Below are 288,358 nucleotides of genomic sequence, written 5' to 3'. Positions count from 1 at the left end.
TTTATTTATTTATTTGACAGAGAGAGACAGCAAAAGAGGGAACACAAGCAGGGGAAGTGGGAGAGGGAGAAGCAGGCTTCCCGCTGAGCAGGGAGCCCGATGCGGGGCTCGATCCCAGGACCCTGGGATCATGACCTGAGCCGAAGGCAGACGCTTAACAACTGAGCCACCCAGGTGCCCCTGATTACGATCTTTAAATATTAGTTTCCTAGGGCTGCGATAACAAATCGCCACTGATTTAGTGGCTTGAGATAACACAAATTTATTATCCTACACTTCTGAAGATTAGAAACCTGACGTTCTCACGGGGCTAAACTCAAGGTGTCGACAGGGCTGTGTTTCTTTCTGGAGGCTCTAGACGAGAATCTATTTCTTTGCCTTTTCCAGCTTCTGGAGACTGCCTATATTCCTTGGCTCAGGGCCACTTCCTCCCCTTCAAAGACAGCAACAGTGGGTCAAGTTCTTTACATCCCTCTGACCTTCTCTTCTGCCTCTTCTCCCGTGTTTAAGTGTCCTTCTGACGACACTTGGACCCACACAGATAATTCAGGATAATTTCCCTATTTTAAGGCAGTTGATTTATACCCTTAATTCCACCTGTCATCTTAATTCCCCTTTGCCATTTTCCCACCCCGAGGTCCTTAACCATAATCAACCACAAAGTCCATTCAGACATAAAAGGTAACATATTCACAGATTCCTGGGATCAGGGTATGGGCATCTTGGGGGGGAGGGCATTATCCTGCCTACCACAAATATATTATTTCATTAAATTCCCACCACCTTATTATTATGAATATTTCCATTTAACAGAGCTTCAGGACTCTAGGACTAGGTTGTAGATAATTAAAGTAAAGCTTAGGGAAGCTGAATTCAGTGAACCCAAGGGGATATTTTGAGCTTGAGGCTTTCTCAGCACTTCTGGGGCATTGATATTCGTCTATTTTGCTTACTGTAAGGAGAGCTTGGGTCCCAGGCAAGGCTTGGAGGACAGGGGTGACCAGATTTTGAGAGTGCTGCTATCTCAGAGTAAAGTGGGATGGTGCCATGCTGCACTTGTCCTGGGAGCCGTCCGCTTACAGTATCAAAAGACAACTGACCACATCCACTCAAAATGAGCTCCCACTCAATACAACATTAAGTTTATTTTTAAAATGAAGAGAAAAGCTAAAATGCTAGTATAAACTGTATACCGAATACGTGCACGGAGATCAGATGGGCTCATTTTGGAAATTCAGGAGTATCAGGCATATTCAGTGGGAGCTTGTTTTTGAAAAGCTATGGTCTTTTTTAATTTTAATTAATTAATTAATTAATTTATTTATCTTTTTGAGAGAGAGAGAGAGCATGAGCTGGGGGAAGGGGCACAGGGAGAAACAGACTCCCCACTGAGCAGGAGCCCGATGCGGGGCTCCATCCCAGGACCCTGAGATCATGACCCAAGACGAAGGCAGACAGTTAACCGACTGAGACACCCAGGCACCCCAATTGTATACCAAATACATGCACGGAGATCAGATATGCTCATTTTGGAAGTTCAGGAATATCAGGCACAGTCAGTGGGAGCTCGTTTTTGAAAAGCTATGATATTATTTTAAAGCTACAAAATGTGTTATTCTATAGTCCATCTGTTTGTTTTCTTGCCCTGGCCTCCTTCATCCACTAAAGTGCAATAAATCCAGCTGAGGATCTTCTGGGTACTGTTTGATTCTTGGTTTGGGTCCTGGTTGTATAGATGTGTTCACCTGGTGAAAATTCATTGAGCTGCGCACTTATAATTTGTGTGCTTTCGGTATGTACGCTACACTAACAAATTTAAAAAGACACCACATACAGAGAGTAAGTGTGAGGGAATGGTCTCGATGGAGGAAGCAGGATTGCTGGGTAACAGAGGGCAACTTATTCTGAAGCTGATGCTCTAGGGCCCCTCACCCCTGGGTTCCAATGAGTGTGAGAAGCTGCTAAGGAGCAGCTGAGTGTTCTAGGAGGGGAAGGGAAGCCAGTCTCCAATCAGGAATTGCCTACAGAGAAAAAGGAGAGAAGGAACTGATTTCGGAAGGACTCAGTGATTCCATTTCTTATTCAAGATACCTATTCAATTTTTGGTTTTAAAAAGCAAATAAACAAAAACAAATGAGCCATGAACTTAGCCTTGCAGAAGTCACAGCACTAGGGTGGATGCAGCCCTGCCCAGAGGAACAGGAAAGACCTCACCCAAATCACCACCGAGTAGGAGAGATGGACGCTTTGAAATGCTGCTGTATTGATTTCCAAACAGAAAAGTTTCACAAAGTCCTGGGGGGTTCTTGTGCCTCTTAATGTCTTTTGAATCCCTGCCTTCACGGAACTTACTTTCTAAAGTGGGGGTGGACAGAGACTGACAGAAACAAAAACAAGCCCCACATAGAGTAATTAGAAGGGGACAAGTGCTATGGAGAAGAATAAACCAGGGAACAGGGAAGTGGTGATGAGGATAAGGTGTGATGTTTAAATAAAGTAAACAGGGACGTCCTCACTGAAAGATGGCATTGAAGCAAACATCTGAAAAATCAGAATCCTGGGGTCACCTGTGGAAATGCATCAAGGTAAGAGGAGCAGCACGTGCAAAGGCCCAGAGGTGACAGACTGCAAAGGGTCAGTGTGGCTGGGGCAGAGCTGGAGTGAGGGGTGAGTGGCAGGACAAGTGTTCATGGGGAGGGGCAGAACTTGCAGGTGTCCTAAGCCACTGCACGGAGTTTGACTTTAACTCTTAGTGATTTGAGGAGGATTTGATCACAGGAGTGATACAATCTGAGTTAGACTGTAACTGGATCATTATGGTACTGTACTGAGAAGAGACAATTTGAGGGTTGGTGTAGAAGCAAGGCAAAGAGCTAGGACCCTAAGAAATGTTCCAGGTAAAGACAGGAGCGCTGCTGGAGGTAAGAATGGATATGGTGAGAAGGGGTCAGATTCTGTTCACATTTCCAAGGCAGAGCAATAGGACTTCCTTACAGATTGGATGTAGGTTAAAAGAGCAGAAGAGTCAAGAATGATTCTAAATTTTTTGGACTGAACAGTGAAAACATATAGTAGCCTCTAACAGACACAGGAACACTCCAAAGGACCCATAAGGAAAGTGAAAACACAGACCACAGAATGGAAGAGAATATTCACAACTTAGATCTAGTAATGGTCTAGTACCTAGAATACATACAGAACTCTATAATTCATCAGTAAAAAGATAAGTAGCACAATTAAAAAATGGACAAAGGATTTGAATAGACATTTTTCAGAGAAGTTATACAAATGGCCAACAAGTGCATGGAAATGTGCTCATCATTAATCATTAGAAACATGGAAATCAAAACCAAATGAGGTAATATTTCACACTCAGTACAATGGCTACAATCAAAAAGATTGACAGTAAACAAGAATGTGGAGAAAATGGAACCCCCATACACTGCTGACAGGGATGTAAAATTGTGCATCTACTTTGGGAAACAGTTTGGGAGTTCCTCAAAAAGTTACACACAGAGTTGCCATATGACCCAGGAATTTGACTCCATGGTATACATCCAAGGGAGTTGAAAACTATGTTCACTCAAAAACATGTACATGAATGTTCATAGCAGCATGATTTATGATAGTAAAAAGTGGAAAGAACTCAAATATCCATCACCTGTGAATGGATAAACAAAATGTGGTATATCCACACAGTGGAATATTACTCGGCCATAAAAATACTCAGTACTACTGATACATACTAGATGGATGAACCTTGAAAATGTTATGCAAAGTGAGAGAAGCTAGTCACAAAAGATCACGTATTGTACAATTCCATTTAAGTAAAATGTTCAGAATAGGGAAATCCATAGAGATGGAAGGTAGGTTACAAGTTACCAGGGGCTTGGGGAAAGGGAAATGCAGTCACTGTTAGTGGGTATAAAGTTTCTTTTTAGGGTGAGAAAAAGGTTCTGATTAGAGTATAGTGATGGTTACAAACACACTAAAAACCACTGGATTGTACACCTTAAAAGGGTACATTTTACCATAGGTGAATTATATCTCAATTTAAAAAAGAAAAAAAAAAGAATGAAGGTCTTTGAGAGTTAAGTTACTCTTAAAAGAAAATCTATGAGTAAGACATGTATCAATTATTAAGACTTACTATAGTCACGGTAATAAAAACGGTATAGTCTGGCACCAAAGTAGACCAATAAAACAGAAAACAGATGTCAGAGGCAGATCCACGTGTATAGGGGAATTTAATAGTCAAGTGGCATCACAAATCAATGGAGAAAGAATAGATTATTTGGTAGCTAGTGTTAGGAAAATGGACTACTATCAGATGCAAATAAACCTGAGTTACTAGCTAGCACCAGGCAGATGGACTCCAAATGGATTGAAGACCTAAAGTTAGTTGAAAATGTAGAGGAATAATTTTGTGACTTTCAATGGGGAAAATTCTTTTTTTTTAATTTAAATTCAATTAGCCAACATAGAGTACATCATTAGTTTGAGATGTAGAGTTCAATAATTCATCAGTTGCATATAACACCCAGTGCTCGTCACATCATGTGCCCTCCTTAATGCCCATCACCCAGTTACCCCGCCCCCCCCCACCCATCCCTTTCCCCTCCAGCAACCCTCAGTTTGTTCCCTCTAGTTAAGAGTCTCTCATGGTTTGTCTCCCTCTCTGATTTCTTCTCGTTCAGTTTTCCTTCCAATGGGGAAAATTCTTAAATGAAACCTCAAACAATAAAAGCTCAAACTTGACGAGTTCAATTACATGGAACTTAAAAATGTCTGTTCAGTGAAGAACATTGTGGATAAAATTATAGACTCACAGAATGGAAAAGTGATCTGTAATGGCTAAAATCAACAAAAGATTAATATCTGAGAATACAAGAGACATTTTCATATCAACAAAGAAAAAAGTAACAATTCCAATAAACAAGTCAACAAAGGCTATAAAGAGGCAATCTATAGCAGAGGAAAGTCACATACTTCTAAGGCTGTTGTGATAGGTGATCAGAGGCATGACATACCACCTAATAAGGCAGAATTAGAAAGCTAGAAATGACAAAGGTTGACAGGGATGTGGGGATATCTGAATCCTCAGGCACTGCTGGGGGGAAATGTAGACTGGTGCTGTCATTCCGGAGAGTGACCAAGCACTTATGCCTACCCTATAATAATCCAGAAATCCTGTTGCAGGTGTACTGTCAAAGAAATCCTCACATGGGTCCATAAGGAGAAGTATTTGAGTCCAATTGCAATATTGTTTTTGGCAACAGGAAGCTACAGGGAATCTTGCTATGTATCACTTGGGAGAGTGGATAAATAAAATGTATATACTTTCTAAAATTCATACGCCCCTATGTGCGCACACATACATGCATGCCACATATAAACGCTCAGTAGCCTTAGGAATAATGGCTTTGTTTCTGCAAATCTGATTTGCCTGAGCTTATTCCTAGTTCTCACCATAGAGAACCTCTTACTTTTCTTGAGTCCCCACTTACCTACCCCACACAAAACTCATCATACCAGGTTGGGATAATGTGATTTCTAAAACCTACACTCTCCTAACACACTCGGGCCAAATACCTATGCTTTTGCTTTTTTCCACATTCTGAATTCCCAGTGCAGGCCTAAACTGGTTCTCTTTGTTTCTGCAAATCTGATTTGCCTGAGCTTATTCCTAGTTCTCACCATAGAGAACCTCTTACTTTTCTTGAGTCCCCACTTACCTACCCCACACAAAACTCATCATACCAGGTTGGGATAATGTGATTTCTAAAACCTACACTCTCCTAACACACTCGGGCCAAATATCTATGCTTTTGCTTTTTTCCACATTCTGAATTCCCAGTGCAGGCCTAAACTGGTTCTCCTGGTTCTCCTGCAAACCCTGAAGACACACTTGATTCTTGTCTGTTTTCCTTCCAAGAGACTAGATCTTCTTTTAAATCTGAGCCTAAGCAGGATCTCTGGTGCTACTAACAGATTCCCCTCGATGGCTGTCCACTTAAATTTTGGAGCATCAGCCATCTGGAACCCTGCCTCCTTTCTTTCCATGTGAACCCTTTGTAATTCAGCTAAGACCTCATGTGAGCTCTTGACTTTGATCAGGATAAGAGCTTGTTGAGTTCTGTTAGACCTTGAATTTCCCCTCGTACACTGAAGCCTCACTGGCACCTGGGCACATTCTTTAGTGTCCTGCCATAGGTAAGTCACCTGTTGTCAGGTCCTGGCCACCCCTATCTGCCTTTTATTCTTACTTGAAGAGTAGACCACAACGCCCAATGCAGGAGGCTGAATAATGGTCCCAGAGCTGAGTCCTCCTCCTCCTCCCTGGGACCTGTGAATGTTGCTTTCTATGGCAAAAGGGCCTTCAAAGATGTGATTAGTTGGAAGATCTTTAAAAGAGGGAGATTATCCCGGATTACCCAATGGGCCCAATGTAATCACAACAGTCCTTAAAGAGCAATGATGAGGAGTTAGAGTAAGTGGAGAACGTGAGCTGAAGTGGAAACAGAGACTGGAGTGATCTGCTCCGATGTTCAGGAAGGGGCCACAAGCCAAGGAATGTAGGTGGCCGCTAGAAGCTGGAAAATGCAAGAAAACATCAGAGCCTTCGGAAGGGACCAGCCCTGTTGACACCTTGACTTTAACCCAGTGACATTCATTCTGGAGTTCTGACCTCCAGAACTGTAAGAGAATAAATTTGCCTTAATTTAAGGCACCACATTTGTGGTAACTTGTAACAAAGCCATAGGAAACAAATAAACACTTTGGACCTGTTATATGGGAAGACCTCCTATTCATAAAACCCAGTGGTCTTTTCCTTTCCCCCTTCCTTCTTAGCTTCCCTTGGGAGGCTGCCAGATGTAGCCACAGGAAAAATATGGGTTTTGAGGGGGAAAATCCAGATCTGCTTCTAATTAGTGTTTCTATGCAAGAATTCTTTTTTGTCATTTCTCAGAAAATTTATGTTTTTCTACATCCTGACAAAAAATCCATTGAGAAATTGGGGAAAGGGGAAAACGTAATTCTCTAGCAAAAATGAAAGCTTAGCAATCAACAGAGAAGGGGAATATTTATGATCTAATCAGTCAGTCTTACTTGTAGCTGTTTGTAAGTGTGCTTCTGGCTCTACCTTCTGCTAATCGTGAGTCATTCTGGCACATAAAATAAATATTAATAAGTTTATACACACTGTATACTTTATTTAAATCCTGTGGATGATGTTTTAAGAAATAACAAGACTTAGAGGCAAAGAAATCCTTAAATTGGCAATTTCTACACAAGATGTTTTTGTAGTTCTATTAATCTTGTTAAGAGCTCTAAATATTACATTATTTGAATACTATTCAACTCCGCTGGCTTTTTCCAATGTTTGAACATTTGCCATACTTTATAAATACTACTAAACTTAATATTTCATATTTACTAAACACAACATTTTAGATATCCATAATAATGAGTAAAGTCATAAAGAATGCTGGAAGTATTCTGAAGAATAACTTACAATTTGGGGGAATTCCTGAGAAATTTTGTAAGGGATGATATCTCATTCCTGAACCCCCTAATTAGTATCTATTAGGAATTTAGAAACACTTTTCAAATGCCTGCTCTATCATTTTACTAGTTGCACGATCTTGGGCAAATTATTATTTTAAGCTTAAATGTCTTCATCAGTCAAAAGGGGACAATAATACCATGTAGGTTTGCTATAAGGATTAAATAAGATTTTATATGAAAGGTACCTGAGACATAATAAGTCTTCAAAAAAGTTCAAGACTACATGGGGTACATTTTCATAATTTTGGATTTGGCTATAGACTCTGAGATATGACACCAAAAACACAATCAACTAAAGATGAAGTAGATCAATTGGACTTCAGCAAAATTAAAAACTTTTGTGCATCAAAGGACATTATCAAGAAAGTGAAAAGACAACTGACAGATGGGAGAAAATATTTGCAAAGTATATATCTGGTAGATACCTGATTATATTTCCAGAATATATAAAGAGATCCAAAATCTCAACAACAAAAACACAATGCAATTTTGAAAAGGCAAAAGACTCGAATAGATATTTCTACAAAGAAGATAACAAATAACCAATAAGTACAATGAAAAGATGCTCAGCATCTTTAGGCATTAGGGAAATGCGAATGAAAACCACAATGAGATTTACATCCTCTAAGATGGCAATAATAATAATAATAATAATGATAATAATAATAATAATAATAATTAAAAAATGGAAAATGGTAAGTGTTGGCCAGGATGTGGAGAAACTAAAACCCTCACATTGCTGGTGGGAATGTAAAATGGTACAACTACTGTGGAAAACAGTTTGATGGTTCTTCAAAAAAGGTAAACATAGAATTCCCAAATGACCCAGCAATTCCACTCCTAGGCGTATACCCCAAACAACTGAAGGTAGGAACTTGAACAGGCACTTGTATGATAATATTCATTGCAACATCATATTCAATAGGTAAAATGTGGAAGGAACCTAAGTGTCCATCAGCAGGTGAGTGGATAAAAAAAGTACGGCATAGGGGCGCCTGGGTGGCTCAGTTAGTTAGGCGACTGCCTTCGGCTCAGGTCATGATCCTGGAGTCCCTGGATCAACTCCAGCATCGGGCTCCCTGCTCGGCGGGGAGTCTGCTTCTCCCTCTGACCCTTCCCCCTCTCATGTGCTCTCTCTCTCAAAATAAATAAATAAAATCTTTAAAAAAAAAAAAAGTATGGCATATCCATACAATGGAATATTATTTCATCATAAAAAGAAATAGATGAAGGGGACAAAAGAGATCAAGGGGATCCAGAGCACACTTATGATGAGCACTGAGAAATGCAGAGTCATTGAATCATGATACTGTACACCCGAAATTAATATCACTCGGTATATTAATTATATTTCAATAAAAAAAAAGGACTGAAGTTCTTACACCTGCTACAACTTGGATGAACCTTGAAAACATATGCTGAGTGAAATAAGCCAGAGACAAAAAGACACATATCGTATAATGATATGAAGTATCTAGAATGGGCAAGTCAACAAGACAGAAGGAGGACTGGAGGTTGCCCAGGCTGTGGCAGGCATGGAGAGGCATCGCGTGATGGCCGTGGAGTTTCTGGTGGTAGAAGAAGTGTGAGGAGGAAGTGAGGACAGCAGCACATACCGTGAATGTCATTATGCCTCTGCATCGGTCGCCTAAAAATGGTGAAAATGGCAAATTTTATATTAAATATATTTCACCCCACACCCCAAATGCTCATCCTCATGGGGCTTCCTCATGAGATTGTGCTTGAGGAAACGTTTCATTGGCTGGGAGACTGAGAAGCCACTCCCCCGCCCCTGGGGTGCTGTCCCTGGAGGACTGAGTGTCCCCTGTCTTCACCAAGACCACGAGCCCCAGGTGCGGAGCCTGGCGAGGGGATGTGTGGCCCCCTGAATGGCTGACTGTCCTCTTAGCTTTTCCTCACACTGGATTCATTGCAACAGGAGACCCTGTGCCAGTCTATCTGTCACCATAAAACATGAACACGAGGCAGGGCCTACTGCAGAGTTAACCTTATCTAAAAGGCATTATGTGATCAAGGGAGATTTGGCAAGCTTTCAAGTGCTCGGCTCCACAGAGGAGGCTGAAGGGCTGATTTTCGCTTCTCCAGCTCATTTTGACTCAGCTAAATGAAGGAATAGCAAACACAGCGTCAGTGCGATGACTGAAAGGACACAAACCAGACACAGGCTTGCTAAGTTAAGTACATTCAAAGGAGAAATATTTATATTTTACATTTTAAATAGTCCCCGAGGGAAGCGCAATATGTTTTTCATCTCACTTGTGTTTAAGAACTTATCGTACTTGAAAAGCAAAGGAGGTCCCCCGCAAGCTATGGATTCAAATGACAGTGATTGTCTTATCGTGCAGATCAAAATAGCAGACTTGGAATACAAACGAGGCTTTCTGTGCGAACAAATGCAATATAGGTTATGCAGGAGAAAAGGTAAAAATGATTGGACGAACAAGGAGCATACATTCCGCCACACTAGACCCAGGCAGCTAGGAGGTAACATGTCCCCACACTTCTCCTGGAACACAAGTGCACATTTTTATGAATGTGTTTCCTGAGACTTTGGGCAAAGGATATAGAGATTCGTGTGAAAGGGGAATTGGGAACATTCTAGAAAAACTCAGAGAAGGGGACAAAAAGGCATATGGATTTCTGATCTGGCTTGACTTACAAGATACGGTGTGGATAGAAAAGGTGCTGTTTTAAAACTGTAAGTCTCTTGAGAGAGGGGTGACTTTTCATGGTCACTATGTGAGCAGAAAGAGTAAAAGAATCGTTATGGTTGAGTTGTTTTCTGAGAGACAAAGGACCACCCAAGCAGATGAAGATAGAGAGAGAACTGGATGTTAGGGGGTTGGAAGGAATCATTATCTAAGGAAACGAGGGAAAGAGGCAACATGGAAGACAACTCCACCAGTTTATGGAAGATAACCCTCATGTCCACCATGGGGCACAAACTTCTACTCTGTGGGAAATACCAGTACTCTTTGCTGTGACACTTCACTGTGAGGGATGCAGAAACTGGCTTGCCAGGATTTGGGTCCCAGCTTCACCTCCTGCTAGTTGTGTGACTTGGGCCAAGTCACACACACTGTGAGTCAATATCCCTAACTGGTAAATGAGGCAAATAATAGTATTTATCTTTTTTTGTGTTAATAAACACACAGCTCATTAGATGCCAGTTACGACGCTAACTACTTCCAGTATTTACTCCTTGATTTTCATAATGAACGTTAGGTAGTAAAGGTCGTCGTGAAGGTTAAATGAGATAATACAGGTCATTATTTATAAAACAGTGCCCAAAATATAGAAAGTGCTTGGCAAGTTATGCTAATGTTAATATTCCTATTGCTTTTGAATGAACTCAATTTAATCTTTACTCATTTTCTTATAACTGGGCTGATCAAAATATTCCTAACAGAAGTAACAATACAATGATAGCTATCATTTATGGACTGCTTATTATATGCTGGGAACTATGTTATGTTGCTTACACATCTCATAGCAGCACTGCAAGGCAGAGAGTGTTGCATCTGCCTCAGATGGGAATGGAGGTTCAGAGTGGTTAAGGAATTTGCTCAAGTTAACACAACAAATAGTGTCAGAGACAGGCTTCAGAGCCCATGCTCTTTCAATATGTCAGGCTATGGAAGCCAGAACTAATAAACAAATTTCATGATCACTGAACAGACCATAGAAAGAAGTAAATTCATTTGAACTGTCGAATGATACCCATATGTGGCATGTATATTCTCTAAACATCAGTGAACTCACGTAGGAATAACTATCTCCGAGTAGTAGATATCCTCACTGTGCCTGGTACACGTTGGTGCCTCACAATGAAGGTGGTGGTCCTAGGGCTGGCAGTGGTACAGGGCGGGTGGGGGGAGGGACAGCTATTCCCATTATGTGATAGGATGCAGATGTAGAATGATTCCCCCAAACCTCTCATTCTTTCAGTTAGAGGGTGACATCAATAATATTGTTAATCCTTTTGCAAGGAAAGTTCTTGGTGAAGAAAGAGACAATGGAGGTCCCAGAAAGAAGACCATAGAAGAACACAGCTTCAAATCAGACAGGCAGTGTGGAGGACAGAGGACGAGTCAGGGGAGCTGGGTTCTGAGCTCAGCTCTGCAACACCTTGGCCAGGATCCATGTGACTCCCCAACCTCCATTTTCTGGATTTCTGAATCCTCTGATGAGCCAACAGTAGAGTGAGACTTGGGGGTGGTGTTGAAATTCAAACACGCTGGTCTAACCCTGAGATGCAATGACCCATCCATCATCCTGGTCAGAGCCTCCAACCCCAGCCCACCCGACTCTGCTGTCTTGATTCTTTGATTCTTTGATGCTAAATGGAAAGAAGTCTTCTGGAATTAGGATTGAGGCTGTGGCACCCCTTCCAACATTGTGTCTGGACAGCTTTCTCTCCCTCTCCCACTCCTTGTCCCCAACACTAAACACTAAATCAGTTTCTCCAAACCTCTTCCCATAGCTCTCTTTCCTTTGCTGCCAACCCTTTGTCACCCAGAACCTATGTTTCCCCAACATAGTTCTGATCACACCACATTGTACTAGCCTCCTGGTATTTTAAGTTCCACCTTTGTAAAATAAAGGATTGAGCTGGAAGCCGTTAAAGTTTCCTTCCAGGCCAACCATTCTCTGATTCTGTACATGAAGTTGTATATATTCATATCGCATGTCTATTTCAGAGAAGAATTCTATTTAACTTTTAAGGTACTGACTTATCAGATCAACAGTAGTCTTGATTCAGGACATAATTAGACAATCAGACAAATATTATGACATGAGCTCAAATCTGAGTGTGTCTCTTCTTTAAGTAAATTGTCCAGAATGAAATAATCTACTATTTGTTTAGATATTTACTGTTTGCAAATACTCTCAAGTGTGCTTTCTCCTGTACTTCTTACACTAACCGTAAAGATAGATGTTAACCCCTCACCAATTTCTTAAACATCAGTGTACTCACGTAAGAATAACTATCTCAGGGTTGTACTAAGGGTTAAAGGAGGTGATACTTACAGTACCTAGAACAGTGCCTTGTACACAGTCAGTGCTTAACCAGTGAAGATGGTGATCATGGGATGGCAGTGGTGTGAGGGGTGTTTTCATTATGGCATATGATAGAGATGTGCAATGCTCCCCCAACCCTCATCTCTAGAATCACTATCTTCAAAAAAAAAAAAAAAGATACCTAAACAGAGATCCTGTCACATGTTTTACCTATCTTTTCCCATATTAGTCAGAAAGGAAACTTCTGAACGGTGGTATGCCAACTGTTGAGTTCCAGAGCTGGCTGTAGCCTCTGAGTTTGACAAAAGAATCTAACATCACCTTTCTTGAAAACCAAAGTGTCTTAGTCTGCTTGGGCTGCTATAACAAAATACCTTCAACTGGGTAGCTCATACATACCAGAATTTTATTTCTCACAGTTCTGGAAGCTGTGAAATCTTAAATCAAGTCCCAGGCAGATTTAGTGTTTGGTGAAGGCCTGCTTCCTGGTTCATAGATGGCTGTCTTCCTACTGTGTACTGACAGGGTGGAGGTGAGGGGAGCTCTCTGGGCTCCATTTTATAAGGACACTAATCCCATTCATGAGAGTGTAATCACCTTCCAATGGCCACATCTACAAATACTAACCTTGGGGGTTAGAATTTCAACATATGAATTTTGGGGGGACACAAACAATATTTACTCAATAGCACAAGGCAGTTTTATCTACCTTATGACACTATTAGAATAATAACTAATAGATTTTTTAAAAAATAATTTACAAAAATAAAACAAATAAAGGGGCACCTGGGTGGTATAGTCGGTTAAGTGCCCAACTCTTGTTTTCTGCTCAGGTCGTGATCTCAGGGTCATGAGGTCAAGCCCGACAACAGGCTCCATGATCAGCGCAGAGTCTGCTTGGGAGTCTCTCTCCTTCTCCCTCTGCCCCTCTCACTCATGCTTTCTCTCTCTCTCTCTCATAAATAAATAAATCTTTAAAAAATAATAATAATTTACAAAAACACCAGACTAATACTTGTACAACTATGGGTAAATACTTTGAATATCCTAACTTGTGACCCCATCCAAAAGATTAGGCTGGCATTTCATTAGATTGGTGTCATCTTTTCTACTTATCAGGTTTCAGTTACGGAGGGTGATTTATAAATTTTATCCCAGGAGAAGAATTTAAGAGATAATCATAATCTCTTGATAATCAAAGCTTCCTAAAAGCCTTTCATTAAAACAACACTGAGAAAAGAATTATATACCATTATAAAAAAATAAAAAACTCATACAAAGTAATTCTTTGTAGCCTAAAGATTTGCACAACTCCACCAGGGATTAACATTTGTCACCATAAATAGCTACGTAAAACAAAGTAATGCCATATTTCTAGACACATCTCAGCTAACTTATGAATCTATGAAGTAACCAGATAATCAGCTCATATGAAGCAAATGGGGATGGTTTCTTCCTTTCAGTGCCTTTAGGTAAATTAGATCTGCTTCTTATTTGTGAAGACAAAGCAATTTGGCATCTCTGTGAGGTTTTCTGTTTGTTTTCAAATAGACTTTGAAAACATTTTAAAAACTGAAATATTGGTTGAATTTTCAATTCAGTTGCCAAAGCACTTTAATTGAGTTATTCAGTTATTCATCAAATAGTTACTAAATGCCTTCTATGGGTCAGGTAAACATGATGGTTCTGTAAATATCAGGATAAACAAAATGTAGTATCTGTTCTGAAGAAGATTGCCTTCTGGTGGGAAAGAGTATTGTCTAAACAGTGAAATACCAAAGCCATGATTACCATGATAGAGATTCAATGGAAGGAGAAAAGATGGTGATAGAATCCCACTGTTTGGTGAGACCTAGGAGGAAGAATGAGGGAAGAACTTCTGAAGGAAGTCATGCCCAAGGCATGCCAGATAGAGGGGACCACGTTGCAAACTCATGGAGGTGAGAAACAACAATACTACGAGGAAAATATACAAGTAGTCTGATTTTGTTGGAACGTAAAACACAAAGAAGGAGGGACTGAAAACCCAACAGGAGAAGTACAAAGAGGACAAATCATGGATTTGTTAAGTTATTCCACGTTAAGTAACTTGGACATTTTCCTGAAAGCAATAGGGAGAAACAAAATATTTTGAATAAGGGAATGACGTGCTCTGATTGGTTTTTCAACAGTTCACTTTAACGAATTTTTATTTAGCACCTTTGGGGTAGTATGCTAGGTTCTCAGAGTATAAACATGAATAAGAGGGATCATTTTACCCTGGAAGAACTAAAAGTCTAGTGGAAAACACAGACAAGGAAAGAGTTAACTTCAAAATTTTTGGTGAGTGTTACGATAGTGACCTGGATATTTGAAAAAAGAACCCTCAGATATAGTTGGCAAACCTAAAATAGCTCCAAAAATAGCTGAGAAAGTGATTTTCTTCCCTGAGTTCTACACAGTATGAAGTTTGAGTCTTTGTAACACAAATATGTTGTCAATTTCCATTCCTTCCAACAAAATGCCTTTGCATGGCTGTCAGCTCCTAGTCTTGGTGGTGGTGGTGGTGGTTGGGGGTGCTTAGAGGTCATCTAGCTCCACATCTCCTTAATAATAGCCTTTCCCAACTGGGGAACGCCCTTCATTCCAAAGCAGCTTGTTCACTGTTGGAAGTAGATGTGTAAGAAAGGGGATTCCCACACAGCACTTCGGAATGACCTCTTCTAGTGCTGTCTTTTGAGTTCCTTGTCTGAGGCAGTGTGTGTAATGGGGAAGACCCAAGACCATGGAATCACAGTAGCTCTGCCATTTATGAGCTGTGTGGTCTTCATTAAGCTACTTAAACTTTCTGACTCAAGTCCCTCATCTCCAAAATGGTTTAACATGGGACTTAAATGATGAGAGAAATATTATAGGTAAAGCAATAAGCAAGTGCCTTGTATAAAGAAGTTCAATAAATAATAGCTATTACTATTATTATTAAAGTATAATTCTGTTTATGCCCCTCTGTCCTCACTTCATTTAAAAAAAAAAAGGCAAAACTTACTTCCATGAACTCTCTCTAAGTGTTGGTCTCAGTATTGTACTCATTACCTGGGTTCATCACACATAACACTATCACAGAATACTCTCTCTCTTGAGCAGAAAAAATATGTAGACAATTTCTGACATCTATTCCTATCTATTCATTTATTGTAACTGCTGATCTGGGTAACTTAGTATCCAAAGAGCATCTATCCTTTCCAAGTTGACCTGAGAGACAGGTATTTCCCTCTGCATTTTTTTTAAAGGACAATGCATTTAAAACTTAGAGTTTTTAAATCCATAGTAAACACATTAGGTGACCTTGCACATCTAACATTTTGCAATTGCTTATTCTATTGCTCCAAATCACAAGATAAATAAACACCTTCTGACTCAAGATGTGGATATAGAAGGATCCTCTTCCCACCGACAAACCTACAACTACATAAGGAATAATTTCTTCTGAAAAGAAAGCCCTAAAACTAGCTGGGAGGGAACTCAAAATCCTAACCTTTTTCCTGAGGAACGAAGGTTTTGAACCTCACATCTGGCATCTCAACTTTAAGAGCTCTCCCTGAGAGATGAGCCCCCAAAACACCTATTTTTGAAAGTTAATGGGACTTGCCCCCCCAGCCCACAAGACTACAGTGAGCTAAGAAACAGTTCTTAAATAGCTTACACAGAGCCTCAACCCATGCCAGGGCCCAGGGCAGAGGAAGCTGAATGAAAAGTGCCCAGACTTTTTGTGAAAGAGACTTATTTGCTTATTTTAAAGCATCAGCCTGAGGGGCAGGCATCCAATTTAACACACAGCTAGGGGCCTAGTGAAATATTCTTCAAAGACAGAGGTTGGCAGGCACCATCTTAGCGCTCTCCCTCTGCCTCATTCCAGCACCATTATCTCCCAGAAAGGAGCTTCTATATTTATCTGGTGCCCTGATTTTTACAGCCGCTGCCCAGGACAAACCTCTAGATTGCCTGGCTCCGGGAGCCAGTGTGGCTTCTGCTGGTGGGTCCCCCAGGACTGAAACAGAGAGAGAAAGAGTTCTTAACCAGCTCCAATGCGCAGAGCACAGCAGAGAGGCAACAGGCTGAGGCCACCAGTCTTGCTGTTCAAGAAACCCATTAGCTTGTCTTTGTAGCCGTGGCCTGAAGGCAGGCTTCCAATTAAACACACACAGAAAGATTGACACTAATCCTCTTCAGGGACTTCAGAGTGTGAGTGATATCATTGTGCTCTCCGTCTGCTGTGCTCCAGAGCACCTGCATGTCCCACAAGGGAGCTTGTGCACACATCTGGTGCCCCAGCTTTTGTGTCTGCTACACAGAGCACACAGCCTTTGATAGCCTAACTGTGATGGCCAGTGTGGCTTGTGTCCATACGTTCAATGGGTTGGTGGCAAAAAAACAGACGGTTCTCACATCTAGTTTCAGTGTGGAGGGAGCAGACAGAAACACCTGCCTTCCAGTCTTCCTTTGAAAGAGACAAATTTGCATATTTTAGAAGTTGCTACCTGAGGATCTGGCTTCTAATCAGCCTGAATCTAGGTGTTGACTGAGATCCTCCCCTTTGGGACAGTGACAGGTGTAGCACACCCTCAACTATTGGGAGCCACTAAAGTAGAAAGAAGGCTGCTTGGACAATCACGAAAGTCTGAGAGACAACCAAGAGCCAGGGCGGGGTTGAACAATAAGTTTCATCTCCTGCATGGGTATACTCCTTCAGGACTGGGAGAGATGACTGTTTTATCTAATGCACAGAAACCAACATAATGAGTCAAGGAAAATGAAGAAATAGAAGAAATATGTTCCAAATGAAAGAACAAGATAAAACCTCAGGAAAAGGCTTTAATGAAACAGAGATAAGTGATTTACCTGAAAAAGAGTTCAAAATAATGGTCATAAAGATGTTCACTGAGCTTGGGAGAAGAATGGCTGAACAAACTGAGAATTTAACGAAGATAGAGAAAATATAAGAAAGTACCAAATAGAAGTCACAGAGCTGAAGAATACCATAATTGAACTGAAAAATACAAGAAAGGTTCAACATCAGATGAAGCAGAAGAAAGGATCAGCGAACTCAAATACAGGACAGTGGAACTAACTCACTCAAAGCATCAAAAGAAAAGAGAATGAATATAGCTTAACAGACTTATGGGACACCATTAAGCAAACCAACAAACCAACATTTGCACTATAAGGGTCCAAGAAAGAAAGGAGAAAGTAAAATGATCAGAAAATTTATTTGAAGAAATCATGACTGAAAACTTTCCTAACCTGGGGAAGGACACATACATACAGATTCAGGAATCCCAAAGGGATCCAAATAAGAGAAACCGAAAGAAACCCACACCAAGAGACACATTATAATTAAAGCGTCAAATTCAAAGACAGGGAAAAGAATCTTCAAAGCAGCAAGAGAAAAATAAGTTGTCAAAACCCAGGGAATCCCCGTAAGATGATCAGCAGATTTTTTAGCAGAAACTTTGCAGGCCAGAAGGCCGTGGCACCATATATTCAAAGTGCTGGAAAAAACCCTGCCAATCAAAAATACTCTACTGGGCAAAATCTTCTTTCAGAATTGAAGGACAGGTAAAGAGTTCTAGACAAATAAAAACTAAAGAAGATTATTATCACCCAACAGGCCTACAAGAAATGTTCAAGGGACTTCTTTAAGCTGAAACAAAATGGTAATAATTAGTGAAGGGAAAACATGTGCAAGTATAAATTTCACCGGTAAAGGTAAATAATCTAATGTAAAGGTGATGGACTAATCACTTATAAAGGCATATGAAAGTCAAAGACAAATGTAAGTAAAAAAATACTAAAACTGCAATAATTTGTTAATGGATGCATGAGATGAAAAGATGTAAGTTTTGATATCAAAAATAAAATGTTGGGAGGGAATGTAAAAATGTAGAGATTTAGATGCATTCACACTTAAGTTGTTACTAACTTAAAATAAATTGTTATAAGTGTGTATATATATATATTTATATATATTTATATACATCTATCTCATGGTAATGGAAAGCAAAAACCTATAGTAGATCCAAAAAAGAGAAAGAAAGGAATCAAAAGCCTCTACAGAAAATCATCAAATCACCAAGAAAAAGAGCAAGAGAAGAAAGAAAAAATGAATTACAAAACAGCCAGAAAACAATTAACAAAATGGCAATAAGTATGTACCTATCAATAATTATTTTAAATGTAAATAGTCTAAATGCTCCAATCAGTGGACATAGGATGGCTGAATGGGTAAAAAAAAAATTCCATTTATATATTGCCTATAAGAGACTCAATTCAGAAGGAAGGACACACACAGACTGAAAGTAAAGTGATGGAACAAGATATTCCATGCAGATGGAAATCAAAAGAAAGCTGAGGTAGCTATACTTACAACAGACAAAACAGACTTTAAGACAAAAATGGTAACAAGAGACAAAGAAGGTCATTGCATAAGGAGAAAGGGGTCAGTCCAAGAAAAGGACCTAACACTTGTAAATATTTAGCCACACAACATAGCAGCACATAAATATGTAAAGCAAATATTAACAGACCTAAACAGGGAAATGTACAGCAACACAATATACAAAAATCTGTTGCATTTCTATATACTAGTAATGAACTATCAGAAAGATAAACTAAGAAAACAATACATTTCCAATTGTATCAAAAAGAATAAAATACTTAGGAATGAATTTAACCAAGGATGTGAAAGGCCTGTACACTCAAAACTCTAAGACACTGATGAAAGAAATTGAAGAAGACACAAATAAGTTGAAAGATATTCCATGCTCATGGATTGGAAGAATGAATATTGTTAAAATGTCCATGTTACTCAAAGCAATCTACAGATTCAATGCTATCCCCATGAAAATTCCAACAGAAATAGAACAAATAATCCTAAAATTTGTATGAAACCACAAAGACCCCAAATAACCAAAGCCATGCTGAGGAAGAAGAACAAAGCTGGAGGCATCCTGCTCCCTGATTTCAAAGTCTTTACAAAGGTAGAGTAATCAAAACAGTATAATACTGGCATAAAAACAGATAAATAGATCAAAAGAACAGAACTGAAGGCCAGAAATATACCTATGCATGTATGGTCAATTAGTTTATGACAAAGGAGGCAAGAATACATAATGGGGAAAAGACAGTCTCTTCAATAAAGTCTTGAGAAAACGAGAGCTACATGCAGAAGAATGAAACTGGACCACTGTCTCATACCATACACAGAAACCAACTCGAAATGGATTAAAGACTTGAAAATAAGACCTGAAATCTTAAAACTTTTAGAAGAAAACATAGGTGGGAAGCTCCCTGATATCAATCTTGGTGAGGACTTTTTAGATTTGACACCAAAAGCCCAGATAAAAATGAATAAGCGGGACTTCATAAAACTAAGCAGCTCTGCACAGCAAAGGAAACCATCAGCAAAACAGAAAGGGAGCTACCAAATGGGACAAAGTACTTGCAAATCAGGTATCTATTAAGAGGTTAATATCCAAAGTAGAGGAAGAACTCATACAGCTCAATGGTAAAACAATCAACTCCCCCCAACAAAAAAATCCAATTAAATAATGGGCAGAGGACCTGAATAGACATTTTTCAAGTAAGACTTCCAAATGGCCAATAGGTGTATGAAAAGATGCTCAACATCACTAATCATCAAGGAAATACAAATCAAAACTGCAATGAGCTATCACCTCATATATGTCAGAATGGCTAGTATCAAAAAGACAAGAAATAACAAGGGTTGGTGAGGATGTGGAGAAAAAAGGAACCCTCATGCTCTACTGGTGGGAATGTAATTGGTGTAGCCACTATGGAAAACAGTATGGAGATTCCCCAGAAAGACACTTCTTATGATCTTATGATCCAGCAATTCACTTCTGGGTATTTATCTGAAGAAATGAAAACACTAACTCAAAAAGATATCTGCATCCCCATTTTTGTCACAGCATTATTTATAATAGACATGATATGGAAACCTAAGTGTCCATCAATGGATGAATGGATAAAGAAAATTTGAGATTTATATTTATACCTGTATATGGTGATATATATGTGGTGATATATATATACCTCCATATATATATGTATATATATATACATATAATATGTATTAGACATGAACTGTATATATAAAGGGATATCGATATATATGTAGTAATGTGAGGTGTATACATCACCATATATATATCAGTATTCCTTTATATATATAATATATATACTCCACATATATATTAATATTCCATATAATATTCCATTATACACACACACAAATGGAATATTATACAGCCATAAATAGAAGGAAATCTGGCCATTGTAAAAAAAGATTTTATTTATTGATTTGACAGAGAGAGATAGAGCACATAAGCAGACAGAGCACCAGGCAGAGGGAGAGGGAGAAGCAGGCTCCCTGCTGAGCAGAAAGCCCAACACAGGGCTCGATCCCAGTACCCTGGGATCATGACCTGAGCCAAAGGCAGACGCTTAACGGACTGAACCACCCAAGCACCCCAGATCCTGCCATTTTTGACAACATGGATGGAAGTTGAGGACAGACATTAAGCTAAGTGAAAGAAGTCAGAGAAAGATACTGTATATTCTCACTGATAAGTGGAATCTTAAAAACAAACAAGAAAAAACCCCAAAACAAATATATAGGTCCAGAGAACGGATTGGTGGTTGCCAGAGGCAGGAGGATAGGGGTGGGAGATACACATGGAGGTGTCAAAAAGTATAAACTTCGAGTTATGAAATCAGTAAGTCATGGGATGTTAACACACAGCATGGTGACTATAGTCAATAATACTGTGTTGTCTATCTGAAAGCTGCTGAGAGTAGATCTTAAAAGTTCTCCTCACAAGAAAAGAAATTTGTAACTATGTGTGGTGATGGATATTGTGAACTAGACTCACTGTGGTAAACATTTCATGATATATACAAATATCAAGTCATTTTGTTGTACTTCTGAAATATAATGTTATATGTCAGCTATATCTCAATTAAAAAAAAAAACCTTGCAGCTTAGACTCTAAATCCTCATGGGGAGAAATGAACATGAATTAGGTAGTAAAAGCAACCTCAAATGACTAAGGTCTTGCAGGTGAAGAGTTTGACTGGGCAGGACCAGGGAGGGCTGGAGATTGTTAAGGTGGCTGGACTAGATTCACAGATCTGAATTAAGTCCTACGTCAACTCCTTTACAGAGAGATAAGAGCTCAGGCAATCATTCAGACTCTCCAAACCTCAGTTTCCCCTCTGTAGAGGCCATGTGATGTAGGGATTAAGATCACAGATTCTGGAGCCAGGCTACCTTAGATCTGTAAGCATGGGCAAGTTAACTGACCTCTCTGGGCCTCAGTTTGTTCATCTGTAAAAGGGGGCATGAAAATAGTATTAGGCCTATATTCTCAGGGTTCTTAAGAGAATTCAATGACTCTCATAAAGCACTTTTAACAGTGTCTGTGCTATACATATACACAGTGCTATAAATACGTTTGTCATTATAACACTCCTATAAAATCAAAGAGTTGAATTAAATGTTTGACTTTGGTTCCGGCACCAGCATTATGTGATCCTGTAGGCTGAGTCTATGGGCACTCTTCATTGCTTGATATTTAAGGGAATGCTGAGTCAATGAGACAAGCTAACCCAGAAAACAGAAGTCCTACATACTTTCCAAAATTTTGAGTGAAGCCAAGGGTACAGATGGGAATCGGTGGGAGCCCAGGTGGGTTACAGCTGGACAAAGCATCTTTCTCTGTGGGCAGAGGAAGAGGGAAATTTTTTGTTCCAAGAAGTTATAAGGCTATTAAATGGCAGCACTGGGATTTGAACCAAGATTCCAGTGTAAAGCCTGATTTTTTAATGATCACACAGGAGTCTCAACCTGATTAGTCCAGTCTACCCTACTGATGAGCAGCCTCGTGATACAACCCTTCCCCTCCAGCTTTGAAGGAGAAAGGAAAGGGTAAATGTACAGTGTCCTGACAGGTGTGTCTTACAGAAAAAGGCACAGTCTCACTCCCGAAGTGTGGGTTCTGGGAGGAATGGTATTGGCCACAATTTATAGGCACATACATAGAACACGCTCATCCTGGTAAGTACGCAGCCCTGGACCCATCTTCCCTGGCCCCACACTTAGCATCACAGTGACATGGTGCCAATTCCCCTTCCCCTAAAGATGGCTGTCACTGGGTGATGGCTGTCCAAGTAAGATTTCTGTGTGATTGGCTCTTTGATTTTGCTCGTGGACCATTTCTAGCTCAGTGACTACAAAACAAATCAGTCACCAAGGAGAAATACAGTGGAATCCTAAATTTAGGCCTGGCAAACAGAAATACTCTAACATTATTGAGAAATTTGGCTTCAAGGAAAACACCAATTACGACAAATCTTGTAACACATGGTTTAGATGACTTACCCGGATGACGAAGTTCAGCCACTCTAAATTTAGGCTCTGTCCATATTTAGAAGGCAAATAATTGTCATAATAGTTTTATCATTACCACTCAACTTTGAGGAAAAAGAATTTCTAGCAATTCTAAGATTGTTTGTAGCTGGAGGTCCATCTCAGGCTGTTGGGTTACTCAGTGGATTAGCAAAGAGCCAGCTAAGGTAGCAGAAGGAAGGAGTGGTGAGCCTAGTAAGGTGCCCTCAGAAGCCATTACATCACACCATTCTTAGGGTTACCCTATAGGTGACCTCTGATGGCCAGGACTGATGGCTTACAATCAGGGCACTAGTTGTAGGCTTACAAAATGCTTACTGGGGATGTCCCTCCACTCATTCCAACATGTGGCTCCCTTCAATCCCCTCCACCCCATGCCGACGACCTCATCCTAGAGGTCAGATGAAACTCACTCTAACTTGAAGGTTATGGAGTAGCTCACATCGAACATTTTAATTTAGTTCGCCCCAAACCACTCTAAACATGAACTTCGAATAAAGTCATCCATCAGAGCTTTCCTAATTAAATTGGCATAAATTAAGGCTTAATGTCAACATCAGAACTTGGTCATAGAAACCAAAACACAGATGGTGCCAGGTGCTTTTTGTATGCAACCTCCACGCCGTGGTGACCTGTACAAAGGCGTTTTTGTTCAGCTCCAAATTACTAGGTTCTTTAACAAAAAAAGGGCAAAACTTGATGTCAGGTCTGCTTACCTTTAAGGCAAATCTAAATAAAAGTGCCTCCCTGTGGACTCCTCATCCGGTAACTGATCCGATGCTCCCAGGCAAGGACGCAAAGGGAAAGAAAGGAGTTTCAACCTAGGAACGCTGGTCTGGCATGAGGTTTGCAGTGTTCATCAACTTAATTAGAATCACACAGCATTTGGGCAACAGGGTCGTGCACCTGCTCTTTCTTGAAGCCAGGTGTGCCTGACTTCTACCACACCAGTGGGGCTCGAAGGGCCCCACCCCCCCGACCAGCAGCCTCGGTATCGCCTGGAGGTCGTTCAAAATCAAAGTCTCAAACCCTGCCCAGACCTTCAGAATCAGAAACTCTCCGTACGGAGACGAACATTCTGTGTTTGAGTAAATCCTCCAGTTGATCTTAATGTAGGCCAACGTCTGTGAACTACTGCACTTTATCATGAGGCCCCCTTAAATCAAGCTCTAAAGACCACTGAAGAAGAAACCAGCCTCATTTTGAAATCAAATAAAGGTGGTTGAAAAAGATGGTGCTTGGGTGGGACATGGCAAAGAGTATCTGTGTACCGGTAAGAAAGAAGCAGAAGAGACGTATTTGATTGAGTGCCATGAGTCATTTTGGCAGTAAAATGGGCTTTTTCCCTTGTCAAGATATATCATTAAGAAAATAAGAAAAATATTAGGCCTCTGTTTTCCAAGAAAAATAACTAAAGCCAGGGATATTTTCTATATTAATAATTTTGCTGGGTTATCAGTAATGCAGCTTGCACATTTCATGAACTTACCTACTGAAATAACATTTAGGTTTACTCAAGAAAATATAAACTATATCACATCATCACTAATATTGTATCCATAGGCGCAGTCTGTGGAATTTGTGAGAGTTTTTGCATTGATCTACTGCCTGACTCTAGCTTTATGAATTTAAAAAAATTCTTAACTTCCCTTTTTGTTTCCATTTCTCCTTACCTAGAACAGATTTTATTTGGTGATTAGAAAGAATGCCGATCTATTATCCTTTAGGCTTCCTGAATTTGCTGATTTATAAGCATTTATGAGCCAGTGGGTAATGCTTCCAGGTGAACTATGTTATATTGGTTTTCCAAGAATTGACTCAGAATCTGACACCCAGTAAGAGAAGGTCATACAAATCATCACATTAACACAAGACTTTATTACATTTATTTGTAATTTATTTTGCTTATGGTTTCTCGTCTTACAAGAAGAAAAAATATTACTGACATCAAAGAAGTTGCCGCCAATTTGATCCCAGCAGGCGTCTGTCCACTTCAAACGCTACAAACATTCTTTGTTAGCAAAACAATATTGTTTGAAAGTTTACCAGCATTAATTTAGAATTTGCTAATTACTCAAAAAGATAGGAGTTCCATCATGGTGCTGGGTACTGATACCAAAATTTTAATTGAGGACAACCTGACATTTATATCCTAAAACGAAAGTGCATCATAAAATTAATAAGTTAATGAACTAAATGACACACACCCTTCCTCGAAGATAAAAATGCTTAATTTACCAGCCACTCTAGAGTACAACAAAAGAAACAAAATTAAGCCGTATAAATTCGCTTTTGAAGGATTTTGATACTCTTTGACTCATATTTTAATATTTTGTTCATATATAGCCAACAGTAAGAGAGAAAGCCAACCTAGGGTCAATCCAAAGTTCTGCAGGAGAAACATCAACCAGGGTCGCCGTGTTTGAACATGAGTCATTTCAGGAAGCTAAAAAAAGAATAAAAAACCAGAATAAGATCCAGATATACTCACTGCTGGGAAAAGTTTGGTGGGAAAACATGAGAGACTCTGTTATTCAGAACTTAATAACCTTTCAAATTCCCAAAACAGTTACAAAATGCTTAATACCTACTCTTGACCAAAATTTAAAAATATAAGATAAATTAAATCATTCGACTGTGGTTAGAAGGATCCTAGTGTTGCCAGAAGTCTTAAAATGACAGTTATTAGCTGAAAGCCAACCCAACCCTTCTTACTTTTGTTTTCAGAGAGTGCTTAAATGTAAATAGATAGTAGATATAAAGTATTATTTTTGACTGTTCTGTTAGGTTTACGAAGCCGCTAAATATACTTGTTGTTACCAGGCATATATTTGTTTCCTTTCAAAGAGATCACCAAAGAGGTCACCAAGGTCTTCCTGACCTTTAGAACAATAAAGACATCACGCGCTAGGGCTGTGTTTTACTCTTGGAGAGGCAAGAGGCAGCTGTATAGTTAGTGGAATGGCTTTAATACCCTGTAGAAAAAAATGTTCTTGTGAGCGTCCGGGGGAAAAGCACCTCAACATGTTCCTTTTTAAAAATCTCTTTGTACTTATTTTTTTTTAGTTGAAGTATAGTTGACATTGTTACCTTAGTTTTGAGTGTACAACATAGTGATTTCACATCTCTATACGTTGTGCGCTCACCACAGATGTAGCGACAGTCGGTCACCTTACAAGGCTAGAATACCATGGACGGTATTCCCTATGCTGTAGCTTTCATCCTCGGGGTGTTTCCGTCCCATGTTCCTTTGAATCCCTCATCCTAAGAAGGTGAGAGTGACTATATTTCTTGCATGACATAGTCATTTCTATTGGAAAACCGGCTTAGGTCAACATGGAGGCAAGACTTCACCGGACCATGACATTATTGACATTTTGGGTTGGATAATTCTTTGTTATGGGGCTCTTGTGTGTATTAAAGGATGTTCAGCAGCATGCCTGGCTTCTACCTGACAGTTGTCAGCTGTTACCTCTGACCCCAGTTGTGACAACCGCAAATGTCTTCAGATGTTGTCACATGTCCCCTGGGGGGATAAAAAAAAATCACCTCTGGTTGAGAACTCCTGGGTTATTTACAGCAAGAAAAAGGTAACACCTATAAAATATGCCAGGGTTTTAGATTTATGGCAGTCAAAAGGTTGATGTATTCTTTTTCTAGGTTGACTTGTTTTTTTTTTAATGTCTGTACAAGAGCATCCTGAATGTTCTCTTTGGGTATGCTTGAGATAGATATTTCTCCCTTTTGATTAGAGAAATTGACAAGATGAAGATTAGGATTATTGTGACCTGCTATCTCACACCCTAACACTGAGCAGTGGGCCAAAAGGCAAAGTAGGATCCAGAAATGCTGTCCTGGGTAGATAACCTTAAACAAATTATGTGTCCTTTTGATGTTTTTCTGCCATGTTTAAACATAAGCTTAGCCATACTACTTTAGAGTAATCCTGTATGGTTCATTATCTATTATAAATTTACAATGACATTTTGAAAATCCATAGACTATTCCCAAAGAGCTAGCAATCGATGGTACTCTTGAGGGAATAACAAGATACATGCATTGGAGGTACCCAATACATCTGAGTCTCAACAGTTTGTAAGCAATTTCCTTCAAGCATTTACTTCAAGGCCAGACAACATAGGTGACCAGTTTCCTTCTGTCTCAATTATTTGTCTATCAGACCATCTGTGAGACATAATTATGCCATCTCTGGTCACATAAAGGCTCAAACTTTGATTAACCTTATCTCCAAATACACTAAGACATTGTGTAGTTCCCTCTCCTTGTTTTGCAAGCAAGGTAATTAATATTCATCCTCAAGATGTGGATGAATTAACATCTCGTCTTATGTCTATTGTGTCTAGTGCCACCTGGGTGTTCATCTCTGATGAAGTAGAAGTAATTTCTAAAAAGATTTCTTTTGGGCAAATACTCCTAAAATAGGAATAACTGACTGAACCATCGTGATTGTTTTTAGTGAATTGTTGAGAAAAATACTTCAGCCAAGATACAATGCATGGTGGTGAAAACGGTTCTAGTTCAACAGATAGAACTTGAAATACATTTTCAAACCATCAATTTCTTAACCTACATTTTAGAAAGCTCATTTTCTAAGTTCCATCTTTGCCTCAAACGTCTACTCAGGGTCTTTGGTTGGAAAGAAGTAGGTCTTGATTAGGTAGATTTAATAGCCAAAATGTTTAAGATACAAAACTGCAAAGATTAAGTTAGTGTCTTTGGACTTCCTTCATAATCTCAAACAAGTTTCTGTCCCGACTAAATCAAAAAAATGCCACAATTTTTAAAAAGCAAGTGTTTGATCTATTGTTTTTCTCACCAGCCTAAGTTTATAGACCAGCTGTTGGCTTATAGTAACACATGATAAAATTGAATAAATGTGTTTAGAAGAGTTTCCAGGCTCTATCAGTGGCCCCACTCCCAGTAAGAAAACCAAGAATCTTTGATTCTGAGTATGTAGATGACATTATCCACAAGAAAACACCATGAATATTTTACAGCTCCAGGAGCCACCATTCACATGAATGCAATATCTTCTGGGAAGTTTTGCAGCAGGATCCCTGCTTTTCACTTTTTAATCAAAATAACTGGCTGTACAATATCTTGCCATCCATGTAGGTGTGCCTCCTAGCAGCTCATCTTTTCCTTGAGGTCCTTCAGGATGCTCGAGCTGAAGGTCTTATGCAGTGCTTACTTTCATTTTCATCTGTTTTATCATGCCCTTTCTTATATCCCGCACCCCTATTTACTCCTCATAATCCTGCAAGAGACAAAATTATTAACTCCTTTTAGTTAGGAGGAAACAATGGCTCAAGGAGGGTAATGACTTACTCAAAGTCACATGGATGTGACTCAGAACTAGGACAAGAAGCCAGCTCATCTCATTACTGTAGAGGACTGTAGGAATGCAGAAAATACAGACTCCATCTTTGGCCCTCCATTGTGTTCATGTTTGTTCAGTGAGCTCTCTTAGGGCTATGTGTTCTGGCCCCCTTGGAGATTAATATACATACCTTAGAAATGCCCACTGAGGCTGGGATTAGGGGAAGCTTATTTTGACCTCCCATGAATCTGTTAGAGATAACATAGTCTTTCCCCTTCCTGATGCACAGGTGATGCCCAAGATCTAATTAAAAGTTAGCTGTCAGTTAGGGGCATGCAAGCCCTTGGAGGTGCATGTGAATCTCATGACAATGACCTTCTGTGTGTCCCCTCTATATAATCTGTGCACTAAGGTCTGGATTTTGCAGAGAATAACTATACCGCTGCCATGGATCACTGCCTGCCCTATCCCCCCATCAATAAATTACCCTGAATAAAACTTTGTGTGAACTATATGGAGTGGTCTCCTTCATTTTCTGTTTTCACCATGCTTTCTCAGTTTGGGGGATACTTTACTGTCTCTCCTCCACCTTCTAACAAGGACATATAAAGGCCTGTAAAGACCAGCTCTCTACCTGAAATTCATCTCTATAATGACCGACACATTTCTACCTAATCAGAAAAAAGTGTAAATATCAATGCTAACAATGTTCAACTAGACATAAAAGTCATTGCATGTGATGAAAACATAATGAAAATATATTATGCAACATATAGATATCATGCTGCTTTTGTTATAAAAGTTATGTTATTGGTTCTGTTTTTAAGGCAGACAACATGTACTTGAAAAAAGGTATTAAAAAAAAGACTAACTTTGTAAGCCTATAAAAATGGACAATGAAAATTAACATTTCAGAAAAAAGTTTGAGAGTCTCATTCTGATATGGATCATCTTAATTTGGATGGTCTATCTGAACTTTTCATGTCTGTACATAAATGGGCTTGGGAAGAAAATCCAGCTAAGCTTACTTTTGAGACAATACTTGGCTCCTTTTTGAATGATTATGGATGAACATATAAATCATAATATCTCTTGGATATACACCAAAATACCAGAGAGTCTTACAAGAAGTCTTTCCAAAAGATACAAATATAAAATGCCAAATCTCAACCATGTCTGATTACAGCATTTCACTTACTTTGAATCTGCTCATATTTTCTTTTATCATTTTGGCCAGTAAATTTTGAAGGAAAATAAAGATCCATATGAATTAATTTTTAAGGGTATATATTTTGTTTTTTCTTTTTAAAATATTCCTGACATCAGCTTTATTACGTCCCATTTCCCCCTGGATTTCAAGAAAGAAAAGTCCCCTTTTCCTCTAGGGCAATTAAATTCTCTTGTTGAACAATTTTATAGATCTTGATTTATACCCTAAGACTAGAGGGGGTGAAATGATGGATAGAGTATGTTAACAATGAAGAAAATGGTCAGGAAAAAAGAGAAGAAATGTTAGCAAAACACCTTTGCCCAGAGATAGAGCCAAGAGATATATTTTTTAGATTTCAGCCAGAAACTTGGAAACCTTGAGGTAGAAAGTAATTTTCTTTTTTACCTGCAATGTTTAGCAAGTTCCCCAACTCAAATCAGTGGATGCCAAAACATGACAGTCAAGGAATTGTAATTTTCTGGCAAGAAAAATTTTTAAAAAAAGGAAAAGAAATAAGAAAATCTTTACCTAAAAGATAGTCTTTTATCATGCCATTGTTTTGTTTTGTTTTCAAATTTGAATCAGACACAGGAGAGAAATTCCCCGAGATGCACCAAGTCTACACAGCGACTGACTTGTCTGCAGATAATGACCCCTATAATTCTAACGAACTGAGATGTAGGTATGATGGCCAACTGCTAATTAGAATTTCTGAACATTTTAGAAAGTTATATTAAGTAAATGATTTACACTTGAGTCAGTGTCCATAACTGTATTCATAGTCAAGCTAAAGTTTTAAAAGGAATACTCACAGAGAACGTTAGAACCCATCAGGAAAGAAACTAGAAAAATTCTAATATCATGTGCTATGTAATAATTACATACCAGGGAAGACGTATCACACAGGAGGATGATCTATAAAACATTCTCTAGAACTAAGATTTTTGGTCTCTCCTTACACATCTAAGCTTCAGAGTCTTGCCATGCAAAGCCTTCTCTGTTTACTTCCATCTGTAATCTGAAACTGGTTTCTTGTTGGCGTTAAAGATCTCTCATTAGATATTTCAACATTTGCTTTCAGTATGAATCATAAATGTACATACTGAAAAAGAAAGTTCAGCATCCAATGCTTCTAAAAAACACTAAAAAAACTAAGTCCTTTCATTATGAAAAACTTACAATTTAAATATAAATATTCAACATTCACTTGCTGAAGACATTCCGCGATGTCTCTTTTGAAGGTTAAGATTGTAATTCAAATATTTTTCCTCTCTCAGGAATGCATAGTTTTTGGCATTATCAACTTTCAAGAGAAATGATTTGCTTCTCCATTCATGAACCTCCCTTGATAACTGACTTATACCATCTTCTTTTCAGAAGATCCCTTAAACCCTTTGTGCACACTGAGTTGGGTATATACATTTACATTTGCTAAAAGGAACCACTCTTGTTCCTAAGAAATATGATGAGAGAGAAAACCTCAGAAACTTATTTTATAGGCTGTCCTAATAATGCTTAATCTCTCTAGGGGCACATATTCCATGCACTGCTCTTACTGTCACATTTGTAACAAGCTTAATTGTGTCCTTGCAGAAGACCCACATCGAGAACAAGATGGAAATTTATGAGTGAAAGTCATGATTTGGCTTGCAAATCTGCAATTATCTGTTTGCATATGCAAACTATACACTTAAAAATTTAATATCAAGACTTCTGGTTTCTGGTATGTCATACAAGATTAGAAGTCACTAATTCACCCAAGAGCAAGTAAAAAGATGAAGAAACTGAAAAACAACAACTCTTCTCAGAAATGACAGAAAAGTGAGATCAAACGGCTGGCCCAAACATTGGAGAGAAAGACAAGTGTATATAGAGAATCAGACTTACCTGAGCAGAAACCTACAAGCAGAAACTTTTGTGGAAACCAGTGCCAGGGTAGAGAAATAAACTGTAATTGCCAAATTACTAGAGATTTAGTGTAGGTAAGTCTAAAAGTTAAAAAAATCTAAGGGGACCCAGTCTTAAGTCTTAATCCACACTTTTGTGGATTTTTCTGCCAGGAGCTCTACTGAATTTTCACAGTGAGTATTGGGGGGAAATCCCCTCATGCTTTCATCTGGAGGAAGATAAAGGAGCCATTTTGAAATATGCCAGAGGATTCTGATCTTAACAAGGACTTCCCTTAGGAGAAACTATTTTATCAGAGCCTAACCTGCTGGGGTTTTATTAGGTTTTATTCCCTTCCCTTTATCCTGCCTAGGGAAGGGAAATACTCAAATTCACCCCCCTCTAGCCATTCTCTTCCACCTAAAAGGGGAGGAGACAATAAGTTCACCATCTGGGAGCACCAGCTCACCAAAAGACCAAGACCCAATCAAAGAACTATATAGTGCTTCCCCTTTCCCCATACCTTATTACTATATTATTAAAGGACTATTTACCATGGTTCCTTTTACCCAGTACATCATGTCATCCTTTCAACAAAAATAACATGAATTACATGAAGGCAAAAAACACAGTTTGAAGAGACTGAACAACCATGACAACCAGAGTCAGATACAGCAGGAAAGTTGGCATTATCAGACCAGGAACTTAAAACAAAACAAAACTATGATTGATATGGTAAAGGCTTTAATGGGAAAAGTAGACAACATAAGCAATCAAAGATAATATAAATGGAGAGATGGAAATTCTAAGAAAGAATAAAAAAAAGATGTTAGAGATCAAAAATACTGCAAGAGAAATGAAGAATGAAGGGCTTGTTAGTAGATTAGACATGGCTGAGGAAAAACTCTTGAGTTTGAAGTTATGACAGTAGGAACTTTCAAAATTGAAAATCAGAGAGAAAAATGACTAAAAAGACCCCCCTAAAACACAATATCCAAACCATGGGAGGAAAGGTGTAATATAATACCAGAAAAAAGAAAGAGAGAAAAAAACTGAAGCAATATCAGAAGCAATAATGGCTGTGAATTTCTCCCAAATTAATGTCAGGTACCATATCACAGATGCAAGGAGCTCAAGGAATAGCAAGCAGGATAAAATTGAATCAATAATTAATAACCTGCAAAAAGGTTATTCACCAGTGAATTCAACCAAACAGGAAGAAATCATACTAATTCTCTACAATCTTTTCCAGAAGATAGAAGCAGAGGGAATACTTCCCAACTCATTCTATGAGGCCAGCAATGTCTTAATATAGAAACTAAAGGCATTATATAAAAACCACAGAGCAATATTTCTTATGAACAGAGATGCAAAACTTCTCAACAAAATATTAGCAAATCGAATCCAACAATACATTAAAAGAATTATACACCATAATCAAGTGGGATATATCCAATTATATAAGGCTGGTTCAACATTCCACAATCAATTACTGTGATCTACATTGCAATATCAACAGGCTAAAGAAGATATCAATAGATGCATAAAAAGCATTGGCAAAATTCAACACCCATTTATGATAAAAACTCCCAGCAAACTAAGAAAAGAGAGAAACTTCCTCAAAATCATCATGATCATCTGTAACAAAAAAAACCTACAGGTAACATCATGCCCAATGGTGAGAAACTAGAAAATTTACTGCTAAGATCAGGAACAAGGCGAGGATGTCCCCTCCCACAACTGTTTTTCAACATCAAATTGGAAGTCCTAGTGAGTGCAGTAAGAGAATAAAAGGAAATGAAAAGAATACCAAAAAAGGCCATCTATGTATAAAATCCAAAAGAATCATAAAAACAAACCCTCCTAGAACTAATAAGTGCTTATAGCAAGGTCGCAAGATACAAAGTTAATATACAAAAGTCAATTCTTACATATGAGGAAAATGAATAAGTGGAATTTGAATTAAAAACACATTACCATTTATATTAGCCCCCAAAACAGTGCTATACCCAAGTATAAATCTATATGAGGAAAAGTATAAAATTCTAGTAAAAGACATCAAGGAAAAACTAAATAAATCTAGAGATATTCCATGTTCATGGGCAGGAAAACTCAATATTGTCAAGATGTCAGTTCTTCTATAGATTCAACACAACCCCATTCAAAATCTCAACAAGTTATTTCATGGATATTGGCAAATTGATTCCAGAGTTTATATGAAGAGGCAAGAGACCCAGAATGGCCACCATAATATTGAAGGAGAAGAATGAAGTTGGAGAGTTGACACTATCAGTCTTCAAGAATTACTATAAAATTATCACAACAGTGTGGAAATGGTGAAAGAACAGAGAAACAGATCAATGGAATGGAATAAAGAGGCCAGAAATAGAACCACATAAATATAGTCAACTGGTCTTTGACAAAGGAGCAAAAATAATAAAATGGAACAAAGATAGTCTTTTGAATAAATGGTGCTGGAATTATCAGACATCCACATGTTAAAAAAAAACAAAAAACAAAAAACAACCCTATAATGAATCTTTACACAGAACTTCTACCCTTCACAAAAATTAAGTCAAGATGAATCATAGGTCTAAATGGAAAACACAAAACCATGAAAATCCTAGAAGATAACAAAGGAGAAAACAGATGATCTTGGGTACAGGGATGCCTTTTTAAATATAATACCAGAGACATGATTCATGAAAGAAATAATTGATAAACTGATCTCTTTAAAATTAAATTTTCTTCTCTGTGAAAGACAATGTCAAGAAAATGAAAAGATAAACCAGAGACTGGAAAAAAATTTTGCAAAAGACACATTGATAAAAGACTGCTATCCAAAACATACAAAGAACTCTTAAAACACATAAATAAGAAACAACCCAGTTTTTATTTTTATTTTATTTTATTTTTTTAAAAGATTTTTATTTATTCATTTGCGAGAGAGACAGAGAGAGAACAAGCAGAGGGAGAGGCAGAGGGAGAGGGAGAAGCAGGCTCCCTGCTGAGCAAGGAGCCTGATGCGGGACTCGATCCCAGGACCCTGGGATCATGACCTGAGCCGAAGGCAGACGCTTAACCATCTGAGCCACCCAGGCGCCCAACCCAGTTTTTAAAAAAATGGTTAAAAGACCTGAATAGACACACCTCTCCAAGGAAGGTACATAGATGGCAAATAAGCATATTAAAAGGTGTTCAACATGATATGTCACTAGCAAATTTCAAGTGAAAACAGCAATGAGATATCTCTACACAACTACTAGCATGGCCAAAATCCAAACATTGACAACACTAAATGCTGACAAGGATCTGGAGCAATAGGAACTCTCATTTATTGCTGGTGGGAATGCAAAATGGTACAATCACTTTGGAAGACATTTGGAAATCTTTTATAAAACTAGCCATATTCTTATCATATGATTCAGTGATTACACTCCTTGGTATTCTCCTAAATATATAAAAAACTTAGGTTCATACAAAAACCTGCACACAGATATTTATAGCAGCTTTATTCATAATTGCCCAAACCTGGAAGCAACCAAGATGTTCTTCAGTAAGAGAATGGATAAATGCACTGTGGTACATCCAGACAATATTATTTAGTGCTAAAAAGAAATGACCTATCAAGCCACAGAACAATGTGGAGGAAACTTAAAGCATATTACTAAGTGAAAGAAGCCAATTTCAAAAGGTATATATTGTATGATTCCAACTACATTACATCTGGAAAAGGCAAAACTACAGAGATAAAAAAAAGATTAGTGGTTTCTAGGGGTTAACAGAAAAGGAGGGATGAAGAGGCAGAATACAGAGGATTTTTAGGGCAGGGGAAATATTCTATATGATATCACAAGTGTGGTATATGTCATTTGTCAAAACGCATAGAATGTACACCACCACACATGAATCCAAACGTAAACTACAGACTTTGGCTGATAATAATGTCAATATAGTTTCATCAGTTATAATAAATGTACCTCTGTGGTGTGGGATGTTGAGAGTGGGGGAGGCATGCATATATAGGTCAGATGTTATTTGGGAATTCTCTGTACTTTCTATTCAATTTTGTCATTAACCTCAAACTGCTCTAAAAAAATATTTTTTTAATTAATTTTTAATTAAAAAAATTCCATTTCCCAGTTATACTAACCACATTTCAAGGGCTTGATGGGATAGCCATACATGGGCAGTGGCCACCACTGCAGATAGTATAGACCAAAAAAAAGCTGATTATCTAAGTCACTAGATAAATTTTTTTAAAGGTTTTATTTATTTGAGAGAGAGAGAGTGAGAGAGAGAGAGAGAGAGAGAGAGCACGATGGGGGGAGGGGTAGAGTGAGAAGCATACTCCCTGCTGAGCAGGGAGCCCGAAGCAGAGCTCAATCCCAGGACCCTGAGATCATGATCGGAGCCAAAGTCAGATGCTTAACCGACTGAGCCACCCAGGCACCCCTGTCACTAGATAAATTAAAGAAACACTCTTAGCAGGAAGTATAGGCCCACTGGGAGAAGAATTATAATGGTTATGGATCATTTTGTATTTCTTCTGTTCCACTCACACATTCCTATTATTCTAAAAATAGAAAAAAAAAAAAAAAGGAAAGGAAGAAGGAAAAACTAAAGCATATTTTGAGTTACTGAACTGTTTAGTGGCATAGGTCAAACTAGATAGTGCCATTTCAAAGTCTTCTATTTATACTCAGGACAGAGGATTTTTTTCCAAATATTTTCCACAGTCTTATACCAGTAATATATCTAGATTTTTTGCAAATGATCATCATTGCTAGAAAGAGGCACTGGAACATCTGTATATTGTCAAATGCATGAGAAAAAAATTAGCTTTGAATATTCACTCGTCCACATATTCACGACAATGTTAATAAGGCAATCAATTAATTTTTCTTTGGATCTTTTGAAGGGTTATTTGATAATTATTCACAAATAACATGTTATCTACAAAATGATTACAAAGAGACATGTAGGAGTTTTTCCATTAAATAGGTAGGTAGATAGGTTTATTATGGTTCTTAATGACACCCACAAGTTCACACAGTGTTTGCAAAATCGAACACTCAGTCTATATGATCCTTTATACATATGCTGTCTCCAAGAAAATTTTCTGAGGAAGTCATCCATGAGATCACAACTTGCTGAAAAATTATAAATTAGAAAGACTGTTGGCCTTAATACATCCAATAAAAAGATAGCCTGATTTTTGTTTGTCTTTCTTCTCTCATCTGTCAGCTGACCAACTTACTTGTTTTAGTAAGTATTTAACCACAGAAACAATCACAGGACATTTTTGCTTTTCTCCCAGACTGTTGACAACATGAAGCCATACATAGGTTGTTTCTTCATAGAAGTGATCATCTCATGCTTTCAATAAACTTTAGATGAACTGAATTTCAAACAACCTATGTTAGTCCTAATGAGTAAACAAGATTGTATCTGGCATTCACTGTCACAGACTTCATAAATTTAACAAGGAAGTTGCTCTGCTAAAGAAAAAATCACACAAGGATCAAATTTGTCATACAGTCTTCATCCCTTCTAACTTTTGGAAAAAGTAAAGATTTCTTTTCTTTACATATTCTCATCAATGCATGTTTATCTATTCATACAACTATAATTGAGGAAGAAGAGAAAAAAATGGATAACATTGAGGCAGATTTCTGTTTCTAGTGAGTTAAAAAACAAAATGAGAGAAATGAGCTCATGTGATTAATGATGGGATTCTTCTGACTTGTAAATGTCTTTAACTTAAACAACTGTATTCACTATAATATTACATTTAAAAATTACTGCTTATGAAACATATCCTTCTGATAAATAAAAATTTGTTGCCCAGTGCCAATACCTTTTCTACTTCTGAGATGTTAAAATGCAATTAAAAATTCAGCAGTTGTATGATACAAAATCAACACAAAAATCTGCTGTGTTTCTATACACAAATAATGAACACTTTGAAAAGGAAGGATATTAAGAAAATTATTTCATCTGCAATAGCATCAAAAAGAATAAAATACTTAGGAACAAACTTAACGAAGAAGGTACAAATAAAGGGAAAGACATCCCATGTTCATGGATTGGAAGACTTAATATTGCTTGGATATCAATAGTAGGTAAAGTGATCTACAGATTTAATGCAACTCCTATCAAATTCTTAATGATTTTTTTTACAGAAATAGAAAAACCCATCTTAAAATTAATTTAAAAAAATCTCAAGAGACCCTGAATAACCAAAACAATCTTGAAAAAGAACGAAGTTCAAGGTCTCACACTTTCTGGTTTCAAACTTAACCACAAAGCTACGATAATTAAGAGTGTGGTCCTGGCATAAAGCAGACATATAGACCAATAGAATACAATAAAGAGTCCAGAAATGAATTCTTGCAAACACAGGCAATTGATTTTGACAAGAGTGCCGAGAGACAATTCAGTAAGGAAAGAACAGCCCTTTCAACATGTGGAATTGGGAAAACTGGATATCCACATGCAAGAGAATGAAATTGGACTCTTACCTTACACCATATACAAAAATTCACTCACAATGGATCAGAGACCTAAATGTAAGACCTAAAACTATAAAACCTTTACAAGAAAACGTAGGCAGAAATCTTCATAACATTGGATTTGGCAATGATTTCTTGGATATGTCATTAGAAGATCAGGGAAGAAAACATTAGAAAAAATAGCTTAAATATGATTTTACCAACATGAAAAACTTTTATGCATGAAAGGATATTATAAACAGAGTGAAAAGGGAACACATGGAATAGGAGGAAGTATCTGTAAATCACATATCTGATAAGAGGTTAACATCTAGAATATGTAAAGAACTCCTACAACTCACTCACACAAAAATCTAAACAAAATTATCAAAGGACTTGAATACACATTTTTTCCCAAAGAAAATATACAAATGGTCAATAAGCACATGAAATGATGCTAAAGAACATCACTAATCATTCAGGAAATGCAAATGAAAGCAACAATGAGATACCACTTCACATCCATTAGGATTGTTATTTTCAAAATGACAGACTATAACAAGTGTTGGTGAAGATGCAGAGATACTGGGAGGGTAAGATGATGCAGCCACTGTGAAAAACAAATAATTAAAATTAGAATTACTATGTGATTCAGCAACTCCACTTCTGGATATACACATAAAAGAATTGAAAGCAGGGACTTCAAGATCTATTTGTACACCCATGTTCATAGCAACATTAGTCACAGTAGCCAAGAGGTGAAAGCAACTCCGTGTCCATTGATGGATAAATGCATAAGCAAAATGTTGTGTGTACACACAATGGAATATTACTCAGCATTAAAAAGGAAAGAAATTCTGACACATGGTGACATTGATCAACCTTGAAGATCACATGCTAAGTAAAATGAACCAGTCACAAAAAGACCAATACTCTATGATTCCACTTAAATGAGGTACCTAGAGTAGTCAAATTCATAGAGACAGAAAGCAAACAGGTGGATGCCAGAGAGTAGGGGCAGGGATAATGGGGAGTTAGTGTTTAATGAGTATGGAGTTTCAATTTGGGAAGGTGAAAAAAGTTTTTAAATGATGGTTGTACAACAATGTGAATATACTTAATGTCATTAAATTATACACTTCAAATGGTTAAAATAGATTTCTTTTAAAGATTTTATTCATTTATTTGTCAGAGAGAGAGAGAGATCAAGCACAAGGAGGGGGAGGAACAGGCAGAGGGAGAAGCAGGTTCCCCGATGAGCAAGAAGCCTGATGTGGGACTCGATCCCAGGACTCTGGGATCATGACCTGATCCAAAGGCAGACGCTTAACCAACTGAGCCACCCAGGTGTCCCTAAAATGGTAAATTTCATGTTATGTGTATCTTACCATAATAAACACCACACACACACATACACACACACACACACACTCTCTCTCCAAGGTTTCACAATTGCTTTAACTCTTTAGCTTATTATAATATTACAATAAGCAGTATTTAATTATATCCAAGAAACTATGTGATAGGAAGAGGTGTCATTCATTGCCTGGTAAGGATTCATTATTATCACTTTGCAGTGAGAAACGTGTTACGTTTAGATCTCAAAGTCCTGGAGCATAGATATTATGGACTGAATGTTTTCTTTCCCTCAAAATTTGCATGTTGAAACCCTATGCCCCAGTGTGATGGTATTAGGAAGTGGGGCTTTCGATGAGGTCATGAGAACGAAGCCCTCCTGAATGGGATGAGTGCCCTTATCAGAGTCCTGAGAGACCTTGCTTTTCCCTGCACTCCACCACGTGAGGACACAGCAGAACAGCCATCTGCAAACCAGGAAGCAGGTCCTCACCAGATACCAAATCTGCCAGCACCTGGATCTTGGATTTCCCAGCCTCCAGAATTGTGAGAAGAAATGTTTGTTCAAGCCACCCAGTCTACGTTTTTTTAATTATAGCAGCCCAAAGGGATTAAGAAATTAACCCATAACATAGTCCATTTCTAGAGAGTTAGAATCCCTTTTTTCATAGTCTGCAGTGTGGACTACTTCAAATTTCTTTGTGATTGTCGGCTATTACATGATGGAGGGAAGTCTATGTCTCCTTTCCTTGAAGGAACCTGGCTGACTCCCTGGCTGCAATTGGTTGGGGAAGGTTGGCTATCCACAGAATGAGGTTTTAGCAGCTACAAAATCTCAGAAGGGCCCTGCTGGATTTCTCTTTCTACAATATTCTGGAAGATGAAAATTTTCTTTGGAATATTTGCTGAAAAATATTCTATCAATTCTTGCCTCTAACAATCTCCTAAGACTTTAATTCAGTTAAAGTTTGGGTGTGGTTTCAACCTAATCTATCCTTTTGTTATATATTTTCTCTTTTGTTTTATTGAATTCATTCTCTTAGTCATTTCTTTTGACAGCAATGTAAAGGAGGTTAGAAGTATGTTCTATTTCATGGGCAGAAGATATGAACAGACATTTTTCCAAAGAAGACATCCAGATGGCCAACAGACACATGAAAAGATGCTCAACATCACTAATTACCAGGGAAAAGCAAATCAAAACCACAGTGAGATATCACTTCACACCTGTCAGAATGGCTAAAATAAAAAACATAAGAAACAACAAGTGTGGTAAGGATGTGAAGAAAAAGGATCACTTGTGCGCCATTGGTGGGAATGTAAACTAGTATAGCCACTGTGGAAAACAGTATGGAATCCCTCAAAAAATTAAAAATAAGATTACCATATGATCAGTAATTCCACTACTGGGTATTTACCCAAAGAATATGAAAACACTAATTTGAAAAGATATATGCACCTCTATGTTTATTGCAGCATTATTTACAATAGTCAGATTATGGAAGCAACTCATCCATCCAAAGATGAATGGATGAAGACGATGTGGTCTATACATACAATGGAATATCACTCAGCTATAAAAGAGGATGAAATCTTGCCATTTGCAACACCATGGATGGATTCTCGAGGATATAATGCTGACTGAAATAAGTCAGTCAGAGAAAAATACCATATGATTTCACTCATATGTGACATTTAAGAAACAAAATGAATGAACAAAAAAAAAAAGAGAGAGAGAGAGACAAACAAAAAACCAGACTCTTAAACAGAGAGAACAAACTGACAGTTACCGGAGGGGAAGAGAGTGGGGGATGGGTGAACTAGGTGAGAGGGATTAAAGAGCACACTTATCAAGGTGAGCACTGGATGATATATAGAATTGTTAAATCACTATATTGTACATCGGAAACTGATAGAACACTGTATGTTAATTGTAACGGAATTAAAAATTCCATGGGGGTAAAAGCAGTTGCCGGAATAATAATACTGTCTTGAAGTAAAATTCACAGATTCTATATGACAAAAAAAAAGTGCATTCTATTTTAGCATCATATTTGATTACTAATAATAACACCCTCAACACAGATCACTATGTTGACTCAACAATATCCTAAAATTGGGAGATTTGTTCCCATTGACACAAGTCCTGTTTTGAATTCAAGTCTTTTTAAATTAGTAGCTCTCTTCACAAAACAACTTAATACAGCAGTTTTAATTTTCCTTTGCAAGGAAAGAAAGCAAGGACTACAGCTTTCAGTGTACCTGGGATCACCAAGGTGAAGGTACCAAAGAGGAGGCTTATCTTAAGGTTATTTTTTAAAATTCAGCATTCGATATTTTATTTAAAAATTCAAACACAGCAGGGGCACCTGAGTGGCTCAGTTGGTTAAGCATCTGCCTTCGGCTCAGGTCATGATCCCAGGGTCCTGGGATCGAGTCCTGCATTGGGCTCCTTGCTCCACAGGGAGCCTGCTTCTCCCTCTGCCTCTCTTTGACTCTCATGAATAAATAAAATCTTTTAAAAAAAATTCAAACACAGGATACTATAGACTTCTAATTTCCCGATCTTATCTTCCCAAGGGAATTTATGAAGCAGTTTACATCAGAAAATAAATGAAAATCTCTTTTGAAAACTGAGTTGTAAGACAAAGACCAAACACAATTCCGAGAGACAAGGATATTACCTGCTTTTAACTTGTATTTAATAGTTCACTTCTCCATTTTTTCCTTAGGGGAAGTGATTCAGTTAGACAAATTCTTAATTGTATAGCTCAGGAAAGAGAGTCATTAGTCATCTTTAGTATTTTCCTAAGAAATGGATAACTTTGGAAGATGTGTGTGCATGGTTTAAGAGACTGGCTAGAAGGAAAAAAGAAATACAAGGAACAAAAATACAAACGTTTCTGGTATTCAATTTTTTAAAATCACAGGGCACAACATTTATCAAAATTGGGTCTATTAGTCATTTTCTCAGTAGAAAATACCTAAGCATAGAGTTTGACTGATTTACAGAGAAAGAGAATAAAAATCTTTCAAAATTGTTGGTAAGAATGATTCATACTTCTTGCTTTTGTGAAGAAGTAATTTTGCATGTTAAATTATATTACTTTTGCTGCCTGAAATGGTTTTTAAATGCTTGTCATTTTTTTCCACAGAAAAAGAGTATTTTAAATGATGTGAGTTGCACTCCTTGATTTCAAGTACAATATTTGTTGAAAGAAAATATGTATATCAAGGTTATTTTATATGTCTTTCAAATAAAATATCTCCTTTTATGGAAGCATATTGTTTAAAGGGTATCACACCTAGGTATTGTCAAACTTCAAAGAAAAGATAGCTTACTAGTTTTTTGGAGGGAAAAAGGACTCTTTTACTAGGACCAACTTGGTGATTGTAGATTATTGACTAAATTGCATTGGATATAACTAGCTTTCTCTGAGAAAGCACGATTCCATCAAAATCAATAAATTGGAAGATAAAGAATAATGGGGAAGTGGGAATAGGATCAATATCCTAAAAGCATAGGAGTCTATTTTAGTTTAATTTTGTAGTCATGTGATTAAGAAAAGCTGAGAAGCCTTGCTAGAAAGTTGGCTGTTTTGTCAGTCAGTTTATGTTCTTTTCACCCAATTCACTATCTTGAAGCTATTAAATTCGCTGAATTAAAATAAACATAGAGAAGCCAATGGATGCTCTTCATCTGACTACTGATAATCCTATTTATTGACTGGGTTTAACACATAGATCTTACTTTTGTGTGTGTGGATTTATTTTCAAAGCAGAGGATCTTAAGTTTGGAATCAAAATATTCTTATCCTGCCTTTCACTCAAGGAAAATTATCTGGAAATTGGAGAAGCCTCCAGGCAAAATCTGGTTATGATATTACGTCAAGAAGACACTTCTTAGAGGGGACAGATACACAAGGTACTCTATGCGACTGCTCTTCAATCTTGCAGTTTCAAGATTGAATGAAATCAAGATTGAAGGAGCATTAGTAATAATCTGGAAGAGGAAGAAATGTTTTAAAAGAGCATCCCTTCAAACAAACAAACAAGCACAGAGGGAAGGGAGAAAGATCCAGAGAACTACATAGTTAGGGAGATTGGTTGAGGAGGGGGCTGGAAAGAAGGTCTATTCTCAACTAGATGGCCATGATGTACATGGAGGGGGCACCCGAGTTTCATCTCATTTTGTTTTGACGTAAACTGGTGAGCTCAACTCTTTCTTCTCTACCACCTACCTCTCAGAGTTACAACTTCTCCACTATCAGCTTGGGTGCTATCCATGTACTGGGGTCCTGGGCAGTTGTCCAGTTTTGCCAATTCTAGGGACTTCTGTAGTTCTATCTGTGGTGATAGCCTCTTGAAGTTTCTATGGGCTCGTTGTTATGGAAACAGTTTTGCAGGATATAAAACCTTAGGAAAAATGCCTAAAGGTCTGAAACTTGTTTCAGATCCAAAATAAGCCTTTCCTTGCCATAATCTCTTATATTCTTTAAAATGAGTTAATTTATTCTTTAAATAATAAATCGTATTTATCAAAAATAAAGTCTCTCTTACCCAAACTCCTGAAAAATTATACTTCCAAGGCTTGTCCTTTCCTTCTAGTTGAGAAAGTCTGTAGACTTTAGAGAAGGTGAATATGAGAAATCCTCTGGACTTTTTTAGTTCTGAGAATTTTCTTAGAAGGAACTCTCGGTTCTCCAGTAGAATGGGACCGTCCTACATAGCGGCCTTTCTTCCCAAGCACATCTACCCCAGGGTTAGTAGTTAGGGAGTAGTAGTAGGGATATGTTAGTTTTCTCTGGTTGCGGTTAACAAATGACCACTAATCTAGGGGCTTAAAACAAGACAAGTTTGTTATCTAACAGTTCTATAGGTCAGAAATCTGGCAAGGGTCTCACGGGGCTAAAATCAACGTGTCAGCAGGGCTGTGTTCCTTTTGGAGGCTCCTGGGCAGAATCTGTTTCCTTGCCTTTTCCAGCTTCTAGAGGTGGCTGGCATTCCTTGGCAACTGGCCCTCCTCCTCCATTGTCAGTCACAGTGCCACATCTTTCTGACCTTCCTTCCACCGTCACATCTCTCTCTGACTGCAGCTGGGGAAGGTTTCCCATTTTTAAGGACTCACGTGATTAGAACGTGACCACTCAGAAAATCCAGGCTAATCTCCCCATCTCAAAGTCCTAAACCTTAATCACATCTGCAAAGTCTCTTTTGATATGTAAGATAACATATTCACAGGTCCCCAAGAAGAGGACAGGGGTATCTTGGCGAAGGGAGCATCTATAGAACACATCTGCATGAAATCTTTGTAGCAAACATGGGAACACAAAAAAGATACCAAACCGATAGATCTGGTTATAAATACAATTGGGAGAAAGTGGATAGACAAGATGAATGGATTCTAACCTATTAATCCCTGGGATTATTGATTGTATCAGACACTTCTGTTCCATTACACTTCAAATACTCTATCAAGACGTCACGCCTTACCTTCTATAGACAGGGGAAGACGAAAGGATGGCCAAGATATTCTGTGCCAACAGTAAGCAGAAAAGCAGATGTGACTCTACGAACATCAGACAAAGGAAGCTTCAAGACATAGAGTTTTCTCAGAGGTAAAGAGGGATCTTCCCGCATGATATAAGTATCGATTCAATCAAGAGGACAGGCCAATCCTAAATAGGCATGCATGAAATAACAGAGCTTCAACTGTGTGAAGCAAAATTGATAAAACCAAGAAAGAAATAGGGAAACCCACAAACATAGGTGTATATTGTAGCATCACTCCTAATTAACAGAACAAGTGGAGAAAAAAATCAGTATGGAATTTGAGAATATGAATAAAGCCATCAACCAGTCTGACTTAACTGACATTCACAGAACTCTACACCCAAAAATGCTGCACTCATGGACTTTCCAAACGCATATGAGGGAGGGCATTTACCAGGATGGACCATACACTGGGCCATAGAACATGCCTCAAAATATTTCAAAGGACTAAAATAATACAGAGTATATTCTCTGACAGTGGAGAAATTAAAATAACTAAGAGCTACTTATAAAAGTTACAAACATTGAGCAATTAGGCACCATATTTCCATAAGAAAAAAGTTACATGAGACATTTAAAGACATTTCAAAGGGATCCGTACTGAACACACAACAGATTAAAAGACATGGGATCCAGCAAAGCAGTGCTTAGAGGGAAATTTATAGCTTTCAATGCTTGGATTAGAAAAGAAGAAAAGATTTAAAATCAATGAGATGTCATTCCACGTCACAAAGGAAGAAAAGAAGCAGAAAATTAATGCAAGGTGAACAGAAGGAAGGGAATCATAAAAATAGCAGAAATGAGAGAAAATCCTGAAACAATGATACACCATCATTGCCAACTCTTACATTGATAGAATCTGTGCTTCCTATTCCTGCAAAGTTTAGCACTGTCAGATCACAGATCTTTGTTTTTGAGAATACACCAGGGAGCATTTCCACTGAACTTGAACCTGTGAGTACGCTTGCGCTCTTTCTGCCAATAGATCTACCAGCAGAGACAAATGTTATGAAACTGGTGGGAGTCATTGCCACTGGCTACCATGAGGAGGTAGTGTTATGGCTACACAATGGAGGAAGGAACGTATCTAGAAACCAGGGGTTCCCTGAAGCATCTCTTGGTGCTTCCATGTCTGATGACAATGGGGAACAGGCAACCACAGGACACATGGCCCGACCAGGACAAAGCAGACCCCTCAGGGAACAGCTGGGCTGCCCTTCTAGGAAAGAAATCTGGGTCAGTCAGAGTGCTGCCTGAAAAGTGAGGAGAATCAAAGTTGGGTGCTGGAGGACAGAGATGGTTGAATATCAAATATTACCTTAAGACCACTGGGTTTGGAGCGTGTTCTGCTAACTATCACGTATTGAGTCTTTCCTGAGTTTTTGGCTGGCTCCTGCCCTGAAGGGGCTCCTTGTATTCTCTCATCTCTGACACTCAGCCACTGCTGCAGACACCATTTCCAAGGGGGTGTTGATTAGTTTTGCACAGAACTTTGCTTCAGCCCACCCTGCATTCCTCCTTCTCTTGCCCTGGGCTTCTCCAATGTGATGGCTTGGGACTGCGGTGGGAATTCCCTTGGTGCTCAAGCATGCATAACCTGAAAAGGGCATGTGTGGGGGGTATGTTTGTGGGGCTAGCTTTGAACAATGGGAGTAGGAGCCTCCCCACACCCAGAAGGCCTTGTGTGGCGGATCGCCCATAGTGGTGGTCGACTTAACAAAAATACATCGTTTTCTTGACTTTCTGTCATTTTCTGCTCCACTCCACCTGCCCTCCATTCCTGCCCCTGGGATCACCTCCAGGGCGAACTGCCTGCCCAAATGCCTTTGTCTTAGCCTCTGCTTGGGACAAACCCATCCTAGGACACTGATCGTTATAACAGAATGAGTTTCCTCTGGCCACCCGGGCCTGCATTCATTCTTAACTTTCTTTAGAAACCATTCAGTGCCTCTGAGAGTTAGTGTGCTTGGATAAGGCAATACCACTTTGGAGAATTTAGGCTGGCAGATTTCCCTAGTGAAGCCTTTCTGCCTTGCTGACTTCATTACTAATGGCCCCATTTTTGCTCCTAGTTCTTTTTCTTCTGGGAGTTTGAAATAACATGCCCAATTTCTTTGAGATAAACAAACAAGGCAAAAATGTAGCTAATCTTTTCACATTAGCCCTGCTCAGAAGGTGCCTGGTAAATTTCCAGCATTTAGTAAATAACCAGTGCATGAAAGTATTTCTCCCCCGCCCTTACCCTTTAGTTACTGTTATTTATTTTCTTTGCTGTTTTACAGAGTCTTGAAACCTTGTTTTCTTCCCTTTAAATGACAAAAGACTATTTTCTCTGGCACAGCCCCAGAGCCCAGCAACAGTTAAAGTTGCTGTTATGTGAAAGAGTCCTATTTGTTTAGAAGTTACTCAAAAGGCCGTGAGAGCAGGCGACCTGGATTATACGAAGTAGCCCCAGGAAACTCGAGAGTATTTTCTTTCCTGTCTTTTTGCCAGGATGCCGGCTTTTCCTTGGCCAGTAGGAATTTGCAACAAGGTCAAGATTCATTCTAGTTGGAATCTCATAGGATATCTGCCACATTTCTTACAAGTGATTGCTTACGCTAACGAAGCCGGGGGGGAAACACTGAGGGGAAAATGACGTATTTAGCTTAGGGTTCTCCACGACAAACGGTTCTTGATAATGTTCTCAGGTCCATTTTGGGAGATCAGACTCTCTAACAAAGAAAAAGCATTAACTAGATAAATATACATCCATCATAATTGAAGAGAGATCCAGACTTAAAACAAAACACAAAACAAAACAAAACAAAACAACAGAATAAACTTCCAAAGAATACAGCAACTGCCCCCAACTGAGTCATAAAGAGAAAGGAATTTAGAAGCAGAAAAATGAAAATCAGGAGACTCACGAGTGAATTTGAGGACTGACATACAGACATTTTAGACAAAAGGTAGTTTGCAACATTCAGTGATGAGTGACAAGTGTTCCTTTGGAAACCACCATGCAAGGCTAGCTATCTAGATTTCTCAAACTGGAAGTCTCATAGGATCCTGTGATACTGACCTTGGCTTGAGGATTGGAGTTCAGAAGAGGTGGGCTGACCTTGCTCCCCTAGTATCATCTTTACTATCAAGATCAGGAAATTCCCTGAGTATCGTAAATAATATCTAAGAACATTTCTAAACAGGGAAGTACCTTTTGGTGTTTACCTCATCTATCTTAATCTCATGAGAATTAAGAAAAACCACCAAAAAGTCAGAAGTATGTAGACTGGGGTTTAAAATGGTTGTGTTATATTTGAAGAGTCCCCTTATTGAATTCTACCTCCAGAATTCACTGTTACCTGGTTGTTTCAGTAAAGGCTCCTGCCTTTCAGATTTTTTTCCTCATGAAACATTTTTCTTCACTTAGTTCTGGGACAATAGCGAGATTCTGCCAGATCATGAGTCAATCCCAAGGGTCCTGTTCCACATATGACCTTCAAGATTGCTTATTTTACTTTTCCAATCTAACATTCATGTAATCACATATTTTACTCCATTTGGATGGGCTTTCTATTGATTTTCACTCTTCAGTATTTCTTTCATTCATTTATATCATTTTAATATGCATGATTCCAACATATGAGAAAAGATAGTTTTTGGACTTCTACCTCAACACATTCCAAATCGTACCAAGTCTAATAGAAGGTGACTTCAAAAAGACTGGTTTATTTTGCAGATTCCAGAATTTAAGAGGCAAAAAAAAAAAAAAAAAAAAAAAAAGTAAAATTTCCCAGCTTTAATTCCTTCATCAGATTGGAGAGGATGAAAAGTGGTAACTGAGTTTCCATTCATGTCAGCGAGGACCTCTTTAGGAAATATATGTTGTAATGTGAGAGGCTCCATACTATCATCTTTCTCTTTTCACCAGCATGATAGAGTAAAACTTAAGTAAAACTTAAAGTAAAAAATAAGGATGAAATCATTTCTTTAAAAAATACAGCTGGTTAATTAAGTCAAACAGCTGATTAATGGCAAGTTCGGATGAACTATTTTCCAATGCGTAAACAAAATAGGTGGCTATGTTACAGCACTTTCCATTTTTCAGCTAGAAGGCTAGGCACCATATAGAGATGCAAAGCTGGAGCAGAGTGAACTGATGATCATTTTTTGGCAATTCGACAGGCTTCATTCATTCCACTGAAATTCACTGAAAGGATGTCAATATTTTCTGTATCTCAAATTATGTTTCTTCTGCCTACAACTTACTTTCTTGGATTACACAGAATATTTCCTTAGTCTTTAATATTATTAAATATATTCCTCTCTTCTCATCTATCCTTCCATTTTATGGCTTTTTCTCTGTTTTACATTTTCAGAGTTTAGAAAAACAACATGGAAAAGCCACAAAGCTTACCATTTCCACCAAGGATAAATACAAGAACATTCCCGCAGTAACTGTTAAGATCCAGTTTTGAACACACGGATCAGCTGATACTGAGAGGCCAACGTATAGTCCTATGAAGGCAGTGAGAGCACTTATAAAATTCATAAGGATGGCAATCTTAATAGGAAGTCCAGAGCTTAAGAGCACGGCAAAATCTCCTGAAATTTAAGGGAAAAAGAAAATATAATCATTGTATAAATGATGATGACTTTGCTAGAGTAATGTGCTATTAGGATGCTTCAAATTTCAGCGACTGGGACCAATTTTACAAGTTGACTGACCCGTTGATAAAACATTTTCTTTTATCTCTCTAGGATTCCCATTATACCGTTAGGAAGTTACATTTCAAGAGCTGTCTTCCTTTTACTAGTCCTGAATCTAGCATATGCGGGGAGAACTGTGACATATTCTTCAGGTCCTGACACCCTGTGACATTTTCAACCTAGATAAACGCAGAATAAAGCACTTGCTGTTCTAGAGTTTTTAAACCGTTTTGCCTGGAAACTTGCCAGGCGAAATCACGTTACGTTGGCTTTTATCCTTTACTTCTGAGAGAACTCCTGTGGGGAAACAGAGAACTACTTAATATGAGATTTTAAAATCATTGCAAAAGTTGGTTAGGAAAACAAATTTTTCCTTTAGAAAACGTTTTTACTGCCTTGATGATTATAGAAAAAGATTCTCTCCACACCTTTCCTCCTAAAGAAGAATGACCTTTTGCTCTGAGAGTCTCTTTTTGGGAGATAGGGAAGGGCTGAAATTCAATAAAGAGACAGTCTGGCGACTCAGTTTCTTAGTTCTGTGGCATAACTGGTCCTAGGAATAGGTCTTTTTTTTTTTTAATATTTTATTTATTTATTTGAGAGAGACAGAGATAGTGAGAGAGAGCTCAAGCAGGAAGGAGGGGGAGAAGCAGACACCCCGTGGAGCAGGGAGCCCCATGCAGGGCTCGATCCCAGGACCCCGGGATCATGACCTGAGCCGAAGGCAGAGGCTTAACCATCTGAGCCACCCAGGCGCCCCCTAGGAATAGGTCTTAAAACATCTTTGCTGGTTTGCCACAGCCTGTCACACTCCTCTGTGGTTTTAGTATAATAGCTAAAGGCAAGGCCACAGTATACGGCACCCAGACCAGGTCCTTGGATAAACTGCTCTAAGAAGGATGCGTGATGGGTTGGTAACAGGATTTCCAGCAGGAGACACTGAACACCGGAGGCCGGGGTGGCCCAAAGGGGCAATGTAGACCTGGCTGTGGGGGGCAATGAGATTGTCCAGAGCTCCCTCTCTAGGGCACGCGTGTGCCTGGAGCCAGTCCTTGCTGTTTCTGGGCCTCTTTTGGAAATGTCTATTTTGTCTTGTCTTGTTTCCTAGGAGGCAGAATGTGAATTACAGGGCTATTAAGATTATCCAGAAAAAAGAGCCTGATGCGCATCTGCTACCAGACGCCTGTCATTTCAATTTTATGCTTGGCCTTAGACATTTTATATAAATCAAGTTGATGAAACCATGGTTTGGCTTTAATTTAAATGTTATTTTATCTCATTGGCCTGTTTGCTGACCTAATGGGGAAAGTTCCCCTCTTAATGTTTTTCCCACATTTAATATGCAGATTTTAAAGTCTTTGCCAAAGATCTTTAAAACAAGGTTTCTCTAGATGACTTTCTTCCATATAGAACTCTCCAGAGTCCAAAACGAGTAACTTCTGGCCCTGGGGAAACATCATAAAGAGTCTAAATGAATTTTATCCCAAGGTACAGAATTTTTTTTTCTAGTTGTCTTCTTCTTGCCATTTAAATAGATTATGAATGTAAAGTATTCACCTTTCAATTGTGTGTCGGAAAAAGACGCCTACAGACCATAGCTAGAAATACACTCTGGCTTTCTCAACAAGCGGGAGACAGCCACACTACTCTGTGACTTACCCATTTCATGTGGAATTTCGTGACACAAGATTGCAAGTGTGGTGGTCGCTCCTGACTCGGATGAAGATGAGAAGGCCGCTCCTATCACGAGGCCGTCTGCAAAATTATGCAGGCTGTCCCCAACCAGTATCATTATTGCTAACAAGCTAATGGTTTTGCCTAAAGAACCAAATAAAGGTGTGAGAAGAATTAACAGGGCACCAGACATTTCATGGAACCCTTCACACACAACCAACTTCCCCATCCACCCTTGACATTCTTAAATCGCATCAAATTAAGCAACCCCGCTTTGTTTCAGCTTTTCAAATAAGTCAGGACTGGAGACCCAAATATAGTAATCGACACATTTGGCTGCAGGTCATTGTTTTCGTAATGGATCTGAATAGTAACGAGATAAATTACGCATGGCATTCACTATTCTGTCACCTTGTTCAGCTATCCCAAAAGAAAAAAAAATAAACATAATATTGTTAGAACCTTCCAAAATACCACCAGTGACCTCTGCATGTGCATCTTTTGTAAAGCACTTTAAAATAATTTAAGACCGTCCCCGTAGCATGTCATTAAAATGAGGCTATTTTCCAAAACTGTCTCCTCTGGGTCAGACTATCCCTGGCATTAGTCTGCCATTTTCTGCTCATTGAGTTTCCCTTTCTGGTTGGCGCTCATGGCCCTCCCCAAATATCTTGTTCACTCCCCAGCTGTGACCAGCACAGAACCATGGTCAACTCCGCCGGCCCCCAAATTAGCTTTGGTACAATTAGTTAGTGTCTTTGTCTTTCCGAAAAATAACCTTCAGTACTAGGCCAGCAGGACATTGAACAAAACAAAGAGAAGTTGTTTTCATGGGATTCCATTACATAATATACATTATCTGATTAGTGGAGACTCACTGAAATAATTAGTATCATATTTTCAATCATAATTGGGTCCAAGGTTTTAATGGACAGAATTTCTGTTTTCAAAAACCTAAAACTGTAATATTAGCATAACCCCCTTATGGAATTGGACAACTAATACATTCAAAAAGTACTCCTGGGATAACACTTATTAAGACAGTAAACCACCTAGAGATGCCATTTGATAGGAATAGCTATTCAAATCAATTTCCACTGTCTAAGACTTCATTAATTACTCACCCCTTATGCACTGTGTGCCTGGTGTAAGTAGTTGTTGCTGTTAGAACTGAACCCAATATTCTAATAATTATACACTCAGTAAAAATAGAAAAAGGTTACCTCCTGGTTTCTGTTATGTGGTCCAATATGACAGGGGCACTGTACTACAATACGGTTTTCTATTTTGTCCGGGGAATACAGTTTGACTCATTTCACATCTGACACCATAAAATACAGAGAAAGACATGTATCATATGACCTCACTGATATGAGGAATTCTTAATCTCAGGAAACAAACTGAGGGTTGCTGGAGTGGTGGGGGGGGTGGGAGGGATGGGGTGGCTGGGTGATAGACATTGGGGAGGGTATGTGCTATGGTGAGCGCTGTGAATTGTGTAAGACTGTTGAATCACAGACCTGTACCTCTGAAACAAATAATACATTATATGTTGAAAAAAAAAAAGAAAGAAGAAGAAGAAGAAGATAGCAGGAAGGGAAAAAATGAAGGGGGGGAATCGGAGGAGGAGACAAACCATGAGAGACTATGGACTCCGAGAAACAAACTGAGGGTTCTAGAGGGGAGGGGGGTGGGGGGAATGGGTTAGCCTGGTGATGGGTATTAAAGAGGGCACGTTCTGCATGGAGCACTGGGTGTTATACGCAAACAATGAATCATGGAACACTGCATCAAAAACTAATGATGTAATGTATGTTGATTAACATAACATAATAAAAAAAAATCACTACATCGTACACCTGAAACTAATATCACACTGTATGTTAACTGGAATTAAAATTCAAAATTTAAAAAAGAAAAAAAAAAAAGAATTTTACTAAAAAAAAAATAAATAAATAAGTAACTTCAGTCAAGTAAATGGCAGATAGAGCCCCAACTATCAGCCACGAGATTGACTACAGTGCAAACATGTCCCATGCATTTCATTTCTAAAATTCATGGTTTACTTAGACCTATCACTATAAGACTAACTTTTTAGTTAGTCTTTTTTTAGTTAGTCTAGGCTTACTAATTCATTTTATTCTTTATTAAAAGTGAGAAAATTTCAGGCAATGGTCATATAAACACAGAATAAATATCAAATGATCGAATTCAGGGAGTTCTTACTGGCATGGCCTGGAACCTCTCAGAATCTAATAATCCTACCAGGTCGCTTTGCCATTCCTGCCAATTTGCAGAAAGAAAGCTCTTCTTTGTGGAATTAAAACAATTTAAAGTAATACATTTGGCAACATTGCAGCATGCAAATGTATTGTGATTTCCATGTACTTTAGTGTAGTTTTGATACAAGTAGCATATATTCAAATGGAAAGTTTTTATTCAATTCATACTCTGCTAAGAAATAGTGTGGCCGATTTTCGTTGTCTATTATTTTATTACCTCTGATTATGGGTTTCTAAATGTCAGATCAGGGACATGTAACAAGCCACAGGCAAATATACATATTTGTAATGTAAACCTCATAAGCACACTGTATATAATGTTTAAGATAATGTACACATTATTCAGTGGAAGATAAGACCAGCATTCATTGGTAATCTAATGTACTTATTACAGAATTATCAATAATATTTTATCTTTGCTTATGTCCCTGGCAGTCATATTCATTTCCACATTTCTAACTTATCTGAGGTTTTCCATGGTGAAACAGGGGCTGGACCTTGTCTCATGTTGCTTTTTGTTTATTTAAATCAGACTGTGGGTAGGATGTTCACATCCTGTCTTTTGAAATACAAGCTGAGTTCCACCAATGAGGTAATGTGAAACAAGTAATCAAATATTTGAAGCTAATTCAATATGTCCCTGGCAAAAGGGCAGTTGAGTAATCAAATTTGGATTTGTTCACTGTGCATTCTGTATGCCAAGCTTGATATCTGAAGTGGAAAGATTTGAGGCCTCCAAAATCCTTCAATAAGACCATCCTTACTCCCTGATCTAGCATCTACCACCGCACTCCTAATGTGATGGGGCGTATCCTTCTCCCCTCTTCCCTTCTTGCAAAAACAATAGTGAAGAAACGACCACTGCAGACCTACTAGGTGCCAGGCATTCTAGAATCTCTTCTGGAACTAAAGATTTAGAAGGAAAATATTCCTAGCCATGTCCTGAGAGCAGAATTAGACAGACTACATAATCACATATTTTGAATCAAATAAATAAGTTACCGAGGTTAATATATATAACACATTTAAAATAGTGATTGTTACAATCATGTTTGATCTATATCCCCAGCCACATTGCAAACTAGGGATAAAGACCATTCTTATTTTATTCTCCGGTGCATGCATCAGTGCCTGAAACACAGCACATCTTCAAAAATTTCTTGAATGAATGAAAGAATGTGAGAGAAGACATGGATGCATGAATGAATGAATGACCATCACGAAATTGTTGGTCCATTAGCATTCGTTAGTTCCACTGGAGCTTACTAGCTATGTAATCCTGGGCAGTAACTTACCCTCTCTCACAACTGGTTTCTATGCTTGTTTAACTGGGATAATAATTGTTCTTACTTTGTTCAGTCATAGGAGTATTAAATAAGATAATCCATGATGTGTTGAACGCTATGCCTGGCATATAATGTTAGCTAGTTTTATTACAAGGTAACTAATCTATTATGGTAGAATGGGAGTAACTAATCATGACTGTTTAACGTTAAAACACTGACAAGATTGTGTCACAAAAGGGTACTATCAGTAAGAAACACTGGGCAGAGATTTGGAAGCAATGGATGAAAACTGAAGGAGACCAAAAGAATTCAGAAAATTATTCAAAAACATAAGCCAAAAGGAATAAAGTCATATACAAAATTGGTACATTAAATTCAGAAAGAGGGAAAAATCACAGAAAGAAAAAGGTTGGTTGAAATTTATATGAACAAGTGAGTTATAGAATAAGATATGAATGATGAGTTATCTCCGATTTGACCTCCACCGTCCCAGGGACAACATCACACACGAGAGAGACGTTTGTGCTAAATTTCAGTAGACTGTGACAGAAGTCTCCAGACTTCATAGAGAAAGAAGTAAAAGGTTCAATCATCATGTAAGCATGAATTTTTTTTTTTTAATTGATATTTAGTTGACACACATTACATTAGTTTCAGGTGCACGACAGAGTGATTCCGCAAGTCTACACTGTATGCTGCACTCACGATTTTACAGGAGCCTTGACAACTACATATGGATTTACACTAACTGCAGTTCTCAGAGGATCCGTTTTAAACAATTTAGGAAAACATCGTTTTTAAAGAACGGAGTACAACTGATGTTAATGAGCAGTGTGTGTGGAAGACCGATGGGAATGAGTATTAAACATTTTCTCATAAAGGCTGTAATAATGAGATACAAACCCAGGAAGAAATCTATATGATTTCCACACATTGTTTTCAAACAGACATAATCCTTGTTCTGTGGTACTTTCTATATTTAAAGTATAGCTCTTGAAAATTGGTACTCACATTTTCTTTCGGAGGCTGTCATACTGCCTACAGGAATTTCAGCTGCCTGTGAATCTTCTGGGCCTTTCTATTTTAAATTAAAAAAAAATAATAACTGATGCAAGATTAGCAATGCTCATCATTTTGGTGTAAAAATGAAACATCTGGAGAGTTATGTTGATTTTTAAACATTTGAATACTCTAGGCTATATGAGCACTTAGAAATTTCATAGGCAAGCATAGAAGGTAAAGCAGAAGGGTTAGAGGCAAACTTTTGGCCCTGTGTACCTTTAGACGAAAATAGCTCTCTTACGTAGATCAGAACCTTCCACACGGAGTTAGAGGCTAACGAGACAGTCTGTAATTCAGGCTCTTAAATTATATAAGCCTTTATGAAACCCAAAAGCTGTAGAAAAAACGATTCTTGATTCTTGACCTAATTTGACACTTCTGTATGGTGGACTGTGGGTCTAGGATTCATTCTCTGATCTTAAAGCACATCGTGTATTGTGGATAGAGAACAAACTTATGCAATGCCTCCCATTATTCCTGAGAGTATAATATTCTGCGTTGCCCACGAGCAGAAGAATCTCGCTGATGAAGAAAGTACATCAACAGACTTACAAAAGATAAATATATATTTTAAGCTTTTCTTATACTTTCATAGGACAGAGAAGTAGGATTTTGCAGTTGACTTCTGTGAGTTAAGATTACGTGATTTTATTTCAGAGACTGACTCACGGATCAATTTCGGGAAAGTCACTTCCCTTCCCGGGGCCCCGGATTCTCATTCCATGATGTGAATACTTTTCATAAGTAGCCCCTGCTTTTCTTAAGCTCATGTCACACCCCGTTTGCTTTTACGAAAAACCTACACTAGGACCTGTTTTCACCAACTGAAAGAAATCCGGAGAGGATCTTTGCTTTTATGAAAAAAAGCCAAAAGCACCAACAGCATTCAGCGTCCGTTTTGTAGCAAGGCTAAAGGGGCAGCGCGCACCCCAGCCTTGAGTGGCGCCACCAAGCGCTTTCCCCGGGAACTGCACTCAGCGTCTCAGCATCAAGCCACCCGAGCTTCGACCTGTATCTGTGAGCATCTGTGCTTTATCTCGATTTATTGTGTGCACCTGTTAGCAAAATGTGTCCTAAGATATCAAACGGTCCTAAGAGAGGCTATGTTTTGTGTCTGGGAATGCTCACACATTTTTCCATGTAAATTATTGGTAATTGCTTCTTCACTTTATACCATTTTGCTTACAAAAGGTTTCATAGGAATGCTCTATTTTCAGATAGTGAGGGAAACCTGTATCTGCCTATTGAACATGTCCTTTTAAAGGCACATTCACAAGGGTGCCTGGCTGGCTCAGTTGGAAGAGTGTGCGACTCTTGATCTTGGGGTCGTGAATTCAAGCTCCACGTTGAGGGTAGAGATTACTTAAATAAATAAACTTCCAAAAAACTTTGAGACAAATTTAATGTGAGGCATAAGCATCTTTTTAAAAAATGTGAAATAGAGAAAGTAAACTTGTATCTCACATATTTGAACAGCAGCATCTACTCAAAAGATACAATAATGGGCTATTTTTGGATAAGTGGCTGAGAATTAAGGTAGGACCCGAAGGATACAGGGTAAGAGTGAACAAGAAAACAATGTGATTTTTTTTGGTTACATTACATCGAAAGCCTGATTAAAATCAAAAGGTTCTATAGTTCTATTAAAAGACAGAAGTTCAAATAATTATTCTAGCATTTTTTTCCCCAAAAAACTATATACTACATAAAGGAATTTAGAGGCAAGCATCCAGGACTCCTTGATTGGTGAGAATTATGAGGTCTGTTCCTTCCTGAAAAACCAGGAAATTGAACCAAACAATCTTAAAAGTTCATATTATTTTTATTCACTTTAAGGGTGATCCCGCAGCTAAAATAACAAAAGGAATAGTGAGTATATTCTTAGTAAGGTAGCATATGCAAAGAGTTCAAAACTCACTAAGTTAGCATCAAAGATTTGCTTAAATGCATCTTGGGATTCTGAAACCCTTCACTGAAACAGAAGGAATAAAGTAAAATCAGCCTGAAAGTGATTTTAAAACTAATCTCAGCCTGAAATTATCTTCTTCCAAGCCACATGTGAAGTAACTAAGCAATAAACATAATAAGGCTTTTAAAATGACTTGTTTAAAGGATTGGTTTTGTTCATATTTGAGTTAGCCCTAGATCCGCAATCTCCCAGCAGACTTCTCTTTGCTGTGTCAATGTCTCAGGCTCAGCTTACTTATCTCTAGGTTAGGAATCTATCCTTGAACTGTAAACACCTCCCCCAAGGCCATGGTTAGAGGTGGCAAGTTTTCTATTATTTGTTACTTTCATATTTTTTCCGTCCCTTTACTTGTTACTTTGAGAATTAGAGTGGGGACATTGTTTTAAACTTGATTGGAGGTTGTATTTTGCAACTTCAAGTGGAATATTTGTCCTGGAAACCTCAATGTAACAGAATCCACTTACTAAAAGACACCTTGTGGGACAGAATCCATTCTTTTCTGCAGTATAAAATGATCACCCCACTCCTAGATGCACGAATTCCTTGCTCAACATTTATTTGGCCCCATCTAGCCATGGCTAAGGATTATTCAGGATGGAAAACCTAAAGGTCAACTGCTTTATGAAAACTTGTTAACAAAATGATTGAGATATACATTATGTCGAGCTGATCGTATGTGTTTCAAAGTGGTGTAGATAGCAAGGATTTGAATTTGTGGAAAGGCTTTTTGCTCTTTAAAACAGCTTTTGGGTGCTTGGCAAAGATCTCCAAACTACTTATCGTGGTTAAGAAAGGCAAATCAGGAGTGGATTTATCTATCCTACTGATTTTCACCTATTCATCAAAGAATAAAGGAAAGAAGGTAATCAAATCAGTAGAATACCTCAGATCATTAACCTACCAACTGGATAGTTGAAGCAGATTTGCCTCTGCCTGACTGGTCACTTAATTCAGAGTTGAGTGCAAGATGGTGGGAATGGCCCACATGCCCATTAATCAAGGACACGCCCTGCTGGATGAGGATGGTTTAAAATTAGTGCTGAAGCCAGAAGAACACAGGTGTAGCCTCTGTCAATTCCATGGTTCCATTTAACACTTTGCTTATTGGCCAAAGTGGTGGGTGGTACAGAAAAAAACACGGGGTGGGGGGCTCCTGGATGGCTCAGTCGGTTAAGCGTCTGCCTTCAGCTCGGGTCATGATCCCATGGTCCTGCGTTCTAGCCCCGCATCGGGCTCTCTGCTCAGCTGGGAGCCGGCTTCTCCCTCTCCCTCTGCCTGCCACTCCCCTTGCTTGTGCTCTCTCTCTGATAAATAAATAAAATCCTTAAAAAAAAAAGCACTGAGAGAATTTCATCGTGATAAATACTTGCTAAAATGTCTCACCCTGGAGAAGCACAGGACTGCTCTGAAACATCGTTCATATTCCAAGGGACTTAAGAATGAAACTTTAAATGTCTAGTCATGATTTTAAAAGACTTGAACAGTGGCAGTTTTTATATTGTCTTTTTACTGAAAAATTATATTTACTACAAAATTAAATTTTGCAGTCTTTCTGATGGGGATGCCAAAGGGATGATAACTGAAACTATATTACACCCTGTAACTATGAAATTAATATCTTCGGAAATGTATTCATCCACTAAAGCACTTGTACCTTCTAAAATATTTGCCTTCCTTTTATTTTACTCAATATAATGAGTCTTGAAATTCTGCTCTTAAAACTTGTTTTAAGGGCGCCTGGGTGGCTCAGTTGGTTAAGCGACTGCCTTTGGCTCAGGTCATGATCCTGGAGTCCCTGGATTGAGTCCCGCATCAGGCTCCCTGCTCAGCAGGGAGTCTGCTTCTCCCTCTGATCCTCCCCTGTCTCATGTGCTCTCTCTCTCAAATAAATAAATAAAATCTTAAAAAAAAAACAAAACTCGTTTTAAGTTCCCTGACAAGTCCAAGGACAATCTGAATAAGCTCCGCACATTTTTGGATGGCCAGAATTTATTTCACTCATTTCTATCCTGGTTAAATTTCTAATTACTACACACAGGTTGATATGTTGACTTTGTCGTTTAATTTTCCCAGGCCAAGAACGCTAATCTGTTGTGGACAAAGAGATCTATTATTATCTTTTGTGTTTATTGAGATGAGAACCCCTTCTGTGGAGGTGAAGTTGTTGAATGTGCAAGCGTAGGGGCTGTGATCAAAGCAAGCATTCCTAATTTCTGAATTACTATAGTATCCTGGCTTTGGCTCCAGGACAAAGAAAAACCCTTGTTCATTAAAAAAGAAAATTTCAACAGCATTTATTTACCGTGAAAAGTTTCAAATAGAAAAGAACTGTAATGTTATCACTCAGATCCTCACTCCCAAGATCCTACCATTAACATCTGACTACCACCGTTTTACCACCTCTCCATCTGTCATCCCTCTGTCCATCCATAAAACCATCTTATTTTCTGATGTGCAGAATTTGAATCTCGGATAAATTTGGGAATAATAATAGACAAGTGCTGGATATTTTAAAAGACTGTGAAAGTTTTCCCTGAGCGCAGACATTATAAATTATGTGAACAAGGAGAAAGCCAGAAAATAAGTGGAAAACTACGGAGGACTAGAGAGCCCCAGGACTTTGTGAGGAGAATTTGCTTTATTTTGGTCTCCTAGAGCTGTTTGCAAGCATTTACCTTTTTAACCATCCCACCAGTTAATCTATTGTCTGATAGGATAATGTGTAAGAGCAAAACAAATCCATTAAAAAAAAACATACTGCATTTTACGTTTCATCACAGACGTAGAAACTGATCAAATACAGGCACAATGGATACAATTATTCAGCTGAAAAAAAAAAAAAAGATCTGCCACAAGTCCCATTTCTGAGCTCCTTGTTTTTATAATTTTAAATGTTCTTAGGATAGAAAATGATGGGTAATTTTGTGAATTTTCAAAGTTTTTGTCTGCATGTTTATTTGTTTTTGGTTAGGAAACACATCCAAAACGCTGATTAGTAGCTAGGCCTTTGGGCCCCTTCATTCCCAGACATGAAATAGTCTCCTGTTTCTAAACTAGCCACAAAGGTCAAATAGCGGGTTTTAACAAGTACCTTAATAGGCCAGCAACAGATGTTTAAAAAATTAATAACCACACTTATAGGGAAGCTGCCAGTCATTATGATCTGTATATTCTGGAACTCAGAGCCCCATCCCTTACCTGGAGAACTTTATGAAGATGTCAATTACTTTTCAACAAGGACTTCTGAAATAAAAGATGAATATTATGAAGCTCTAAAGCAAAAGATAAATAAAATTTAAAATATACCTCAGTAGTTGGTGATACCAGAAGAATAAAGCATTTTTCTATCAAGAAAAATCCATGGATGCCTGCAATTAATCCTAACAGTTTCCAAATATGGCCTTTGCTTTCATGGAAATGTCCAAACTCTGAGCCTTCCTGCTTATGTAAACCAAGGACCTTTATAAAAAAAGGGGGGGGGGGAGAGACACAAAGAAATAACTTTTGATGACTTAAATATTGATTAATAGGTCCAGTATTGAATATATTCACCTTTCCTTCTGGGGAACCCCATAACAACTGCTGGAATCATGCAAAGCCCAGTTTGCTCTTAGTTGTAGGACTACCTCCACTATATGATCTGATCAGGGTCAAACAAAATGTGTACAAGAGAAAAGAAAGGAGAACCAAATTTTCATATATTCTCAGTCCTTTTTTTCCCCCCAAGAGTTCAATCCGTATCTGTTTGCACAGCAAGTCTTCATAACAGATCAATGTATTTTATATCCAGAAGAAAGACAAAGATACATTTCCTCCAAGGTTCATTTCCCCCATGCCTCACTGCAATTACAGAAAACTTTTAATAAATGTTCAGGTAAGTGAGAAATCTGCCTGAAAGCCTTCTTCCATGGAGTGTATACTATATAGCCAGCAATACTGTCAGCTCTCTGGGAAACAAAGGGATACAAGAAATGTATGAGGAATTTTCCTCTACTTGACTCATCCCATTGGTTGACCTCATGATTTCTTGTGAGCTAGTAAATCAGTATGTATCATATTCCCTCCCCAGGAGAAGGCAGTTTGGGAAACAGCTCAGTGGTTTCTACATTTAGGATGTTACTGACCACCAAAGTAAAAAGAGGAAAAAGAAATCCTATGCATACATACTGTACTTGTATGTGTTCATACATACACGCGTATATGTAGGTACATACACACATAGGCACATGAGTACACGTGTGAGTGTACATATGCATCCGAGTATATACATTGAGTTTATGAATGTAACTAAAAACCAATACACGTTAGTCAACTTTTCCTTTTGGTAAAGACATTAAAGGATACCCATCTAGTATTTGTAATTACTGTTATTTCACAAAATAATGGACATGACAAGGATACAAAACAAAACAGAAGAAAACCCTACAATCTCAGAATAAAATGTAGACCTTTAAGTTGAATACATGTTGCTAGTTGAGAAAAGGAAATCATGACAGTCGTGTTTTTCTTGTTTCTGTGCAGCCCTTTGACCACCAGCCACGGATCACAGTCAGGAGCCACTGATTTTTCTAGCTTTCCAAACACTTGTACTGTACTTTCTTCCTTTCCCCACATCTCTTCCCTCAAGTAAAACAGTTGCCTTCCAATTTTCAGGAAACCTAGCTAATCTTTTAAACTCCTCTCTGGAACATGTCTCTGCAGAGCCAGCGGATGGCCTCCCCCTCCCGCCCCCACCCCCAAGTCCATGCCTCCTGCGTAGAGCCACATGCCCCCATTGGGGGGAGGCACAGGAAGCTTTTGCTGTTTTGCAGAATCCCAGGCAGTGAGCAGCTCTGCAACCACTAAAGGGACCTAGGAAAAGGCCTCGGCCCCTGCCTCAAGCCAATAAGCCCTGAAATATTTCCAGAAAATTAGATTACAAGGGAAATTAAAACAAATAATGGTTTATTTCATTTTCCAATGCTCACTTTGTGATTTTCAGAACATCTAATAATTATTGAGCCTCTGAGCAACAAGAGTGACCCTGTAGGAAATTGCCAGAGGCTTGTGGAAATTTTTAACATCTCCGGCTTTGCAAGAGGGGGGCTCATTTGCCCATCATTCTCTACCCCAAGAGATTTCAGAGGGAAGAAATAACCTCCTCTGGAGTCCCTTCTGCCTGAACTCTTGCATCTCAGGTCTTTGTCCTTTCATTTCTGACAAATAAAGAGCCTCAGAAGAATTCAGCAAAGAGCCAGCTTCCTGGTGCTTATATTTTTCTTACGGAAAATCTAGACGTTATGAGGCAAAAAAAGAAATTCATTTTGATGGTTCCAATGAAGAGAGCTTACTGATGGTGTGATGACAGAGGTGTGGGCAGCAAGGGGAGGAGCAAGGGCTAATGAGATGCCCAGAAGCTAGCAACTCCAGGAAACCATTTTCACTCTTAGGGCAGAAAGGGCAAAGGTTGGAAGTAATATTTCTGCAGCTCAGTGGGAGGTGGCGTGGGGGAGGAGTCCTCCCACGGGAGCTGTAGTACTGTAGGTAATCAGCGGCTTCTAGAACAAGTGTAGGGCCAGGAGGGCGTGGGGAAGAAATACCCTTGCCCCTCTCTCCTCCCACCCGGCTTTTCTGTTGCGCCTCCCATTGGCAAACAACAATTCAGCCCGTGAGGAAGCTGAGGAGGTGCAATCTTCTGGGGCAGAAAAAAAAAAAAAGAGCAGAAGAGGACAGAGAAAGGGTCTGAGGAGCATTGGGGACCATCTGGAGAAAATGCAGCACAACATCTTGCAGCCCATTCTTTTTTATTTAACAGATAATTAGTGGCTACTTCCTGAATTTCTCTTAATAGGAATCTGTATCTGATTACCTTTTTTGGTTTATTTAAAAAATAAGAATAACATGTGGTGAACCTAAGGACTGGTTCTCTCTTTTCCCCTTTAAGTGCTTTGGGGAAATGATACTTATTTTCAAGGAAGACACACTGGCCGAGTCACTGTGTCATTGTGTATCGACATGACCAGTGACTCAATGGAAATGGAAACTAGAAACGCTCCATGGAAAACAGAACAGTGTTACCTGAGGGATAAGGTGGAGCAGAGCATCCCCAGAAAGTGTCCCGACGGCCAGCCCCACAAAGAGCTGTAAAATCAGCTTGTAGTTCTCCTCACAGCTGTGGAACAGAATCAGCGTCGTCCCGAGCATGGAGCCCAGTGTGAGCAAGGCCACGGCCGCCGTGCTGTAGCCATATTCTAAGCCAAACGGAGAGTGCGAAGCAGTCAGAGCTCCTCATCCACTAGTGGTACCCCAGCCCGTGAAAATGCCAGAAAAACCCATCTTACAATACAGCTGATGGGGATATGGAATTGTTATATGAGTGGCCGAGTGTGTAAAAGGTCTTCATTTTTAAGGAAAAGAATGAAAAGACTTTCATCATTAACCTTGTTGCTTTGAAGTGATCCCAACTACCCCTTACTAAAATCACCATGGCAAGAAAGGACCTAGCTTACCACCCACTGCCAAAGAAATGAACTTCTCTCGCTTTAAACCACAACATCGGCTGCCATACACCGGTAATGATTTCCTTCTAATCCCATTTAAACCTTCTGAAGTCAAGGAAGCAGAGTATAGAGGGGGCACATGGTGTGGGGCCATCGAAGACCTATGCTTCTGTAGAAGGTGAGTACTTTCTTCCAAAAGTTCTCAAAATTATTCGTAACTCATCAGTGCCTAAGATGAGTGCTTATATTAGTAAGAACTGATCCATGAATGTGTAACGGTTGATAATATGAATTTGGACAGCCTACGTTTTAAATTATCACAATCATTTTTTAGAACCCCTAAATTTATTCCATGTTTCTAGGTTTCTAAATTTTCAAAAAATATTCAGGAAGTGCAATTTTTAAGATTATTCAAACAAAAGCAAATATGCATGAGGGAAGAAGAAGCAAAGAAGGAAAGAGAAAAGATGAAAAAGGAGGGGCAAAAATGGCTTTCAGGGTCAAGTAGAGTTGACCCTTGAACAAGATTAAGCTAGAGGAAAGAAAATGTCATTAAGAAAATCATAAGAGGGGTGCCTGGCTGGCTCAGGTGGTTGAGCATGCAACTCTTGATCTTAGGGTCATGAGTTCAAGCCCCATGTGGGGCATGGAGCCTACTTAAAATAAAAATTTAAAAGGAAAGAAAAGAAAATCATAAGAGAATACATTTACAGTACGGTATATTAAAAAATCTGCATATAAGTGGACTTGTGCTGTTCAAACCTGTATTGTTCAAGGGTCAACTGTATAAATGATTTGGGGATAAAGAGTTTTCCAGGCCACCATTTTCTTTTGGTTGCAAATATTCAGAGCAAATACTCTGTCTTCTACTTATTTAGAAATTACTAATAAGCCATAGCAAATTGGTTTGTAAACAATGAAGGAAGGTAACTACAAAATTAAACCATCATTTCCTTTAGTGACTACAGATAATAAGTTAAATCAAACAACCCAGTTATCATACTAATTAAAGCCCATGGTAGATTTTAAGAAACTGCCATCTTAAAATTAGTTAAAATAGAAAATATCCTGTTCTTATCATTCTTGTACTTTTCTGGAAGGTTCACACCTACATTAGATTGTATTAATGATACTAGCTGGTAACATGGTAATAGTCTTGTTTTTAAGAGGACTTTTATTGAATTATAAGTTCTAAATTATACAGGAGTCTAATATTAAAATAGAGTTGGCAGTGTACTCAAAAGAAGCAAAAAACTTTCCAATTTTAATTTTCCCACTCTTACCCCCACCCCTTCACTTCTAGGGAATCTCTATAAGACAGTTGTTTAATGGATATAGAGATACAGTTTTGCAAGATGAAAAAGTTCTAGAAATTTATTGCATAATAATGTGAAAGTACTGCTGAACTAGACACTTAAGAATGGTTAAATTTCATCTCAATTTCAATTTTTTACAATTAAAAAATTTTTTAAATAATAAAAATGGTTTGGAATGGACATACACTCAGAGGTTTTATTTTGTTCCGACTTAATAAAAATACCTATGTTATAAATACATCCCTGGAGATACTAAACCAAGGTTCATATCCCACTCTTCCAAAAATAGACTCTATGTGGGAATGTCATTCTTCTCATTGAATACATAAATTAAAGACATTCAGAGGACGTCTAATGAAGTTCAAAGTTGCCACATTTTTATGATAGCTACAAAAGATCAGAAAATGTTGAGAATTCACAAGGATAAATTAGGGTGTGGCATTTCCCAGGCAAAAGGAAAATTTGCGGCCCTTTGATTCTTCTAACTCCTCTCCCCTCTGTCCTGAGGGCAACTACAGTACGGTATTGGAGGGGAAAGGACCCTTCCTAAATTGAGAGCTTAGAAATCTGTTCAGGTCCTCTGTGAATCAGATTTCACCTGATCGTGAGGCAAAGACAGCCCGAAAACCATAAAATCTGACATTGGTGGCCACAGGACTCTGCTAAGCCCCCCAGGTCCTCACAGAAGTGTCATGGCGTCTTGACTGGAGTCAGGCAGCTTGCAGACTGGTTCTATATAAATGTTTCCCATCATTACAATAGAACTTGACCTAGTCATTAAATTCCTAGCCATTCTTTTTTTTTTTTTTTTTTTTTTAAGGTTTTATTTATTTGACAGAGAGAAAGACAGCCAGAGAGGGAACACAAGCAGGGGGAGTGGGAGAGGGAGAAGCAGGCTTCCCGCCGAGCAGGGAGCCCGATGCGGGGCTTGATCCCAGGACCCTGGGATCATGACCTGAGCCGAAGGCAGACACTTAACAACTGAGCCACCCAGGCGCCCCTGATTCCTAGCCATTCTTGAGCAGCTCCCTTGAACAAGTCTGAAATCTAATTTATACGGGGCCGTAACACTCTTCCCTGGAAACCCATGTGCAGGTGGTGCTTAAGGGTCAGGTTCCAGCACACAAAACACTTTCTCTTCCTAACAACTCCCCAGCCTCTGCCTTCATCCCACATTTTCTGTTATTTATGCCTTTCCCCTTAAGTTACATAATGCAACATTTTAAATTGAGCACAGTAATGGGTTCTATGGTAAGTGTGATTTCTCTGAATTGTTCTCAGGAAGACCATTCCCCAGGGGAGGTCTAGCTGTTCATTAGAAAGATAAGCATTTCTCACAGATTTTCAGTTCATAAAGCTATTTTGCAGTGGTCCGTAAGTAGCAGATACGGCACCCGGTGGTGGGCATGTAAATATGCTCATGGACGCTCCTAGGTGCCATGGTCTGTCCCCCTTCTCCATTTCTGAGCCAACGCTGACCACCAGGTACTGAATTGTTTCATTGTTCAGGTTTAATGAAGCTTTTTTCCTTTCAGTGAATATGGAGTCTTAGATATTTGGGTCTGGCAGGGTTTTGTTCGCATAAAATCTTCAAATGAGCCACCTGATGCTGCAGAATTCACGGTGTGTTAGAAGTGCTGGACGGTTCATCCCTGATGGGCACTGCAAGACTATCTCAGAGAGAAAGAAAAATGCTCTGAAAAAGCCTACATAAGGCCCTCCAATCACTGGCAATATTTAAAGTGTGCATGTGTTAACTGTCACATTTTTGCTATTCATCATGGATGTTTTTGGCCACGATTTCTTTTTCTTTTAAATATACAGTGCTTTAAGTGACAGAACACATTTTTGTACACATTATCCCGTTTGAAACTTACAGCTACCCTGTGAAGCCTTATAGTGGAGCTCACCTACTGTGGTGATTCCGTGGGTTATAGGGGAGTGCAAATATCCAGCCTTCACTTCCTGGGGGGTCAGCCTGGTCGGGAGGCTGACAACTCCCCCCCACGGCCACTTCTACCCCAGAGGAGCTCTTTGGTTTACCCCAGCGTGCCTTTGCTTTTTTACGTGTGTCATGATGTGTGAAAGGATGGGGAGCTGTGTGATATCACTGCTTTCCTACCGTGCAGGAAAAAAATAAAAAATAAAAGACAGCCTTGGGGAAATAAAGAGAGGGCTTAAGATGACCGAGTTGGCTGGGGCTAGAAGGCACGACTCAACTTGGCATCTCTGATTCCATCGCTCATCTTCTTTCTCTTATGCCCTGCCACTTCTCAACTAGGAACTTTGAAGTTGGTCCATGACTGAGTCATATAGAGAGGATAAAATCAATTTCTGTGACTTACATGCAAAATAGGAAATATTCAATGAAAGATAATGTAGCATAGCGGCTGACAACAAGGACGCTGGGGCCCACTTGCCGGAGTTTACATCCCAACTCCGTCACTTACCAGCTGTGGGTCCTTGGGCAAGTCACTTAACTTCTAGGTGCCTGTTCCTGTATCTGTAAAATGGGGATAATAATAGTGTCTAGCTCATAGCGTTGTTGTGAGGACTGAACGAGTTGAGAAATGTAAGATGCTGAGAACAGTGCCTGGTGTATAGAGTACGTATCCTACAGTCACTATTGTTATTACACTGTGTGCACTAACTTTCTCAAGGAAGCACCAGCACTTACTCTCCAGAGTGGTTGGTAGCAGCTTTGCTTGTTGGTCCTCAGGCAGCTGACAAGAGCAGCTGAGTAATTGCTGGACGATTCCGGGACTCATTCGTTTGAAGTCTTCCTTGGAAATGGGTGAAAGGCTGTTCTGTAGAAATATCTCCACCAGCTGCCCCGCAGAGAAGCAAGACTGCGTGGCGAAAACATCGTTAGTAATCCCGACAAACAGATTTTCCTTCAATTGCTGTTCCTGAGAAGTCAGAGCCAAACCGAAGGGCTAAAAAGGACACAAGAAGCCACTCGTGCCTGTTTTCCCCTGCAACCATAATTTCTAAGGATTATTTTAAACCTCTGATCAAAGTCAGCTGCACCTCACTTTTGCTTTCAGTATGATGTAGAATGAGTTTGGCACCCTTTTTTTTTCTTTCCTGAAAACATGCACTGTATTTGACAATGTGTCGAATGGTTTTCTAACCAGCAGTCTAAGGCAACCGTGATGCTTTTTGTTTTGCTTTTCAGTGGGGATGCTTTTGTCTCAACAGAGTCAAGATTTCATATGATAAACAGGAGCTCTGAGGTAATGAGATCGTTCTCTTTAATATTCTCTGATTGAATAAGCCTGTGTGGGCAACATGTATTTCCAAAAGCAATAAACGTTAATGTTTTTAAAAAGTGAATGCTGTGTCAACCAGCGTGTGTGTAAACACTAAATAATATGGACACCTTTGTAACTGACCTTCCTTCTCCACCAAAACAATTGAGATCATTATGATTCCTTTGCTGTCTTTCTATGTTGTATAGACATGTTCATAAGAGATAAGGGTTATTCGTAAACAACAAAGGCAACAGGTCTCTCAACATTGCCACAAGGAAATTTGTGCATCTCAGGAGTGCTCGGGGCTGACTGTGTGCTTCAAAAATGGCATTTAAAAGTTTCAATGTGTATATAGTTCCACCAGCACAAATGGTGAAATCAAACCCTAGTGCGACGTCTTTGTGAGCTCTAGTCACAATCAATAAGGTAGCTGAAGAAAACCAGTACTTTACGAGGCTTGTGTGATTTGCTCTGCGGGGGAATGTAAGGATTTTTAACAAAGGCACATTGCTGATCAGAAAATGATGACATATTTGCTGGGTTTTCCCCACAGACATTTTTGGGGGGATGAGTCCATGAATAAAAAATGTTTTATCTTGATCAGGAAAGATTTGATTGCAGGGAAGAGAACCCACTCAAATCAGTGAGAACCAAGAGGAGGTTGTATTGGAAGGATGCTAAGGATCTCTGAGATTGAAAAGGCAGCCACACTTCAAGAGGAACTCAACTTGAAGCTAGAAAATCAGAACCAAAGATGTTTCTGACTCTGTCTGTTTGGGGCCAAGTATTTTCTCCTTTCTGTTTCCCGCTGCATGTATCTATTTCCTTTTGCGGTCCAGTGTTCTCTCCTTTAGTAAACACAAGGCCATATAAGCCCCAACTCTGAAGTGACCTCTCAGCCCACAAACCCAAGATTGAATGGAGTCTGCAAGTCCCGACAGAGATCTGATTGCTTCAGCAAAGCCACAGATGGGCTCTCTGGGGTCAGACGTCCCTCTGGTTCAATCAGTTTTGCCCACGAGATAGGAGGTGGGATCAGACTGTTCAGACAGGGCTGCCAGCCTCACGCCTGTGAGTGAGGAAGGCATTTCTCAGAAAAGGACCAGGCAAAACTCCAAAAGGTTTCTACTACAAAAAGCAACAACAGAAAGCTAAACCTGGGTTTGTCTTTTTCCCTTTGTCAAAATAATTTGTGCCAAAGACAATATTCTCTTTTGCACCATTTGTTACTAATGGAATATAATTACTTCACCATTAAATATACTGACAACAACAAAGGGAAACTGGCAACAAGGTTTTGATGATGAATCCTTTGTAATAAACATTCTCATTGAAAAGTGCTTGACTGGTAAGGAAAACAGTGCAGAGACAAACATGAACAGAATGCTATGCATCTTTCACCAGTTCACTGCCAAGAAATTGAATCGTTCTGGTCTTAGACTACCTTCTCCTAGAGTAAGGATCTTCTATTAAAAGCTTCTGTGCCCTTGATCTTTATTTGCTGTTCCTGTGTTATTTAGGTCATTTGTTTGTTTTAAATTTCTTCTGAAATCACTAACACAAATGTCCTTAATGGTGATTCATTATATTCTATGAATCTGAAACCCAAATATTTTTAATAAAGAACTAGAATGAAAATTTAGATTATCCAGCTAATAACCTTTAAAATATCTTTATTCCTTCGCATAAAACTTCAAATTATGTGTATCCTTGTTTTGATGTCATCAGACTTCTATGATAACTTTACAAACATTCTAGAGCAGTGGTTCATGAACTTCAGTTTTGAGAATCACTTGGAGGGCTTGTTAAAAGACAGAGTGCTGGCCTCTACTCTCAGAGTTTATGATTCAGCAGATGCTGGGGTGGGACCTGAGAATTTGCATTTCTAAGAAGTTCCCAGGTACAACACTTTGAGAACCACTGGGCTAAATAACATAAGTAGGATCTTCAGATCTGGTCTATCTTAGGGTCCTATCAAGAGTCACAAGGACAGTGACATGTTGGGACAGAAAAGAATCATTTGCATTGTTAGCACAGGAAATGACTATTACTGTTCTTAGAAGTCACATGCCTTAAGTAGGTAGTTCCTAAATTTTAAGAAACAGTTTTCATTCTTTATGAAGATAAGGTCTCATTAGGCAAATTTGCTCCCTTCTAAAAGCCAGCCCTGAAGAAGCATCGAAGAAGACCTGGCAAACAAAGATTAACATAGGCATCAGCTCTCTTCACTACGTGTTGAATACAATTAGCATGAGTTTGAAAGAATCAACTTTCATACATGTCTTTATATCTTATACATATATCTTGTATGTATATCACATATACAGCAGAAGTAACAGAAATTTACTTTTAAAAATACCTAATATTCTAATAATCTGTTTTTGTCTAAAAAGCAAAACAAGCAAACAACAACAACGAAGAGAAACAGACTCATAAATATGGAGAACCAACTAGTGGCTGCCCGAGGGGAGGGTTCGGGGTGGGGGGCGGGCAGAATAGATGAAGGGGATTAAGAGATACAAACATCGGAGGGTTGGAGGGAATATATGATACTGCCCAGTCATGTATATATAACTCACAGGAACAACATTGTGCATTGTTAAGAATCTGTAAGGAATTTGGCCCTTTGAAGGTCCTGACTATACCTTGCTCACCTAAGATACAAATAACAAAAATAGTTTTATTTAAATCAACATTTCCCAAACAAGAGCACAGCTGTTAAGAGCACAGAATATGTTTTTAGACAACCTATGTGTATATCCTAGTTTCTGTGAACTGAAGCTATTATTTATTAGTTCCATGTCTCAATTTCTTCATCTGTAATATGGAATAATGTACCCTAACCTCATATAGTTGTGATAATAATTAAATGACGCAACGCAGGTGAAATAGTGCTATGTCTAATACATAGTACATACTCAATAAACATAAGCCATGTTCGTGAAACATCAATTTATCAGGATTTTAAATGGTTAGGGCTGGGAAGAATTCTGTAGTCAAGGTTTGAGAAATGCTGGATTCAATAAGATTAAAGAAGTTTATTTGCTAAAGGACCTCCCCAGATAACTCAATAAGCTACAGGGTAATATGCATTTCTAGTATTTCCCAAACCAATTTGACCACAGCACCCCTTTTCAAAGAGCATTAAGATAGACTAGTGAATGTACTTTGGAGCACAACTTTAGGTAATAATGGATATAAATATGTTTATAAGCTCATATATCACCTTTTCTCAAAAAACTTCTCAGTGCTACCTACTATACAAATATTTCTCTGTTACTCACATGTCAAAGTAATCTCTTCATAACCTAATCTATGTTTAAAGCATTCATTCATCATTGTAGGTATATATGTAATGTTTGTATCCTCCTACTACCCTGTAAGCGCCAAAGGAATTGTGCATATTTTTGTTCAGCACTGTATCCCTAATGGCCATGACGGTGACTGGCAGGTAGTAAATGCTCAGTATGTTTGCTGAATTAATTATTTGTGCATTTAATACAGACACAATGGGGAAAGAATCATATATATATTATATATATATATATATATATATATATATATACACACACACACCTACACTATATGTTTTTCCTACATGTCTTGGCCTCATGTTTATGTCTACAGAGATCTATTTGTAGAAGAAGAAAACCATGACCACTCTGTAGAAATAGAATATTTTTACATTTAAGGAAATACACATTATCCTTTAAATTTTCCACAACTCTTATAGAACTTTCACAACTTTGACAGTAGCAACTGGTGGTATAAGAATAATGACCATACCTCATCCCAGGAAGCTGAACCATCATCTGACTCTTGGCCCGTGGATACAGATAGATTAGGGTAGCCCCAATCATAGACTGATAGGTCGTTTTGTTTCCTTTGAAGTTGATGGATTTTATCTTTTCTGATACAGGTACTTTTGGTCCAGAGAATGTTGAGGAGTTGGTCTAGTTCTAGAAATTTCACACAAAATCTGGCGTCACATAGAATAAAGATAAGTCAATCTCAGGATAATCACAATTTCTTATGGCCACAGCATAGATATTTTGCTAGATAAATTTGGTTCTAATGAAAAGTCAAGATGTTACTCTGGACAATAATAAAAGAACATTTATACTTCTTGTGAATATTGATTGTCTCACAAGATTTTGACTAAGCTTTGGAGCTAAATCAGCCTTACAAAGATGTTCCTACCATTTTTATCTCCTGGGGATGATACAATGGGCAATTCCTCCAAAGAAATACCTTCTCTTGAGCCAACTATTTCTTTTTCTAGATGGTCCCTATAAAAATGCAAACAAAAGATAGAACTGGCCTAATCCTTAGGAAATTTATTTCTTTGAGGTAATATATACATCCTTAGTAGATTAACTATAACTTTAATTTGATTAAGTAAATAAAATTATTTTCCTTTTAAGGGTTTGTTTATGCAGAAACAAGAAAGGAAATAAAAGGGATCTGAGATTGTAGAGACAAGCTGACTTTTTCTTTTTTTAAGATTTTATTTATTTATTTGACAGAGAGAGACACAGCGAGAGAGGGAACACAAGCAGGGGGAGTGGGAGAGGGAGAAGCAGGCTCCCCGCTGAGAGGGAGCCCGATGCGGGGCTTGATCCCAGGACCCTGAGATCGTGACCCAAGCTGAAGGCAGCCGCTTGACCGACTGAGCCACCCAGGTGCCCCGCTGACTTTGTTTTCTAATGCTACCATGGTATGGTTGCCAGTTTATAGATTACAGTTTAGTTTCCCTTAGTAGAGCTCTAGGTTTTTAAATTGATTGATACAGAGAATAATTAAATATAATGGTGAATTTATTTGGATTTATCCATCTTCTTGCTTGTGAAGACAATGTCTCTGGTATTTTCCTGAATGTTATCATTAATGACAAGAAAAATTACAAACTAGACTTACTACAATGTTTCATTTTAAATAACTGACTTTCAGTGAAAAAAAAATTATAAGACTTGCAAAAAAAATGGGAATGTGGGGCCCAAAATCAGGGAAGAAAGCAGTCAATAAATAGGTCTCTGAGTATTCCCAGATGTTGGATTTAACAGAAAAAGACTTCAAAGCAGCTAATTAAAAGTGGGCTAAAGGAACTAAAGGAAATCATATTTAAAGAATTAAAGTGTGACAATAATAAGTCAACAAATAGAAGAAATAAGAAATTCAAAATTATGTAAGTGTCCAAATGGAAATTCTGATGTTGACTACAATAAGTGAAATGAAAAAATCACTAGAGGAGTTCAACAGCATATTTGAAAAGGTAAAAGGAAGAATTACTGAAAATGGAGATAGATTAATAGAAATAATCCAGTCTGAAGAACGAGGGAGAAAAAGATCTAAAAAAGAACATATTCAGAGACCTATGGGACAACAGCAAGTATACCAACTTACATGTAATGACAATCACAGAAGAGAAAGATGCAGAAAAACTATTGGAAGAAATAATGTCAAAATTATCCAAATTTGATGTAAAACCTTAATTTACATGTTCAAAAAGTTTAGCAGACATCAAGGAGGATAAATATAAAAAGATCCACACTCAGATACGTTGAGGCAAAATTGACGAAAGTCAAAGAAAAAAATAAATCTTGAAAGCAGCAACAGAAAAATGACTTATCACATACAAGGAACCAACAATACAAATAGTACCTGACTTCCCATCTGAACAACAGAGACCAGAAAGTAGTGGAATGATATACTCAAAGTGCTAAAAGAAAAAACTGTCAATCAAAAATTTTATATCCAACAAAACAATTCTTCAGACATGATGGTGAAATAACAGCTGAAAAATTCTCAAATCCGGGGAAGGGAAAAGAAATCTAGACCCAGAAGGCAAAGGAACCCCCAGCAAAATCAACTCAAGGAGGTCCACACAAAGACATATAGTAATTAAAATGGCGAAAAGTAGTGATAAAAAGAATTTTAAGAGCAGCAAGAAAAAAGATAACAGCTACATATAAGAAAAACCCCATAAGCATTTTAGCTGATTTTTCAGCAGAAACTTTGCAGGCCAGAAGAAAGTGGCACTACATATTCAAAGTGCCGAAAGAAAAAAAAAAAAAACTGCAACCAAGAATACTCTATCCAGCAAGGTTATCATTCAGAATAGAAAGAGAGATAAAGAGCTTCCCAAACAAACAAAAATTAAAGGAACCCATGACCACTAAACCAGCCGTACAAGAAATGTTTCCTTTGCATGGCAAAGAAAGACCATAAGTAAGAGCAAGAAAAATAGGAAGCATAAAAGCAATAAAAATAAATGTATCTATAAAAATCATTCAAAGGACTCACAAAATAAAAGGATATAAAGGACACCATATACTAAAATGTGGGGGCAGGGAGAGGAGTAAAGAATCGGTTAAAACTTGAGCGACCATCAAATTAATATAAACTGCTATGTATAGAACATGTTATACACAAGCTGAACAGTAACCACAAATCAAAAATCAGTAATAGATATGCAAAGAAAAAGAGAAAAGAATCCAAGTATATTGCTAAAGAAAGCCAACTAATCATGACAGAAGAGAGTAAGAGAAAAGAGGAAGAGAGAAGAACTACAAAAATAATCATAAAATGAGTAAAAAAATGGCAATAAATACATACCTATCAATAATTACTTTGACTGTAAATGGGCTAAATGCTCCAATCAAAAGACAGGATGACAGAATGAATGAAAAAGCAAGACACATCTATATGCTGCCTGTAAGAGATTCATTTCAGACCTAAAGACACATGCAGATTGAAAGTGAAGGAATGGAGAAGCATTTATCATGCACAAGGATTAAAAAAGAAAGCCAGGGTAGTAATACTTATATCAGATAAAATGACTTTAAAACAGAGACTGTGACAAGAGACAAAGAAGGACACTATAAAATCATTAAGGGGGCAATCCAACAAGATGATATAACAATTATAAATATTTATGCACCCAACATGGGAGCATCCAAATACATAAAACTGTTAATAACAAACATAAAGAAAGTAACTGACAGTAATAAAAAATAGTAGGGAACTGTAACACACCACTTACATAAATGGACAGATGATCCAAACAAAAATCAACAAGGAAATAGTGACTTTGATTGACACACTGAACCAGCAGGATCTAACATATATTCAAAATATTCCATCTTAAAATAGCAGAATATATATTCTTTGCAAGTGCACATGGAACATTCTCTAGAATGGGTTACATATAAACACTAAAGAAGTCTCAACCAATTCAAAAAGATAGAAGTCATACCATGCATATTTTCTGAACATAACGTTATGAAACTAGAAATCAACCACAAGAAAAAATCTGGAAAGAGCACAAATGCATGGAGATTAAACAATGAATGGATCAACCAAGAAATCAAGGAAGAAATAAAAAAGTACATGCAGAGAAATGAAAATGAAAACAGAACAGTCCAAAATTTTGGGGGTGCAGCAAAAGCTGTTCTAAGAGGGAATTTTATAGCAATACAGGCCTACCTCAGGAAGCATGAAAAACCTCAAATAAATAACTCAAATCTTACACCTAAAAGAGCAAGAAAAAGAAGAACAAAACCCAAAACCAGGAGAAGGAAGGAAATAACAAAGATTAAGGCAGAAATAAACAAAATAGAAAATAAAAAACCAATAGAACAGATCAATGAAACTAGAAGCTGGTTCTTTGAAAAGATCAACAAAACTGGTAAACCTTTAGTGAGACTCTTGAAAAAAAAAGAGAGGACTCAAAAAAATCAGAAATGAAAGAAGAGAAATAACAACTGACACCACAAAAATATGAAGGATTATAAGAGAATACTATAAAAAATCATATGGCAACAAATTGGATAACCTAGAAAAAAATGGATAAATTCCTAGAAACATATAACCTACCAAAATGGAATCAGGAAGAAATAGAAAATTTGAACAGATTGATTACTAGCACTGAAATCAAATCAGTAATCAAAAAACTTCCAGGGTGCCTGGGTGGCTCAGTCAGTTAAGCATCCAACTCTTGATTTCAGCTCTGATCATGATCTCAGGGTTATGGGATTGAGCCTCACACCAGGCTCCATGCTGGGCATGGAACCTGCTTAAGATTCTCTCTCCCTCTCCCTCTGCCCCTCCCCCCCAAAACAAAACAAAGCAAAACAAAACAAAACTTCCAACAAATAAAAGTCTAGGACCAGACAGCTTCACAGGTGAATTCTACCAAACATTTAAAGAAGAGTTAATATCTATTCTTCACAAACTATTCCAGAAACTAGAAGAGGAAGGAAAGCTTCCAAATACATTCTATGAGGCCAGGATTACCTTGATACCAAAGCCAGATAAAGACACCAAAAAAAAAAAAAAAAAAGAGAGAGAGAGAGAGAGAACTATAGGCCATTATCTCTGATGAATATAGATACAAAAATCCTCAACAAAATATTAGCACACTGATTCCAACAATACATTAGAAAACCATTTACTGGGATGCCTGGGTGGCTTAGTTGGTTGAGCATCTGACTCTTGGTCTTCGCTCAGATCATGATCTCAGGGTTGTGAGATTGACACCTGCATCAGGCTCCATGCTCAGTGGGGAGTCTGCTTGAGATTCTCTCCCTCTTCCTCTGCCCCTCCCCCTCCCCCATCAAATAAATAAATCTTTAAAAAAATCATTTATCATGATCAAGTGGCATTTATTTCTGGTATGCAAAGGTTGTTCAATATTTGCAAAGCAATCAGTGTGATATATCACATCAACAAGAGAAAGGATAAAAACCATATAATCTTTTCAACAGATGCAGAAAAAGCATTTGACAAAGTACAACATCCACTCATGATAAAAACCCTCAACAAAGTAGATTTAGAGGGAACATACCTCAACATAATAAAGACCATATATAAAAAACCCACAGCTTACATCATCCTCAATGGGGAAAAACTGAGAGCTTTTCCTCTCAGGTCAAGAACAAGATAAGGATGTCCACTCTCACCACTTTTATTCAACATATTACTGGCAGTCCTAGCCACAGCTATCAGACAAGAAAAAGGAATAAAAGGCATCCAAATTGGTAAGGAAGAGGTAAAACTTCCACTATTTGCAGATGAGATGACACTATATATAGAATCCCTAAAGACTCCACCAAAGAACTACTAGAACTGATAAATGAATTCAGTAAGGTTGCAGGATACAAAATCAATATATAGAAATCCGTTGAATGTCTATACACCAAAAATAAAACAGCAGAAAAAGAAATTAAGAAAACAGTCCCATTTAAATTACACCAAAAATAATAAAATACCTAGGAATAAATTTAACCAAGGAGGTGAAAGATCTGTATTCTGAAAAGTATAAAACATTGGTGAAAGAAATTGAAGATGACACAAACAAATGGAAAGATATTCCATGCTCATGGATTGGAAGAACAAATATTGTTGAAATGTCTATACTATCCAAAGCAATTTACAGATTTAATGCAATCCTTATCAAAATACCAACAGCATTTTTCACAGAACTGGAACAAGAAATCCTAAAATTTGTATGGAACCACAAAAGACCCCAAATAGCCAAAATAATCTTGAAAAAGAAAAAACTAGAGGTATCACAATTCCAGATTTCAAGTTATACTTACAAAGTGGCAATAATCAAAAAAGTATGGTACTGGCACTAAAATAGACACATAGATCAATAGAACAGATTAGAAAGCCCAGAAATAAACCCATGATTATATGGTCAATTAATCTTCAACAAAGAAGGTAAGAATATGCGATGGGAAAATTCTCCCCAACAAATGGTCTTGGGAAAACTGGACAGTTACATGCAAAAGAATGAAACTGGACCACTTTCTTATACCATACACAAAAGTAAACTCAAAATGGATTAAGGACATAAATGTGGGATCTAAAATCATAAAAATCCTAAAAGAGAGCATAGGTAGTCATTTCTCTGACATAGGCCATAGCAACATTTTTCTAGAAATGTCTCCTGAGGCAAGGGTAAGAAAAGCAAAAATAAACTATTGGGACTACATCAAAATAAAAAGCTCCCACACAGCTAAAGAAACAATCAAAAAAACTAAAAGACAACCTACTGAATAGGAGAAGATATTTGGAAATGAAAATCCAATAAAGGATTAGTGTCCAAAATATATAAAGAATTGATACAACTTGACACCAAAAAATCAAATAATCCAATTAAAAATGGGAAAAAGAAATGAACAAATATTTCTCCAAAGAAGACATCCAGATGGCCAGCAGACACATGAAAAGATGCTCAACATCACTGTCATCAGGAAAACGCAAGTGAAAACCACAATGAGATAGCATCTCACACCCGTCAGAATGGCTAAAATCAAAACACAAGGAACAACAAATGTTGGCAAGGATGTGGAGGAAAAGGGAGCCATTGGGCACTGTTGGTAGGAATGCAGATTGGTGCAGCCACTGTGGAAAACAGTATGGAGACTCTTCAAAAAACTAAAAATAGAACCACTATATAATCCTGTAACTCTACTAGATATTTACCCAAAGAATATGAAAACATTAATTCAAAAGGTTATATGCACCCCTATGTTTATTGCAGCATTATTTACAATAGCCACATCATGGAAACAGCCCAAGTGTCCATTGATAGATGAATGGGTAAAGAAGATGTGGTATGTATATACAGTGGAATATCACTCAGCCATAAAAACACGAAATCTTGCCATTTGCATCAACATGGATGGAGCTAGAGAGTATAATGCTAAGCAAAATGAAGTCAGTCAAAGGCAAATACCATATGATCTCATTCATAAGAGGAATTTAAGAAACAAACAAATGAGCAAAGGAAAGAGAGAGACAGAGAGAGAGAGAGAAACCAAATAGGCTCTTAACTGTAGAGAACAAACAGATGGTTACCAGAGGGGAGGTGGGTGGGTGGATGGGTGAAATAGATGATGGGGATAAAGAATACATTTATCATGATGAGCCCTGAGTAATGTATAGAATTGAATCACTATATCGCACACCTGAAACTAATATAACACTGCACGTTCACTATGCTGGATTTTAAATGGAAAAAAAAAAAAAAAAAACCACTTAAAACTAGAATACTTTCTTTTCACCCAAGATACAATCAGTTGCTGCAGCGCCCTAGCTCAGGGGCAGCTATAAGAGAAAAAAATGCCTCATGGCTTCTAAAACGCCTAATGGCGCTGAGATGGAATGGCATGCTGAAATAGAACTCTGAGTGCTCAAAGTGTAAAGTGGCTGGTTTTTGCTCAAATAGGTGATACTGCAGATCTCTCATGGGTAGTTATTTGGATTTTTTAACCAAGGTGCACAATGATCAATATCTACACACCTTGCCTCTGTCTTCTGTATTGTGGTCCGATCACCTCCTATTTCATAGAGTGGTCGAGCCTTCAAAAGCCTTCCAATTTTTACATCATTTGAAAAATGGAATCACTTGCCCTCCTCCAGTTGCAAGAGGAACTGCACTGCTAAAATTTCCCAACTCCTGTTTCCCACCTCAAAATGATTCTCTGCCTAACATGACTTTCCCTGGCTTATTTCCTATGCACGACAGCTAGGCAACATGATTTAATTATATTTCGACTTCTAACAGAAAATGCAAGTGAACTGTAGAAAACCACATCTGTCATTCAAATTGTTGGGCAAATAGGTCCAGGGAAAGTTCAACACTGAATTGTATGGCTACAGCTCTCGATCCCTTCAGACTTGGGGGGTTTATCCAGATCACGGGTGTTGTTGGTCCCTTGGTAAATTCACATCTCCCTTTATGTTGTGACTTCGCAAGAGGAAGTGTGTCGGGAGCAGCATCAGCTCTTATGCGACACTCCAGGAGCCCTTGGTGTACAAATTTGATACAGATTTTAAAAATGTCATTTCCAGGGCACCTGGGTGGCTCAATTGGTCATGATCTCATGGATTGTGGGATCAAGCCCTGAGTCAGGCTCCACATTCAGCAGGGAGTCTCCTTGACATTCTCTCTCTCCCTCTGCCCCTCCCCCCACTCACTCTCTCTTTCTTTCTAAAATAAATAAATAAATCTTACCAAAAAATTAAAATTCATTTCATTTTTAATGTCTTGTCAAGGACAAAGAAATGTGCAAAACAAACATTCTGATTCCATTCCCAGCATCCCATTTTACCTTGCAGTTCCAAAAAGCTGGCAGTCATGAATGTAGCCAGAAAGGACAGGTCACATGACTTATTTAAAATTAAATAGTTTACTGTTATAGTTACAAGCAAACACTACCAAGGTTCTTGCACCATTTGGCATACTATTCCATCATTCTTATGCAATATTTTGCGACCCCTGGCTCAGGGCTATGTACTAAGTCGAAAAGTGTTCATTAGTACTTAGAGCAGTTCATAAAAATCTCTCCCTTGGCTCTAAATCCACAATACCACCATCAAATGATCCAAGTCCCTATTTTTGCCTCATCACCACATAGAGACAATAGCATGTTTGCCTTGAAAAGTCTGAGCTGTCTCACAACATGGTAAGATAAAATGGTGTTTAGAACATACCCGAACAAATTTAGTCATCAAAAAGCATCAGTCTTTCTTTTGGGCACAATTCATTTAGTAGGTATGACTTGGGAGTTAAATTCATGAAAAGCATCCTTACCCGAGAGGTGGAGAGTATTTGAACTATTCAAAAAACTGAAAATATATTCCGTAAAATAGTCTGGGGAAGGCAAGTTCCTTTGCCCCAGACAAACACCTTGGAGGGACAAAGCGATGATTGTCGCCGCCAGCTGAGGAAGTGTATTTTCATCAGCACCGTCACTGCTCACTATTCCAGATTTTTCCTGAAGCATTTTGGTTCCCATACACTGAAATCAGATACACAGTCAAAAGAAAAGTTTGAACCTCTAAAGTCATTTTGATTAAAATATCTCTAGGATTTCCCCAAAAAACAAGAAATAGTTCTTTACCTTTAAGAGGTCTGAATTGTTTGTAGGAACATGAATACCGTCATTCTCTAGTTTCAGAATTCTGTTTGGAAAATTCCTGTTTCTTTTATTCACCCTGACACTGGATTTTCTAACTCCCATCCTATCGGTCCTTATTTACCCAACCTTTCTCATTACTCCCTCAGAGATGTGTTTTCTCCAAGAAGATCCCTTGCTCTTACTGTTCATGACCTTCCAGTTGGTGAATTGTTTCTCTCCAGCTTCAAGAAGAGCCTGCAGTGTAATGACTTCCAAATCTATATTCCCGACCTTGACTTCACATTGGCTCTGGTGCATTGTGTCATCACAGAAAACTTCTCTTTTCACCCCGCCTTTAGTCTCAAGTTCAATGTGTGCTAAGTGCAAATCAAAGCTAGCACAGTCTGTGTTCTTTGAACTCCCATCAGACATAGGATCTTTTCCATGTGCACATCAATTTTCTTCAATTAAATTATGAGCATCTGAAAGGCAAGAATCTTGCTTTGCATTCCACTAGTATATCCATTCACTCATTTAAAGTGAATTGAGTGCGTATTATGTGCCAGACACTATGCTAAGTCCATTATATTATGCTCTCTCTTCATTCTCCCAGAGCTCTGTGCAGTGGATACTCTTTACATAGATCACCAGGCCAATAACGGAGTGTGCACCCAGTGCGCACTCAGATCTGACTCCATAGCTTGTGCTTTTAAATACTCTTCCTCTTGTATATAGAAATAAAAGGAAACACAGGATGAGGGGTTATTGGACTTTCATATCATCAAAGTGAGTTCCATGGCATAGTGCTTGGGATGGACAGATAAGGCTTTAATATTATCTCTGGATTTGTAACTGAGTGACCTTGGGCAAAATGATTAACTTTGTTAACCTTCATGTTCTTTATCGGTAAAAAAGGACAATGCTGCCCACCACAAAGGTTATTAAGATTAGATGAGCTAATGCATGAAAAATTCTTAATACAGTAGCTGGTACATAAGACACAGTTAGCTAATCTTAGTATTACTATTGTTGGACCCAGTGTCTAGTTGCGCATCTGACAGACAGTAGGCTGGAGAAGGTGGCAAGAGGCTTACACTCAGTGTCATGAAAACTTTCCCCCTAAAGGCTCCAGAGGAGCCATTAATGTTATAAACAAAAGGATAATACAATAAGGAATGTTATAGAAATATATCGCTCTGGTGGCAAAGTAGTGAATAAATTGCCAGGGCTAGAATTTAAAAGCAGGAGTGTAGTTGAGAAGTTATTGATTAAAGAGGGCGTGTTCTGCATGGAGCACTGGGTGTTATATGCAAACAATGAATCATGGAACACTACATCAAAAACTAATGGTGTGATGTATGGTGACTAACATAACATAATAAAAAAAAGAAAAATAAATAAAATCGTAAAAAAAATAATTATTAAAAATAAAAAAATAAAAGAAGTTATTGATTAACCCAAGGTATTTCTTGACCTCAGATGGTAGCACTAGAGATGGAAAGAAGTGGATGTATTTGAGGAATATTACAAAGGACTTGGAAGAAAATGTGAAGGAGTCTGAAGAGTTAAAAATGGCTCAGGTTTCTGGGTTTATCAACTGTAGGACAGTAATACCATCCACTATTCCTCCATATAAGAGTCAGGGTTAGTGGAGAAGTCTATACCGATCCCTGTTTATTTATCATGGTAATAGCCAACAGTGGAAAGAGCAGAGAGTGCTGGGAGCAAGAGATTGAGTCAAGGAGCTAAACAACAGTTGGACAAAAGAAAATGAAGGAATGGAGGGATATGTACATTCTGCGCCACCAGGGAGGATGGCTGGATTAGGGTACTCCGGCGTAGAGCTGTTTCTGTTGAGCTGGTGAAGGCCTACCTGGAGCCTTAGTGGCTTCACCTATGGAGGCTGAATCCTGTGCAGACCAAGACCTAGAGATGCTGGTGGTGGTGGGCCTGGTCTACCAGCACCTTCTCTGACCTCACACTCTCTAGTCGGAGAGAGTGGCATCCTCCAGTGAGAGGCCAACTGGCCTCCTGTAAAAGTCTGGATTGACTGACTAAGGATTCCTAAGGGAATTCTAGCCCAAATAAATGGGCTAAAGGATGACAGTGCCATCCTCCAGGAGACAACTGGTCTAAGGCCTAGCCAGGGTTACAACCCAACAAGAGCTCTTAATTCTTCTTGAATGAATAGATGGAGAAAGTAGGCCTACCCATAATATTGAATTATTTTATTCTGCTCTAGGAATGTTTAATCTCACATACACTTGGAAGCCCAGGTATTTGCAGTATGTGTTGGATAACCAGAAATCTGCGTTGAACATATACACACCATCTGCTTTTGAGTGCTGGGTTCTCATTCCCACGTAATCTGCATCAAAAGGCAGTAACAGATGGGATGACTAAAATCCTAGTGGCTAATTTGAACCAATCTTGTATCATATAGATGTTGCACCGAAGAAATTATATGTGGGCCTCTTTCCTTATTTAAGCAGAAACTGAATTCTAGAAAGGAACCTATTTTCTCAATTGGAAGTGGAAACAAAAATATGGCCCTATTTTGAGATTCATGAGATGAGAGTTACCAGAGTGATGCCCACACAGTCCTTCGGAAACAGTCTTTCCATCTGTGTGCCAATCACGAGAGAAATTAAACGCTTTTACGGCAAATTGGAGGATGTGTTTGCCGGTCATTAGGCCACAGCATGATCGCACAGATACCTCGGGGCTCCCAGGAGCCAGAATTGAGGTCAAAAATCAAATACACCTATACACATCACTATAGACTGAATGTTTGTGTCCCCCCATCCAAACTGATACGTTGAAATCCTACCACCTACTGTGATGGTATTACGAGGTGGGGCCTTTGGGAGGTGATTAGGTCATGAGGGTGAAGCCGTCATGAATGCGATTGGTGCCCTTATAAGAGAGATCCCAGAGCACTCCTCTATCCCTTCTACCATGTGGGGAGATAGTCTCTTGTAAACCAGGATGGGGGGGCTCTCACCCGACTCCAGAACTGTGAGAAAGAAATTTCTATTGTGTAGAAGCCACTCAATCTATGGTATTTTTGTTACAGCAGCTCAGAGACACATGTCAATGAAAAATTCAAGAGAAAAAAAATGACTCACAACACTCTTCAAAATGCATGGGTGGCTGCTCGATTCTTTAAGAAAATGTGGCTTAAAAAACTTCTTTTTTTTTTTAATGTTCAGAGCACTTTATCCGCTCAGACTTCCCACTGCGAAGTTAATAAAGGTAATTGAAAGGCTAGCTTTTGCTGGAACAGTAAGGAAGGCCAGAAGAGACCAGACGCCTGGTTCCTCACAGTGGGAGCCCTGAGGAGAGAAAACCACTTCCAGAGACCCCTTGAACCGAAGCAGCACGAATCAAAAGCTGCAGAAGGGATATTGTCTGTGCTGACGGTCATGAATAATGCTTTTTGCAAGCTGTTTCTCCGGTGGAGTAACTAATGATAAATTCCTCGCTCTCAAATGGTCCCGCCTTCTTTTTCCCTGGCCAGACGGCAAGGCAAATAGGCACGATGCCCTCCCCTACGTGGGTCAGTCCTTGGAGACCGATCAGGAGCCGTGACTCACTCACTTTCATGTTCAGGAGAAGAGAGTTGCCCCGTCAGCTGGCTTTCCTGCCCACCCACCCACCTTCTGGCTGGAACTCATTTTACAATAATTAGTCATCCCATCTCCCCCTTTTATACTCAGAGTTTTAAATGACATCACTTAACATCCCATAACTAAAACTCACAAATCCCTCTCTTAAAAGTCCTTGGCTGTCCTGGGGATAAATAAGTGACAGGGAACAAGGCTCGGGGACCGTATCTTAGCAGCACAGCCAGCTGGCACCTTGGCCTTCTTACCCGGCTTCTAGAAGTGTCAAAGTACAGCCTGGTGAGGGTCAAGATGTCTTCTGTCTCGTTCTGTGAAAGGAAATAGGAGTCTTCGTCCTGCCTGAGGCTGAGGAGGCTGTGTAGGTAAAATTTATACTCTTTATTACTCATGTTGAGCTTGGAAGAACAGATCTCTTCCTGATGAATAATGTAATAGAGGAGGAGAAGAGAAACCCTCTGGACCACTTCCTCTCGGAGCTGCTCCTCAAAATCTCCTCCAGCTATTAGTAACAGGGCATCTGGTTCAAAGCACTGTTCCAAAAACACAAAATAACACACAAGGAGAAACAAAGCTTAGCAAATAGTCCTAGAACACTAACGACCACCGGTCCTCCCCTGCTTATTATTTTATGAATACGAGGGGAATGTGGGCAGCCCCAGTAGTCAGCTTCTAATAAGAGAGTTCAGGTTGGACTTTTATACATCAGTGATACGCTCCTGCGGAGCCCTTATTCCCTGAGAGTAGTCCTTCTAGCTCCAGTTGTCCATTTGCTGCCTGGAGTAAAACCAGTAGACTCTTTGGCTTTTTAAAGGAATGCCCCATTGCATTTAGAATGAAATCCAAGCTCTACACAATTTTCTCATTGGTCTGGTTCTTGCCTACCCCCTCCCTTACCTTACCTTAGCCTCTCCCCGCCTCTCTTTAACTTTCTGCCCCTGTGATTTTCCATCAGTCCCACCAAGCTCCTTCCCACCACCTTTCAGGTCTTCTTTCCCCTCATTTCTCAGATCTAGCTTAAAGTGACACCCCCTCAGGGATGCCTTCCCAAACACCCTATCCAAAGTAGGACGTCCCAACCCCTGCCCCATGTTCTCCAGTGTGGCGCTGTTTGATGGAAACAGGACCCCAGCCACAGAGATAAGCCACACATCACTTTAAATTTTCCAGGAGCCACATTTTAGAAAGTGAAATTAATTTTAATAACTTATCTAATAATGTACCTTATTGAAACATATATGCAAGATAGGATCACTTTGATATGTCATCAAAATTTTTAAAAATTATTTAGGAGCTATTTGACATTCTTTTTGTCAGGCTAAGTCTTCAAAATCTGGTGTGTACTTTGCACTTCCCAGTGTGTCTCAGTTCAGACGAGCCACGTATCAAGTGCCCAACAGTCACAAGGGGCTAGGGGCAGCTCCAGCATAAGGCAGGTTTATTTTCTTCGTGGCACTAGTATTCTAAAATTGCTTGCTCTCCATGTTTATTTTCTCTCTTCCCTTGAGAACAAGTGGTCCATTAGGACCAAGTTTTGTCTGTGCGCAGTTCTATCCTTGGCATCGAGCACAATGCCTAGCACTTCTGAGGCGTGAAATGGAATGAATGAATGCCATCTGCCTTGCCTTTACCCTACCTACGACAATTGCTAAAAATACCTCCACGATGCTTTCTTTCTTTCACACCCACGGCCCCGACGCCTGGCTCGGCTCATCTGGGAAGTTTACGTGGCAGAAGGTGTTTTGGGTAACGTGATGGGACAATGAGAAAAAAGATACACACAGGGTTGTGGAACGGAAGCTCTCCTGACAAGACAGGAGCTGCCTTGCTTCAAAGACAGTGAGGTGCTCCTAAGAATTCTCCTAGGATCCCAGAAGCAGCCCACTGCACAGCCTCAGCCTCAGAGTGAAGGCATGGATGCCTGTCCCGAGCCCCCCAAAGGGATTTTTTTTCCCACTGTGGGACAATTTACTAGAATATCTTTTAATCTATTCTCTGAGGCGGAAGCTTCAGGTGTCCTCATTCCATGTGCTGTGCGTCCCACTGGCTAACATCTGGGACATACCATCTGAGTCAGGAAGAAACATGTCATCTGTCTCTAAAGCAAAGCATTCATCACATTCTTCACAAGCCATACAGATTCCGTTCTCTCCCCAACTCAACTGCACTGGGATAAAAGCTCAGCAAACAGGCTTCCCAACAAGACCAACTCAACGTGACTATTAAGCTCAACCACCAAAACCAACCCAGCCCTTTTCTGTTTCTTGGTTAGCCCACAAGAAAAGTTCATGGGTTGGTAGCTGTTGGCAGGACTGATGCCAAGACTCAAGGAGGTGAATCAGTTGAAACAAAAGTGTAATCAAGCCATTCTTTGTAATAACATATAACCTCCTGAAACCAAACTATTGGTAATATCAGCTATCCTTTATTGGAAGCCATGTGCCCAGGACAGTGCTAAGCACCTTAGGTATTCAAGCATTCCTCAGTACATAAATCTAATTGGTGGGATGCCTGGGTGGCTCAGTCGGTTAAGCGTCTGCCTTCAGCTCAGATCATGATCCCAGGGTCCTGGGATCCAGCCCCCTATCAGGATCTCTGCTAAGCGGGGAGTCTGCTTCTCCCTCTCCCTCTGCCTCTCCCTGCAGCTTGTGCTCTCTCTCTGTCAAATAAATAGATAAAATCTTTTAAAAAAACAAATCTAATTGGTTCTGGAAAAAAAGTCAGATAATGAATTTTTTGATGGTAAGAATATTATTCCATTATTTTAAATGGAAAAACAAAATGTCCTCAGCTTATTTGATAACCCACCAAATATTTCTGCATACTGTTAAGCACTAAGAATACCAATAACCCAATTATTTAACGCATAGTGAATAATGGGTACATTTCTGTGCAGTATGCAAGGATAATGCACAGAATCCAGCATGAGTTATGTCTTCCTTCTATAAGGAAGGTATATCTAGGGGGCGCCTGGGTGGCTCAGTCGGTTAAGCGGCTGCCTTCGGCTCAGGTCATGATCCTGGGGTCCTGGGATCGAGCCCCGCATCGGGCTCCCTGCTCCGCGGAGAGCCTGCTTCTCCCTCTCCCTCTGCCTACTTGTGCTCTCTCTCTATCTCTCTGTCAAATAAATAAATAAAATCTTTAAAAAAAAAAAAAAAAGGAAGGTATATCTATAGCATATGTGAAAACCAAGTCAAAGAGAGGGTAAGTAATGTACCTAAGGTCACAAAGCTAATAATTCCTCCTCTGCAAATGATAGGTTTTATTCTCTTATTCCTTTGTTTTGTGCCACGAAGAACGTAAGCTGTAGACCCACCTATGTACTTAATGTGCAGCCCCTTCAACCAGTAATTTTCTCTCCCTCCTGTTTGATAGGAAAAGAGATCAACTAGGAGACCAAGGGATTGGGGGCACCTGGGTGGCTCAGTCGGTTGAGTGTCTGCCTTCAGCTCAGGTCATGATCCCGGGGTCCTGGGATCAAGCCCCATATCAGGTTCCCTGCTCAGTGGGGAGCCTGCTTCTCCCTCTCCCTCTGCTCCTTCCCCTGCTTGTGCTCATTCTCTCTCTCTCTCAAATAAATAAAATCTTAAAAAAAAAAAAAAAAAAGGAGACCAAGGAATGGGTAAGGCTCGAATATAAATCAATGAGAACATCGTACAATGAGAAGATTGAATGAGTTCCTGCTGACAAACTGTCAAGTGCTGTTCAGGTTGTTTGAGGAGGGCTGGGTAGGTCGGAAAAAAGTGCCAGTGAGACAAGAAATGGGACTTCCACGAGGTCACCAGACCAGGCACATGTGGCCAGGGTTTGGTTGACAGCACACAGCAGAGAACGTGGCCACCCTTCATCCCATCCGAGGTGCCTGAGACCCCTCTCCATTTGTGGTTCCTTTTCAATGTACCTCACTAGGATTGGAATAGGAGGGATGTGGCCTGGAGCAGCGGAAAACAAGGTAAGAAATGGTTTGTGAAAAGCATAGAACATGGAAGGTAAATTGATTTCTGACTGAAAATGTTTAAATAGTTGCGGAGCATCTCATTTTGAATGACGAGAGACTTCTTTCCTCTTGAATGGACAGAAGTTAGCTAAACCTTGCTTCAATTTTCTGAGGCTTGCTTGAATAAAGCTCAGTTGGGAATCAAATGACCATGGGCTGAAAACTTTCTGCCTTTCAATGATATTTGACTCATAAGAAGTTACCTTTGTATGGAAGGCAGTGGCTTGAGGAAAGTCTACCGTCAGGAACATCAGAAGAACTAACAGACATTGACAGGACAGAAAGCACTATGTGGGTGGGTGGGGGACTGGACTTTCCAATTCATCATCACTAGATTTGTTTCAGTGGCTAGAGCTTTTAGCAGTGGCTTGGGTTGTGTTTGGGAGAGGATGTCTAGCACAATTTGGCAAATACTTCCACCCCCTAGGTATCGAGATCCATCCAAGGCGCTAACTCTGGTGAAGTGATTCTTTGTTAAAGAAGAAGGGACTCATTCAGGAATAATCCATCGATTTTCCCTTTAATCTTGTCAGGTGGAGGCATAAGATTTTGGGGGGGGCACAGATTCTGGATTCCTAGAGTCAAATCAGATGGCCTTCCCCAGCTGCCTCATTCAGTTTCATTCACCGCTAATGCTAGGAGAGCCCCAGTGACAAAAAGCAGTAGGAAATCTTTCTTCTGCGTTAATAGGGCAACTGTCACCCTTGTAGATAATCTTTAAAGATTTTAGATTCAAAGATGTTTAAATTCGCTTTTGGGTTATGGACAAATCCACTGGCCTTATTCAAGTTCTTAGGTTTTTTTTTTTTTTTAAGATTTTATTTATTTAGTTGACAGAGAGAGACACAGCGAGAGAGGGAACACAAGCAGGGGGGTGGGAGAGGGAGAAGCAGGCTTCCCGCTGAGCAGGGAGCCCGATGCAGGGCTCGATCCCAGGACCCTGGGATCATGACCTGAGCCGAAGGCAGACGCTTAACGACTGAGCCACCCAGGCGCCCCTCAAGTTCTTAGGTTTTTATAAGGTCTTTTTTTGGGGGGTCTTATAATTGACTATAAGAAGGAAATTATGTTTCTTCCTTTCCCTGCCAAACCAAGAGTTGGAAGGCTGTTGGCTAATGGCAGGCCCTGGCTTTTTGTGGGTCTATAGCAGATTCTGTGGCATTTCCGACTGACAGAGATAAGTCTTCCTGAGATAAGAAAAACCTGTTAGATCAACAAGTTAAGATAAAGTTTGAGCTGTCCCCTGTTTATCCTGTGACAGAAATGACAAGGGGGGGGTTGAATTAAATGCAGGACCTTAAAGCAGTGGTTCTCTACCTTGAAGGTGTCTGAGAATCTTCTAGAGATCTTGGATAAAAACCCCCAAGCCCCTGGGAGAGTGGGGGGCAGGGAGTCTGGGGATGGGGCAGGAGGGGGATGCTGAAGAATATCTCATTTCTCAGCAGCACCGCTCCAGGGTCCCTGGGAAAAGGGGTTGGTCACATCCATGATGTACAGGAAATGTGAGGGGACAGAGAGAGCTTGAGCTGTTGTGCCCCAGCTTGTTCACACATGGCCATGTGGTCCTCACACACAGCTCCCTGAGGAGAGAACTAGCACTGGGGTCTTATGGATGAGGGAGCTGAGGTTCAACATGTCCTAACAACTAGAAGGTACTAGAGCAAGGATTTGGGCCCAGTGCTGGCTGACCCCAGACACTGGGTTCTTATCCCTTCACCACGTCTGGAACCCATGTAGGGTCATGGTTCCCACCATAATTGAAGTGGAATTTATTCTCTTAGAGTTACTTAATCCCTCATTAAATTCATTAAAACTCCATTCTAACCCTTCTTATTAAAAAAAGAAAAAAAGGCCAAGACTACCCATTTTCAAAGGCTAAAGCTTGAATGGATTAATTTTTAAATGCACACTGCTTTCAGATACTGCAGATTGATTTAAACACACACACACACACACACACACACACACGCTCATTCAGTTTTTACCTAAACCTGAAATAAAATTGGGAACATTTTTTCTCCCCATGAATTTAAAACACCCACTTCCCTCTTTTTTCCCCAGACATTTAGGGATATGAACTTACCCCCTTGCCCTCTTTTTACTACAGAATTTCCTTTTTTTTTTTTTTAAAAAAGAGTTTATTTACCACAGAATTTCTAACACAAACCCTGCCTCTAAATGGACAAAGTCCCTAAAAAGACATAAGAGATTCAACAACCAGCAGAAGAGCTGTGGTTTGTGCCAGAATGCAGTTGTTTGTCAAACCAATAGGACACTGTTTCTCCCTGGCTTTTTTACGAATGACAAGGAGAGATTTTGTGGGATCCTCGCTTATGGGGGACTCAGGTGAAGTGAAGCCCTCTGAGCAGGTCAAGTGGAAATTTGCTCCCCCCCTTCTTTTTAACCTCAGTCTTTTCCACTGAGAAATAGCAGCAACAAGAGGGCTATTAAAGACAAGTGTTTCACTTCCTGGGAAAAGAAATAGCTCAAACAGAAGCTAAATTGGCCAAATGCTTGATAATGTCACGGAAAACAAAAAAGTGCAAAACAACCTCGCCCCCCCCCCCAAAAAAAACAGAATAATTTTGCATGTTTACATTGGCCCTAGCTAGACTAATACTCAACCGGCCTTAATAAGGCACTTGATGTCATCAGAGGAGAACATTTCCCTGAAGCAAATTCTCAGAGGACATTAATAAGATATGACTCCAAGTTAGTTCCATGGGGAAGTCTTATGTTGCTATATATATAAATTAATGTCATTACAGATGAGTTGCCTATTATCACACATGTTTTCTCTGGGAGCCTTTGGGAATTTCACTAATTATCAAATTATTTATTGTTTGCACAGAGCAGAGAAAAAAATTCTATTAGTAAGACCCTTCTGTCATGAAAAACAAGAACAACAACAAAAAAAACAACCCCACAAAAAAACAAAAAACAAAACACTTGGCCAGGAAATGTTTCCTCTAGAACTAAGCATGATTGAGAAAGTCTGCCAATTTTTTTCTTTTCTTTCTTTTTTTTTTTTTTTGCTGGAGGCAGTTATTTGCTTGCTTATTTATTTATTTATTTATTTATGTCTTCATTTATTTATTTATTTATTTCATTCTGAAAAAAAATCTCTGAATCAGGAAAGGGATGGTGAATAGTGTTTCTGCTTGTTCTTGTTTGCTCTCGTCTGACAATATGGGCTCCTGCCTCTGGTGGTCCCCCCATGCCTCCCCCACCCATGGAGACTTTCTGATTTTAGGTTAGATGCTGACTTTATGTTAATGTGGATTTTACATGAAAGCCGTCTGCGGAGGATTTTTTAAAAATTCCATTCCAGGCAAGTTAAATCTCTTCTATGGAGGGAGAAAGAAGCCAGAATGTGGTATTCGGTGAAAGCAGCCCAGGCAATGCTGAGGTGTGGACAGGGTTTGAGAGTCTTGGGGCAGACCAGGGCAAAGCTGGGAGTCGGGCCCACCAGCCACAGGCCTCATTTTAGCTCCCCCAGACCGGATGTGTCATTCTTTTTCAAAGATTATTTATTTGAGAGAGAGAGAGAGAGAGAGAGCACGAGCAGGAAGGACAGAGGGAAAGGGAGAGAGAACCTCAAGCAGATTCGCACTCAGCTCAGAGCCTGACGCAGGGCTCTATCCCATGACTCTGAGATTGCAACCTGAGCTGAAACCAAGAAACGGAGGCTTAACGGAAGGTGCCACGCAGGCGCCCCTCAGATGTGTCATTTTTAAGAGGATGATTATCCAATTCATGAACGACCCACCATGCAACATACTAGAAAACACCAGGATAAAGTACTTAAAAAAAATTCAATGCTAGACAAATATCCTATCACTATCATTCTGCTCCCGGAAACAAATAGCATCTAACCAGTGATGCACAAGTGCTCCGCAACCACACACACACACAAAAAGAACTGAAAGTTCACACTTGCAACTAAATACCTCCCAACATGCTGGAGGGCTGCAGAAAGGCTTCCCTAAACATTGCTATTTTAGTCAATGAAAATTCTCCCTGTTTTGAATTGCTCTACAGAGGACGCTGAGTGACTGGCGGTACCCTAGCGGTGGGCGTAGTACACGGCACCGCACCGCCCCCGGGGGAACTGCATTTCCAGTTTGCTTTACTGAAGTAAAGGGCTAGAGAAGCCATCACTGTTTTTTTTTTTTTTTTTTTTAAGATATTATTTATTTAATTGAGAGAGAGAGAGAGCAAGCAGGGGGAGTGGGAGAGAGAAGCAGACTTCCCGCTGAGCGGGGAGCGGAGCCCGATGCGGGGCTCGATCCCAGGACCCTGTGATCATGACCTGAGCCGAAGGCAGACATTTAACGGACTGAGCCACCCAGGCGCCCCGCCATCACTGTTTTTTGAACACGCCCTGGTACCTGATCCCATATCCTATTGCACTAACCAGACTGCAGCCTCCTTGCATTGTGTTTGTCCTCCGTGGGCAGCCAGTTTTCTCCAGCAATGTTTTGATGAGGCTTCGCGAATGGTTCAGGGGTGGGGGGTCACCAGCAGACAGAGCTCGTAGTACTTCCATCAGGTGGCCGGGGCTCCAGGTGCCGCCGCTATCCTGGGTGGAGGGTCTTTCCGTCTCAGTAGCGGGAACAAGGCCGAGGACAAGGAACAATGGCACCCCCAATACTGGAAGCTTTGTCCAGAAGCCCATTTCCACCCTTCCTTTACCTCCAGTCGGTGTGTGATGGAGTTGGGTGGCTTGCTGTCGGTGTCAGCTTGTAATCAGAGGACTTTCTGCGGTAAAGGGGAAAAGGAAAGGCTTTAATTATTGTGCCTGCACCGTGTTTGAAAGGATTCATTAATGGGGTGGCTAAGCTGATTTGCAATGGCAAGCGGGGTCTGAACAGCGGGGCGTCTGTAGGTCATTTATAACCACAAACAGCAGGCAACGCTCAGGACTGTGGACTTTGCAAACTATAGAACAGCCAAGAAGTTTGTGGGATTGCGCTCAGGGCTGTGGACTTTGCAAACTATAGAACAGCCAAGAAGTTTGTGGGGTTGCCTCTCTCTAAACTCACCAGAGGAGCAGAATTAGGAAGAAGAAGTTTCTCTGTTCATCCTGCAAGGTGGTACCAGTCTAGGACCCAGGCAGGAAATACTCTCTTTTTATCCCATCCTAAAGTAGAACTCCCAGGGCTGGGTGGTCCTCATCGCTCAAGTAAGTAGATGAAAATAAACAGAAAATACATTTCAATAAATTACCCATATCACATGGAACGAGACGGTTTTAGTTAAGGAAGGACACTAGAAGAAAACAGTCATGCCCAGAAAACACTCATCATTTTTTAGTTTTTTGTTTATTACGAGGACGAAGTAGCAGAAAAGCCCGAGTGTTTCAAGATCACAAGAGCCATGATAAATCCACATACTCAATGGTCCCTAAAGGCATGAAGGACAACTTGAGAGCCAATCAGCTTTCTGCAAAAAAATTAATCTCTTCAACCGATTGCTCAAGGACTGCAAAATGTTAACAGCATCTCATGTCAGATCTTGGCACAGAGATGAGCTAATGGTGACTGTGGGGGTAGTAACAGAGATATTGGGATTACTTTTACAGTTAAGAAAAGAGAGAGAGAGAGAGTTTAAGATTCTTATGTTAGCATTTAAAAAATGACAGAAGATGAGACAAACATTTCTAAACGTGGTGCTTACCATTAGAAGAAAGATAACTGATTATTTATCTGGAGCTCCGTGGCCTTTTAAATCTCGGAGAGTATTTTGTGGTTACAAAGTCCTGTGTTTTTAAAATTCCTTGACTGTGCACTGGAAGCTGGAGAGGATTATTTCAACCCAGAGAAGTTTTCAGTTGCCATGGAGAGAGCTGCTCTGGGGGTAACAATGAAGGTGGATAAAAATGAGAACTTTCTGTCTGGCAGGTTTTCAGGAAAATCAAATAAAAGTGGCTAATGAACCTGACTTTTTATATCAATATTTACCAATGCTCTTAAAAGTCTAAGAAAATCTTAGAATTTCTTACAGTCACTTGCCTTTTAAGGGACAGATCTAGGTCAAAGGATTTCACCTTGCAGAATGGAAAGGCTTTAGTGTTAGATCAAGATTTTTTTTTTCCTTTCCAGTTGATTCTGTAACTGTTTTAGCCATGCTCAAGCCAAAGTTTTGTTGAGAAGATAAGCTCTTTAAAGCCTTAATTATATAAGGTGCAGAGGTTTAAAAGACTTAAGACATTCGAAAATCTGTAAAAAGAGGTCTTCAAACAAGAAGAAAAGTATTTGTTGGAGGCATAAAGTTCTTACCTGGGAAGTAAGTGAATGGAAGTGGGGAACTTGATTTAGCAAATATATTCTGGTCCCAGAGTCTGCGGCAGAAGCGATTATGTAAGGCCCGCAAGGCCCTGTGTAAGCCCAACAAATTATTAGGGAAACAATGACTGAGAGAACAAAGTGCTAAATTGTGGAGGAGGTAAGAGAAGTTCAAACCCACAATTTCAAAATGGACAGAGTGCATGTAGATGGCACATGGTACGTGAAAGACAAAGTGATGCTGAAGGATGCAGGGAAGGGACCGAGTTCTGAGTTCAGTTCCCGGGTTGGGTATGGAGGGAGTGGGGCTTGGCGTGGGAGGCAGAGGAAATGAAAAGAGAAAGACGTTGGGAGAATCCGTCTTCTCTGTCACTAACGATGTGAAAACTGGGAGCAACAGTGGGAGACAACCTAAGAGAATGCTGTAACACTCATAGGAACAGGGGAGGCAAAAGCTCCCAGAAATGCCCAGCTTCTCTTCAATGACACATCACAGCACGTGGATTCACCTCAACTGTCAAGGGAAGGGACCTGGCGTGTTTCTCCTGAGCTCTCTGGTGAGCTGAGCGAGAGTCAGTGTCCAGAATCATTAGTCCAGGGGGGGCTCAGTCGTTGGGCATCTGCCTTTGGCTCAGGTCATGATCCCAGAGTCCTGAGATCGAGCCCCGCATCGGGCTCCTTGCTCAGCAGGGAGCCAGCTTCTCCCTCTGCCTTCCACTCCCCCTGCTTGTGCTCTCTCTCTCTCTCTGATAAATCAATAAAATCTTAAAAAAAAAAAAAGACTCATTAGTCCAGCAGAGAGAGGAGTGAGGAGCGGGTCAGAGCTCCCCTGCTGGAGCCCCAAATCGGGTCAGAGAAGGGAGTGGGCTGGGGCAGAGGAGCATGGAGAAAGCTACCTGCAGCTCAGGCTCATCGCCTGTGACCACCCCCCACCCCCGGGGGGACCACCTCTGCCTTATCTGTCTCAGGGATTGGTTGGGAGGTGTCTAAAGCAAAGTTGTCCAAAACCTACTGAGCACATTACCCAGTCCTCCGGTCACGTGCTACATTTCAGTACCTCTGCTTGGCCTTGTTTCTGGAATTAAGCCCTGGCTTCCCAGCCCTGCCCTAATTGGCAGGTTCTGAAATCTGTCCTCCCTGCCCAAGTCTTTACTGCATGACCTGTGGGGTGCAGCAGGGCCGGATCTTGATTTGCTCTAACCTGGGGCCCCAGGACAGTGGCCCTTCTGAGACCCTGGGAACCTTTCTCGATTCCTCTGTGCCGATGTCCACCCTGGAAGCCCTGTTTTCTAGTCTCCGACTCCGCGTGGCTACAGATTCCCTCCTAATAGGGCCCGAGGCCATTACCTCCTGCAGGAACTCTCAGCTGCTCCCACCACCCGCCCCAGCCTACCCACAGGCGCAGGACCCCCCCCCCCCCCCCCCGCCGTGAACTGTCTCCTGATGTCACATGGCAAAGCCTGCTCCGTTTGCCCCCAGGACTTGCTGCACCCCACAGTCAGCCACCAGCCACGGTCCTGTTCCTGTCCTGGTGAGGCGGCCTTCAGGTGGGGCAGGCAGAAGCCCAGGATGTAGGGTCCAAGTCCGGCCAAGCAGTAGAGCGCCGGCAGGAAAAAAGTAGGAGTCATAAGGGAACAGAACACTTAGCAGAACCTGGTGGCGTCACCTTGTGGGCCTGACTCTGGGTTGTAACTTTAACTGCTAGTACATGCAGCCTGCCTGAAACCAACCTTTCTTAAACATGCTTGTATCTGCAAACCAAATCAACCTCTAGGGGTAATGAGTTTCAGATGTTAGCTAGCCCCCTGCATGAAGAAGGAGCTAATTTACTCCTGATTGATAGTTACAAGGCATTTAGCCCCATTTGGGACCACGCTCATCTGCAGTATGTCTTGATATACAGACACTTTGTGCTCTCACAGAAAGACATAGTGGACGAGAAGTGGGAGAGAAGGTGGGACTGACCAGTCTTTCCTTCAGTTCCAATTCTTTGCCTTTTGGTATGGCCTGTGTTTCAAACTTCCTCTACAGGTTTTATAATGTCTTTATATGTGTACCCTGCCTTGAGCTAGAAAGAATTTAAAGGGGCCCACCAGGAAACCTAAAATAAATGGCAGCAACGTAAGAGACTGAAACCAGGATAGAGCCATCTGGTGGGTCCAGTTCAGGGCTGCCCTGTACAGTTCTGCACGTTGGGCATTGTACAACTTTAGGGATCATCATTCACTTCCGTAGTTATCATGGATTTCTATATTTATTTCAACAATTTTCCAGCAAATTTCCTGAGGAAAGGAGGCTTTGTTTTTGGTGGAGGGATGTATGTGTCCTTCTTCAGCATCCAGCCTACTCCCTGTGGGGCCAGCTCTGGCAGGAATAGGAGGTCCTACCGTTCTGAGCTGCCTCTGGGCCCAGTTTCTCCCCATGTGCCCCTTTATACGGTCTTCTTCCCTCTTTTCCAAGACACTAACCTCTCTAAATAATAATAATAATAATAATAATAATAATAATAATAATAATAAATGTTCATTAACACTTTTTGAGTGTGTTCTATGCCTAGGCACTGTGCTAAGCAACTTCATGTATATTTTCTCCTGTTATATCAGTAGAACCTAATGAACTTCTCACTATCCATTTCAGAAATACCCAGTGTCACACAGCTGGTAGGTGTCACCAGAAATCCAGGCCCGTCCATATTGAAGTTGGTGCTATGAGTTCCCTTGGTTTTATTTGTAAGTGCAAGCTTTTTTACAGCACAGCGTGGGGTGGGCGGGATGCACAAATGAATCAGATGAGAGCCCATCATCAAGGAAATAATCTGCTACATTCTGATTTTTCGATTCTTCCCCAAAACCTTTCAGTCCAAAAACTCTCAGAGGAAAAAGAATGTAAGCAGAACCTTGGGCTCTACTCTCATGTAATACTTAACAGGACTACCTACCAGGCATTTGAAACAAATGCTATGTGTTCTCTAAACGATTTGTCAGAGGAAAAGCAGAATATTCCGCTGAGAAGGCAGTCCCTAAGGGGTAGGGACTATCTTGCACATCTTCTGATTCTGTGACATTACCAACATCACTGTATTAATAACAATTAGAACACGTTGGGGCGCCTGGGTGGCTCAGTCATTAAGCGTCTGCCTTCTGCTCAGGTCATGATCCCGGGGTCCTGGGATCGAGCCCCGCATCAGACTCCCTGCTCCACGGGAAGCCTGCTTCTCCCTCTCCCACTCTGCCTGCTTGTGTTCCCTCTCTCGCTGTGTCTCTCTCTGTCAAATAAATAAATAAAATCTTTAAAAAAAACAATTAGAACACGTCAATTGTTTTGAACTTAGACCTTTAAGCCATCTTTGATTTGGAAACTGATAGTAAAAATAACTTAAATAAAACATACATTTTATTATGTGCAACTTTCAAACAATATTTTCTTCTCTTTATAAAAGCCATCTATGATCACTAATTAAAAAAAACCTATAGAAAATACCTAAGAGTACATAAAAAAAGAAGGTGCTCTCTGTATTATATCTGTTACCTTTTAATGTATCTCTTTTTATTATTTTAACCTAATTTGGATTATGTTATATGCATGACTTTAAAACTCATCATTTTTACTCATTATCTTGTGTCAGTCTTGCTGGAAATGAATCTATTTTATTAGTCATTTTAAAAATTCACCTTCCCATTTGGCTTTGATGAATCCCCATTTATAGCTTGTTTTCCATGTCTTTAGTTTCTGCTCTTTTTATTTCCTCTCTTCCTTTTTCCTGTCTTTCCGTGGTTCTTTCTGCGAGAACAAAGCTTTAAGTGGCAGAACTTTGCTAGGACGTCTACTCCATGTCCATCCTTCCTCCTTCCATCTGTTCAAGGCAACAGAGTACCCAACGAAAACCCCTCACTTTGTTCCAGACTCATTAGAAGTGAGGTGTGTGACCCAGATCTGAGGTGAATGTGAGTAGGAGTCTGCTGGGGATGCCGAAGGGAGCATCCTGTCTGGAAGGCAGAAGTGACACTGAATGTGGCCCCAGTGACCTAAGGAGCAGGAAGCCAAGGGCCTCCCCACTCAAGTTGGAGCAGCAGGAAGACAGAAGAAGAAGCCTAAACACTAAAGTTCTCCTCCAAGTCACCGCAGGAACCCTGGCGGCCTGTCCCTGCAGTTTTGGGCCCTGACCCCTGTGAGGTCCATTTTGCCAAAGCTTCTGTTCATTTGTTCTGTTCATGTTCACATGCACATGCTGGTACCCCTTTAGACAACAATGATATGTCTTGTCATCTTCTGTTTCTGGAAGTGACACTTGCAGAGAGGGAAAAAGCTAACGGAAATGGAGAGTGGATTTGAAGAGGCCTGCTGACCACTTAATTTCATAAGGAGTTTCTGACTCACTCTGGGTGAATCACTGTGTAAATAGGTGTATTAGTCATCTATTTCTGCATACCAGAGTCACACAAATCGAGGCTCTAAACAGGACACATTTTTTTTTTTTATTATTAACATATAATGTATTATTTTTTTCAGGGATACAGGTCTGTGATTCATTAGTCTTACACAATACCCAGTGCTCACCATAGCACATACCCTCCCCAGTGTCCGTCACCCAGCCACACCATCCCTCCCACCTCACCGCCCCCCAGCAACCCTCAGTTTGTTTCCTGAGATTAAGAGTCTCTATGATCTCACAGTTTCTGTGGGTCAGGCATGGCCCCTGTGTGCTCTGCGATTCGGAGCTTCATCAGGCTGCAGCCTAGGTGTCAGGCAGCACTGGGGTTTCTCTGGAAGACTTGTGGGTTGAAGGAGGGCCTTTCAGACTCACACGACTGTTGGCCATCTTATGACTTCTAATCACGTTGGGACATTTCCTATTTCACCCATCAGAAGGGAGTCACGTGTCCCACCCACACTGGGAGGGGCACCAGAAGGAGATGAATACCAGGAGGTGGGGAGCCCTGGGGGGCATAAAGTGTCAATGGGAGAAGCATGGGGAATTACAATAGTTCACATCCAAAAGGCTGTATTTTTCATCCGTACTCTTTTCTGGGGAAGTGGAGATGGTAGAACATCTTACAACATCTTTCTCCATCTTCCAGCTACACCCCAGCTTCACTTGTTTTCAAGCCCTCCTGGGGTCAGCCACAAATATGACAAAGGAAATATTCAACATCTAGTATTTATTCAGAATCTTCAGCACCAGTCTAACACACTGGAAATGTGTTCCTTTTTAATTTAATGTCTTCTTTGCTTGTTCCTCAAATGAAGAACTAATCCTTTATAATTTGAGATGAAAGGATATTAAGGTACATAACCCTCGAACATATTTTTTACTCCACAAACCAAAACCACTGAAGTTTCTAGAATATTTTTAGAAAAGTGGCAAAATCCTGATTTAACATTTTAGCCTGCTTTTAAGATTAAGATGTTGGTGTCAACGGATGGGTATTTCAGAATTAGTGATATGCTGAAATTTCTATCTTTTGAATATTCTTTAAGTTAATGACAATTTAAAAAAATTTTTTGAACTCAACTATTGCCAGAAAGAATAATTCAACACTGTTTATATTAACTAATGGCATTCACAAGAATTCTACACAATAAATTGTTTGGTGATTATTATTTGGTGGGTTTTATTCTCAGTATGGAAAGAAATCTTTCCAGTATTTATCCAGTTATTAGGCACATTGTGTAATAAGAAAAAGTTATTTTTACACATTTGTGTAAAATGTTACAGAGATCATAACTATGTCAAATATATTCATGGCAAGAATATTAATATAAATTAGTAATAGTTCCTCACTGGTGGTAGGAATATAGGTGATTTTTCCTTCTATTTTTTTAATGTTTTCTACATTTTTTATAATAAATATGTGCAATTTTGCACAACAGGGGGAAAAATCATCATTTTAAAAAGACAATTGGAATACATCAATGGTTTTCCTTCTCTAATTCATTTATTTGTTTTAGCATCAAAATGCTTCTTTTAAAGGAGGGAATCCTAATATATAAATCTGAGAAGAGTGATAATTGTGATTTGGAAAGTATTTTTTATTGTTTGTGGAACTCCACACCAGCTGAGGGCTCTTTGAAATACTTTTTCAAACCGCCAGCTGGGATGGTTTTAGAGTTCTTTAAAGCAGGGTGTGGTGGTAATAGGAATCAGACAGATCTGGGGGAAAGAATGCTGGACCCACGTAGGATATGGTATGGGCCCTTTGAGCCTTGTTTTTAAGATGGGGCTATCACCTGCCTTTATGGCATTTTGGTATGTGAGTTCAATAAATGGACTGTCATCACTCTGTAATTATTCTGCAAGCTCTACAGTAATAATTCCATGAACAGTCCCTCTCTGGCCTCTCTTTCTTCAGCTCCTTCTCCAGGCCACTTTCCTTCACTTCTCTTACCCGGGACTTCTCCAGGTTCTAGTATTCATGCTATTTTCTCAGGCAGAAATGGCCCTCTCTCCCCTCTGCTGCCAAATCGTTGTTCCTTTTGTTTGTGTCGCTTTTCCTCAGACCCAGCTCAGATACCATTTTCTTTTAAAAGCCTCCCGTGATTCCCATGCTGTAGTAGTAGAATCCTCACCACCTGTGCCTGGTGATACTTTGTTTTTATCCTACTTGTCCCACACTGTGGTGATGTCTATGTTTATCTTATCATCTCTGTGCAAAACCCCTGGGGCGAAGGGGCACTGAAATTCCAGCTTCTGGTTCAGAATAGGGCAGGAAATAGACTGGGTTGTTTGGGAGAAATAATCCCGGAAGAGTTAATGTTAGAAAACGGAAGTTGTCCATACCATTTACTGAGAAAATGGTTCTTAACAGTAAATTTTCTGGAGATAATTTCCAGAAAACCTTGAAATCCACACATAATAATTCAATTCAGCCAGCACGTGTTTAGAACCTGCTATGTGCAAGTTACTGTTCTAGCTTGCGTGAAATACAACGACCTACACTCTCTGATCTCCCAGGCCCTCGTTTCTGCTGGGAGACCTCAGCCTAGCCCCAAACAACAATACTACAAAGTGGTTCAGGGAACGTCCTGTGTTGTGTGTGGGGGTGGAGGAATCTCTCAGTTCTGATTAGGGAGAGAGGGTAGGACTTCATTTTTAGTGAACTACATCCAACGAGAAAAATAACTCCATCCAGGGATCTCCTTTTTAATTAAACTTTGGAGAATTTAAAGGAAAATAAAAAGATCATCTCAACTAGGCGTTTGTAAAGACTGGGAGCTAAGAAATGGGGCAGGCTCACCCCGAACAGTGGCCTTCCACCTTGCTCACTCTATACCTTTTCACCTCTGTATCTTCTCCCCACACGCTCTTCCCTGCCCACACCCCAGCCGTCTAATTATCAATTACCCTGAACTCTGACTCATTCTGTCCTTTTTAACTTTCTCAAGCCTTCTCTGACCGCAATATGTACCTTCATGGCTTCCTCTAAGTTTCCTCCCTTATACTTGCTTCAATAATGAAATCATTTATTTAAATCCTGTCTTTCCTACAGTCCCCCAAGGTCCATAGGAGGAAGGACTATGTCTTCCTGTCCCTGCTGTATCCCGGTTTTCACACAAAGTACATTGCCTATAGTGGATGCTGAATAAATATCTGATGAATGAATCAATAAATAATTGAATGAATGAGCCAGAGGAGGAAAAGTAGATTAGAACTGTGTGATCCCTGTATGGATAAAAGAAAATGGATGTGATCAGGAGACCTGCCGCTGGGGAAGGAGAGGACTCTTTTAAAAAGAAAGTAGCTCAACCACTGAAAAAGAAAAAGTCATGGTCAAGATAATAAGGTGCTGAAAGGAGAAAATGTTATCATGGGGACCCATGCTCTGTTCTCTTGTTCTACTTACAATCCTCCTCTTCTATAGATGAAATGAAGGAAAAAAACCAAAAAACTCCAGCTAATGTCTGGGCCTTGCTTGCTGAACTGAACACCTTTGTTCAAATAACTGCTATATCCCAGGATTTCTGCTATGAAGGGTATATTGCAAACACCTAGATCAGACATTCCTGGAACTGGAGGGCATTTCTATATTATAAGGAGAAGCCTCGTTGGGGTCTCATGGCTGCTGGGGCCCTGGATTCATGAGAGTGGAAGTCTCAACTTGACCTAGTATCATTCACATAGTCCATGAGGTGAATGGGGCCCCCCAGAGATGTGCAGTGCGGTGGCCCTATTCACTGTATTTTGGGGACCACCCATCCAATTAGATTAGTCACTTTCTCCAGAGAAACAGAGTCAGTAGGAGATATTTAGATAAAGTTTAGATAAATGATGGATAGATATAGATAGATAGATAGATAGATAGATAGATAGATACTGATTCATTGATTTTAAGGACTTGGCTCATGTGATTATGGAAGCTGAGAGGTCCCAAGACATCTAGTCCAAAGGCCTTAGAACCAGGAGAGCTGATGGTATTAAGTTCTAGTCCAAGTCCAAAGGCAGAAGAAGACTGATGTCCTAGCTCAGAAATCCTCAAATAGAGAGAATGAATTCTCCCTTCACCTTTTTCTATTCAGGCCCTTACCTGGCTATGTGAGCCCTACCCACATAAGATGGCCATCTGCTTTACTCTGTCTACTGATTCAAATGCTAATTTCATCCAGAAACACCCTCACAGACACTTCTAGAAATTATGTATAACCAATTACCTGGGCAACTCATGGTCCTGTCAAGTTGACATATGATATTAACTATCATATCAATATAATATTATTGAGACCCAGCTTCCTGTTATATTAAGAACTTCTGGAAACTCAGCTTCTCTTTGAAACTACATAGCATGTCTCATTTGAACTTCTTTAGACTTTGGAGTTGAAGAGAGTGTAAAAAGATTAAGGCTAATCCAGGGGAATAGTGGAGGTGTAGGGTGCTTTGGGATGGCTTCAGAAATCATAGCTGGGATGCCTTCAAGTAGAATTAAAACTGGTTCTCATCAACCAGTTCCTAAGATAATACTCTTCTTATTTTTCAAATGCTGTTTGAAGAGAACAACAGACCCTGGAAAATCGTACTTAGGATATCCTGTCCTCCCAGACATACATTCATTCACAAAACTAAAGTATGAGCTAATCTATTCATGGTGGTCAGGAATTAGCCAGAAGAGTATATGGTTAAGAGAGTTAAGAGAAAGGTTTCAGGCAGATGTCAATTTAAATCCTGGGCTCTGTCATTCATAAGATTTATGACCTTGGCCAGTTTACTGGATCTTTGTAAGCTTCTGCGTTCTTATCTCTGAAATGCAGATGATGATTTAGTACCTATTTTATGTGAGGATTAAATGAGAGAGACCGTGTGAAGTACATCATTTAGCACTCATAATGTCAAATGAACATTACTATTATTATTATTAAAACCAGGATTTTGTTAGATTGCTTTCTTCTTTGAGCTGACCCAGCTTCCCATAGATCATCTGTGACTGCCCAATCCTGGGCCTGTCGTCTCCAGCTGTGCTCCATCAATACCTTTTAACAAGACTTCTAGTTAAACGTGGTGTGTGTTTATTTCAGAGCTATCCTCCAAACTCCATTATAATGACAATAAAAAAAGAAGCATAACTCAACAAATAAAGACAACAGAGAAGGGACAGCAGTGTGAAAAAAAAAAAAAAAGGAAGAAAACCTTAGAAGGATGAAAATGGATGAGTAGACACTCCTATATATAGACATGTATGTGTGTGTATATATGGGTATATATACTACTTTTAAAAGTTTCTTATATATTCTTCCAGAGAAATGCTGTGCATATATAAATATGTGTGTATGTGTATGTATACATATTTGTGTGTGTGTGTATGTGTATATATATATATATATATACACTTATATATGGAATCTGCCCTCTTCACACCTCTATATATGTGTGTGTATATATATATATATATATATATATATATATATATATATATAGTTGATCTCTAGAAGAATCAACTGTGGTTGCCTGTGGCTGAGGGATGGGATTGTAGGGGTGGGTGGTGCAGGGGTTCACCATCCTCTTGAATCTTTTGTGTACCTATATATGCATTATCTATTCATTCATGAGGATGACGATAAATGTAACAAATACAGTGAAATACCTGATTGGTCGTTCTCAGCGCTGATATTGGCAATTCAACTTGAAATCCTTGATATCACACCCTGCCCCAATGGCCCGGGGGAAGAGTGATATCCTGGAGAAGGAAGAGTGGGTGGAGCTGGGAAGCCCACTGGCCTTGCACCCCCACCACAAAGATCCCCTGCTCTGGGTGGCTGTCTCTGGTGAATACTGCCTTGCTGCTCATGACTTTGGGTTATGCTGGCCTTCTCTTTGGTTTTTCTCCAGGAACTGCCTCATAGACAGTTCCATTCCAGCCTGACCTAGTCCACCTTTGGTGACCTGTGCTCTGTCTTGCCCAGGAAGGGAGTTCAGACAGATAAAAGTCCTTGTTTTCCCTACTTTCCTTTTTGATTTCTTTCAAAGTCAGCTTACTGACTCAAGAGCCCAATTGCCGAGGCTCCATTTTTGGTTCAGTCACTTGCTAGCTGTGTGACCTTCGATGACTTTCCTAAACTTTCTATCAGTTTTCTCAGTGATGAGAGGATAAGAACAGAAACTTTCCTTCATAGAGCTGTTGTGAGGGTTCACCTAAATTAAATTAAATACTAATACAATCAATGATTGTACATGGCACATAGGAAGTGCTCAATGAGCGTTAGGTGTTATTTGCATATTTACATTGTTATCATACTCAGATATTTATTGAGCATGCCTACATCACCATATGCTGGTGAAACAATGATGAATGGAGCATGATCCCTGCCCACAATCACAGTTTGTCAGAGAAAAGCCTGGCCAACAGTCCAACAGCATGCAGCAGGGTAAGTACTATGATACGTACAGTGTGTTCTATGGGAGTCTCTTATCCTGTGTGGGCTCCGTGAGGGCCAAAAAAAGGCAAGTAGACTTGAACACTAGTAAAATAGAGAGGTCTGTGTGAAATCAAGTGAAGCAGAGAGGTAGGAAATGCCCTTGAACAAAATGATTATCACTGAGCACAAATTGCCATCTAGTTTCAACTCTCAAGGTTTCCTCAGATGACATATAAATAAGACTTCTGAAGTGACCCCATGTGGAGTCACAGCTTATTCTGGCTCGTTAGCAGACAAAAGCCTTCAAGCACTTCCTTGGTCTAATGGCTTAGCCTGCACAGGCTTCTCTGAGAAAGGCAAGGGCAACTCTACCTCTTGGAACAAAAGTTAGATCCTGAATGGCACTGGGATTCACATTTCTGTAATCTAAGCAGAAATCTGGTATAATCAGGTGCCACATTCTCAGCTCTCTTGGATATGAAAACTTTCATAACACAAACTTAATATTTTCTTTCCATTTTTTTTTTCATCAAGTGTGTCCTGCTTGCTGAAGTCAACAGGGGTATAATAGAATAATAGTAAAGTACATAGATTGTCAACAAATATATATATTTTTAAAGCCTCCACCCATGAACTCAGCAGACATCATGATTTTCTCTCCCAGCCTGACATTGTCCTCTGTAGAAGGGGCCAGAGAAAGGGGTCAATGGCTTGGCTTATCTATTCCCTTGCACACTTTGTAAGCCTCTGTCTATCTTGATCTTACATAAAATGAGCAGCACAGATTTGCCCAGGAACAAGCAGCACTGAGAAATGGAATCTGCCCTCCTCACACCTCTCTGGGATTCAGAGTGACAGAAAACTTTAGACAAGCCTGTGTGCACATGTCTTGCCTAGAGAGGAAGAACCTGACCGGAGGACATGATTTGTAACTGTAAGGTTTTCTTTATTTTCAAGATGTCAAAAATTTCTACAAGAAAAGGAGAGCCAGGACCTTCCTGAAGTCCAATTTACCCAATCCTAGTCTCCCCCAGGGTGGAGATCCATTGAAAAATCCAACAGTACCCACTATAGCCTGACTCAAGAAGTTCTCAAAAATAGCAAAAGTAGGGGCGTCTGGGTGGCTCAGTTGGTTAAGTGTCTCACTCTTTTTTTTTTTTTTTTAAGATTTTATTTATTTATTTGAGAGAGTGAGAGAGAGAGAGAGCACGAGTGGGATGAGGGGCAGAGGAGAAGAAGACTCCTGGCTGAGCAGGCTGAGCAGGGAGCCTGACACCGGGCTTGACCCCAGGACTTGGGGATCATGACCTGAGCTGAAGGCAGATGCCCAACCAACTGAGCCACCCAGGCACCCCAGGTGTCTCACTCTTGATCTTGGCTCAGGTCATGATCTCAGGGTCGTAGGATCGAGCCCCATTTTGGGCTCTGTGCTAAGCATTGAGCCTACTTGGGATTCTCTCTCTCTCTGCCCCTCCCCTCCTGACTCGCAGGCACATTCCCTCTTTCTCAAATAAATAAATAAAGATTCAGATCTTTAAAAAAATAAATAAATAAAGATTCAGATCTTTTTGAAAAAAAAAAAAGCAAAAGTTGGGGCACCTGGGTGGCTTAGTCAGTTAAGTGTCTGACTCTTGGTTTTAGCTCAGGTCATGATCTCAGGGTCATGAGATTGAGCCCCCATGAGAGTCTCTGCTCAGCAGGGAGTCTCCTTGAAGATTCTCTCCCTCTGCCCCTCCCCCCACTCATGCGTGCTCTCTCTCTCAAATAAATAAGTAAATCTTTAAAAAAATAAAAAAAATAGCAAAAGTAAAAATGAATGATGTAACCACCTCACACCTTTTAGGTAGCTACTATCAAAAAATAAATAACAGAAAACAGTGTTGGCAAGGATGTGAAGAAATTAGACCCCTTATGCACTGTTGGTGGAAATAAAAAATGCTGTAGTCACTGTGGAAAACAGTATGGCCATTCCTCAACAAATTAAAAATAGAATTACCATATGATCCAGCAATTCCACTTCTGGGCACTACTCAAAAGAATTAAAAGCCGGGTCTTGAAGAGATACTTGTACACCCATGCTAATAGCAGCATTATTTACAATCCCCAAGAGTAGAAGCAACCAAGTGTCAAAAGACCAATGAATGGATAAACAAAATATGGTCTATACGTACAATGGAATATTATTCAGCCTTTAAAAGGAAAGGAATTCTGGGGCGCCTGGGTGGCTCAGTTGATTAAGCATCTGCCTTTGGCTAGGTCATGATCCCAGGGTCCTGGGATCGAGCCCTGTGTCAGGCTCTGCACTCAGCATGGAGTCTGCTTCTCCCTCTTCCCCTCTCTTCCACTCGTGCTCTCTCTCTCTCTCAAATAAATAAATAAAATCTTAAAAAAAAAAAAGGAAAGGAATTCTGACACATGCTACAGTATAGATGAACCTTGAGAACATTATGCTAAGTGAAATAAGGCAGTCACAAAAGAGCAAATGTGCATGATTTCACTTATATGAGCTACATAGAGAGGTCAAATTCATGGAGTCAGAAAGTAGCATGGTAGTTTCCTGGGGCTGAGGGTTAAGGGAATGGAAAGTTATTTAACAGATAGAGAGTCTTAGTTTTGCAAGATAAAAGAGTTTTGGAGATTGGTTCCACAACAATGTAAATATACTGACTACTGAACTACACACATAAAAATGATGACAGTGGCAAATTTTATGTGTATTCTACCACATTTTATAATGAATGTATGCATGGATTTAAAGCAATTTGGCTAGGTAAAGGTAAAGGTACCCACTAACTTCTTCACCCCTTCCTGCTGACTCCAGTCAACTACCCTAACTTAGTGTTTGCTTAGCAAAGAAACTACCCCCCAACTGCAAGTGCTATTTCAACACACAAAAGAAGGAAAGGTAAAAACAGTTATTTAAACTGGCATTTCTCAACTATGGTCTGCACATTCATTGGAAGAGCCTGGATGCTTTATAAAAATATCATATCTAGACCCCATCCCTACAGATCTGATTTAATTGGATTAGAGTAGGGCCAAAGACATTGATACTTTTAAAAGCCCCCCAGGTGACTTTCACTGTGACTCTAGAGAAGTCTTTTCTTTCTTCTACCTGGGCTTTGGGTTCCACGGAAGTGGATGCCAGGAAGGCTGTATTCCATTAATCATAGTCTCTCATTGCTGGCTCTTACATTTTCCCTCTCTCCTAGGTCCTTTCCTATACTTAATTGTACTGAAATCTTTCCTTCCAGCAACTTGTGCCTGATGTCTCTTCTCCTTCACCAGTCTCCTTGAAACTTGTAAGCCTCTGTCTATCTTGATCTTACATAAAATGAGCAGCACAGATTTGCCCAGAAACAAGCAGCACTGAGAAATGGAATCTGCTCTTGCCAAGGTCACAAATGACTCTTGTAATGCTAAATCCAGCAGACAGCTTCAACCCATATCTCACCTGACATCTGGCAGCATCTGGCAGAGCCTACCCCTCCCCTACCTTCCTTCTTGAAGTGCATCCTTTGCTTGGCTTTCAGAATATTCTAGCAGAATTCCTCCTCTCTGACTGCTTCTTTTGAATTTCCTGGTAGGTTTGTATCCTGCACGTCAATGTTGATGTTAGCACTCCCCTGGATTCCGCCTGCTGCCCTCTTTTATTATTTTATTATTTAAATTCTTCCATTGATTCAGTGGAGTTAACAAATGTTATTGAACACCATCATGAGCCAAAGACTGCAGAAGGCACCAGAAATTCACTGATGAATCAAACTAGACATTGGTTCCTGCCTTCATTACATTGGGAGGTGGAAGAAGAAAGAAACAAACAAATAAAGGAACTATTAAAGAATTATGAGTGTTATGGAAACAAGCAGGAGGCTGAGTTGAAGACCAACAGAATCGGAGTCTACCTTAATGAAAATGACCTGAGGGATCTAATAGCTCTAGCTCTTGAAGCTGGGAAGAAAGCACATTCCATGTGGAGGGATCAATATGTGGAAAGTCCCTGGGGTAAAAGAGTTCTACTTTCTGAAATGCTGAGAGAGGATTAGTTGGCTGGAGTATGGGTGGTGAGCATGTGGCAAGCCAGGGGCAGATCACATGGGTCCTACCAGTCATGGTAAGAATGTTGAGTGGTCTTCTAAATGAAATTAAAAGCTATTGAAAGGTGTTGAGTTGTGGAGAGACATAATATGACTCATATTTTAATAAAGCCACTTGCTGCAAAGTGGAGGACAAATGGAGGACAATAGAAGCAGAAACAGGGAGATCAAGGAGCAGGCTACTTTTGTATTTCAGGCAAGAGATAATGGGGGCTAGACTAGGGAGCAGCCATAGAAAGAGGAAGACATGGACAAGTCCAAGAGCTTATTTGGGGAGTTGAATTGAACAGACTTGGTGACAGATACAGAGTGCGAGGGAAAGAGGTGAAGCAAAAATGGCTCCAAGTTGTCTAGAGTGAGCAGCTGGATAGCTCATGTTGACAAAATGGAGATCGGAGTAGTAATAGTGTGGGGGCAAGGCTGTGTTCTATTTGGTTAAATGTGAACTATCTATGAAACATTCAAGTAGAGCAGTCAAGTAGGCAAGTTAAAAGTTCCAAGCAGAAGTTAAGGCTAAAGATATAAATTTGAGATTTATCAGCATGAACACAGTATTTTTTTAAAAGATTTTATTTATTTGAGAGAGAGAGAGAGCACAAGCGACGGGTGGGGAGAGGGGCAGAGGAAGAAGCAGACTCCCCGTTGAGGAGGAGCCCAATGACACGGGGCTTGATCCCAGGACCCTGTGATCATGACCTGAGCTGAAGGCAGATGCTTAGCCAACTGAGCCACCCAGGCACCCCGTGAACATGGTATTTATTCATTCTCACACTTACTTATTTTTCTAGGATCTTATTTTTCTTTTCTTTAAATGACTATTTACAAAAACAAAACTAATTATCATACATTTCACAGAAGTTCTAACTAGAATGGGCTATAAACATAACATCATATCAAAAGGGAGAAAAAAGTCAAGATCCACAAGAATTCTCTCTTTAGACGTGATCAAGCTGAAAAATGACCCAGTAAACTAAGTCCATGATGAACTTGGGATCACTTACATCTATGCTGACAGAGTTACTACACTTTCCTGGTCCATGACATAACTTTTTTTTTAATTTCAAAAAGAGGAGAGAGCTTTTAATAATACATTAATTTCATAACAGATCTATTAAGTATCTGGCATCGCTCTCAAATTGCCTCAAAATAATGCATAAAATAATACCTGATTCAGACTTAACAGATCACAAAGGAAGGAGAAATGTCCCCCAGATTTCCCAGCACACTTAATACAGAAATCGTTTTTTGTGTAAGTGTCCTTCCAATAATTCCTTCATAATCATCTAAAGTCTATTAGTTAAGCACTTTGTTGGGTGATAGTTCTTCTTGTAGCTTTTAAAGATAAATATGACAAGAGAAATTAAAAGGGCCACCAAGGGTAAAATCTGTTTAGTGCCATTTGGAAGCTTTGTGACAACAAGCATGTATGACTCAATGGATCCGTGCTGTCTTGAGTTTGTTGTTGGCCTCTTTAGCATTTTTATAAGCTCTGTCAAGACAGTGCCGACAATGGCCTCAACCCTGGATTTTTCTGTCATCAGTAATCCGCATACTATCTCAACCTGCTTCTTGAAAGTTGTAAGGTTTCATAATGTGCATGTGATACTGGGTGTGGCCTTCAGGCCCATGGTCGGTATGGATGGTATCTTCATTTCTGACTCAACTCTTCATGCCTTGGTAGTGATCACTGCTGTCTTAGACAGGACTCCTTAGGGGTGATGGGTGATAGTGTTGATCATCCCTGTGATGGTGGTTTTGGCCTCAACACTCAACCAAACGGATGTAACTCTGCGTTCTGTACTAACTACAGAATGGCCTGCCAGAAGTGCGGGGGTGACCACCTTTGCAGATTTGTCAAATATTTGGGGAAGTTGTCAGGTTACGATTGGTGTGTTCAGAAGAACAGAGTGTGTCTATTTGACCATGTACCTACCTTGCCTAGGTACCAGCAACAGCTTTTGAGTTTATAGCTTACATTGTTGTCATTTTTCTGTTGTGGTTCTTTACAGCACTTGACTTCTGGACACTACTATTAGATACAATGGAAACTGAAATATCATTGAATGAAGAAAACAAAGTGAGAGCTAAAAAACGCATGATTGTGGATATTGATGGCTACCCAGTTGTGGTACCTGTTATGGTCATTGAGGTACCACGTTTCCCATTGTCTTAGTCATTTTTGAGCGCCACAGGGGTGACAGCAGCCACCAAAGTAGCTTAGGTTGGCCAATTACAGGAACTCTTGGGGGGGGGGTGACTGTGTTCTTTCCACCAAGAACTCACTCTCATTCTCTTTGGTCTTTTTTTAATTTTTTCTTTTCTTTTCTTTTCTTTCTTTTTTTTATTGTCTCAGTCTATGTGATATGTGTTGGCAGAAATGTCCTCTTAGCTAAATCATTCTGCTGCTTACGAGAGAGAGAGAGAGAATATTTTGTGAGCAGTTCTTTGATATCCTGAGGCTTGGCACTGTGGAAAATGCTTGGTTGAAGACAGTCCAAAAGAACACAGTGGCTTGGATACTCTAAAGATCGACTTCAGGAAAGGTTACCTGATACTGCCCTAACCTCCCCAAACTTGTTCTCCCTGTTCCTCTCTGCCCTCATGGCAACCCCAGAAGACTGAGATTTTGCTTCCTGTCCAGGGAGAAATCTGGCTTTTAAACAAGAACACGGAGGAAGCAAAACAGGCACGATGACTATACACATCTTGAGGGGGAGCTCAGAGGAAAGCTGTGGTTTCCGAAGTTCCAGTTGGCCGAGGCTCTTCAGAGATTATGCCAGATTCTCTGTTGCTTGGCAGTAGAATCTCTGTCAGCTGCTCAAGCGAAGAAGGCCCCACACTGGATCCGCTTCCTTCTTCATGCTCTGCCAGGTTGGCCTGGGGGTCCTCACTGGGTGAGGCGTGGTGCCCGGGATGGTAAAAGCAGGAGTCCCACTACCTGCTTTGTGGCACACACACCACAGGTGCTTGAGTCCAGGTGTTTCCAGCATGGCTACCATCCAGCCATAGCCGTCAGCAGCCGACAGGGTACATGGGATATGGAAGCAGACTCTTCTGACAAAAGCAGTTCTTGCATAATCCATATCTAGTTACAGCCTACTGACATGTGGGAACAAAGGCCCGGAGAGAAGTCCAGACACATCCAGAGAAAATCAGGACTTTTTATTGAGACCCAAGATCAATAACACAAAACACATAGAGATTTTGCTCATCTCTTAACCCGGTATTTCCTCAAGGGAGTCAAATCTTGCCTGATAAGCAAACTGTCATATTCAGAGACGTGGATACCTAGAGAGTCTCAATCCCACAACCTTCCTTCTTCTCTTTTAGAAACTTCAAATCTCCTCCTCTGTCCCCACAGCTCAAGGGGGTGGGGGGGTCCTTGGAGTTCACCCCTAAGGTGGCACATGGCAGTCAGCAGAACACACTGCAGGCCCATCTGGAATTACTCAGCTGCGGGCCATTGTGTCCAGCATGACAGGAACTTAATCAGGCTCCCTATTACCTTCACTGCCAAGAGCTGCTCCTGATTTCCAGAAAATTGAGGGAAAATAAGAGACAGAATCCTCTTTGAAATATTCACTGCAATTTTTATCAAAGAAGCTGATGAGGTTTTTTTCCATCTTCTCAAGAAAATAAAGGTAAATTACAGAGTTCTGATGGTCACAGCATTAGAAGGTTTCCATGCACTTCCTTTTATAACATGAGCAAACCCTGACCCACAGCAACTGACATTTTCATGAGCTGGGAGTCTCTCTAGGATAATTTCTTTGCTTTCTCCCATAGCAAATAGAAAGGATCTAAGGTTCTGCCCAGGACCACATAATGTCTGGCTTTTCCCTTCCCTGAGTTAATATTCTAAGATTGGACAAGAGAGACAAATCATCAGCTCACACATATTCATTAATGGTAATTATAAAGGGGATGTAGGCACAGGATAGCATTGGGAGAATGTCTTAGACCATTTGGGCTGCTCCCAGAAACAACAAACATTTATTTCTCACAGTTCTGGAGGCTGGGAAGTCTAAGATCAAGTTGCCAGCAGATTCAGTGTCAGGTGAGAACCCGCTTCCTGGTTCATAGACAGTAGTCTTCTTTCTGTGTCTTCATACGATGGAAGGGACAGGGAGCTCTCTGGGGTCTCTTTTTTTTTTTTAAAGTATCTTCTTTTTTTTTTTTTTTAAGATTTTATTTATTTGTCAGAAAGGCAGCGAGAGAGGGAACACAAGCAGGGGGAGTGGGAGAGGGAGAAGCAGGCTTCCCGCCGAGCAGGGAGCCCGATGCGGGGCTCGATCCCAGGACCTGGAATCATGACCTGAGCCGAAGGCAGACACTTAACGACTGAGCCACCCAGGTGCCCCTGGGGTCTCTTTGATAAGGGCACTAATTCCATTGACAAGGGCTCCACCTTCATCACCTAACCACCTCCCGAAGACCCCACCTCCTAAGACCATCACATTGGGAATTAGGTCTCAAATATACGAATGGGGTTGGGGTAGTGAGATGCAAACATTCAGTAGAGAGCAGAGAGTATAGGGGAGTTCATGAAAAGTAGTGCAGAAAAGATTTTAGCATCAACAGTTCCTGGTTAATTAACAGAAAGAATGGAGAAACTGAAACTTTGGTTAACTCCCATGCTATTTGGCTATCCTGCTTTTACCTCACGGATTATGGGATTCTGTGAGATTTCTAACAGCTTTGAGGAAATGCTATCTCAATGCAAAATGATTCCGAAATGGAGTTCATCAAAATCATAGCCCGAGGCCATCAGAATCTCCCGGATTGCGGGCTGAAAGGCAGATTCCAGGACTCCAACCCAGCTCTACTTAATCAGAATCATAACCATGATCCCAGAGGAATCTGTATTTTGAATAAACTCACTATGTGGCTCTTATGCCCATAACAGTTTGAGAACCCCTGCCGAAGCCCCCAATCAGGAGCAAGCCCAAGGAGTCTCAAACTTTTCCTGTCCTTAAAAAACAAAAACAAAAACAAAAACAAAAAGTTAACAGAAAAGAGAGCATGATTGCTCTGTGGAGTTCTCTCAAACACCGGGAGAACTATATGTACATGAGCTGTAATCAGACCCATAAGGAGAAAGCAGTGATAGGAATGGTTTTCACTCAACCCACAGAGCTAGTTGAATGAGATCAACGATCTTTGCCAAAATCTAATCGTGCAGAGCCGCCATGAATAACTTTAATATTTTAAAGCCCCCACAGCATAGCCAGGATCTCCAGCCAACTCAGGGAGCCTTTCCAATGTCAGTGCCATCTTTTGTTTAAAATTGCTGCCTATCAGGGGCCCTTCCAAATCAAAAACCTTGTTTATAGAATGCTACGGAAATTCTAATACCAAAATATGTGTTGCACCAGTTTGGACAAAAGTTTCAGTGGAAGGAATCTCCTGAAACATTTTTATGACAACATCTATTTAGGCTTTACCAAAAACAATGTTTTAAGGAAAATTTCTTATTTGATATTTGGATACAATATGAATTCTCTAAGAAAAACCAGAAGTATGCAAGAACAAATTATAATATTACTATTTTTGGTTATATCTTCTTTTTAGTAAAAAACAAAAAGTTATGTTAAGGGCAAATACATCGTGAAATTTACCAACTGCCCTCTGCTAATTTTGAGAAATATTACTGTATTCGTGTTCTCAAGAATTTTGACTTACTAGGGAAAGCTGAAGAATAATTAACACCTTCAAACCTGTACTATTTAAGCTTATTTCTTCATTATCCAGTTCATAGTGTCACCTAGGAAGTTTTTGCTGGTTTGCCCTGTTCTGTTCTGCTGGTCCACTCCCAGATTCTCCTTTTACGGGTCCGAGGTGAGGCCCAGGCAATTACAAAGTGCAACCAGGATTGAGATGCCTATTTATAGCCAATGCAATATATTTACCCTAAGATATTACCAGAAAAGAAATTCTCACTAATAGAGGTGCCCTACATTTTTCATAATTCAAGGGTTTCTAAATTAAGATTTTTCAGCCTCCAATTTTGTTATGCCAACAAGCCAGCTGTTCTGTCAAATAAATAAATAAAATCCTTAAAAAAAAAAAAAAAAAGAAGGTGCTTTGAATGCAGATGAAACAAGGGGAGGACCAAACAGAAGACTGCCTGCTGTCAGTGTTTGACGGTGTGACCCCTAAATTCTAGTCCTTACATTCACCCCATTTTACTCCCTGTCTACAACTAGTGGGTTCTCATCTCTGGTTTTGCTCAAGATTTCGTCTGTTTGGCATCTGTTCCTACCTTCCCCCTCCCCACTGAGACACGCTCTTCTCTCATCTTATCGGACTGTGCTCAGGTCTCCTCTCCAGGGGCCCCTCTCTCAGAAACTACTCCTGACATTCAGAGTGGTTCTCTAGTGAAGCTTTCAAATGAAGCATAATTTGGGAGGCCCTCACTTGCACGTGTCCCTTCGAAGCCGGTGGACAGGGTCCTAGCCGTGTTTTCACACAGTTGTGTTTTTAAAATAAGTTGTGCAGAAGTAAGATATTCTAACCCTAATTGTTTCAGACTCTCTACTCCAACTACCCTTCCATTAAACTCCTTCTTGTGTTGGGTAGCGTGGGAGTGACTGTGAGCACTTTTGGGAATCGGGGTAAAGGGACATTGAGTTTGGAACACATTTGGTTGGTTTAATGGAATAATATATTTATGTGGTTGTCAGTATAGGAATGGGGTATCAGTCAGGATTCAGGCAAAGAAAGAGGACCAGTAGGAAATATTAACATGATAGATAGATGGATGATAGAGATAGATGATAGATAGATAGATAGATAGATGATAGATAGATGATAGATAGATGGTAGGTAGATAGTAGGCAAACATCTCTAGAAACATAAGGAATTGGCTTATGTAACTGTGGCAGACTGACTAAGCAAGTCTGAAGTCCACAAGGCAGGCCATCAGAAAGGGAAGATCAGGAACAAGCTGGAACTCCATGGGCCAAAACAGTTTCCTAAAAGCAGGAGTTTGCCCCTAACCCCCACCCCAGGGAAAGCCTAGACCCAATTTGAGAGATCATTTAACTGATTAAGTCAGGCCCACACAGGATAACATCCCCAACTTAAAGTCACCTGATTAGGGACTTTATTTACTTCTGCAAAATCCCTTCACAGAGCATTTAGACTCCTGTTGGATTAACTGAGTCCTACGCTTCAGCCTCAGGAAACTGTGACATCAATCAGCCACGTCACAGCTTCTGGGAACGCACCTGCCATCCACCGTATCAGATCGTCCAGCCTTGGTTGTGAACCAGTATGAGCATATCCTCAGGTACCAGGGCCAAAGTAAGTGGATTTAGAGAAGAAACAACTTTTAAAATATTTGAAACCAGATGCTAGTTTACAGAAATTCCTTCAATTATCACAGGGAGAAAAAAATTGAAGTAGAAATTTCAGTTGTCATCAAAGCCGAATTAAAATGGAAGGGTGAAGTAATGCAGCCTATACAATATAAAAACACTATGCGGTTTTCCTTTCTCTCTCTCTCTCTCTCTCTTTTTTTTTGTTTGCTGGGAATGTGGTACAGAGCTTTATCAAAGATGCTACTTTACCTGTAACATGGAAAAATATTTTTGGAACATCTCAAAAAAACAACTGAGAAATTCTTGTATAGGTGCGGGCAGAGTGCACATTTGGATGTGTAGAAAATATACTTTATTTTGTCATTTTAAAATTTATTTGTTAAAGTGGTGTCTGGGTGGCTCAGTCAGTTAAGTACCTGCCTTCAGCTCAGCCCCTGATCCCAGGGTCCTGGGATCAAGCCCCGCATCGGGCTCCCTGTTCCTTGGGGAGCCTGCTTCTCCCTCTGCCTGCCACTCCCCCTGCTTGTGCTCGCTCATGCTCTCTTGTGCTCTCTCCCTTTCTTTCAAATAAATAAATAAAATTTTTTAAAAAATAAAATTTATTTGTTAAAGAATTAGAATAAAATGCAAGTCAAATGAATGGGAATATGAAACAAAGCAAAAAATTAACCAATAGAAAATTGAAAATGAAAATTTTGAAAATTCCAAAATGAAACCAATAGAAATTATTCTGACATCAAGATGCAAATAGGAACAAGAAAATTTTCAGATCATTCCCAAAGTAATAATTTATTAACAGGAAGAGATTAATTTCAAAGTTGAAGTAGTGAAGAGACTCTTGGGTTATATGGTAATTTAGTTAATGATGAGAATGAAGAGAACTGAATTATATGAACATATTAGATTTAGGTTTGACACAAAATACCAACCTCACCAAGCACTCATAATATGCCATTATAAAAATGTTAACAAACTGATTAGTGATTATCACCAGATTCAGAGGTATTTACAATTACTCGTTATACACATATGCACACACTCAAAATAAATGCCCTGAAATTCAAGAGGTTTTCCCATATTTGACCTTAGTCCTAAAATTTATACTACATTATCAATAACAAGTTATAGAGTAAAACTATTAACTATCAAAGAATTTTTCAAATATTTGCTCTATCATGCTGAAGACTGCATTATCTTTCTATTCTCTACATAAAAATATTGCAAAACCATTGCCATATAAAGGGGTGTGATGGTTAATTTTACGTGTCCACTTGGCTGGGCCATGGTGCCCAGATATTTGCTCAAGTATTATTCTGGATGTTTCTATGAAGGAGTTATTTTGGATGAGATTAACATTTAAATCAGTGGACTTTGAGCAGAGCACATTACCCTCCTTAATAAGGGTGAGTCTTGTCTAATCCGTTGAAGGCCCTAATAGAACAAAGATGGACCTTCTTCCTTGAGTGAGTCTGCCAACAAACTGCTTTTGGACTCAAACTGCAACTCTTCCCTGAGTCTTCAGCCTGCTCACCTATCCTGTACATTTTGGATTTACCAGGCATTTGCAATTGCATGAGGCTTTTCCTTAAAATATATCTTTCTCCATTTAGATAGATGATAGCTAAGTAGATAAAAATATAGATGAATGAAAGATAGATGATAGATAGATGATAGATAGATAGATAGATTCTATTGGTTCAGTTTCTCTGGAAAATTCTGACATGAGGGATAATCAAAAAGAAGTGTTCTGAAGTATGTGATAGGCTGAACTGTGCCCCCCCACCCCTGCCAAATTCAAATGTTGGAGCCCTAACCCTTAGTACTTCAGAATGTGACTATTTGAAGATAGGATCTTTAAGGAGGGTATTAAGTTAAAAACAAAGTCTTTAAGGTATACCTAGTCCAATCTAACTGGCATCTTTGTAAGAGGAGGTAGGATACACACAGAGACACCAGGGACTCGTGCACACAGAGAGACAGCTATATGAAGGGGCAGCAAGTGGGCAGCCATCTGCAAGCCAGAGAGAGGGGCATCAGAGGACCACCCCGCCCCCCAACCGCCAGTACCGTGACCTTGGACTCCAGCCTCCAGAACCGTAAGCTGTAGGAAAGCTGAGAGAAAATAAACTTGCATTGTTTAAGCCACCAGTCTGTGATATTTTGTTATGGTAGATCCTAGAAAACAAAGTATATCAGACAGTTAATTATTAAAAATAAAACATCATTGTCCTGAATTTAGGATATTTGTTGTAGCTGCCATCTTTAAAAAAATTGTAATTTCTCATTTCTTTTTTCATTTTGAATAAATTTTCACTTTTGTACCTACTTCTTTGTATTATCTTTCTTCAAGAGGGCCCCCCAAAGTTAACTCCTCAGACCCACAAAACTCAGCTCTTGCACTGCTGAAACCATGTCTGCATCTGTCACTGCTCCATTAATGTCTTAGACAACTTGTATTTCAAATTGTAATTATGTGAAGTGAGGGATATGCTACCTATTCTTACTGCGGTCATCATTTTGCAATATATACAAATATCAAATCATTATGTTGTACATCTTAAATTTACACAGTTATATGTCAATTACAGCTCAATAAAGTTGAAAAAAATTTTTTAAAGAGTTTATTTATTTACTTGAGAGAGAGAGTAAGAGAGAGTTAGCATGAGCAGGGGGAGGGACAGAGGGAGAAGCAGACTCCCTGCTGAGTGGGGAGCCTGATGCAGGGCTCAGTCCCAGGATCATGACCTGAGCCGAAGACAGACGCTTAACCAACTGAGACACCCAGGCGTCCCAAGCTGAGAAAATATCTTAAGCCTATTTCTACCAGTGCATCTTCCACATTGTTATAAAATGATCTGTGTCTTGACCTCCACTAGGCTGTGCACATCTTGTGGACAGGCACTGCTCCTCACCCATATTTGAATCTCCAGAGGGTAGCTCAATGTCTAGCACATGTGACAGATGATCCAGAAATAGCTGACGGTTGAATGGGCAAATACACAACCAGATGCACTAGCGAATACTGAAAATGAATTAAGAGTCTGCCAGTCTCTACAGATATCAATTTTAATTTTAGAGTTGAAGTTACAGACTATTCACATTGTCTGAGCTCAACTGGGGGAAGAAATATCCTTAAGACTCTTCCAGCTGCTGGATTCTGATGCAAACCTGAAGCAAGCAAGCCATTGAGGAGAGTACTTAAACATTTAATCCACCAGATAGAATTTCTGGTTAAGAAACAAAACAACTCAACTCCAACAACCAAAAGTGCATAAAACTGCTCTTGTCCACCCTAGACGCCTCTCCCTGACCCACAAAATACCCTTGATATTTTAGTATTGTATTTGGATACATGTGTAGATACAAATGACTTAACTATGACTCAAACTATGTTTTTTGTTTGTTTGTTTGTTTTTTTAAGATTTTTTATTTATTTATTTGAGAGAGAGAATGAGAGACAGCACAAGAGGGAAGAGGGTCAGAGGGAGAAGCAGACCCCCCGCTGAGCAGGGAGCCCGATGTGGGACTTGATCCCGGGACTCCAGGATCATGACCTGAGCCGAAGGCAGTCGCTTAACCAACTGAGCCACCCAGGCGCCCGACTCAAACTATGTTTGAGTGGATAACATGAGTGTGAAATATAATGCTCAGCACTCTGCCAAATACGGACTGTTTCTTGAAAAGGTAAGACATTTAAGTCTGAGATACATGTTTGGAGTCCAAAATATTTTCTGTGAGGATGCGGCTCTGAGTTATAATGACTTTTGTACAGAATTTTTAAACATGCTCACTTATGTATTTCTCCTTATTTTATATTTCCAATTCTCTCTTGTATCTTGAGGGAAAATATATATATATATATATTAGGGAAAGGATATATATAGAGAGAATATATAGTATATATATATATATATTAGGAATATATATACTATATATAATATATATTATACATATATAGTATATATGTATAGTATATTTTAGTATATGTAGTATATACACATATATAATATATGGTATAGTATATATATTGTATATATATACTATATATATATAGATAGTATCTATATATCTTTCTATGTATAGTATATATACTATATATACCATGCATACTATATGTATACTATATATAGTATTTATTATAGATACTATAATATAGATTATATATATAATATATAGTATAGTATATATATATATCTATATATACTGTATATCTATAATAGATACTATATATATACTATGCATATGTATATATATCTATAATATATATCTATATCTATATATACTATATACTCTGTATACAGTATCTATATAATCTATAATATATATAATTATCTATATATCTATATATAGTATATATCTAATATCTATAACAGATACTATATGCAGTATATATGTAATATATGCATAGTATATATTAGTATATATATGTATATATATAATATATATAGCACATAGTCTTAATACATATATCCTAATATATATATTAGGAAAGTCATTTCTTTAATATAGTTCATCACAGACAGCAGTGATACTATAGCAATCATTCCCACTGGAATGTCTTCAAATGGAATATGCTTCGTTCTTACCAAGAAAATAAAAAGCAACTTGTTTTCTACTGTTCCAGGTACAAGAGGGAATTGTTGGTGCTCAACTACCTTTTCCACAACTGCCTACCTCTCACTTCCTATTTCTTTCCACCTGTTACTCATCTGAGTTGGGGTATTAGAAACTCCATCATATTCCTACCCAATGATCAGCTTCTTCATCTGTTTTGAATTACAGACTTACCTGAAAATCTGCTATTTTCTTCTCAGAAAAAAGAAAAAAGGCACAAACACAAATTGGTACAGCATTTTGCATGCAATTTTTGGACATTCCTAGACCTCTTTAACACCATCTGAGTCCCGCTGGGGACCTCAGTTAAGGAACTTCTGCCCAGGAGCAATCCCTCGATAAAGGCAAGGATGAGCTGATAGTGTGGTACCTGTGTGAGATACGGAACCTCCAAAGTATTGCACAATGTACAGGAAGCTTTATCTAAGGCAACATTTTTAATGCAAAAATGAATTCTTAATTATTAAAGTGAGAAAAAGATATTTAGAGACCTAATTCTCAGTAACAGAACCTTTGTTGAATTCTGACTTGAATCAATGCTACAGGGGAAGATCTGGGGAAATTATACAATCACCTAGTGTTTTAGCATCTTATCTTTTCCAAATAGATGGAGGGTTTAAAGAATTTCTCTACTAATCATATTGTTTATTTTCAGAGTAAAGTTAAGTACAAAGTAAATAGATAAATAAGTCACACTTAAAAGAAAATTGACATTTACCAAGATCACCAAAATACACATATATTAAAAATAGACCTTGTCTTTGATGTTTATTTCACATTATCTAAGTACATCCAGTTATGCAAATTTACATTTTTATTTCACATCTTTTGTTCCTGATATACATATAACAGGACAAAGAACACATATGCAAGATTCAGCCTGGAAAACCCTGCTCAGAGAAAACAAGATTCTCAGCTGCCTCATTCTTTCTGCATGTGTACAAATACAATTCTAAATAACTGAAGTAAAAATCAAGATTGGTAAGAGAAAACAGTGACTAAATTTTCATGCCACCTGAGGTTATTTGTACTTGATTTTTAAAACAGTCTTCTGATTACCGAATTACAATTCAATAGGTAACATTTCTTTGGGAGCTCCTTAAACTATTTCAGGACGCTTAGGTCTTTGGGGTTCTTCTAACCTGCATGTGGTCGATGCTGGCTACACACCAGTGATGCTGAAATTTTAAGTTGGCATTCTTGTGCTGTGTGTTCACCTAAGCTATTTTTTTCAAGTGGTAGTCAGTATCCTTATCCCTCTTCTATGAAAATCCCTTGCCAGATAGAACATGAGCAATTATTTCTTCAATTAGGCAAAGAAAAAGGACAGGCCAGTTCACTACAGTACTAATTTTAAAGGAAACAATCACATTGCATTAAAGACCTTAACATTTTAGTTACAATGTTATGAGATTCAAATATATCTAAATCACATTAGGATACTAGATGCCTGCGTGTTCATTCTGTTCAATGTTGCCCACGAGATCTTTCGTATCACTCATTCCTGGACTTGATCTGCTATTAAAATAGAGAGTGTTTTCAAAAGTGTTCTCTTGAGGTAAGTGCACACGTCTTTTCTTATAAAAGAAATACGCCGCGAGGCCAGCACCCGCTATGATCAGGAGGACCACCATGACAACGACTCCTGCCAGGCTGGAAGAAGGTTTGGAAGGACCCATCTTCCTTGGGTCAGCTAGAAATAAATAAAATAATGAGGAGAAAGGTGGAGGGAGGCAAAAGGTAGAATGCTATGGAGAACAAGACAACTTTCTTTTTTGAAAAGCTAAAATGCATGAATGTCCTTTCATTTCAAATGTTTTTTGACATTTGTCAGACAGAAATGAAGGACATGAAAACAGGAGTCCATGTGACATAGAGGATTGTTTTAGATGTTAAGATTATTGTTCAGTTGCAGGAATATTCCATCTGTTAGTTTTAAATCAATGTTTTTGTTGTTGTTGTGTTTTTTAAAGATGTATTTATTTATTTGAGAGAGAGAGAGAGAATGAGAGTGTGAGCGAGAGTGAGAGCAGGGGGAGGGGCAGAGAGAATCTCAAGCAGACTCTGCACTGAGCACGGAGCCCTGCACAGGGCTCGATCCCAGGACCTATGAGATCACAATCAAAGCCAAAACCAGGAGTCGGATGCTCAACCAACTGAGCCACCCAGGCACCCCAGTTAACATCAATGTTTTAAAATACGCACCCCTGTTTCAAAATAATTTAATGCTGCTTACAAATCCATCATATGAAGATAAATAGTAATAATAATGATGATAAAAAAAAGCAAGGGAGAAAATTAGGGAAAAGAGAAAATAAGAGTAGTAGCAAACTGAACTCATGAGTATAATCAGTTAACAAATAGCACCCAGGAGGTTAGTAAGGAGGTTGCAGGCAAACCATAAATCTGAGGGTTTTTTAGCTGCCAACAAAATTGGCAAAATAAGATCAGTTACCATCAGTTACCTGATTCAAGTTGTCTATAAAAATAAAATTTAAAACATTGCTTAAAAAAAAAGAAAAAAACCCCACAAGGATTCCAGAGAAATCTCTCCTGTCGTTTCCACAAGGCACCTCTGTAATGCAGCAATGTCTTCGATAGTATCTATGGTAAAAATACCAACCTGACTCCAAGGTCTGCTCTCTTAGAGCATTATTCAAGGGAGGTTGATGACATAATGACAAAGGCTAATGCAGCTCAAGCAATTCTACTGAGAATACAGGGGGTATAGGAAAGGATTATTACGGTTTTTAAAACAAGCAAATTGTATTGATATATTACTAAGAACTTAAAATTTCATAATGGTCTTACCTTTTGTGGTAATTAATGTATGAGTAGGTTCAGCATCAACAACTGTTTGTGAAATAAAAAAAAATTAAATGTTTATAAAAGCCCATAATAATTGCATGCAGATAGTGACTATTATTTGGTTCGCAGACACATGGAATCCTCCATATTTGGTTCATGGTGATATGATATATAGATGATAGATGATAGACAAATAGAATCTAGAAGACCTATGTACGTGTGTATGTATGTAACTATCGATCCATCCATCCATCCACCCATCCTGTATCAGCATCCTATAGCTGTAGGGAGAGTTTGAATACAAAGACAATTCTGAAAATACAGTCCACTGAGTTGCATCCGACCCACTGACACTGACCCTCAAAATCTAACCAATCTATCCAAAAATAACGTATTCTAGGCTGTTTTGAAATTGGCCCACGGAAGCCTAAGGTACCACAAGGCGTTTGAATGAAAAGTAAAACAAGACTCCCACACTGCACCAAAGTGTCTCAAAGAGAGTTTTAAAAGACTGAAGAACTACACAATTCCAAAATAATAAAATCTACTGAGATAGAGTGTTAACTTCTCTAATTCCTATATTTAAATCCATTATTTAATTAATAATTTTATCTCTTGGGAAGCATATTATGTGAAGTAGATTGGCATAAAATATTATTAAAGTCTAGAGAGTACTACATGGTGGGCATGGAACACCATTAATTCCTCCAATCCTTGTCTTTACATGATCTGCTACTTAATCTCAGACGGAGATTTAATTGGTCTTACATGATTTATTCCATAGTAAATTCTGATTCCTCTCCAGAATCTTAATACCTTCTGGTTTGGTGGAGATGACAAACTTTACCCCCTTTTCCTTTTATGCCGTAAGGCTTTATAAGCTGACTCTTCAAACCACCTGCAACTCCACAGTCCATATGCCTGGGTATCCCATCATAAATGTATTGATATACCTAAATCATTATGGCAGCTACACAGACAGAGTTTGCTCCCACAGAGCTGCAGACAACAACTAATCACTAGGGATTCTTCACTTACTCAGGGAGAGAGCTTGCATGAGACCTGTAACCACATTATAATCCCACGTGTGACCCCTTAATATTTGAAAGAAACAATGGCCTGTGAACATAGGTACTGCAAGGAAAATTCTTACTTTTTGGTCTTTTACAAATATATCCTTTGTAGGAAGAACAGTGAATATTATTCCAAAATCCAGAAGATGCGGATAAAGCTACACAATCATTTCGTTCACCAGAGGGATCTCCTGTGTTCCAGTTGACAAAGGAGACTGGATTGTTGTTTACCCACAGCCACTTTCCTGATGATCAAATGAAGTCAGTAAAAAGAGAAGTTAAGAATTACCCACCTTCAAATAAAATCAACCTATTCATGCAGAATTTCTAAGCATATTATTTTATACTATAATCAATAGTTGTTTACAACCAGACTTTTAGTATGCAAGATTACAATGACCAATTATTGCAGGGAAAAAAACTGAAAAGAATATGTTTCTTATATAGCTTTAGTTGAAAACTGATTCCTAATTAGTACAAATACATATGCTTATCCTTCCCTAATTTTTTTTTTCTGGCAAAAGATAGAAATTATTTTTTAAAGCTTCTTAAACTAACTTAGCTACACAACACTCCTTTAATCAATAGCCTTCAAGATAGCATAATATGTGAGTCATTTAAAATTTCAGTTCTTATTTTAAATGAAAATATAAGTTTGAATTTTCAAACTCTTCACAAATTAATCATTATTTAAGGCAAGACTTTCTGGAACAGAAAACTTGTTTTGCACAGAGCCTTTTGAAATATTTGTGATTAAATAATTGTTCTGCAAATTTACCTTCAACATTTCTGAACAATCCTATCCAAAAATTGGTTTTGCTTTGAAGTGGTTCTACTCGATAGGACAGAAAACTTGATTCAGCAGCACTTTCAATGGAAACCAAAGAGGAGCCTGCAAAGTATGAAGAAACAATGTGATGGAACTACATTTAAGTAACTAAAAATATTTTTATAATGATAGCATTGATAGCAAGAGCAATAAAAATCACCCCAACATCTCCACTTAAGGTGAAGAATTTCAAAGAGTAGACATTTGACTTCTCAAAATTTCAGTTTCCCTTCTGAAAATATGATTGGGGGGAGCACCTGGGTGGCTCAGTCGGTTAAGCAGCCAACTCTTGATTTTGGCTCAAGTCATGATCTCAGGGTCATGAGGTCGGGCCCTGCATTGGGCTCTGCTCTAGGCGTGGAGCCTGCTTAAGATTCTCTCTCTCCCTCTCCCTTTGCCCCTCCCCTGCTCATGCTCTCTTAAAAGAAAAAAGATTTTTTTTAAGCATAATTTTTGTATAAGCACTGGATGAGCTGTGGCAAGACATGCAAAGACCAGTAGGACAATGTGTCTTTTTTTTTTTTTAACTCTGCTTTAATGTTTCACAGGCACTTGAAGCTCAACATGTACAAAACAAACTCATAAAATTTTTGCCTAGAAATCTTATTTCTCCTTAGCTGTTTACATATCAGCAAGCAGCTGATATGGCCTGTGAATATAGGTACTGCAAGGAAAATTCTTACTTCTTGATCCTTTACAAATATATCCTTTCCACTCACTCAAGCGCGAACATGAGAGTCATTCTTGACTTCCACCCTTTCTAGTGCCTATGCCCAAATTCTGTTGTGATTTTACTGTTTCAATAGTTGTCACATCTGTCTGCTTCTCCCTGTTTCTACTACCTCTACCTTAAGAATGGGCACTAGCATCTCACACTCAAATTATCGCACTAGCTCTTGTGGTAGACAGAATCTAAGATGGTTCACTTTGATCCCTGCCTCCTGATATATAAGCATTTATGTAATATCCTCCTCTTGAGTGTGGGTTTGGGTATAGCAATGTGTGTGTGTGTGTGTGTGTGTGTGTGTGTGTGAATTTTTTAAATTTGAGTACAGTTGACACACAATGTTACATTAGTTTCAGGTGTACAAATTAGTGACGTGACAAGTTTATATATTATGCTATATTCACCACAAGTACAGTTACCATCTGTCCCATTACATCACTATTATAATATCACTGCATTCCTTTTGCTCTTTCATTCCCTTTACTTACTCATTCCATAACTCGAGGCCTGTATCTCTCTCTCTCTCACCGTCACCCATTTTGCCCAACCTTCTACCTCCCTCCCTCTGGCAACCATCAGTTTGTTCTCTGTATTTAGAGTTCTGATTCTGCTTTTTATTATTTTTTTTAGATTCCATCTGTGAGTGGAATCATATGGTATTTGTTTGACTTATTTCACTTGGCAAAATACCCTCTAGGTCCATCCGTGCTGTTTAAAAAAAAGCACAATCTCATCCTTTTTTATGGCTGTGTAATATTCCATTGTGTGTGTGTGTGTGTGTGTGTGTGTGTGTGTGTGTGTATATATATATATATATATATATATATATATATATATATACATACTACATTTTCCTTATCCACTTGTCTATTGATAGACAGGTTGCTTCCGTGTCTTGGCTATTATAAATAATGCTGCAATAAACATAGGGGTGCATATATCTTTTTGAGGTAGTGTTTTTGTTTTCTCTGGGTAAATACCCAATAGTGGAATTATTGGATGATATGATATTCTATTTTTAATTTTTTGAGGAATTTCCATACCGTTTTCCACAGTGGCTGCACCAATTTTCATGCCCAACAGTCTGTGAGGGTTCCTTTTTCTCCACATCCTCACCAACACTTGTTATTTCTTTTCTTTTTGATTTTAGCCATTCTGACAGGTGTGAGATGATACCTCATTGTGGCTTTGATTTCTATTTCCCTAATGATTAATGATGTTGAGCATCTTTTCATATGTCTGTTGGCCATCTGGATGTCTTCTTTGGAAAAATGTCTATTCAAGTCATCACAGAGTATGTCTTAACAAGGTTATGGTTCAGGAGATAGCATAGATAGAAGGATGGGTTAGAAGAGAAAATATGTATGATATGTAATTAACATGTCAAATGAGGGGAAGATTTGTTTTAGGTGGAGCAACTAAAGGGGAGCATGGAGAAAATAGAATTTAAGATATTAAGAAGCATAGGATTTCAAGTGGAAAGAATAGAAAATAATTCCAAGAAGAGAAGGAATGAGAGAGGAGACAGAGAGGGAAGCATAGAGCTTCTTCAAGAACATGGCACACATGGGGTGGCTGGGTGATAGACATTGGGGAGGGTATGTGCTATGGTGAGCGCTATGAATTGTGTAAGACTGTTGAATCACAGACCTGTACCTCTGAAACAAATAATACATTATATGTTAAAAAAAAAAAAAAGAAGAAGAAGAAGATAGCAGGAGGGGAAGAATGAAGGGGGTGGAAATCGGAGGGGGAGACGAACCGTGAGAGACTATGGACTCTGAAAAACAAACTGAGGGTTCTAGAGGGGAAGGTGGTAGGGGGATGGGTTAGCTTGGTGATGGGCATTAAAGAGGGCACGTACTGCATGGAGCACTGGGTGTTATACGCAAACAATGAATCATGCTCACTATAAAACTAATGATGTAATGTATGGTGTTTAACATAACATAAAAAAAAAGAACATGGCACACAGATACATGGATTCCTCCATATTTGGTTTATGATGATAGGATATAGACAAATGATGGATAGATAGATCTATCTACTGGGAGGAACTTAGAGTGTTAATAGATGGCTCAGTTTGGCTGGAATACTATGGTCAACAGGTGAAAAAAAAGACTTGGGTTAGGCCTCTCTGCAGATGGAAAGAGATTGGTATTTAAGGTAGTGATAAAGAACACTTAGTTTCTTCAGGCAGCAGGATTAATTATTAATCCTGCTGTTAGGTATAGGACTGTACAAAGTAAAAAGAGAGAGGAAAACTGAAAGACTGGTTAGATTACTATGGCATCAACATCTCACATTACATTAGGGTTGATTCAGTGTCAGCATTAGAGTTTATAGTAAATATCTATAGCTTTATAAGAATAACAACTAATATATTTTAAGCACTTTATGCCAGACATTTCACATTGTGCTTTACAAGTATGGTCTCACTAGAAATTTACAACCACCTTCTTAAATGAGCACTACCATTACCTCACTTTATAATAGATAAAGACCCAAAAGTACAGAGGGTAATTTGTCAAGATCCAGTGATGGGCTGAGTCATAGCATGATCCAGGCGTTCTGAATCTCAAAACCCTACACTTAACCATATGCCTGCATCCCATGTTACTGGGTCCTGGATGATCCCCTTGATGATTGTTTTTATTGCATGATTACATATTCCACCATTTAACAGATTTCAAAGATAATAACCGTTTCAAAATATTTGTGACATGTTTTGATAAATGAGAATCATTCATCTTATTTATAGGAAAACATAGTCACCTAAAGTTGAAAACAAAGTTTCTCCATATTCATTGCAAGTTTTTAAAAAAAACACTTAGCAACATGAAGAGGAAAAATATTTTTTAATTAAAAAATTCCAAAGCAGACTTTGGTGACACCATAAGGAATGGCAGAATAACTATCCATGAAAATCCTGTCCTCTACAAAAGCAGTAAGAACACTGACAAATTTCAGAACCCTAAAAATTAATCAACAGGTTGTAACAATCCAGGAAGTATTTATTTAAAAAATAGTCAGTCTTTGGATGAAGAGTGAGCTTCATGGTTTTTTGACTTGCTCTAATTTCATTGCCTTATCCTCAGCTTTCGGTTTACCTTAAAAACAAACAGCACCCAAATCACAGTGAAAACCAGCAGCCTAGAAGCCACCAGAATAGTCGGAATGGGGTCGGAGCTCTTTCAAAGTCCCAATTCAATGAATTTCCATTATTTTATCTCTCTGAGAGTTCAGTGGAAAGTCTCACTTGCAAAGCTTGGCTTTATTTGTCCTAATTCAGAACTCAACTGTGTCAATAGCCTTCTTTCTGAGGGCATTTTTCAAAAACTTTCAGTGGCAATTGTCTAACATCATAGATGCCTGAGGTAGGGATAACAGGTGAGGAAAAGAGGATAACAAAGAAAAAAAGCTTAAAAGGAAAAATGGGAATAAGCGGTCCATAGTGAGCTCCAAAAACCTTCAATCCATTCTTGGGAATCTAGAAGGCCACAGACAGGCACTGGGGCATGTACACAGCCGGGACCACATGCATGCTTATGAAAAATCTGAGGGACTCCTAAGCTCTCACCCCTGGCTGACCTTGAGGGTCTGCACAAACAGGAAGCGAGGACTAAGGCAGAGTTTTAAACTACTTGAATGAACGTGGAAGGCAGTATCTTCAGGCAGAGTCCCTCAGGAAAACCTGGGAGACTTATTGGTTCTAGGCATTTAAGGAAATCTGTTCCCAATCATTAGCTGACCACTAAGCTAGCAGTGACTGCAGTGACCACACATGAAAAAGAATACAAGCTTTACAGAATTAGTGAAGGAAAATCACTAAACCAGAAAAAAACAACAAACAGCAACAATGGCATACTCTGTGGAATGGAAAGAATCTCATTTCCAGAGTTGCCCATCATATTATTTAAAATGTCCAGTTTTCAACAAAAAATTACAGAAAATGCAAAAAACAAGAACATATGGCCCATACCAAGAAACAAAACAGTCAATACCAACTGTTCCTGAGAAAGCCACACCTTCGATTTACCAAAGACCAAATCAGCTATGTTAAAGAAATAAAGGAAAACATGTATAAAGAATGAAAAAAAAGTATGTAATGCCTCACCAAATAGAGAATATTAAGAGAGAGATAGAAATTATTTCTTAAAATTCTGGAGTTGAAAATTACAATAATTGAAAGGAACAATTTACTAGAGCAGCCTAAGAGCTGATATGATTAAGCAAAAGAAATAACCAAAAAAACCCATGAAAACAGGTAAATTGAAATTATCCAGTCTGAATAATGGGGGGGGGAAAAAGAAAATTTACAGAGCCTCAGAGATTTGTGGGATATTATCAAGTGTATCAAAATATACATAATGGGTATCTGAGAAGGAAAAGACAGAGAAAGAAGCAAAAAGAACACTTGAAGAAATAATAGCCAAAAATTCTGAAATTTGATGAAAAACATTAATGTATACATCTAGGAAACTCCACATCTATCCAAGCTCCAAGTAAGACAATTGCAAGGAAATTCACATCACAAACTGTCAAAAGATAGAGATTCTTAAAATCAGCAAGAGAGAGGTAACTCATCATGTACAAGAGATCCTCAAAAAAACTAACACTGATTTCTCAACAGAAAACATGGAGGCCAGAGGGCAGTGCACAAGATACTAAAAAAGGTTGGAAAAAAAATGATTGTTGACCAACAACTTTCTATCCAGCAAAACTATCCTTCAAAAGTGAGGGAAATTTTAAGACATTCTAGATAAACAAAAATGGAGAGAAATTGTCACAAGCAGATTTACTCTATAAAAATTCTAAAGAGAGTTCTTAAGGCTAAAATGAGACGATACTTGACAGAAACTCAAATCCACAGGAAGATATAAAAAGCACTAATAAAGGTACCTACCTAAGTAAAAATAAAAGACAGTATTAATTTATTTTTTGTTTATAACTCATTTTTAAAACATGATTTAAAGATTAACTACATAAAGTTAATAATTATAAGTCTGTACTGGTGGGCATACAATATATAAAATGTGTTTGTATGACAATAACACACAAAGGATTGTGGAGGGAATAGAGTTATATAAGTGCAAAAGTTTCATATACTATTAAAATTAAATTCATATTAATCTGAACCAGATTATTTCATATTAAAATGGCAATTATCAACCCCAGGGCAACCACTAAGAAAATAAACTATACCTAGTAAATAAATAACAAGGAAATTAAAATGTACACTAGAGATTATCTATTTAACGTGAAAGAAAGTAGAAATGGAGAAATAGAGGAACCAAAAGACACAAGACATACAGAAAATAAATAAAATGGCAGATAAAAATCCTACCTTATCAATAATTACATTACATGTAAATGGATTAACCACTCCAATCAAAAAACAGATTGGCAGAATAAATTTAAAAATTAAAATAAGTAAATAAAAATAAAAATTTAAAGTATCTAACTATATGCCATCTATAAAATACACACTTGAGATTCAAAGACACAAAAAGATTGAAAGTAAGAGCATGGAAAGAGATACACCATGCAAATAGTAACTTAAAAAAAAGTTGAAGGCCTAAGATGAAAGAATCATTCATCTTATTTATAGGAAAACATAGTCACCTAAAGTTGAAAACAAAGTTTCTCCATATTCATTGCAAGTTTTTAAAAAAAACACTTAGCAACATGAAGAGGAAAAATATTTTTTATTAAAAAATTCCAAGGTAGGTACCTTTATCAGCTATACTGATATTGGACAAAATAAACTTTTAAACAAAAATTGTTGCTAGAGGGCGCCTGGGTGGCTCAGTTGGTTAAGCGACTGCCTTCGGCTCAGGTCATGATCCTGGAGTCCCGGGATTGAGTCCCGCATCGGGCTCCCTGCTCGGCAGGGAGTCTGCTTCTCCCTCTGACCCTCCTCCCTCTCATGCTCTCTGTCTCTCATTCTCTCTCTCTCAAATAAATAAATAAAAAATCTTAAAAAAAAAAAATATTGTTGCTAGAGACAAATAAGGACATTTATAATGATTCAAGTTTCAACTCATTAAGAAGATATAACAATTATAGACATATATATGTAATATACATACATATACGTACGTATATGTATATATATATACGTATACACATATACGTATGTAATATACATATATGTATGTATATTACATATATATGTCTATAATTGTTATAGATATGTTATATATATAGATGTTATAGATATGTTATATATATACCTGTTATATATATAGATATGTTATATATTGATATCTATATAAGGATAGGTTATATATATCTGTTACAAATAGGTTATATATATATACACATACACCATGTATATACCTTATATATATATATATACACCTTACACCATATATATATATATATATATACACACACACACACACACACACACCCCTTACAATAAAGTTCCCAAATAAATGAACCAAAAACAGGCAAAGAGACTTCACTTGACTCAGAATTTAAAGCCAAAACTAATAGCAAGGGACTAAGATGGCAAAATAGGAGGTTCCTGAAACTCCCTCTTTCATAGACACACCAATGAACAGCTACACATGGAGCAACTACCTCAGAGAACTCAGAAACAAGCTGAGTTACTCTGACATGTAGGGTGACTGAGAATATCTCTACTTCTAAAGGAGTAGGAAAGGCTGAGACATACTTTCTCTATAAACCCTATCTCCAGTAGACCACCACACAATCAGGAGGGAATACCCAACTCCCAGCTTTTCCCTGAAGAGAGAAGGGTTTGGACCATACCTCTAGCACTCCAAGTTTTAGGGCTCCCACCTAAGGGACAGGCCACCAAACCATCTCGCTCTGAAAACCAATGGGGTTTGCAGCCAAAAGACCCACAGGACTACAGAAAACAAAGAAATAGTTCTTAATGGGCACGTGAGAATTCACTACAGCTATCTCCCCAGGACTCAGCTAAGAGGAAACAGGAAAAATGCCCATTTTTTCAGCCTTTTCTTGGAGAGGGACTGACTGCATACTTTACAACCCACTGCCCTGTGGTCCAGCTGCTAATTTACATGCATCTATGAGCAAGGTGTGATTTTCCACGGAGCCTGGGGTACCTGGGGGGGGTACTTCCACCACCTTTTTTCCCTGGCTTGCCACAATGACAAAAGCAGGTCACCAATATTTCTCTGGAAGGAGCATGTACACACACCTGGCTTATATACTTTCCTAGCTGCCACTTGAGGGTCCAGCTTCTAATCAGCCTGCATTTATATGCTGACTGTGATTTTCTCCTTTGGAACATCATAGGGCCCTTGCACACCCTCAACTACTGGGAGCCACTAAAAAACAAAGATGGCAGCTTAGACCATCACAAAGTTTTGAGAGACAAACAGGAGGTTGGGTTGGGTTAATTGATGAGGTTCATCTCCTACATGACACCAGACTTTCAAAACTGGGAGAGGTGTTTGTTTTATCCAGTGTGCAGAAACCAACACAGAGAGTCCAGGAAAATGAAGAAAAGGAGAAATATGTTGCAAACAAAAGAACAAGATAAATCTCCAAACAGATCTTAATGAAACAGAGATGACGATTTATCTGACAGAGTTCAAAATAACAGTTATAAAGATGCTCATTTAGGTCAAGAAAGCAATGTGCAAACAAAGTGAAAATTTCAACACACAGAGAGAAAGAATCAAAAAGTACCAAACAGAAACCACAGGGCTAAAGAATAAATGAACTGAAACATACAAGAGTGGGTGGAATTCAATGGCAGACCAGATAAAGTGGAAGCAAGAAACAATGGCCTCCAAGAAGGGCCAGTCAAATATACCCAGAAGAGCAAAAAGAAGAAAACAGGTGGCAAGTTCCTTGTCATTGTTCTTGGGGATAATTTTTTTTTTTTTTGACACCAAAAGCAAAAGCAACAAAAACAAAAATAAATAAGTGGGACTGCAACAAACTAAAAAGCTTCTGCACAACCAAGGAAACCATCAACAAAATGAAAAGGCAGTATTTGCAAACTGCATATCCTAATAGAGGTTTAAGATCTAAAATGTACAAGGAACTTACACAATTCAATAGCAAAAAAACAAATGACCCAATTAAAAAATAGGCAAATAGAACTAAATAGACATTTTTTTTCCCAAAGAAGACTTAAAAATGGCTAACAGGTACATGAAAAATTCTCAACGTCACTAATCATCAAGAAAATACAAATCAAAACCACGATGAGATGAGGCATCACTTCACACCTGTTAGACTGGCTATTACCAAAAAGACAAGATAAATCCTAGCAAGAATGTAGAGAGAAGAGACCCCTTGTACACTATTGGTGGGAATCTAAACTGATACAGCTCCTATGGAAAACAGCATGAAGGTTCCTCAAGAAATTAAAGAGAACTATCATATGATCCAGCAGTCCCACTTCTGGGTATATATATCCAAAGGCGATGAAATCATTTCTCAAAGATATCTCTCTACTTCCATGTTCACTGCAGCATTATTCACAATAGCCAAGGTACAAAAACAACCTAAGTGTCCATCACAGATGGATGCATAAAGAAAATGTAGTGTGTATATATATATTTGTGACATATATATTTATTTATTTGTGACAACACTGACTAACCATACCATTCTGAGGAAACAAGCCAGACAGAGACAGATGAACTCTCCATAGTATCACTTATATGTAAAATTAAAAAAAAAGAGAGAGAAAGAATGGTGGTTGCCAGGGACTGTGGGGTAGGGGGGAGGGAGATGCTGGTGAAAGGGTACAATGTTTAAGTTATAAGATGAATAAGGTTTTAGGATCGAATGGATAACATGGTGACTATAGCTGATAATGCTATATTTAAAATTGAGATTTGCCCAGAGAGTAGAACTTAAGTGTTCTCATCAGAAAAGAATAAAAAAGGGTATATATGTGATATGATGGATGTGTTAATTAACTTGATGGTGAGAATCCCTTCACAATCAAATTATCACAGTGTACACTTTAAATGTCTTATAATTTTATTTATCCATTATACCTCAATAGAACTGAAGGGGGAAAAAGCCTAAAAGTAAAAAGAAAAGGTCAAAACTCAAGGTTGACTTTTGAATGAATTTGAAGGAAATGAGAATATAGCTCTTGTATATATATCACTGTTGGATAGAGAACACTGACTTAGGGCCACCTGGGTGGCTCAGTTGGTTAAGTGACTACTTTCGGCTCAGGTCATGATCCCAGGGTCCTGGGATCAAGCCCTGCATCAGGCTCCCTGCTCCAAGGGAAGCCTCCTTCTCCCTCTCCCACTCCCCCTGCTTGTGTTCCCTCTCTTGCTTGTCTCTCTGTCAAATAAATAAATAAAATCTTAAAAAAAAAAAAACCACTGACTTAGAAGACAATCAAAATGTAGTAAAAGAATAATTCAGTAATTTTTTAAGTGGGATTTAATTAAGTGGATTTTTAAATGCATTCTGAAAAATTAACTTTAACATTTTTATTTTGAGAGGAAAATTATCCATCTATGTCATGTCTGAGTTTTGTCTTGTTTTTCTTCACAGATAAGATAACCTGAGCTAAATGCTTTTCTATTAATGGTAAAGCAAAATGGCCCCTGGGCACTGTGGAACCCAAGCTAATAGTGAGAAGAGGGGAACACAACACTTTGGACAACTGAGAATGACAATCCTAACCATTTCGAAGATTAGGGCAGAAAGTCCGAAAGACTTGTTCCACAAATGATTACTTTCTACTGTAATTCTTGAAAATTTTGAGGCTACAGTGTTATCAATTACATTGGGGGGGGACATGATGTTGCCCGTTCTATTACAATATAAATTATGGAGAAAAATAAGTATCTTTACATTCCATATGATTTTAATGTACAGTGTTACTAGTATCATGGTAGTCCAGAATAGATGATGATGGGATTTCCTTACAGTTAAGGTGGCACTTACCCATTCGGAGGCATTCTAGAGAGGCTTGACCCCAGTTTCTTGTGTATGAAGACTCAATATAGTAGCAGTGACCATGGAAAGGAATCCATGCTGTGTGTTCTGACTCTGGGCATCTGCCGGGCAGCTGTGGGGGTTCAGTGGCAGGGATTTCTGTTAATAAAAAGACATTTAAAATAAAATAAAACCTGAAGTTTCGCAATATGATATAGTAGCAGCTAAGGAAAATTTTATCGCCAATCATTATTTTTAAGAAGTTCTGATGGATCATTTGGATCTGCCATTTTTGTTATTGGGTGTTCTTTGTACTTTATCTTTTTGTTGTCATTTTAAATATATTTCAATAGACTGTATTCTGGTAGATTAGAAATAAATCACAGTCATACTGAAGAAGGCAGATCTATAAATACTTATAAAGATGTTAGGTCCCTTAAAAAGATCACCTAAAAACAATTTGCAAAGGAAGCCCCCCTTCAAGACACTCTTTTCTGAAATCCTAACCCCTATTAATGCTTGTTAGCTATGACTGATGTCTATGATAGAACTAAATGGGACAGTTAAAACTCTAGGACTGTATCCCTGTCCCCTTCTAGAACTATAGTCTAGGAAAGCTAAAACCATAATATCACTGATTCTGATTAATCTATATGCATTCTGATAAAAATTATTTTGATACAGATGTGCTGTTGATATAAAAGGTAATCATAATTTCCTGACAAATCTGACATCAGAGATGCAGAGGATAATCTCAATAATAAAAACTCAAAAATCTAAAAAATGCAAATAAACTCTAGCACTGAAGAAAATTTTCTATCTCCATTATTGGATGGAGATAGAATTGGATTATTTGGATTATTTGGATCTATTTTATTTGGATCTATATATATTTGTTTGGATCTATATATATTTGTTATTATTTGGATCTATATATACTTGTTTATTACCAAGTCAGTCTTTTGTTCAGTGAAGGGATATGTTTTATTATCTTATTCTTAAGACCTCCAAGACATGTTACTGTTTAATAATACCAGTAGTGGTATGTATTGGCTAATTGAGAAAATTTCAAATCCCTTGATTGTCTTTTTTTGTATTCAATTACCATCTGATCTTTTGCAGAGAAAATAAAAACTTTCATTGCAAGATGCTGTCTTCCAGTAGCCATCAGGATCCAGATAAACGCATGCTGATTTCAGTCTGGGCTCATCAGCAGCCCAGTTAGTGTACCTCATCCTCCATTTGTCAGTCCAAGCATACTCATTATTGGTCTGCAAGGACAAAAGCAACCATTAACATGGAGTCTTGTCTCATTTAGAAAACACCAAAAGAACCTAGTGAGGAGTAAAAGTATATTTAAGACTGTGATTTGACAAACGATCTTCAACATTTGGGAACAAAAAGGACATTTTATAAATCATTTCTACCAACTTAAATTCAGGAAATGTCACCTTTCTTTAAGAGAGACTCTTGGAGTTCCCCATAACTACATCCTTGAAAGGTAATTTGAAAAACACAGACTTAAAGAAACCTATGTCTTATTCTATGAAACTTTTTCGTCACAGGTTTTCAGTGTAAAATACAAATTTTGTCTTCAGAACAAATAAAATATGTATTATATTATCACTGAAATGATAATAAAAATTAAGTAGTTTTCATTGAACTTATAGACCTTGGAGAGAAACACTAATCTCTTCTGATCTTCTCATTGTTTAGCTTTTGAAAAAGTGCACATGCAAATGACAGGTGAGGTCAGCTGGACAGGTGACAGGAGACTAGGTGGCTTGCTTTCCAGTAAGGTGGTCTTTCAACAAATCATGATAGTAATTTTTACACAGCTGATTTTTTAATCAATTTACACACTTACTTTCTTATTACATTTAGTAGAATGAATTTATGATCACATAAAAATTAGTTAATAACATCAAAAATATTACTTATCAATAATATCCATTAACAGCCTAAGAGAGATTTTACAAGTAATGCTTAAAAAACATGATATGATACATAGTATTAATGAGATAAATGAATTTCAAAATAATTCAAATAGTCCCCATTTTAACTGCATTATTTAACTTACCTAGCCAATTACCAAAGATTTAATGACAAATTCAAAAGCATGTGCTATCCCAAGTTAGGATTTTGTAGTATTCTACCACGTTTAATCGCATAATGCTTACATAGTCATTAATTCCACAGATATAAGAAAGATAATACTACTGTTTTAATTACAAATGTTGGTATAGTGGAAAAGCTACTTAATCTTTCCAAAAATAAATAAAAGCCTATTTTAAACTCATGAGAGAATTGTGACCATGTCTACAAGAAGAAAACGAGTGAACTATCAAGCAAATTAATCACTAAAAATAGAGTCAATATAGACATAAAAATGTCTTGCCTAAGTTTAATCACAGAAATCATCGTGGAACCACTTACTTTTAAATGTTCACTTCCTTACTCAGGAATTACTCTGTGCATGAAGTGTACCTTTTGACCTCTGCAGCACAACATTAGAAGCTCAATCAAATCTGACACCAACTACTTTCCAGTTCTATCTCCTTCTGCCTTTTTCTCTCTTAGTGGTACTCTTTCTTTATGTTCCACCATCCCAGATGACATCTATAAAGCCCGCTTTCTCTGAGAAGCCTTCTCGGCCTTCTTCCCTGACTCAACCCATCTCTTTTCTCTCCTCTTGTTAGCACTTTTATATACCTCTCTTTGACATTTTCAATCTTGTCTCTTAGTTACTTGCAGATATCTCTATTTCTTCTATTAGGAAGTTTGCTGCCTGGCTAGCTAAATAGATGGAGGATAGATGGATCACAGGGCATCAGAGAAGACTCATTATAGGTATATTTTGGCAACTTCATCACCACTCTTAGTTCTGTGCCCCCCACCCCCTCCCCCCACCCCAATTCTCTGCCAACCTGCCTTTTTCTTTTATGGAACACAGAGAATTGACTGCAGTGAAATTCTTCACACAACTTTAGGACTGATCACTCTAGAATGGCTTGCCACAAAAAAAGTAAAAAGTGTCCTCATGATCCAAGAACCATGCCCCTGATCTGTTTTCTTAATTCTGATGGCACAGTTGTAATTGGGACACTAGAGAGGAGTAAATTAATAAATAAAAATGTTTAGATGCAGAATCTAATTTTAATATTCAAAAGCAATATTAAAGTTAATATAAGCTATATAAATCTTAGTTTGATTTCTGACTCATATCACTAGCTTGTGAGATCCTTGAAGGCATTGGATCCTTGCAAGATTGGGTCTAGTTCACCTTCACATCATTCACATTGCCCAGCACAGTGTCTTACATATAACAAACGTCCAACAGAATGAACAGAAAGAGAATCATGTTTAATCACAATGTATCAATCATGTCAAGTCACACATATTTCCAGCATCTTACCAAGTTACTGTTCAGGGCGATCCACACAGGTTCATTAAATTTTTGCATTTGCATCCATGCAAATGCATTACTATAGGGATCTAGAATGCTAGCAATAAGGGAACTGTGAAGCTTGCAATACTTCTCTGCTTCATTCCACTCTAACTTTAATTTCATGAGTGAATAGTTACTTTCACCATATTTAATAAAGCCATCTGTTGGAATTGTTGTTGGAGGATTAGGCAAGGAAGAGTCTGGAACAAAAAGATTCATTTTCATTAGCATTCTCAATAAACATACTTTGAGTGTTAATGGTACACTTTACTACCATATCTCATACATTATAAAAATAATCAGAATAGCATAAATCTAAACCATCGGGTGCTAAAAATATTTTCATGAGTCATTTCACACCAAAAAACAAAGCTCTGTTTTTTAATCAGTATGGCTGGTTGAATGAAATAATTTCCAAACTGTATTTAGACCATTAATACAGATATGTAATCAAGTTTCTAAACTAAAAAAATCCCAAAAACCAAAAAATGAAAAGAAAAAAAAAAAACCAAAAGGCTTGCAAATTCAATGAGATCTAGTATCTGAACAAAAGAAATGACACAGTTTAATCCCATCAATTAAAGAATATCTATCATTCTGTCATTACTAATCTTTATTTTACCACCTCAGTCATATTTCAAGGCCACCAACAGTCTTCCTCCCCCTCCTTCATCTGTTGTACCCTCTCCATGAATTTGCATCTCTTTGTATCTATTTGACTCTACTGTTAACTCACCTTCGAGAGCCTGCTTTAAGTTTTGGCATGAAGCCAGACACCAGTCCTGGGTTCATTTAACCCTTATCCCAGGATCAGGCTTTTCTCCTACTAATGATTGCCTATGCCTTTCAGCCAGGCCTCCCATATCTTGACCAAACTGACTCAGGGGCTGGAGCCTAAGACAGAGTCACTTTGGCTTTCTGAACTTCTTTCCTCAGTCTTCCAGTATGAGTTTCTAATGGCTGTTGTAGGCCCACCCATCCTTCGTGCCACTTACTGTCAACACCCCAAAAAAGAGTTTCTTTTTGTGTCCCTTAACGGATGTCCTAAAGTAAGAGGTTAGCAAATGACAGCCAGAGGGTGAAATCTGGCCTGTTGTTTTTGTAGCCAATGAGCCCAGAATGTCTTCTAAATGGCTGACCAAAAAAAAAAAAAAAAAAAAAAAAATCAAATAAGAATAATACTTTGTGACATGTAAACATTGTATGAAATTCAAATTTGTGTCCATAAATAAAATTTTATTGGAACACAGCCACGTTCACTTGTTTACGTGTTGTCTATGACTGCCTAGTATCATGTCAGAGTTGAGTAGTTGCAACAGAGAATGTGTATTTACAGCCTAAAATATCTACAATGGGTCTCTCTACAGAAAAAAATTGCCAACTCCTATTCTAGGGTTCTAGATGTCCTTGCTTACCAATTTTGTCTTGGTTAATTCTCAGACCTGTTCCACTATATATTGACCTAATCTACCATCTGCCTTGTTCTGTCACTATCCCAATGCCAAACGTGCTTTTGATTACGCCTAGTATGGTAATGACTTTATTTCAGCAAGGGCAGCTTCCCCTTTCTTCTACTGCTGCTGCCACCTTGTGTTGGTAGAAGAATATCATTAAACCAAGAGACCCCGACCAGCACCCTTCACATGGTACAGCTTGTAGACACTGAATTGTCTTACCATTTCCCAGCTTGGGGAGGTCTGGGTTTGTCTCAATACCCGTGGGAAATTTGGCGACCACTAAAAGTGGCAAATGAGGCTTGAGGTAAAGCTTTAAAAAAAGTTTCATGGAAGGCTATATGCAATTAGGAAACAGCTCATCTGTCCGACTGGTTTGTTTATTAAAACACTCATAAAACAATTATAAGGAAAAACTAAAATATTGAGGGGTTATTTTCAGGTGGTTGGATTGTAGGTAATTTTTCCCCTTCTTTATGCTTTTCTGCATTTTCTAAAACATCAACAAAGAACATGTGTTACATATTTTTTAAAATGGTAGGTTTATATATATATGAATATATATATAAATAAAAACATGAATGTATAGGTGAATGATGATAAATATTTTTATTTTTTAATAAGCTTTTACTAGGGGCAAATATTCTACCACTTATGTTTATAATAGGAAGAAAAAGATTTTCAAAGAGCTTGTGAGTCATCATTCACTCCTGGAAGGATACTCGCTCCTTTTACTCAAAACCTGGGCACAAATGGCATGTGTGCTTTCTGGTGGCCTAAGATTCTGCTGCCAGAGGACAGAGCATAGAGGGGAAAGCAACAGGTCCTGGACCAGCTTCTGAATTAATGAAAGCTTAGAATTTCTGCAGTACTTTTCAATCATCTGAAAATACCTCAAGTGATTTTCACTCATGGTCATGAGTTGACCTTAGTTCCCTGATTCCCTAGAAAGTGTAGAAAAATCGGTTTGATGCATTAGAACAAGTACCTTCTAATTCAAACTCTAAGAGCTGTTCTCAGAATGAGAGCAGCCCACCCCACTCTGCACCCTCCTCTCTAAACCACCTTTTAATTTCTGGCCCTCTTTTTGTGTAGCTAGACATTTGTATCCTTCTTTCGCTGGAGACTAAAGTACGTACAACCATAATCTGGACTCTCAGTAAATGTGCACATATTCTGTTTTATTTTTGTTTAACCATAGGGCTTCCTAAGATACAAAATGAAACACAAATCAGGTGTCTACATTTTTAGGGGCGCCTGGCTGGCTCAGTCGGTAGAACATGCGACTCTTGATCTCGGGGTTATGAGTTCAAGCCACATGTGGGGTATAGAGATTACTTAAAATTTTTAAGAAAAAAAGGATATCTACATTTTTAAAGGCAGAGAATACAGAACCAATGAGGTATATATGATGATTTGTGCCAAAGGTTCTCAAATTAGGCAAACAGAACCAAGTATTCTTACTGTGACATTTTAAAAAAGGTACAGGTAGGCAAATATCCTACATTTCTTATGAAGTTAGAAAAAGTTCCAACTTCAAGTGTAATCTGCACAAAATTTTTTGGTAACGGATGAAGGGGTACACTCATGAATAGTTTCTAGAAAATGTCACCCTTTTGCTCTTTCACAGAAGCACATGGATTGAGTTGAGAAACAATGTGCATGGGAATGGCCATTCTTTAAATAAAACTTTATGTTTTTAGAGCTGTTTAAGGTTTAGAGCAAAATTGAGAAGAAGGTCATTTTTTAAAATATATTAAATAACCCAGCTCTATGGGCAGGCAAGGTTTGGTAGAACTTACCAGAAAGTGTCTGGCATATGTAACCTCGTTTACTGTCACATGTGTCATCCATCCATTTTCCTGCATCCCTTGATTTCCCTCCAATAATAACCACACAGTCAGCCTGTACATTTGTGGAGAAAGGAAAATAAAAAGCAGTGTGAATCAATAATTGTTTAAATCTATTCATTAATAAGCCAAGAATATCCCTCATGCCTAACCACCAAATCTAAAGATCATCCTAATTCATTTACAGTCACTTTCAATTCATCCTTACTTTTCCATGCAACTGCTCACACTTTTCAAGGGAATCTCTCACACTGAACTCTTGCTATTTTTAATTAAAAATCAGATAGATTTGGGTAATTTTAGAGACAGGTCTGAGAAACTTTGCTATCAGAAATGGTATAAATCTCTACCAAAATTTAACAATCAAATGTTAGGAGAATACAATATCTTCTCCATATAAATTCTCATGATTCAAACCCCCAAACAGGTATCCTACTGTTAAAGAGAAATAAGTATAATCTATATTTTTTCATTGCTAATTTAATTTATACAAGTACCATTATGGATTCAGAGCAAATTGCTGGTGTGCAGCTAGAAAGTTTCACATGTTATTTGCAATCTTACAGGGAAGTACGCCAGGCTGGAAAGAGTTTTTTTATTTTTTGTTGTGAATATGTTTGCAATATCAAGCTTCCATAGGACAATCTATGAGCCAAAGCAAGTAAAGAAGTCAAGAAACCTGCCCCTGCCGAAGTTTTCATCCAGTGTCAGATGAAGATTTTGATTTATCATGTGTTGGGCTTCTTTAACCCATTGGTTCTAATAATTATAGCTCACACCTATAATATCTGACATTGTTCTAAGTACTATATACATATTAATTCCCGTAAACTCACATCCATCCTTAGTGGTTGGTCCTATGAGTATGCCCATTTCATAGATGAAAGATCTGAGGCGCAGTTTCATTGAGGCACAGGTTAACTTGCCCACGGTTACACAGCTAATAAATAAGAGTTAGGATTCAAACCCCAGGCATGCAGTCTCCTGGCATAGACCTTGGCCACTGTACTATCGTGCTTCTCAGCAAGTGAGGAATGCAAAGCATGCTGTGAGCAGGAGTGCTCCCCAGAAAGGGTTTCTTGTTGATAAAGAGCCACAAAAGAAGGGAAGATTGCATATTATCTTGAATGGACAGAACGACTGGAACTTCTCTCCCAGGCAGTAATGAAGAGCTAGGCCAGCACGCAATGATGCCGAGCAGAAAGATGGAAAGAATCCCAATCCTTAGCTTTGTCCCCCCATTCCCTGATCCATGGTTGCAATGCCTTTGCAACCTCCCTGCCTCCAGCCTCATTATCCCATGAACTTCAACTTCCGGGAACTCCCAATCCTACATTTAGATGCTCCACTCATTCCCATCTTCCTTCTTAGCTATTCTTATCTTCCATTACCCTTGCTTACAGTCTGTGCTCTACTCCAGAAAACCTGTAGAGAGCAAGCATGTTTCCACCACAAAATCCGTAAGAAAAGTTCTCTCACACTCTCTTTATCACACTGTATTTAATCCTCGTCATTTTTCAAGTCCTGAAATTGTAACAACACAGTATGTGTGTTTTGATTCCATTTTTGAGAAATAAACTATTTTTCATGCACTAAGAAAAAGTCTAGAAATAAATTCAACAAAAAATTAACAGTGTTTTTTCCCTGGATGGTGAGATAGCAGATTTTGCTTTTGTTGTCTCTGCTTGTCTTTATGTTCTCAAAACAAAACAAAACTTGGGCAACAATAAAATTTTTTTGCTTTACACAAAATTCACCCCCATCCAGAAATTTTTCTAAGCAAACCTCACCTCACTCCATTCTGCTTTAACTTCTTCAGTAAGTTTTTAGCCCTCATGAATGTAATGAAGATGCAAAGAATTTCTCCACAGAAAGTCACTAACCCATCATCTAAATGTATCTACCCTAACAGAGCTAACCCAATTAACTATCATAAAGGCACCATTTTGATCAGATCATTTTTCTGCTCTAACCTTTTCTCACTGCCCATCTGACAAAGTCCAAACTCACTCCTGGGGCAACTAAATTTCTCTAAATTCTGCTGTCAACCTTGCAAAGTTTACGACTACTTCTTTTCTGTATAAAAACCCTGCTATATCCCAAGTCATTTTTCTCCTGCCCAGACCCACCTGGTGCTTTTTTCTTGAAGATTTTATTCACCTTGCCCACTTAGCATGGTCTTCCCCACCCCACATACCCAACTTTCCTGATCATTGTTTTAAACCTCTTGAGGAAAAGACCCATAGCTGATTTTTTTTTTCTCATATTCCTTCTCTTCATCAAATGAAAGCCTCCCTAAATAAGTATTGACTGATTAGATCACGTTATCCCACAGTAAGCTTCTTTACTCCTAACTACTATAGGGCTTTATAACTGATCCTGTCATCATATACTTGCATTTCTTACTCCCTTCTTTCCTGTATCAGACTTGTGGTCTTACATAAATGTAAGCTTCTTTAAGGTCAGAACAAAATCTGCCGTTTCTTCGTGTTTTTCTCAATGCCTAGTGTGGTGTTTAACATTGACTGGTTGGCTGTTAATTGATGCAAGATTAAAAGTACTACAATAATGACACACTCATCTGTCTCTTAGGTTAATGTATGAAAGCACCTAGCACTGTGTTTGGCACGTAGTAAGTATCCTACAGATGGCAGCTCAATCATGTTAACTTCTATCTTTGGAAGGAGTAGTTGCTGTCAGACTTACAGCCTTAATACTACAAGCTTCAAGAGTTTAGAGGCAGGTGATGCAAATAAAATTGATAACTCTGGATTCAAGTGTACCTCCTGACCGCAACATAGACCCAGATTGGAGCTGGCTTTCCCATCCCTTGAGACCTCCATCAGCTACCCCACAAGTTGAAGAGTTTGTAATTGAATTTATACCCCTTCTCTCAAGGCTGGCTCAGTCTGAAACACTTAAGATCTGCAAGAATGAACCAGATCAAGGAGAACTCTGGTAGATGTTTCACAGAAGATGAATCACTAATATGCAGCCAATAAGCAGCAGGCTGACAGTACACCGAGAGTTGACCTGAAACTGATATTTACATCTTCATAGGAAAGACTGCTCCTTCTTCCGCCAGGATAACCTTTCCCCCAGTTTGTATAATGAACTCCTCGCCCATCCGTCCAAAGGAACGTGTGCTCTGAATTCACATCATTCAGCCCAGTCCAGGCATTAAAAGCGGAGTCCTTCATATGATAGGTAAGAAATGCTGAAAGAAATTTCCACAAGATAATTTTAACCTTTGGGGGAAAATACTCAAAATATGGGAAAATATTCAAAATACATATTTGTAAAATACTGTGTATGTGATTAAGGTCTTTATTATTATTTAAAACCACTTACCATGAAAACAAACACATTCTAACCTTAATATCACCTTATCACTTCAGTTCGTACTTCGGAAAGTTTTGTATAATAAAAGTCTAGGTTTTATCTGGGCCACTGCAGACAGCTGGACAGACTGGGCCATGCCCAGGGGCAGTGGGGAACTGGGACAAGGGTGGCTGAGTCCAACCCACGTGCCGCGCGCCATGTCATACACCCCGATCTGGGCTGTGGCTGCCTGCCATCCTGCAGGAAGAGGGTACGGTTTCTAATTCACACACACTCATCCTATGAGTTAGCAGGTGTCCTGATTCTTTCAATAAGATAATCTGATCATAAGAACTAGGGGGCAAATAGGGCTCTTAATCCAGAAAACGTCTAAAAATGAAACCTACTTGTCAAAACAAGAAGCATGAGGCTGTCAAGTTATCACTACTTCGGATTTCCAAACCAAAAGAGCTACCCGATTGGAACTCCCTCTCGGCAGCAACTGCTAAGGGGTCAGCAGCCATCCCACCCCATGTGCCCGGACCAAGGGGGCATCCTGACATTAAGCACTTGCATCATTAGGAGAGACGATATAGAAGAATGCAGAGAATGTAGAGCCAGTGTGGCTTCTTTCTTCCTTGCCTGTTCTGTGGCACAGAGGAGGGTGGCAAATATCCAGAAGCTGTAAAAGGCTTCAACGAACACGTGCCCCATCCCCTGTCTACTTGGCCTTGCACACGCCTCCCACACCAGCCGGCTGCCTGCCACAGCTAGCAACCTCGTCTGCCAGGAGCCGAGGATGCCCAGGTGAATGAGCACCAACTCAACAGAACAATTTCCAAACACTTAGGCTTACACCCGACTCCTGAATGCAAATAGGATATGGAGTGACTAAGCATCTGGGTAACTCAAAGAAAATGCAAAATAGAGAGAGGCCCAAAGAGACACAATCATCGGTTTATTCATGAAACAAACAATTCCATGGAAGGGCCATGGTTACGTGTTTATTCTCCTGCTAGAGTAGCAGAGGAAATAACCGCTCTGCTCAGAGATTTGCTTATTTCTCAACTAAAGTTAAAAAAAAATTTTTTTTTCTTTCAACATTTTTCAGAGGGAGAAGAGCATGGCTAGATATTTATTTTGGTTTTGTTTTATTTCCTAAATAAGATCTTAACTTTCCCCATCCCCAAATTAAAATGAATGTGGAAAAGCCCTACCTGCCAATATTTCAGCACTGACTTTTTTTTCTGCCAACAACCACAATAAGAATTCAACATCGTGTGCCGGGTTTGCCAGGAATAATGTTATTTTATCTGAAAATTGTTTCCTTCTGCACATCTCTATTACCCAGGTTCTAATTTTGTGATGCCAGGAATCAGCACTTTGTGGTTAAGAAAAGAAGTCAATTATTATGTTTCTCTGTTGGGTAGCTAAGCCCAAAATGTGGTAGGCCAGTTAGAAAAATATGAATATTCTATTCTGAAAATGTTTCTATTGTGTGCTATGGTTTGACCCTTTTCTTTCAGGGTCTGGCAAGTTGCTGAACTTGACAAAGGCTCTCAGTGAAACCTTGGTTGATTTACTGCATCATGTGTTCCAAGAGAGCACATGGCTGCATTTACAGAGTAGAGGAAACATTTGAGAAAAGGCCATGGAAGGTTCCTGGGTCTTTCTTCTTTGTAGATTTTCTGAGACATACCATGTTTTCCAGTAAGTGATTTTGGAAGTCAAAGAATCTCAAAACCAGAAGGGAACTTAGAAATTATGCAGTTCCTCATCTCCCTCTTAACATCTCACATAAATTCATTCATACAAATATTTATTGAACATCTTTCATTCTACGTACCAGTCTGTGTGACTCTATAGCACCCAATTGAGAACTTTCCAACATAATCATTTTCACAGCCCTTTAGAGAACTCACAAAGCAGCTCATTTAATCAGTTTAACTGTTTCTTTGCCTCTTTGGTTAGATTTATTCCTAGGTATCTTATGGCTTTGGGTGCCATTGTAAATGGGATTGACTCTTTAATTTCTCTTTCTTCTGTCTTGTTGTTGGTGTATAGGAATGCCACTGACTTCTGTGCACTGATTTTATATCCTGCCACTTTACTGAATTCCTGTATGAGTTCTAGCAGTTTTGGGGTGGAGTCTTTTGGGTTTTCCACATAAAGTATCATGTCATCTGCAAAGAGTGAGAGTTTGACTTCTTCTTTGCCGATTTGGATGCCTTTTATTTCTTTCTGTTGTCTGATTGCTGTGGCTAGGACTTCTAATACTATGTTGAATAGCAGTGGTGATAGTGGACACCCCTGCCGCGTTCCTGAGCTTAGGGGGAAAGCTCTCAGTTTTTCCCCATTGAGAATGATATTTGCTGTAAGTTTTTCATAGATGGCTTTTATGATATTGAGGTATGTACCCTCTATCCCTACACTCTGAAGAGTTTTGATCAAAAAAGGATGCTGTACTTTGTCAAATGCTTTTTCTGCATCTATTGAGAGGATCATAAGGTTCTTGTTCTTTCTTTTATTAATGTATTGTATCATGTTGATTGATTTGCGAATGTTGAACCAACCTTGCAGCCCAGGGATAAATCCCACTTGGTCGTGGTGAATAATCCTTTTAATGTACTCTTGGATCCTATTGGCTAGTATTTTGGTGAGAATTTTTGCATCCGTGTTCATCAAGGATATTGGTCTGTAATTCTCCTTTTTGATGGGGTCTTTGTCTGGTTTTGGGATCAAGGTAATGGTGGCTTCATAAAACGAGTTTGGAAGTTTTCCTTCCATTTCTATTTTTTGGAACAGTTTCAGAAGAATAGGTATTAATTCTTCTTTAAATGTTTGGTAGAATTCCCCTGGGAAGCCATCTGGCCCTGGGCTTTTGTTTGTTGGGAGATTTTTGATGAAGGCTTCAATTTCCTTAGTGGTTATAGGTCTGTTCAGGTTTTCTATTTCTTCCTGGTTCAGTTTTGGTAGTTGATACATCTCTAAGAAAGCATCCATTTCTTCCAGATTATCTAATTTGCTGGCATATAGCTGCTCATAATATGTTCTTATAATTGTTTGTATTTCTTTGGTGTTGGTTGTGATCGCTCCTCTTTCATTCATGATTTTATTTATTTGGGTCCTTTCTCTTTTGTTTTTGATAAGTCTGGCCAGGGGTTTATCAATCTTGTTAATTCTTTCAGAGAACCAGCTCCTAGTTTTATTGATCTGTTTTACTGTTCTTTTGGTTTCTATTTCATTGATTTCTGCTCTGATCTTTATTACATGAACAGACATTTTTCCAAAGAAGACATCCAAATGGCCAACAGACACATGAAAAAGTGCTCAACATCACTCGGCATCAGGGAAATCCAAATCAAAACCTCAATGAGATATCACCTCACACCAGTCAGAATGGGTAAAATTAACAAGTCGGGAAATGACAGATGTTGGCGGGGATGCAGAGAAAGGGGAACCCTCCTACACTGTTGGTGGGAACGCAAGCTGGTGCAGCCACTCTGGAAAACAGTATGGAGGTTCCTCAAAAAGTTGAAAATAGAGCTACCCTATGACCCAGCAATTGCACTACTGGGTATTTACCCCAAAGATATAAATGTAGGGATCCAAAGGGGTACATGCATCCCGATGTTTATAGCAGCAATGTCCATAATAGCCAAACTCTGGAAAGAGCCAAGATGTCCATCAACAGATGAATGGATAAAGAAGATGTGGTATATATACACAATGGAATGTTATGCAGCCATCAAAAGGAATGAAACCTTGCCATTTGCAACGACGTGGATGGAACTGGGGGGTGTTATGCTGAGCGAAATAAGTCAATCAGAGAAAGACATGTATCATATGACCTCACTGATACGAGGAATTCTTAATCTCAGGAAACAAACTGAGGGTTGGTGGAATGGTGGGGGGTGGGGGGGATAGGGTGGCTGGGTGATAGACATTGGGGAGGGTATGTGGTATGGTGAGCCCTGTGAATTGTGCAAAACTGTTGAATCACAGATCTGTACCTCTGAAACAAATAATACAATATATGTTTTAAAAAAAAAGAAGAAGAAGAAGATAGCAGGAGGGGAAGAATGAAGGGGGAGAAATCGGAGGGGGAGACGAACCATGAGAGACGATGGACTCTGAAAAACAAACTGAGGGTTCTAGAGGGGAGGGTGGTGGGGGATGGGTTAGCCTGGTGATGGGTATTAAGGAGGGCACGTTCTGCATGGAGCACTGGGTGTTATATGCAAACAATGAATCATGGAACACTACATCAAAAACTAATGATGTAATGTATGGTGATTAACATAACATAAAAAAAAAAATCAGTTCTAATTGTGAGAATGACCTCCAGATTTTGAGCCTAAATCTATTTCTTTGTAACAGCAGTTCATTGGTGCTAAGTATTTGTTCCGGAACTATACAGGTCCACATCTTCTCTTTTCAAAGCCCACACTTTTCCAGGCTCTGAAAGCTGAAGGTCTTTCAAACATGCCTCACTTACAGCCTGCTGTGGCTTCCAAACCCTCCATGAATTTAGTTACTTCATCTGGCTGCTCTGCAGGTGGTTAGCATCCTCCTTCAAGTGACAAGTCACTAATTTAGCTTAGTATCTATTTCAGGTAAGGTGGCCATGAAGAGACCATACAAAATTGGTCAACTATCTTTCTCTTGACAACATAATAAATTTTACAATCTGCTATATGGATACGGTGAGTTTTCTCCTTCAATGTTTTCTTCAAAGCTCTGAATTACCCTTATGTTTTATGGGGAAAAAAGTCTCAATTTGTTCAAAGTTCCTATTTAAAAATTAGTTCTTTTGCCTTTTAGGGTATGTGATCAAGTGATTAAAAGCACAATAAATGGAAAATTAGCAATTGTCCATTTCTACTCTACTTCTTTGGCTCTTTGGGGAATAAACTGGTTCGGTGGGAACAGAATGGAATGTCAGTTGAACAGCCAGTTTAATTCCCAACCCTCCCACTTAGCAGCGGGTTCCCGGAACACCACTTCCTCATTCACAAGTGGGGTGATGATAACCGGCTTCACAGAGTTGTCCTAACAATGAAAAGGGACTTTCTTTGTTAAATGCCCAGCGCGGTGCCTACACTGAATAAAATAGTTCTCCACATGTGGTTAGGTTTTCTCCCCTGCCTAGTGTTTACTCTGGAAAACCAAAATGTCATTTACTATCAGCAGGGGAAAAAAAATTACATATTTAAGTGCATCACTGATCATACAATGTCTGCATACCTTGCTCCTTTTCGTTGCGGATTGATACCAGATTTCCCCCAAATCCTATGCAAGCTTTTCGTGCCTCTTGCCAACTTTTTCTTTCGTCTTCAACAAATCCAAAGATTTTGAAACACTTGGATGAAAGAGAAAAAAAGGAACTAAGTACAGATAATAGTGCTTGCTCTAAAGAAATGTAAAATTTTCACGAAGATTATAGCTGCATATACATTTTCTCCAGCCAAATAGAGATCGAAAAGGTTAAGTGAGTTTTATCACCCATGAACTTCCTTGGCCAAGTTTTTTTCTTCCTCAGAACAAAGGACACACCCACTTGGAAAATAGCTCCACGTATTCTCTCCATTTCCATAAAGAATTTGACATAGGAACTTCTCTCTATTCTCACCTAACATTTTCTGAAGGCATTAGGTAAGCAAAAGTTACCTCTGAACTGAACGATGTGCATTGTCACTCTCCGCATTGATCAATACCAAGACTACAACTAATTTTCTTAGTACCTTGTTATTGTAAAAATTCCAGCCTTCCTTACAGCCTCCTGGGACTGAAGGCACCGTTGGAGTAATGGTGGTGTTGATGCTGTTGTTATGTCTCTGGCAGATGAAGGCATTTGGATAACCACAATTAATGTCATTCCAAAACCCTGGCAAAGGACAAAAGAGCCAAGTTAGACTTACATATTTGCATTGAAAAACATTCTTTTTTTAAAAAAAATCCACTTATGTTTTATAGGATTCTCAGAAATGGCTTAGACATTTTTACACAAGTGACTAGAAAGATCTATGCCCGACCCTTTTGTTCTTTCACTTACGCCGATAATAGTTCAACTTTATAGAGAGCTTCCTATGAGCCCAGAATAAACCTGATGTTGCAGATGTATTATCTAAATAGCCACTAAGAGCTAATAACAATAATCTAATAATACCTCACCTTAGATGTACCAAGCATTTGCTTAGGGTTTTAGGTATACGGCATGTTTAATCTTCTCAACAACAGGCAAGTTCTGTGATTATTCTCATTTTACAGACAAAGATGTGTGGAGGGATAAAGGAGATAGATAAACATTCTGGATATTTTGCTCAAATCAAAACATGAAGAAATGTTTCATAAAATGAAAAGTGAGAAGGTTGTGTCATGCATTAGAGGAAATATTAAGCATCCACTCTCACAAACCGAACAGTGATGCTGCTGAAATTAAACTTCTTTATTTTCTCTGCTTCTCTTGCCCGATTTGAGTGCACGACTTGCTACCTTTAGCCTAGGGATGTAGCAAATGACACATCACGCCACAAGGCAAACTCAACATTTTTACATTGTCTACCTGAATTTGAATACATGGTCACGCAGTTTTCATCATCATTTGCAAAATTAGGTTCACCTGTGGCCCAAGCCACGTAATCCACTTTGCTCCCATCCATCCAACTGGAAAAGAAAATTCAGGCATTTAGCAATAATAATCCAAACATTAGGATAACTGACTACAGCCTGGTGTGCAGAACAGATGCGTCAATGAAGATGAATGGGGCACAGGATTTTAAGCAAACAGAAGAGAGGATTCTAGAGAGACCAGCAGGGAAACTCCCAAGTGGTTGGTGCTGCCCATGGTATTGTGCTCCTCTGTGGCAACCCAGTGCCCTGGCTTGTCTGTCTTCTTCTCCCTCTCTGGAAGAAGCTACCTTTAGTCTTGAAGGGAGAGAGGTCAAGGAGATCCCGGTTTCTCTGGAAGTGGGCCAGAAGCAAACAGCCTCTGAGAGTACTTAGTAGGCATGATTCCCACAAAACAAAACCACCCATAGAGAGAGACCAAGAATTCAGAGTTTCTCATTAAGCCCATACTCTGATTTCCATGTTTATTCCAGGTTTCTCCTAAGGTATGTGGGCCAGTGCTTATTTTCATAAGTTATGGAAATTCAGAGACTGTTAGCTGGAAAGACAGCAAGAAATCATCAAATGTGACTGACCCTCTTATTTTAGAGATGATTAAAATGGGTGCTTGTCCAAAGAAGCATCAAGCATTTCTGATCTTTAAAAATAATGAGTGTGAGTTTTGGGTCTCTGTTGCTCAAAAATGGCAATTAATGGTCAAGCAGAACATAATGCGGCTAAAACATCTGTGCATGAGCCAAGAAGACATATCTGCTCTTCAAACTTAGGAGAACATGTATATTAATGAACAAGGAAAGAAACCCCAAAAATGTACTAATTTCCTCCCTCCCACAGCTTTTCCTGGCCCCTGTATCTAATGGAAAACAGTACAGTCATTCCTTTGAAGGGAAAGCATTTCAGGCAGTTGAAAGGGTATTTCAAAGCAGCGCTGTGAAAACAGTAAGTGGGGCAACATAAAAGGACCCTTTAATTCTGTGCACCAAGGATGGTCCAAATGGGAATCATAATTTTCAAAATAAGTTCAGTGTTCATATATGTATATCTTCTTAGTAGATCACTGGCTAACATGTGATAATACCCGAAAACAAAGATAGGTCGAGTTTTGCAAGATTAAATCAGACTTTGAGTTGTTTGTTTGAGAATTATGAGGTTGAAAACATTTAAGAGGATTTTTAAAAATTCTTTTTGTTTTTTGAAGATGCTTCTTAGATTGAGAACTCAGTAGGATCTTTAAAAATGTATTCAGCGAAACAAAAGTCTCAAAATAATTCTTAGATGTTTATCAGATCACTCTCTGAAGCAAAGTTGTTTCATTTTGATGTACTTACATAAACTTTTTATCCAAGCTGATCAGTAAGCCAATAAAATATGCTGGCTGTGCATCATTCCTGTTTACCTAAAAGATGGAAGTTTACATATAGGTCAATCCATACTTATATAGTAAGAAAATTCTTTTTTTAAAAAAAGATTTATATATATATATTTGAAAGAGCATGAGCAGGGAGAGGGGCAGAGGGAGAGGGAGAGAGAGAATCTCAAGCAGACTCCATGCTGAGTGCAGAGCCCAATGTGGGGCTCGATCTCAGGACCCCAAGATTATGACCTGTGCCGAAAACCAAGAGTTGACGCTCAACCAACTGAGCCACCCAGGTGCTCCTATAATAAGAAAATTCTTAAACAAAACCTAATTATTAATGAGGCAGCCCATTTAGGACTTTTTCTAAGGAGGGATTCATGCAGAAATTTTGTTGTACATTCAAAGTGATGTTTTTCATAGAAATAATAAGAAAAATATTGGGGTGCTTGGCTGGCTGAGTCAGAGGAGCATGCGACTCTTGATTTTGGGGTTGTGAATTTGAGCCCCACGTTGGATGTAAAAATTACTTAAATAAATACGCTTTTAAAAAAAAAAAAAGGGTGCCTGGGTGGCTCAGATGGTTAAGTGTCTCCTTTCGGCTCAGGTCACGATCCCAGGGTCCTGGGATCGAGTACCGCATCGGGCTCCCTGCTCAGTGGGGAGCCTACTTCTCCCTCTGCCTCTCTCTCTCTGTCTCTTATGAATAAATAAATAAAATCTTTAAAAATAATAATAATAAAAAATTTAAAAAAAGAAAAAAATATGCAAACCATATAAGAACCTGAATTTATAAAACAAATACCTTAAATCATTCTCTATAATACCAAATGCCTATAGTAATTAGGTTGTTGAAGATATTCTTTAAAACAAAGTAACCATTTGGTATTTTGCTTCTAAGGAAAGACTTCATACACATGTATATTTGTGCAATATTAGAAAATATCCTAAAAATTTCAAACCAAAATATATCCACAAATATGAAGATAAGTCAGACTACACTTTAATACCTTTGTAAGCAAATGAATATTTATGCTTTCATTATGTTCACCTTATTTTTTTCTGCTCTCCCTCTTACCTCTCTTTTGGTAAGCAACAAGGATGCAATGAAGATTTTGAAAAAGAAATACTAAGCCAAGTACCTTTGGAAAGAATAAACTATGCTCTTACTGTAATGTGACAATTTTGGTACAACCAAGAAGATGTTTATGTGAATAGTCAAGCTGTACTTTTAACCAACAATTTGGTCCAACTAAGATAGATTTTTAAATAACCAACCTATACTATATACACAAAAATCCAGGATTGATATATAACAACTAGTTAAGAATTACGATCTTTGAAAATCAAATTAGTGAACTCAAAGCCATCATGTCTGGGTCCTTACAAAAAGACTCGACTAAAAACTTTCTGGATTCTATGATTCTGCACTGAATATTTAAGCAATCAGGTCCCTCATTTCTGTTATGGCTACCACCCGCCTCTCCTCTGGCATTGACATCTTTCTCATGACCTTAGAATATTCAAATTCAGCCCATAATTTGAAACTGCACCATGGGGTACCAATAGTAGACATTATCTTTTTTTATCACGTCACTGTTTCATTCTTCAATGAATCAAATTCTTACATATTTCCATAGAAACTTCTTTTTACTTTCACTTTGAATAGAAACAAGATCACCAAAGTTCCTCTTGCAAAATTCTCGGGCATTGTCCATGGTTTCCTTCTCTTTGCTAAAATAATACTGGTAGTCTTTGTAAATCACCCACCCATCTTCAGTGACTGGTGGATCTGAAAAATTAATGAAAAACAGGTGATGAATTTTACTTAGACAAATTCAAGAATCTGGTCTGTGTGTGGTACACAAGAGTGAAAAGGACAGAGTAGCTTTATCAGTGGTATCTGCAACTCTGAGAGCCCAGAGTAAGTAGGATGTTTATGCCAAACACAGACTGAATTACCTAAGGCCAGATATCCACTTTGTACCAACTCTGGAACTTTTTCTCTTCAATTAAGTTCCAAGTATGGTCATTGGGTAAAAGAAGTCTCAATGTTACTTTTATCAATAGGATCGCAGAGCTGTCAGGAATTACATACCTGCACCCTTGATGTTCTGAGTTCAAGAAATGGAAGCTGGGAGAAATCAGCTTTCATCTTAATATAACAAAGAGCTTGTAACAGATGGACTTGGGTGCTTCAGTGTATAACTGGAGAACCAAGGAATTCACACACCAGGTGGGCTCCTAAGCCTTTTTCCAAACCACGGTATTCTACAGTTCTGTGCTATTGTAGGTTGAATCAGAGCCCCCAAAGATATCCATGTCCTAATCTCTGGAATCCATAAATGTTACCTTATATAGAAAGAGGCACTTTGTACATGTGATTAATTTAAGGGTCTTGAGATGGAGAGATGATCCTGGATTATCTGGTGGGCCCTAATGTAACCACAAGTATCCTTAAATAGGGAGATCTGACTACAGAAGAAGAATGCAATGTGATAGATGAAGCAAGAGGCTACACTGCTGGTTTTTCAAGATGGAGAATGGGGCCACGAACTAACAAATGCAAGGAATGCAGTTCTAGAAGTTAATAAAGTCAAGGAATCAGATTCTCCCTTAGAGCCTCTGAAGGAAGCACAGTCCTGCCAATTTTGGCCCAGTGAAACTGAGTTCATATTTCTGAATAAGTGTACATTGCTTTAAGGCACTGAGTTTGTGGTAATTTGTGACAGCAACCACTGGAAACCAATACAGTACTAAAGAGGAGATCTGGGCCCTTGGATATGATTCAAGAGCCCTTGAGACATTGTATTAAAATGCCTTGTGTTTGTGCATGTAAGCATCTGTCTAGAGGAAAAGATCCACAAGATTCTCAAAGATACTGAGAACTCTGTTCTTCCCAGATTAAGTATGTTTCATAGAGAAAAGAAAGAGAAAAAAGGCTATCAATATGGAAATCACAAAGTAAGGAAACACCTACTGTCTTGAGGAGCTGGTGTTGGCTCAGGTTTTGGTGTTTGTCCTGGAAAACAAAAGGAAATCAGATTATAAAGTGTGCTTGAACTTCTGCAATCACATATCCTTCTAATTTTACTATTTTCCTGGGTCAAAATAGCTAAAAACATAACTGTTCTCTCTTTCTCCTTCTCTCCCTCTCTTCCACTCCCCAGTGCTCCCATAATGTCATGGAGTTGGAGAAGGAAGGACAGCAGAATTAGGTAAGTCATAGCCACCAGAAATTGGAAGACACTTTTCAGGTCCAACAAATGGTGTCATGGAAAGGAAAGAAAGGAACCAAGTTTTGGATTCAGAAAGCCTAGGTTCAGATCTCAGAGTGGGAATTGCCTACCTTCAATTCTGTCAACTGCTAAAAGGAGTTAGTAGTATGTGTAGAGAGGTAGGGTAAAATACATGTGCTGTTGGTATGCAGAAGGTGCTCAATAGATGTTGGGTTGACAGTTATGCATCTTAAAATTAGCTGTGAAATACTTAAAATTTCATTATCAGAAACCATTGAAGATGAATTATTTATTTATAAAATGTTTTCTTCAAAGAATCTTATTTTTATTAAATGTATGTTTTGCTAAAAGGTGAATGAAATATTTTTCTTTCCAAGTAGTTAATGATCTATCTGGACTTTGCTGGAACCTGATAAAAGGACTCAGGTTCCCCAGCTTGGCTTCATGTAGTTCACATCTGTAAGAATAGAGCTACCAACAACACATAAAAAACTAGTCATTGGTAGCTAGGAGACCTCTAAAGAAAAACTGGCCACTATTTAGTCCTCCATTCTGAAAACTGTGAAACACTAATCTATGCGGAAGTGCGGAAAATACTCAGACAGATGGTGAGAGAGCAAGTGTCTCTAGTAGTGGAGCTGGGACGGTAGCCAAGGTCCCCAACAGCAGAGGGCAATGTGGTTCCACTTGACTGTTTACGAAGGAGGAAGATTATGTCTATTGTGGTTCAAGGGAAGATCTGTTTATTCCTTTATCTTAATATAAGAACCGGGATCCTCTGACCTCAATGCCTGATTTGGATTTGTGGAACTTTCTGAGTCCCAGATCATGACTGACAGCATGCGGTGATATTTTTTTGACCACCCCAATAACACGGTAGGTATAACAGCACCAGGTGCCTCAAAATGGTGCTTGTTCTTTGTGCTGAAAATATTTATTTAAGAAATCTGTCTTTAGAATATTTGGGAAACTTTCACCTTTTGGACAGCTAACATAAGTCAGAGGGTAAATATTCCAAAAAGGAAATGGCATTTGCATTACTCTGCTTACAGAGGAGACTACCCACCCACTCCCACCCCTATAGAATCTGAGCCAGAATCACAGCTTGTGGGAACTATTTCAGAGGACGTGACTCTTGTCCAGGATTCCCGGGTGGCCTTTTGATCTTCTGTTCCTTTGGAACATTTATCTGTGCTCAGTGACTTCATTCTTATCCTGTGAATGATGTCCCCTGCCAGTTCCCTTATTTTGTGATTTTGTTTGTTTGGTTCTGCTCATAAAGGGAAAATATTGGGATATCAGGAGGTTCATTCTCCAATGTAAGATAAAATAAAGGACAGGTTACCATACCTTTTTGTATTTGGCAAATCCAGTTGTTGAGATGTTCACAGTTAATATCATTCCAGGACATACCAGAGTCACCTTTCAATTCACCACAGTATTCGACATTTTGATAATTGTTGGGTTCTCCATAAGCCCAATTTTCATATGAAACCTATGTCCGAAACATTACATTGCAACTGTTAATCATTTATATCAGGCCATTTCCTATTGTTTATCCAATAAGAAAGGAAAGGTATATTAACATTTTTAAAAAATCTATTTACTTTTCTTTGCAATAACTTGGTTTTGAAAGCAAGGTTTATGAAAATGGGTGGGAAAGAAATAGCTTTCATTAATTACATGGAAACTTTCAAAGTTGAAGAGAATATGCTATTAATGATTATAAAATCTTCTTTGGTCTTATTGATAGAATGGATCCAGGGCCACAAAAGTGGGATTCATATATAGGAAAAACTTGGCAAAAGAAAAAAAAAAAAGCCCCACTTCTCAGTATTGGGAGTTCCTCAATCTCTAATATCCCTAATTCTTAAGGGATAGTGTTTCAGTGTGATGTTGGAAACTTTCTCTTCATTAGATAGGTAGGATAGAGAAGTATAATTAGTTCTTCTTATAAAAGAAAAAAGACTTACAAAATACTGCTAACAAACCTACCACACTTCACCTAAATTAACAGTGGAAATCAACGGGTTCAGGTCCCCTTTGCAGTTTTCAGTATGGAAATTAGAGCCAACAGAGTTTTAGACAAAGCATTTTCCAGAAATAGCAATATGAAATCCAAGTGTCAATGGAGCTATCAAATAAATCAGTTTACTCAAGTGCCTTGAAAAGCTGCTGATGGTTTATAAGAGGAGGTAGAACTGAAATTACATCAAATCACTTCCTGGGATGACTAGACCACTAAATGTTGCCAGCATGTCCCCGAGCCTCTCACTTCTCCATTCCTGAGAATGGGGAAGGCTGACAAGGCCCAGTGGTTACCAGTGGATTCTCGAAAGTTGTTTCCAGATCTCCTGATCTATAAGAAGCTATAAAACACTCAATTTTTATATTAAGTTTTAAATTTTAATTCCAGTATAGTTAACATACAGTGTTATATTAGTTTCACATGTACAATATAGTGATTCAACAGTTCTACACATTACTCAGGGCTCATTGCGGTAAGTGTGCTCTTCATCCCCCTCCCCTATTTCACCCATCCCCTCACCCACCTCCCCTCTGGTGACCACTAGTTTGTTCTCCATAGTTAAGAGTCTGTTCATTGGTTTTTGTTTCTCTCTCTTTTTTTCCTTCTCTTGTTTGTTTTGTTTCTTAAATTTCACATACGAGTGCAATCATACGGTATTTGTCTTTCTCTGACTGACTTATTTCACCTAGCATTATCTCTCTAGCTCCATCCATGTTGTTATAAATGCAAGATTTCATTCTTTTTTAGGGCTGAATAGTATTCCATTGTATATAGATATATACACACACCACATCTTCTTTACTCATTCATCTATCAATGTGACACTTGGACTGCTTCCATAGTTTAGCTATTGTAAATAATGCTGCAATAAACATAGGGGTGCATGTATCCATTTGAATTAGTGTTTTTGTATTTGGGGGGTAAATACCCAGTAGTGCAATTGCTGGGGCATAGGGTACTTCTATTTTCAATTTTTTGAGGAACTTCCATACTGTTTCCCACAGTGGCTGCATCAGTTTGCATTCCCACCAACAGTGCACAAGGGTTCCATTTTCTCCACATCCTCGCCAACACTTGTTTAGAACTCAATTTTTAAGAAGTTTAACTACTTGCACACCAATTTTGCGTGATAGAATGAAAACATTATTTTATTTAAACTAGTGAAATGAGTTTTCTAATTTTTTTTCATCCAGTCCACCATTCCACCGTGCTTATACCTTGGGTGAACAGGAGAACTCTATCAGGGCAGGAGCAGATTAATGATCCAAAATAACACTGACTTTTGCCTAGAAAAATGTTTCTAGCTATCATAATAACCTGTTTTACCAAAAATTTGGATTAAGCCCAAGGATAACATCAAAATCAATACAGGATAAAGCAAGAAAATGATGTATTAAATCAAATTACTCACAGGAGAACCATCACTCCAAGTAAAGCCCTCTGAAGGACTTCCATATGTCAATCCCAACCAAAACAGTTCATGATAGCTTCCGCTAGCCCTGCAATTTACAAGACATAAAGAGAGCTTATACTATTGGATGAAACAAGTCTGGTTACCTATAAGAGCTAATCAAATTTGAAAGTTATCTTCCAAACCAGGTAATGAGATTCAATGACTAAATATAAGCATTATGCAATTGCATTTTGGTATAGCCCATAAATATACTGAAAACAAGACCCCGTTTGAGAATATATAATTATAAAGCACCGAAAGATAGTAATTCATCTATTCATTTAATAACATGTATTGAGTGTCTTGTACTTTTATAGAGCAATTCATCACAGGATTTATACCTATAAAATGAAAGCATTTGGAAGTGAAACCAGACAAAAAGTTCCTATGGTTTTGGAATATAATACAGGCACTTAAAGTAGCATTTTGAGCCAACAATTTCAGAAATACAAGAATTTTCTCAACATCATTAGCACCAAATAGGTAAAAGAAAGGAGTATTATACAGAAAAGACACTTACGCTATTAATCGCCATATTGCTTGCTGTTCTTCTTTATTATTGATACTAGCTAGGTCACCGCCCAGAGCTTTACAAAAATCTCGAGATTCAAACCAGGTTTTCTTCTCATGTTTTCCTTTTGCAAACAGCTAAAGATGATATAGTTTCAGAAGTTATTTTATACTCGATTGCTTATCAAATCAAGAGAAATAATTATTTACTTTTGATGAGATTTCATTCGATAGAAAGTAAGACACTGCTATGGTGCAAAGCAATTTGGTTGAAAATCAATTTAGGAGTAAGTGTTTGGGTAACAAAAGGTATGGGATTATATTTTGTTGAGAAAACCTTAGAAAATAAAAGCATTTTATAGCAAAGGAGAAATTAGATTAAAATCTTAGAAGTTTCAGGCATATGGGTTAGTTTTTGGTTAAAGTGAAAAGTAGCACTGAGATGGGAAAGAAAGAAGAACTTTATTTATTTATTTATTTATTTTTAGAGAGAGAGAACATGTGCAAGCAGGGGGAGGGGAGGGGCAGAGGGAGAGGAAGAGAGAGAATCTCAAGCAGGTTCCACCTGATCTGAGATCAGGAGCCAGACACTTAACTGACTGAGCTAGCCAGAGGCCCCGAAAAACTTTTGATGCAGAGAAAGTAAACACAAATAAGGAAAAAACTTCCAAGCAAACAAAAATTATGCCACAGTTTGTTATCCTATTTAGCTTAAACAATGAATAACCTGGCAGTCTTTCAATACTTTGTTGTTGGTGTCCTTTAGGTCTTGTCTTTTTTCCTTAGAGTTACATATTTTAACAACTATTGGAGCACATGCCACAAAAGACACTTATTTGGCAAAGCATTTAAAAAAGTTATAAGCTGAACTAAATTTAATAGATTATATAAATTAGGGAATATCTCATATTATCCAGAGGTCTGCAGTGAAATGAAATCCCAGACTGGGAAATACCTATCTGTATGCAAATAGTATAGGAGTCCATTGTATCCACCAACTTTTGTAATTTTCATTGATTGTTTCTCATGAGTCATGGTCCCCACCATCACAAGCTTGTGGGAAATGGGATTTGCTCCCAACAGACTATGGCTGCCCAGCTGTCACCAAGCAACCCAAGGCAATCTTCACCTTGACCTTAACTTAAGCCATCTAGACAAAAGTACCTTGAGCAAGTTTCCACATCAGTAACTCCCAAGACTCCTGTGAGCCTCAACCTGCTTGACTGTGATGTAAGATTTTATTTTCTTAAATGAATTTACTATCACCTAAATTTTATTAATAACTTCCCTATCTTAATATGTACAAGGATGGTCCATGTATTTCCAAACAAACCCTACCTAAGCACCTCTAAAACTATATAAATTTCTAGTGAAGCACATATTCCGTCTTGTTGAAATATCCACCTGGATAACATCTCTACCAGAACCCAGTTCACTTCCCAGCTCTGGAGAATTCTGCCACTTCTCTCAAAATCCTGCAACAAATCTCCACAGCCTACCACCCTCGGGGGAATGGTGGTGTACAGGATGAAACTGGTCTTTGTGTAGTTAATTCCAAAGTTTCCTGATGTCACAATAAACACCTGATTTGCTTTGTGTTCATCCTCAATTAACCCATTTACAAAAGCCTCTCCTGTCTTGGCCCTATACATTCCCTTCTAGGTAAATTATGTGTTTAGCCCAGACTGGCTAATCAGGATTGAACAGGTTAGCTATCTCTATGGCTAGTAGTGGGAGTGACTAACCCAACTAGCCACACCCCTTGAGTTCCAGAAGACTAAATACCCTCATTCTGATACATGTTAGTAATTCAAGTTTTCCCTCAACCTTCCCTATCTTACAAGGCATGCCATGGCCATATGCCACCAAAGGGACTGAATAAAAGAGGTCCTGAGAGTGGTACACTAGAGAAGAGTATCATCAAGCAGGAGACAATCACATTTCTGTATTTGACTAAATCTAACCTTCTCAAGAAAGGATATGCCTTACAAGAATGAAAAAACACCCCAATGCATAATTCATTGAGGTTTTTGTCTCATTTGTTTTGGTCAACTTGACTCCCTAAGGAGAAAATGGATGGTGTGACCTCGGAATGGATAAAATGATAGCAGAATATCAAATTATCATTTAAAGGGCCCAGAACAGCCAAGTGCCCCTCCCTAGCCAAGCCTCACTCTCCCAGCAGGCGTAACAAGCAGGGGTTAAATTAGAACAATGGAGCATTACCTCTAGGATGCCTATGTGGCATGATCAGTGCACTTACCTAAACCCCTGGGCTCTAAGAACAGGGCAAAATGAAATGCAGTGGGAGAGCAGAAGGGGAACCAGAAAGTTTCATTAAGATGCAAAGAGGTGGGAGCTCAGACTAAGGCAAGGAAGCTTGGGAGAGAGGAGAGACAGAGGGAGGGTGATGAAGGCAAAGCGTGTGAAGAAAGCTTCCGTGAGTGTCTGTGGGTCGAAATGCAGTTGGTCATTAGCATGCATCCAAGGAGAGCTTTTTAAAAAACTGAAACCCGGCTCCCCTTCCAGATTAATAAAATTAGAATTTCTACTGGTTGAGCCTGAGCACCGTGGTTTTGGGTTCTGTTTTAATTCCTCACGTGATTCTTTAGGCCGAAACATATTCCACATTCTTCATTAGCTTAGCAGTCGATACTCACCTTGAAACACAAGCTTGTTTTACTGCTGGTGCCCCAATCCTCTGGACATTTGGGTTCGGGAGTTGTCGTGGGCTCCGGCGGGCGAGTGACTCCTTCTGCCCAGTGTTTGCACACAAATTTTGCTTTTTCTTCACATCTCAAAACATCCCACAAGCCCCCTGCAACTCCAGTTCTCATGGCAACGCATCCTGTTTTCCGCCCTGTATTAAATACGTCAAGTAGAATTCACTTAACAGGTGCTACTGATGGCCGATCGTGTTCGCAGAAGACAGTACAAACCAGACTGTGAAACTACACGGTAAAGTCTGAGTGTGGAGAGGGGCGCCTGGGTGGCTCAGTTGGCTAAAGGTCTGCCTTCAGCTCCGGTCATGGTCCCAGGGTCCTGGGATGGAGTCCCACATCGGGTTCCTGCTCGGTGGGGAGTCTGCTTCTCCCTCTCCCTCTGCCTGCCACTACCCCTGCTTGTGCTCTCTTTCTCTCTCTCCGACAAATAAATAAATAAAATCTTTTTCTTAAAAAAAAAGTCTGCATGTGAAGAGAAAATAGAGAGGAGAAATCCGGCAGCATTTGGCAATTCATTTATGCTATTCTGAACTGTTACTTACCTTTTATTTGTGTGGCCTACATCCCTAACAGAATTTTGATCCCCTATGTCAGGGTTTTGATAACATTTTGTATTTCTGACATCTGTCAGGGTGTCCCCCATATAGATATTTAAATTAATATAATAATTTTAGTATGATAAAGTTTACCATAGTGGCAAAAATAGTGGTTTAATTTTTTTAAAAGCCATTTCTCCCCCCACAGGGCCCTTGTAGGTCTCTCAGAACAGAAGTTCTTCACACACTCCAAAATGAAATACAACTGAGCTAGAGATTTTAGTTATTCATTAAATATGCAACTACCTTGGACTTGTTTCCTCACCTTAAAATGCAAGTATCACTACCTACCTTACAGAGCTGTCATGAGGGCCAGCTTGAGTGGATAAAAAGGTACATAAAATGAGGACTAAAGTCAGCTTAATAATTTATAAATCTGTTTTACAGTTGTGATTATTTCCTAATAGTAATTCATTAAGATGGAACTTTGAAAACAGCAGGAGTCTTTGCTGCTAGAATGAGATCATCTTTTATTATTATTCTCTTAATGGACATTAAGTGTTTAGAGGTAACTCTCAAAGTTCTGGGGAGGTACATCTTTTCCAAAACATTTTCTCTAAGATCTCTGATCCTCTATGGCTTTGATTTCATCCATTTTTATTCCCTAAGGACATTCCAAGATTAATCTCTCAGAGTCCCACTGCTGAATGAGCAACACCAGTAAAAATAAGGAGTTTGGCCTAGAGAGTAAGAATTACCCCTCCTACTGATGTTAAAAAAAAAAAAAAAAGTGTATACTCAGTTCTTAATATCCTGCCCAGTTAATTTTAAAATAAACTGAGATCGTATTGCCTTTCAGAACATTCAATAATTCACCAAGAATCACACTATCCAAATTATTATCTATTTTCCTTATTTGTCCATAATTTGAGAATACAAATTAAAAGGACTTCTGAAGATTAAGACTTATGAGGCCAAGTAGTAAATTCATGCACTTGAGCTAATGGTCTTGCTTTAGCTTTTAGCGAAGACACAACGAAATATTTGCTATAAAGGGTATAGAATTTCCGGATGGTGTCACACTGAATAATGTCATATGCTGTGATATCAGTGTATAAAGAAGGTAAACCATATTTCAGAGGCTATTTCCAGAACTACTTCCTAGGGAAGGCAAATCCAAACTAATAGGGAGGTACGGTGGTGTTCGGGCAAGTGACACAGATTTGGGAATCACACGGGCTAGCCTAAATCCACGCTTGGAGTATTTCTAGTCACATACATTTTCTGAGTTCTAGCTTCCACATCTTTAAAATGAAGGTACTTCAACTTACCTGGCAGGTTTCTTATAAGGATAAAATAAAATCCAGGACATATAAAAGCCTAAACAAGGCGGTACATACAAGACAGTGGAATAATGCGTTCCATGTGGAACCGCGCATGACTCCTTGTCCCACCACGGAAGCCCACTAAAAGTTCCATTCATCATTGCACTCGAAAGTTTTAAATCCCTTTCATATAGTTTTAAGTTACAGAAATAAGTTAACCACTTGGAACATCTGTGGCCATTTAGGATTTCCTAAATATTTTTCAAACAGGGTAGTAGCCGACAATGAGTAGTTTTATCCTCCCTGTTTTCTCAGACCAATGTGAACTAATTAGAAAATTAAAAAAGAGAGAGAGAGAGAATGAAATATAAAATGCTGAGAACATAATTAATGCACACAATCTATCTGGAAAGGTACATGGGAGGATAATGGACTTGTAGGGTGAATGAAAACCTCAGCCCCAAGCACCGCACATACCTGGCATATCTGAATTCCAGTGGGTGAACTGAACTTTTTCCTCAATGGTCCACTGAAAGGTCCCTTTGTTTTGCACATCCGAAAGTCCTGTCCAAAAATATCTTTCAGGCCTCAATCCAACCAAACTAGTCAGAAAGGCTTGTTCATATCTTAAGAAAAAAAAATTAAATTTTAGAAATGTGAATTTTTCCAATTAGCCACATGAAAGGTATCTCAGTTGTATGTTTGAGTTATGATTTAGTTGGTAATCCAAACATCTTGTGTTATGTGGATAGGTCATTTAAATTATGCGAATTTCTACTAAGGAAACGAGGGGAAAATACCAGAGAGCCTACTGAATAAAATCATTCAAATATACTCAAACCATTTCTCTCTATTCCTCACCAGCCCCACTGCCCTTCCTCAAAATGTAAAAGAATTCTGAAATGGCAAAGGAGAAAACTACAGCATTTCAAAAGACATTGTTTAAAAAATTAGTCCACTTTCCAAATATTTCAAATGCTCTACACAGTTCTTGTTAAGTAAATCGTAAGGTCATAACATTATCAAGGATGATACAGATAGAAAAATCTGTGCAGATTTCCCCCTCAATTTTATTCTCTCAGCTCAGGTCTGAAACAGAAGAGAAAATTATTGAGAAAAATAGAGAGGCAGAGATTCAATCTCTAGAAAGAACTGGGAGCAGAGTCCCACATTTTCTCTCCCTTTGGATCTCATCCATGTATTTGGCATAATCTGGTAATGACACAGTTTGGTTAGTAAAGCAACCAAAGTTTGTCTTCACGGACAAACATTACACAATAAGGCAGCAATGTAGGCAAAAATCTTTCTTTGGAGCAAAAAAAAAAAGTGAGACTCAAAGGTTCCAGGAACAAAGAGAGGTAGATGACTCCAGAGAGAGCAGAGAGGGAAATGTAGAGGTTACCATGACAGAACATTTATATGACCCTAATCTGAGTAATTTCATTCCCTAAATTGAACAAACAAAAAAATTTAAAAGTCCTAAATTCAATTTTTCTCAAATGTCTAGCAACAAATTTAACCACAGAGTTAGTGAGCTCCTGAATATAAATATCAAGAAAACATAAAGCAAAACAAACCTAAAATATAAAATGTAGGGAAATCTCTGCTCCAATAAACCAAAAGATCAATTACAGGGCAGCTAAGAATATGTTCCCATAGTACTTAAAGATGTAAAGTTCATCTTGTCATAAGATAAAAATTATCTACGTTCGGATTTTCAGGCATTAGCATTATATGTGTGCTACAATATATTAGACATTTAATTGTACATGAAAAAGGATATGGTTGAACTACAAGCTCTTTTACAAAGACTATACAAATTCTATATCTTCCTTTTTTTGGCTTTATCAAAGGATTTTTTCATATCAATAGCATTTTTTTTTTTAAGATTTTTTTATTTATTTATTTGACAGAGAGAGAGACAGCGAGAGCAGGAACACAAGCAGGGGGAGTGGGAGAGTGAGAAGCAGGCCTCCCACTGAGCAGGGAGCCCGATGCGGGACTCTATCCCAGGACACTGGGATCATGACCTGAGCCGAAGGCAGACGCTTAACGACTGAGCCACCCAGGTGCCCTCATATCAATAGCATTCTTTACATTTTATTGGGTATGCCTTGAAAGGCCAATAGATATAACTTATTGTATTAAAACTAGATACCTTTTTACCTTTTTATTACAAGTCAAATGCACATTTTAAAATTTCTTTTAAGTTTATTCCATGCCTAATCCAGTGCTTTGCAAAGATTAAGGGAAAAATAAATAAAAACTAAAACCTCAAAGATGGCTGGGACTCTAGAAGTCAAAAAGTTGTATAAAATGCTCTACGTCTATGTGATTTTGATTTTTCTGGACCTATCAGTCTAACAAACCTAGCAAAGCAAAAAAAAAAAAAAAAAGGAAACAAAAACAAAAACAAACAACAACAACAACAAAAACCCAGAAGAATGTAAAGGAATAACAAAATATTCAGTAAATCTCTCTACCACATTTTTTGGTGGAGATACTGGTAAAGATAGAAAGCGGCATTTTTGAACTAATAAATTTTACTTAGTTTCCCTTCTTGAAAAAATTTGATATATACTAGATCAGAAAAAAAGTCAGATCCACAAACTATATTTACTAGAATATTAATGAACTGTTCTGAATATTGCTTTATAGTTCTAAAAGGAACAAAATATTTTATAGTGCTGCAATGAAGAATCCAAATAAGGATATGATTTTTAATGCTCCTACTTTTGCAAGCCATACCTCAAGATGTACAGAAATTTAGAGCATGTTGATTTATAGAATTTAGAGAAATTTACAGAAATTTAGAGCGTGTTGATATTTAGGCTTCTCTGAAAACATTTCATTATTTGACATACATTCAAATAAAATTAAAATAGTTACATACCTGTCTTCAACAGTTGTTAAGTAAGCCTTCTCATTTATACAGGTTTGATTTGCTTCCATAAATGTTGAAAGTGTGTGTCCAATCAAATAGCAGTAGAAGCCATGTCTTTTCCAGCCCTATTAATGTTATCAAGCAGATTATCAGGGATATTAATTAAATAATATTATTTTAATAATTGTACTATCATGACACATATCATGAAACATACATTTATAAATCACAGAAGTATGTAGAGAACACAAATATGGAAAATTTGAAATGCAATGAAAAATATTTATATGAATAAAGAAAACAGTAGTACATTGTTCCTCTTATGACACAAAACGGGTCAGGGCATTCATTCTCTCCCCTCCTGATACATCTTCCAACAAAAGTGATTTGTGAAATGCATACTGAGGAACCTGAACAGAATGACTAAGATTTCTGTATTAGAATAGGTAACCACAGGAAATAGTTTGCCGAGTAGCAGACCTAGTTTCCTACTGAAGCCAAAAGTAGGTAGTGACTATAAAGCTGTGTCATCTGGTCCTAGGACAATACTTATCAAACTTCTGGCAACGTGATTCGGCATGGTTTCTCTCCCATACTTCAAACACATGGAAATGCTAAATAAAAACATAACAATAAACAAAAAATTCATATTTCAGGAAATCTTCAGATACCAAAAACATATAGAAAACTAAAACGCTAGAATGGGAAATGCTCAAGCCGAGACTATCGTTGCCCCATTATGTACCAGACCTAGACTAGGATACTAGGCTCTAGAGGCAGGGGTACTAATGTCCACACAAATGAGGGTATTTGTCCATCAGCCCACTTGAGGCAGGGAAATGGAACTGAAGTCCTTACATAAAGATGATCCCCACTGCGGTGCCGGAGTGGCTCAGTCAGATAAGCGGCTGACTCCTGATTTCAGCTCAGGTCATGATCTCAGGGTCCTGGGATCAAGCCCCACGTCGGGCTCCATGCTCACTGGGGAGTTGGCTTCAGGATTCTCTCTCTCTCTCTGCCCCTCCCCCTGCTCATGCTCACTCTCTCTCTCTCTCTCTCTCAAATAAATAAATAAATCTTTTTTTAAAAAAAGATGATACCCACTAAGGGGAGCCCCTATGGGAAAGGAGACTGAGAAAACTCTATTCACAAAACCAGACAATAGCAGATTCTTGTCATCTGCCTGGGGTTCTAGGTGCAGGGGGAAAAAAAATCCTCTGTTAAAAATAAATACTGGGGGCTCCTGGGTGGCTCAGTTGTTAAGCGTCTGCCTTCAGCTCAGGTCATGATATCAGGGTCCTGGGATCGAGCCCCGCATCGGGCTCCCTGCTCGGTGGGAAGCCTGCTTCTCCCTCTCCCACTCCCCCTGCTTGTGTTCCTGCTCTCGCTATCTCTCTCTCTCTGTCAAATAAATAAATAAAATCTTTAAAAAATAAATTAAATAAATAAATAAATAAAAATAAATAAATACGGATTCTGTGCCAGAGATGGGTGCTGGTTCCAATTTGACACTATTCACGTTGTACTAGAATCCACAGCCAAAAACATAAAATAAATCTTGTCTACAAAAGGAGAAATTCCTAGGCACTCAGAGAAGTAAAATGCAGAACCACACAATAGAAATATTTCCACAACACAGGTCACATAAGACTATGACATTTGAGGCTTAGGGTGGGGATGGGATGGGGACTAATCACAGCCAAAAACTACAAACCACATGAGGCTCATTTTAAGGGAAAGACAGCAATGTAATATAATAAAACAATCTGGAAAATATATATATATATATAAGCATGTTTCAGGGGTGCCTGGGTGGCTTAGTCAGTTAAGTATCTGTCTTCAGTCCGGGTCATGATCTCAGAGTCCTGGGATCGAGCCCCACATCGGGCTCCCTGCTCAGTGGGGAGTCTGCTTTTCCTTCTCCCTCTGCCCCTCCATCCCACATGTAGTCTCTTTCATTCTCTTAAATAAAGGAATAAAATCTTTAAAAAACAAAAAACATGTTTCAGATGATTTAACAAAAGAAGACAAAAGAAGGAAAATCAATAATGAAAGATCAAAATGCTCTGAACAAAAAACAAGATGATCTGAACACACAAAAAATAGAATTTCTAGAAAAGAAAAATATAAAGTTAAAAACTCAAGGGCCAGATTAAATATAGAAAATATGGTTTCAGAAAGATTAGTCATTTGAATGAATGTAACAGAGAGATGAACATATGAAAAGAGATTTTTTTAAAGATGGAGAGAAAACAAAAAATAGAATGAAAAGGTTGAAAATCAACCTAAGAAAAGTTTCAGAATCATCAAATAAAATTAATGACTGATAATTTTCAAGAATTAAAAGAGACAAATTCTAAAAATGAAACACAATGAGTACCAAACAAAAGAAAATTAATCCAAATCTCAACATATTGTACTAAAAGCCTGCAGAATGACAATTAGTAGATCTTGAAATCAATCAGAGAGAAAATAGAGTACCCACTTTTAAAAAAGAAAAATTAGCCTAGTAACAGGAATTCCAATGGCAAAAAATAAAGGCCAGGAGAAAATGAAATGATATATACACAGCGCTATCTGAAAATTGCTGTCAACCTAGCGTTTTAAAACCTACCTAAATTATTATGCAAGGTGAGGAGGGATCAGAACATTTTCAGATAAAGACAGAAAGTGTTCCACTCCCATATCACCAGTGAAAAAAAATCACGAAAAGATTTACTTTGGCAAGAAGGAATTTTAAGTCAGGAGGAATAAACAGCCTGAAAGTCACACTGAACAAAGAAACCAATAAATGTCTTAGTGAATCCAGGTCTAAATGTCTGTATGAATAGCAGAGATAACTAATTGCAGGTGGGAAGTTAGGGAATGGGAAATTAACAAGATGTATAGTTTCCTTAATATACTGTACCCATGTCAATTACGTAGCTGTTCGAACTCTAGTTACCTAAGTTCTCACTGCGGGGAGGAGAGTAGATGGTACAGGGAATTCTCTGTACTTTCTTTTTCAGTTCCTTGTGAGTCTAACATTATTTCCAAGATAAAAAAAAATGTTAATGTTTACGTGGAATAATAAACTTCATTTTGTTCAGGAAGCAGAGAGAGATACTGATTAACTTCAAGTCAGAAATGTATGTTAAAAACCTAAGGTTAGGGCGCCTGGGTGGCTCAGTCGGTGAAGCGTCTGCCTTCAGCTCAGGTTATGATCCCTGGGATTGAGTCCTGCATCCAACTCCCTGCTTCTCCCTCTACCCCTCCCCACTGCTTGTGACCTCTCTCTCTCTCTCAAATAAATAAATTAAATCTTTTTAAAAAAAACACAAAACCCAAGGTTAACCATTAAAAAAAAAAAAGTGGAATGTATTATGAATAATAGAAGTAGAAGAGGAAAATGGGATCAAAACATTCAATAGAACCAGTGGAATGCAGGACAGGACAAACAAGAGAGAAAAGAAATCAGAACAGTAAATAAAATAAAATTCAAAATAAGATGGTAGAAACAAATGCAAATATATCAGTATGCAAAAAAAAAAAGTCTGAACTCATGTTTGCCAGTAAAAAGACAGAGTTCCTCAAATGAGATAAAAAATAAAAATGCCGATATATATTTACAAGAGCCATCCCATGACATAGAATAATTAAAAGCAATTAGTTGGAAAAAGAGATTCTAGGGAAATACCAAGCAAAAGATAGCTTCTGTGGCAATATTGATATTATTTAAAATTGACTTTATGGTTAAAAAAAGCAATACGAATAAGGAAAGTAATTACATAATTAAAGGACTGATGTATCAGGAAGATATGACACAGATGAAAGTGTATAAAACAAAAACTGACAGAATCGCAAGGAGAATATTTTGTTGAGCAGACAAAATATTAGGAATATAGAACATCTAAAATAATATAAATTATTAAGCTTTTTCCTAGTCAACGTATACGGACCCTGAACTGAACAAGCAAAGATCATTCTGTTCAAGCACACTGATTATTTACAAAAACTATGAACTAGACCATAAAGTCTCAACAAGTAACAACAACCAAAACTCTCTATGATCCACAGTGCAGTGAAATCAATAGTCTCTAATTATTTAGAAACTGAAAAACAAAATTCCCATCATTACCACCAAAACCCCCAACCAATATCAACACACACACACACACACACACACACACACTTCTAAATAATTCAAGGATCAAAGAAATCTTAATGAAAATTAAAAATATTTGGAAGTGAATCATAATGAAAGCACTCGATAAGAAAACTTGGTTGGTTGGTCCAGGGTTCCAAGTCCACCTTTCACTTCTGTATTTAAAAACACATTCATGTGAATGTCACATCCATTAATCCTACCATCTAAAGCTCCTGGTAGTAGATTTTATAATTTCAGATTTCAAACTCATCCATGGGATTCCTCCTTAGCCTGGAAAAGGGAGCTTCTGTATAAAATAGCTTAACATTTGCATCTGTCAGACATCTTGGAATCTCAGAGACTCAGGACCACTTTGCCCCAGATATCCCACAAAGGTAGCAGTGAATTGAAAACTGAACCCCAGATCTATATAACACGCCTATGGTTTTGAATTCTCAAAAAGGTCCCCACATCACCGAGTGCCCAGGCCCAGACAGAAAAAAAAAGAAAGAAAAAAAAGTCTTGTTATCTTTCTTAGCTAGTGAGTGGATTTTTGTTGTTGTTGTTCGAGTCTTCCCAGTCCTCTGAGGAAAGCAACCTATAGCAGCAGGTATTTTTAAACTGGCCAAATTATTTAATGCCTCTGAGCTTCAGTTTCCCCTTCTGTCTAATTAGGAACATAATATTTATCCTTTAAGATCATTGGCAGCATAGTAACTACACTCAACAAAGAGTTATGGATATTGTCTTATTTTTCTTATTACCACCCTACTGATTAAACTGGATTTTATCAGACATTGTAGATATGACAATTACTAGACTATATATATATAACTTATTATCTATATAAACTGTTACATGTATACAAACTTTGATCAATTGTATAGAAGTAATAACATTTAAGGATTATTTCTTATTTATATAAAATTACAAGAATATACACTCACTTGTATATCCATATGATTAGGCAAAAAATATGTAAATACACTGGTAGGGAACCCATTAGTTTCAGTTTAGAGATGTGGGGTCAGGAGACCGGGGTTCTAGCCTTGTTTCTGTCACTCCAAGAAAGTCATAGCTTTTCTGGGCTGAATTTCCAGAACATAAAAATTAAAGGGGGGATTTCAATTATCACAAAGATCCCCTATATCTCTAACAGTCTCTGATTTTATGTCTGCTTGATGTTTCTTGATGATTTATTTGGACAGTCCTAAATTATGTTTCATGAACTCTCAGCCTTCTGGTGTTTGTGACAGGATGATCTGATCACAACATGACATGCTTGGAAAGAAAATTAGTTTCTACTTTATTTTTATCCAAGAGAAGTGAGAAAGGAAAAAAGAGGAAGACAAGCAACTCAGCAGTTAAACAGGAAAATGATAACCATACACCCTGTATTTTGTAGTTTCTTTATGCTGTTAGAAATTGTTTCAAAGAGATCATTTACTTCAACCTCAAAGAATTATAAGAGCTGCAGGGAGGTAGTACTGAGGTATAGGCAAGATTGATAGATACTAAGATGGCATGGCTTTATTCAGTGTAACTGGTTACTGCTGGCTACCACCAGCTAGTTTGATCTCCTGCCTCTTGCTACAGGGATCTGTTGGGAGGAATCCCCATCAGAAGCAGCGTCCTCAATGGAGGACGTCCTTATAAATGGAGAAAATGACAGGATAGTTTGTTATCTGAAACTTAATGGTTATCTACTGGAAATGTTTCTACAACCCATAGGATGGATCATCAACTACCAAGGCTTCAATGACCTTTCTTCCATGACCATAACCCACCTGAATCTCATTACCCTCACCAGGCTCCCTGGGTGTGTGGTTTTATTCTCTGTTCTCACTCCCCCATTGGGGTGGGAGAATTCCCATGGGGTTCTGAAAGTCTGCTGACCACATGCACCCATGGTAACTGTAGAGAACACCCAAAGAGGCCTTCAGGAAGAACAATGATGCCAAACCCTAACAAGAACCTGTTGAACATCTAAACAGCTAGAACATTTGGCTATGACAATAATAAAACTCTTCTGCTGCCAAAAAATAAATCCAAGATATCACATAATGTTTTGAGGTCTGAACTTACTGTGCATGCTCAATACTCACTTTTTGGCAGCCTTGTTCTACCTCCACTGTTCCCGAGGGTTGGGTTTGAGATTTCATCTTACAGATGTAGTCAAGAGGTCGCTCACAGGCCCGATCTGCCCAGTACCCATCCTGCAGAAAGCAAAGAGAAAAAAATGTTTATCAGTTGTTTGACTCTGAGACTGTTTTCTTGTAATTGGGCCTCAGGAAAGGAAAACAAAGGTTCTTAAGAGAAAAATGGCATCTCTGAAAGGAAAGGTAAATTGACATTTTATAAGTCAACAGCAAATTTGGTTCTGGCTACAAAGATGTGAAAAGAGATTGCAGACCCCCAATATGTTTTTATATTTTGGCTGTCCCCGCCACTGTGTAGAGGAATCTAGAGAGAAACTAAAAAAGTTTGTAAGCCTTGAAGTGATGGTGCCAAAAGAAGGTCTACACGCAGCCTCTCCTGTTGGCTGTTTTCAAGTTAACCAAGTACATAGAGAGCCATCCAGAAAAACTCCCTCGCCCAACACACCAAACTTGAAAACACCCCAAAACCAGTCATCTCTCCTCCCTTTTCCAATTCATATTAATGACTGTCCTCCTGGGTCTAAGGCTCTACTTCCCGCTCAGCTTCAGATTCTACCTGTTCCCCCTTCCTGAGAGACTTCACATCAAAATGGCCTCTCCTCTCCTTCATGTAACTACTAACCACCTTGAAAAATGTTTTCTATATTGTCTGCCTCTGATCCCTCATTTCTCACTCAGTTGCAACCCACTGCCATCTGGTACTCAACTTTCAGCCAGAGTAGTATTTCTAAATTGAAAAATTGTTCTTGCCACTCCTGGGCTAAGGCATATTTTCTCCACCTCAACACTCGCTAGTGTTCCTACCCACCCTTCCACCTCTAACTCTGGGCTTTCAGCCATATTGTCTTTCAGTTCTTTACAAGAACGATGCTTCCTGGTTTCCTCTTCCTAGGACACACTTCTGCCTATCCTTTCAATAGTTAACACCTACTTTTTTCTTAAGCTTTCAATTAATCACAATGAAAACAACCCCAATGACGAAACAGCTAATACCTACTGAACAATAAGTTTGGGTCAGTCACTGTGCTTGTTATATGCATTAACCTATTCAATCCTTATAGCCACCATTAAGCTGGGTACAATTATTATGCCCATCTTATAAATGAGAGAATAAGCCATGCATCAAAACCCAGCCTCTCAACCACCAAGTTCATTATCCATTAGCAAAAGATAATTTGATGATATTCTTCAGTCACTAAAGTCATATTTAGGACATGGATGCCATCTTTTCATATGCGACATCTCCATGTAACCTAAAAGATCAAATGTAGCTCTCCAAGCACAGACTGCAGATTGTGGAACCCAGAATAGACCTAAAGACATCTACTCAGAGCAACCAGTCAAAAATAAAACCAAAGCTCTCATTTGATAAGTCAAGCTATATGTATTGCCACTGAGAACCCAGCACAGGAACCAGATGAATATGGGTTACTGGTTACTTTCATCCTTGAACTGAAAGTTTCTGCCTGTTGCTTTTCTAGTCCTCTTGAAAATTCGACTTTGCTAAACAATTGAAATATAGATATATCACCTAGATTAGAAACAATCGAAATGATGATATGTAGTGAGTGAGGCAGGAAGAAAAATACCCTCTGGTTTTTGCTAGATATCAGCAAATAAAGTTGCCTTACCTTGCCTTTCATTACAACACAGTCTTCCTGCCTGTTGTTTTCATGGCTTGGTTCCCCACGAAGCCATTTAGTAAATGTAACAGGGGTCCCATCACTCCACTCAAAATACATTTGAATCTTGATGTCATTTAAGCCGATCCATAACTCATCATTTGGCTCTGAACAGGAAGAAAAACACAAATGTAATGTACACATGTTTTCTTTCCAAAAATCAGGAGGTTATCAGGAAAGGAAGGCCCCCTGCTTTATTAACGAAAGTTCTACCCCCTTAATATTATAACGGATAAAAGACCATCCTCTTGCGTGTTAACCTGAGATGTCAACTACATTTTATGTTGTCAGTATTAGTTTAATTGCACAATGTATTCTTTACATTGTGAATGCAACTTTATTCTCTTATTGTGGGAGTATAATATATCTCCTGGAATTTGCTAAAATGAGCCTAAATTTGGTCCATCTTTACCCCCCTCTTGTGAAGCTACTTTTTTGTTATAGTTCTATAACAACTGCACTCACAGTATTGGAAACATGATAGCTTACTTATATATTAATCTACTTGACTATTATTTAATCTCATGAATGTTTTAAAGTACTATTAAAAACCACTTCTGGGGCACCTGGGTGACTCAATTGTTAAGCGTCTGCCTTTGGCTCAGGTCATGATCCCAGGGTCCTGGGATCGAGCCCCGCATCGGGCTCCCTGCTCAGTGGGAAGCCTGCTTCTCCCTCTTCCACTCCCCCCGCTTGTGTTCCCTCTCTCGCTGTGTCTCTCTCTGTCAAATAAATAAATAAAATCTTAAAAAAAAAAAACACTTCTATTTTATTACTATGTTGTTATTAAGAACATTCTAGTGTTTCCATTGAAGCTCAATATCTGTAATAGGAGTGAGAAGATACATAAACTGAGGGGCTGAGCTGTCTCTCTTGACATTTGGGACTTATTTATTAGTACATAAATATAAATGAATCTGTAATCATTTTCACATAAAATACCAGAAAAACTCAAATAACAAATAAAGGTTAAAACAAAAACAACCAGGTACAGATAAAAATGTGATCATTTTGTTTTATTCTATGAAGAACATTATTGACCTTATCTGTAGTTAGAACTCTAAAAATTCTAAATATTATAACTAAAATGGGACAAAATTTAAGGCCTACATTTTCATGGCTAGAAACATATATATTAACAAATTCAAAAAAATGAAAGAATACACAATTCAACATCTATTTAATTTTTACTACTGGAAATTTCATCATGAATGCTTAATTTATGTTCTTTAAATGGTAAAAATAAAATTACTTGTGAAAGGATTATAAAGATGATGTTGTAGTAGAAATGAGAAAAATGCCACACTATATAAGAATTTCCCTAAATGGTTTCATCTCTTCCTCCTAAAAGTTGTCACTAGACTTTGCTTTTGGAGAAGTCCCTGATTGGCCCATTGCCAACTCCAACAGATGTTTCCAGTGCCATGAGGCATGAATGACATGGCCAGGATGATCCCCTTTTCCTTTCACTTAATTTGGCAGATCATGATCTTTTGAGCAGCAAATATAGGCTTCAAAATGACCTCATGTGCCCTTCTAGGATTTACGTTCAAGACTAATAAAAACCTAAACTCTCAAGTCCCACATTAAAGTATTAAGAGTTCCCTATAAACATTTTTTCTCACTAAATTGTGCATCTCCCTCTAGTTTTTGTAATTCCTAAGCACAATCTAGACTCTATAAAAATATATAATACATGAGTGTAAAAAGTTGTTAGACCAATTGTTATGAGTCAGTTAGGGAAGCTGTCTTAGTTGATGTAGCCATAACTTACCTGTGCAAGTCCCAATTTCTCCACTGTACTTCCACAATTAATATAAAAGATATTAAAAATTATATTTTCTCAACTACCTAATAAGTTTTTCTAGGCTTTTGATTTAGAAACAATAATTTTCTAACTTTTATTTACCTTTATCAACATTAGTTTTACTGTTTTAAATAAATAAGCCTTATCAATAATAAAGAAAGGGAAGATTTCCCTAGTGAAAATTAATTAATTCCTAAGCTGAATTTTAAAGCAACCTTTGCCAGAGGTGGTTCAAGATGGCAGCATAGGAAGATCCTGAACTAACCTCCTCCCATGGATACAACAAATCTATAGCTACATATGGAACAATTCCCTCTGAAAGGAACTTGATAACTAGCTGAACAATTACTCTACAACAAAGGATAAAAAGGCCATGTTGAGATGGGTAGCAGAAGCAGAGACCTAGTCTTGCCAAAAACCCCACCAGGGTGTAGTGACCCACCATCAGGAAGGGTCTCACAAATGTGGAACTCCTTCCCAGGGAGAGAAAGATTTGTGTCTAACATCAGGCACCCCAACTCTCAGGATGTGTACTAGAGATGAGCCCCCAAAACATCTGGTTTTGAAAACCAATGGGTTTTATTTATTTATTTTTTTTTTAAAGATTTTATTTATTTATGTATTAGAGAGCGAGAGAGAGAGAAACAGCATGAGAGGGGAGAAGGTCAGAGGGAGAAGCAGGCTCGCCGCTGAGCTGGGAGCCCGATGTGGGACTCGATCCCGGGACTCCAGGATCATGACCTGAGCTGAAGGCAGTCGCTTAACCAACTGAGCCACCCAGGCGCCCGAAAACCAATGGGTTTTAAATCCAAGAGAATAGGGATGTAGGGAATAGAAAGTCTACTCTTAAAGATCTCATACACAAACTCACTCACCCCAGGGCCCAGGGCAAAAGCAGCAGTTTGAAAAGACAGACCATATGAAAAGGAGATTCACTTGCTAATCTTAAAAATTCCACCAGAGACACAAAAGCCTGTTGGAACTCTCTCCAGAGAAAACTGCAAAAATTTTTGCATTCTTCCTCTACTTTGCTAGTGCTGGCACTAGTGGGTGCTATTTTTGCACTATCAATCTACCCAGCTAGTGCCCACCCACCCAACCATACTGATGCTGCAGCCTTGCCAGAGGCAGGTGAAAGCCCCCCATTCCACTACTGCAGCCCCCCAGAAAGAGCAGGCAGCACTCTACCCTCCCATAGTCCTTCCACGCACAGTCCACACAAGGGACCCCCTTGAGTCCTGGGCTTTGGTAGCCAGGAGGGACTGTGTTTCTGGGCTCCATAAGTCTGAAACACCTGGAGAGACAATTCAAGAAACAGCTAATGACTAGAGCAAAGTTAAATGGCAAGGATCATTGCCCACACAGGGCCACCACTTTAAGACTGAGAAAGATAGCTGTTTCACCTGACCCACAGAATCAAACGCAGAGAGTTAAACAAAATGAGGAACTAGAGGAATATGTTTCAAACAAACAAACAAACAAACAAACAAACAAAACCAAGATAAAACCCCAGAAAAAAACTTAAGGAAATGGAGATAAGTAATTTACATATAAAGAACAATCCTTCCCCAAACAGCTGAATATACATTCTTCTCAAGTACACAAGGAATATTCTCCAAGATAGGTCATATGCTAGGCCACAAAATAAGTCTCAATAAATTTAAGAAAACTGAAATCATATCAAGCATCTTTTTCAAACACAATGGTATGAAACCAGAAATCAACTACAAAAAGAAAACTGGAAAAATCATAAATGAGTTGAGATTTTAAAATATGCTACTGAACAATGAAGAAGTCAATGAAAAAATCAAAGGAGAAATCAGAAAATATCTTCAGAGAAATGAAATGTAAATAAACAGACCAAAATCCATGTGATTCAGCAAAAACATTCTAAGAGGGAAGTTCATAGCTATAGAGGCCTACCTCAAGAAACAAGAAAAATCTCAAATAAATGATCTAACTGTATACCTAAAGGAACTAGAAAAAGAAGAACAAATGAAGCCCAAAGTTAGTAGAAGGAAGGAAATAATAAAGATCAGAACAAAAATAAATGAAAGAGAGACGAAAAAGACAATGAAAAGATCAATGAAACTAACAGTTGGTTCTTTGAAAAGATAAACAAAACTGACAAACCTTTAGCTAGAATCAATCAGATAAAAAGAAAGAAGGTGCAAATAAATAAAAACAGAAAAGAAAGAGGAAAAATTACAACTGATACCAAAGAAATACAAAGTATCAAAAGAGACTACTATGAACAATTATATTCCTACAAATTGTACAACCTAGAAGAAATGGATAAATTCCTAGACATATACAATCTTCCAAGACTGGATCATGAAGAAATATAAAATCTGAACAGACCAATTACTAGTAAAGAGAATGCATCAGTAATCAAAAAACCCCCAACAAACAAAAGTCCAGGATCAGATGGTTTCACCAGTGAATTCTACCAAACATTCAAAGAAGAGCTGAAACTTATTTTTCTCAACTCTTCCAAAAAATTGAAGAGGAAGGAAAACTCCCAAACTCATTTTATGAGTCCAGCATTACCTTGATACCAAAACCAGGCAAAGACATCACAAAAGAAAGAAAGAAAGAAAATTATAGGCCAATATCCATGATGAACACAGATGCAAAAATCCTCACAAAATGTTAACAAACAGAATTTAACAATGCCTTAAAAGGATCATAAACCATGATCAAATAGGATTTATTTCAGGATGCAAAGATAGTTCAATATATGCAAATCAATCAATGTGATACACCACATTAACAAAATGAAAATAAAAAATCATTATCATCTTGGGGCACCTGGGTGGCTCAGTCAGTTAAGAGTTCAACTCTTGATTTTGGCTCAGGTCATGATCTTAGTGTTGTGAGATGGAGCCCCACATTGGGTTCCATCCTGTGCATGGAATCTGCTTAAGATTCTGTCTCTCCCTGCCCCCCCCTTACTCACACTTACTCTCCCTCTCTCTAAAAAAATAAAAATAAAAATAAATCATACTATCATCTCAATAGAAGCAGAAAAAGCAATTGACAAAATCAATATCCATTTATGAAAAATCTCTCACTCAATTGGGAATAGACAGAATGTACCTTAACATAATAAAGGCCATATATGGTGAGCCCACAACTAACATACTCAAATGCTGAAAGCTTTTCCCTTAAGAACATGAAAAAGACAAGGATGACCACTTTTGCCACTTTTATTCAACATAATATTGGAAGTCCTAGTCAGAGCTTAGGCAGGAATAAGAAATAAGAGGCACCTAAGTTAGAAAGGAAGAAATAAAACTTTCACTATTTGCAGATGATATGGTTTTATAGACAACCCTAAAGACTCCACCAAAAAGAAAAAAAAAAAACTGTTAAAACTAATAAAAAATTCAATAAAGTTGCAGGATACAAAATCCATATATAAAACTCTGTTGTCTTTTTATGCACTAACAAGGAACTATAAGAAAGAGAAATTAAGAAAACAATCCCATTTTCAATTGCATCAAAAGAATAAAATACCTAGGAATAATTTAACCAAGAAGGTAAAAGATCTGTACACTGAAAATTATAAGAATTGATGAAAGAAATTGAAGAAGACACAAATAAAGAGAAAGATAGTCCATGTTCATGGATTGGAGAATTAATATTATAAAAGTGTCCCTGTTACCCAAAGCAACACACAGATTCAATGTAATCCCTATCAAAATATCAATGGCATTTTTCACAGAAAAGAACAAACCTAAAATTTGTATGGAACCACAAAAGATCCCAAATAGCCAAAGCAATCTTGAGAAAGAACAAAGCTGAAGGTATCACACTCCAAGATTTCAAACTATATTACAAAGCCAAAGTAATCAAAATAGCATGGGATTGGCATAAAAGCAGACACCGATCAATGGAACAGAATAGAGAGCCCAGAAATAAACCCACACATATATGGTCAATTAATCTACAACAAAGAAGGTAAGGATAGTCTTTTCAGTAAATGGTGTTAGGAAACTGGAATTCACTTACAAAAGAATAAAACAGGACCACTATCTTATACCATACACACAAATTAATTAAAAATAAAGACTTAAGGAGGAGCAAGATGGTGGAGGAGGAGGAGACCTGGATTTCATCTGGTCCCAGGAATTCAGCTAGATAGGGATCAAACCATTCTGAACACCTACGAACTCAACAGGAGATCAAAGAAAGGAATAGCAACAACCGTCTGAACAGAAAAGCGACCACTTTCTGGAAGGTAGGATGTGTGGAGAAGTGAATCCGAGGCGATATTCGGGAGGATAGACAGCAGGGGAGGGGGCCCCCATCTGTCGCTACCAGCAAGTGATAGAGCAGCAGAGCACAAAATTGGAACTTTTAGAAGTCGGCTCCGCTGAGGAACGTCGCCCCAGTGGCTAAGCAGGGGGTGGAACCCTCGTGGTACAGTGTGGTCTCAGGACCCTCGGTCACAGGAACACCGGGGGTGCCTGAGTGTGGCAGAGCTCCCAGGTATCGGAGCGGGGAAGCTGGCTGCAGAGACAGAGCTGAGGTGTGGGCTCTCAGCTCGGTGTTGCCATAAACTGTGATCCACAGCACAGTCGGGCCACTGCTCCTCCAACAGGGACCCAACAAGCGGCAGATCCGGGGAGACTCACCTTCCTCCCCCGGGAGGAGCAGCATGGGAGCGCACCGCAGGGATCTGCTGGGTTGGGAGACTCCACACAGGGTCGTGTGCCAGAGATAGAAATGCTCGATCACAGGCCGGATGAGCACGGAGTGCGGCCGGAGACCGGGGAGATGGGAGTGACTGACTGCTTTTCTCTGGGGACGCACTGAGGAGTGGGGCCCTGAGTTCTCGGCTTCTCCAGGGTGGAGATTGGGAGCCGCCATTTTCACTCTCATCCTCCAAAGCTGCTCGGAAAGCTTGCAAGGAACAAAAGCTCCTGAGAGCAAACCCGAGCAGATTACTTAGCCCGGACAGGGCAAGAGCGGGGCAATTCTGCCTCCGGCAATGACGTCTGGGAACCACGGCAAAAGGTCCCCCCCCCCAGAAGATCAGCAAGAACAGCCAGCCAAGACCAAGTTTACCTATCAATGAGAACGGCAGAACGCCAGCACTAGGGGAATACTGCACATATAATTCATGGCTTTTTTCCCATGATTCTTTAGTCTTTCAAAGTTAATTTTTTTTTTTTGAATTTTTCTTTTTCCTTGTTCAACCAACATCTTATCAATCCCTTTTTTAAAAAATCTTTTTTGTTTTTCATTTTTAGAGTCATATTCCATCCCTTCATAGTAGTTAACCTTATTTTTGGTATATATGTATAAGTTGTTCTCTCTTTAAAATTTTGGGATACAGTTTCTTCTAACAGATCAAAATATACCCTAAATCTCTAGTGTATGGCTTTGTTCTAGTCTTCTGCTTGATCACATTCTCTCCTTTTATTTTTTTAAATCCTCTTCTTTCTTTTTTCAACCAACTTCTTATCTTATCAATTCCTTTTATAAAAGCTTTTATAATTTTCATCTTTACAGTCATATTCCGTCCCTTCACTGTATTAACCCTTAGTTTTGTACATATATAAGTTCTTCTTTCTTTAAGATTTTGGGAGGCACTTTCTTCTAACAGACCAAAATATGCCCAAAATCTAGTGTGTGGCACTGATCTATACACCAGCCTGATCATATTTGATCATATTCTGTTTTTTTTGGTTTTTTGTTTGTTTGTTTGTTTTTATCTTTTTCTTTTTTTTTTCTTTTTTCTTTCTTTCCCTTTCTTTTCCCCCAGTTTCAGGTCTCTTCTGATTTGTTTAGTGTATATTTTTCTGGGGACGTTGTTACCCTGTTAGCATTTTGTTCTCTCATTCATCTATTCGCCTCTGGACAAAATGACAAGATGGAAAAAATCACCTCAACAAAAAGAACAAGAGGCAGTACCGACTGCCAGGAACCTAATCAATACAGACATTAGTAAGATGTCAGAACTAGAGTTCAGAATGATGAATTTAAAGATACTAGCTGGACTTGAAAAAAGCATGGAAGATATTAGAGAAACCCTTTCTGGAGAAATAAAAGAACTAAAATCTAACCAATCAAAATCAAAAAGGCTATTAATGAGGTGCAATAAAAAATGGAGGCTCTAATTGCTAGGATAAATGAGGCAGAAGAGAGAATTAGTGATATAGAAGACCAAATCATGGAAAATAAAGCAGCTGAGAAAAAGAGAGAGAAAAAACTACTGGATCACAAGGGCAGAATTTGAGAGATAAGTGATACCATAAGATGAAACAACATTAGAAATAATTGGGATCCCAGAAGAAGAAGAAAGAGAGAGAGGGGCAGAAGGTATATTGGAGCAAATTATAGCAGAGAACTTCCCTAATTTGGGGAAGGAAACAGGCCTCAAAATCCAGGAGGCACAGAGAACCCCTCTCAAAATCAATAAAAATAGGTCAACACCCTGACATTTAATAGTAAAACTTACGAGTCTCAGAGACAAAGAGAAAATCCTGAAAGCAGCTCGGGAGAAGAGATATGTAACCTACAATGGTAGAAACATTAGATTGGCAACAGACTTATCCACAGAGACCTGGCAGGCCAGAAAGGGCTGGCATGTTATATTCAGAGCACTAAATGAGAAAAATATGCAGCCAAGAATACCATATCCAGCTAGGCTGTCATTGAAAATAGAAGGAGAGGTAAAAAGCTTCCAGGACAAACAAAAACTAAAGGAATTTGCAAACACAAAACCAGCCCTACAAGAAATCTTGAAAGGGGTCCTCTAAGCAAAGAGAGAGCCTAAAAGCAACATAGACCAGAAAGGAACACAGACAATATACAGTAATAGTCACCTTACAGGCAATACAATGACACTAAATTCATATCTTTTGATAGTTCCCCTGAATGTAAATGGGCTAAATGCCCCAATCAAAAGACAAAGGCTATCAGATTGGATTAAAAAACAAGACCCATCTATATGCTGTCTGCAAGAGACTCATTTTAGACCCAAAGACATCCCCAGATTGAAAGTGAGGGGGTGGAAAACCATTTACCATGCTAATGGACACCAAAAGAAAGCCGGGGTGGCAATCCTTAGATCAGACAAATTAGATTTTAAACCAAAGACTGTAATAAGAGATGAGGAAGGACACTATATCCTACTTAAAGGGTCTATCCAACAAGAAGATCAAACAATTGTAAATATCTATGCCCCTAACATGGGAGCAGCTAATTATATAAGGCAATTAATAACAAAAGCAAAGAAACACATTGACAACAACACAATAATAGTGGGGGACTTTAACACCCCCCCTCACTGAAATGGACAGATCATCTAAGCAAAAGATCAACAAGGAAGTAAAGACTTTAAATGACACACTGGACCAAATGGACTTCACAGACATATTCAGAAGATTCCATCCTAAAGCAACGGAATACACATTCTTCTCTAGTGCCCATGGAACATTCTCCAGAATAGATCACATCCTAGGTCACAAATCAGGTCTCAACCGGTACCAAAAGATTGGGATCATTCCCTGCCTATTTTCAGACCACAATGCTTTGAAACTAGAACTCAATCACAAGAGGAAAGTTGGAAAGAACTCAAATACATGGAGGCTAAAGAGCATCCTACTAAAGAATGAATGGGTCAACCAGGAAATGAAAGAAGAATTTAAAAAATTCTTGGAAACCAATGAAAATGAAAACACAACTGTTCAAAATCTTTGGGATGCAGCAAAGGCAGTCCTAAGAGGAAAGTATATAGCAATACAAGCCTTTCTCAAGAAACAAGAAAGGTCTCAAATTCACAACCTAACCCTACACCTAAAGGAGCTGGAGAAAGAACAGCAAATAAAGCCTAAACCCAGCAGGAGAAGAGAAATAATAAAGATCAGAGCAGAAATCAATGAAATAGAAACCAAAAGAACAATAGAACAGATCCACGAAACTAGGAGCTGGTTCTTTGAAAGAATTAACAAGATTGATAATCCCCTGGCCAGACTTATCAAAAACAAAAGAGAAAGGATCCAAATAAATAAAATCATGAATGAAAGAGGAGAGCTCACAACCAACACCAAAGAAATACAAACAATAATAAGAACATATTATGAGCAACTCTATGCCAACAAATTAGATAATCTGGAAGAAATGGATGCTTTCTTAGAGATGTATCAACTACCAAAACTGAACCAGGAAGAAATAGAAAACCTGAACAGACCTATAACCACTAAGGAAATTGAAGCAGTCATCAAAAATCTCCCAACAAACAAGAGCCGAGGGCCAGATGGCTTCCCAGGGGAGTTCTACCAAACATTTAAAGAAGAATTAATACCTATTCTTCTGAAACTGTTCCAAAAAATAGAAATGGAAGGAAAACTTCCAAATTCATTTTATGAAGCCACCATTACCTTGATCCCAAAACCAGACAAAGATCCCATCAAAAAGGAGAATTACAGACCAATATCCTTGATGAACATGGATACAAAAATTCTCACCAAAATACTAGCCAATAGGATCCAACAGTACATTAAAGGATTATTCACCACAACCAAGTGGGATTTATCCCTGGGCTGCAAGGTTGGTTCAACATCCACAAATCAATCAGTGTGATACAATACATTAACAAAAGAAAGAACAAGAACCATAGGATCCTCTCAATAGATGCAGAAAAAGCATTTGACATAGTACAGCATCCTTTTTTGATCAAAACTCTTCAGAGTACAGGGATAGAGGGTACATACCTCAACATCATAAAAGCCATCTATGAAAAACCCACAGCAAATATCATTCTCAATGGGGAAAAACTGAGAGCTTTCCCCCTAAGCTCAGGAACACGGCAGGGATGTCCACTATCACCACTGCTATTCAACATAGTACTAGAAGTCCTAGCCACAGCAATCAGACAACAAAAAGAAATAAAAGGCATCCAAATCGGCAAAGAAGAAGTCAAACTCTCACTCTTTGCAGATGATATGATACTTTATGTGGAAAACCCAAAAGACTCCACCCCAAAACTGCTAGAACTCATACAGGAATTCAGTAAAGTGGCAGGCTATAAAATCAATGCATAGAAATCAGTGGCATTCCTATACACCAACAAGAAGACAGAAGAAAGAGAAATTAAGGAGTCAATCCCATTTAAAATGGCACCCAAAACCCTAAGATACCTAGGAATAAATCTAACCAAAGAGGCAAAGGATCTGTACTCAGAAAACTAGAAAATACTCATGAGAGAAAGGGAAAAACGTTCCATGCTCATGTGCTCATGGAAGAACCAATATTGTGAAGATGTCAATGCTACCTAGAGCAATCTACACATTCAATGCAATCCCCATCAAAATACCATCCACTTTTTTCAGAGAAATGGAGCAAATAATCCTAAAATTGGTATGGAACCAGAAAAGACCCCGAATAGCCAGACGAATGTTGAAAAAGAAAAGCAAAGCTGGTGGCATCACAATCCGGGACTTCAAGCTCTATTACAAAGCTGTCATCATCAAGACAGTATGGTACTGGCACAAAAACAGACACATAGATTGATGGAACAGAATAGAGAGCCCAGAAATGGACCCTCAACTCTATGGTCAACTCATCTTTGACAAAGCAGGAAAGAATGTCCAGTGGAAAAAAGACAGTCTCTTCAGCAAATGGTGTTGGGAAAATTGGACAGCCACATGCAGAAGAATGAAACTGGACCATTTCCTTACACAGCACACCAAAATAGACTCAAAATAGTTTAAAGACCTAAATGTGAGACAGGAGTCCATCAAAATCCTAAATGTGAGACGGAAGTCCATCAAAATCCTACAGGAAGCAACCTCTTCGACCTCAGCCACAGCAACTTCTTCCTAGAAACATGGCCAAAGGCAAGGGAAGCAAGGATACAAAAATGAACTATTGGGACTTCATCAAGATAAGAAGCTTTTGCACAGCAAAAGAAACAGTCAACAAAACCAAAAGACAACCGACAGAATGGGAGAAGATATTTGCAAATGACATATCAGATAAAGGGCCAGTATCCAAAATCTATAAAGAACTTATCAAACTCAACACCCAAAGAACAAATGATCCTATCAAGAAATGGGCAGAAGACATGAACAGACATTTTTCCAAAGAAGACATCCAAATGGCCAACAGACACATGAAAAAGTGCTCAACATCGCTCCGCATCAGAGAAATCCAAATCAAAACCTCAATGAGATACCACCTCACACCAGTCAGAATGGCTAAAATTAACAAGCCAGGAAACGACAGATGTTGGCGGGGATGCAGAGAAAGGGGAACCCTCCTACACTGTTGGTGGGAATGCAAGCTGGTGCAGCCACTCTGGAAAACAGTATGGAGCTTCCTCTAAAAGTTGAAAATAGAGCTACCCTACAACCCAGCAATTGCACTACTGGGTATTTACCCCAAAGATACAAATGGAGTGATCCGAAGGGGCACCTGCACCCCGATGTTTATAGCAGCAATGTCCACAATAGCCAAACTACGGAAAGAGCCAAGATGTCCATCGACAGATGAATGGATAAAGAAGAGGTGGTATACATATACAATGGAATATTATGCAGCCATCAAAAGGAATGAAATCTTGCCATTTGCAACGAAGTGGATGGAACTGGAGGGTATTATGTTGAGCGAAATAAGTCAATCAGAGAAAGACATGTATCATATGACCTCACTGATATGAGGACTTCTTAATCTCAGGAAACAAACTGAGGGTTGGTGGAATGGTGGGGGGTGGGAGGGATGGGGTGGCTGGGTGATAGATATTGGGGAGGGTATGTGCTTTGGTGAGTGCTGTGAATTGTGTAAGACTGTTGAATCACAGACCTGTACCTCTGAAACAAATAATACATTATATGTTAAAAAAAAAAAAAAGAAGAAGAAGAAGAAGAAGAAGAAGAAGATAGCAGGAAGGGAAGAATGAAGGGGGGGAAATCGGAGGGGGAGACAAACCATGAGAGACTATGGACTTTGAGAAACAAACTGAGGGTTCTAGAGGGGAGGGGGGTAGGGGGAGAGGGGGCCTGGTGATGGGTATTAAAGAGGGCACGTACTGCATGGAGCACAGGGTGTTATGCACAAACAATGAATCATGGAACACTACATCAAAAACTAATGATGTAATGTATGGTGATTAACATAACATAATAATAAAATAAAATAAAATAAAATAAATAAAGCCTTAAATATAAGTCTGGACACCATAAAACTCTTAGAAGAAAACTTAAGCATTAAGCTCCTTGACATTGGTCTTGGCAGTATTTTTTTGGATCTGACTCAAAAGGCAATGGCAACAAAAGCAAAAAAAAGCAAATGGGACTACATGAAATGAAAAAGCTTCTGCATAGAAAAGGAAAATATCAACCAAATAAAAAGGCATCCTACTGAATGGAAGATGATATTTGCAAACCATATATTCATTAAGGGTTTTTATCTAAACTGTATAAAGAATTCATATAGGTCAGTAACAAAACAAAACAAAAAAATCTGATTTAAAAATAGGCAGAGGAAATGAATAGACATTTTCCCAGAGAGTACATCCATATGGCCAAAAGACATATGAAAAGATGCTCAAAACCACCAATCATCAGGGAAATGCAAATCAAAACCATAATGAGATATTACCTAACACCTGTCAGAATGACTATTATCAAAAGGACAAGAAATAACAAGTGTTGGCAGCAACGTGGAGAAAAGGGAACATTTGTGCACTGTTAGTAGGAGTATAAATTGGTGTAGCCACTATGGAAAACAGTATGAAGGTTCCTCAACAAATTAAAAATAGGACTACCATATGATACAGCAATTCCACTTCTGGGTATTTATCCAAAGAAAACAAACACTAACTCAAAAAGACATATGCCGCCCCCCGCCCCAGTGTTCGCTGCAGCATTAGCTACAATAGCCAAGATATAGAAACACTAGGTGTCTATCTATGGATGAATAAATAAAGAAGATACGGCATATACATATTACACTGTGTGCGCACACACACACACACACACAGGCACAAACTGGAATACTAAAAAGCCACAAAAAAGAATAAAATCTTTCCATTTGCAACGACATGGATGGACCTTGAGGGCATTATGTTACGTGAAATAAATCAGAGAGAAAAAAATACCACTTGATCTCACTTACATGTGAAATCTAAAAAGCAAAACAAATGAACAAACAAAACAAAACTCATAGATACAGAGAATAGATTTGTGGTTTCCAGACGTAAAGGAGAGAGGGGGTGTTGGGGAGAGATGGGTGAGGGGATCAAGAGGTACAAACTTCAGGGGCACCTGGCTGGCTCAGTTAAGTATCAGGTCACAATCTCTGGGTCCTGGGCGTCAGGCTCCCCACTCAGCAGGGAGTCTGTTTGTCCCTCTGCCCCTCCCCCCACTTTTTGTCTCTCTCTCTCTCTCTCTCTCTCTCTCTCAAAAAAATAAATAAAATCTTAAAAAAAAAAAAAGAGGTACAAACTTCCAGTGATAAAATTAAAAAGTCATGGAGATGTAATGTGCAGCGTGGTGACCATAGTCAATATTGGTAAGTAGGTTTACTGTGGTGATCATTTCCCAATTGTGGAATCATTATGTTATATACCTGAAACTAACAAAATGTAGGTCAATTATACTTCAATAAAAAATAAATAAATAAAGGCCACCTTTGTCAGCCAACTTCCCTATATAATAACTATAGCAATAAACATATAAGCTTTTCCTATTCCTATATCACGTTATGTAAAGTAGAGAAAAATTTGCATTTCGGGTGGACGGCATCTTAACTAATCTGTTTTCCAGTGATTCCTTTGCAAACTTTTTTACCTGCTATAAGTATCATGACTTGTATGCCATGATATTATTCAGACATACCAGTCCTGCTTACATTATTATCATCTAGTCTGAATTCTCCAGAATGGGTAAATAGAGAATATCAAGAAATTGTTTACAGGCTGCCGCAGGCTATTATCAGGGCCTATTAAACGGAGTGAAGTACACAGAGGAGAACGGATTCCATTTGGCACAGGTGCTAGAAGTACTGGTGTTTGGGGGTCTTTGCATTTGCCCTCTGAGACTACTCTGCTAATTCCCGTCTATTTGTCAACTGTTTTTTTTTCTCCCCTTCCCTCCCCTTCTCCACCCCCCCCCCCCACTCCTATCAGTTTTCAGGCAGTAAGGGTCAGGAAGCAGTCCCCACCATTGCCACCATCCATTTCCTCTTGTTTTGCTGGCTGGAAATGAACAGCTGCAGCTAGTCAGCAGGCTCGGTGGGGGGAAGCAGAAAATGATCATCATTTAACCAGCAGGTACCCCTGAGTACCAGTTAGCGTTCTGTGCCTCCTCGCCTGCCTCCTCTTCGGAGGAGTGTTCCCAGCCAATTTTCCCTGGTTTCGTTTTTGGGTTTTTTTTTTCTTTTGGATAGAATCAATTTTTGAAAACTTTACAATATTTAGTACATTTTCTATATAATCTTTAAATTACATACCTAAAATTGAGGCATACATTTCTTTTTTTTTTTTTTAAAGATTTTATTTATTTGTCAGAGAGAGAGAGCGCGCACAAGCAGGGGGAGCTGCAGGCAGAGAGAGAGGGAGAAGCAGGCTCCCCGCTGAGCAAGGAGCCTGATGCGGGGCTCAATCCCAGGACCCTCGGATCATGACCTGAGCCGAAGGCAGACGCTTAACCGACTGAGCCACCCAGGCACCCCATGAGGCATACATTTCTTCAAAAGTTTGAGGCCAACATTTAACCACCCCAATAAAATATTCTGTTTCTTTCACTGCTCAACACTAGCAGTGCTAGCTAGATTAATAAAGAAAATAAAATCCAGAATATGAGATGGTTCACTTAGAGATGTTTCTGGTGAGAGAAAATATGGGCATTAAAAAAGAAAATACATACGCATCAATACTGCCAATAAATGAAATATTATTGACAAATTTAAGGTAGAATGCTGTGAATACAGATTATATAGAGAAAAATATTTTTAAAACTGTCAATTGATTCCATATTAAAAGAAAAATAAGTCAAATTATCTCTTTGATAAAAAATTCTTTAAATTTCGGAGTGCCTGTGTGGGTCAGTCAGTTCAGTGTTCGACTCTTGATTTCAGCTCACATCATGATCTCAGGGTCTTAGGATCAAACCCCGCTTTGGGCTCCATGCTTAGCCCAGAATCTGTTTGGGATTCTCCCTCTCCCTCTGCCCCTCCCCCTGCTCGTGCTCTCTCTCTCTCTCTCTCTAAAATAAATAAATAAAATCTTTTAAAAATTTCTTTAAATTTCTAAACAATTTTTACTTTTATGCATGATTAATATTTATTACATGTATTAAATGATCTCATTAATTTTAAATTATTAAATTAAAATTAACATTTATGATTAAATTTTCCAGAGATGGGTGGAGAGTGGGGGAGAGGCAAGCATATTACTGCTGTCAGGTTTCTTACCATATCCCAGTTGGGAGATGATAAAATCAAATTCCTCGATGCTGTGGATACTGGCTAGATCACCACCTTCCTTCCGACATGCAGTCAAGGCATCTCTTTGGATTTTCTTCTCCTCTCTGTGAATCTTGTAGCAGTGACCTGCATATGGCCACCACTGACTTGGACAGTTAGAAGGCACATCGCTTTCTAGAGAAAAAAGAGTTTGGAAAACATTTAAAAGGGAAGACTTTTTAAAATTAAAACAAAATTTTCTATCATTCAATATACAAAACGATAGTTATAAGCATTTCAAGGTAATATTTATTTTTCCTTTCTGGCATATATATTCACAAAACGTAAATGAGGTGGGGACACAAGGGCCACCAAGGAGCTACAGAAACCGGAATAGCATGAGCTGGCCACCTCTGGCTTGCTTCTGCAAGATGGCATATGATACTGTGGTGACTGCAGGGATTTAGAGCCAGAAGTCTTCTGAATTTGCCACAAGTTCCGTGGTCTTGGGCAAGTCACATCACAGGAACCAAAGTACCCATACATGTAAAAACATTTCAATAATATTGATAAATAATACTAATAGGAAGCTACCCATCCTCACTGTGTCCTTCTGAACTAGAAAACATTTGTGATCATGTTACTCTAAATTACAAACACCACACAATTATTATTTAAGTCAATGAGTAATAGCGGCCAACATCCTAATTATGGCTACTAAGAGTTATGGTCCAATTTCATAAATCTTGATTTCATATTGCAAAAATGAACTGTAATAGTAATGAGCTGGGGAAAGGGAAGGGAAAGATGTTTGAAGGCAGAAACTCCCGTTATTCACCCTTGTATGCGCTAGAACTGGCACGGGGCCCGGCACGTGGCAGGTGTAATGAATGTCGGTCGAGAAAATACATTTGATATGCAGCAGCTTATCATTATCATTTACAGATACTCTTTCAAACTGCAATTTAGCAATGTACCTTGCTTAAAGAGGGACCATATTACCAAATGAATGTTAATTTATACATTTGTTTGGTAGTGAATGTTCTCAAATGTGCTGCTTAGCAAATGCTCAATACAGTAAATGTTTGTTATTCATTTAATGAATCCCTTAAAGCCATTTTTCCTTACAGACCAGGACTGCCTGCCACATCTTTGAGTCTAAGATTCTGTTTACAGTAGTCATGTAAGTAAACAGTCACCCATGATGACCAAACACTGCATTATTGTCACAGAAAAAATACGCATGCTTAAAAAATTCTAGCCCTTCAATACAACTTAGATATTTTATACTGCCGTGTTAGGGGAAAAAAAAAAAAAAAAAGTTAGTATAGCTCTGGAGCCCTCTGGTGGGATATTTTGATTTTGCTACCCAGGACAGCGAAAATAATGTCAGCAAATGCTGAGGCCCTCAAAAACTGGACAGGTAACCTTTAAAAATATCTTAAAACATGATGACAACCAAAGAAAAGGAGGTCCGTGGGGTAGCCAGAAAAGATTGCTTGTTCTAAAATATTATCATTTCAACATGTAATCAATAAAAAAGAAATGACGAGATATTTTACTTGTTTGCTTGGGCAGTCTTGAAACTGCCGTCTGTAATTTATACTTATAGCACATCTCAGGTCAAACTAGCCCCACTTCATGCTCTCAATAACCACTTATGGTTACGTGGCTACTGAAATGGACGGTGAGGTTCTAGAAACCTAGGAATTTTGATGAGTGAGGTAGCATTGCAGGGACCACCAGGGTAAAAGGTAGAACTCTTGCCCCAGGGGCTCACCAATCATGCGTGCTGCATAATTTTAACTCTCATTGGCTTTTCCAAGCTCTGGTTTATTTGAGTTTATAGATAAGACAGAATGATTCATCCAGGAAATACAGAGAAATTCAAAACCCCATGTCAAGTGAAGGTTAGGAAGTGAAACAAGGTGGGGCATAGTAGAGAAATTATGCTAATTTACTGAATGTATGAACAAATTTTCACAGGAAAAACAGGTATTAATATTTCCCTTTATAGATGAGGAATCCAAAACTGGGGGTTAAGTAACAGGGCCAAGTTCCAGAATTCTGCTTCCTGTACCAGGGAAGCTATTAAAACAAACAAACAAACAAACCAACAAAAAAACCATTCTCCTCTTCCCCTAAGTGGCAATTCCAAATCTTCTGAAGGAGAATTCTATGAGCTTTCCCAAGGAGAAAGAATTATACTATTTCTCTACGGGAGGAATAGAGGAGATGAAGTACAAAATGATTGAGGTCTCCTAGACACATGCTTACAGTCATAATGGTGCCTTTGTAAATATCATCGAACCCAAGAACCAGGACCCTCGTCTGTACACATTGGAGATCTTGACTGTATCTGTCTCTATTAAAACTGCAAACACATCTACTCTTTGGTCTGGCAACTCCATTCCTAGGAATGATCACATACATGAAATGACGTGTATAAAGTTATTCATGGTAGGATAATAATAAAAAATTGGAAGTAAATTGAATGTCCATTAATAGGTGACTGGTCAAAAAGTATACATGGTCTCTCTCTATAATGGCTATCATGTGGCCATAAAAATAAACCAAGAGGCTATTTATGTACCGTATGGAAAGATGTCCAAATTTTTTATCTGAAAAAAGTGAAGAAGATACATATTTTATGCTGCCATTTGTATAAAACAGACAGAAATGATCATAAACATATTTGTTTATATATTTATAGAATAACCAGATAAGGATAAACACCCAGAAACAGTTATTTATCAGGGAGGAGAACTGGGTTTAGAGGTTAAGAAGTAGAAGGAAAATATTATTATTTTCTATCATTTTGTACCTTTTGAATTTCCAGCCATGTCAATCATATTTTAAAGTCAATTTTACTGACTTTAAAAGTCAAGGAGAAAAGTCAAGAATGCTACACTGTCCGATTTCTCAAGCAGAATACATACCTACATACATACATCCCTTTAGAGTATTAAAACAGCTGATAGAGAAAAAAGTGTAGGTTGTTTGCTTTCTGTCAATTTGAAAAAAGGGGTGCATTCTTGTGTTAGTAACTTATTTCTTTTATAAAATTATGAGAGAGACCATAATTGAATTCTTTGCCCAGAGTCTAGCCTATATATAAAATTCAGTTAGTACTTTTTGGATGTTTTATCCCATTTCTCTGAAGACTTCCATTGAGGATGCTAAACTTATGGCACTAGAGCCCAGATGTATCCTTAAATAGCAAGAATATAATAAAAACATCCTTTGCAGATATTTATTTCCTAGCTTGGATTCCAGTTTCATCACATGTGCAAGTTTTATATATCCTCTGAATATCCTCTTCCTCATCGAGAATGTGTGAATAATAATGCCTTGCTCATAGGGCTGCTATGAGGATAGAATTCTTATTTATGTTCTTCCAAAGGCTTTGAACGTGTCTGAACACTACGGCACACTCAGGAAATGTTAGTGACCATTACTAGTAGCCAACAAAAAGAAATTCCGTAGGAATATCATTAAGTTTACTCCATAAATTATCAACAAAACCTATCATTTCACACAGTTATGCTAGGCTGCAATTTTCTTTCAATTATAATATCTTCTACACTTCAGATCAAATAGACCGCTTACCGGAGGGAATCACAAAAGAATTCAAAGTTGTGTTGCCCTTCTTACAAATATAGCCTAGTCTCTGAACACATTCCAGATTTTCCCATTTAGCATTTTTCCCAGGATTTAGTGACACACAGCTTTTTCCAGGTTCTGTTGATGGACTTCCTTTGGGGAAAAGGAAAAATCAAATTGGGATTATTATAGGTATTACAAGCAGATAGTCCCCACAACCTCACGGCTTCATCCTTGGGATTTAATGAATCCCATTCTGTCTCTGGCTTCACATTCACCAATAAATCTTTACTGACTGCAGAGCAAAAGATGCGTTGGGTATCTATTTCTTTTCTTGTCTTTGGATCATTCCGATGTCTAAAATGTTGATTATACAAGTTTACTTCTTTGAAATAACTTTTTTCACAATATCAACAATAAAGCTAGACCTTATAATCTTGAAAAATCTTCACATTGGGTTTTGTTATGTGTAACAAAATGCACAACACATGATGTTCCAAACCAGCCATATTAAGCACTGTAAATACCTACCAAAAAGCTAAGTAAGGCTAACTGTGTGGAGCAAACTAGAGAATTTCTGAACATGGGAAAACTTTCTCCAACTAAAGAGAGGAGACGGAAGAGGAAGACAGCAAAGAGGAGAAAGACAAGGAAGGGGAGCTTCAGAAGCAACATGACATGGGAAATGCTGATAAAGTCCACCCCAAAGTCAGACTTCCTCAAGATTTTCAACCCAGCCTACTGAAGATTTTTAAGTACTAACCCTTCATCCCATATCTTGCTGAAAATTGATAAAAGAACCAGATAAAGTCAACTTTGGGAATACAATGGATACATGGAAAACTAGCTCCATCTCTCACCTGAAGACAGGGTGATAAGCCACATTTTGTTAACAACTCTGTTTTGTGATCTCTGACATGTATATAACCTGGCCCTGGACCTCACTTTGCCTTCCTGCTAGATGGGAATCATATCACCTGCTCCATAAAGCTTTTGTCAACATTTTTTTAAAGTTGTGGAAGAGTACACAACGAAAAACATTGTTAGTGATAAGGACTTTAATATATCAATTAGTTGTCTTTAAATAGCTACCAAAGTTATTTGAATTCACACTTCTACAGCATTTGTGTAAAATATCCTCACTTCAAATGTGAATGTATTTTAATAGATGCATTACTTGGTAAGTACTCAGTTGAATGCTTAATCAAATGTTTCATGCAATAACAGCTTCTAATATTCCACAAGATTTCTGATTTTCATTTGAAGAAACTCTCATATTATTTCAGAAGGTGATTTAACCTTGCACCTCTTACTTCTCAGCAATTTGGTTTAATAAGGGAGGACATTTCTTTTCCTTTCTCATCAATATTCCAATTTCATTCCTCACATTCACTGAAGTTAACCCCCCAGTTTTCTCACTGAACTCTTGGAATGCAAGTGATTAAATATTACAATAATTACTCCAAAATTGCATAATAAATAAAGTGACTTGCCAAACGTGCAATAATTCAACAGCAAAGAATAAACTTTTGTTCCTTTAAAAAATGATCATTATTATCTAATGATCTGATGGAGTCCAACTGGCATTCTCCAATTTAATTTGACTGAGTGAGTAAGCAGACAAATCAAATCCTCACTCATGAGAAGGACATCTTATATTCCCTTGTAGTAATGTTTAGTTTCCATTTGGCAGAGGAAACCAGAGCTGGTTCTAGTGACAGCCCTGTAACTATGCATTGAAGGAATGCATTGGAAGTGGAATTTCATAGTAAAAGCACATCAGTTTAAGCTAAAATATATCCTCTAAAGTTTCCCTCTTGTGTTTTAGCATCTATTCTGAATATTCTTGCTTTCTTTCTTCCTTCCTTTCTTTCTTTATCCTTTCTCTCTCTTTCTTATTTTCAAAGCTTTCATTTCTTTAAATACCATAAATTAGTAACATAGAAAAGAGTTTAATTTCCTAAGCCAAATGCAAAAACCATTCAGTGGCTTTTAAGAAGGAAGTCAGACCATATGAAGAAACACTACATCAGTATTTGCTCATAGCAGAACTAGTGATTGAAAATGTGACCCATCCTTTTCCACACCCATGCAGACATTAGTAATCAATAATTATTGTACTCTTTGCTAATAAACCAACATTAGTATGGGCTGGGGTTGGAAATGGGGGTGGGGAGTTCTGAATCACACTCTATAGAGCGCCTCAAGCAGCTTCTAATCGTTGGCATTTGTGAATAAGTTAAAAGTTTTTTGTCATCATTGGTCTTTTTGTTTTCTCTGAATAACTGCTGTATATGTAAAACACATTTATTACTTAGCCTCCTTTATGTTCTCTTACCTGTATGCTATGACAATGTAGACATAATTAGTTCAGAGCATTTTCTGTCCTCCAAAAAATTAGAAAGATGTTGAAGGCTTAATCATCCCCAACTGTATTTTTTTTAAATTAAACCACAAATTGCCAACAAAAGTGCTAATGAATTATGATGCTAGCATGGAATATTATCATTTGTATCTGAAATACTATTTTAATCCAACTATATTAGATTAACAATAGGAGAAAATGATGTTAAGGTCATTATAACAATGATAGAAATATCGCAAATATCTCAGGGCTCAAGATAATGAGAAACTGTCCAGCCCCAAATAATTCATATTCACTTAAATTCATAGTTTGTGTATGTATAAATATAAATAAATACATATAAAATCTTTGAATATACTATATAGCATTATATAGTATATATATCTCATAAGTATACATATTATGTATAAGCACTTTCAACTGGAACATTGTAAAATTCAAAAAATTGATTTTGAATATAATAGCTAGCAAATCAAGGGTACTCAGAGAATATGTACTTTAACAGAGTCCTGTATTGATTTGTGTGATAATCCTGCCAGACAAATCCCCAACCTGGGAAGCAGGTATAACCTTACAGTTTTAGTATATGCAAATCCAGTTGGCAGATTTCAAAGCAACGTGAGAAATGGACTATATTTGGTAAAGTCTCCCAATTCTTTTCTTTGAGCTCCCCATGCGAGATGATGAAGATCTTTATGGTATCCAGACAAATTAAAACTAGATGTATTTAGCCACAGACAAGCTGGACCCTACCTGGTAACCAGTTCAAATATCTGAATGGACTGCCACCACTCCATTGCCATCCACTGTTGAAACTCAGGCTGTTAAGACCAATCCAGAGTCCTGAGGTCAAGGAACTGGTTAATCCTATGGAACAAAAGCAAAAACAAACAAACAAAAAAAACGAAACTGACATTTGGAAAAGACAATAGAATCGAATTCAGAATTAAGTGGTTGGATCAAAATGTATAAGAAGGAAGCAATAAAAAAACCATGCCTAACACTTCTTGGATTCTCTGGAGGTAAGTACAACTACTACCTCCATTGGCAGATAAAGAAACAGCGGTGAGAGTCTAAGTAAGATTCTTAGTAAGATCTAGTAAGATTCTTGCTAAGCTTCTAGCCCAGATATGACCAGGCTTCAACCCCATCATCTTGGAATATTCCTATTGGATGGTATCAGTGTGTTTTAATTTGGATAAGACTCTATCATCAAATAATATTTTTACTTACTTTTAGAGTACAAAAAGATTTTTTAAGATTTTATTTATTTGAGAGCGCACAAGTGAGCAGGGGGACGGGCAGAGAGAGAGAGACAAGCAGACTCCATGCTAAGCGCAGAGCCTGATGCCGGGCTCCATCGCATGACCCTGAGACCATGACCTGAGCAGGAATCAAGAGTCAGACACTTAACCAACTGAACCACCCAGGCACCCCTAGAGTACAAATAAGATTTATTATGAAAAAAATTCAAAGTTTTCTATCACAAAAATGTTCAATAAACATTTCAATCTATCATTCTCACAAATTCTTACCTAACCTTACATTCCAGAACTTAGTCTAAGAATTGTATTTCATGACATTTTTTAAAAATCAATTTTTCTTTTCATTAATATTTTGCTTAAAGTCAAAGCAAAATTCTTTGGCTAACATGAACAACACTTTGTTTAGGCACCTCAAAAATCATAATTACAATGTTTCAAACTGTGCGGTTAGGCGGGTGGGGGGTTGGTGGAGGCTCATGTAGAATAAAAAAACATGAGAGACTATGGACTCTGAGAAACAAACTGAGGGTTCTAGAGGGGAGGGGGTGGGGGGATGGGTTAGCTTGGTGATGGGTATTAAAGAGGGCACGTATGGAATGGAGCACTGGGTGTTATATGCACACAATGAACCATGGAACACTACATCAAAAACTAATGATGTAATGTATGCTGATTAACATAATAAAATAAATAAATAAATAAATAAATAAATAAATAAACAAGCCACAGGGACCTCAATCTTCTGATGTCAAACACTCTCATTTGTTGCTACCTATACTTTTAAAAAACCACAGATTGTCTGTTCTTTCTACATTGTTTTTAGTTGATTAAAAAGAGGACCACAGGGGAAGGAAGGGAAAACTGAATGGGAAGAAATCAGAAAGGGAGACAAACCATGAGAGACCCTGCACTCCAGGAACAAAATTGAGGGTTACAGAAGGGAGGGGGTGGGGGGGATGGGGTAACTGGGTGATGGGTATTAAGGAGGGCACGTGTGGTGATGAGCACTGGGCGTTATCTGCAGCTAATGAATCATTGAACACTACATCAAAAACTAATGATGTACTATATGCTGGCTAATTGAACATAATTTAAAAAAAGAGTTCATAAAAAATAAAACTATCCTTTGTCTTCAATAAAATACTAAATTTAAGTTGGTACTCTTGTCAATGCGAGAATTACCACTTACTCTATTAGGAGCACTGTATGTATTCATTTAATCCTCACAAACTATGAAAGGTGTCTCGTGACATCAAAGCCCAGACTCTATAGTTCTCATGTAACCAACTGAGCTATCTCAAAGTCACTAATATTTTCCCCAATTTTTCATTAGCTCACGGATACACATATTCATGTCACCAATTCAAATGAATGGAGGTCACAGTGACTCAGTGCCAAATAATCAGATCTCACATTTATTGCACCCACTTGCATTAAAGTGCAGATGATGGTCTTAGAGATCATGTGGCCTGAATGTTGCACTCTGTTTATTCAGCATCTGGCAGAGAGGCACTTGCAAAGGGTGGTCCAAATATCCACTTGAGGCTATTGATTAGGTTGATATTGATTAAGTAGGTTGATACTTAATAATACTGGAATTACTTACTGAAAAGTAAACCCTATTGTGCGATTTCCTTAAATAAAGTAATAAAATAATAATGGGATGAAATTAAATACTGGAATGTAAAAATCAGTGAAAATTAATTCCGATTCACTCATTTTTATAAATGTTCTAGAAAAAATGTTTGAGTTAGCACAGTTCTTACAGACAGGTACTTTCTGTACCTTGGGAGGTATCTAGTCCAATCTCTTCATTTTACAGAGGAAGAAACTAAAGACAGAGAGATTAAGAAACATGGGGAGAGGCAGAGGATCAGCAGATCAGGATTGAAACCCAGTGTTCAATGTGGTTTCTCCAGTGGATTCAATCCCTGTTTAAATTAATTTTGCCTGTGAGTTATTACTATAGTACCCTTTCTAGATAACTTTAAATGTTAGAGCACCTTTATATAAACAACAATGAATGAGACAGTTCTTTCTTTCTTTTTTCCTTTGCCAATAGATATTTTTTTATTATGTTATGTTAATCACCATACATTACATCATTAGTTTTTGATGTAGTGTTCCATGATTCATTGTTTGCATATAACACCCAGTGCTCCATTCAGTACATGCCCTCTTTAATACCCATCACTGGGCTAACCCATCCCCCCACCCTCCTCCCCTCTAGAACCCTCAGTTTGTTTCTCAGAGTCCATAGTCTCTCATGGTTCATCTCCCCCTCCGATTTCCCCCCCTTCATTTTTCCCTTCCTACTATCTCCTTCTTTTTTTTTTTTTTTAAACATATAATGTATTATTTGTTTCAGAGGTACAGATCTGTGATTCATCAGTCTTACACAATTCACAGTGCTCACCATAGCACATACCCTCCCCAATGAGACAGCTATTTCTGATACATGGCCTTCCTCTCCAAACAATAGCCAGAACTCACTCCTAACACCTGTGAAGACTCAGCTTTTCGTTCTCCGAAGTTGAAATCTTACCAAAAAACAGAAATGTTTATTGTAAACTCTACCAAGGAGATGAAATTATCGAAAGGGTAAGTCTTTGTATTTCTTTAGTCTTAAATTTCTGGGATGAGCATCACCAAGTATGACTGCATTCATTTGAAAAAATAATAATGTGATAAAAAATCATTCATATGAAATTAATTTTATAATTATTTATCTTATCAATGGTTACCTTTTAGTTTATTATTTTTTACATATAGTTATTAAAAGTATATGAGTACTGTATTATTACTTCAGTCACTTTAGGATAAATTAATCAACTAAAAAGTTCTGTCCTATCTCATTTATGTAATAGGTAATTTATAATGTGTCAAGAGGAAACACTTGTCTACTAGTCTGTGCCTTAGAAATGTCATTCTGGGATCAGTGTCATACTGACACTACATTTTACATTAGTAATTACTCTGTTAAATACTACTGAACACTGAATGATTTTTTTTTCATAGATTATTTGAAGTTGGAGTCCCCTGAATAATAATCTCTATACTTACAGAGGGGTATACTAGAGAAAATGATGCTGAAAGTAGCATTTCACAAATGCTAAATATAGCTATTCCCCCAATTCAAATACTCTTGTATTTTAAAAAAATTTATTGGTTAAGAAAATAAGCATTTATAAGTTTTCAGAACTATAAGCAATTCACTGACTATAGGAAGAATTAAAGTAGATTTTGTCAGAGATTGCTTAAATTACTGTGTTTGGCATAGCAAAGCAAAGATGTTAGCTTCTTAAAGGACTTATCTATCCCCTGACATCCCGAGTCTGCCATAGGTACTTCTAGGCTTGTTTTGAAGAACTGAATTAATAAATACTTCTTAAACCAGGGCCTAACACATAATCTGTGCCCAGTAAATATAAGTTGTTATTAGTATTATTATTAGTAGTAGTACTCTATGTTGAATCAGAGTTGGCAAAAAGTAGGATTAGAAACAAAATTCAAATTTTATGTTAAATATATCATCACTTAAAGCAAATGAGCATCATCCACAAATTTCTTTCTCTAATGTGCTTTTGTAATGCATAGAGAGACCAAGGGTTGTTTTCTTTTTTTTTTTTAGCATTACTACACAAAATATCAATTCCACATGCTGAACTTTTTAATTCTTGATTTTTCTGCATATATTATCTGAAACAGTTATGCACCTACTTTCAAACCTACTTATAATAGAAGATGTACTCAGGTCCAACATTAGCCTTTGCTTAAACCTCCTAAACCTCTTCTGCATTGTGGTCCAATTCATTTCCCAGCCAACACCAAAAACAATCAAGGTAGCAAGCCAACTTTCACTTCTTACATCTTATTTCAGTTCTGTAAATCCTAATCCTGCACATATGTAGTTATAACTCTGATTCAGGAATTGAGGATTAAATAGCTTCCCAACATTTTGGGGTAGAAACAAAAGTGAGGACGATGCAATCATCGTGAATGATGTAAGAAGTTGCTGCTGGGCAGACGCTAAGTCCTGCAGACAAGGAGGAATCAGATTGCAGGTTTAAGACTAAGTTCACCAGAACAAGGAGCAGCTGACACCTAAATTAAGGATTCTCTTTAGTGCTTTGGGGACCACCAGTGAGTGGTTGGGACCCAGGCAGAATGAAATAGAAAGACAGTGCTCAGTTCCAATCCAACTATTTTCTGAACAGGAGGCATGAGGCAAGTTTCTAGGTTCTCCCTGTTATTTCATCTATAAAGCGGAGACAATAGTATTCATTTAGGAGGTTGGTGTGAGCTTTAGAAACAAAGCCCAGTGTCTGGCACACAGCAGCTGATCAACAAATGACAGCTAAATGGATTCGGGTCATAAAAACAGTTTACACCTTTTTTTTTTAGTTAATTAATTAATTTTTTTTGATGTAGTGTTCCATGATTCATTGTTTGCGTATATCACCCAGTGCTCCATTCAATATGTGCCCTCCTTAATACCCATCACCAGGCTAACCCATTCCCCCACCACCCTCCCCTCTAGAACCCTCAGTTTGTTTCTCAGAGTCCATAGTCTCTCATGGTTCGTCTCCCCCTCTGATTCCCCCCCTTCATTTTTCCCTTCCTACTATCTTCTTCTTTTTTTTTTTTTTAACATTTAATGTATTATTTGTTTCAGAGGTACAGATCTGTGATTCAACAGTCTTACACAATTCACAGCACTCACCATAGCACATACCCTCCCCAATGTCTGTCACCCAGCCACCCCATCCCTCCCACCCCCCACCACTCTAGCAACCCTGTTTGTTTCCTGAGATTAAGAATTCCTCATATCAGTGAGATCATATAATAAATGTCTTTCTCTGATTGACTAATTTCGCTAAAAAAATATTTACACTGCTCACAATACTCACATAGAATAAATCTTATTTTAAAAGGATAACTATTTATGGGTATGTATTTTTTATTTTAGTGGCATATTTCCCCAAAGGGAGTATAGATCACAATCCTTCACTCACACCATTATTTTCTAGATTCTTCCCCACTACATCCCAATAAATCCTGAAAGTCATGAATATCTTCCTTCCAAAAACCAAAGTTCTGTTTCACTTTATGAATTCCCCCTTTAGGCTTTTTTTTCCCCCCTAAAGCATGATATTTTTGACTTAAAGACAAGCAGGAAATACTACAAATCTCATTAGTGAAATCATTCTTGTCCAGATTTCAGTTAAAATTTGCTGACTAAAATTCCGGAGGCTTAGATAAGACTCAAAGACGTATCTGAGGGGAACTGGGCCGCGGAATCTCTTAGTGCTTGTCTATGCTCCTGAGGACGCAGTAATAGCACTGGCTAATTAGGAAAGCATTTTCTGCAGCCGGAGCTGGAGCCGCTGTTCCACCCGCCTCACCCCTTTTCTCCAGGCAGCCGCCGAAGGCAGGTAAAAAGTAACCTGTGTTCTGTCCTGTGGCTTCCAGAAAGTCAGAAAACAAGTAAAACTTGGAAGAGTCAAGAGAATACAACCCATAAACAGATTCCCTTAAAAAAAAAAAAAAGCCAACTGAAACCATTTCAACTTTTTTTTAAGTTTTTATTTTAATTCCATATATCGCCCTCTGCTCATCGCCACAAATGCCCTCCTTAACCCCCATCACCTATTTCCCCCAACCCCCCACCCTCCTCCCCTCTGGTGACCAGCAACACTGCTCTCTGTAGTTAAAGTCTGTTTCTTGGCTTGTCTCTCTCTCTCTTTTTTTCTCCTTTGCCTTTTGCTCGTTCGTTTTGTTTCTCAGATTCCACATATGAGTGAAATCCTATGATATTCGTCTTCCTCTCACTGACTTAGAAACCACCTCAACTTTGACAGAGTTTTCTCTCACCCATGTCAGCATGCACAGAAAAGACCCGGGTTGTCCTAAGTCATCTTTTCTCTTCCTTGGTCATCTACATGAATTTAGTTTTGTCTCTTTCCGTGCTTTCTGTCCTTATTTTTAGACATGGTTATAAATATTAATCACTCTGATACTATGCCCCAATCCTAGGAAGGCCCCCCCAGACCAACACAAAACAGAATAATTGAGCAGACTTGAGGCATAATTCCTTCTCTGAGTTTATGAATACACAGTGAGGTCAGATTGCTTTTCTCCTGTCAGTCTCGGTAACAATAATGGAAAGAAAATGGTCAACTGCTGCCTCTACTGAAAGGAGACCATTAATAAATGTTAAACTTGGCACCCAACTATTGCAAGAAAGATTTCATTACAGTGGAGCAGTCCGTGCTTTGGTCCTCAGGGAGGGGGGAAGAATAGAAAAATGGATTTCACAAGGTTGTGCTGAATAAATGTGTGTTACTTCTTTTCTCCAAAAAGACATTGCAATAAACATCTGCAAATTCAATTAAAAATAATAATAACTTACAGGAGAAACATGGTCTGGTTAATAAAGAGTATCACCCAAAAAGAGAAAAAGAGGCCAAGGTGGGGACACGCTCCAGCCATCGTATTGGTTCACACACTCTCCCCTTTAACAGATGAAGTCACTGAGGCTCAGACGCTTCCCAGCATCAGAGAGCTGAGACCCAGGCAGTGTGGCTCCAGGCTTGACTCCCTTTACTCCTGCACTCTGCTGCCTGGGGTCTAGTCGGTTGGAATGTGTAGGCAGCGCTGAGCAGCAGGTGCTAACATGGTGCTCCCTCAACCACTTGCCCCAGAAGCACCTGGAAGGTGGACAATATGCAGCTTCCTGGGCCCCATGTCATCTCTACTGATCCAGCATCTCTCGAGTTTGTGCCCACGCATCTTCATTTTAACAAAGCTCCCCAGTGATTAATAAGCACCTTCACATTGAAGAACCACGGCACTGTCTTCTTGCCATAAACTGACCACCTGTCCACACATGAGGCTGAATTTCTAAATAATTCTTTTCATTGGGCTCCACCATCATTTGTCAGTCAGCAAACATTCATTGAGACTCTCTTCCTTGGAAGGTTCCATGTGAATCTCTTTGGGGGTTGGGGAGCATAAATACTCGTAAGACATTCCCAATTTTCAGCTATTTGCCCCTATAATCCATTCTCCACACAGCCTTCCATTTGCTTTGTTCATGGCACTTACTAAAATTTATATTTATCTGTTTGTTTTCTTGTTTATGTCTGTTTTCCCCACTGGACTTTAAGCTCCTTGTAGACAGGACAGGACTGGCTTTGGTCACCATTGTGTCCCTAGGACCTAGCATAATACCTCACACACATATACCAGCCACCATGTTGAATGAATGAATGAATGAATGAACAAAAAATAACAAATGAATGCATTTCTAGTCTTGTAGGGGAAGTGGGACATAAATGTATGTAGCTATTATAAAAGTAGTAAACAAATAAGAGAAACGCAGATAGAAATGGTTAAGATTGCACTTCAGCTGTATGAAATTTTGGGAATTCCAGGTACAAGGAATGGCATGGGAGAAAGTATTAGATAAAGATGAGAAACCCAAAACTCTTCTGTCAAGACTGCAAAATGCATGAAGGGGAATAGCATTCAGGGAACAGACAACAGCCTCTGAATGCCAGGCAAAGGTGTTTTCTTAATTATTTGATAGGAAATAAGCCACTAAGGGTTTTTGAACATGGTAAGTCATAGGATCAGAGCTCTATTAATCTGGTAGCAGCGTCAGGGTGAACTGGAGGAAGGGAATTCTGGAACAGGGGCCTGAGGATGCTTTTTCTCCCTGCTCATTTCTGCTCCTAATCTCTCTGTTTCCCAAGTGTGGATCTCAGAAGCTACAACAAATACTTTCATCTCAAGCAAACATGCGTTCTTTCCATCTTCACATGCCTACGAGAACAAACGCTTAAAAAGCAAACACGTCATGGAAAGAATACCAATTAGTCCTGAAATCCTGTACAGCCTGGGAGTTTGAGAGACAGGAAGCCAAAAGGACGTGGTTTCTGAGCTGCTCTTGACTCGCCCCTGCTCGTGGTAAGAGCTTTTACTTCCTTTTCTCCTTTTTGACTTCCGTGATGCTGATGCAAAAACTTTGGCTTCAGGTTAGACCTGTAATACCTGACTGGCATGGTCCCCTTGCCGTGTCCAAGAACATCACCTACAGATTGTGACATTTTCTACTCTGAGCCCAGATCAAGTCTCAGAATCCTTCTGGGGACTGTTACAACTGATGGAAGAAAGCTGGCTCCTGAGACAAAACCTATTTGCCATTGCAGGGGCACATTCCCACCCCACCCCCACCCTTTGTAACATCTGTTCAGGACTGACCCTATCCTGATGTCTATAATCACATGTACCATCTGCTTCTAAGCTAAACTAAACAGAAATAAAATCATCACAATCTTACTTACAACTTTCTTTTCTTTTCCCGTCATTACCTGTCAGGTACGTTTGCTCGTGAATCTCCGTGATACTCAAGAGTTCAGCACTCTGTTGCTGGCAGCTTCTCCTCGCCTGGTGCCAAGTTAAAGCAGATTTGGAGTTTATCTGGTAGGAAATGCCAGTCAGCGGGTCTTTATTCCATAAGCTTTCACTGCCCTCGACTATAAAAGAAGTCAAATGCGATTGGCTGCATTAGGCATAAAAGAGACTTTCAGGGAAAAATATTTCTTAAACGATTCTAGTAGCATTTCTGCCTGAAGCGTATTTGTTTTCCTTTCTTTTCTTTTACTTATTTTTGAAGTGCCTATGAGATTTTCTTCGCTTTTCTGATGAAGAGGGGGAGTTTTCAAAAGATCGACTGGCATCTCATTCTTTTCACATGCCTAAGAAAGGAAAGAGAGGCATTGTCTCCCTACTTTTGTGTTGGGATGTTTGGGATCAATTGAGTTGGGAAGTGAGGCAAATGCAAATACTAAGAATAGGGATGTCAGCCCAAATTCCTTAATCTAGAAAAAAATATAGGGTAAAGAGAATGTATAAATCTTCTCTCAATAAGCGGATATTTTGCCTGCACATTCTAGTTGGGTCTTTTTAGACCAAAGGCATGGGCGTTAGAAGGCAAAGTCATGGACTCTACCACCAACCAGGCTAACCCGGACCTACATCCAGGCACCGTCACTCACTACTGCTTTGTCCTTAGTTCTTAAGCCTCATTTTCCCACCTCTAGGATGTATTAAATCTGTGTGGCCCTAGGCAATAGAAGAAGCTGATTGTTAGTTTTTCTTCCTTCAGAGTAAAAAATAATTCTTTGAGCTTATTTTTGCCTTTGCTATTTTATGATTCCCAATACACTCTATAAACTTAGTTATACCTTATGAAAGGCCAATAGTATCAACGGATAAATATTATTTATAGTGTGTTCCCTATAAGATGTTTGGGAAATGAGTCAACAAATCAAGTATTTCTGTGTGCTTCGTGTTATAAAAAATGTCCCTTTTCTCTTTTTAACAATATAAAATTCTACCTACAAATCCTAGGGAGCAATAATTTCTTCACTTATTTGTGAAGAAAAGAAGGAATCATGTAACTTCTCAAATTTTCTGGTAAGTGTTCAACTTGCCAAGAAGTTGGCCAGTTTCCCGTAAGCATATAACCTATGCCATGAATCTTTGTATGTGACCTTTTTCATCACACACCACATACTATGATATGAAACTTGTGGTTCCATGGCACACCAAAGAGGAAGAAAAATAAATCAAAATTCCATTCAGGCAACAACATAGAAATTTCTAAGATGTTTTCATTATAAAATTGCTATATATTTACATAAAAATAAATTTGAATTGGTAATGTTCAATTTAAATGATCATGATCTGAGATCTTACTAGTTCCATATCCAAAAGGATTCTTCTCCACATTAAGTGAGATCATTCAAATGAGACTGATTTGAGGGCTATTTGAAGATGGAGATGTTTTAAATACATATTTTTAGAAATTTGGAGGTCTAATACGGTAGAAAATGTGAGACACAGACACACACAAAAAAAGGGGGGGGGGTATTTTTTTGCCCAGGAATGGAGGAGAGGGATATACATGACCAAAGAAGGAAATGCTATTTGACTCTTCTCTTCATTTAAAGAAAGTATATTTTGCACTTTAGATCAAGGAATTAAAATCGATTTCTCAATGAATGTATAGGCTTGCTGACTCTACACCTCCCTGGATTGTTCAAATTCCTGCAGTAAACCAGCATAACTAATGTGGAAAGCTAAAGTTGCAAGCTATGGAGAATTGAAAGAAAGGGTCTTTTCCTTTTCCTGTTCTCATGATACTTCAAAATCAACGTCTAAACAGAAGGAAAACATTACAATAAACAATGCAAAGGACAATGAAGAGTGAAATTATTAAAATGTCACTAGGTCAATAACTGGTACCTCATCTTCCTGTATTAAGCCTGCTAGTTTAAGGCTAATATAAAATAGTGTTCTTTTGAAAGGAACACAAAGCAAGGAAAATGAAGTAGATTGGGAAATCACAAAGCCCTTTAAGAAAGGCATGAAATGTATAAAATGTGCTTTAAATTTTTAATGCACGTTGAAATCAAACAACTTTTTATTCCCCATAGTTATTTTACTTTTACATTTAACTATGTATATATATAGCTAAACTATATATATTTAAATTTATATACATATATATATACTATATATAGTATATAGGCTTTGAAGACATAAATTAGAAGTAATAAGACTAAAAGATTATTTAAGAGAATACTCAGGATCCCAAGGTTGTGAGATTTTTTTTGTGGGGTTTTTTTTGTGTGATTAGTGACTAGCCATTTGTCTTGCATTTAATGATTGATTAAATCACACATATATCCAACAACTCCTTCATCAATACCACTTAAGTGCAAGATGCTATAGTTAGACCCACGAAATCCACACCCCCAAGAAACTCCATAATAACAGATTTAGAAAATACAATTCCTACTAAGTAAAGGTGAAAGACACTCCTCAATCATTGGAAAACAAGTATTGCTTCATCTTAAGGGAAAAAAATAGCTCGATTCTGACAAAAAGACATCTAATATAGTGGTCAGACCTCTATAAACCTTTCACAGGAATCAGACCTTTAAGAGTTGTTATAAGAGAGGCAAATATAATTATTTCACCCAAGAACAGGAGAGCAATGTCGCCATGAATGGGAAGCCTGTTTTTGTAGATATTCACCCAGAACATAGGAACAGCACACAGAACAGAATTACAATAATATATGGAGCTGAATAATCAAATTTATTTTAAGTGGGATTATAAATCAAAAGAGAGAAATAAGTATGATTCTTAGACTTTGGGATTTAACTCAAGACACTAAAATATTTGTGTGAATTATTTCACAATAATGCTTAGAATAATGTGATTGTGTGTGGATGTGTGGTCCCCAAAACTCAGTTGTAAGCAACACTATTGCAATTCAGGTGGCCTTGCAACCATCCCAGACTTCATCTGCACCCAGATTCTCCCCCCGCACCCACCCCTCTGCAGGTCAGCAGGAGAAAGAGTTCTGAGTAATAGCACAAAATGGGAGCTGCTGTGATCCATAGTCTGAAGAGCAAGAGGTCAGGGAGCAAGAAATTTAGGGGGTAGAAAGGGAAGGGCATAGCTGGCCACAGACTGAGAATGTGGGGTAACAGGGAAAGTGAAAGGACCCCTCCCTTGCCTCCTTCTTCAGTCCCAGCCTGCCTCCCAAGGCTGATGCCCTCCTCCACCCGCCCCTCCACCGCACCCAAACCTGCTACACTGTTTCTCTACAGATTCTTTTTTTTTTTTTTTAAGATTTTATTTATTTGAGAGAGAATGAGCAAGTAAGAGCATGAGCAGGGGGAGAGGCAGAGGGCGCAGCAGGCTCACCGCTGAGCAGGGAGCCCAACATTGGCTCGATCCCAGGACCCTGGGATCATGACCTGAGCCGAACGAAGGCAGATGCTTAACCGACTGAGCCACCCAGGTGTCCCTCTTTACAGATTCTTGAGTGTGGAAAGAACACAGGAGAATTCTTCTGTTCTGGCTGCTTCCCATCAGTATCATGAAAAGCCACTTATTTTGTTATTACTGCAATAATATGTTTTCATTTTAAAAATCCCTTCAAGCATAAAAATAATCCACTTCCATTTGATTCAGAGCTATGTTAAATTAAATGATACCATTCTTAAATTAAATTTACTATCATTACTATTCATTACTATCCCTTTCAGAGAAAGGAACCCTTTTCATTACTTTGGCAAAAAGTCAGGAGCCCCTCCCATCTCTTTTGTTGTATCAAACCACATGTCTATGGCATTGTTTAAGTTTTATTTTTGATCTATGGATCTATGGTTTAATAAAGGTAAATCCCCGGGGGGGGGGTATTCAGTATATATTGTATCATATGTGGTATAATTTGCCCTACAGTCTTAGCAGTAAAAGTTGAAGGAAAGAAACAGTTGGTGGAAATAAAGGGGTCATGTGATGCAGCCCAGGGCTGAGCGTCAGATCTGTGTCTGGTCTTCAGCCAATATGGATCACCTTCTCCATTGTAAAGTGGGGACAATGACATCTGCACAGGGTTGTGGTGGCGTGTGACAAGTTAATAAATGGGAAATAACTTTGAGGGGGAAAATGGTCTCAATAAACACATGGTATTATCGCCACGGTGCTGTACTAAATGTAGCAAACCCTTCTCGGTGATCACACTACTTACATTTCAAGGGACAGTATCCAAATAGCTTGTCCGCGTCATAGTCTGCTGTGGTCCCACACCAGAGCCACCCATCTGATCGCCCAGCGCTTGTACAATCTGCATACCACTTGTTTTCAAACTTGAATGGAAAGGCGCACGTTGCCCCATTGGCATTGCCCAGCAGTGTGTACATGTCTAGAAGAGACGTATTGATCGCACTTAGAATGTCAGTCAATCTTCTGGTCGGTGGCTTTCCAATAAGAAGGATGCCAAAAGAATGGAGTCTGACTCTTCTGACCACATTTGAGGTCCCCACACGGGGAATTCTTTTCTCTTTCCTTTTTCTCTCTACCCCCGTCTTTTGCTGAGTACACACAGCAGTCTCTGTTAGGAACAACTCTAGTGCCACCTCATTTCTGCTCTTTTAGGACAGATTTTCCTCTTTCCTCGTGTGAGGGAAAAGTAGTCCGCTCTACTAACACCTGCCTTGACTTCCGCATTTCCCCCGAAACAGAGAAGAGGCAAGTCTTCCTCTTGCTTGGAATTACAGAATGATTGAATCTCTAGAATGAAAAATAGCATTACAGCTGTGTGACTCAAACATGTAGCCAAAAGTGAAATCCCCTCCTACCACTTCCTGTCAAGCCAGCCTCTACTGGAGTCCCTCCACAATGACAATGAGAAAGGGTCAGAATTTGGACATAACCCTCTAATCCACATCATGGAAAGGAAGCACTCAAAGCCAGTGGATACCATTGACAATCAATATTTGTCTTTCTTAAAACTGAATTCAGACAGAGCAAAATGAGAAGCTCTGGGTTTACCTAGAAGAGAAAATTGAAACAAATAAAAAATCATCGTTGACTATGGTTTGGCTTAAGCCAAAGAATTAGAGAAGCTCATATCTCCACTGACAACCACACCACTCCCTTAACCACATTCTCCACAATGTTTAGTGTCTCTGTCTCTGTAGAGACACCCCCTGGGGAAACAATAACCTTCTATAGGGAAGTATTTTGCCTCTTACCACCAGCTAATATTCAGAATTTGTCCTAGATAAAAATACTCTTTCCTTAATTAAATTTTGTAGATTCTGTGACTTTAAAAAGTCCCTAAAAGACATCTCAAAATCCAATTTAGACAATATAAAGTTTGTAAAACATATAGCACAATACCTAACATATATTAAAATCATAATGCACGTTAAGTTCCTTACCCTTTCCTTTCTCTTTCCTCACTGTACTTACCAATCCTCCTGACAAGCTAGGCTTATTTTCATTTACTGAAAAACTACTTTTTCATTGATTGGCTAGTTGTTAGGAACTTCAAAATGCAATTCTAGCTTTTGTCCCACTACGTTACAGAACCAGTTTCCCAAATTATATATTGTATAAGGAACATGCTGGATTTAGATTTAATTATGCCACTCTTAATCACTGGGGTTTCTGTTCCTTCATATGAAGAAAACCTATTAAGACCACCTCAGGGCTAGTTATACTGTTCATTAAATTAGCCAAGAAATTTTCAGTGCTGGATTTATAGTTCTCAGTCAGAAATGGCCTTTTTAGGAGTAACCCGATTTATTTAACAAAGCCCTGATGAGGCCAAAAGAACCAAGTTCCATTCCAGCGACTTTACTGACAAGTCATGTAACTGCAGTCGATTGTTCTTCCTCTGTGGTCCAAACTCTCAGACAACACTCAGATGCTTCTAAGTCTACAATTCTGATTCTAGTAGTATTCTAAAATAATCCCTGGCCCCGGCCAGTTGTCTTCCTCAAGTTTTCTTTAGAGAGACAGACTCTACATAGACCTTCTCTACATTGTCTTCTGATCGAATGTGTAATCCAATGAGTAGATTCCAAGATCACTCTGAAGGGCTAGATCTTCGAGCAGGAAAATCTTAAGTACTGAGAGAGACTTGGGGAGCAGGCAAAATGTGGTCAATGGACCAACTTCATCCAACTACCCAAGTGCTCATAGAAATAACTCAATAGATTCTTAGAACTTTCCCCCCTTCCCCCATGTCCTAATTTAGCTTCTAGGTGGGAGGGGAACTTTGGTATCTTCACTTTTAACAAGCTTTCCTGGTGATCCTTAAACATATTACAGTTTGAGAACCGCTATCCTAAACCCTATGCATATTCTTCTCAAATAAGCAGGAAAACACAAAGGGTGGTGGGGATTAGGGATGGGGTCTATGTAACTTCAGTGGTGTATTTTTAAATAAAATAAGAAGTCCAATGTCTTAGCACCAATCTTCCTTGTTTTGAATCCCTCAATTAGGACTACTGTCCCATCTGTGGAATTTGACTCAGTCAAGTTTGGTTCACTCTTTTCCTGCTAGAGTTTTCCATCAAGTTTCTCCTGAAAGGTTACTCTACTTAGGCTGCCTCGCCTGTAACTTCTAAACCTTCATTATGTTCAATAAATGCCTCAAAATAGCCTCTTTCTGAACTCTTCATCTCACTCTTCAATGCCTACTATTCCTCTTCTTCATAATGAAGGAAAATGGAAAGCTGACAAATTATGGCCTCACAAAGATCTAAACTCCCAAGCTCTGATTAGCTATGACAACTAGGTTCAACCAATCTTTGTAGCCTCAGTAACATAGTAATTTTGGAAACAGGTAATCTCTTATCCCAAATGGCAGGCTCTTCCTCTGACCTTGAGGTTGTTCTCGATAACACTTCCAAATGACTAAGTGTCCAAACCTGGAATGTGGTTATAACATCATCTGATACAAGGAGGCTTTGTAAAAGCCTTCAAGTTCTGTTTTGTTTGTGTTGTCTCTGCGCAGCCACCAGAGAATGAAATTTGGCCAAGATAAGAGAAAACTAAATACTCTGGTTTTATTTAACCTTCTAGAGCTTATGGAACCAACTTCATATAAAATTATTTTCTGCTCCACAGGTGCAACCACTTTCTAAAATAGCTGACTATGTTGCATGTTAATTTACAGGCCAATTTCTTAGCTTTTCTAATCTTCTGATTATTATAGTCTTTTTTTTTTTTTAAAGATTTTATTTATTTATTTGACAGAGAGACACAGCGAGAGAGGGAACACAAGCAGGGGGAGTGGGAGAGGGAGAAGCAGGCTTCCCGCCGAGCAGGGAGCCCGATGCGGGGCTCAATCCCAGGACCCTGGGATCATGATCCGAGCTGAAGGCAGACGCTTAACGACTAAGCCACCCAGGCGCTCCCTGATTATTATAGTCTTTTAATACCCATAAAGTGACAGAGAAACACTGAGAAACTTAAAAGATCATGGAATGCCAAGATTTCATTTTAGGCACTCTGAATTCATTTCTAAAAATTGTAATCCATAGGGGTGCCTGGGTGGCTCCATCATTGAGCATCTGCCTTCGGCTCAGGTCATGGTCCCAGGGTCCTGGGATCGAGCCCCGTATCAGGCTCCCTGCTCTGCGGGAAGTCTGCTTCTCCCTCTCCCACTCCCCCTGCTTGTGTTCCTGCTCTCGCTATCTCTCTGTGTCAAAAAATAAATAAAATCTTTTTAAAAAATAAAAAAATAAAAATAAAAATTGTAATCCATAGTTTAAAAAAAAACTTCAGCAAAAGTTACGCACACACACACACACACAAAGCAGTCATTCTATTAATTATAAACAGCTAAAATATCATTCAAGACTTTTTACTATACTTATTCACTGTCATTTTCTCATAGAACACAGAATAGTTTAAAACACAAACATAATCAATTAATAATTCTAGCACAGACTAAACAAGAATATGCTTATTTTCTTGAATTAGGTTCCAACTAAGAAGATGAGAAAAATTGGACAGAAAGTCAAGACATTCCATGCTTCTTACCTTCATAACCTCTAGAGCATAAATCATCTGTGGTTCCATAGATTTTCCATCTGCTCCATAAACCAGAACCCTTGTAGAGCATAATATTCTTTTCTTGTTTATTGCCATAGTTAAAAAATAAATCTTCTCCCTTGATCCCCAAAAGTGTGTCATTTTTGCACTCCCATTTCTGAAATTCGCTCTTCGGGTCACAGGCATATAGAGTGACAGCAACCCAATCCGTTTTTGATGGTACCCCCAAACATAATTTAAAAGCAACACTCATAATCCGGGATTCAGACACCCATCGGAATTTCTGCGCCTCATTGTCCTGGTTGCAAACTGCTGTTTGGACTGCACTGGGACTTAATGCTTCCACGCAGCGCTTGTGATCTTCATTATATATCAAAAATTGCTTAGTGTCTGTTTAAAAAATAAAAGAAAGAAACAAGAAAAGATGCTTAAGTGGATACATGTGACAAAGAATATTTTAGGTCAAAATTCCCAATGTTTCCATTTCCATAAAATTTATGATCCCAGGAGAAGGTGTGAAGGGGACTCTGGGCCAGCTCAGCTCCCTCTGTGAGGGGCTGGGGATGGTGGAGGGGGCAGTCCTTGAGGCTGGAGAGAGAGACTGGGGGGAAAGGTCTCTCCTGGAAGAGCACAGGGCCCCAGCAACTGGCTGGAAATCCTCACAACATGCTAGTTCATTAGGGGGAGTATTACAAAAAGGCCTGCCTTAAATGCACACAAATTGTAGTGTAGCAAACATAAAAGGTAGAGAACAGAGAAAGAAATAATAACCATCTGAGAAAAGAAAATTTAGATATAAGGGATGCCTGGGTGGCTCAGAAGGTTAAATGTCTGCCTTCAGCTCAGGTCATGAGCCCAGGGTGCTGGGATCGAGCCCTGCATGGGGCTCCTTGCTCAGCGGGGAGTCAGCTTCTCCCTCTGCCTCTGCCGCTCCCCCTGCTTGCACTCTCACACTCTCTTGCTCTCTCTCTTTCTGGCAAATAAATAAATAAAATCTTAAAAAAAAAAGAAAATTTATACATGAATACAATAAGCTGTAGAATTAAATATATGTGTACCCTGGAATAGAATTTTGAAGTCTGATTCATCCCTACTCTCTTTGAGATAGAGGAAGCTCATGTAATTATTCTAATTATAACATTAGCAAGGTTTTTTGTAACTTAAAAGATAATTTCATTTTAGGAAATTTTACCCTTATGTCCAGCAAATCTTTGAACTAAATGCTTTCCAAATAGCCCTGCTAGAGAAGTGTTTTATTTTGTTTTGTTTTGTTTTGTTTTCCCTTGCAACAATAGATAACTTAGTAATGTAGCATCTAGAGCTAAGTTAGTATCTGTTATATAATTTTAACTTTCGGGGAGCCTGAGTGGCTCAGTCGTTAAGCATCTGCCTTCGGCTCAGGTCATGGTCCCAGGGTCCTGGGATCGAGCCCCACATCGGGCTCCCTCCTCAGCGGGCAGCCTGCTTCTCCCTTTCCCACTCCTCCTGCTCGTGTTCCCTCTCTCGCTGTGTTTTCCCTGTCAAATAAATAAATAAAATCTTAAAAAAATAATTTTAACTTTCATTTTATTGGCATACTCGAGCTAGCTTTTGTATAACAAAAAGATACAAAAATGTACTTATAAGTGTAATAATTTGTCAAGTTTGCAGTAAAGGTTAAATAAATACAAGTTTTTATTTCATTTGAGGTAATACTTATGAGAATAACTACAAATAAAGTGTTGTTTTATTCTTATAATTTGGGGCTGGTAATTTAAATAAATATGCGTAGATGGCTTATGGTACACAGTGGCTAGCTGGCAAAACTGAACTTCCTGTTGCCAAAAAAAAAAAAAAAAGAAGAAGAAGAAGAAGAAGAAAAAGAAAAAAAAAGCATCTGAAAAGCATATTTTTCCACTTAAAACTGAATTCATGTAAAGGTTTTTCCTTTTTGTTTTTTTTTTTAAGAATAGACAAATGAACGTACTTTTCATTTTACGACACAAATATCAAACATTACCTCGGAAGATCTACTAAATTCCTTCTACGTAAGTGTTCTTTCAAAATGAGCTGGTAGTACTGCAGGTATTCGAGGGTCTGACTAAATTAGCTCGTTATTTTTAATCAAATCATCCCAGTGAAATATAACAAAGTAATAAAAGTACTACTGGCAGAGTCCTTCACCGTTTACTAAACATTTTCACAAACCATATTCTATTTACTGTCCTCAACACCCCTGTCAGGTTAGCACCATTGCATTCTGAGATCAGTTCTTGGGCCATCAATTTAGGGCTTACGATGGATCTTTGCCTTGAAAGATTATTTTCCCCTGCCCTGCTCCTGCATCTGCTCTTGTCCCACACTTGTTAGAGACCTCCTGTCTGGGTTCCTAATTTGGTGCTACTTTGAATCTTAGCCGGGCTTCTTTGGCTGGGTTTCTCATTTCTGTTGGTTTGATTTCTTGGAATTGGGACTCAATAGAGTCTCAATTCAGAACACCTGCTTCTGTTGGCTTCTCTGGAGTTGACATCTGTCAACTCAGCGTTCAATGCCCGGCCGGAGCTCCTCCCATCTAGCTGAACTCCTTCCCCGGCTTGATCTCATCTTGTTGTTGCTCATGCCATAGTGTGACAAGATGAGTAACTTTCTGCATTGGCAATAAAATTAAAAGATTACAAATATGCTGTTTTGTTCATAATAAAACACAGTAGATAGGAAAACAAAAAGTTAAAAAAAAAACCAATTACTGTGATCATTTACCACACACAAATGTAAATCTAGGCTCTTCTAATCTAAAAGGGTAATGAAGTCTGAAAATTTTGTCATATAGATCTGTAAACTCAACTATACTACCCTTTACATTTAATTTCCTTGCTATTCTGCCTATTGTTTTCCTATCTAGACTTATCTTCCATTTTTCAGATAGTTTTGCTCGGTAACATCTCATCAACAGAAATATCTTCCACCTCATACTTCAGCATTATTGAACAGCCGACATTTATTCATCACCCAAATTTAGTCATATAACCCATTGGTCACCAGCCATTTAAGGTAAGGTGCTTGAGAGTTTTCATGCACAAATAGTGTTCTTCCTTCAGAGATTTTTTATCCTTATTTGACTTTTATTTCATGTACTTTATTTTCATCTGCAGTTCCATCTTAATTTTTCTCTAAATATCATGGCATTTAATGAGCAAACATCCAATCTTCTGTTTTTCATTAATGGCACCATCATCCACTCATATCCCTAAGCCAAAAACCTAGGACATCCTGGATACCCAGCTTTCCTTCACTTTCTAGAACAAAAGCAGAATCTCCTGGCTCTACCCAGAAATATACTGTGACAATTTTATGTGTCAGCTTGGCTAGGACACAGTACCCAGATATTTGGTCAAACACCAGTCTGGGGCACCTGGGTGGCTCAGATGGTTAAGCATCTGCCTTTGGCTCAAGTCATGATCCCAGAGTCCTGGGATTGAGTCCCGCATCGGGCTCCCCGCTCTGCGGGGAGCCTGCTTCTCCCTCTGCCTCTCTCTCTCTCTCTGTCTCTCATGAATAAATAAATAAAATCTTTAAAACAAACAAACAAACAAACAAAAACACCAGTCTGGATGTTGCTGTAAAGGTTTGTTTGTTCATTCGTTTGTTTGATAAGATTAACATTTGAATCAGTAGACTTTGAGTAAAGTAGATTATCCTCAGTACTGTGGGTGGGCCTTATCCAGTCAGTTGAAGGCCTTTAGAGATAACAGACAGAGGTCCCTAAAGAGGAAAAATCCTTACCTCCAGATTGCCTTTGGAATTGAAATGCAGTATCAACTCCTTCTTGAGTTTCCAGCCTGCCAGTTTACCCCTGTAGATTTTGGACTCACCAGCCTTCACAACTGCATGAGCCAATTCCTTCAATATCTCTCAAACGATAGACAGAAGATGATTGATACATGGATAGATGGTAGATGGATGGATAGATAGATGGATAGATAGATAGATAGATAGATAGATAGAGGGATACACACACATATAAACACACTCACATACCCTTTTGGTTCTGTTTCTCTGGAGAACCCTGACAAATATATATACACTCTAATCCATTCTTTTCTTTCTTTTCACCCTAGACCAAGCCACCATAGTCTTACTCTATCTAGTCTTCCTCTCTTTGAAATGCAAAGAAGATAACACTTGATCGGGGCGCCTGGGTGGCTCAGTTGGTTAAGCGACTGCCTTCGGCTCAGGTCATGATCCTGGAGTCCTGGGATCGAGTCCCGCATCGGGCTCCCTGCTCAGCAGGAAGTCTGCTTCTCCCTCTGACCCTCCCCGCTCTCATGTGCTCTCTCTCTCTCATTCTTGCTCTCTCAAATGAATAAATAAATAAATAAAATATTAAAAAAAAAAGAAGATAACACTTGATCTCCCAGTTTCCTGGGTGAGATGGGTCTAATTTGCTACCTGACTCCAAATTGCAGTACCTCCCTAATGTAATGGGTTGTTTCCACTTAACTATATAAAAGAGTCAGATTTCTCTCTGTTTTTGCAGGCTCTTTAGCGGATTACCTGTGATGTGCATCCCATTCTGGCTGAATGCTTATTCAACCATAACATGTTTTCTTATTCTTCTACCTTTGTGAGAGGTTTTCTAAGTTGGGAGGAGATTTTGTTTTTAACTGTATTTTCTTTTTTTAAAGATTTTATTTACTTATTTGACAGAGAGAGACACAGCAAGAGAGAAAACGCAAGCAGGGGGAGTGGGAGAGGGAGAAGCAGTCTTCCTGCAGAGCAGGGAGCCCGATGCGGGGCTTGATCCCAGGACCCTGGGATCATGACCTGAGCTGAAGGCAGACGCTTAACCAACTGAGCCACCCAGGTGCCCCAACTATATTTTCCCAACAATTTAAATCCTTCAAGAGTGTGCTACTGTACACAAGAGAAAAACATCAACCTCCACATCCTAGCTCCCTGGGGGGGACATGATCCTGTCCCTGCTCTCACCCACCACCTTCCAGCCACAAGGCCTTTCTGTTCCTCAAACACTTCATTTCCACTTGAGAAACTTCATATTTCAAATTCTCTCTTCTTGGAATGCTCTTTAAGGTCCCAGCTCAAGTGTCAACTCCTTAGTGAGCAGACTATCCAAATTTTGCTCTTTTATTTTCTATATAATATTCATAACCATCTTAAAATATATTCTTTTTAAAAAATCATTTAGTTATGTTTTGTCCATGTCCTTCTACTGGAATGTAAATCCCACAAGTAGAAAGACTTAATCTTTCTGGTTCAGGACTGTATCCTCTCTTTTTGGAGCAAAATAGTCTGTCCACAAATATTAGTTGAATGAATGAAAGAACATTAATTTAATCTGAAGCATCTTGACGAATAACCCAGATGCATTATTTTATTTAATAACAGATGAATGATGATGGGTGTATTTAATGTTGCCTCTTCCCTTAAAAGTTTATTTTTAGCAAAGAACAATTTATAAATATTTATAAAGGAGTACTTGGAAATGAAAAGTTTCTATTTCAATTCAACCTTATCTATTCTGGTTTCCTTTATTTATCTTTGACATTAGGGAGCACTGCAAGTTTGATATTGTCTTTGCTAGACAATATAAGGAAATGTAACATTATCACTTTATGATTCCAGTCATCCACTATTCCTCTCCCCCACTCATCAACACGGAGTTTTCCTTTTATCATGGTCTCTGTGCAGTTGTCTCTGATTTCTTCCTCTGAAACGGATTCAAGGCCTTGACCGAAAGGCAACTTGTGGTATTTTCGCCACTATGAACCACACCAACGTTTTCTATGTATAAACATTCTGTTCTCTGTCTATACTAATTATGTTATTACAATAGAAACCGTACAAAGCTAACAAATGAGGACAATGAAATTGCTCTATTCATTTCTCTGCCATCTCAATTATGAGATTGAATGTGTGTTTTTCTTTCTGCTTTTTAAATACTTACACATCAGAAATTTATTTATAGAATTGAGGAGACCCTTCTTCCATCTTATCTCTATCTTCCTCATCTCGTATTAATTTTTCAAGAAATATGTGCAGGTGCTGTGTAGGTGATATTGCAAGGACAAACCAGAGACAACTTCTGTGCCCCACTGAGCTCCTACCACCTGTAGTTAATTCAAAGGCAGAAACCTCAAAGGTCAAAATACACTCAGGAAAGAAGCAGTAAGTTTCAATTCAATATCTCAAGTCAAAATAACTGAAGATTAGATATCCAATAACATAAGTTTGAATATTCTTTTTTTTTAAATACGTTCCACACCCAGCAAGGAGCCCAATTCAGGGCCCAAACCCACGACCCCGAGATCAAGATTGGAGCTGAGATCAAGAGTCAGATGCCTAGCTAACTGAGCCACCCAGGCACCCCATGAGGGTGAATACTCGTTTAAGCATATTTTAACAGTTTAAAGTTTTTCCATAACATTGAGCAAATAATTAAATTTCTAAATTGACTAGCAAAGAAAATGAGGTTATTAAATTCGACTACCTAGAGATAGAACTATTATGTGCTCTATTTCCTTATACATTTGTAGACTTTCCCCACTATCGATAAATCAAATGCTGATCTACTAACATGAAAAACAATCTTTTGCAAGACAGAGAAGCTGGATATGAGGAAAATAAGTGGATATTTTGTAGCAGATGCTGCCAGAACTCTACTTATTTCTTCTTGCCTTTTGCCAGTTCAGTGCCTATGAGTCCCACTCCTCAATGTCAGCACAGTATCTCTGGGCCTGGGGCGCATCAGAGGACCCTGTGCCTACATGCCGCGAAGACAAGAAAGGTCAGAGAATGGAGGCCCCCTGGAGTAGCCCTTCACCACTGACTGATAGCAATTGATGAATAAACACCCCCAATCCTTGCCATGTTGAGTGGGATGACTCTGAGGCACATAGTCTACATTGTCACCCAGAGCACCCCAGCAGGGCTGAACTCCAGGTGTCCACAGTGGTCACTGGCTCCTCCCCTTCCCAGTCTCACCTCCACACTCCTCTGCCAGTGTTTCCTGGGACTGTTTCCCACGTGAACTACTTCACTCCAATCACTGTCAGAGATAGTGTCTTAAACAACCCAAACCAAGAATTCTGTCCCTAAAGCCTCAGTAAATGAATGTAAAACCTACATAGGTGTCCTCCAAGAACTAAAGTTAAGTGAAAAGCAGATATTTATCATGCACCAAGTACCTGCAAAAAACTATGCCAAGTGCTGGGGGCGGGGGTGGAGGGCAGACTAAGGATCACAGTGTTAGGTTTGGCAATGTCGAACAGAAGAATAAAGGAAAAATTGAGAGTTATTTTAGTTTTCACATTGATCCTTCATTTATTCACCAAATATTCAGAGAACCTAATAATTTAAGTCACTGCATTTGGCTGTTTGGGGAGGTCCAAGGGTGAATCCAATAGGGGTTATGACCTCAGGAGAAAGGAGAGGGCAGGAGTAAGGAATTTCTCCAACTTCCTGTCTCCCTTCCTAAAGATATGAACAGCAACACCCTTCCTGGGTTTGTTCACTCCCATCTCAGTAGGTCTCCCTACTGAGTCTGCTGATCTCTTTACCTGGGTCCTGGATTCTACCCCCTTCTGCCTCTCCACTTGTTCTCCCTTCCTTTCTCTCCTAGATCTTCAACCTCAGAATGCCAGCCACTCCCCCAATTCTAGGACAAACAAACAAAATCTGTAGGTAAGAAGTTGACCTCCACCACTCTTCCTTCTTCCCCTCACAGTCATGCTAACTACCTAATTAATCTTTATGTATCGTGTCCATCTGATCATGACATAATCACACTGGCTGTGTGACTTTGGTCAAGTTTCTAAACCACTCTGTGCTTCCTTTTTTCCATCTGAAAAATGAGGGGAAAATAATAGGACCTGCTGGTTGTTGTGAGGATTCAATGAGATCATCTAAATAAAGCACTGAGAACAGTTCCTGACACATAGAAACTGCTATCTACATGTTAAGTATTATCATTAATTTGGGAAAATCAGTCTTGAAGACAGCATGGAATGGTTGAGAAGAGGATGAGACTAGAGAAAATAGAGCTGTTGCAGCTCAGAGACAGGAACAGAAGAACAGAGATGGTGGAGACTCCAGAGATTCCAAACTCTAGAGACCAGTTAATGTGGTGGAGAAAGGTATATTCTTTGGGGTCAGCAAATTTGTGATCAAATTCTGGTTCCACCATTCGCTGGTTGTGTTGCTCAGTTAAATTAATCATTCCTGCCTCGATTTCCTCATCTGTAAAATAGGGATAATAATGCTCCATGATAGAGTTGCTATGAACTTCTAAATGAGATAATTTATATAAAACACCCAGCATATCATTTTGCATATAGTAAACATTCCAGGAGTAATGCCCTCCTTCTCCTCCCCGAGTGAAAAGTCTAAACAGTTGACACAAATAGAGGGACTAAGTCCTTCTTTGACGTACTGTTGTTTTGAACTCATTTTATGTCTTTCCTTGTCAACACACTCCAACTGGCAAACTCTTAGCCTCAGAGCCAGAAGACAATAGTCAAGAATCAGCTCTGGTCCTTATTGGCTAGCTGACTTCTGAGCCTGTTTTCTCATGCAGTAAAATGTGGATGGTAACATCTACCTCATGGGGCTATTGTTAAGGATCTGAAGATGATTAATGAATGGGACTAAGGATCTGAATGGGCTCTGTGACTTTAGCTTGGTTTTTAAGTGGACAAATTTGTCTTCGAATACTTTCTCCTTTCAAGGTCAGTTTCAATTCTTTTTGAAAGGGTACTTGCTTTCTTACCTGCTTTACCCTCACTTTTGTTCTGACTGATTTCCACTAGTCTCCTCTATGGACCAAACTAACCACATGATGTTTCCATCCAACAATGCTTGATGGTAGCCAAGAGGCAAGAGGACATTAGTGGTCTCATTTTGACATCAGTTTGACTCCCTTTCTGCCATGGAAATATGCTACTTCAGAAGCTACTTTCTTTTGTTACACTCCTCTTGTGGCCTGGGTGACCTCTTAGTTCTCCCTTAGCTGCTCATGTTCCAGTCCCACCGGCCAGATCTGAGTGTTGAAGGATGCCTGTGCTCTCTAGCTCCCTTTTGAAGACAAGGGTCTTTGTCTTTAACTGAGGTTGAGCACATTTGACTCTGTAAAGTTCACATTTAACCAATGATGACTCCTCCTACTGAGAAATTAGGTTCAGCACCCTCACAAGGCACTGAATTGTCATGTAACAAAGCAATTGTCATCTTATCTTTAACTGCAATATCCTACATACACAGATCTCCATTTCTCAATTTCAGAAAAGTCAGATGAAGTTTGGAACAATAACACAAAAAATAGACAAATATAAGAACAATGGAAAAAAAGAAAGATGACAAGAACTTGGTTTTGCTCAATAACTTTAAAAAGTATGTCTTAAATCCGGCATCTAAAAGAAGTCATATGTAAAGGAAGAAATGAAGAGACTAGAAATAAAGAAAATTAGAAATATCATAAGGAAAATTTTATGAAAATTAAAATGATGAAGGGAATGGCAGTGGGGAATTGTTTCTTGAAGAAATTCTAGATTGGTATTAACCAATCATTCATTCAGCAAAAAAAAAAAAAAAAAAAGAATTGCTTCTGTTTAACAGAAAGAATACTCTATTGGGAGTCAGGAGTCCTGAGTGCTAAATGTGTTGTGCCATTAACTAGTTGTGAGACTCTGGAAAGATCACTTAACCTGTCAGGACTTCAGTGTTCTTACCTATAAAACATGGAGGTTGGATGCAGCATGAGACTGTGCCAGAGATCAAATTCACTGTATTTGTTTTACATTCACTGGCTAGTGAGGTCCTATTGTTGGCATCTTTTCCAACTCTGCCTCCAGTGACATCACATTGGTAGTTTGAAATCGAATTCTTCTTGCTAACAGATAGCAGGGCAAGAAAAGGGTGAGAACTTCCCTCCCCTTTAAGTTTGGCCTCCTGGCCCCTCGAGGTATGACATGGATGCTCACAGTGCTGATGATGTGATATGCGCTCGGGGAGGTGGGAGAAAGAGTTCTCGGTTGAAAAAAAAAATAAACCACAGAAAGTAGGGAGACCTTTCTGTGGGTTTTCTTGATGGGTCGGGAGCCAGGGCAGGGAGTACAGGGGGTAAGGGAATTCATATACCCTTTGTTCTACTGCTTTGTTACTAAGTACCAGTTACTTAGTACTTAGTACTAAGTTACAAAGTAACAAAGTACCAAGAAAGAGGTAAAATCAGAATTATAGGCTCTCAAGGAAAAAAATTCCGGAAGGGGCTCCCTCACCCATGTTTTTGTTTGTTTTTTATTCCTTGAGTAAACAGATCTTCAGCACCTCCCTGCTTCCCCCATATTTATGCCCATGAAGAGGAAGACATTCATCAGAGTAAGGCATCCTGCTGTCTCAAGGAGGGAAACTTTCCTAAACAAATTGAGAAACATTTCTTGCCCCAGAACATTAAGAGTCAGTTTGAAGAAAATTAGTATCTATGCTGCCCAATATGGTAGCCATTAGCCCTAAGGGTCTATTGTACACTTGAAATGAGGCCAGTCTGAATTGAAATGTGTTCTAAGTACAAAATACACACTGGATTTTGAAAATTTAACTTTTAAAAAATAAATGTAAAAATATCCCAATACATTTTATACTGATTAATCTTCACTAGAGGTATTTTGGATATATTGGGTTAAATAAAATATATTCATAAAATCAGTGTCATCTGTTTCTTTTTACTTTTTTTTAGTGTGGCTACATAATGTAACCAATGATGTTTCTATTGGACTGCCTGGGCTAGAATCCAGGTCCCACACAGAGCCCTTGAACTGTTCATCCAGATTCTGTTTGAAGACCTCCAGTGACAGGGAACTTACTCCTAAGCAGACTATTCTATTTGAGACAGTACAACTCTTAGATTTTCATTGGTTTTAGTTTTAACCTTTGGGGCCACAAGACAGACTTCCAAGATGAACACTGTGTTAATGTCTAACATCAGCCTGTGGTCTTCTCCCATTTGGATTAAGCATCTCCTCCTTCAGCACCCCTTACTCACTGAGAGATAGGCTTTGTAATCAGGAATAAGGCAAAATACCTTTTCAGACTCCAAGAACCTCAGCATGCTTTCTTGGGAAATCTCTCCTTTAAATGCTTAATCTCTCCTTTAATGGGAAATCTTTCCTTTAAATGCTTAATATACTGCTTTTATTGGATAATTTGTTACTACTGTGGGAACAAGAAGTCACTACTTTTAATAGCTAGCACTTAGGAAGCAATTCCTATGGGCCACACTATGTTCTAAACATTTTCCATTTTGTAACTCACTGAATCTTGCAAAAACATGGTGCAGGTAACATTATGCTCCCCATTTTAGGAACAGGGAAACTACAACACAGAGTAAGTTCCTGGCAGGGGCAGGGGACTTTCACTTGTGCTTTTATAATCACCGCTACTTCTTTTTTCTTTTTTTTTAAGTAGGCTCCACACCCAGCATGGAGTCCAGCATGGGGTTTGAACCCACCACCCCATGATCAAGACCTGAGCTGAAATCAAGAGCTGGATGCTTAACTGACTGAGCCACCCAGGTGCCCCATATAATCACTGCTACTTAATGCTCATTATGATTTAATGTTTTCTGTGGTCTGCACCCTCTCTGGAAGTCTCCTGGTGGTGGCCGTTTCTGTGTTATTGTTGTGCTCCCAGTCCTGCCCCCACCATTACATGGAGAGTATGGAGTGCCGTTTGCACAGACTGCACACAGATGACCTGTGCTGATTTGGGAGAAAAGAAGGGGGATCAGGAATGAAAAGTTCAAAGTTGAGATCCCTTCGATCTCGTTTCAAAAAAAAAAAAAAAGGGAATGAAAATTCTAAGGTACTTTCTTTCTGAAGTTAAATAGGTTGAGTCTAGAGAACTAGAAAAGAGAGACTCAACAACGTCTTTGAGAATTGAAAAGCTGTGAATCTGTTCCTCCTGAGTAATCATCAGTCTCGGGGAGGGGCGGGGAGGGGAAGAGGAAGAAAACAAGCGTAAGTCAGTTTGAACAACTTAGAATACTGATAAGGATGAACTTTGTAGCTGTAAAAAACTACGGATGATTAAAAAGTTTGTTCACAGAAAAAGACGCATTGTGAAAATCTCATGGAATCCATCTTTGGAGGATCATTTATGATCCGATCCTTAGACCCACCGTGAAGAAAGACAACAGTGCCTCCCTCCTTTTGGCCAAAAACTTTCAGAAGATATTTCTTGGTGGTTAGACAGGAATATTGTGAATTGAAAACCAGAACACACAAACTACAGAGGAAATGCTTCTAAGAACAGAGCAGGGAAGGAACAATGGGACATGAGAGAAGTCAGGAGGAGACGGGGGTTCTGTGGGGCTGGGGGCCAGGTGGCTCCTCTGGCCTGAGAAGCAGCCTCCCTACTCCTGGTCCCTGGCTTCCAGGAGGAGGCAACCGGTTTCCCCACAGAGCCGGTGGTGCAGGGGACTTTTGCTTTCCTCCTCACCACAGGTATTGAAAGGAATCCATTAACCTTGACCCAAAAGGGAAGGTGTGCCATCGCCCCCAGGCCCCAAGTCAGAAAGCTTCCGCTTCAGTCAACTTACCCAACAGCTGTACAGCGACCGGAATGAGAGAGAGGAAAACCAGGAGCAGGGACAGCCTCATGTCCCAGAGTTTATCCTTCGCTTGCACTGATGGAGAGGAGGGGGTAAGAAGGAACCAAAACAATGCAGGCACCCAATCACCCCTTCCGCTACTCTGTTCTCAGAGCTGCCCTGCTGAAAAGAGGTGTGGAGGAAGCTCTCACTTTTAAAGGGCTTCTGAAATTAGGGAAAACCTCCAATAAGGAGATATCCTGTCACATGAGGGTAGTTGGAAAAACAGGAATTCAAAGTTACAACTTTGCTTTGTAAGCTAACTTCTGAGAAGAGCAGACACAGAGGAAGGGAAGAAAGGGACACATGTGGGAGAGGCGTGAGGAAGGGGGGGTGGCGAAAGGGTGATGGTGAGAAACGCAGAGACAGGCTGGCCTGCAGAGAAGGGGAGAAGTGAAACAGCTGTTTGCCTCAGGGCTGGTTCAGAAGGGGCTGTGTGAAGAGCAAGCAGGAGGCCATTACCTGGGCTGGAAAGCTCGGGTTCCCTCTGGGAAGCAGCTGAACCCATGGTCCCTCAGCAGACAACCCCAACCTAGAGTGACAGAAATGGCAGGCACTGAAAAGGACAGTTTCATGCTGGAAACCTTTTCTTAAGGGCTGTAACTGATTCCCTTCATTATCTATATTCAGTGCTTGGAGTGCCTTTTTTTTCTTGGATTCAAAAGACACAGTTCTCACAGAGCTTTGTTCGTTTAGCCAGAAGAAAAGTAAGAGGCTAAACCTAAAAGGGAATCTCCTCATGGCTGGGAAGCAGAAAGTTGTAGAAGGCTTTCTCTAGAAAGTTCTCCAGAAAAACATAGAAAACAGTGACAAAAGATCCTTGATGCCCAGCCTCAACAATACTGGTTTTCTTCAACTTCAGAAAGGTCCTCTTAGAGGAGAAAATCTGCTCATTTTGTCACAAGGATGTATATTCATTACATGATGGGTGTAATTCTTTCTTTAAAAACAAAAATTGGCGCACCTGGATGGCTCAGTTGGTTAAGCGTCTGACTCTAGATCTCAGCTCAGGTCTTGATCTCAGGGTTGTGAGTTCAAACCCTGCATTGGGCTCCATGCTGGGTGTGGAACCTACTTAAAAAATAATGATAATTTTAAAAATAAATAAAAATAAAAACAAAAGTGTTCATTAAACACAATATGAACCCCTAAACATCTACTTTTATTTTTCAGAAGTAAAACATGGATTAAGAATATCTTGATACGGATATCAGTAATTAGATAGCCAACCCACACCTAGAATGTGGTAAAGATTAGCAATTCAAAATGAAGCTGCTAGAAACATTGCATTTTCTTGAAAAAATTTTTTTTAAAGATTTTATTTATTTATTTGAGAGAGAGAAAGAGAGCCAGAGAGAGAGCATAAGTGGAGGAGAGGGGAGAGGCATAGGGAGAGGGAGAAGCAGGCTCTCCGCTGAGCAGGGAGCCCGACACAGGATTTAATCCCAGGACCCTGGGATCATGACCTGAGCTAAAGGCAGACACTTAACCGACTGAGCCACCCAGGCGCCCTTTTTGAAATTTTAAATAAGTAGTTTATCATCAAGTGGAGAGCCCCAAGATTGACCATTTTTGTGAAAGTTATAAAAGTTATAAACTGCTTCCTAGGAAGAAATGTGATATAGTCTGCTTACTGAATTTTTTTTAAACATTCTAAATTTAAGATTATTCAGACAGGATGCAAAAGGCGGTAAAAATGTAGGACACAGGACAAAAGTTTGGGGTTTTTTTTCATTAAGCTAAGACTTGACTGACAAAGTTGGTTATGAAACAGATGAGGGGTGCCTGGGTGGCTCAGTCATTAAGCATCTGCCTTTGGCTCAGCTCATGATCCCCAGATCCTGGGATTGAGCCCCGCATTGGGCTCCCTGCTCAGAGGAGAGTCTGCTTCTCCCTCTCCCGCTTCCCCTTCTTGTGTTCTCTCTGTCAAATAAATAAATAAAATCTTAAAAAAAAAAAAAAAAAGAAACAGATGAAACAAAATGGTTGTTTCTGAAATACTGTTTCACTGATTTATCACACACACACAAAAAAGATATTTTAAATGAATCATTCATGGCCTTTAAATGTAAATAATTTATATAAATTCAAAAAATTTTGCCTAATTTGGATTTATATCAATTTCAGAAGCAAAGAAAATGTAATTGTATTCTCTCTATACTCACCCTCAAGGTTTTTTGAATTACACAAATGTGTCTGTCACATGGCCAACCAAGATCAGTGGTAAATCTGTGACTTTGAAACAAAAGGAAGCCAACTGTCCCACAAAGAATTTACCCCAAGGCCTTGACCTTATTGAAACAAAAATATATCAGGCTAGAAGGGGTGGACAGGCAAAAAGAAATCCAACACAGAATATGATGGAATAGGAAGCTCTAGGAATACACATTTCTTCTAAACAACTATTGAACTGGCAGGAACTGTCTGAAGTAACTATTTTGGAACTCTGGACTCTAGTAGAAACCTTGGAACACCGAGTGGAGAACTGGTAAATTTCAATGAATTTCAACCTTTCCCTTATGGTAGTGGCTACCATCCTCCATCCCCAGTCTTTGTGGCTGGTGGTGTGAGGGTGGCATACTGTGTTTCTGGTGCAGCTTGCTAGAGCCAGGGTGGATACTAAGGACGTTGTCTTTCAAAATATCAGTTATGGGTTCTGAAGCTTGACCACTGCTTTTAATTGCTTTCAACACTTTTATTCAACATAGTATTAGAAGTTCTAGCTTAATTAGGCAAGAAAAAAAAAATTAAAAGTATCAAACTGGAAAAGAAGTAAAAGTATCTCTCAAGAAGTGAAATTACCTCTTTTCACAGATGGCATGATTTTATATGTGGAAAACCCTAAAGCTTCCACCAAAAAAAATGTCAGAGCTAAGAAACAAATGAAACACAGTTGAAAGATACAAAATCAAAACACAAAAATCAGTTGTATTTCTATATACTGTTAATGAAAAATCTGAAAAGGAAATTAAGAAAACATTTCCATTTACAATAGCATCAAAAAGAATAAAGTACTTAGGAATAAGTTTAACCAAGGAGGCAAAAGACTTATACAATGAAAGCTACAAAATATTGCTGAAAGAAATTAAAGAAGACCTAAAAAAATGGGAAGATATCCCATGTTCATAGAATTCCATGTTCGTAGATATTAAGAAGACTTAATATCATTAAGATGACAGTACTATCCAAAGAGTTCTATAGATTCATGCAATTTCTATAAAAATCCCAATGATACTTTTTGTAGAAATAAAAACAACCATCATAAAAATCACATGAAATCTCAAGAGATACCACATAGGCAAAACAATCTTGAAAAAGAATATAGTTGGAGAACTCAATTCATACTTCCTGATTTCAAAACTTACCACAAAGCTACAGTAATCCAAATAGTGTGGTGCTGGCATAGGGGAAACATGAGACCAATAGAATAGAATAGAAAGCCCAATTCTCACATATGTAGTCAATTGATTTTTCAGAAGGGTGCCAAGACCATTCAATGAAGAAAGAAGTCTCTTCAACAAATTGTGCTGGGAAAACTGTATATCCACATACAAAAGAATGAAATTGGGCTTTTATCTTATACCATATACAAAAATTAACTCAAAATAGATCAAAAGCCTAAATTTAAGAGCTAAAACTATAAAACTTTTAGAAGAAAACATCAGGAAAAATCTTCATGCCATTGGATTCAGCAATGAGTTTTTTGGGGGTGGTGGCGGATATGACACCAAAAGCACAGAAAATGAAAGAAAAAATACATAAATTGGGCTTCACCAAAATTTTAAAAATTGTACATCAAAGGATACAATCAAAAGAGTGAAAAGACAATCTAGAGAATGGGAGAAATTATTTGCAAATCACATATCCGATAAGGGATTAATATCCATAATATATAAAGAAGTACAACTCAATAGCAACAACACAATCAATTTTAAAAATGACAATGAGCTTGAGCAGACATTTCTCCAAAGAAGACACACAAATAGCCAATAAGCACATGAAAAGATATTCAACATCACTAGTGATTAGGGAAGTACAAACCAAACCACCGTGGCATATCACTTCACACCCATTGGGACGGCTACTATCAGAAAACCAAAACAGAAAATAATAAGTGTTGATGAGGATGTGGAGAAATTGGACCCCTTGTGCACTGCTGGAGGGAATGTAAAATGATATAGCCACTGTGGAAAATAGTTTGGCCATTCCTCAAAAAGTTAAACATATCATTGTCATGTGATCCAGCAATTCCAAAGAACTGAAAACAAAGACTAACACAGGTATTTGTACACCAACATTCATAGCAGCATTATTCATATTAGCCAAAAGATAGAAGCAACCCAAGAGTCTATCAGCAGATGAATGGATAAACGAAGTGTAGTGTTTGTCACTCACACAATGGAATATTATTCAGTCGTAAAAAGGAATCTGATACCTGCTACAAGAAGTACAACCTTGTATTGTGCAAGACTGTTGAATCTCAGATCTGTACCTCTGAAACAAATAATGCAATATATGTTAAGAAAGAAAAAAAGAAGAAGAAGAATGTAGCAGGAGGGGAAGAATGAAGGGGGGTAATCGGAGGGGGAGAAGAACCATGAGAGACAATGGACTCTGAAAAACAAACTGAGGGTTCTAGAGGGGAGGGGGTTGGGAGGATGGGTTAGCCTGGTGATGGGTATTGAGGAGGGCACGTTCTGCATGGAGCACTGGGTGCTATGCACAAACAATGAATCATGGAACACTATATCTAAAACTAATGATGTAATGTATGGGGATTAACATAACAATAAAAAAATTAAAAAAAAAGAAGTACAACCTTGAAAACACTATGCTAAGTGAAATAATCCAGGCACAAAAGGGCACATATTGTATGATTCCACTTATATGATGTATGTAGAACAGGCAAATTCATAAGAGACAGAAAGAATAGAGGTTACCAGGGACTGGTGAGGAAGGGAGAGTGGATGTTATTGTTTAGTGGGTACAGAGTTTCTGTTTGAGATGATGAAATGTTCTAAAAATAGATAGTGGTGATAGTTACACAATATTGTGAACATATTTAAAGCTACTGAATTGTACACATAAAAACAGTTAAAGTGGGAAATTTTATGTTATGAATATTTTACCACGTTAGAATAAAATCTGTTACCATATTCTTCTACTAAGTTTTGGTTCTGGTTTTTGCTTAGCTGTTGATGGTGGTAGCTTTTAACTGGCACTTCCTTCAAGCTAATGAAGTATTTCTACAAAATTAAGAAAATTCTTACTTTTTTAATTGGCAAGATCATTGCTGAACTATTTCATTTCCTCCTAGACATTCTCTTTCTCAAGCATCACGTACTTCACACCCACTCAATTCCATAAAAGATGAACTTGATGACTCTTTTGCTCTGAAACAGTTCCAAGAAAATTAGCTCAACACAGTTTTTGTAACCTGTTCTATCATTTCTCATTCAGAAGTTTGTTTTGTTTAAGCAAGCCTGTCTTTTGATGGGCAAATTTGCTCAAATGGTATCACAATAATTATGACCCAGGAAAAAAAAGATGTAATGATGCAGCTGAGTATAAACTTAAAAATTTAAAGTATGGAACACTGTTTCTTTATGTTCTTATTCCTCATATTTTCCAACCCTTACCAAAATATGTCAAAACATCAATAATGCATTTACAGTTTAATAGAAAACAATTGCCTTTCTGCAATAAAAAAAAAATCTTTGTATTGGATTTTTATCTAAAATTTGACTTTAATTGTAATTCTCTTCAGATAGAATATTTAGATTGATTATAATTTACAGTATATATATATATATATATATATATATGTATATGTATATGTAGACTATTTGAGGGCCTGTGAGTTTTATAGTTCTCTAATTGGTGTTATATTTTGTTTTGTTTGGCACCGCACACATCTTTATAATAAACTTATTTAACTTTGCAAAATAATTTAATTAGAATGTTACTTGATCCATTTTATATTTGAAAAAAAATTTAAGAATAAGATTAAAAATGTACTTTATGGTCTGAAAATGACTGAGACTTTATAGTTGGAAGCCAAGACAAAAACATTAGATTTCTTCTCCAGAACTACACAAATGTGTAATGTTACCTATAATATTTAGCAATACAGAATGTAAATGTTATATCTATTCACTGAAATAATCTGTGTTCTCTAAGGTATGAAATGTTCTCTAAGGTATCTAAATCTTAAAAAAAAAAAAAAGAAATACATTATAGAGGAAGAAGGCATTCCTGAAAAATCCATTAATATTTTAATTTCAACACATGAGAAATTATGAGTTTTTTAATAGGCACATCCTGAAAAATTAAGATAAATGCAAACTTTCACAGCAAATATTACTATAGTAAATATTATCCCAAGCACATATAAAATCATTTTTTTTATATATTTAAGACTACACTACCTTTTTTTAAGATTATTTTTTAAGACACTTAATTTACAATAAAACTGAGAGGAAGGTACACAAATTTTTCATTTACTCCCCTGCCCTACATGTGCATAGCCTCCTTGATTATAATCATCTTCTGTACTCTGCTTGTTCATCTTTTTTTTTTTTTAAAGATTTTATTTATTTATTTGACAGAGAGAGATATAGTGAGAGAGGGAACACCAGCAGGGGGAGTGGGAGAGGGAGAAGCAGGCTTCCTGCGGAGCAGGGAGCCCAATGCGGGGCTCGATCCCAGGACCCTGGGACCATGACCTGAGCCGAAGGCAGACGCTTAACGACTGAGCCACCCAGGTGCCCCTGCTTGTTCATCTTTTTATATTGTCCCTGTAGTTTTGGCTTTCCTAGAATGTCATATAATTTGAATCATACAGCATGCAGCCTTCTCAAACTGGCTTCTTATATTTAGTAATATTCAGGTAAGTTTCCTTCATGGCTTTTCATGGCTTGCTAGCTCATTTCTTTTTTTTTTTTTTTTAAAGATTTTATTTATTTATTTGACAGAGAGAGACACAGCGAGAGAGGGAACACAAGCAGGGGGAATGGGAGAGGGAGAAGCAGGCTTCCCGCGGAGCAGGGAGCCCGATGTGGGACTCGATCCCAGGACCCTGGGATCATGACCTGAGCCGAAGGCAGACGCTTAACGACTGAGCCACCCAGGCGCCCACTCATTTCTTCTTAGTGCTGAATAATATTCCATTATCAGAATTACCACAGTTTATTTAACCATTTTACCTACCTATTTACCTATAGGAGGACCTCTTTCTTGCTTCCAAGTTTTGACAATTATGAATAAAGCTGCTAAAAATATCCATGTTCAAGCTTTTGTGCTGACATAAGTTTCCAACTCCTTTGGGTAAATGCCAAGAAGCATGATTGCTGGATGGTATGGTAGGAGTATGTTTATTTTGTAAGAAACCATCTTTCTGTCTTCCAAAGTGTCTATACCATTTTGTTCTCCCACCAGCAATGAATGACAATTTCTTCTGTTCCATATCCTCCCCAGCATTTGGTGTTGCCAGTGTTGTGATTTTGGCCATTCTAATTGAGGTGTAGTAGTTTCTCATTGTTGTTTTAATTTGCATTTCCCTGATGACATATGATCTGGAACATTTCTTTCTATGTTAACTTGCCATCTGTGAGGTGTCTATTCATTTGGTGAGGTCCTTTTCCATTTTTAAATTGGGTTGCTTGTTTTCTTTTTTTTTTAATTTAAATTCACATATCATTAGTTTTTTATATAATGTTCAATGATTCATTAGTTGCATATAACACCCAGTGCTCATCACATCACATGCCCTCCTTACTGCCCATCACCCAGTTACCCCATCCCCCCACCCATCTCGCTTTCTGCAACCCTCAGTTTGTTTCCTGGACTCGAGCATCTCTCATGGTTTATCTCCAGGGTTGCTTGTTTTCTTAGTGTTGCGTTTTAAGAGTTTTTGTATATTTTGGATAACAGTCTTTATCAGATATGACTTTTGCAATTATTTTCTTCCAATCTGTGGTTTGTCTTCCAATTTTGATATTGTCTTTCACAAAGCAGAGGCTTTTTATTTTTTTATTTTTATTTTTTTAAATTTTTTATTGTTATGTTAATCACCATACATCATTAGTTTTTGATGTAGTGTTCCATGATTCATTGTTTCTGCATAACACCCAGTGCTCCATGCAGAACGTGCCCTCTTTAATACCCATCACCAGGCCAACCCATCCTCCCACCCCCCTCCCCTCTAGAACCCTCAGTTTGTTTTTCAGAGTCCATCGTCTCTCATGGTTCGTCTCCCCCTCCGATTTCCCCCCTTCATTCTTCCCCTCCTGCTATCTTCTTCTTCTTTTTTTCTTAACATATATTGCATTATTTGTTTCAGAGGTACAGATCTGTGATTCAACAGTCTTGCACAATTCACAGCGCTCACCATAGCACATACCCTCCCCAATGTCTATAACCCGGCCACCCCATCCCTCCCACCCCCCACCACTCCAGCAACCCTCAGTTTGTTTCCTGAGATTAAGAATTCCTCATATCAGTGAGGTCATATGATACATGTCTTTCTCTGATTGACTTATTTCACTCAGCATAACACCCTCCAGTTCCATCCACATCGTTGCAAATGGCAAGATCTCATTCCTTCTGATGGCTGCATAATATTCCATTGTATATATATACCACCTCTTCTTTATCCATTCATCTGTCGATGGACATCTTGGCTCTTTCCACAGTTTGGCTATTGTGGACATTGCTGCTATAAACATCGGGGTTCACGTACCCCTTTGGATCCCTACATTTGTATCTTTGGGGTAAATACCCAGTAGTGCAGTTGCTGGGTCGTAGGGTAGCTCTATTTTCAACTTTTTGAGGAACCTCCATACTGTTTTCCAGAGTGGCTGCACCAGCTTGCATTCCCACTAACAGTGTAGGAGGGTTCCCCTTTCTCCGCATCCCCGCCAACATCTGTCATTTCCTGACTTGTTAATTTTAGCCATTCTGACTGGTGTGAGGTGGTATCTCATTGAGGTTTTGATTTGGATTTCTCTGATGCGGAGTGATGTTGAGCACTTTTTCATGTGTCTCTTGGCCATTTGGATGTCTTCTTTGGAAAAATGTCTGTTCATGTCTTCTGCCCATTTCTTAATTGGATTATTTGTTCTTTGGGTGTTGAGTCTGGTAAGTTCTTTATAGATTTTGGATACTAGCCCTTTATCTGATATGTCATTTGCAAATATCTTCTCCCATTCTGTCGGTTGTCTTTTGGTTTTGTTGACTGTTTCTTTTGCTGTGCAAAAGCTTTTTATCTTGATGAAGTCCCAATAGTTCATTTTTGCCCTTGTTTCCCTTGCCTTTGGCGAGGTTTCTAGGAAGAAGTTGCTGCGGCTGAGGTCGAAGAGGTTGCTGCCTGTGTTCTCCTTTAGGATTTTGATGGACTCCTGTCTCACATTGAGGTCTTTCAACGATTTGGAGTCTATTTTTGTGTGTGGTGTAAGGAAATGGTCCAGTTTTATTCTTCTGCATGTGACTGTCCAATTTTCCCAACACCATTTGCTGAAGAGACTGTCTTTTTTCCACTGGACATTCTTTCCTGCTTTGTCAAAGATGAGTTGACCATAGAGTTGAGGGTCCATTTCTGGGCTCTCTATTCTGTTCCATCGATCTATATGTCTGTTTTTGTGCCAGTACCATACTGTCTTGATGATGACAGCTTTGTATAAGAGCTGGAAGTCCAGAATTGTGATGCCACCAGCTTTGCTTTTCTTTTTCAACATTCGTCTGGCTATTCGGGGTCTTTTCTGGTTCCATACAAATTTTAGGATTATTTGTTCCATTTCTTTGAAAAAAGTGGATGGTATTTTGATGGGGATTGCATTGAATGTGTAGATTGCTCTAGGTAGCATTGACATCTTCACAATATTGGTTCTTCCATGAGCATGGAACGTTTTTCCCTTTCTTTCATGAGTATTTTCTAGTTTTCTGAGTACAGATCCTTTGCCTCTTTGGTTAGATTTATTCCTAGGTATCTTATGGCTTTGGGTGCCATTTTAAATGGGATTGACTCCTTAATTTCTCTTTCTTCTGTCTTCTTGTTGGTGTATAGGAATGCCACTGATTTCTATGCATTGATTTTATAGCCTGCCACTTTACTGAATTCCTGTATGAGTTCTAGCAGTTTTGGGGTGGAGTCTTTTGGGTTTTCCACATAAAGTATCATATCATCTGCAAAGAGTGAGAGTTTGACTTCTTCTTTGCCGATTTGGATGCCTTTTATTTCTTTTTGTTGTCTGATTGCTGTGGCTAGGACTTCTAGTACTATGTTGAATAGCAGTGGTGATAGTGGACATCCCTGCCCTGTTCCTGAGCTTAGGGGGAAAGCTCTCAGTTTTTCCCCATTGAGAATGATATTTGCTGTGGGTTTTTCATAGATGGCTTTTATGATATTGAGGTATGTACCCTCTATCCCTGTACTCTGAAGAGTTTTGATCAAGAAAGGATGCTGTACTTTGTCAAATGCTTTTTCTGCATCTATTGAGAGGATCCTATGGTTCTTGTTCTTTCTTTTGTTAATGTATTGTATCACGTTGATTGATTTGTGGATGTTGAACCAACCTTGCAGCCCAGGGATAAATCCCACTTGGTTGTGGTGAATAATCCTTTTAATGTACTGTTGGATCCTATTGGCTAGTATTTTGGTGAGAATTTTTAAAGCAGAGGCTTTTTAATTTAATGAAGTCAAGTTCATCAATTATTTCTGTATGGATCATGTCTCTGGTGTTATACCTAAAAAGGCATTACTATACCTCAAGTCATCTAGGTTTTCTCCTATGTTATCTTCTAGGAGTTTCATAGTTTCATATTTACCATTTAGATCTATGATCCATCTTGACTTAATTGTTGTGAAGGGTGTAAGGTCTATGTACAGATTAATGATTTTTGCATGTGGATGTCTAGTAGTTCCAACACCATTTGTTGAAAAGACTGTCTATTCTCCATTTCATTAATTTTGTTCTTTTTTCAAAGATCAGTTGACTATTTTTATGTGGGTTTATTTCTGGTTTCTCTATTCTGTTCTATTGATCTGTTTGTCTATCAGTTTGTCAATATCATATTGTAGATTTATAGTAAGTCTTGAAGTCAGGCAGTATCAATTCTCCAACATTGCTCTTCTCCTTCAATATGGTGTTGTATATTCTGGACATTTTATCTCTCCATATAAACTTTAGAATCAGTTTGTCAATATCTGCAAAATTACTTGTGAAAACTTTCATTGGAATTGCACTGAATCTCTAGATCAAGTTGTGAAGAACTGACATCCTGACAATATTGAGTCTTCCTTATCCATGAACACGAAATATCTCTCCATTTATTTAGTTCTCCTTTGATATTTTTGTTGAAGCTTTGTAGTTTGATTGATAGTATTGTTGAGTTCAACTATGTCCTTAATTCTGCCTGCTGGAACTGTCCACCTCTGAACAGGGGTGTTGAAGTCTTTCACTATAATAGGAGATTCATCTATTTCTCTTTGCAGTTCTATCAGTTTTTGACTCATGTAGTTTGATGTTGTTTTTAGGTTGCATACATGTTAAGAATTGTTATGTCTCCTTAAGAAATCCACCCCTTTATCATTATGGAATACCTTCCTTAATCCTGATAACTTTCCTTACTTTGCAGTCTTCTCTTTCTGAAATTAATATAGCTACTGCTGCTTTTTTTTTGTTAGCATAAACATGATATATTTTTCTCCATCCATTTACTTTCAATCTATATGTGTCCTTATATTTAAAGTGGGTTTCTTGTAGACCAGATAGCTGGGTCATATTTTTTGATCCACTCTGACAATCTCCATTTTTTTTTCAAGATTGTATTTATTTATTTGAGTGAAAGAGAGAGCACGCATGCACACATGAACAGGGGGAGGGGCAGAAGGAGAAGCAGACCTGTGATGAGCCGGGAGCCTCAGGCGGGCCTTGATCCCATGACCCTGAGATCATGACCTAAGCCATAGGCAGAGCTTAACCAACTGAGCCACCCAGGCTTCCCTGATAATCTCTGTCTTTTAAATGGTGTATTTAGACCAATGACATTCAGAGTGATTATTGATAAAGTTGGATTCATATCTATTGTATGTATTACTGTTTTCTTTGTTGCTATTTTTGTCTTTCACTCTTTTTCTGCCTTTTATGGTATTAATTGAGCATTTTATATGACTCCATTTTGTCTCCTTTCTCAGCGTATCTGTTATACTTCCTTTTTTAAACTGTTTTTAGTGACTGCCCTAGAGTTTGCAACATACTTTTACAGCTAATCCAAGTACAGTTTCAAATAATGCTATACCACTTAACATGAAAGTATCTTAAAATTTAAAAAAAATTCCTAATTCCTTCCTCCCATCACTTGTATCATCGCTGTCACTCATTTTACTTACATATAATTTTATAAAGCATGTATGTATATACTATATACATAAGCATACATAATTGAATACATTGTTGCTATTATTCTGAACAAACTTACCTATTAAGTCAGTTGCAAAATTTGTTATAATTTTTATTTACCTTCATCTATTCATTTTCTGATGCTCTTCCTTTCTTTATGTATCTCAGTTTCCCACCAATTTTTTTTTTTCCTTCTAAGGACTTCTTTAAGCATTTCTTGCAAGACAGGTCTGCTGGCAAGAAATTTCCTCAATTTTTGTAAGTCTAGGAAAGTCTTTATTTCTCCCCACCTTTGAAGAATGATTTAACAGGGTACAGAATTCTAGGTTGTTAGTTTTTTCTCTTAACCCTTTAAATATTTCACTGCTCTCTCTTCTTGCTTGCATGGTCTCTGAGAAGGTGGATGTTAGAGGCAGGGTGATTTTTTTCCTCTGGCTTCTTTCAGGATATTTTGTCTTTGACTTTCTGTAATTTGAAAATGATATTCTGAGGTGTAATTCTTTTGCAATTTATCCTGTTTGGTGTTTTCTGAGCTTTCTGGATCTGTGGGTTTGGTGTCTCACATTAATCTGGGGAAATTCTTAGCCATTATTGTTTCAAATATTTCTTTAGTTCCTTTCTCTCTTTCTTCTGTTCTAGTATTCTATTACTCATAACTTATGCCTTCTGCAGCTGTCCCACAGTTCTTGGGTACTCTGTTCCATTTTTTTCAGACTTTGTTTTCTTTGTTTGCAAAGATTCTATTGCTCTATCCTTTAATGCAGAGATTCCTTCCTCAGCTGTATCCAGTCTACTAATAAGTCCACTGAATGCAGTCTTCATTTCTGCTACACTCTTTTTTGCTTCTAGCATTTCTTTTTTGGTTCCTTCTTGAGATTTCCATTTCTCTGGTTACACTGCCCATCTATTCTTGCATGCTGTCTACTTTATCCATTTGAGCCCTTATTATATTCACCCTATTTGTCTTAAATTCTTGGTCTGATGATTCCAACATCCCTGACATGTCTGGTTTTGATGCTTGTTCTATCTTTTCAAGCCATATATATATATATATTGCCTTTTGGTATGCCATGTAATTTTTTCTTGATAGCTGGACATGGTATAACAGGTAAAAGGAACTTCTCTAAATAGGGCTTTAGTAATGTGGTGGTGAAATGTGTATGTGGGGGGCATTTTATAATTTATGACCAGGTCTGAGTCTTTAGGGAGTCTATGCCTCTAGACTGTGACCTTCACCAGAGTTTCTCTGTTTTGTTTTGTTTTTTCTCCCCTTATCCTTAGGTCAACAAGATAGCTAGAGTGGGCTGGAATTGGGTATTTCCCTTCCCTCAGGTCAGCTAGACTCTGATGATTACCCCAGCATATTAGGCTCTGGTTAGCTAATTTCCCCTGAGGGCAGGCTTTATTAAGAACAGAGTGCTCTGGCTTATTTCAAAAAGGTTCCTTTCCCCCTCCCCTTGGTGGAAGCATGAGGGAATTTTTCTCCAATATTTACTATGGAAACTTGGTCAAGCTTCTGGAGGTTAATCTCACAATATTATGGGGATCCCCTATGACTGGGTACCTCTGGAGCTTTTCACTCAGTTATCTACACCGAGCCTCCAGCAATTCATCAACTACAGTTGAGGTTTTCCTACCTGGGTGCTGGTGAGTATTTCCTTCAGGAAGCTGTGACTCCCTGTCTGTCTCTCCAATCTTGGAAAAATCCCTGATGTTCTTCTTCCTTGTTGCAGGTAAAACCCTTTCTTTTCCTATTCTTTGGATTGGTTGTATCTTTTGGCTCAACACTCACCAAGAGGGGAACCCACTTTGGAGTAAGTTTCTTTTTTTTAAGGCCATTGCATAAGGATGTGCAGATGGTTCACTGCTAAACCTAAAGGGATGCCCTTCTCATTGGCTACCACAATCATACATGGCAGTCCTGAAAAATACATGGAACAGCATGATTTAGAGTTCATGAATTAATGTCTCTTTGTGAGATAATGACACACCTTCCCAATGCAGGTACAGCAGGGGGGCCCACCCACCAGTATGCCCGCAATAGTTGCAGCTGGACCTTGCAGCCAGCTGCATCAGGGGCTAGCTTCAAACACAAGCATGCCCACAGTAGCCACAGTTGACCTCTTAATCAGCCACATTAGGGCCAGGCTTGCCCACCAGTCACAGCACAGCCATAATAGGAGGGCACATGCAGACCACACAGGGGACACCTCTGGAGTATTTAGTTCTGGTGACTGGGAGGATTGTACTTCTGAGTCTCACAGGACATCTGCATAAGGCCACCTCTTCAAGGCCAGGAGATGAAGCTGATCTACCTAATACATAGAAACCAACAAGGAGAGTCAGGCAAAATGAGGAAATTGAGGAATTTGTTCTAAACAACAACAACAAAAAAACAAGACAAAACTACAGAAAAGTACTGAATGAAATGAAGATAAGCAAGCCACCTGATAAAGATTTGGAGGTAATGGTCATAAACATGGTCACTGAACTAGGGAGAGAATGAACGAACACAGTGAAAACTTCAATAAAGAGATAAAAAAATATAAAAAGGAATCAATCAAAGCTGAAGAATACAATAACTGCAATGAAAAATACACTAAAGGGAATCAACATCAGATTACAGAATGCAGAAGAACAGATCAGTAATCTGAAAGACAGGGTAGTGGAAATCATCCAAAGTGAACAGAAAAAAGAAAATTAAAAAATGAGGATAGTTTAAGTAACCTCTGGAACAACATCAATGATACTAATTTTTTTTATTATAGGGATTCCAGAAATAGAAGAGAGAGAAAAGGAGCAGAAAACTCATTTGAAGGTGTAATAGCTGAAAACTTCCCAAATCTGGGAAAGGAAACAGACATCCAAGTCCATAAAGCACAGAGAGTCCCAAACAAGATACCCAAAGAAATTCACACCAAGACACATAATAATTAAAATGTCAAAAGTTAAGGGTAAAGGAAGACTCTTAAAAGCAGCAAGAGAAAAACATCTTGTCGGGGCACCTGGGTGGCTCAGTCGTTAAGTGCCTGCCTTCGGCTCAGGTCATGATCCCAGGATCCTGGGATCGAATCCCACATTGGGCTCCCTGCTCAGGCGGGAAGCCTGCTTCTCCCTCTCCCACTCCCCCTGCTTGTGTTCCCTCTCTCGCTGTGTCTCTCTCTGTCAAATAAATAAATAAAATCTTAAAAAGAAAAAGAAGAAGAAGAAAGAAAAACATCTTGTCATATACAATGGAACCCCTATATGACTATCAGCTGATATTTCAGCAGAAACTTTATAGCCCAAAAGGGACTGGCATGATATAGTCAAAGTGCTGAAAGGGAAAAAAACCTATAACCAAAAATACTCTACCCAGTAAGGTCATCATTCAGAAATGAAAGAGAGATAAAGCGCTTTCTGAAGAAACAAAAGTTAAAGTTTATCACCACTAAACTGGCCTTTCAAGAAATATTAAAGGAAATTCTTTAGGTGGAAAAGAAAAGGCCATAACTATAAGTAAGAAAATTATGAAAGGAAAAATCTTACTGGTAAAAGGAAACACATAGTTAAGGTAGTAGATAAACCACTTATAAAGCTGGTATGAATGTTAAAAGACCAAAAGTAGTAAAACCAATTATATTTACAATAATTAGTTAAGGGATACACAAAATAAAAAGATGTAAAATATGGTATCAAATACATAAAACATTGGGGAAGGCGTAAAAATGCAGCTCTTTTAGAACATGTTCCAACTTGTGTCCATCAACTTAAACAGACTTGTATATACAAAGGGTGCTAAATATAAATCTCATGGTAACAACAAACCAAAACCCTACAACAGATACCAAAAACAAAGAGAAAAGATTTCAAACATAATACTATAGAAAATCATCAAAACTAAGAGAAAAGATTAAGAACAAATGGAGAATAACTATAAAAACAACCAGAAACAATTTTGAAAATGGCAATAAGTACATATATATCAATAATTACTTTAAGGTAAATGGACTAAATATTCCAATCAAAAGACATAGGGTAACTGAACAAGGGGAAAAAAAAAAAAAAAAAAGACCAGGGAGCTTGAGTGGCTCAGTCAGTTAAGCTGTCTGACTCTTGATCTCAGCTCAGGTCTTGATCTCAGGGTTGTGAGTTCAAGCCCCACACTGGACTCCATGCTGGGCATGGAGTCTACTTATAAATAAATAAACAAACAAATAAATAAATACAGATATCTACAAGAGACTCACTTCAGACCAACAGACACACACAGACTGAAAGTGAAGGGATAGAAAAAGATATTCCATGCAAATGAAACCAAAAGAAAGCTGGGGTAGCAATACTTATATCAGACAAAATAGACTTCAAAACAAAGAGTGTATCAGGAGACAAAGATGGGCATTTACATAATGATAAAGGGATCAGCCGAATATGGATATATAACACTTGTAAATATGTATACTACCTAGTAGGAGCACCAAAATATATAAAAGCAAATGGTAATAGATCAAAGGGAGACAGTAATACAATAGTAGAAAAATTTAACACCCCACTTACATCAGTGAATAGTTCATCCAGACAAAAAAATCATTAAGAAAACAGTGGCCTTAAATGACATATTAGACCAGATGTACTTACCAGATATATACAGAACATTCCATCCAAAAACATCAGAATACACATTCTCTTTAGGTACATATGGAACGTTCTCCAGGATAGATCACATGTTAGGCCACAACACAAGTCCCAATACATTTAAAAAGATTATAATCATATCAGCATCTTTTGTGACCACATGGTATGGAACTAGAGATCAATTACAAGAAAAAAAAACTAGCAAAACACAAACCTATCCGGCTAAACAACATGCTACTATAAACAACCAATGAGTCAATTAAGAAGTCAAGGAGAAAATAAAAAAAATACCTTGAAACAAATGAAAATGAAAATAAAATATACCAAAATCTATGGGATACACCAAAAGCAGTTCCAAGAGGGAAGTTTACAATGATATGGGCCTACCTCAAAAGTCTCAAATAAACAATCTAACCTTACATCTAAAGGAAATGGAAAAAGAAAAACAAAAAAGGGGCACCTGAGTGGCTCAGTTGGTTAAGCGACTGCCTTCGGCTCGGGTCATGATCCCGGAGTCCTGGGATCAAGTCCCGTATTGGGATCCTGGCTCGGTGGGGAGCCTGCTTCTCCTTCTGACCTTCTCCCCTCTCATGCTGTTTCTTTCTCTCTCTCTCTCTCTCTCAAATAAATAAATAAATAAAATATTTTTAAAAATTAAAAAAAGAACAAAAAAGCCAAAGTTAGCAGAAAGAAGGAAATAATAAAGACAAGAGCAACAATAAATGAAACAGAGACTAAATAACAATAGAAAAGATCAATGAAACTAAGAGCTGGTTCTTTGAAAAGATAAATAAAATTGATAAACATTTAGCCAGACTCATAAAGAAAAAAAAGAGGACTCAAATAAAATCAGAAAGAGAAGTTACAACAGACACCACAGAAATACAAAAGATTATAAGAGAAAAACATGAGCAATTATTGTACAACAAATTGGACAACACAAAGAAAATGGATAAGTTCCTAGAAATATACAATCTTACAATCTTCCAAGACTGAATCCAAAGGGACTAGAAAATTTGAAACAGACTGAGTACTAATAAGGAAATTGAATTAATAATCAAAAAACTCCCAACAAACCAAAATCCAGGACCAGATGGCGTCATAGGTGAATTCTATTGAACATTAAAAGAGGAATTGACGTCTATCTTCCTGAAACTGCTCCAAAAAATTGAAGAGAAAGGAATGCTTCCAAATTCAAGAGTCCAGCATTATCCTGATATCAAAACTAAACAAAGATACTACAAAAAAAATTACAGGCCAAATATTCCTAATGAATGTAGATGCAAAAATCCTCAACAAAGTATTAGTACATTGAATTCAACAATAAATTAAAAGGATCTTATACCATGATCAGGTGGGATTTTTCCCAAGATGCAAGGATGGCTCAATATCTGCAAGTCAATCAACATGATACACCATATTAGCAAAATGAAAATAAAAATCATATCATCTCAATAAATGCAGAAAAGGCATTTGACAAAATTCAACATCCACTTATGAGTAAAAACTCTCAACAAAGTGGGTATAGGAGAACATATCTCAACATTATAAAGGCCATATATGACAAACCCACAGCTAACATCATACTCTATAGTGAAAAGTTGCGAACTTGTCCTCTAAGATCAGGAACAAGACAAGGAGGCCCACTTTTGGAACTTGTATTCAACATAGCACTAGAAGTCCTAGCCACAGCAATAAGACAAGAAAAAGAAATAAAAGGCATTCAAACTAGTAAGAAGTATAACTGTCACTATTTTCAGGTGACATAAACACATACAGAAAAGGCTAAAGACTCTACCAAAAAATTGCTAGAACTAATAAATGAATTCAGTAAAGTTGCAGGATACAAAATTAATATACACAGATCTGTTGCATCTCTGTACACTAATAATGAATTATCAGAAAGAGAAATTAAGAAAACATTCCCATTTACAGTTGCACCAAAAAGAATAAAGTACCCAGGAATAAGTATTTTAAAATACCTATTTAACCAAGGAAGTGAAAGACTTGTACTGTGAAAAATATAAGATGTTGATGAAAGTAATTGAAGATGACACAAATAAATAGAAAGATATGTCATGCTTCTGAATTGGAACAAGTAATATTGTTAAGATATCCATACTACCCAAAGCAATCTATAGGATCAATGTAATCCTATCAAAATACCAATGGCATTTTTCATAGAAATAGAACAAATAGTCCTAAAATTCGTGTGGAAGCAAAAAAGGCCCTGAATAACCAAAGCGATCTTGAAAAAGAACAAAGTTGGAGGCCTTCATGCTTCTTGACTTTAGAATATACTACAAAGCTTTAATAATCAAAACAGCATGGTACTCACTCACACACACACACACACATGCATACACACACAAAATGGACACACAAATCAATAGAATAAAATAGAAAGCCCAGGAAAAAGCCTACAATTATATGGTCAATTTATCTATGACAAAGGAGGCAAGACTATACGATGAGGAAAAAGACAGGCTCTTCAATAAATGATGTTGGGAAAACTGGACAGCTACATGGAAAAGAATGAAACTGGACCACTTTTTCAACCCATATACAAAAATAAAGTCAAAATTAATTAAAGACATAAATTTAAGACCTGAAACCATAAAATTCCTAAAAGAAAACATAGGCAGTAAACTCTTGGACATAGGTCTTAGCAATATTTTTTTTGGACCTATCTCCCGAGGCAAGGGCAACAGAAGCAAAACTAAACAAATGGGACTACATCAAATGAAAAAGCTTTTGCAGAAAGCCATCAACAAAATGAAAAGGCAACTTACCGAATGGGAGAATATATTTGCCAATGATATGTCTGATAAGGGGTTAATATCCAAAATATATAAAGAACTAATACAAGTCAACACCAAAAAAAAAAAAAAAAAAAAAATTTAATTAAAAAATAGACAGAGGAGGGAGATGAAGAGGCATCTTCCAAAGAGGACATACAGATGGCCAACAGACACATGAAAAGATGCTCAACATCACTAATAACCAGGGAAATGCAAATCAAAACTACAATATCACCTCACACCAATCAGAATGGCTAGTATCCAAAGGACAAGAAATAATAAGTGTTGGTAAGAATGTGGAGAAATGGGAACCTACAGCTGTTGGTGGGAATGTATGTAATATTGTTCAGCCATTATGGAAAACAGTATGGAGATACCTCAAAAAATTAAAAATAGGACTACCATACAATCCAGTGATTCTACCTCTGGGTATTTATCAGGAGAAAATGAAAACACTGATTCAAAAAGATATGTGCACCCCTATGTTCATTGCAGCACTGTTCACAATAACCAAGATACAGAAGCAGCCTAAGTATCCATCAACACATGAATAAATTTAAAAATGTGATATATATACAATGGAATATTACTCAGCCATAAAAAGAATGAAATCTTGCCATCTGCAACAACATGGATGGTTCTTGATGGTATGATGCTAAGTGAAATAAGTCAGACAGAGAAGGACAAATACCATATGATTTCATTTATATGTGGAATCTAAAAAACAAAACAAATGAACAAACAAAACAAAACAGAAATAGACTCTTAGATACAGAGAACAAATTGATAATTGCCAGAGGGGAAGGGTGGGGGTGGATGGGTGAAATAGGTGAAGAGGATTAAGAGGTGTAATTTTCCAGTTATAAAATAAATAAGTCACGGGGATATAAAGTACAGCATAGGGAGTGTAGGCAATAATATTGTAAATACTGCGTATGATGACAGATGGTAACTAGACTCATTACAGTGATCATTTTGTAATGTATGTAAACAAATTACTATGTTATACACCTAAAATTAATATTGTATGTCAACTATTCTTCAATTAAAAAAAATTTTAATTAAACAAAATACTGAAAAGCATTAAATATAAAAAAACATAGACTTGAACTTTATAAACGTGTACACTCTTGAAATAAAATACTAAATTAAATTAGTTACTCAATAATTTTCCTCCTACATGTACATGACTTTACTATTTGGATAAAGTGTTATGACTTCCCAATATATCAGGTACATCCATATTCAAATATTAGACACAAAATACATTCTAAACTCAGTAATATTTAGAGTTTGAACACTGTTCACTCTATAAATTCCAACATAAAGATAAATATAAATGTATGTAAAATATTTCATAAATAAGAATATTACAAATCAACTACCTCATCATAGGTTTTCCTTAATTAAAAAAGATTATCATAGCATTATTTGAAAGAAATGATTTCAATTCTCATTTTTTAAGAGTTAGAAGTATTAGAAGTTCCTGTTGGATTGACAGATGAGGTGAGAGATACATTGTTAAACAAGATTAAGGACTTAAACATTAATGGGGAACTCAATAAAGCCAATCCATAATGAAAGTCTTAACCGAGTGCTACAATTCGGCTCTATGAAAACTCAGGAGGGACAGTCAAATGCCTGATGAATCAATAGCCACAACAACTTTAATCTGTATATTTGCTCATTTTGAACCTAATACTACTTGGTGAAAAATTATAATCTGAGGTAATCTTAAGACTTTACATATTATTTTTCACAAATGCATGGTTAAAATTTTTATTCCCAGACAGTAAACAGGGACGCAGCAAAGAATGAGACAGGAAAATTAAAACAATGCATTTAGCTACTTGTTTCTCTGGGATTTGGTATATTTGAAATATTTAGAATTTATCGGGTTATTATTGTTTGCCAGACAATGTCATGAGAGCATTTCCTGTCTCATATAATCCTCTCAATTTTCTTAAAGTACAATTCTAACCTACTAAGGTACTGTTATTAGTCTCATGTTTTAGATGTGGAAACTAGGGCTTACCGTGGTCAAAGAACTTGCCCCAAGCCATAAAGCTAGAAGCTAAGCTTTTAATAACTGTGAATAGATCTCTTCTAATAGTGTGAGGAAAAACCATAAAGCACAGGGGCCCACTGAGACTGGGGAATTTGGTGGAGGGTAGGGGTGGCAGGTAAGTTCAGTTATCCATCCTTAAGCTATTTGTTGCCACAGATCACTGAAGAGACTTGCTAATTTAACACATTACTCTGCACACATAAGCCTCCCAAATTCTTCTAGCAGCTGAATATCCAAGAGTGTCCCAATATAGTGAAAGCAAGTTTCACAATTATGTATCTCATCACTTAATATCAAGATATTCATTACATATTATCACATAAAACACTAAGCATTTGCTGCTATATTCATAAGCTGAATGTCTAATTCTAAACAGGGCGTGCAACTGTTTTTAGGATGGTCTGAAATTCCACAAACAAAATATTCTTTGAAATCCACATCTTCAGTGTATGGCTTCTTCCTATTATAAAACTTTAGGTATTACTGATGTACCTAGACTTCATTCTACTAAACAGTATTTACATTAATACTTCAGTACTAGCAAAAGAACTGTGCCTCAAACTGAACCAAACATCTATTAAACTGAATTGCTGTTTATGCTGAAATTCGTCGATTACATAAAAGTCACTTGCCACAGTGTATTAAAGAACATAATCCCATGTGTGAAGAAGACCCTAAAACTACAATTCAAATTGTTAAAAAGTATAATCTAAAAATTATTCAAGAACTTGAGGTGTATTTTCTAAAAAAACAGTTCTCACTAAGTCTTGTAATGCTCTTTAATTTATATAAATGATAAGAATCTCATTCTTGGGCTAACTTAGTGGGAAAACATGTTCTAATTTTTTTAAAGCTTTAATGAAGAGTGTTTTGAGAAAAAGTGTGGTATACATAACTAAAATGACTAACATTTTCTAGAGATACAGGGGAGTTAACATAAGAATAAAACTTTGCTTAAATTTAACATCATTTGAATATATTTTTTAAAAAGTGATATGCTACAGTTATTAAAAACAGTGTATTCTCTACAATGTATTCATTTCTTTACATAGTACAAAAACTTATGCCCCAGAAAAAAAAAAATTACAAATGTGTACACATGCATAATGCAGAGGTTTGACTATATTACATTTTCTCTTTAAAATGAAGACGTTTCAAAAGTAGAGAAAGCCCTGAATTTGGTTACGTGATTGAAGTACACATAAGAGAGAGTCACCAGGATGTTTTTACAAAGGCCCAGTACAGGTGTGATAGTTCCCAGGGCAATGACTAAACTAAGTCTAACAAAAATAAAGGGTAAATCCTGGAGAAGGATGCCCAGGGAATTCAGAAGAGGGTTCTGAGGAGTTAATATAATTCGAAGGAGAGAAATAAAACTGAATATGTAGACTGGGTATAGCCAGCCTGACTTATACACGGCGGAGTGGCCAGCCACGCGCACCATTTCTATGGTGTCAGACCACAGCATAAAGCTCCACAGGAAGATCTGGGCACGGTCGTCCTGCTGGGACATATTTCCCAGGACTCCCGAGTGAAAGGAGGGCTCTTGGGGTCTCGCCAGCACTGGAGCGGGGTTCTGCATCCTTGTTGCCGATGGCAGTGACGCCTCGGTCCTCCTAGCCGGCTGAGGAGGTGAAGTGCTTTCTTCATTTTGCTTCACTTGGTCCGTCACAGTTTTTATTTCCTGCAAAGTGGCTGTATGACCGTGCCTATCCTCGTTACCTGCAACAAATTGATTTATTTGAATTTAAAAATGGTTTAAATTGTATGTAAATTAAAATTTTATTTCAATTTTACTTAAGTTTTAAAATTTAAAGATAAAATTGTAAGTGTTCTCTCATTTGACACCTGTTTTACACATATAACTTCAGACAACAATGGGAGGCATATGGCCAAAAAATAAAAAACAAACAAACAAACGAAAAACCAGAGGCAGAGAAGGTTCTGCATATTTTTGTATTTTTCTAGATATGGATTCCAAGTCATTTCCACCATTTCACAGTACTAGCCATGACTGGTTAGTGAGCTAAGCACTTCCACACATTATCTCATTTAATCCTCAGAAAAAAAGTGGACAGATGGGGATTACTATCCCATTTTATAAATATAGAAACTGCAGCCCAAGAGGTGAAATGACACACCAATTCAAATACACAGTTAGTAATGGGCAGAGTTGGAATTTACACCCAGATCTGTTTGACCCCAATTGATAATCTCTTAACTTTATGGCTACTATTACTGTCTAGAGGCAATACATCATGTACTAATTATAAAACATACAAATATCATAAAATCAAATGACTCTAAAAGTCCAATGGTCCAATGCTGTCATTTTTACAGGAAGTCCACAGGGATCACTACAATCCAGATCTCCAGGCTTGGAGTTTGGTCCTGAGAGGGAATCTGATGGACCATGAGAAAGTCTTCATGAAGGTTGCCACTCAATCCAAGTTTCTTTAAACTGTACTATCCTCAGAGTTTTTGAACCAGTCAGTACAATTGATCAGACTAAAGCAATTTGTTTGTGGCCACAAGGCTATCCCTGATCAACACAACAGGCATCTGAATAAGGAGGATATTTTCTCATGAACTTCACATCGTGTGTGAGTGTGTGTGTGCACTCATGCGCATGCCTCTCTGTGCACACATGGGTGTTGAGGTTGGGGAATTATGGAGGGATCCTCAAATCTCAAAACTTACAACCAGTGTCGATGTTGATAGAGTGGTTCTTATGCATAAATGGTACAGCACATTATTTCTCAAACATTCATCTAGTTAAGCACCATTTTTTTTTTTTTTTGGCTAAGAATTTGTTAGGTCTTAACAAAGTTTACTCAGCAAACACGCTGAGTTGTCATATTACTTGATAAGACAAAATAGCTCTAAAGGTTAAAGACACGAAGTCAATAAATATTTGTTGAACTATACTGAACTGATGTGAAAACATTTTAAAATAAATAAATTATTATGATTAATGACTAATAAAATGTTTGATTACTATAAATAGGAGCTGTTTAAAGAACAAACAAACCTTGGTTTTCTTCTTTAAAATTTTAAGTGTGAATTGAGTAAATCAATAAACTAAAAAGATAATCTAAATTCTTGATGAAATAGTATTTTTTTTAAAAAAGATTTTATTTATTAATTTGACAGAGAGAGACATAGCAAGAGAGGGAACACAAGCAGAGGGACTGGTAGAGGGAGAAGCAGGCTTCCCACAGAGCAGGGAGCCCGATGTGGGGCTCGATCCCAGGACCCCGGGATCATGACCTGAGCCGAAGGCAGACGCTTAACAACTGAGCCACCCAGGCACCCTGAAATAGTACTTACTTCTGATATGAATCATTTATAAATAAATGGTAGGACCCTTAGAAACTTCTTTACCAACCTTAGATGACACAGTAGCATGAATGAGTATCATTTTAATAAATAATAGTCAGGTAAGAAAGAAAATTATATACTCATTACTATTATTTTAATATTCATAAAATCATCTCTTTTTAAACTCAGATGCTCACTGGCAGCAGTTATATCTCTCATTTTACAAAAGAAAAAAAAACAACATGGAAATTATGTTTCTTAGAGTATGTCATGTCCTGGAGAACTCTCCTTCACCTGTCTTAGTAGATAAAACTATTTGAAGGGAAATCCAAATTCCTCTGTCAACACAAATAATGCAGTGTATAATGTGGGCTTTGGAGGATGATTGCAAATTCAGCACTATTTCAATGCCAGTAAGTGGCAAGCTAAGACATGACACATTAACATTTTTAAACAGTAAGAATCTTAATATCTGTGGATAAGAGCTGTGAGATGAACAATGAATTCTTAGCTAGAGTTCATTTTTAATAAGCTACTAAAGTCCCAACCCATGGGTATTTGGTGAAATTGGGGCTGGGAGCTTCATATCTCTCCACAGCTCAATAGAAACTAGCTTAGATTTGGGGGTACAAGGACTCTGTTGTCTTCTTTCCAAGGGAGAAGTACTAGAACTATTGGCTGGAGAGTTCTGCTGGCCTGCCAGAGGACAAGGTAGTGTTGAAGAAGCCAAGAAACGGTTGGTCATTCGAGTAGACCCCAAATTTACCCCCAAGTAATGTAAACTTTCATGTACTCAATACTATTCCATTTGATTCAGTAACTAGTTCCCCTCCAAATTATTATTTTAATTTCCACTTTGTTCTTTTGTTGTTGTTGTTGGTGGTGTTCTGTTGGGGTAAAAGGATATTTATTTGTGCAAAATCCATAAAAGATCTAAGCATGAAGAAAGAGATCTACTCACTTCCCTAGAGGTTGACATTTCCCTGCAAAAAGTAAAAGTAACAGCCATTCTGTAGCTCCCTACATCTGATGCCAGTCGCCAAAACAACATTGTCTTCACTGTGCAAGCTAAATACTTAAGAACATGTAATTTTAATCACAGGTAAATGTTTAAGTAGGTAATTCACATCTATTTTTTAAATTACTTATTTATTTGAGAGAGAGCATGCATCTGCGGGGGGGGGGGGCAGACGGAGAGGAACAAGAAGACTCTGCACTCTGCACCCAGAGGGGAGCCCAACAGGGGACTTGATCCCACCACCCCGAGATCATGACCTGAGCTGAAACCAAGAGTCAGTCGCTCAACCAACTGAGCCACCCAGGCAACCCTTGATTATTTCTTTGTATTGATGTATTTCTCTCTCTAAATTGTTCCCCAAAGTTTTAGATAGTTTATAGGGAAAACCTAAGAACAACATAACAAATCAGTAGTGGAGAATTTTCTAAAGTGAACATGTGTGCCTCTTGCAAAGAGAATAGGAAAGAAATAAGAGTTATTTAAATATAAGAGAAAAAGAATCATAAGGAAAGGCACCTAAAGCCAAGACGGGAATGGAGCTGATACTAAAAATGCACTAGTGAGGCTCCCAGTTGTCTGTTAGGAGCAGACAGATTTTAGAGGGCCATACCAAGCTTCAACCGGACATAGAGAATGGTAGCAAATACTGTGAAAACAGTCCCACCTTCACCATGCTGTAACCTGTGATCACATCAATAAATACAGAAGAATAAAATGTGGCAGGGCTTTAAAAAGAAGGTCAGTTCTGTGATGAGAGACTCTCGTATGGGTCTGAGTGAGACTAGAGGTCAGGAAGGCTCATTCAAGAAGTGAGAGTTAAGCAGCGACCTGAAGAATAAGTAGGAATGAATTAGGTGAAAAATGGAGAAAGGAATATTCTAGGTAGTAGAAAGAGCATGTGCAAAGATCTTTCAGCCAGAGTGATCGAAAGAGGGAAAGTTTTGTAAGGAGTTGGGGAAGCAGAGGGGGAAGAAGAGGAGAGGAGCCCAAACCTAATAAGTGCTCTCTATATACCAGGCACTGTCTTAAGCCCTTTCTGTGCATTAATTCACTTAATCCTTAGAATAACTCTATACCATAGATGCTGTTATTTTCCCACCTGAAAGATGAATAAACTAAGGCACAGAGAGATTGACAATTGTTTCTAAGGTCACACAGATAGCAAGGAAAGAGACCAGAACTTGAACCTCAAACCCTTTGCCCCTAGATCACGCTATCAGTGGCAGACTCAGACTGTGTGGCACCTTATGGGCCATGATAAAGGCTTTGTACTTTCTTCTAAGCTCAATGGAAAGCCGCTGAAGAGGGAGAGTGGAAGGCAGAGGAACCAGAAAGGACATAGTCTTGATTAACAGTCCCCCAAATCTATTTTTCCTGAGAGAAAATGTTCTAGAGAAGGTGAAATGCTAATGAATTAGAAATAACACTCTGAGGAAAAAAAAAATCTAGAAAAGACGAAAATTAATAGTCATTACAAATATCTTAAAGTATTTTAAGCACACAAAGCACTTTTGGTCATGGAAAAAATGTAATAAATTAAAATACACAACAAGGCACTTATATACATTGTTATTTTGATGCTATCTACCGACTAAACTCAACTGGACTGTGTATAGTTTGTTTCCTTTCAGCAGCACATCTGAGCTCTGGAAGACAAGTAACTTCATTGCCAAGTAATAAATGATGAAACCAGCATCTACTTCACAGGGTGGTTATGAGGACTGAGCAAGTCAATATATATAGAACACTTAAAATGGTGCCTGACACACAGCAACAGCCATATGTGTGTTAAATGAATCAAACACAGCAATCACTAAATATAAGAATGCAGTAAATAGTAAAAGTGATTACAGTTTGTTAAACTTTGGTTATAGTTACACTGTTACCCCCATCCCACTTATGGGGGGGGAGGGGCGGAGGTCAAAAAGTTTGAGAAACTGTGTCATACTAGAGAGCCTTCATGAGGTCAGGACTTTAATTCTCATATTTGCCTGCTCAGATCACACAGCTTACAACAGCTAACAAGAGTCTATCACGTGCATCTCTTCCCAGTTCCGTGATCAGTGTTCAGTGACATCACCTTGGTAGCTTGAAAATGGTCATGGAAGGAGTAATTACACCAGAGAAATGGACAAAGGCTACAAATCAGGGCCTTCCCCTGCATTCCCTGGAGAGACGGTGGTTTAAACATTGACCAGCATACTACTGCTTGTGTTCAAAATGGTATGCAAGTTTTCACCAAATAATAATAATTCATAATAATAATGAATTCAAGACAAATATTCAACCCATCATCAATTTTGAAAGAGCTCATGGACTTTCTTTAGAAAAAGCATTATACTGTTTTCCAGTACATTCCAAAGCCTATTCACTGCCAGTTCCCTACCAGGCATGAGAATAAATAAACGTATCATTTCTGGATTTTAGGCAATGTAAAATATTAAGAAAATTCTTTTGTCTGCTGCAGCTTGAAGGCTGGATAGTTTAAAGACCACCTTCCTGGACAAGATATTATATTATATATAATAATATAACAATTATAATCATTATATTAAATATATGGACAACTATAAATATATGATATATATTAATATATGATAATTATCTATCATATAATATTGACTATATTTAAATAAAACATAAATAGTAAAGTAAAATGCTGAAAAGCATATGGGTATCTTATTTCCAAATATAAATAATTCTAGACTTTGAAATGCCTCTACTAGTAAGTGCTTGGATATAGAACAAAGCTTGGAATCCCAGCAGGAACACAAGCTGGGTGACAGAAATGGACACACATGGGAATGAGCCTGTTTTTAGCCTTCAGAGCGCTTGCCTCAACTTTAATTATACACATTTGCTAGTGTAATTTATTGATTTGCTATTATGTCCACTAAACCGAGAGCTCCATAACAGGGGGACTCTGCCCGTTTTCACTCACCACTGTACCCGCAGGACCTAGCAGAGTGCCTGGTATACAATAGATCCTCCCTAAAGATTTGCTGTATAAAAGATGGGAGACATTCCTGCTCAGGAGTCTGTTCACATAAGGGAGCAATGGGCATCTTGCTGGGGGAATGTGCTTGAAGGCAAGTAAGCCAAGGCATTAAAGCCAGGTGGAATAACAACGCACCCCCCCCCCACCCTCCATTCAACAGGAAGAAGGTCTCCGGAGTCCTGCACAGGGTCTGCCCTAAGATTGTGGTCTAGATCCTAGAGAGAGCTCTTTAAGTGAGACCATGCAACTGACACAGCTAACAAGCCCTGGAGGACATTAGGAGGTCCTGGCAGCACGGCCTGGGCACATGCTCAGCTCACCGGTGAGAGAAGACGTCACACATGGCTTTGGGCCCGGGATCACAGCCAGAGCAAAGTGTCCCCAGCATCGCCCAGCAGGACTGGGACAGACATCGGCGGGAGACGGCTCCTACAGCAGCAGGCTGATTCAAGACATTGCAAAGGCTTCCCAGGCACCGGCGGCAAGTGGGATCACCAGTCAAGGGACAAAAATGCCCACGTGTGATTCCGAGAAGACAGTGTTTCTGAGTTCATAGGACACAGACTAAGAACACCACCCCCATCCAGAAATAGGGGGACTTGGGGTTCTGAAATAGCAGGTGCAAGCAGAGCCACAGCAAAATGATGCTCCATACAAAGGACCCCATGATGTTTAACACAAAATGACCAAGAACGTCCATACCTTCTGCAGACCATCAGCTCAACAACCTACTTTATTCTCTCTTCCCTCCAAGACAAGAAAATCTAGATTTTTTAAAAAATATTGTATTTATTTATTTGACACACAGAGACAGAGAGAGAGAGAGTACACAAGCTGGGAGAAGAGGAGAGGGAGAGGGAGAAGCAGGCTCCCTGCTGAGCAGAGAGCTGACATGGGGCTCCATCCCAGGACCCTGGGGTCATGACCTGAGCTGAAGACAGACACTTAACCGACTGAGCCACCCAGGCGCCCCAAGAAAATCTAGATATTGAAAATCAACGACCTATGCCTTTACTCTCAATCTGGGGCCATAATCTTTGCGGACTAATAATGATAGGAAGAACAAGGCTTGGTATTGTAACAAGGTAATGCATGCTGAGTTCTTCATGCTCCCTTATTTCTATCAGTCTCCCTAAAATATTTACTTTGAAAATATCCTGCAACTCTCAAGAATCTCACTTGATATACTAACATTGTTCATAAATTTTCCCCATGTAGGAAGAAAGTAACAATTAAATGCCGAATTGCTATAACCATGTAAAGTTGTCCTAATCAAAGGGTCACAATTTGATAGCACCTGATGTCTTCTGTCTTTTGGCATGAGGATTGCTACAATATAATTTCTAGCCCAATACCCACTGACCTAATCCTGACAGCTGGTACTTCATTAGAAGGTATAAATCAGAAATTCTACTCTTCTCTCATCCCAGTCTGGTAAATAGCTACTTACTTCTTGAGAAGGGGAAAAAATCCTAGAACTAACGTACATACTTTTCTGAAACTTCCTTCTTCTAAGTAGCAAAAGGAGGGTGTGAAGGAAATACTCCCCCTTTTTGGCATGGCCCCGAACACAGTGTTCCTCATATGCACTCTCTAAAGCCATTGCAAAATACATTATGGAAACCCAGCTCACACGCTGGGCTCATATTGTATAATAAGCTTTTTCTTAAAAAGAAACAAAGGGGAACTCAAAGTGCCATTTATTTTATTCAGAGAAAAGCAGCATCCCTTTTTCCCCCCTTTACTGTCTGTGGCATCTCTTACATTCTATCTGGTTAAAGTGTGTTGCATTCCATTTCAAGGAAATTTGGAAAGCAAATAGCTTCAGGAATTTGGATTTGGGCTCTCAGCTTTTAACTTGGTATATGTCACAATTCCCAATACTTCCTATCACGAGGGGCTCTCCGTCAGGGTGGGTATCAGAACTGTTTGCAGAACTTTTGAAAGTTGCAGATGCCAGGCCTTGCATATACTTCAAGCCAGAAATTGCTGGTCTAGGCATATAACCTGAAGAAGTTAATTGTATATGCTGAGACCCCAACAACTGTCCCCTGGTGTACTGATCAGTAGATAGTGATCACGCATATGTATTGTGAAAAGATGCCTCTGGTGAGTACCCAACAGGTGAGTCCCTGCATATATGTCCACAGGTGGCCCATGATTCACCAGAAATAGCTTAGAAGTTCAATAAAAATCATCATTGTCATTCGTTTAAGAAATTGTGTAATTCAATAAGAAGAAGTAACTAATAAAGTAACAGATCCTTTTCCTTCTTCCATTCATGCTCTGCAAACCCCTAAACCTGGATCAGCCCTCCAGTTCCAACTTTTCTACAATCAATGCCCAGATTTCTCAGTATCATTGAAGAAAGCTCTCATAATCTTGATTGGTCGCAGGACAAATTCCTGGTTTCCATCCTTTGCTGAACCCTATGCATCTCTCATCCATCCATCTCCCTGCCCTTGACCCTCAGCAATTATTCCAAACCTTACCCATCCTGTTACAGAGTCTCTCCCTTCCATCCATTCCCAGTGCTCTCTGCAGGTAATTTTGCTTCCTACTTCACAAAGACATTGGGGTGTTAACAGGTATAAACTGCCCCTGCTTGCTTTCTGCCCATCCACTTGAATAACATTCATAAGTGTAAATCACCTGGGGAGTTTTAAAAATTACTTGTGCCTGGCCCTATCCTCCACCAAAATTATGATTTAATTATCTAGGGTTCAGTCTGGGAGTCAAAAAAATTTCAAGCCCCTTAGGCAATCTGAATGTGTAGTAAAAAAGTGAAAACCACTGCTCACAATTGGGGATACCAATCAGAATTCAATGAGGTTTTGTTTTTAAAAATTTAAATATGCCCAAGTCCCATCCTCAGAAATCCTGATTCAGTTTATCTGGGGTTGCTATGACTGGCATTGACATTTTTAAAGCACAGTAATAAGTTCTTTTTTTTATGTTGGAAATATCAGGAGAAATGGAAAGAAATACAATAAAGGCAGGGTCTAAAAGCTTTGCCAGATCAAGTGAATAAATATACTGATTATCATTCCTGATTTATTGGTTACCTATAAATTAATGAGTTTATACCCTACAGAGATTCCAACTTCTCTTCATGAAACATTTAAGTGTACAAAATTTTTGAGAAGATAATTGGTAAATATTTATATCAGCTTGGAGTGAAAAAAAGATTTTTAAAGCATAACTTCATAGAGTCCAGAGAGGAAATATTTATAGATTGGATTATGTCAAAATTAGAAATTTCCTATATCAAAAACAGTATAGTAAAATTAAAAGGCAAATAACTGAAATATATATTTCTGACAGGGAAAGTTTAATGTCCTTACTATTTTTTTTATTTTTTATTTTTTTATTATGTTAGTCACCGTACAGTACATCATTAGTTTTTGATGTAGTGTTCCATGATTCATTGTTTGTGAATAACACCCAGTGCTCCATGCAACACGTGCCCTCCTTAATACCCATCACCGGGCTAACACATGCCCCACCCCCCTCCCCTTTAAAACCCTCAGTTTGTTTCTCGGAGTCCATAGTCTCTCATGGTTTATCTCCCCCTCCGATTTCCCCCCCTTCATTTTTCCCTTCCTTCTCCTAATGTCCTCCATGCTATTCCTTATGTTCCACAAATAAGTGAAACCATATGATAATTGACTTTCTCTGTTTGACTTATTTCACTTTGCATAATCTCCTCCAGTCCCATCCATGTTGATGCAAAAGTTGGGTATTCATCCTTTCTGATGGCTGAGTAATATTCCATTGTATATATGGACCACATCTTCTTTATCCTTTTGTCTGTTGAAGGGTATCTTGGCTCTTTCCACAATTTGGCTATTGTGGACATTGCTGCTATGAACATTGGGGTGCATATGGCCCTTCTTTTCACTACATCTGTATCTTTGGGGTAAATACCCAATAGTGCAATTACTGGGTCATAGGGTAGCTCTATTTTTAATTTTTTGAGGAACCTCCACACTGTTTTCCAAAGTGGCTGTACCAACTTGCATTCCCACCAACAGTGTAAGAGGGTTCCCCTTTCTCCACAACCTCTCCAACATTTGTTGTTTCTTGCCTTGTCATTTTTTGCCATTCTAACTAATGTCCTTACTATTTACAGAACTCATGAATCAGTAGTAGAAACAACAAAGGAACGAACATATCAACAGAAAAACAGATCAAGGACAGAAAAATATGATTTTTAAAAAATACAAATAGCCAAGATACCTATGAGAAAATGCTCAACACAACTACTACCTTAAGCAAATTATTAAAACAATAAGATACTGTTTTTGCCTATGAAACTGGCAAAGATAAAGAGGAATATATTATCCAAAGGTACAAGGTTGAGAAGAAACAGGTGTTTTCTTACACTACTGTTTAGATGGCAAATTAGGGCATTCTTTATAGGGGGTCATTTGATTGATTGACACCTGTCAAAAACCTTAAAAGCTTGCATATACTTGGAGGCAGAAATTGTACGTCTAGGCATTTAACGTAAAGAAGTAATCATCTATGCTGTTAAGATCTGGCAGCACTTGGCCCCAGTCTCTGGGTATTAAAGAGACTACACAGTAAGAACTGGACTAGGGCCACTGAGAGCAGATTTATTTGAAAATCTTACACTGCCAACATCATACCTGGCACTTCTGACTGATGTGACAGTGGAAACCACCTCCTCTGCAGAGCTCTGATGTTTTCCACTCAAATATCCTGTTGATCTCACCTCTAGCAAGTCGTCTCTGACTGGGCAGATATCCCCAATGCAGCCAAACCATCTTGCTATCCCGTTTGTACAATCCCCTATGAATGACCCCCTCTGTATTTGTCTGCATGTGCAGCCAGTCCATAATAGTCCCATTTCTTCTGGCAAGTGTCGTTGCCAAGGAGTCTGGGCATGTGCAGATGCTCAGGGTCTTCTGAGGACACTCTGTGGTCATCCTCCTGGTATCATTCGGCTGTCATCCAGTGGCCATTAACTCTCTCTGTCCCTGGCCACTGCTTGGCCAGTCACCTACAAGTGGCTTCTAACTCTCATACACAGCACAGGGTCCTGCAGACACTGACCACCTCTACCATCCATGCATGTGCGCTCCACACATGGCTTGCCTCCCCTGCTCAACTCAAACCACATCACCCTGCTCATTCTCACCACATCCTTCTCCTTTTTTCTGCAACCCTTTTTACTTCTGAACAAGAGTCCTAACAATAGTGCTTTTAGTAGTTAAAAACTGGAAAAGAATCTAGTTGTCCAACAACAGCGGTTAGTTAATGAATCATGGTTAAATAAGTTAGGGTTTGTTAGTACAATAAAAACCATGTACTGAAGAAGATACAATAATAAGAATGATACCCACCACAAACTGTTAGGAAAAAAGATACAAAATAGGTTTCCTTAAGTGAAGTATGTCCACGAAGATGCTATCAGTTCTAAATCTCTAGTCTACAAGATCATGGTTGATTTCCATTTTCTTCTTTTTCGCTTATGTTTATTTGACAATCTTTTTAAATGAATATGTATTATTTTGGGAAAACAAAACATTAGAAATAAAACAGTTCGAAATGGAATGTTAAAAATTTTATCTGGTTTTTATATGTTGAGCCTCAAAACCTGTGTGTGCTCTACCCTGATGAGCCCGCTCTACCTGCAATGCTGTATTGTAGTGCATTTTAGTGTGTTGTATTGTTGTATTGTATCACATCCCAGAGCAACGGAAGTCACAACACCTCGGATGAGGGTACACTTTGTCTTTGGGGGTGCAGTGTCAAGATTCCCAGGAAGCCATGGGCTGGAGAGGTAGAGAATTGGCCACCTGAGTTATGGTACTGCCTTAGAGAAAGCAAAAGCCTATGAATCTAAATGAGGTCCTGGGTTAATGGTTTCTAGACAGTTAGCAGAAGAACCATTCTTTTTTTTTTTTTTTTTTTCAAATGAAATCTTACATAAAGTATCAGCTCCTAAACAGACAAATGTTGTATTGATTTGGTTCAAGTAGGAATTGGGGCAACCAGTGACTCCAGTTAAGCCTCCCCTTTCTGCCCACACCCCCCTACAAAGCAACTTTGTAGGTTTCCAAATTCACTATTTGAGAAACAAACAAAAGTTGGTTTTAATAAGGCAACTTCCATTCCAGCAATAGGTTTCTCCATTCAGAGTATGAAATCCAACTGGTTATTTTTGCACATTTATTACATGTATACCTGGATTTCTTGAGGCCCAATCTTCCTTTCCATGTAGAAAGCTTTCTTTACCATGCCTGCCTAAACTCCTACAAATCCCAGATATTCCCTTTAGATTTTTCTGACCTCCAACACCCTAGATTAAATGAAGTATTCCTTCACGTGTCGCCCCACAGTACTTTAACTATTATACGCTATTATACCACTTGTAATGTGGCGCCTGAGCTAGGCTTATGCTATTCAAGTGAGTCTTTGTACGTAGAACTGAAAATCTGCGTCCTAACCATGGACTTCTTTGTGGGTCTGTTTGCATTACTGGCTTTTATGAAGGTTAAGGAATCTATGTGGGGGCAGGGGGGGTCTAATGGTGACCATGATTTGGGGTTCAGACAATATAGGTAAGGCTGATGTAAGGAAACTGAGATCCCATGGAAAAAAAAAAAAACTACCTCAAGAGAAGAAGGAGTCTGGCTCTACCAGAATCAGCCACGAGAACTAGTGATAGGAGGGGAAAAGGTGATTTCCACTGGAGTGGGATGGCCATTACTTGAACTTGTTGAATCCCAGCCAATCTGTTGGAACATATACATTCTGGGCATAAAAGGCTTGTGTTCCCAAAAGAAAATCTATTGTTCTGTTTGGGAGCTCTCTAAACAAGTAGATCTCTGTGGAGGGAAGTCAGTATTCCAAATGTCAGAAGAAAGGCAATCAGTCTAAAGCACCAAGAGAACATCAAACAATATCCCAGAAGCAAATAACAGCAGTACAAGCATTTAGAGGAGAGTCAGTCCAAGAGTGGTGGACAAATAGCATGCCAGGTTGTTTGTGCGTGAGAATGATGACTGAAAAAAAAGCAGGAGCAATGGAATACTTAGCAGTCTGAACCAACAAATGACACCACAGGAGATCACCTTGGGTCTGGCTTAAAAAAAAATGGGAGAGGGAACAATATGGAAGAGGAAGAGGGATGGAGGTCCAGTCATTCATTGGTTGGGACTGAGCTAGCAAAATTCAAATAGAAATATCAAAGTGTGCTCATCAGTACCCACACACTAGTAAGAGCTGGGGACATTCAGGCTATATATTGTATTCCTATTATTTGTTCCCATGGCTGGGACGTGACATTATTAGGTACGACATCCATCTGTGAGGCGGCTGTGCCTCAGGGATCTGTGTATCAGAAAATATTCCCGTGTGAGGCTCAGGCTATGTGAAATGATGCCCTTGGATGTTATGACATAGTAATCGCTTGATACTGAGATGTTTCAACTGGTAATGGAAAGTTAGCGGAAAGGACTCCTTGATCCAGTGAGGATTGCTTTAAGCATAAGCATATTTTTTTTTTGTATAGAATAACTTTTATTTAAAATTATAGAAAAGGAGGAGCTACACAAAGATCAAGCTTTTCTAGCTTAGAATTGGGATGGTTGAGATAGCACGAGAGTGTCCAGAAATCCAAGCATTGTAGATGACCTTAGTTTCATCAAGTAGAAGGTCATAACTGCTACAAGCTGATAGATGGGTAGGCATTTCAAACTCTCTGGATAGAGCACAGAACAGAATATATTCCATTCCCCAACATTTTCTAAAGGGAGCCAAATGTTTCTAAAGCTTAGTCACCACCCACTCCTACTGTACTTCTTGGATTCTGAAGTACCACATGCAGTGACAACATATTTTTAGCATACCGGCTTATGTTCAGATTTATGTACTATAACTTACATGTTTATGAATTTATGTATTAAATTCCAGAGAATGAGAATATCCCATACATTCAAAATTCACATAATCTATTTTGTTAGTATGCATATTCAAAAGCTTGCAAAAAATTAAATTGACATAAATTAATATTTGCAAAGGTATTTTGAGTGAATGCTAGTTTTTTTTAAAGCATGATTTAATTAAATGGTAGAGCTATTAAACCAGATATTAACCCTCCCAAGTTTGGGCAGAGGAGCTCAAGAAGAAGGCTTTTCAAATAAGAAGAAGCAGTTGTGCAAGATGTTCTCAAATCTTGTCTCCAAGACTGACTTCTTTGGGGTTTTCTTATTTCAATTCTCAGTGTCATCGTCATTGCTGGATACGGGGAAAATGCCCCTTTGACAATCCAACTCATCACTTAAAATATAAGATGCCAATAACTTATTCCCAAAAATATACATGTGTATTTTTTAGAAAGAGAATTTTCACTAAGAAAGTAAACAGAATGTCCACATTAACAGGGAAGGTACAGCATTATCAAAAACAATCCAATTTCAAAACAGGGTTGCATCAAGGAAGAGTCTAGAGAAGGAGCAAAGGATGTGACAATCCCCAAATCTCCTCAGTCTGAGACAAATACGCTTGGCTCTGGAGGGCAGATATAACTTGAGGATACCCTGTCCTCAAAAATGGCCACTAGCTACCATCTTACCTACCTCGTACCCTGCGTTATGTTAAACATCACAACCGTCACTTCCTACCCGAGGACGGAGCGCAAAACTTGAAACTCAGAGTCTCAGATTTCCTGGCGGCCTCCCAACTCGGTTTTATTTTTCAAATTTGAGGAGTAAGAGTGACTGAAAGGCTGGTGGCTCATGATCCATACATGATTCTCTAGTCTTTTCCTTCCTGGCTGTAGTAGTCATCCCTATTACTGTAAAGCATTCCCCAGTGACTCACTCAGTCTAACCCCTCCACTCCACCAGGAAGTGATTAGACAAAACCTACCCATTTCAAATATAAAATCTTAGTCATACAAGAACTATCGCATACACTTAGTATAAATTAAAAACAGATACTATCACATGAAATTAAGTGAAAGTTAAGAAAATTTAAGACCAATCATAATATTCAATTAGCATAATACCTTTTTCCTTTTTTTTTTTTTTTTTTTTAAGGCCAACCTAAATTTAGTTTTGACTGATCCCTTTGGAAGAGTATTTGTGGCATATCTTGGTTTTGTTAGTGTGATTGTTAGCTTTTTGACAATCCACAATTAAAAACACATAATTCTCGGGGCGCCTGGGTGGCTCAGTCGTTAAGCGTCTGCCTTCGGCTCAGGTCATGGTCCCACGGTCCTGGGATCGAGCCCCACATCGGGCTCCCCGCTCAGCGGGAAGCCTGCTTCTCTCTCTCCCACTCCCCCTGATTGTGTTCCCTCTCTCGCTGTGTCTCTATCAAATAAATAAATAAAATCTTTAGAAAAAAAAAAAACACACACATAATTCTCTAAGACATAACTGCAGTAGTCACATTAATTTCTGTATCAAAGGTATCTAAACCTAAACTATTTATTTATCTAAACTTAAGGTTTTAAGAGCGTTCCTGAAAAATATAAATCTATAATAATTTACTTAGATAATTTTCTTGTTAGAGTAAACATTAAAGTTTTTGGTATTAAATATTTGGTAAGTTTATTCATTTATCAGTACTACCAAAATACAAATAAGAATAACTGCCTATCAAAGTAGGTTTTAAAATAACTATATTTAGATCTCTTCATTTCTGATCTTCTAACTATAATGTTAGATGTCAGAAAGGGTATCATTAAACATGTCAACAGGTAACAGAGTGACAGAAAGGTGAATAATCTGTCAAACTTCTAAAAATATTTATATTTAAAAGAATACTTACTCTTTAGCCGCCCTCTAAGAGGATATATCCTGAGTTTTTCAATAATATCAACCACAATCAAGGAAGTCAGAACCAGAGAAACTGGCAGGTCAGGTAAATTATCAGGTAAGATATCCACAGTACCATTAATATTTTTTTGAACCTGTTTTCAGAAAACCATTTAGAAGGATTATATTTTTGTGCTTTCTTTAAAATTCTTTTAATAGTCTGAAAGTAGCAATAAATTAATTATAAAGACATTTGCTAAAAGACTAGAAGCTTGATTTCCAGATTTTCAGGTGTTCAACCCCATAAGCTTTTGAACAATTTGTAAAGATGTAACAAAGATTCCTATCAGTGGAAGAGCTTTCAGTTCAAGATAGAGCTTGGTAAATACACACAAAAATACAATGGCAGGTTCCTGGTAATGGTGGGATGTGCAATTTCTTCCAACTCTTCTGCTAAGCAGAGCCTTTGGGAGTCCTTAGGTCAGAGAATGAGGGGGACAGATATTGGATGGAGTTCAGGGTTTTCCAAGAAGGGAGAGCCCAGGTAAACCCAGGCAGGTTTTGGGATACTTCCTTCATCTGATTAAGGTATCTACAAAAAAACCTATGGCAAGCATCATATTAGTGGTGATATGTTGAGTTTTTCCTCTGAGATCAGGAAGAAGACAAAGGTGCCACCATGACCAATTCTATTCAGCATCGTACTAGAGGTCCTAGCTGGTATAATGAGGGAAGAGAAAGAAAGAAACACTGTATATATATATATATATATATATATATATATATATATATATATATATATATATAATAAAATTATTCCACATATATATATATATTTCCATAGACTACATAATTGTACATGGGGAAAATCTCCCCAAAATAGATAAATTATTTCTAAATACCAATAAAGGGAAAATGCAATTTTAAAAAATGATACCATTCAATGCAACCTCAATCAAAATTCAAAGTTTTTGTGGAAAATGACAAGCGGCTCTAAAACCCATATAGAAATACAAAGGGCAAGACGTTTAGATGAAAAAGATATAAAGATTTACTCTTTTGGCTATAAAGAGCTATTATACAGCTAGAAGAATTAAATCAATGTGATGTTGGCATAGGTATATAAAAGTAGGCAGTGGACAAAACAAGGCTTGAAATAGACGTGTATATATACATGCCTGATTTATAACAAAAGCAGCACCACAGAGAAATGTGGAAAGACAGACTTTTTAATAAATAGTGCTCAGTCCATTAGACATTAATTGGGGGGAAAAACAGACTCCCCACTGCACAACATATACAAAAATTAGTTTCAAATGGATTGTGAATCTAGAAGAGGATGTAAAATAATACAGGCTCCAAAATATAATATAGGAGGATATCTACAGGTCTTTGAAGTTCAGATTCACAGTATGACAAAATCTTTTCAAGTTACCAAAATTATTATCCATGAAAAAAAGAAACTGATAAACTGCATTGTTTTTAAATTAAGAACTCTTCATCCAAAAATGGCATGAAAAGTATTAAGTCACAAAGCGTGAATATATTTGCAATACATATGATCAACAAAGGGCTTGAAATCTGAATATATAAATAACTTCTGAATCAATTCCAAAAAGATAAATAACACAATAGGAAAAAATTGGCAAGATGAGAAAACACCCAATTTCATTAATTATTGGTGAAATGCAATGTAAAACTACAATGAGATTCAAGAATATACCCATCGGAATGGCTAAAAGACTTACAAGGTAAGGCTAGCGAGGATGTGGAACAATAGGTGTGCTCACTCTCTGCCAGTGTGAAGTCTAAATTAGTAGAATCTCTTTGGAAAACTGGCATCTTCTGCTACAGTTGAACATTTGAATATCTTATGACCCCTCGATTATACTCCTGCATCTTTAACCAACTAAAATTCTTGCCTATGTGCATCAATAGACACATTCAAAGATGTTCACAGCAGCATTATTTGTAATAACCAAAACCAGACACAACTGAAGGTGGGCATCAAAAGCAGAAATGTAAACTGTAATATATTCATAATAAGAAATACTCTACAGAATGAAAATGAATGGAATACAGTTGTACACAAAAACCCGAATGAATCACACTTTTGAATAAAAGAAGCCAGACATAGATTAGGTAGATAAATAGATAGATAGATGATAGATAGATAGATAGATAGATAGATAGATAGATAGATAGATAGATTTTATATATATATATATATATATATATATATATATATATATATATATATATATAATTGTATTTCCTTTTATGAAAGACTCAAAACCAGACAAACCAATATATGGCATTAGAAGTTAAGACAGAAGTTACCTTTGAGGAGGAGGGAAATGTTGTCATTGCAAAAAAACATGGGGGTGGCTTTTAGGGAGCTGGCAAAGTTATTTTTTGACCTCAGTAGTGTTTACACAGGGTTTTGCTCTGTGCTATTTCATTAATATTGTATACCTTGTGCTTTGTACACATTTCTGTTTGTGTGTTATACTTGAGTGAAAAATTAAAGAAGGAAAAAATGTGCAACAGTGGATAAGGACATAATAGAAAAGAACCAAAAAGGTTGTTTTGGCCCCCAAAAGGTCAATCAAACTACAAATACACCGTCACTTTATGATAATAGGGTTCCTTAACAGGTTGTAAACTGAATTTTTAAAGGTCTTGGGGACCTCCCAAGTGCTTTATAAAGTCTTTGGGGAGGAGGGAAGAGAAAAAGATAAATCTAGATAAAAATATTCACATATTGTTGTTTGATGGAAAGTACCTCTGTGGAGCCTTCTGAGGTTATTCTAACACATTCATATATTGTCCTAATGTAGCATCTAGGACATATTCCAACAACCATGTATTTCTAATGATATCATACACTACCCAGTACTCACTTCTTTCACTAAGCCTAGCATAACTATTCTGATTGCCTGTTTATTTTTCTCTCTACTGTTGATAAATTATTACTGAAGGCCAGAGACTCCATCAAATTTCCTGAGTGTTTTATCCCAGTACCTAACACACTGCCTGGCATGTAATATGCACTTAATAAGTATCTATTCAACATACTTCACCTATGAAATATAAAGTAATTTAGGTCACTCACTTTGGGGAAGTGAAAATTATCTTTCACAGCATCATCCAAATTAATAAGGTTAATAGGGCATTCTTCTTTGAACCTTTTTTAGACAATAAAATTCTCACAACCTAAAAGTTCTGCCTATAATATTCCTGTCCTGTAGATGCCCATCTATCAGAGTCCTTTTGAAGCTTCATTAAGTCAAAACATAAAGTCAAGTTTATTTTCAAACAAATATCATGTGCAAATGCTTTGCCAATGGATATATTATCAAAGGTCTTAGAATGAGTGGTTGTTCCTTTGGATATTGTTCAGGACTGAGGACACTCAAAAGACATCTAGTTAAAAGAAACAAATGTGGGTCTACTTTCAAATTCCTTGCTTTTTTATTATTTTGAAATTAACATTCCTGTCTCTCACACACAAACACAGAAGGTATTTTTTTTTAATTGGCTGCTAGACCTTCCTTCACAATTGCAGAGGTAACAATGATCTTAGTACTTTAAATATATACATTATAACTTGGAAAAAGATTGGATAAAATAAACTTTAAGAAAATTTTCGGGCACACTGTTCTATCAAATTCCAGTAACAGAGGAAATTTTAAAATCTCAAAATCTTGCATCAAAAGAAATAAAAATTCCATACCTCGGTCATTGCGATAGAAAAGCTGAAGCTGGGAAGTGTGGTGAGCATAACACACATCATCATAACAGGTCTCCTAGCAAAGGAGAAAAAAATAAGCAAAAGCAATAATGTACCAGATCAACAGTTCCTGTTACATTTTGCTAATTTTGCAGTTCCTGTTCCATTCATCTATAGTTTTTCTAAGAAACTACTGCTTCCTTATTTCCATTTCCCAAATGTTTGAGTATGGCAAAGGGCAACACACGCAAAAACCAGAATATTTTTCTAGAACAAAGGGGTGAGAGATTTCCAAATAACTAGCAAACCATGGACTTCTAAGAGCATTTCTGTGCAAGACAAGACAAGTGACATTCAACATTTTCATTATTATTTGGAATCCTGCCCAAGAGTTCTGGCTCCAGTGACCAACTGAAAAAAAAACAAACAAACATGACTTTCTTTTTTTTTTTTTTCAAACATGACTTTCTTAAGTATTATATTATATCCTATGTCTAAAATTGATTTTGCAAAACACATGACTTTCTTAAGTATTATATTATATCCTATGTCTAAAATTGATTTTGCAAAAAAGACATTTAGAGATTGTATACCAAGAGTGACTTCAAGTGAAAACATTTGGATATTTCTTACTTGAACCAAAAAAATTATATATATATAAATATATATAAAATGAAATGTGTGATTTTATATATCATATATATATACATATATAAAATCACATATATCACATATATATTATATACATAAAAATATAAAATTTTATGTATATCGCATATATATAAAAATCACACATATATGTATGTATATATACATATATATATGATATATAAAAATCACATAGGGGCGCCTGGGTGGCTCAGTCGTTAAGCGTCTGCCTTCAGCTCAGGTCATGATCCCACAGTCCTGGGATCGAGCCCCACATCGGGCTCCCTGCTGAGCGGGGAGCCCGCTTCTCCCTCTCCCTCGCTCCCCCTGCTTGTGTTCCTGCTCTCGCTATCTCTCTCTCTGTCAAATAAATGAATAAAATCTTAAAAAAAATAAAATAAAATAAAAATAAATAAAATAAAATAAAAATAAAAATCACATAAATTTTCACATTTATTTTTTGGACCACTTCTTAAACCTTACATGATCAATTAATCAAATAGTTATTGTTATATAATACATATATAATACATAAAATACGACAGAAAGAATTAAAATATACACTTAGCATCATTAATTTATGGGAAGACAAAATATACTCAAAGCTTTTGTATAATGAAATACTTACCTCCTCTTTCCTTAAATATTCATTTCACTAATGACACATTTTACTAATTACATATATGATAATGTGTTTCTAAGTACAAAAAGTGTTGAACTCTTTCAAATAACTAAGGATTTCTCCTTGGTACTACCATGTTTCCGTCGATCCCAGCCTTCTAGGTATAGACATAAATTAGAGGGCGGGATAGACACCTCTCCCAGCCAGACCCAATATGACCTGCTAAAACCAGAGGTACAATGGGGCTTTTAAGGGGTAGCTTTGCCTCCTTTTCTGAGCCCAGATCTAGGTTCCTGCAGCACCTGGTTCTCTAAGACTAGCTAGAGCCTTCATGGAGCCCTCTTCTTCTCAACTTGTGCTCAAAAATAGACAGGAGTGCCCCAGGGATTACTCCCACTGCTCTTCTCTATCTATATTTTCTCCCTCAATTATCTAAGCCAATCCCATGGTTTTAAATACCACCCACTTATCCATGACTTCCAAATATTATATATATATTATTTATATGTTATATAAATATTTATATAAATTATTATATATAAAATATATATTGATATATAAATATACAAAATATAATAATATGATATGTAAGATATAAATTATATGTGTGTGTGTGTATATATATATATATATGTGATTTTTTTGGTTCAAGTAAGAAATATCCAAATGTTTTCACTTGAAGTCATTCTTGGTATACAATCTCTAAATGTCTTTTCTGAAAAATCAAAATCAATATTATATATATATAAATATTCCTGAGTTCTGGGCTTGTATGCCCAATTCTATTTGTTACCTCCACTTGGATGTCTCATAGGCAATCCAGATTCAACATGCCTGAAAAAGACTCCACAACCTTCTCCATACCTGTTCTGATTATCATCAAATGCTGTCTGGTTTACTGCAAGTAGATTTACTGAAAACACATTTCCAATCCATCCTTTGCTAACACTCTAGCTCATCCGCTGTCATCTCATATCTGACTTCCTAACCGATTTCCTGTTAGTGCTTCTATTCTTGCCTAGCAATGTTTTCTCCACAGAGCAAATCGTTATATTTTTAAAATGTAAAACACATCTTATCACTGCCCTGCTCAAAAATCTCCAATGATGAGGGGTGGGGTGAATGGAGAGTTAGTGTTTGGTGAAGACAAAGTTTCAGTTTTGCAAGATGAAAAGAGTTCTATGGATGGACGGTTGGTGACCGCACAACAGTGTGAATGGACTTAATGCCACTGATCTATATGCTTAAAAATGGTTAAGATGGTCAATTTTATGTTATGTGTATTTTTCAAAAAACACACACATTTGTGCATTTTACATAATTTTTAAAAATCTCTGATACATGAGTAATGTAATTACAATGAAACTGGAACCTATTATTCTAGCCTACATGTTCTATATGATGTGGTTTCTCTTCTTTCTCCTACTCATTCTCATTTAGAATGACCTTCCTCTCTCCCAAAAACCACTTAACTCCAGCCGTTATGGCCTTCTAAGTTATTTCATGATCACAGCAACCTCGCCCCACCTTCAAATTGTACACTGGCTACTCCTTTTACTCCCAGATCTTCCATGTCTGACACCCACTGTCATCCAAATTATATAAATTTACAGCCCTATGACTATCTGAAATTCTGCTGATTATTTCTTGTTTACCATTTTACACATTCTTCTTTGCCAATCCCCCAAACTAAGTTCCATGGAAGCAGAAAACTTATCTCAGTGGTTTCACTACATAATCTCCACTGGCCAGCACAATGTTTTTGAACCATTTTTGTAGCAGTGAAACTTCTGAGAATCTGGTAAATCCTATGGGCCTTTCTCAAAACATAATTTTTAAAAACAAAACAAAGCAATTATGTTGAAATACAGTTACCCAAATTCTTTTAAAATTTTGATATAGTAATACATGTCCCTATCTATGAACACATTCTCTTATTTCCTGTGGAGTACTCAAGATCTAGTGGAAACTGAAATCATTCATAAACCACAATAGGAAGTACCTGCAATGTGATATGAAAAGACCTATGTAATGAAATTACAGGTTCTGATAATACTACTGTGGTTTGTTACCAACATTCAAAATGGAAAGAAATGATAGCTTTCAATTAGAGGTTAGTGAAAATAAAGATGTAACCTGTTTCTAATCCAAGTTCTGTGTTTTATGTAACCAGAAATAATGATAATTTGTATTTAAAAATCTTGACTTACTGCTAACATATGTTTATAATTTATTAATAAGTGTTGTGTGGGTTAAATTCTGTTCTCCTCCCCCCCAAAGATATGTTGACGTTCCAACTCCTGGTACCTTACAATGTAATCTCATTCGGCAATAGGGTCTTTCTAGAGGTAGTAAGTTAAAATGAGGTCATTAGGTGGCCCCTAATCCAATGTGACTGGTGCCCTTATAAAGTGGGAAATTTTGGAGAATGTACAGATGAAAGATTATGTGAAGCAACATAGTGAGACACCACATGATGATGAAGGCAGAGATCAAGCAGGGTGATGCATCTCTAAGGCAAGGTATGCCAGAGTGCCAGTGAACCACCAGCCCTCAGAAGGAACCAACCAACACAGTGATCTCAAGACTTCTAGCCTCCAGAACGGGCAGACAATACATGTCTGTTGTTAAGAAACCCACTTAGAAGTTCTTTGTTATGGCCACCCTACAAAACGAATGCAGATTTTGCTGTAAGGAGGTGGGGTACTCCTGTAACAAATACCTAAAAATGTGGAAGCAGCTTGGAAGGGGGTAATGGGTTATCTGGAAGAGTCTGAAGATTGGTGATAGGAAAAGGCTAGACTGTTAGAAAAATATGGGTGTTACAGAAGATTCTGGTGGAAGCTCAGAAAGGAAAGAGGAGAGCTGCAGAGAAAGCCTCTATCAACCCTAGACAGTACGCACATTGTCATGAACAGAAATGCTACAAATACGAATGTTAAAGGTGTTTCTGGTGAAGTCTCAGGCAGCACTCAGGACCATGTTATTGGAAACTGGAGAAAAGGTGATCTTTTCTATAAAGTGGCAGAACACTTGGTGGAACTGTGTTCTGCTGGGTAGAGAGTGGAACTTAACAGTTGATGAACTCCGATACTTAGCTGAGACTTCTATGCAAAGCACTGAAGGCACTGCCTGGTTTCTCCTTGCTGCTTAGAGCAAAATTCAAGAGGGAGAGAGAAATTGAAGCAGGAATTGTTAAGCAAAAGGGAACCGGAACTTGAATATTTGGAAATTTCAGTCTATCCATATTGTAAAAAATGAGAGGGGCGTCTGGGTGGCTCAGTCGGTTAAGCATCTGCCTCTGGCTCAGGTCATGATCCCAGGGTCCTGGGATCGAGCCCCACGTCGGGCTCCCTGCACAGTGGGGAGTCTGCTTCTCCCTCTCCCTCTGCCCCTCCACCCCATTCATGCTGTCTTTCTCTCTCTCTCAAACAAAATCTCTAAAAAAAATGAGAGAGCATGTTCTAGAGAGGATACTAAGGGTGTGGCCTGTGAATCCAATCAGCTATCTCAACAGAAATACTGCCACTGACAGTCAGCTTGGACAAAAAGGGGACAGAGATGGGACAAAAGGAAGGAAAGCTATTAGCCTTCTGGGATTCAAGAGGCAGGAAGTGGGCTGCTAGAGCTATTTGGCTGTGAACATGTATTATCCTTCAAGAAAAGGGAAGAATGACTCTGACAGTGCTTTAGAGGCCCAAGAGGCTGCCACTGCCAGCCCTGGGTCCCAAGGCATTCTGGGAATCCCCACAAATCCTCCATTATTATCCTATCCCCAGGTACTCTCTTCATTGAGATAGGCTCCAGTTGCAGACTAGCTTTGTAGCTCAATGGTTTCACCCATTCACTGATATCCCAGGAAAGGGATTTCTCTTATTTACTGGGATATACAATTTGGTGTGTATATAAATAGCTTTTCCTCATTCCTCAACCATCTCCCTAGTCTATTATGAATTATGACAGGCATCTCTAAAAAGGAACAATCATTCTAAAGAGAATGAGGAAGTGTTTCACAAGAGTAAAGGAAAGAGCACTGGATTAAAGTTCAGACTCTACTGTTGATTTAGTGTGCATGTCTTAAGATCTCTGGCATTGTTTCCTCCCTTACAAAATAGGAATTATATCCACTTGGTCAACTTCACAACACTGGCGTGCAGGTCAAGTGAAAAAATAAAACATAGAAGCACTGTATAAGTGCCAAATACTTTATGAGATATTCATGATATCACTATATTGGCCTTCATTTTTCTCAAAGGATAAAAGAGACCTACAAGATTTTCCAAATTCAAAGAATATCACTTGTAGCATATAATTTTCTTCATCATCACTTCTCAGAGTCATTCTGAGGATTAAACAAGATCATGTTTTATTTATTTATTTATTTGGTTTTTTTAATCAGAGAGAGTGCACAGGGCGGGGAGGGGCAGAAGGAGAGAGAGAATCTTAAGCAGGCTCCACGCTGAGCTCAGAGAATCATACGCAGGCTCCACACAGGGCTCAGTCTCACAACACTGAGATCACGATCTGAGCCAAAATCAAGAGTTGGACACTTACCCAAGCCACCCAGGTGGCCCTAAACAAGATCATGTTTTAAATGGAAATACTAAATTCAGCCTGAGGTAATAACAATAATATTCATTGAATCCATACTATGTGCCAGGCATTATGCTTAGAACTTTATGTGCATAATTTTATTCAGTTTCTTAAAACAGCACTCAAATGAAAAAGATATGGTTGTCCCTGTTACGCTCATGAGAAAATTAAGATTCAAAGAACTTAATTAACACACAAATCCTCACAGTCAATGTCAAAGCTGCGATTTGAACTTAGGTCTGTACCTCTCAGCTGTATGGCCAGGGCACACTCTTTACTAGCTGTATGACTCATTCTCTACTGAATACCAGCTTCATGGGGTTAATAATGCCATCATGAATTTACAGGGATGTCCTCAAATAGGCTCATAACAATCTATCTGTGAATGCTAAGGATTTTTAAGATTTTGTGTAAACAACTATTTAAGCATTCTTTAAAAATCATTATTTCAATCCCTACCTTCTATAATACCAATTGTTTTTGCATCATCTTCATCTAGCAATTAAGATAAACACTCTGCCTTACCACATATATTAAAATATCCATATACACAATGTTGAGAATCATATAGAATATCCAAATATACATCTTTGGAGGGAATATATCTTAATGACACCAAAAGAGTTGCGTTGATCTTGAAATACACTTGGCATTCAAAGACAGAAAAAAAATAAAGGAAAAGTTACACAAGATAAAGGAAAGAGCACAGATTCAGACCAATCTGGGCTTAAAATCCCAGCTCCACCACTTATGAATTTATTACCTGACAAAGTTGATCACTTGTTAGAGTTTCTATTTCTTTATCCCTAAAATGAGAACACTAGCACATAGCTTGCCAGGCTGTCATAAAGCTTAATTTTAATAGTACAGAATGTGTAAAGTTTCTAGAATAGTGCTAGGTAACTCTTCTCTTCTATGCCAGTAAGAGATAGCAATATGACAGTGCTCACGAAGGAGGCCATGAGGAAACAGTTTCACAGTTGCACTAAAACTAAACAACCTATCGTATATTATTTAGAACACCTGTGGCCAGTCACACCTACAAAGAAAATGAAAGACCAGAAGAGTATTTCCCCAAAGAATTCACTGGAACATACAACTGTGACACAGCCCAAGACTCATTAGCACAAGGGGAGGACGTGGACCAGATTTGTAAAACAAAATGTGTACTGGGGAGTAGAAATGAAAGACTACTCTCTTCCTTACCCTCAATTTACCCTAGCAGATTGGGATCTTGTCATTCAAAGACACAGATTAGGAGAGTGGTTAGAAGTACCGATTATGGAGTCAGATGGACGGAGGTCCAAAGTCTGGTCCTCTCACTCACTAGTTAAATGACCAGGGAAGTTGCATAACCTCTCTAATCATAAATTTCCTCTTGGGAATAATAATGATGAACTCAGGAAAATACCTACTTTACAAGGTAGTGTAGAAGGAAATGAAATTCACATGTAAATCTCTCAGCACATACATGATCGGTAAAGAAGCAGTTATAACTTAATGATGATGATGATAACTCATATGGAAGGTTTGCTGCCTGAATGATATTCAGAACTTAGAGTCCCAGAGATTTGAGTCAATGTAAAAAAATATATGGAGTGCCCTTCTGGGCTGGAGTAAACCAATGGTTTCTACAGTTATTTGGATATTCCATCCTTCCCTCAAAACTCCCAGCCCAGCCAGGAGTCCTGAACCATCAAAGTAACTTCTAGGTGGTGTGAGGAGTGAAGGGCCCAGCTCAGCTCCAAACCTGCTCCATAGGTAATCCTGAGACTTTGGGTCAAGGTTTGGAAAATCCCTAAACCCAATTCATAAATGCAGTGTCAACCAAATGGTTTATTTCCAGAAACCCTTCAATATATTTGCCCTCAGGGAACTGAAAGTCCCCTGGCAAGGTTCGTGAAGCCACACCTAGAATAGGCACCCAGAGGACACCTGTGAACTCCACACTTCAGTTCTCCCCTTCTGTACCCTCCCGATACAACTAGACTGCTGTCTCTATGATTTTTACATTTCTGCCCTTGTTAAAATTCCCAGCTGCTTGCTTTTCAAATGTGTTGATGTTTTTTTACTTTAAAATAAAAGATCAGTATGAGGGATGCCTGAGTGGCTCAGTCGGTTAAGCGTCTGCCTTTGGCTCAGGTCATGATCTCAGGGTCTTGGGATGGAGACCTAAATCAGGCTCCCTGCTCAGCAGGAGCCTGCTTCTCCCTCTCTCTCTGCCCCTCCCCCTGTTGTGCTCTCCCTCTCTCTGTCATACGAATAAATAAAATCTTTAAAATAAATAAATAAATAAAAGATCAGTACGAAAGAAGGTTTAATGAAGCAAAGAAAACAAAAAAATCTCAGATGAGTAAAAATCAGATCTGAAGCTCTAAAAGGAAAAAATTATTAGTACCAGAGATTATTTGTACTTAATCCATATAGGTGATATGGTCATCAAATTACTGCTGAACCAACATTAAATCTTAATTTATTTAAAATATTTCTATATTATTATTGAAGCAGTTCCCACCCCCCCCCACACACACACCAGGGAAACAGAATTTACTAACATAGTAAAGTATTATTTTTTTAAATCTGAGTAAAGAGACTAGTTGCTTAAAAATCTCAGTTGGTTAAGAGTCAAAGGATGCTTTAGACCTGCCAAACAATGCAATATAAACATTTCAGAATAGACATTACTTTGTTTCACACAAAAGTAAAATTCTATGTTATAATCTTACAATTATGATTTCTATAAATTAACTGTGTTAACTTTATGCAGTTCAGTGTACAGAAGAATTAGGTCCAACATTTAGTACTCAGGATATCATAGACTCATGCTAACTGCAAGCTTATAAACACATGTAACGTGTTGCTATCAGTCAGGAAAAATGCCCCTATTTTTTTTTTTAAAGGAAGATACCATAATATCAACACATTTATAGAAATGGTACTAATTACTTCTCACTAATCATAATGCACATACATTATGTACATTTGTGCTATGCTAACATCCTTACCTGTAGTACCTGAGAAAGTATCTTTGAAAGCATCACAGAGCTCCCCTGCTTTAGAACGCTTTTACTTACCATCCTTTAATTTTTTTGGAAAGGCGATGCTTCTTGTATAAGAGAACTTTTATGGGAACCCAAATCAGTAGAGTTACCAAAGCCACATAGGCGATTGAACAGGAAACCATCAGCCAATAATGCGTTTTATCGGGGCTGCCCTCTCTGCTTTGATAGGCAGTGGCAAACTGTTCCACAATCACGAGCGTGGGAATGGAGAAAGCAGCAAACTCAAGAAGTTCAAAAACCAGGAGCTTGATTAGTCTTCCAGAAGCCATCCTGAGGAAGGGCAAGCTGCTGAGGATCAAACACTCCCCCTTTGGTTGTGAGCAGCATATGGACACCAATACTGAGCTAGGATCAAGTTCCTTGTACTGAAATCACTAACCAGTGACTTTTTATTCTTTTATTGACCCTCATTGGGTTCAATGATCTTCCAACTCAACAAGCGAGGCCTCTTAAAGAAACAGAACAGTTGTGGAAATGATCACTTAATGTGTTTGCACGTCCATTATTCAAAGTCAAATGAATTTCTGAATATACTTTGCAGCACTGGTAAAAAGCAGGTCTTTCAGTGTAAGCTTGGATTGCCAATTGGAGCACACAAAAAATTTTATGCAATATTTAACATTTGTTCAGTAGAACCATTGGAATTATACAATTTTAGAGTTAAAGGAGAAGAAGAGCTGTAATCCAATCCCCAATTTCTATATCTAAGCAAATCCAGGCAAAAAGAGATACCCAAAACCTGGGTCTTCATCATGGAAGACTACCCCTTGTTTTTATTCAAAGCGCTTGAAAAGGGAGTTTGGATTCACACTGCCAACCTCCTAACCAGATTGCTTCCTGGTACTCGAACTATTTTTCTTGCACGTTAATTGTTATGTAACCCAGATTAACATTTTTATTTTGCTGGTGAGGAAACCAACATATGTTGGAAACTTGTTATCAGGATTGACATATTAAGAGCTGTCTATATCTAGTCCAAAAGCATATCAAATATTTAAAAGACAACAACCGTCTCCATGATTATCCTCCCTTCAAACACTACTTGTGAGCACCTGCAATGAGCACTTTGCCTTTGCTAGGTGCTGGGGTGTGAAGGTGAATGGACAAAAGATTTCTGCCCTAAAAATGCTCAAAGTCCAATAGAGAAAACAAACCTGTGAACAACAAAAATCACTGAGGTCAGAAGTACAACCTAAGTGCTATGGTAACACAGAGGAGAACTTCCTCTTTGGGCTGTGGGAAGGGGAGGGAGAGATAAGGATGAGGAAGACAGATGGCAGGTTTTGGGGTGTCGGTAACATTCCAGACACAAAAAAAGAAGCCAGGAGGCTGGAGCGGTTATGAGAATCTGGTGTCACATGGCAGGAAGTAGAGACAGGTGATGTTAGAATTGGCTGGGGTCAGAATGTAAATGTTCCTTGAGGGATTTGGGTGTGGGATGGGGTGGGGTGGGGTGGGGTAGGGGGGTGTATGTGTGTGTGTCTGTGTCTGTGTGTGTGTGTGTGTGTGTGTGTGTGAGGCAGTCAGTGAAAAGGCAATGTTTTCTGGACAGAAGAGCCACTTAACTTGATCATTTGGAAAGCGTAGTGAGTGCTGGTGTGGAGGAAGAACGGGAGCAGTGTTAACCTGGAGGTGGGGAAGCCAGGGGGGAAGCCACAGAGCAACCTGGGCAGGAGGGAGAGACTTTGCTGCAACCAATGAAGCAAGAACCATGAGGGAAGCACTGATCCTGATCCCTTCCACATGCCTGCTTCTTTAGATGGCTTCCCCTGTGCCTGCTGGCAGCCTGACGCACGCCAGTATTTCTCTGGGTTCCTCTCTGCACAGGCAGAAGGGGCCCTGCACTGCCTGGCTCCCCAGTGCACCTAGGATTCTGGTAGCGGCTCTGAGGATTACGGCCTCCTGCCCTCCCACTGCAACACAATTAGTCAGCCGGTTCCTCAAGCTATTTCATTTGAACTTGAATTTCCAATCTGCTGATGTTTAGCAGATGTCCTCTCAAATGAACGAAGAGACCTGGAAGACTGGTACCAAGAACAGGAAAGGACAAGGTAGAAAAGCCATCCAACCCGTAGTTCTGTCACCAACTGTTTCTAATATCATATAATTGTCATGGATTCTCTGTATCATCCCTGACAAAACTTTCTATTTAAGAGAGACCGGATATAAATTAGACTCTAACCTCCTAGCCCTCTGTCTTGAGTCATCAGTGCTATGTTGTGTTATAATTTCTTCTACAAATTCTGTGTATTAACAGGAATTGTGACCTGGGCATTTGAAGACAGTTGTTGAATAAAATTGCCTGGCTCCAAGCAAAAGGACTCTGGCCCAGGTCTTTAATTCCATTTTAAATACTCAATTTTTATTTCCATGTATGGGAATTTAAAAATGGCACTTGCTTTATATTTCTCACATATAATTTTCCTCCAGTTCCTAATCTCTCTTCACCTTTACCTTCAAAGACAGCATTCGTGTGATGTGACCTGCAGTTCTCTATGGCATGGAAAGCTCTGATAACTAGCTGTGCTTTCTCTGAACAGGAGGGAGGTTGTGATGCTCGCCCCCTACCCACAACAAGCCCACCTCCACGTAAAGGAAAGAGCACCTGTGTTCACATTGTTTATAAACACTTCCTGTGAGCAGATCATGGTAGAGATACAGTCCTTCCTGACTTATATTCCGGTTAGGGATATGTCACCAATGCACAGGTAAGACCTGAGAACATTGATGGAGTGAGCTGGGCATGTCAGGGCTGTGAAGGGCTCTCCCAGCACCGTCCTCCACACCCCTCTCCAGCCACATCTGGTTGAATAGGCCCTGGGCCGCAGAATGTCCCTCCGTAAACTGGGCCACGTGATCCAGCTTAGAAATCTGAACCAAGAAACGTGGGAGAATTTGGTAAGTGGAATTAAAGGAGGCCATGATTTGAAGTCAGGATTAAAACGACCCAAACTGTATGTGCTAGAACTCCCCCTGGCATGTTGTGACACTAGGTACTTATTTGCTGAATGAACCAAGAAACAAATGGAAGCCAAGTGGTGAGGGAAAGGAAGAATGAGTAAAGAAGCCAACACAGAGAGTGAGAAGACTGGAAGAGATCAACAGGGAGAGGCAACCAAAGGGCTTACAAAACGGGCTCTTCGGTCTTGGCAACCAAAAGGGCTTGAGTACAAGAAAGGAATATGTTTATGAGCAGAGGCCAAATATTATACAAAAACAAGATGTAAGGCTACTGGATGATTCAGAAGAAGGGACTGAAAAAAAAAATCAGAGTAGAGTTGATCAGAGAGGGCTTCTCGCAGGAGGTGAGTTTTGGCCAAACTGATTTTTCGATTGACTCAAAGCAATATCCGTATATTACTACAGCAACCTTCTCTGTGTCATATAATGACATTTTCTTTGAAAATTAGTTCTAAGACTGTTCATGATATAGTGAGTCAGGAGAGGGGTAGGAGAGAGAAGCAGGCTGCAGATGCTATGTATACCAGTGTGAATGGCACAATCTCATTTTTGTTTTAAAATATCATAGCTGTGGATTTAAGCATAAATAAAAAATCCAGAAATATACTCATCAAACTAACAGTGCTGCCCCTGGGGAATGGGTGAGGTGGGGTGAAGGGGTTTTCACTTTTGATTTATTAATGTTTGCATAAGTGTAATATTTCACCAGCATAAAAATTAGAAAATAATTTTAGCTTAGTAACAATCAATTAAACAAGGCAATTCTGGCTTAATAAAAATTTAATGTTCTATTTTTTAAATCTTTCCTCCACCAGTTTGTTTTCCCTAACTTCTCAGCAAAAGCAACATAAATAAATTCCACTTCCATTTATCCCTTAGATGGCAGCACTAAAGAGCAATGAAATAGCCAAGAGGCAAGCAGATGGGGAGAACCTTGAATAACGGTTTGCCAGCTGGGGAGTGTGGGCAGAATTTTATTGCCTTCTCCTGATCTCACATGAGAGCGGGAAGAACATAGCCTTCCTCCTGCAGGCCCCACTCTAAGAGTTTCCTCCCCGCTGAAAACTTTCCTTACTCTCCTTCTCCAAACGGAAGTAAGCATTTCCTCCTTTGAGTCAAAACACCTACTGAATCCTTCTGGATTCACCCACACTTGTACCGTAGCACTTGTTTCCCTATGTGGTTTGCACACTGGGTCCCCTACAAACTGGAAGCTCCCTGAAGGCAGAGAACACTTGCTTTCATCTTTGTATCATCGTATCTCAGCACGGTACTTCTATCACATAATAGGCCCTTGACAGATCTTGTGGAAGGAATGGACGGAGATGAAGGGTAAGAGAAATGGTGGGCAGGAAGGGGAATGTGCCAAGCTTTGATAATGGCTAATTCATCTTTTATTACAAGGGAATCCTGGCTCTCACACTGACCTTTCAGAAGGAGAAATCATGTATTACCTGTCCCAATACAATCTGTCCTCTCAGCCTACGAGATTTAATTTCCTTGTGTGGTCCAATTACAGCCCCCGGGTTTCCTTCCTGCACAGCCATGGCTCTGTAAGGTCTCTACAGAAGAGAGAAAACAAAGACTCTGGGGATTGCAATTTCTTCATCTCAAGATGCATGTTAGGAAAAGACCATGCCTCTTTGCAAGCATTCACAAAGACTTAGGTCTCAGTGTTACAGTATCTTTCCCAACCTTCTCTAATCCATATGCCCTCAAAAAAGCATATTCCATAATGGATTTGAACCATTAACAAAGGAGGCTGGGGAGGACTGGCTGGTATTTGTCTGGACCAAGGCATAGCCTTTAATTATTTAAGAGTCCTCAGCTCTTCTAAAGTATCTATTTGTCTAAAATTTCTGTAACAGATTGGGAGGCAGGGTAGATTCCTTCACCAGGGAGAGAAAACAAGCTAGCAACATTAAGCTACTGGGAGGAAATAATGCTAGACCCCTAACTTAGAGACAAAGATAAAAGGAGATGAGAGAGGGTTTGAAATCACCTACCCTTCAGCTGAGACCAGTTTATGCCAATCCTGATTCTTTCCCTTCTAAGTCCCCTGATGAGTCCGCCATGCAAGTAACTGGAAGGACACGGAGGGGGACATTTTCACATCCCCAAATTCTTTACTTGGATTAATCCAAGACTGATTCGAAGAACTCTGCCCCTTACTCTGCTTTTTAATGCTGGGTTTAACAACTTCCTGGTAGGAAACAGATCGGGTTTTCTGGAGCTGGGTCTGTGGTGGAAAGACTGAGTATTGTGGTTAGAACTCACTTCCACGTAGGAATGTTGATGCAGTGTTTTTTATTTTAGTAAGCAGAAGATATCATGCTGTCCAGGGTAACACCTGTTCCCCACACTTCCAACTGTCATTTCCTTCCTGCAGGCAGGAAGTTAAAAATTCAAAGTCTCTTAAATTGTTAGTAAGATCATTTGTAATCTCAAGGTTTGTTCATTGTTTTCAGGGTAGGGTCTGTGAAACA

The 288,358-nt window shown here is 38.5% G+C and overlaps 3 protein-coding genes across 11 annotated transcripts; all 3 read right to left on the bottom strand.

Annotated features, from left to right (window-relative positions):
- Positions 1-24,963: 24,963 nt before the first annotated feature.
- SLC39A12 (solute carrier family 39 member 12) lies at positions 24,964-95,278 on the bottom strand. Of its 6 annotated transcripts, none has more exons than XM_036097080.2 (15): positions 95,143-95,278; positions 94,509-94,643; positions 94,159-94,224; positions 93,881-94,066; positions 85,718-85,999; positions 81,537-81,744; positions 72,719-72,891; positions 68,356-68,527; positions 63,941-64,113; positions 61,190-61,342; positions 58,785-58,895; positions 55,864-55,930; positions 51,270-51,428; positions 49,318-49,505; positions 24,964-25,523 (listed from the first exon to the last, which is right to left on the bottom strand). In XM_036097080.2, the coding sequence occupies exons 4-15, from the start codon at positions 94,010-94,012 to the stop codon at positions 25,395-25,397; spliced, it is 1,947 nt and encodes a 648-aa protein (XP_035952973.2). In that variant the 5' UTR covers positions 94,013-94,066; positions 94,159-94,224; positions 94,509-94,643; positions 95,143-95,278; the 3' UTR covers positions 24,964-25,394. The 6 variants fall into 6 exon arrangements, with proteins under 6 accessions (XP_035952973.2, XP_035952974.2, XP_035952967.2 ...); XM_036097081.2 differs by having other exon boundaries at positions 93,881-94,045; XM_036097074.2 differs by having other exon boundaries at positions 93,881-94,224.
- Positions 95,279-123,365: 28,087 nt separating this feature from the next.
- MRC1 (mannose receptor C-type 1) lies at positions 123,366-231,397 on the bottom strand. The gene is made up of 30 exons (XM_036097070.2): positions 231,191-231,397; positions 218,590-218,991; positions 214,781-214,954; positions 210,540-210,704; positions 201,653-201,766; positions 198,541-198,687; positions 194,941-195,126; positions 178,656-178,813; positions 176,971-177,081; positions 170,749-170,864; positions 168,333-168,481; positions 165,932-166,131; positions 163,282-163,409; positions 162,720-162,807; positions 160,630-160,774; positions 159,021-159,062; positions 157,669-157,832; positions 156,015-156,082; positions 154,622-154,722; positions 153,801-153,943; positions 153,304-153,418; positions 147,786-147,952; positions 144,688-144,790; positions 141,399-141,631; positions 139,089-139,254; positions 137,993-138,142; positions 127,285-127,398; positions 126,587-126,751; positions 125,437-125,478; positions 123,366-124,318 (listed from the first exon to the last, which is right to left on the bottom strand). Exons 1-30 carry the CDS (start codon positions 231,249-231,251, stop codon positions 124,068-124,070), a joined length of 4,368 nt encoding a protein of 1,455 aa, XP_035952963.2. The 5' UTR covers positions 231,252-231,397; the 3' UTR covers positions 123,366-124,067.
- A 20,126-nt stretch (positions 231,398-251,523) lies between these two features.
- TMEM236 (transmembrane protein 236) lies at positions 251,524-288,100 on the bottom strand. 4 transcript variants are annotated; one of them, XM_078075189.1, is made up of 4 exons: positions 287,879-288,100; positions 273,990-274,062; positions 270,267-270,408; positions 251,524-254,844 (listed from the first exon to the last, which is right to left on the bottom strand). In XM_078075189.1, the coding sequence occupies exons 2-4, from the start codon at positions 274,050-274,052 to the stop codon at positions 254,261-254,263; spliced, it is 789 nt and encodes a 262-aa protein (XP_077931315.1). In that variant the 5' UTR covers positions 274,053-274,062; positions 287,879-288,100; the 3' UTR covers positions 251,524-254,260. The 4 variants fall into 4 exon arrangements, 2 of the variants coding, with proteins under 2 accessions (XP_077931315.1, XP_035952966.2); XM_036097073.2 differs by lacking the exon at positions 287,879-288,100 and having other exon boundaries at positions 273,990-274,181; XR_013449006.1 differs by lacking the exons at positions 270,267-270,408; positions 287,879-288,100 and having other exon boundaries at positions 254,709-254,844; positions 273,990-274,154.
- Positions 288,101-288,358: the final 258 nt, after the last annotated feature.

Source organism: Halichoerus grypus, chromosome 6 (genome assembly GCF_964656455.1).
Source record: "Halichoerus grypus chromosome 6, mHalGry1.hap1.1, whole genome shotgun sequence".
Lineage (NCBI taxonomy): Eukaryota > Metazoa > Chordata > Mammalia > Carnivora > Phocidae > Halichoerus > Halichoerus grypus.
The sequence above is the reverse complement of the archived record's forward strand: the minus strand, read 5'-3'. Positions and strand labels throughout refer to the sequence as shown.

Bases quoted from the DNA above. Each gene is read 5' to 3' on its own strand.
- MRC1 (XM_036097070.2), bottom strand. From the start codon at position 231,251: ATGAGGCTGTCCCTGCTCCTGGTTTTCCTCTCTCTCATTCCGGTCGCT. The intron at 153,944-154,621 runs GTAGACAATGTA...GTCCTTTGCCAG, and splicing joins GACCATGTATTCAAATTCAG to GGTTTTGGAATGACATTAAT. The intron at 147,953-153,303 runs GTATGCAGACAT...AATTTCTTTCAG, and splicing joins CCGCAACGAAAAGGAGCAAG to CATTTCTTACCTATCATATG.
- SLC39A12 (XM_036097074.2), bottom strand. From the start codon at position 94,141: ATGGGCTTCTGGACAAAGCTTCCAGTATTGGGGGTGCCATTGTTCCTT. The intron at 58,896-61,189 runs GTATATTTTAAA...ATCCTCATCCAG, and splicing joins TGGTATCACCAACTACTGAG to CAGGGCGTGTCCTTGATTAA. The intron at 51,429-55,863 runs GTGAGTACCAAT...TTGGTTCTTTAG, and splicing joins GACAGCCTCCGAAAGAAAAT to GCAAAACCATTAGCTTGTTA.
- TMEM236 (XM_078075189.1), bottom strand. From the start codon at position 274,052: ATGATGATGTGTGTTATGCTCACCACACTTCCCAGCTTCAGCTTTTCT. The intron at 270,409-273,989 runs GTATGGAATTTT...TTCTGAAAACAG, and splicing joins TTTCTATCGCAATGACCGAG to GTTCAAAAAAATATTAATGG. The intron at 254,845-270,266 runs GTAAGTATTCTT...AATTTGTTGCAG, and splicing joins TCTTAGAGGGCGGCTAAAGA to GTAACGAGGATAGGCACGGT.